Below are 212682 nucleotides of genomic sequence, written 5' to 3'. Positions count from 1 at the left end.
TATCTGATCCAAAGTACAGTAAAAACAGTGAAATATTGAAATATTTTTACCATTTAAAATAACTGTTTTCTATTTGAATTTATTTCAAAATGTAATTTATTTCTGTGATTTCAAAGCTGAATTTTTAGCATCATTACTCCAGTCACATGACCCTTCACCAATCACTCTAATATTCTGATTTGCTGCTCATAAAACATTATTATTATTATTTATTTATTTTTATTTTAGGTTTCTTTAACAAACAGAAAGTTCAGAAGAACATAATTTATCTTTTGTAACATTATAAATGTTTGTAGCATCCTTGCTAAATAAACGTATTAAAATGGTATAGTGCATAATGTTACAAAAGCTTTTTATTTCAGATAAATACTGACCTTTGGATCTTACTATTCATCAAAGAATCCTGTAAAAAAATGTACTCAACTGTTTTTAATATTGATATAATAGTAATAATCAGAAAATGTGTTTCTAAAACAGCAAATCAGCATATTAGAATAATTTCTGAAAGATCATGTGACACTGAAGACTGGATTAAAGATGCTGAAAATTCAGTTTTGAGATCACAGGAATATAAAAATATATATTTAAGTAGAAACCAGTTTTTTAAAATAGTAAAAATCTTTCTAAATGACAATGTTTCGCTATACTTTCGATCAAATAAAATGCAGGCTTGGTGAGATTTCTTAAAACAAAAACAATAAAAATCCTCTGACATGCAGTGTTTTAAAATGAATTGTAACAATCTCAGCTTTCACTTACAAAGTCCACCCTATCTTCCGCCAACCAGTGGAAGCACTTGAGGAAAAGCAGCAAAGTGAAAAGGGCCACGAAGCGAGGAGAGAAATCATCCCTGAAGACTGTAAAGGCTAAACAGGTCTCAGTCACCGCATACCAGGAGCGTTCAATCAAGTGCTAAAAACATAAACAATACCCAAATTAGAATGACATTTTTTAAATATTGTTTTACCTTTCCACACTTTAAAAAAAAATGTATTTTAAACACCAACCTCCATTTCAGCAGCCCTCAGTTGGCCGAAAAACACCTTCCGCATTAATTTCCCCAAAAGGAAAACCAAAACGAAAGCCTGAATGTATAAAACCTGCCAGAGAAATAGTAGACATGTCAAATCAATGTCTACAGTGTATAGTCTACAGTGCATTTCCATAAAGATCTGACACTTAATAAACTGATGCCAACTTACTGCCATGCTAGGGCTGCTTTTAGTGAGGTATACCACCGTCGGGTAGAACTGGTGCTTGAGGAAGTAGGCATGAGCAACCACCGCACCAGTCAAGACCAAACTGGTGGCCGTCACAAGAGCGGCTCGCACCATCTTGCACTACAGAGGAGAGAAAACATAAATCATAATGGACTGTTCTCAAGTTCAGCTCATGAGATCAAAAAACATTTCATGACATGCAAACTTAATGCTGACAGGATGGTATTACAATATCATTCAGATGCTGAAAACTAAATAAATTTACATGTAAAACAATTAAACTGAAGTGAAAGTCAGGGCCCAAATTACATTATGCATATGCATATGCATTCAACATCTAGGCCTGTTATAGATGTTCTTAAGAGCACAGATGAGTTTAAATTTAGCTTTATTTACATAATATTACGTTTGTCTATATATGACTCTGAAAAGCAGCACCTATTAACTTAACAAGTTACATAAAGGCTATGAAAGGCAGTATGACAGCTGTAATTAATCTAACGTTACTATATAGATAATAAACACTAATTAAACCAGCCACAGCATGTTTTAATAACCTGACCATATGCTAACATGTATAAAGTCTGAGGGGACTGGCCGACTAACGTTAGCTAAAGCAGTCAAGACTGATATGACACGCAATGTCTCACCTTTATCCGCAGGAATTCGCTATTTCTGCTTTCTAGAGATGGCCTCTGTTGAGCTTTGCTTCTTATAACCGGGTCTTGTGTCTATCCTTCCATCTAAAGCAACCGTGTCGCTTCCAATCTCTTGCAAGTCGCAGCCACTTGACGGTTACGTGTTTATTTTTCGCTTGCTCTCCAGAAAGGCCACCTCACTTCCGGTGAGCGTTCATTCCTGCCAGTGGAGTGAAGACAGCGCACAGCTCTGAGATGACTGAACAGATCAGAGTTTCGCTTTCAAAATAAAAGCTTACGAAACGTTCATTAAGTTCAAGTTCTTTCGTTTCAAAGAACCCGTTTTATCCAAAAGCATTCAATATCCACAAGTGTCATTTAGCCTAATGCACACTTAAGTTTTTTTTTAATTATATAATAAATAATTAGGTAAAATGTTTAGGTAAATCAATCAATAAATACAATCAAGTATTAATTTATTAGAAATTAGCTTTCCTATAGACCTTTTTCCTAAATAAACGATGAGCGCCGCCATTACGAATAGGAACCCATTCAAATAGCGTCCATCTGTTTTTAATGTAACTAACGTCCGCTGCTTCGTGTCATCTACACACTCATTAAAGTGAGGCACTGACAAATGACGGTCATTGCGACATTGCCAAGTGATGGCGCTATGGAGCCATGTGCTTTTTAAAAACATTTTAATAGGTTTAACATCAGTTTATTAGCTCGGAATATACCCTAATTTGACTAGAAACAATGCAGACCGGAAATGCAAAGCATTCTTTCAGTTAAGAGTCGGTCTTACTTCCGTGTTCAGGAAAAACGTCTATTTTTTTAAACTTAATATCATTTTTAGGTATTGTTGAATTTTTGCCTTTAAACAAAGACTTCCATATTTACTAATGGATTGATTAAATAATACACCTTATAATAAGACATAACATAACATAAACTATTGAAAGCGGGGCATGATGTAATCTTTAATAAATTAAAAGAAGTTTGTCCAAAAACAACCTGAATCACAGGTCCAAACATAAATGAAGGCACAAAATGTACAAAAAATATCAATATCGCAATATAGATAGATAGATAGATAGATAGATAGATAGATAGATAGATAGATAGATAGATAGATAGATAGATAGATAGATAGATAGATAGATAGATAGATAGATAGATAGATAGATAGATAGATAGATAGATAGATAGATAGATAGATTAGATGGATGGATGGATGGATGGATGGATGGATGGATGGATGGATGGATGGATGGATGGATGGATGATACTGATAGATAGATGATGGATGGATGGATGGATGGATGGATAGATAGATAGATAGATGATACTGATAGATAGATGATTAGATAGATAGATAGATAGATAGATAGATAGATATGAACAACTTAACTATTATAATTATTTTTTATTAACAATTATTTAAAACAATAATTAAATTGATTGTAAAACATTACAACAGTTGTTTTAAAGATGTTTTCTTTGGATTGTTTGACTACTCAAAAGAGAATATAGCAGTTCTGAAGTTCTGATTAAAATGAAATGATTCGCGATCTGTGCTCAGTCCCGATCTAAATCAAATGATTCGCGAAACCTGCTCTGAAGTTCAGATGAAAATCAAATGATTCAAATCACGATCTGCGCTCCGATCCACTCTGTAAATCAAATGATTTGGGAACAAGCACCGAAGTTCCAATTACCTAAATCAAATGATTTGTGATCTGAATAAATGATTCGTGAACCAACTCTGATCGATCTAAATGATTCACGATCTAAATCAAAAGATTCGCGAACCTGCTCCAAAGTTCTGATCATAATCAAATGATTTGCGTTCTACGCTCCGAAGTTCCGATCACCTAAAAAAATGATTCGCAAACCGGCTCTGATTGATCTAAATTATTTGCTGTCTAATTCAAATAATTCACAAACCGGATCGATCCAAATGATTCGCGATCTAAAAAACAATCTTCGCAAAACGGCTCTGATTGATCTACATTATTTTCTAATTCAAATAATTCAGAACCGGCTCTGATCAATCCAAATGATTGGCTTCTACACTCAGATGTTCCACTCTACTGTAAATGATTCACGATCCGCACTCAGACCCGATCTAAATCAAATGATTCGCGAACCCGCTCCGAAGTTCTGATCATCTACTTCAAATGATTCGCAATACGTGCTTCGAACATTTCCAGCTCCATTAATATTTTGAGCTGCACCTCAAAATACATAGGTGGAAACATTGCGCATTATGATCGAGTTTGTGACTTAATTCAGTATATTTTGAATAGTTTGACCAATGGAGTTCAGTTGGTGACAGTTCAACAGGAAATGAGTTGAATATCTAATTTATATTAAATATCAGTATTCCGTAGTCAACATTTGAAGTGGATCAAAAAAGATCATCAAAGCTGTCCTAAGACAAAAAAGGGTAATGTTTTAGTTTTTAGGACAACTTTAATAATTTTGGGGCACCTCAAATGTTGACTATATTCTAATAAATATTTAAGAAACTATTGTTGCATCTGATTATATTCGCCTATATAGCGATATAGTCAATGTAAAGATTAAGAAGATGGAAAGAAATACGAATCTCGGCTGAAAATATTTGTACGTTTTCATAAAAATATAAACGCTAAATGAGTGAATAAAAAGTGGTCATGCAATAAAACCTGAAACAAGAAGCAAACTAGAGGTCGCTGTCCGTTAGGTATTGATGCGAGAGGACCACTTTAGACATTTAGAAAGCATTTTTATCTGATTGCTCTCATGTGAACAGACAGAGCCTATTCTATTGTATACAGAATGGCATTAATGTGGTCTAAATTCACCGTTTATGTCTAACCACCTCCTGTGCATTATATGCTAGAAAGCAATCTAATGTGACCAGCAACACCATGTCTTGTCCAGTAGAGGGAACCAAATAACAGACATCATGGTCTTTCAGAAATCTGTTTACATTCATGCAATAAAATCTACTACACTATGCAATGTTGAGTTTTCTACGTTGGAGTAAACAGACACATGCAAGGAGATATTGTGCTAGCCAACAGCTGTGGATTTACACATACTCTAGAGAAACAGCTTTCATTTGTCATCACAAAAACATCAAAGGAGCACAAATTTATCAGATAAAAGAACTTTATTTAAAAGCAGTAACTTTGAATTGCCTTGAGGCAACAGATGCTATAAAAAGGAAACATTTGTAATGAGCTTTGAGTCTAACAGTAAACATATAAAGGAAAATATGCCTTGCGAATAACAGGGATTAGACAACGTAGCAATTAAAAAGATTCTCATAGAACTAGGAAATTGCCATTTTCAACTGGTGTAAAGTGAAGTAGAGATACATGGGAGCATGTCAATTTCATCTACTAGATTACCTACAGTTAGAGGAAAATCAGTCATACAAGCATCATTTTAAAACAACTGTATGCAAAAAACAAACAAACAAACAGGAAGGCCATTGCTAAAGCAGTAGTTAGTCCATTGTGTGTCACTGCCTACAATTTTCCTCAGCTAGATGTGCTTGTAGCCCCAGTTCGTTCTTCTCGTTCTGACTGCCGCAGGATTCGCTCACCCATCTGCAGGTAGTGTAAACAGTTCAGCCCTTAAGATCTCCTTTTCTTTCAAAAGTGAAGTAAAGAAAAGAAAAAAAAAACAGCTCAAAAAAAAAAAAAAAAAAAAATCCTCCCAGCCCAGCAGGGCCCATCATTATGAGACAGAAGAGATGGGGTTCAGAGGAGAACCCATTTGTGTTAGGACTTTATCCAGCCATTGGAGAGGCCCGTGAAGATGCACTTCTATCCAGCAGGGAGTGCTAGTCACATCTTGTCTGTGATACTCTGCTCCCCAACCCTAATAGAAAATAAATAAATAAAGTTAGGGTAAACTGACAAAGGTGAATAATCATCTAAAAACTCATCATTGCTCGTGACACTCGTACCTTTACAAAGCTCATGCGGATGGTGCACATCTTGGTGAGCTCGTAGACGGCCTCGAATCCGTGGTTGACGGACTGAGCGAGCAGCTGAGCGAATTCTTGGTTGTTGAAGATCTTGAGGCTGCAGCCACTGGGGATCTTGCAGACGGTCGTGGGGTGGAAGCCATGATGGTAGTTGCAGTTTCGACTCTGGACGAAAATGCTGGTGTCGCTCAGGCACTCTGCGTACACTTCTCCTCCGACATAATACAGGTGGACACCTGAGGGAGAAGAGATTATTGTAAATGTACATCAATCAGGGATCGTACAGATACTGGAAAATAAATTTCCAGATTTTTCAAAGACTTTTTAAGCACTACTTTTGATTTTTAAGGACTTCAGTCAGAGATCTCACTTGTCAAACAATGTTGTTTCAAATTCTAAAAAAAGACATGGATAAATAAAAATATACTAATTATTAAAAAAAAATGGCAAAAATAAAGTGAAGCACACACAAAGTATTACTACTAAAGCATTACAAAGTATACTACATTTTTACTATAGTAAAACCACGTTTAATTTTCTTAAAGGAGTAGTTCACTTTCAGAACAAAAATGTACAGATAATGTACCCACCCCCTTGTCATCCAAGATGTTCATGTCTTTCTTTCTTCAGTCGTAAGGAAATTATGTTTTTTGAGGAAAACATTTCAGGATTTCTCTCCATATAATGGACTTCTATGGTGCCCCCGAGTTTGAACTTCCAAACTGAAGCTTCAAAGGGCTCTAAACGATCACAGGCGAGAAAAGAAGGGTCTTATCTAGCAAAATTTTCTAAAAAAAAAAATTACAATTTATACACTTTTTAACCTCAAATACTCGTCTTGTGAAGCTCGGCAAGACAAGCGTTTGAGATTAAAAAGTATGTAAGTTGTAAATTTTTTTAGAAAATAACCGATCATTTCGCTAAATAAGACCCTTTTTCCTCAGTTGGGATCATTTAGAGCCCTTTGAAGCTGCATTTAAACTATGTTTTGGAAGTTCAAATTTGGGGGCACCATAGAAGTCCACTATATGGAAAGAAATGTTTTCCTCAAAAAACACCATTTCTTAACGACTGAAGACAGAAAGACATTAACTTCTTGGATGACAATCTAAATCAACTGATTTCTGATCTGCAATTTAAAGTCCCAATCTGAATCAAATGATTTGTGATGCGCAGTTCCGATTTAAACTCAATTGATTCACGATACAACTCCAAAGTCCTGATCTGAATCAAACAATTCGCAATACGCACTCCAAAGTTCCAAACTAAATCAAATGATTCACGATACATGCTCCGAAGTCCTGATCTGAATCAAATGATTTGTGATACATGATTTGAAGTCAAATTATTCGTGAACTCACTCTGAAGTCTCGATCTAAATCAATTCATTTCTGATCTGCAATTCGAAGTCCCGATGTGAATCAAATGATTTGTGATCTAAATCAGTGATTCGTGAACTGGATCTAAAGTTCCAATTTAATTCAAATGACTCACGATACACACCTAGAAGTCCCGATCTGAATCAAATGATTCGCAACAAAGTTTCAATCTAAATCAAATGATTTGCGATCCGCAATTTGAAATCCCAACCTGAATCAAATGATTGGCGAAACGCAAAGTTCCAATATAAAGTCTCGATCTAAATCAACTGATTTTCGATCTGCAATTTGAAGTCCCAATTTGACCGAAATGATTTATGATCTGAATCAACTATTTGCGAACCGGTTCTGAAGTCCTGATCAAAATCAAATGATTCATGATTTTAAGTCAAATGATTTGCAAATCTGCTCCAAAGTCCCGATCTAAATCAAATGATTCGCAAAACGACTCTGAAATTCCGATCTAATTCAAAAGACTCACGATACATGCTCCTAAGTCCCAAACTAAATCAAATGATTTGTGATACATGATTTGAAGTCAAATTATTAGTGAACTCACTCTGAAGTCTCGATCTAAATCAATTCATTTCTGATCTGCAATTCGAAGTCCCGATGTGAATCAAATGATTTGTGATCTAAATCAGTGATTCGTGAACTGGATCTAAAGTTCCAATTTAATTCAAATGACTCACGATACACACCTAGAAGTCCCGATCTGAATCAAATGATTCGCAACAAAGTTTCAACCTGAATCAAATGATTGGCGAAACGCAAAGTTCCAATCTAAAGTCTCGATCTAAATCAACTGATTTTCGATCTGCAATTTGAAGTCCTAATTTGACCGAAATGATTTATGATCTGAATCAACGATTTGCGAACCGGCTCTGAAGTCCTGATCAAAATCAAATGATTCATGATTTTAAAGTCAAATAATTTGCAAATCTGCTCCAAAGTCCCGATCTAAATCAAATGATTCGCAAAACGACTCTGAAATTCCGATCTAATTCAAAAGACTCACGATACATGCTCCTAAGTCCCAAACTAAATCAAATGATTTGCAATCTGAATCAATGATTTGTGAACCGGTTCTGAATTTGTAATATAATTCAAATGATTCACACTCAAAAGTCCCGATCTAAATCAAATGATTCGCAACATGGAAAGTTCCGATCCAAATCAAATGATTTGCGATACGCAATTTGAAGTCAAATGATTTGCGAACCTGCTCCGAAGTCCTGATCTAATTCAAATGATTTGCGATATGCAATTTGAAGTCAAATGATTCGCAAACCCGCTCCAAGGTCCCAATCTAAATCAAATGATTTGCGATAAGCAATTTTAAGTCCCGATCTGAATCAAATGATTCGCAATACGCACTCCAAACTTCCAATCTAAATTGTGATTAATTTCAGAATTTTTTTTATTTTTTGTTAAATTTAATTTTTTTCTAATCAACTGACTATATATAGCAATACAATAAATATTTGGCTTCATAAACAGCTGCGCATTCTCTGCAAGATTACAAAAAGATGTATCTTGTAGGTCTTCATGTGATTAATTTCAATAGTGAGTCATTATACACTCCAACAATGATTCACCATTGTAATCGAACATGTTTGGTCTGAGAACATTTATTCAACTTTTTAGGTGTGGAGATGATTAATTGTCATCATTGTAATATTAACACAATTGTCTTCTTTGTCATCCAACCAGGTCATCCACCATGAATCATCTGAAAGCTGATGGTAAAAAAGTCTTGCTTTTAAAGGGCCATGCACACCAAGGATGATCACTAAAATTATAAGTATACACCACAACTATAACAAGAGGAACTATATCATCCAAATCACTTTTAAAACAGTTTTTATCCAGCTGAATGCTAAAACACTGGCAATCAGAATCCACCTGAATATAAAGATCTTAAGCATTTTAATCTACAAACACTGAAACTACAGCACAAGCTTATAATAACCATTAGACCATTATTGTCAGTTGGTGTATATGGCATATTGTTATCGTTATAGCTGTCTTTTTTTAGTTTGAATAAGCCTTAAACAGGGTAAAGGTTGTCATTTTAGGTCACCATGCTGACAAACCTATTCTACTGTGTTATTTTAGTATTATGTATATACTATTAGAGTTTTTATTCATATTCTGAATTTGCTTTATTTTTATATATTTAGTTTTTACTTAAATTTTAGGGTTTTTTTTTTGTAATTTTACACTACCAGTCAAAATTTTTGGACAGTAAGATTTTTTAATGTTTTAATGTTCTCTTCTGCTTACCAATCCTGCATTTATTTAATCCAAAATACAGCAAAAGCAGTATTTTTTTTCTATTAGAATATATATTTTAAAATGTAATTTATTCCTGTGATTTCAAAGCAGATTATTCTCAGAATCATTACTTCAGTATCTCACGATCCTTCAGAAATCATTCTAATATGCCCATTTGCTGTTCAAGAAACATTATTATTATTATTATTATTATTAGCAATATTTAACAATTGAGTAATTTTTTTCAGGATTCTTTGATGAATAGAAAGACTTAAAGCTGAGCATTTATCTGAAATAAAAAGCTTTTGTAATATTATACACTATGCCATTTAAAAGCTTGGAGTCGGTATCTTTTTTTTTTTTGAAAGAATGTATTGAATATATATTTTAAAAGAAAACTGTTACTTTAAGTAGTAAAATGTAAAAATGTTACTGTTTTTGATTTCCTTTGGATCAAATAAATACAAAACAACAACAACAAAAACAAAAAAACAAATCTTACTGTGATTTGGTCACATTTTTTTAAACAGTTTTATTTTTTTTTTCTGGTTTGATAATTTCAAATAGTAAATCTAGTACTTCAACTTCATTTAGTTGACAATGTAACATTTCTAATATTTAAGTACAAGTTTTTCACCTAATATTTAAACTAATATTTCAATTAAATTTTTTTTACTACTTTAGTTAACATGAACTAAGAACAAACAATACTTCTACGCCATTTATTAATCTTAGTTAACATTAATTTCAGCATTTAATAATGCATGATTAAAATCTAAAATATCAAAAGTTGTGCTTGTAAACATTAGTTAATGCACTGTGAATCAACTGTTTTTAATTAACATTAACAAAGATTAATACATACAGTAATAAATATTGCTCATTGTCCATTCATGTTAGTTAATACATTATTACTGTGTCCTTATTGCAAAGTGTTCACCAATGTTATTTTTATATATAGTTTACAGTCTCACTGGATTTCCAGGACTGAGTGAAATAAAGCACAGTTGTGATAATATCCGCACGCATACCTTTGCCAATGTGGCGGCGAGTGTTTTCAATAGTGGAGTTACGATTGACGTTGGAAAGCAGGCCCAGGCAGAAGCGGTTCTTGTTGTTGGATGGGTCAGTGAATCCATCAACCAGCACGCTGGTGGAGGAAGCGTGGTAAGCCTCTCCTACACGATTATTCAGCTCGTAGTACACAATAGAGCACCAGTGACTAGGCTCCTCGTATTCCACAGGCTGCACATCTGAAAGAGGAAAATAAAACAAGACCTTGAGCCCAAGCCATCTATTGTTTCAACTTGCTCAGATACTTCACCACATCAGCTAGATAAACATTCTGGAAAGATTAGAGGGAGATACCGGGCCAAAAGGATTTAAAGATTACAATAGGCAAACGCTGCTAGAACTTCAGGCTCAGTCATGATGACAATGTTTTTAGCTACAGTGACTGCTCATGACACAAAAAAGCAAGAGCTTTCTTAAGGCAAGACACTGCAGGTGAATAGGGTAAAAAATAATAATTATCACCTTACCCAGTTGATTAATTACTTTGATAATTGCAAACATTTTTTGTATTACAAGTTAGGTTTAAATATGCAAATGAGGCATTATTTAATGAAATGCGCACAAATTTGCATACATTTCTAGTGCATAAATCTAAACACTGGATGAAGTCAGATTCAAAATTCTTGTTTAATTTTGACATATTAGAGTCAAATGTTTTTACAGAGGGGATTTGGGGTATCTCATTTCATCATAACATAATTCAGAAAAAAATTGAACAGACAGGAAACACTATTTTTTTACTATTTTTTATGGAATAAAATGTATAAAATCAAGCAAATTATATATAAACAAATCCCTCTGTAAAAACCTTCAGAATATAGACGGGAATAAAAATGTAAAATTCGGTGTGTGTAAGTGCTACTGAAGTGGAGATTTATGGCTCAGTGTAGGAGAAAAAAAAAAACTTTATAAATTTGTACATTTGCATTGTAATTGAAATCTATTGACACAAATAGAAAAAGTGCTATAAAAGAAACACTTTACAGTGTCTTTTGGATGATTTCTTTCCACTAGTCTGAAAAAACCAAAAAGCCCAAAATCTCAAACTTGATGGGTGCATAAGAAAAACTGTTTTTACCTGTAGTGTCTGGCTTTATACAACTGCCATGCACATGTTTTATTTCGGTCTGCCACAAAAAGTTGTGTTTCCAAAGCACCAGGTTGTTACAATGAGGGCTTTTGAGAAAAAACTAGTCATCTGATTTGCCAAACGCCCCCAAATGTTGTGTACAAAGAGTGGACTGTTGTTGGACATTTCATAACAGTAATTTCAAGGTCTGGGTTAACAATACTGATCTCTTGATTTTAATGGATTCTCATTTTGATGAACCAATATAGATTTTTTTTTTTTTAATTCCAGATATGTTAGTTAATGCTGTTTTCTGTTAATTTAGTTGTAAAACAAAGTCTTTCATATTCTAGTCAATTTAAATAACATCATTTAAACAATAAATGTGACCCTGGACCACAAAACCAGTCATAAGGGTAAATTTTTCTAAATAAATAAGCTATTGATGTATGGTTTGTTAGGATATGACAATATTTGGCAGAGATAATCATTTGAAAATCTGGAATTTGAATCTAATCTTTAAAGTTGTCCAAATGAAGCTCTTAGCAATGCATATTACTAATCAAAAATTAAGTTGTGTTATTTATGGTAAGAAATTTACTAAACATCTTCATGGAACATGATCTTTACTGAATATTCCAGTGATTTTTGACATAAAAGAAAAAATGTATAATTTTGACCCATACAATGCAAGACTGGTTTTGTGGTTCAGGATCACAAATGTGGTTTAGACACTCTTTAATACGCAGTGAAAAATGAGCAGAAAGACATTAAGAAAACTGTTTGTAAACAACATAATGCCAAGTTATCTAACTTTAGAGAGGAGAATTTTGCTAAATGTAGGCATACTACATATTCAGCCTATTTGTTTGAATAAATCCATGATGGAAACAAGTTATGACAGCAACTGTTTAAATTTTTTAAACCAATTGGAGTAAAAACAATTAATTTTTAATTGTGTGCTAATTATTAGATTTATATTGTTGGACTGTTGATAATTTTAACCACTTATATTTCCAGTTTAACTGGATGGTGCTCTAGGCAAGAATGGCCAAAATGGTTTTACTTTTATGCCTGTAGTGAAAAGTCAAGTTTCTGCAAGGTAATTGGCAATATAGGCCAATATTTCCTCTATCAAACAAGCCATAGACAGACATATATGGGCCATTCTACACAATTGGTCCAAAGTCGGAGTTGAAAACGTCTTATTCCAAAAAAAAAATTGAATGTGTGCAAATTGCATAATATCCAAGGTACACATTTCTAGTAATTGTGCAGTTAAGTCTCATATTGTATTTTCAGAAAGTTTAGGAATTTTTGTCCTCTCCCCAAATATGTCACTATTAAAACACAGTAATGTATAATTTAATTAGAAGGGTTATATTGATCTATTAATATTTTGCTTACATCTACACTGTAAATATATATTTTTTGCTATTTTAATAATTTTTGTCAGACGTAAATCAATAATAATTACACTTTAACAATATTTTAAGTGTAATTTTTGAGATTTGTTATATTTTAGTCAAATTTTTCTTTGTAAAACTCAAAGTTGATCATACTTATTTCAAAGTTAAGGATTCATTAGTTTGAATGTACACTGAATCAAAACTATCATAACATCTTAGTTGATAAAAAAAATGCATATCTGAACTAAAATTGTGTTTATTTTCCCCAAATATGAAGATTATGTGTTCCCTTTTGTCACTATCGAAACAATGACAACATGTTTCAGTACTGACAAATTTATGGGATAACACCCAATAAAAACGAAAAAAAAAAAAAAAAAATTCAGATAATTTTGAACCTAGCTCAAAGATACTATTCAGTACATGGTTAGCTAGAACAGTTCTGAACAGTTTTACACTTATAAAAACTAAATGTTATGGAATAACTCCCCAAAAAGTGTTTTATTGCAGAAAAAAAAAACATGTTCGGTAGTGACGTTCCTTAAAGTTACACGCAGATTTTTCAGACTTTTAAAGTGCCCCTATTATGCCTTTTCAAATATGATATTTCATGTAGTGTGTCATGTAGCTGTATGTGAACATAAACTATCTGCAAAGTTGTGACGCCGAGAGTGCACTATAAATGAAGTTTTTGTCTATCAAAAAAAAGAGTCGGCTCACATTCGCCTAAACGAGTCGTCAGCAATTCGAATCTTTTTCTGTAACGGCCACACGTCACGAGCTACACATTTGCGTAATGTCCGCCCACGATCAATTTCGTGAACAACTTGCCCGCCCACAAACAGTAGGCCTACCATTTTCACGTAGATTACGTCATGTCAAGAAGACGCCCTGCGCTGTGAGAGTGAATTTGTTTTATATGCCCTTCCGAAAGATGAAACTACCAAGAATGAGTGGTTAACATTAATTTTTTCAACAACACCTCAGCAGTCCAATGCCAATCTTGTGTTGTGTTCGCGTCATTTTACTGATGACTGCTTTTCCAATCTTGGGGAGTAACGTTACAACGCGGGATTCACCAAACGCTTGGTTTTAAAAAATGGATCAGTGCCCAGTTTATTTGGACCGGCTTGCTCCTCTGAACTTCTACCTGTAAGTATGATTAATAATTGATGATTGTATTTTCTAGCGATCGTTCAAAATACGTCTTTGTGTACGTTATGGTGTGTAACAACCCCGCACATGTCTTGGTAAGCGGCTAACTTGCGTTTCTGTAGTTCTGTTGTTCAGCTGTGAGTGCAATGTAGTCTAAAAATTGTGATTGATGCAGCTTGACTGTCTGTCTGCCTTATTAGTTTAAGTAATGATAATGATAAACGATGGCTTAACGCAGTGTTATGGATTGTACAGTGTTGAAGTTCACAACGTAGAGGTGTGCCCGGTTCGCTTACAAAAGCAAATTGCAAGCACTTTCCACAGTTATAATATGACACCCACTGAGAAACGTCCTGCTCCGGTCGTGCTTGCAAAACAGTTTCTTGTCGATGTGCCACTTCAACCGTTTCATCGTCAGACTCCGGCTCGAATTGATAGGGTAAAATCGAGGCTATCTTTTCTATGCATTAACAGGTCTCCACAGCTGTCATTCAGTTATGCCAATGGGCGTTTCGTTTTGCGCTGTAGCGGTAGACCAATCCAAAAGGACTGCACCATCTGACCAATCACAGCAGTGAGGGCTCACGGAAAGGAGGGGTTTAGAGAGACTGATTCTTTGAACTGCTTCACACGAGTCGTTTACGAATCATTTAGAAACGGGGTAAAATTAAATCTAATTTTGGAGAAAACTAAAGTGTTTTTTGAACTTGCATACATGTAAACCTGTTTTAAGAGACTATTACAACAATTTTAACTACCTTTAACATGGCATAATAGGGGCACTTTAAACAAATTTACCTCAAAATAATGGGGTCTATTTATTTACCAAGTAGTTATGAAAGACACATGAATATTTCCTGATCATAAATGTAGACGTGTAGTTAAAATCAGTTTCAGCCAATGGACTAAAACATACACTTTCAGTTTCAGTAATGACATGACAATTTGGGACACAGGTTTTTTTTTTACATTAAGTTCAATAATTCACAAAGAAAACATAAAATATTTTTTTGAACTTTTTTTTAGAAGAATCAAAAAGATACTTTTAAAAACAATGTCATAAGTTGAAATTTAGGGGTTAGCTTCCTGATATTTTAAATATTATTGTGGGTTTCAATAGATAGTAAAAGGATCTTAGTAAACAACTATGATTTGAATACTTAAAAGTTTTTTAATGTGTTTTTTGGTTGTGGGACAGCAGTTCAGTAGAATGACCCCTATACTTCTGTAATTACGATACTCAAGATTTTAGTAATTTCTTAACATCACACTGAAATCACTTCTGAATAGGATGTTAACAGTTTCTTACCCCCTCTGGGCATGTTCTGAGGAACCATGCTGCTGCCAGTCTCCATGGATTGAGACCCGTCCTGTCCCATCTGTTCATCTGGAGGCATGTAGGCAGGAGGAGGGGTATCAGCTGGTAAAGAGACACCATAGAGAGATAGCGGTCAGACGATGAGGCCTGCTGCAAACAAATGGGCTTCCACTGCAATCCCCTGGAGCCTGAACTCTGATGATTCTTTACAGGAAGCCGTTTCACGTCTTATGGAAACCTTTTAGTGTCAGATTTCGCAAATCTCTTACATCAAACACCCACCTCTGAACAATAACACAGATATTCATCATGTGGAAACAACAGCTATTTAAAGCCGTCATCTGGACAAGTTTAAATACGTGGCAGGGCTGTTTATTATTCAGAGACATATATTGTATGCATTTTAACAGTAAACAGAACAGCAAAATATATATTCGAATCCAATCGCCTCCAGCAACGGTTTATGACTAATAAAAGAGAGCACCTCTGGCTCTAAAAAACATTCTTGGAAGACGTTATCTCATGCAAGAAGAATTTTAAAAAGGCTTGATAAGTTAATGTTACTACTTTCCAGACAAATTCAATGAAGCCAAAGGAAAAGAGCGCTGTCAGATCGCTTGGTGGATCAGCCATATCAGATGAGTTGTTTTTTTATATGCACATAAGAAACGAAATTATGCTGTTTTCCCTGTGGATTTTCACTGTAGTAAAACAGATGCAGCTCAATAAATCATCACTATCACTAAAAGTTTGGGTTGATTAGATTTTATGGTTTTGAAAAAAAGTGTCTTGTGTTTACCAAGGCTGCAGTTTTCATACAAAAACAAAAAACAAAAATACAATAAAAATGGTAATATTGTGAAATAATATTATAATTTAAAATAGCCGCTTTGTATTTGAATATATTACAATTTGTATTTTTTTCTGAGATGACAAAACTGAATTTTCAGCAGCACTTAAGTGCTAAATTGGTCCTCAAGAAGCATTTTTTTCTATTTAATAATTAGGTTACATGTTACAGTAATACAGCACTTGTTAACAATAATGTATTAACTAACAAACACTTCATTTAATCACACCATTTATTAATCTTTGTTACTGCTAGATAATAAAAATACAGTAATTTATTGTTTGTTCATGTTAGTTTACAGTGCATTAACTAATGCTAACAAACAACTTGTGATTTTAATAATGTATTAGTAAGTGCTGAAATTAACATTAACATTAATAAAAGCTGTAGAAGTATTGTTCATTCTTAGTTCATATTAACTAACGTAGTTAACTAATGAACCTTATTGTAAAACGTTACCAATAATTATTACCAAAGTTGAAAACAGTTGTGCTGCTTTATATATTTTTGTGGAACCTGCAATACGTTTTTTCAGGATTGTTTGTTGACTAGAAAGTTTAAAAAGGAAATGGGAAATTGTAACATTATAAACATGTCATTTTTAATCTTTTTAATGCATCCTTGCTGAATAAAAGTGTACATTTCTTCTAACACCAAAGTGATCATGGTAGTGTTTAAATATTATATTGAAATGTTCACAATGTACACTACCAATCAAGTTTTTTTTTTTTTATAAAAAGATTTTTAATGTTTTTTTTTTTTTTTTAAAGAAGTCTCTTCTGCTACCCAAGCCTGCATTTATTTGATTCAAAGTACAGCAAAAACAGTAAAATCTTGAAATATTTTTACTATTTAAAATAATTGCTTTCTATTAATCATCCTAATATTCTGATGTGTGTTCAAGAAACATTTTTTATTACTATTATTGTTATTATTACTATCAATATTTAGATCAGCTGAGTACATTTTATTCAGGATTCTTTGATTAATAGAAAGATCCAAAGATCAGCATTTAACTGAAATAAAAACCTTTAGCAACATTATACACTATATCATACAAAAGCTTGGAGTCAGTATAATTTTATTTTATTGTTTTGGGAAAGAAAACATAGAAATTAACAGTTTTATCTAGCAAGGATGCTTTAAATTGATCAAACGTGATGATAAAGACATGTTATAAAAGATTTCCATTTCAGATAAATGCTGTTTTTCTGAACTTTCCATTCACCAAAGAAACCTGAAAAAATTAGACTCAGCTGTTTTTAACATCATAATAATTAAAAAAATGCTTTTTGCAGCAAATCAAAATATTAGAATGATTTCTGAAGGATCGTGTGACTGGAGTAATGATGCTACAAAATCAGGGTTGAAATCACAGGAATAAATTAGATTTTAAAATATATTCAAATGGAAAACTTATTTTAAGCAGTACAAATATTTTAAAATTGTACTGTTCTTGCTGTACTTTGGATCAAATAAATGCAGGCTTGCTGAGCAGAACACTTTCATCTGGTAGTGTACGTCAAAGCTTGAAGTGCTTCCATCACTTAAATCACTGAGGCTGATGCTATGATGAATCAAGCAATTTCTATGAATAAAACCAGCTTCAGTTCTAACCCACAGCGCTATAAAACATTCGCTGTCCTTCCGCCTGAGTGCACCCAGCCTACGGATGCAGGCATCAGCAAATCACTCGATACAGAATGGAGAGAGAGAGAGCGGGCTGATGCCAAGTGATGGGCACCCACCAGCAGGACTGAAGTCACCAGGCTTTGGTGTGCTGCTTAGCTGGCATTTCCATTGTTTACTGACCGAAAACCAAACTGCAGAACTCGCCGTCATATCACAGGATTATCACTTGCAATGCACCAAAAGATCTATCAATACCATTGAGAGGGGTTGTGTGTACCTGGCAGCTGGAAGGGGCTGGAAGGCCCAGAGCTTGCAGGAGAGTTGGGATAGGTGCCGCTGCTGGCGGGAGACGGAGGATAGGGCGAGTTTGGAGAGATGGGGAAGGAGCTTCCTCCGCTGTGCTGCTGGAAGGACTCCGGGAAGGTGGCGTTGAGAGGCATGTGAGGCTCGTTGTGACTCAGGTTGCGGAACTGAACCAGCAGACTGTGCTGAGGGTTGAACTCGCTGTGTCGTGGCACCAACACCGGAGGAAGTACTGAGAAAAGATTATATTAGTTTAAACATACTAACAGATCATTCTGATTCAAATACTCTATGTTGTTGATAGAGGCACTCCAATTGAACGGCTACCGATCGGCGCTCTCTATAAAGGCAGATCTCATAAACCAATCTAAAGCTGATAATTTGTAACAAAATTTTTTTTAGAGGGGTCATCAGGTGCCCATTTTCCACAAGTTCATATGATTCTTTAGGGTCTTAATGAAAAGTCTCTAATATACTTTGGTTAAAAATTCTCAATAGTAGTGTAAAAAAACACCCTTTTACCTTGGCAAAATCAGCTCTGCAAAATATCAGCATTTTACACATGGGCCCTTTAAATGCAAATGAGCTCTGCTCTCCCCGCCCCTCTCTGCTGAGGGATTACGAGCTGTAATGTTTACTTTAGCCGCATTTAGTGCGTTTATCGGCGAAACTTGCCAACAAGCACACTATTAAGAAAGGCCATTTGCAAAGATGCATAAAAACCCCTTATATTCACTTCTGCTGTGGGTGAAGCTGCATCACAAACGATTCACACGAACAAATATGCATATGTAAATCGAGATCGGCACTTTACTTTTAAAAACAAAAGCAACGTTGTCCTCTGCCTCTTAAGCAGCTCAGATATTGGGAGTAAATGACTTCTGCTCAATTGCTCAATTAGAGTCTTCCTCTGCAATTGTATTGGGACTGTTTAAGCTCGGTGAGGGCGGGTCTAAGGTAAGATGTCAATCAACTGTTTCGTCACAACGACAAGAAGCTGAGAATGAGCTGATTTTAAAAAGGGGATATTACTTTTAAAGATTAAATAAAATACCACTGGGTGGATTTTTATCATTGTAGGGCGGTTGTGTACACAAACTGCCAACACGCAATGTTCAAACAACATGTAAAAGTTAGTTTTGCATCTGATGACCCCTTTAAATATCTATTTAGGAGCCTTAGACCTTTCGAACAATATATAGTTTGTCATGATTAGGTTAGGATTTATTTGTAAAATGGTGAAGTAAACTTAGGCGTCCCACAGAGTGGACGGGTGACAGTTAAGGGGTTAATGCAGCTGTTAATGTTAACAGTAAACCTCTATTTGTTGGCGAAAAATAATAGGGTTTAATTTTCATTTGATTAAAAATAAATGTTTAATGCCTTCAGTTGATTATTAGAAAAATTTAAAAACAAGAAAAAAAGGGGAAAAGCTGGAAACCTAGGGGAAACACTGGACACAATACAAATGTTTTGTCATATTGAGAATATTCTTGATGCAGTTATGGAAAAGCACAAAAAAACTTAAACAAAAAAGCATTTTTGTTACTTGAAAATAAAATAAACATGACAGAAATAAAAAAATAATAATAAAAAATACATATTTTAAAAATATAAAAAAGAAAAAGAAAAAAGTAAAAATGACAAAAAACACTCAAATTAAAATAAAAACATGAAATACAAAACAAAAAATGTTAAATATTAAAAAAAGTTTTGGGTCGGTGAGTTATTTTAGTGCCGTCAATGAAGTGATTTCCTGAGAAATGATTTCCAACCAAACAAAAACACAAAATAACGGTGAATTAGTCAACATATAATGTCCCCTGCGAGGATATGAGGACTATTATTTCCTCTGCATATCCAGCGGTATAGACCGTGTTGACTATCAGATATCCCTTGCCCCCAGAGGCCTTCTGATCTCCGTAACCTCTGTTGCCCTCTGTAGATTGAGATGTGCACTGTATTGAGCTTTTCAAGGGCAGATATCACATGTCACTCAGGAGAGAAAACACATTTCTGTTGAAGGCGGAAAACTGATCTGTTGTGCCTTAGCTATTACCTTGGAGCCAGGGTCGGCCAATCAGCACGCAGATGTCAAGGATGCAGGATTCTTTTTTTTTTTCAGCAACTAGGGGTGCTCCGTTCAGGATTTTTGAGGCCAATCACAGGAAGCAGTATCTGCCGATCCGATCACTGATACAGATCTTTTTAAAGCCTTCTTTTTATTTTTAGGCATTTAAACAGCTTTTTAATTCGAGGAGTGGAGCGGAGCATTTTTTAGACATTTTTCAAGAATATATATTTCTCACCTAAAAATGTAAGTTTGAATGCTGCATTTTCGCATCTATATTAAAAAATTAGAGTGACAGTTAAAGGAACACTACACCGGAATGAGAGTGTAGTTCCTAATCTTATCGGCCTAGAAAATTGCATCTTTACATAGTACAAAGTGGAGTGTTCCTTTAAGAGGTTAAAAACGAAAAATTGTGTGAATATTCAGTTTTAAAAAAAAGTTAAAAAAAGTTAATAATAATTTTGTATTTTTTCCACAATTAAGTGGTTAATCTTGTTGTAATATTTTTTTAATCATTTAATTGTTTAATTTAAATTTGCCAGAAATATTAATATATAAACACCTATATTATACTGTACAAAAGTAATACAAGACTAATATAGTTGTTACATGTTAAACCATACTTTTATTTTGACAGGTTGCCATAAAGTATACAGTATGATATGATGCTAGTTTTCTCAAATTAAACAGTTTATCTGTTCATATGAGAAGCAAAGGCTGAAAAAAAATGACCGGGAGCGTCACGCGTACTTCAGTATGCGTGTAGTAAACAAAACCGTGTCTCCGCCATTCATACATACAGAGGCAAATGCGACATGCAGGATTCATATTTAAACAGTCTTTTTGCGTTTCAGTATTCACAGACACTAGTCCATATCACTATTAAAGGAGTAGTTCACTTTCAGAACAAAAATTTACAGATAATGTACTCACCCCCTTGTCATCCAAGATGTTCATGTCTTTCTTTCTTCAGTTGTAAGAAAATTATGTTTTTTGAGGAAAACATTTCAGGATTTCTCTCCATATAATGGACTTCTACGGTGCCCCTGAGTTTGAACTTCCAAAATGCAGTTTAAATGCAGCTTCAAATGGCTCTAAACGATCACAGCCGAGAAAAGAAGGGTTTTATCCAGCTAAGCGATCGGTTATTTAAAAAAAAAAAAAAATTACAATTTATATACTTTTTAACCTCAAATGCTCTTCTTGTCCAGCCTTTGTGTGTGTACTCTGTGTCGAGATTTAGTATATAAATTGTAAATGTTTTTTAGGAAATAACCAATCATTTTGCTAGATAAGACCCTTTTTCCTTGGCTGGGATCATTTAGAGCCCTTTGAAGCTGCATTTAAACTGCATTTTGGAAGTTCAAACTCTGGGGGCACTATAGAAGTCCATTATATGGAGAGAAATCCTGAAATGTTTTCCTCAAGAAACATAATTTCTTTACGACTGAAGAAAGAAAGACATGAAAATCTTGGATGACAAAGGGGTGTATATTACATTATCTGTACATTTTTGTTCTGAAAGTGAACTACTCCTTTAAGTGATAGACCAACTTTTGATTTATTCATCAAAAATAGACGAATTCCGTGGCATTCAGCGCTATAGTAAATTCAGTTTTTATGAATAGACTCCGTGATCCAGTCCATGTTTTCGCAGAGGAGAAATTGTAGACAACCATGTAGAGACAGAAATGACATGCCGTTGTGTAAATAAGATAAATAAAAGGCGGGACGCCCCCCCTAATATAATGGCAGGGGAAACACTGGTGTCAGAAGTAATATAAATGCATCAGTGATGACTCACCTGGACTTTCAACTCGTTTGTAGTGATATGGGTTGATGCACACTTCTTTCTGTTTGGAACCGAACGGATACTCGCACACCTCCAGGGGTTTGAGTTCGTGATGAGACTGCAGGTCAGGCCAGCGCCACACGCGGCAGTAAATAACGTGAGGGAGGCCCTTCCTGTGGGACACCTGTAGTCTCCCGTCCAGCGACCGTGGGATGGTCACACATTTACTGGGCTGTCCAGGACTGCTGAGCGCCTTCTCCAAGTCCTCCATAGCGCCCTTTTTCTTCTTCAATTTCTTCACCAGGGCATCCACAGCCTTCTCCGCCCATTTCTCCTCCTCGTCGCCCTGCTTCCAGCCCAGCAACCGCTTCACCGCCGGGCTGGTGAAGGAGAACAGACTGGACATGGAGGTCATAGTCCCGGGCAGCACCAGGAAGCGGGATCTGAAGCGCTCTCGGCCCGCAGTGTGCCAGGAAGATGATTATGTGCGTGTTTGTGTATTTGGGGGGGAGGGGAGTGGACGAGCTTAGCCTTGTAGGACCAAGGACAGGAAGTCGAGGCAGGACGCAGCTGCTGGTGCTCAGGGCTCAGGAAAGCCTGCAGTGAAGCGGGAAGGGGGGTGGAACTGGGTCACAACCACTCCGAGAATTAGTGTAAAGGGCAATTGAGGAATTAAGGCTGGAAACGACGATGAGCTATTAGATATTAGAGACTAATCCATGCCATATTCTGGTTGCGTTAAAGAGGTTGACACTTCGAGAAGGGGCACCTGCAACAAAAAGAAAAACTGACATTAGTTTGGAAATAAAAAGCATGTATACGATTCATAATGATGACAGATGTGATGCATATCTAAGAAGAAATATCTAAAAATTAAGTTCAAACAACACTTGTGACCCTGGACCTCAAAACCAATCATAAGGGTCAATTTTTTGAAATTGAGATGTATACATCATCTGAAAGATGAATAAGCTTTGATGTATGGTTGATCTTAGGATAGGACAATATTTGGCTGAGATACAACTATTGAATATCTGGAATCTGATGGTGCAAAAAATCAAAACATTGCCTTTAAAGTTGTCCAAATGAAGCTCTTAGCAATGCATATTACTAATTAAAAATTAAGTTTTGATATATTTATGATAGAAAGTGTAAAAATATCTTCATGGAACATAATCTTTACTTAATAGCCTAATGATTTTTACCATAAAAGCAAAATCAATAATCTTGACACATACAATGTATTTTTGGCTATTGCTACAAATATACCCATGCTTCTTATGACTGGTTTTGTGGTCCAGGGTGAAATGTTATCCAACAAGATACATGGAATAATTGTACTTCATTGAAACTGTAAAATTAGGAGGGAAAAACGTATTAAAAATGGTTAAAAATAAACTTGGAGAAGAAATTGTGAGCAGCTACAATATTATTAAGACTGTGTTTCTCAACCAGAAGGCCAAGGTCAAACTTCCAAAGGGAGCCCCAAGAAGATTTTAAAATAAGAAAAAACAAGCTTTAAAATGAGCTCAAACATTGGAAAACCAAAATATTTATTTGAATTTATTCCTGGATGTATGAGGTTGGCTAATTTTTAAAGTTAAATTTATATACACCTGAAAAATGAATGTAAAATCAATACAATCATAAAACAATATGGGCATTTTTATATTGAATACATGTTTTTTTCCATTAAATATTACCTATTAACATTTATATTTAATGATAAAAAAATAAAATTAATTATTAATAATAATATATATAATAATTAATATAATTAAAAATAGTATTATTGCACTTTAATATAATTAATGAAGTAGTAAATTATTAATTATAAACAAAAATAAATTTATAGTACACTTAAAAAATACAATGCAAATATTTACATGTATAAAAAAAAAATATTTTATTTTATAGACGAATTTTCAACATTTTCGAACCTAAAATCATCAAGCTTTTTTTGCTGGCAAATTAGCGGCCTGTTTTAGTGCTGCCGAGTTAAGCGCGTCCTTGAATGTTTTGCATTTTGCACTGAAAATGAATATTTATGCTATATTTATGCTTTTAATACAGTATTACAGTTAGTCAATCTAAAATGATGATTGTGCATTATGCGGTCCACCATATTGGTATGCAATTGAGCGGCTTGAACTTATTTACATAGCACATCTTTTTATTTTGGTCACGCATGTGCACCACTTACGTGCATAAATGGAAAAGTCATGTCAATTCAATGCAACATTCTTAAAACTTTTGGAATTCTGAAATTATTTGAATTTGAATTACTTTAAGTACTTAGCCTTTTATTTTACATCACAGCTATTTAGCTCTTCACAGTGATGAAAACAGTTTAAGATTGTATTCAGTTCAACCGAATCTTTGGATAATATAATTAGAGTACTTACAAGTTTTGTAACATGTCCAAAAATTTAAACCACTAAATCACTACTCACAATGACAATTTTAGCCATCTTAAAAAACACAAATAAACAAAAAACACTGTCCAAAGGAAGTGCGCAAAAAAACGCTACCGCCTACTGAGTTATAAAACCACACACACATCTGAGGTCTTGCAGATAACTGTTAGGATGTACCCATTAGGGGTGGGCGATATGACCTAAAATTAATATCACGGTATTTTTCATTTTTTGAACGGTGACGGTATAATATCACGGTATTACTGTTTTTGGGGTACATTTTGGGAGTAGCAGCCTGTCCTGTCATGGACATGGAAGAGTATTATGCATTCTCAACATATTTATTTTGCAAAAAACCAAAAGATCTTACTTAACAGTGTACAACAAAACAAAAATAATTGATTGAAATTTAATTTCTGCAATATTTAAAATCTTTAAATAACTGGGGGAAATCAACCCATGGCAACAGTTTAAAAGTAGACCAATTCTGTGGGGAAAAACGCGGACTTGGCAACCCTGCATCCAACACGAGCTGCTGGAGTTAATGTCATTGCACACATGAGTACGAAATTTTCGTCCGAGATTTTTGCACGTAAAAAAAAAAAAATACGGGTTATGTTAATTGAGTTTACACACTGCCTCTGAAACTTTCGTCCGTCATAAAAACAATTCGGATCGTGTTTGATTTTCTGCATTTTCGCATCCATAATAAGCATTTTGATAAGGATGGCGAATATGAGAAAAAAAAATAAATAAATAAAAAAAACGCATACGAAAATCGGACTCAGTGTACAATGACCTTTAGATTTGAATGATCACGGGTCGAAAGTAAAGAGAGATGACAAAAATAGACTGGAGGATTTGCTGCAATCTTGTACTCACTGACAAATATCTATTAGAAGATGTGCTGCTCCCTTTACACGGAGTGTGCGTTATCGCAAAATCAAAAGTAAAAGTAAACAGCGCGAGCACTCATTTAAAAGCGATTTCTATACCCTGCATATTGAAAGTGCGAAAATTATATACAATATTAGAATATTTGCAGGTGCGCCAATAAGAAAAAAATATGGAGCTCAACTAAATATCGCACCAATTTTGTGATTGGCTATGTAGTGTGGGGCTCGGGTCGGGTGGGCCAAGCTTCTGATTGGGTGGCCTGTAAGGAACTATAGAACTAAGAGCATTCTAGAAAGAGCTTTGTGATTGGATGGAAATTTCAAGCATCATGCAAGGACATGCAACTGATATAAATATTGGTTGGACGTTTAGGGGGGAGTATGTGGCTGCTATTCGCAGAGAATTTAGTAACGTCAATGATTCTAATAAGCTCAGGCCAGTCGCGTTCGCCTCGCGCCCGCTCAATTTGTGATCCGCTGTGTAAATCCTTTGGCCGGCCGACCGGGAAAAGTCCCGGTCGTCCCGATTGCCACTCCGCCCCTGGTATAGGCTACAGGCCCGACCTATCTTCACGATGTTTCACCAGTCGTTTAATGTCTACTCCCCTTTTACCTACCACCTGCAAAGCTGATACGAATATGTTTTACTTTTTTATTTACAACAAGATATATAGCATAAGGACAGGTATTCAGACCACAACTGAACGTTTGAAGAAAATCGAATGCCTTATTATTTAGAATTAGCTATTATTGATGTAAATGCAGCCATTCAAGGCACATAATTGATTTATTACGGTATTAGAAAATCCATGTCGTGGCGCAATGTCACACCGGTGCTGACTATGACACCGGTGTACCGCCCACCCCTAGTACCCATCTGCCATTGTTATGGTGAACTACAACAGACTCATTGTGTTGGATCTGCAAGCAACAGCCTCCCGCTGCCCCACCCAGGGAGCTCCCAGAGCGAGAGCGAGCGGCGCACAGCACAGCTGCTGAAAAAGTTGCAAGTGTAACCAGGACAGAAAGGATATAAGACCTCTGAGAGGCACTTCCTGTAGCCACATCCCTTCCCCTTGACCTCTTCAGCTGCCAAACATCAGCCCATTGGCTCTTTGGGACAAAATGTTACTATTCAAAGCACTTCCCACTTCCAGATCACTACGCTGTTTGTCCTGTCAAAACCACGCCGTGCTTTATGTAAAATGAGCATGATGGATAAGTAACCATTATTAGTCAAAGGCGCAGTTAAGACGGGCAAACGACAGCCAAACATCTCCAAACAGTAAGCAGGTCACCGCCTCTCACTTCGCCATCAGTGTCAGTACAACAGAGCTTCCCCGATATTGTTCAGACCCTGTTTATGTACAGCCACATATATACAACGGAAGCAGGAGCGAATCAAAGCAAAGGCCTGACATTAATAGCACAAGCTGAAATTGACATGTCATTGTCTTCCACCAGGAGTGCAGATCTAATTTTGTAGTTCAGATCAGATAAATGAAAGGTAATGTTAGCAATTCAATATACACTACTGTTCAAATGTTTGGGGTTGGTAAGATTTTTAGTTTTTATTGCTTTAAGGATTGCTCATGCTCACCAGGGTTGTATATGAAATATTACTTAATTTAAAATAACTTTCCTATCTGAATACTTATTCCTGTGATGCAAAGGTGAATTTTCAGCATCAAAACTCCAGTCTTGATCCTTCAGAAATCATTCTAATATGCACATTTGCAGCTCAAGAAGCATTTCTTATGGTGTGTACTTAAATTTCATTATTCACATGAATAGATTACATACAAAGTCAATGCAAAGACGCAAATTTGCGTTGGGTGATGCGAATTGGGTGACAATTGCTGCAAATGTGCAATTATCAATGTTGAAAATGGATGTTTTTCCTATTCCTATTTTTTGGTGGAAACAAATTAAAGGTCGACCGGTTTTGCCGATTAATCAGCACTGATATTTGATAGGCAAAAAAAATCAGTTATCGCCAAAAAAAAAACATGCCGATAGTTTTTCCGGTTTGCATCTGTTGCTGAAGCAGCTGAAAGCTTCAAAATAACAGCATTTATTTCAAATAGAAATCTTTTTTAACATTCTAAAATTCAGTGTAGTGTGATCAATTTAATTTATTTTCACTGAATAAAACACAAATTTCTTTAAAAAAAAAAGGAAAAAAAAAAGGTAGTCTAAGTTTAGCTCTGTTGACAGCTTCAGTTAGAAAAACCTACAAGTCCTATAAAATAGCAGTAATACTAAGCCTGTACATGAACACAATAAGTATATGGAGATATGCATTTGAATGGTTTATAGGGATGTAACGCTATTGTCAATATCGTGGTATTGCGATAGCAAAGCTCAATATCATTGTGGACACATGGCAGAAATTAAACAATAGGTCTTCCAGGCAAAAAAAAAAATATTTTTAAATATATTTAAACTTTTTATTCTAACATAAAAAGTTGTGTTTTGGGCCACTATGCTTTGGCAAAGTATCTGTCAAATGAACTAAAACTAAAAAGCACAATATGGCTTTATTCCTTCATCAAGTGCTTATTTCGTTCAGGCGATCAGCTTTTGATCCAGTGTTTTCTGCGCCTCAAAGCGGCTCAGTTCGCAGTGAATGCAGTTTAGCATGCATTTGGCAATGCAACGGCCACCATTTATGCTTTATTTTCTCGGCAGATGATTACAGCATTTCACTAGATTTGTAGCGAGACAAGTTTTTGTAAGCCTGTTTTCACTGAAGCTACAGTTTTCTGTCAAAATAAAAGCTCTACTGCTGTTTCCATTGAAATAAAAGCTTAAAAGTACAGTATGAATTGCTGACAGCTAGCGGTTTAAACGGGTAACGTTACTGCAGTCCAAATTCAAAATATCTCTTTCAAGTGTAGAAATTAGGGACATATTGTAATTTCCCTACTGTTGTGTAAAGCAAAAATAATATACCTATGAAATAGGTACATATTGACAATTTATTTTACAGTGCAATTGTTTTACAATACATGGCTATTACTGTTATAGGAATACCAATAATATAAAATTGCTATTATTATTATTGTATTCTGATTTGTTTGGCTTCCTAAAACACCTGTGTGAATGTAATTTAGACTGAGACAGTATACCACAAATAAAAAGAGGGTCGAGTCCCTTTAAAGTTCTTAAAGACTTTTTTCTGACTCAAGTTTTCTTGGTTAAGAACATGGGTTGGAGCTCTTAATTTTAAACTCTTAAAGTGCATTAGATAAAATAGTTTAACTTTAAAATTTACAAAAGTCTTCATATGTCTATTTTTTAAATATCACAAAAAATATCAGACTGTGGACTTCACATGAAGGTGTTTTCATACCGTGAGATTTTGATAATAGTTAAAATGGTTTAAAATGCAAAAAGCATTCAAATCTATTTATTAATTTGTCTTTAAAATGTACATTACATGTGCTATACAGTTTGCGCTTAAAAAAAACAAAACAGAAAGTGTCAAATGTCTTTTTGACTGCAGAAGTCACCTGTCACGGTCAGTGCTACAAAAGCAAAAAACTATTTGCTGTGGAAAAAGTACCTGCACTTCACTGATGGTGTGTGTCAACTTCATATCGTTTGTCAGTGTTGTAATTCCTGTTTTTGGATTTTCTCTATGTAAAAAGTCCTGTTCTTGGATCCTCGCACATACCATGGCAAACTTACATGGCTATGATAGAAGCTCTAATATTGACAAAGCAAGCAAGCATAAGAACAGCATGTTCTGTATGTTTAAAAAAAACAAATGAGTGACACGCATTTTAATACTACGCCACCAAAGCTATCAATATTTTATTTTCAACATTTTCAAGTTTCTTTTGCTCACCAAGACATTTATTTGATTCAAAGTACAGCAAAACTGTAAAATCTTTTAATATTTTTTCTACTTAAAATAACTGTTTTCTATTTGAATACATTTTAAAATTTCTGTGATCAAAGCTACATTTTCAGCATCATTACTCCAGTCTTCAGTGTCACATGATCCTTCAGAAATCATTCTAATATACTGATTAGCTGTTAAAGAAACCTTTTTTGTTATTATCATACAGTTAAGTAAATTGTTTCAGGATTCTTTGATGAACAGAAAGATCCAAAGATCAGGATTTATCTTAATAAAAGCTTTTGTATTATACACTATACCATTCAAAAGCTTAATTTTAATTTTTCTCCTTTTTAGCAAGGATACTTTAAATTGATAAATAAGTGATGATAAAGACATTTATAATGTTACAAAAGATGTCTATTTCAGATAAATGCCATTCTTCTGAACTTTCTATTCAAAGAAATCTGAAAAAAAAAAAAAAAAAAATCTACTCAGCCGTTTTCAGCATAAAAATAAATTAAATAAATAAAACAAAACAGAATATTACAATGATTTCTGAAGTATCATATGACTGGAGTAATGATTCTTAAAATTCAGATGTGAAATCACAGGAATAAATTACACTTTAAAATATATTAAAATAGAAAACAGTTATTTTCAACAGTACAAATATTTCAAAATTTAACTGTTTTTGCTGTACTTTGGATCAAATAAATGCAGGCTTGGTGAGCAGAAGAGACTTATTGAAAGTACTGAAATTCATGATCATTTTAAACTGATCAGAGAAAAGGCAAAAAATCAAGCCACAGATTGAATTTCTAAAATCTTCCCTCGATTATGTTCAATGAGACGGCACGCACCAAAAACGCCTTGCTTATCAGCAGAAACAAGTAATCAGCTTGTAACAAGCGCGCTCTGCCTTTATTGCTGAGGGACAGATGATAGCGAAGCTTTAACAATAGGAAGTACAGGACTCAGATCAGCAATATAGGAGCTCAAAACACAAACACACACTTCCCCGCTCCCTATCTCCATCCTGCCTCTACACTCAGCTGCTCCATTTGCAAAATGAGAAGCACAGAAAGCATTACCCGTATTGATTTTGAGTCACAAAAGCCTCCCACTTAAAAGCTTTTACTCTTTCTACGCTCTCGTTTCACGGGGAGGGAGACTTTTTGCTTTAAAAGATGAAGAAGAAATGTTTGGCGTGAGGCTAAGATGCCCATAAAATGAAAATCGACAGTCATCCGTTTCACCCCAAATAATGAAAATAACATTGACCACAACCGCAACTCGGTTATCAGAAGATGTGCATCTTGATGCTGCTGTATGTATAATTATGATATACACTCAAGAGCAGCGCCATTTGCAAAATTACAAGCTTTCTAAATCATAATGGAGTCACATTTTGACACTAATAGAGCTCCAGACCCAAGGAAGAGGTGCTTTTATTCGGGATCAATTGATTTATTACGAGGACAGTCGTGCAGTCGCAATGCCTCTAGTGGGCTTCACCCCATGCATTATCCTTAAAATCTAATTACGCATACAATTAGGTATAATAGCCAGATTGAAAGAGCCATCTAACATTTCAGTGACATTTAAGAGCACGACAGATGCAAGACAGAAGCCTCACAATTCAAATTTGATCAGAAAAATATGGCTTTGGCTTACAAGCAGAGAACGAGATCTCTTTTTCTAAATAAGGAGGAGAGCCGTCACACCCATCCAAGACAAAGATGCAGTCGTTCAGAGCAGGGGGGGCTGTTCAATTGCTTGACACCATCCAGTCTCTCCATCCCTGGAGCCTTACATCATCGACACAAATAGGGAGGATAGACCCTCTTTATGCTGTACATAAACAATTACCAGCCCATTGTTCTCTATGCCTGAAATACTACAAAGAAAAACAGGTTTCTAAAGGTATACATGTGCAACGTTAATTTTAATCGAGATTCAGGATCAGATCATAGATCGAGATTGACAACAGATGTGAACGCTCACATGAACATCTATGCGACAGATGTTACACGTTGGCAGATATTCAGAGGCTTTCAATGGAAACCAATTGTGCTATTGCAAAAATGCAACCAACTAGTGCAGAAGCAAAAAAGAATACAGCTCCACCAATGAAAAAAAGTTGTTTATGTGGGGAAAAAAATGTGAAACTTAAGACTTTTTTCCCATAATGTTAATCAGCTATTGAAAAAAAATACTTGATCATGTGGCATACTCAATTTCTATAACATTTATTCTAATGCGTATCTTAACTATTTACTATTTTTAATCTTGTTTATTATATTTACCAATCCAGACCACTTCATTTTTATCCTGCTTAAAGGAAAGTTTGTATTGTGCACTACCAGTCAAAAGTTTTTGAACAGTAAGATTTGATGTTTTTCTGCTCACCATGCCTGCATTTATTTGATCCAAAATACAGCAAATACAAAAGTAGAATATTGAAAAAAAATACTATTTTTAAATAACTGTTTTTTTATTTGAATATATTTTGAATACATTTTGAATCCCATTTTTTTAGCATCATTACTCCAGTCTTCAGTGTCACATGATCCTTCAGAAATCATTCTATTCTGATTTGCCGTTTAAGAAAGATTTATTACTATTATTATCAATATTTAAAAAAGGATTCTTTTCATTTATCTGAAATAAAACACTTTTGAAACATACACTATACCATACAAAAGCTAGGAGTCAGTATAATTTTTTTTTTTTTTGGGAAAAAAATTGTTGAAATTAATACTTTTATTTAGCAAGAATGCTTTGAATTGATTTAAAGTGATGATAAAGATATTTATAATGTTACAAAAGATTTCTAACTTCAGATAAATGCTGTTCTTCTGAACATTCTATTTATCAAAAACCTGAAAAAAAAAATACTCCGCTGTTTTCAACATAATAATGATAAATGTTTTTTGAGCAGCAAATCAGAATATTAGAATGATTTCTGAAGGATCATGTGACTGTAGACTGGAGTAATGATGCTAAAAATTAAGGTTTGAAATCACATAAATTACATTTTAAAATATACGCAAATAGAAAAGAGTTATTTTAAGTAGTAAAAATATTTCAAAATTTTACATTTTTGCTGTACTTTGAATCAAATAAATGCAGGCTTAGTGAGCAGAAAATACTTCTTTAAAATCTTAATGTTCAAAAACTTTTGACTAGTAGTGTACATCAAAGTGAGCTATAAATTAAAATGCACATAGTGTTTCACTTCACAGATAAATTTGAGATCTAATGTAGGACTTTTGAAAAAGAACAGCGCATTTACTCATATTGACAAGGCAATCATTTATGCATCACCATGAGGAAAAAAAAAAAAGAAAACTACACTGACAAACAGAATCTTATTATGCAATGAATGAATGCCAGTAACATGGTGATGCTGCTCTTTGAAGCCGCTCCATCTCCGATAACATGTCACAAGCTGACCATATCTATACCTCCCCTCGGTCAAGGTCAAAAACAAGCCGATGCCTTTCAAATGCGTTTCTATAAAGGACTCCCATTATGATATTTAATAAAATGTTATTTTAAGGGCAGCATTTGTCAATTCATCTCAGGGCAAAACCAAAGCTTCTGAATCTATAAATTTCAACAATGCACCACAAAAAGAGCAATAAACAAGTCTCAGAATGACGTGAATGATACTTATAACTTCTAAACAAACAAAAACCACCAATTTACACCTTCAAAACATCTTTCTCCAACACTTTCAAGGATGATCACAGCACACTATGAATGATAACAGCTCAAATTCTCAACGATTACAATCAAAAAGATACTAAAATATAAACTTGTACACATTTAGATAGACAATAAAGGTCGATTAGCCATAAGCAAACATCTATGAATGTGTTTTAAAAGAGTTTAAACGAGTGTTACTGAAGAAAGACTCACTCAAAGTGCAAAAACCAAGTGAGATGCCCATCTAGACGGCATTTTGGGCATCACATGCGCGTTTAGAAAGTCAAAGCCAAGGGACAACACTAGTTTTTCTAAGACTATAATGGCCAAAAGTGCTGTCTGAGTGGGCAGCACACTACATTTTGAGACACAGCCAGTGAGACACGCCACGACACGCACATCTTTCCTCACAAGAATGTGAACACTCACTTTGTTTAACTATACACCGATTGTTTTTAAAGTACACGGTTGTTTATTTCATCCTCGTGGGGTTTGTATGTAATACGCGCGATTTCGCGTGGAAATCATAAATGTTTATTAGCGCAATAAACGAGTGAAGCTAAGCTAACGTTACGTTAGCCGGAACTTTGTGGGATTGACTTTACAACATGAGCATTCGTTAGAAATCCAAACCGCTTTTACAATAAAACCATGCGTTTTAATAACTTCCAACGACATATTTATAAACACATTCTTGTTAGTTTTGTTTTTTTTGTATTGTGTGATAACTTACTGCTAGCCGAACTGCTACATAGCCAGTTAACGTTAGCCGTTTAGATTTGCAGTTTGCGGTTTAATTAAAGCCGAATAACCAACAACGTACAACCTCAGAATAACTGTCTGTAACCTGTTTCCAAATATTTTAAATACTGCTTTTACAAAATGTAAATAAAACTTCGTTCACGTGTTTTCCTCACCTCATTCGGACAAAAAGGAAAGAAAAAACAGCAAGGAAACTTTTTCAATCACTTCTCAACACCCCCCTGCGGAAAAGCCACCACCATCCCTGTTGGAATAAAGTTGATAAGAGACCACTGAACCGTCTTTATCTGCGAAATGTATTATCATTAGATTGCATACCTTTCATGAAATGGTGTAGCGTCTGTCGACCTTTGCTCTGTTTTACAGACACCGACATGAAGCAGTTTTTTTTCCTCTTCTCCTGCCTCTCTTTCCCTCGTCTCTCACCCGTCCTGGCGTCAAACAGACTGGAGGCGCATCACATTAGTGCATATCCATCCGCCCATTTGACAACCTACTACAGCACAGTGCCTGCAGAGAGGATGCACTTGAGATCATCAAAAGATGTCTGTGATGAATGTGACCCAGGACCACAAAACCAGTCATAAGGGTCAGTTTTTTCATCTGAAAGCTTGTTAAGATAGGACAATGTTTGGCTGAGATACAACTATTTGAAAATCTCCAGTCTGAGGGTGCAACAAAATCTAAATATTAAGAAAATCGTCTTTAAAGCTGTGCAAATGAACGTCTTAGCAATGCATATTACTAATCAACAATTACGTTTTGATATATTTGGGGTAGAAAATGTACAAAATATCTGATTTAAGAATTTTTTGATATTTTGGCTGGAAACAAGACAAAAAATCTAAGTAAAAAAAGCATTTTTTTTGCAGTGCAACAATACATTGTATGGGTCAAAAATATATTTTTTTCTTTTATGCCAAAAATCATTAGGATTATTAAGTAAAGATTATGTTCCATGAAGATATTTTGTACATTTTCTACCCCAAATATATCAAAACGTAATTGTTGATTAGTAATATGCATTGCTAAGAAGTTCATTTGGACAGCTTTAAAGACAATTTTCTCAATATTTAGATTTTTTTAGATAGCCACACTGCAAAAAATGGTTTCTTACTTAGATTTTTTACCTTGTTTCCAGCCAAAATATCTAAAACTTCTTTTTTCTAGACGAGTAAATTTTTTTTCTTGTTTTCAGAAAAAAAAAACATGTCAAAATGAGTGAGTTTTTGCTTAGAACAAGCAAAATAATCAGCCAATGGGGTAAGAAAAAAAATCTTATTTTAAACAAAAAACTATTTTTTTTCTTACCCCATTGGCAGATTATTTTGCTTGTTTCAATTGCACTTTTTAGTAGTTTTTTCTAAAAACAAGACAGTAAGTTTTATTAGTCTAGAAAATCCTTCTTGATTTAAGATTTTTTTAATATATTTTGGCTGGAAACAAGGTAAAAAAATCTAAGTAAGAAAAGCATTTTTTGCAGTGCGTCTATCTAAAAAAATCTAAATATTGAGAAAATTGTCTTTAAAGTTGTCCAAATGAACTTAGCAATGCATATTACTAATCAACAATTACGTTTTGATATATTTTGGGGAAGAAAATGTACAAAATATCTTTATGGAACATGATCTTTACTTAATATCCTAATGAATTTTGGCATAAAAGAAAAATCTATATTTTTGACCCATACAATGTATTGTTGCACTGCAAAAAATGCTTTTCTTACTTAGATTTTTTTGTCTTGTTTCCAGCCAAAATATCTAAAAATTCTTAAATCAAGAAGGATTTTTATATATGAGTACAAATTTTTGTCTTGTTTTCCGAAGAAAAAAAAAGAAAAAAAAAGTCAAAATTAAGTGCAATTTTGCTTGAAACAAGAAAAATAATCTGCCAGTGGGGTAAGAAAAATAATCTTGTTTTCTGTTTGAAATAATATTTTTTTTCTTACCCCACTGGCAGATTATTTTGCTTGTTCTAAGCAAAAACTCACTTAATTTTGACAATTTTTTATGAAGACAAGAAAATTATTTTTACTTTTCTAGAAAGTCCTTCTTTTATTTTAAGAATTTTTAGATATTTTGGCTGGAAACAAGGTAAAAGTAAAAAAAAAAGTAATCTAAGTAAGAAAAGCATTTTTTGCAGTGTGGCTATTGCTACAAATAAACCCGTACTATTAATGGGTCACAAATGGAGTATAGTATTGTATTATGTGAGTGTAATGGTTTACCTATAGATGGATAACATTAGAAGGCATTTACTAAAAATCAAAAACCTGTTCTAATAAGATCAGAAGTCCCTAGAAGGTGAAAGCAACTGTAAGTGATTAAATTAACTTGATATACTTTATTATAATATTCACATACAACAGTGACCTATTATGTTATTAGTGCTCATACCTGGCCCTGTATTTATTATTATTTTTATCATTACTTAGTTGTTTGTTTCTGTACACTGCAAAAAATGCTTTTCTTACTTAGATTTTTTGTCTTGTTTCCAGACAAAATATTTAAAAAAAATCTTAAATCAAGAATGATTTTCTAGACTAATAAAAATTATTGTCTTGTTTTTAGAAAAACTACTCAAAATTAAGTGCTTTCTTGCTTGAAACAAGCTAAATAAATTGCCAATTGGTTAAGAAAAATAATTTTGTTTTCTGTTTGAAATAAGATTTTTTTTTTTGCTTACCCCATTGGCTTATTATTTTGCTTCTTCTAAGCAAAAACTCACTTTAATTTTGACTAGTTTATTTTTCTGAAAACAAGACATTTATTTGCACTTTTCTAGAAAATCCTTCTTGATTTAAGAATTTTTAGATATTTTGGCTGGAAAAAAAGACAAAAAATCTAAGTAAGAAAAGTACTGGATATATTTTTTTTGCTTACCCCATTGGCAGATTATTTTGCTTGTTTTAAGCAAAAACTCACTTAATTTTGACTAGTTTATTTCTGAAATTAAGAAAATTATTTTTACTTTTCTAGAAAATCCTTCTTGATTTAAGAATTTTTAGATATATAGATTGATACGAACATCATTTTCATGTTTCCAGCAGGCAGATATCATTATTAGCCTACATCTAATAACAAATAATGTTAAAATAAGAGTGTTTTTACAACACATCATCATTCATATTGGCCAAAACGGTCAACTATTGTCATGTTTTGGGCTGTACTAATCGGTCAGACTTGAAAAAAAAAAACATTTGGAGTACTATAGACTGCCAAAAGTTATAACAAATCAAGGAGAAGAGGGCAAAAACAGTCTGAGGAACAAAAGGCGTTTGTGGTTGGCCAAACTGAACCAGGATTTCCAGGGCAAGAATCCTGACAACATTTGTGTTTATTTGTATCATTTCCAGGTCAGGTAGGTTTTAATTAATAGGCTACAGCTTGTACATATCTTTACCACCTATTAACTTTAGTTTGTCAAAATATTACGCTCTTTCTTGCTTACTAAGTCCTTCTCTATATGATTAAGCAGCTGTCAGACGTTTTTACAAACATTTCCGTGGTTTAGACAGCATAAATAAGCAAAACAACGTATTAACTGTGCAATAGATGCTGTTGTTTACATCTGAGTATCGCCAATATGGCCACGCATGAACCCTCTATAGTAAAAAGCATTAATGGCCAATCTTGCAATGCATATGCAGCTGAATAAAAATAGACTATCTAGTTGATTTGATCCGCTTTAACGATTTATTTAATTATTTATGGTTGCAATTTGTAAAACAGATTCCATCAGTACTATTTAACGCATAAAATGTATTAAAATTTAGCCAACCATTTATTAAAACGGGTTTCTAACATTTTAGATAACGTTATTAGCCGCTATGGTTATTCTATATACGGTATCTGTTTATGTGAATATTATCTGGGAAGCAAACAGCCTAATTTGTGTACACGGTGAGTGTAGTCTGGATATAAAGGCGGAAGGATACAGCTGGTTGCCATGTTATACATGCGCTGTCCTGAAGTTGTGCTGCGGCCATGTGATGTCACGAAAGTTGGCTCCACTCTGTCTGGCTTTTAAAACTTCGGCAGTGCAGCAGCCAATAGAGAGTGAGTTACGCGGTGCTTGCTTACTAGCGCATACACACGAGGTCATATTCAAATTAATTAGTGCGCCCATCTGTATTATTACTGTATTGCGCGAATAGAAGCATCTATCTATCTGCTAATGAATGCATGGATGCATGCAGGAATTTAGTTTCACACTGTATTTTGTTTTTGTAATCGCATTGGATTGACTGCACAGATGTGAAAACATCTTCATTCATTCATTTTTCTCAAGGTTTCTCTCTTTTGTTAATATTCCTGCTTGTGATTCCATTTATAGCCCCTCTAGCAGATTATGTGCATAATTTTTATTTATTTATATAACTTAAAATAACATGTTTATTTGTATACACTACTGGTCAAAAGTTTTTGAACAGTAGATTTTCAATGTTTTGTAAAGACATCTCTTCTGCTCACCAAGCCTGCATTTATTTGATCCAAAGTACAGCAAAAACCTGAAATATTTTTACTATTTAAAATAACGGGTTTCTATTTAAATATATTTGAAAATGTAATTTATTCCTGTGATTTCAAAGCTGAATTTTTAGCATCATTACTCCAGTCACACGATCCTTCAGAAATCATTCTAATATTCTGATTTGCTGCTCAAAAACATTTATTATTATTATTATTTTGTTAAAAACAGCTGAGTAGAATTTTTCTAGGTTTATTTGATGAATAGAAATTTCAGAAGAACAGCATTTATCTGAAATAGAAATATTTTGTAACATTATAAATGTCTTTATCATCACTTTTGATTAATTTAAAGCATCCTTGCTAAATAAAAATATTAATTTCTATTAATTTTCCCCTCCAAATGCCGATCTTTGGATCTTTCTATTCATCAAAGAATCCTGAAAAATGTACTCTGCTGTTTTAAATATTGATAATAATAATAATAATAATAATAATAATAATAATAATACGTTTCTTGAACAGCAAATCAGCATATTAGAATGATTTCTGAAAGATCATGTGACACTGAAGACTGGAGTAATGGTGATGAAAATTCAGCTTTGATCACAGAAATAAATTACATTTTAAAATATATTCAAATAGAAAGCAGTTATTTTAAATAGTAAAAATATTTCACAATTTTACTGCTTTTGCTGTATTTTGGATCAAATAAATGCAGGCTTGGTGAGCAGAAGAGACTTTTAAAAAAAAATCTTACAGTTCAAAAACACAGCTTTAAATCATATTCCTTACACTGATAAACTTTTTTGTTGCTCTAACAAAGGTTTTCTTCCCATCTGTTTATTGAATGAAACACACAGCCATATCCTGAAGTAATCACCAGGGGTCAGTCTTTCTCTTCAAAAAAGTCATTTATTCTTTTAAATTCCTTAAAAATGTTTTCAATTTAGGGTTAGGGTTACTCTTTAAACCGTTCCTAAAATGTGGGTTTTAAACCACACATGACAAAAATGCATATACAAGATACAATACTATATTTCATATTTACTTTGGACAATGTTTTTGAGCAGCTGAAGACACCTGAAGTAACAAACAACAATGTCAAAGGCCAGTACGTTTATTAAGCATTATTAAATGAACCATTACTCTTCTTGAGGCGAGTGAGATGTTTTTTGTGCAGTTTAAGGTGATTACGCTTAATTTCTGTTCCTGTTTGACTTTGTGTCTCCAGCTTAATTGTCAAGACATCTTTGCAGATTTTGTTCATACAAGGGTCAGGCATTCACGAGCTGTGAGTTTTATGGATACTGGAAACCTGGTTCTACAATCTGTTCTCACTGGGTGTCCTGCATGTGATATAAGAGAGCTATTGTGGGTCAAGCCCACACAGCAAAAGGCCAAATCAGAGGGCAACATATGTAGAGCAGGTCGTGCGTGTTGTCAAAGTCATCCACCCAGATCCCAAAACATCTGTGTCTGTCTATAAGCACAGAAGAAGGACTTATTCTTTTCGCTTTCAGAAGTCCAAACAGTTTGTCTCTTTTATGTCACTGCCTTTTTTGAACGAACACTGAAGCTTGGCTGGGTTTTGTTACTGTAAGCCTTTCCATCAATGAAAACTCACTCTGTCACTCCGACTAAAAGAGAACAGCTGCATGCAATACAAAGATTTAATTTGAAGCTTATGACTAGCATGAAATGACTGCCCTAAATTCCATTTATGTTTGAATGTAGCTCTGACTTCATTGTGCATTTTCCAAGCAAGCTTCACGCTGCCAAACATTGATATATTTGCTCTGTTATAGTCTCAGTAAAGCTTAATACACAATGTAAAAAGTAAGCAGTGTGTAGATTGTAACATTAAAGAGTTATTTACACTTGATCCAACCCTTTAAGGGACAAATGTGGAGAAATTGTGCATTTTACAGCATTAGCTCACCAATGGATCCTCTGCAGTGAATGGGTGCCGTCAGAATGAGAGCCCAAACAGCTGATAAAAACATCACAATAATAATTCACACGACACCAGTGCATCAATTAACATTTTGAAAAGCAAAAAGCTGTGTGTTTGTAACAAACAACTGTGGTTTACTTGTGGATTATCGTGATGTTTTTACCAGCCCTTTGGACTGTCTTTCTGACGGCACCCATTCACTGCAATGGTGAACAAATGTGATGCAAAAATTCTCAAAATTTGTTCTGATGAAGAGTATGAGTACATTTTCATCAAATTTTCATTTTAAGGTAATCTATTCCTTACAAATGGTGTAACCTAATAAAGTCAGATTCAATCAGACAAATTAAATAAAAACATATTTGTGAAAAAACAAATTATATTAAGCCATTAATGACAGCATGTAGATTGTACATTAAAGAGTTATTTACACTTGCTCCAACCCTTTAAGGGACAAATTTGGAGAAATTTAGCATTTTACAGCATTAGCTCACCAACGGATCCTCTGCAGTGAATGGGTGCCGTCAGAATGAGAGTCCAAACAGCTGATAAAAACATCACAATAATAATTCACACGACACCAGTGCATCAATTAACATCTTGAAAAGTAAAAAGCTGTGTGTTTGTAACAAACAAATCCATTATTAAGGCATTTTAACTTTTAAATATGGGTCCACAATATAAAATGACGCATCTTTCAGTCAATCCTCACATCAAAATACACTGTCATATTTGTTTACAACTGTTTTGGACTGATTTTGCTTGTAAACAGTGCTTAATCTGTGCATATTTCTCACCTGATTCAGACATTCAGAGTTTTTTTTTAATGGAGTAAGAAATATTATGGATAAAGGAAGTTTGAAGTTAAAAAGGTTTTAATTATGGATTTGTTTCTGGAAAACACACAGATTTTCACTTCACAAGATGTTAGTTGATGGACTGAAGTCGTGTGGATTACTTGTGGATTATTGTGATGTTTTAATCAGCCTTTTGGACTCGTTTTCTGACGGCACCCATTCACTGCAATGGTGAACAAATGTGATGCAAAAATTCTCAAAATTTGTTCTGATGAAGAAACAAACTCATCTACATCTTTGAAGGCCTGAGGATGAGTACATTTTCATCAAATTTGAATTTTAAGGGAAACTATTCCTTAAAAATGGTGTAACCTAAGTCAGATTCAATCAGACAAATTAAATGTTAAATAAAAGCACATTTGTTATATACAGAGAGTAAAAACCACATTATATTGAGCCATTAATGGCTGCACATATGTTTCCCATTAGAAAGCTCCTTTACAGACAAAGGTATCCTGCAATAACCATGCGTAGGTGTGCTGGAGACAGTTCGTTTTCAATAAAAATAAGATTTGTGCATTTTGATCCCAAGCAGATTGTAAATCACCAACGATATTGCCAGATATAACAACAATTTACCAAAACCTATAATCTGATTTAAATGTAGAAGGTCAAAATAGTAAAAAAACAAAAAGTCGGATCACTTTTGATTGATACTAAAGGGAAACAGACATCAAATTATTTACAAAGGTCTCAGGCATCCTACAGTGTAAGCCTGGATTTAATACAGATGTAGACTTATTAGACTTGACATTTGTTTCCATGCAGTGGTGTAATGATTTTGACTGCGTGGTTAAACATGATTTAGCAACAGTTTCTAAGAGGAAAACAGAGAATCTTCAATAGTTCTCAGCACAATGACCTTCGGTCGCTACATGCCTACTGCAAAAATAACTTAACTAGTGTGTTTGCCAGCAGGTTCCAGTAGCACTGAAACCCACTGCCCTGTGCGACACAAAACAGGCTGCCAGTGTCTCGCTCCGGAAGCAAAATGCTGTTGGAATGCTTCGTTCGGGCTGCCAGCTGAGAAAGGGTTCTGTGCACATATGTTTCCTACTCCGGCTCTGCTGGGCAGCTTTGAGACATCCCATCCCAGGGCCGCCGCAGGGTACAGAAGCTCTGTTTACCATCCTCAAATGTTTCCAGAATGTATGCGGTTATATAACAAGCACAGTAAAGGGAAATGGCAGGTTTAAACAACAGGCATCTTACCGTGTAAAGTCATTACGGAAGCTCCGGCGATCTCGCTTTGATTCCGGTGGTTGGTTGGGATCCAAAATTGGCAGGTTTGTTCTTATAGGCTCATGCATGGGGGAAACAACAATGCTAAATCTAAATAATAAAATGCAATGGACCATATAATTGTGGGTTTAGGATAGCAAATTAAATAGGCTTTACAACTTTTAAAGACCCTGTGAAATTAAAATAAAAGTTTTATTGCTTTCAGTCCATTAGCTTTAAGGTCATCTACTGTAGTTGTTAGTGTATATCTAAACCAGTGGTTCTCAACTACAGTCTTCGGGTCCCACTGCTCTGCACATTTTGTATGTCTTCATTAGTGTTAGCTTCGAGTCGAGTTGAGTTGAGTCCGAGTCTTTAACCATTCGAGTCCGAGTCCAAAATGGGGCGAGTCAGACTCAAGTCGGAGTCCAAATGGGTCGTCTCCGAGTCCAACTAAACACTACTGCCTGTCAGTATCTTAACCTTGTTTTAACCTTTACAACTAGAATAAGGCAATGACAATTTAAATGTAACAAAAGCAAACCTCTCTTGCATATTGCCATTTTGATTTTTGATTTCACACCATCTCATAATTAGTGTCCTGCTAAGCAAACTTAAAGTCATGCAACATTAGTTATAGCTTATGTATTGTGACATATTTCAGAGTGAAACAGCTTTTAGAATGTGAAAAATTATAGGACAGGACTTGACTTTATTTGTTGTTATATAGTAAATGTATAAATTCAATGGGGTGGGTAGGAAGCTTAGTGAATAAAACCTGAGGAGCAGAGAATGCACCTCTTATCTCTGATTGCTGTGTTTATGATGAATGGTAAGACCTTAGACAGGGTAGATGGCATTTTACATTTTTCTTCTTGGATGAAAATGAGGCTGTGAGGGTTAAAGGGGTAGTTCACTTTCAGAACAAAAATTTACAGATAATGTATTCACCCCCTTGTCATCCAAGATGTTCATGTCTTTCTTTCTTCAGTCGTAAGGAAATTATATTTTTGGAGTAAAACATTTCAGGATTTCTGGACTTCTATAATGGACTTCTATGGTGCCCCCGAGTTAGAACTTCCAAAATGCAGATTCAAAGGGCTCTAAACGATCACAGACAAGGAAAAAAGTGTCTTATCTAGCAAAACGATGGGTTATTTTCTAAAGAAAAATTATAATTTATATACTTTTTAACCTCAAATGTTCATATCGTCTAGCTCGGCAAGACGAGCATTTGAGATTAAAAAGTATATAAGTTGTAAATGTTTTTAGAAAATAACCAATCGTTTCGCTAAATAAGACCCTTCTTCCTCGGCTGGGATCATTAAGAGCCCTTTGAAGTTGCATTTAAAATTCAATTCAAACTTGGGGCACCATAGAAGTCCATCATATGGAGAGAAATCCTGAAATGTTTTCCTCAAAAAACACTATTTCTTTACAACTCAAGAAAGAAAGACATGAACATCTTGGATGACAAGGGGGTGACTACATTATCTGTAAATTCTTGTTCTGAAAGCGAACTACTCCTTTAATGACAGTTTTTAAGTAGCAGTCCATGGAAGCCATGGAATAAAAGAGTAAAAAAAAAGTAAATTTGAGTTTATATTTCAAAATTCTGACTATATTTTTCACAATTCCAAGATTATATCTCACAATTCTGATGAGGAAAGACATTCTCCCCTTTCCCCTCAGCACAAAATCATGAGTTTATATCCCACACTTCCGGCATTTTTCCCCTCAGAACTGACAAACTCGCTACTGTTGAGTTAAATTGAGTTATAAAGTCCGAAATACAACATATAAAAAAAATTCTGAATTGTGAGATAAAATAGGTAAATGTAATATGATGCAGTCTGCTGCAGCAGGGTTACGCTGCTGTCGCTTTAAGACTCATATATTTTGACAAATCTGTATATCTCCCAACTGTTTAAATTCACTCAAGACAAAACCGACTGCATTTGCATGAATACTCTCCAAGACGGTGCATTTTGACATTACCTTTCATGTAAGTGTGTAGCAATTACATGCAAAAGAAAACTTAATTCAGCATTCGCACACTGACTGAGAGGCGCTTTCGGTGAGCACGCTTTGGGTGTGTGTATGCAAAGAAACCAGCAGGCTTTCAAGTACTGGCAAGACTTTTAAACACGTGCCAATACTCAATGTCACCTTCGTAATAATACATCAAGTCACTAAAATTTCCGTCAACTGTCCCTGGACTCGGCAATAATTCCAGAGTCCGAAAAGCTCGAGTCAGAGTCAAAATGCATCCGAGTCCGTGACAAGTCCGAGTCCGCTAAAAATTGTTCTTAAGACCGGACTCAAGTCTGAGTACAAGTGTGAGTACCCCAACTCTAGTCTCGATCATTTAACGCACTGTTAGGAGAAAGATCCATAAACTGAACTGAGTGTGTCAGATTCAGGGCCTTGAGGACTGTAGTTGAGAACCACTGCTGTCTAAATGCTCAGTGAAGACCAAGGGTCAAACTGAAGTTCGGTCTGTTGACAGAGAGTTTACCGAAGACAGTTCTCCACACATCCAAAGGCCATAGAAAAAGAGTAAGAGGAGCCAGCCTCAAACTAACTTGCAATACAGAAACATTAGTTCTTGATGATGGCCTGTTGATGTCATTTCTACAGGTTCTGATAGGCTGACAGTACAGATAATTCTAGCAACATCCAACATGGTGTTCTTTCCTTTACGCAAATGTGATTACCTAAAGACGGTATCTTGGAGACACTGAGTTCCATTCATAAGCAACTATCCTTAGGGTGGTAGGCGAGTCATCATTTTTGTGAGGGCACTTCTCATCTGGGCAACTCCTACAGACTGTTCCTTTGGCATGGTCACATTTCTATCATATTCTATTAAAGGAATCATTCACACAAAGATGAACATTCTGTCATTATTTCCATGTTTAGGTGAACAGCCCAAATATTGCAGGTTCTATTTATAGTTAGGAAGGACTGAGCCATGTTCTCCAGGATACGATCACTAAACTTACTCAGCAATGTCAGCAGGTCTTAAATGACATTGTAATCCGTGGGCAGATCCCTGTTGAAAAAACAGCTAAAACCAGCCTAGTAGCTAGTTTAAGCTGGGCTCCCAGCCTGGCCAGGCTGGTTTTAGCTGTTTTTTTTTCACCAGGGATACTGCAGAACAGAAGAGAAGAGAAGAGACACTCATAAATGAGAATGACCGGACAGCACTGTACATCTGACAAACACAAGAACACAAGACAACAGAACTGAATCACTCTGAATGAATCTTTTCAACATCTTTTCAACAGTTTGTGTTGCTCTTTTTACATTGACTATTACTCATAGACAATCAGATACAATAATTTCTCAAATATTTATTGATGAATTGAACATTCCTTTCATGGTGTTTTCACTGGTTAGCTCACCTGAATGCATTCGTAACATTAGATTTTATGTTGGAAGTCTTCGATGTGGAAGCAGTTATCTTTGGAATGGAAAAAAATGCATATTTTATTTGTAAACATCACACTTTTGCTTGTTTCATTTAATCTGATAAAACCAAAAAGCTAATACTGACAGTGTCCTGTAAACATGGCTGGAGGCACGAACCGATTCCATTGAGTAAGTAATTTACATTGGACCTGACTGATTCAAACTCACAGGATCTTGACTATGCGACTTGAATCACATTTCATTTAGATTAGGACAGTTTTGAATCAAATCGAAACTTCCGAGTGGAATCGGGCATCATTTTGCTCCGAAGTCCGATCAATGGTTCGTGAATCATTTGATTTATGCTGCGTTCCAGGCAGGTTTTTGAACCCGTAAATCACGACTTCAAACAACGACTCACAACTTTGTAGTGTTCCAGGCAAGTCATGCCAAACTGCCTGAGTGCATTTATCATTTTTATATTATTATTAATTTGATTGCAACGTTATATTGTCCGAAACTCTATTTTTTCCACCGTGTACCACTTGCATAAACACTGCATCCGTAGGGGCTGACATTGTTGTTTCGTGGGCTATGTTACATCAGAACTCAGAATTGGGAGTACATCGATCTAGTACGAGTTCACGGGTGGGAAGTCACGGGTTTGACTGACTTTCCGGTGCACTTTCACGGGTAGAAGGTTGGAAAAACACAGGTAACGGTTCCCTGGAAAGCGGCATTAGAAAGACGGGTTCGAATCTTTTGATTCAGATATTAACTTCTGAGTGGGGGCGTTTATAGCGATTCATTCAGATCGGGAATTTGAAGTGAGTATATGAATATTGTTTTCTAATTTCTTTTCATTTTTTTTAATTAAACAGATCCCTATATGAATTAAATGATTACGAACCCAATCCAAAGTCCTGATCTGAATGAAATGATTGGAGATGTGCGCTTCGATATCTGAATAAAAAGATTCGCAAACCCGCTCTGAGGTTCCGAAAAGATTTACGAAGCCACTCCGAAGTTCCGATTAAAAGAATCTGCTACGAAGTTTCGGTCTAAATCAAAAGATTCGTCAATGCATTCCAAATTCCCGATCTGAATGATTCGCGAACGGTTTTAAAAGATCACGAACCGGCTCCAAGTCCGATGTCCTGATTTGAATCAAATAATTCCTGAGTTCGGGCCAAGATGGCGACCGAGTAACATCCATAGTGCTAAAGCTCTGCCCTTGTTTTGTAATTGATAGGCCTAAGTAACTTGATATGTTAAAGGAAATATAATACTAATTTTGTTACTGATCCGAGTAAGTCTTTTTTCGCTCTTTCGTCTTTCTAACGACTTTTTCGAAAATGGTCGGTAGTGGCGTCGGAAAATCAGACAGTCTCCAATCTACATCTGCTGGAAGTTTTGGATTGAGTTGAAAAAATGCAAGTGGAATTTTTGAATCGCATGCAATCGCTGGAGACAACAGTGAAGGATAATACGAATTGAAGATGAGTTTTTCTGATACTCACGGAACGGGTTTAAGCGTGGAGTGTGCTCCGTTTTTTTTCTTAGCCTATTCTATACATGATGAACAGACTGTGTTGTATTCAGCTAATTGAATTATTGAGCCAGTAACGTTAGATTTAAAGGTACCATTACCTATTTGGTGTGTTATTATTTCACGTGCTGGATCTTTAACTCATTTTTTTACCTTTACTTTGTGACTTACTTGTGTAGGACATTGATCATAAATATGGAATATTTACTTTTGAATCCATCCTCAGTGAGACTGAGTGCTCTTTGTGAAGAAGATATTTAATGTCAATGACTGAAAGAAGGATGAAAAGAACGGACAAAAGGGGGGAAAATAAAATAAAATGAAAAAGGCTTTTACTTGAACCCTTATACTCATTATATTCAATAGTTTGCAGAGTCAGGCGAATTATCGCATTTTTTGTGGTATTCTACTACAGTTTCTACTGTTGTAATTGATATCTTGCTCTAGTTCTAGGTATCATTATCTAGTTAAATATTTGTCTTTGTTTTCTTTAAATCCCAGGGGTTTGAAAAATGTTAAAAGGAAGGCTTTATCTTTGTTAGAGTAGTCTGTTTTTTTTTCTTTCCAGGAAAGTCACTCATTATCTAATTGAAATATAATTTTAATGGTATTCTGGAAACCAGCACTGACCCTTCAGGTCATTTCCTGCTAATAACAGCTGCTGTCATTCAGTTTATATTTGGCAATGCACCTATACAGAAAAAAAAAAAAAAATCAGAATGTTTGTCTAAGTTTATTTTGTAAGTGACTTATTATTGTGAATTAAATATGTTGTTTTATTGCTCGACCACTTATAAGAAGATGGCAAATGCAGAGCTGCCTATGAAAATTGGAAACTTGGAAAGCAATGGAAACTGTAGGCCTATTTCTTTGTTCATTCTGTCTTCTTAAGGTGTAAATTGACTTCAAAGATGAACTTTGTTGTTGTTTACCCTGGCTACTGTTTATATGTATGTTATTTTGTCTTTTTCTGTGTGTAAAAAAAAAAAAAAAAAAAAATCTAATGATTCGCGCTCCGAAACAGTGAATCATTTTGTGACGCTGGTTTAACTGATTCGGAGTTTCGAAAAACTCATTCATCAATACATGCTTTTTAAAATAATTACAAGCGATGTCGAAATTCGAAAATTAAGTCTCTTTTGAACTGGTTTTTGCTATCGAAATCACGTGTGAGTTTGAATCAATCCTTTCCAGCGTAAATGACTCACTCAATGGAATCGGTTTGTTTGTTCTGCTTTTTGAGCCTTCAGCCATGTTTACACGGCACTGTCAGACTCAGAACTACTGCTGGATTTGTGGGATTGATCGAAATAAGCAAAAAAAGTATGATGTTTACAAATAAAATATGCATACTTCCATTCCGAAGATAACTTTCCACATGAAAGACAAGCAAATCTTTTCAAATGACTTTTGCTTTTGTCACGAGTTTTCGTTTGATTCAGTCGGTTCCAGGATAAATGACTCACTCAATTGAATCAGTTTGTTTGTTGCTTTTCGTGCCTTCATCCATGTTTACACGACAATGTCAGTACTATTACTGGCTTAGCTCGCTGTTTTTTTAGATTGACTGAAATAAGCGAACAAAGTATGATGTTTACAAATAAAATATCCATATTTCCATTGATAACTGCTTTCCACGTCGAAGACATCCAACACAAATCTACGAACATGTTCAGGTGAGCTAAACACACGAGCAGTACCTCAAAATGTATATTAAGTGGAAACATTGTGCATTATGATCGAGTCTGTGGCTTAATCCACTTTATTTTTAATAGTTTGACCACTGCAATTCAGTTTCCTGCTGAAAAAAATAAATAAAAAACAGCTAGCAGCCTAAGCTGGTTGGTTTCCTTAAGCTGGAAGTTTTAGCTGGTCAGACTAGTTTTAGCTGGTGGATTCCCAGCCTGGCCAAAACCCCTTTAAAACCAGCCTGCTGACCAGCTAAAACCAGCCAAACAGCCTATGGGTGGTTTTAGCAGTTTTTTTTTTTTTTTCAGCAGGGTTGGTGACAGTTCAGTAGGAAATAAGTTGAAACCATTCAGTCACGTCAAGCCATTGAAGTGCATGTTATTGATCAGTATTGTAAAAAATATTTGAGAAATTGTTGTATCTGATGGTATTAATCTATTTAGAGTGATAGTTAATGTAAAAAGAGCAAATGAGAGAAGCAGATGAACACAAAACGAAATGTGTTGAAAAGATTCATTCAGAATCATTCCTTGACACATGATTCACTTGTAGTCTGTTTTTTAGTTGTTGTTTTTTTATGTTTTTGCTAAAGCTATACTTGGCTTTTTTAAAATGCAATAAAAAAATGTAATATTTTATTTGATCAAAGATAAGTTTTAAGGGATCAAATTAGTGACTCCAGGCAGAATTAAAGCAACAGGGAATGTGGAAATTATTCAGTCGTTAATAATGGGAACGAGCAGACTTTTAAATTATCATCTGAGTGAGACTTTTAATTGCCACACATTAATCAGCACATTATGACAATCCACCACATTGTGAATTCAGCTCAGTGAACTGACAAATTGGCTTGTAACAGACAGAGCAAACTACATTCAAGGGCACTGGCTAGTTATATGTAAACTATAACTCGGTGGCTACAAAATGGTCATTTTATTACAAAATATGCAGACAGTGATCTTAGGTTCTTGACAAAACATCTTTGGTATAATATAACAAATAATGTCAAGTTTACTTTATAGACCATGGGAAATGAAGACATAATTTGGTCTGTGTTTTCTTTATGTGCCCAAATAGCATTTGTTCCAGCTTAAACCATGCAAACATGCTACAGGTATATCAAATACAACAACCAAATCATTACAAAAACAGTAGAAAGCTATACAAAATGTTACCAAAAAGTCATGAACCAACATCTGATTCAAATAATTCTGACTGAAATTCCAAAACAGAAGTCAAATGAATATCTAAAACATATGAAGTGCCATAACAAATTGCTGTCACTGATATTGTGATATTTAAAAATCATTGCTCTTCATCCAAGGGTCTTTGGCACTTGAAAAAAGTCACAATCTTGCGATGCTGACCTGTTTTCCATTTTCAGCATTATGTACTTTGTTGCCTGGGTTTTTCGTAGCCTTTTAATTATCTCTCCACTGCGTAATACAAGACATTGATCTGTGTGTTTCCATCCTTTGAAGTGGTGGAGGTTAAAATGAACTACAGTTTTACTTTGTAGAGCTGTTTACTGGACACGAGACATTGTTCTGCTGCTCTGACTTCTCCGAACCTTCTGGAAGAGATCATCTGTAACGTAGCAACAAATGCATTAAGATTCTTCCTTTTCAGACAATCACATGCCAAAAAAGTTAGTAAACAATGCATACATACCATTTTTAATTACTTGAGACCCAGCCTGGGATGAAAAATTGAGAAGAATATCGATTTCATTTATTTTGAAAAGTTAGCAAGCAATTAAATATACCAATCTATTGGTAAATAATAGTTTATGACATACTAACCCACATAGCAGAGGCACGTTTGATTGTTGAGCCTTCAGCCTGGTCACTCACAATTTTAGGAGCTAAAACAAAGTGGCATGTCATACTGTTAGAAAGCTCTAAAATATAATTTTGCTTTTATCAAAATGTTTAAGAAAAACTGGTTCGTGGCTTACGCAGTGGCTTTATGATTACATCAACGACATGTACAACTCCATTGGTAGCCATCAGATCAGTCTCGACAACAGGCACTCTGTTCACGTATACAGTGGAGTTACGCTGAAAGGGATAAAAAAAAAATAAGATTTTACCCATAAATATTATACACAAGTGCGTCATTTAAAACTTTATTTTGTCTATGGAATGCAAAAGATGAATTTTTAAAGGATCTTTTCAACAGAAGAATAGTTAAAGGGGACCTATTATGCAAAATCACTTTTATAAGGTGTTCGAACTGGGGCTGTAACGATTCCTCAATTCTATTCGAGTATTCGATTTAAAAAAAATCCTCGATTGCATTTTGCCCATGTCGAGTAACCGGCAAAATACCGGAAGTGGCGCATTCCACATATTAAACCCATTTGAAATGATAATAAAGCATGCTATTAAAAATTTGCAAACGCTACGATTCAATTAAATATACATGCGTTGCAGGTTTAAAATATGCGCGTTAATTATTTACATGCGTGTAGGTTTTTTTACGTGCATCTCAGATTGGCTCCGTTCACAGTAAATGTTGCTAAACAAGAACTGTTATCATTTACATGTGTGGAGCGTCTCAGACTCTTATCTCTGCATGTGATTGTGAGTTTTGGTTTATAATAATGTTTATCTGGGAACCCAACGTGTGTTATTTCATCAGATTTGTAAGGTATATCATTTTTAACCCTACGCAAAGTCGCAAACACAGGAGAATACGTCAGTACATCTCTATATGCTAACTGTTCATCGCGATTTCAAAATAAAAGTTTAACCTATACAATGTATCTGGCTACTGCTATAATATACCTGTGCTACTTAAGACTGGTTTTGTGGTCCAGCGTAGGGCTGCTCGATATTGGGAAATATCAATATTGCGATATTTTCAGTCAATATTGATATCACGATATTTTAAACGATATTTTTTTTTTTGCCGATTCGTGTAAAGCTTGCGCCAACTCAAAGAGGATGGACTCAAATTCCTCCAATTTATCTCTTGCTTTTCCATTTAGTTTTCAAAATTAAAGTATTTAGGCATGCACTTGCTTTGATTCTACCGTCCTCTGCTGGCTTGTGTCTACCTCTATACCTTGTTGAGTGCTAAGCACATAGCCTAGTGTATATTGTGGGACCTTTTTGTGAAGACAGTATATTTGTATTATGACTAAATTTTATTATTTTCTAAATGATACCTGCTAAAACACCTAGATATAGCCATACAAAAAGGGTCTATAAGCTCACATTTTGAAACAATCAATTTTGAAAATAAAAAAAACACATGTTTATCTCACTTAAAGGGGTTTATTCCGCATTTCTCACTATAACAAAACAAATAAATATATTAAGAAAAAAATGTAAGGTTTCCAATGTATACAAAACATTTATATGAAGAAAATAAAAAATAGACTTTGTTCTACTTTTTTCCAAAAATGCTGCATCCAAAAATAAAATGTTCCACTTTTGTATTTGTTGCGATATTAAGCTCGATATGGCGTAGCTTGTCAGAGATTTACGTCTCTGTGTATCAATTGCCGCTCCAGCGGAACCTGAGCGGAACGCACGTGATGGAGATTTACTACTAATCAAAGCACCGGCTTCATTGACTAAACGCGCCTCACAATATCGTTCGATATATTGCACAGCCCTAAAATGCATTTAATGTTAGTCTGTGCATCGTTTCTCAAAAGCATAATTGATAACCAGTTAACAACTTGGTAATCAGCTGTCTGTAGCTCATTCAAAAGAGTGTTTCGTCTTCAAAACAAGCCTTCCTTTACTTCATTATGAACATTTTAGCCAATTCGTCGACTGAATGTTTTATCATAATGTCCGTGTTTTTTGTCTGTTTGCTTGTTTTGAAGAGAACGACAAGTTCAGCCTAGCTAGCTACCTTCAAGTTCAAAAGTTTTTTGTTTTTTCTTTAATAGGTCATCGTGAATTGCCCTGTGGTTTACCTTGAGGTGTGTGAATAAGTTTGATGTGTTGGCAAAAGGCGCAGACACCACTCGCCGGCAAATCCTGCATATAATTGTTTTCTGGTCTTCATCCTTCTCCTCAAACCCGAAATAGTCCCATACTACCGAACTACTTCTCCCTATTTTGGCGACCGACTGAGCCTGCACTGATACTTCTCCTGCATCTTCCATTTCTAGCTTGCTAATGTCTTCACTCAACACAGAGACCGAAGAAAGCGCGCGAGACTGCAGAGCAGTTTTGAAGTCAATGACGTACCACACGCCGCGTTTTGATTAACCCATTCGCGGCCACGCCGGTGCCGTGGCAGTACAGATAAATGACAAAAATCGTTTATAATCGGTATTATTAATTTTCATATCGTTTGACGCCAATATCGTTATCGCGATTTAAATACGATATATTGCACAGCTCTAGTCCAGCGTCACATATTAATTTTAAAACCAGTTAATTTCTTAGTTATTTCAGAAAGTAAAAACATTTTACAATATTACTGATTTGACTATTTTAGATCAAATAAATGCAGACTTGGTGAACAATAGAGACTTTTTTCCAAAACATTCCACACTGCAAAAAATGTTTTCAGATATTTTGGCTGGAACCAGTGTTGTTTTTGACAACTATCTTAGATTTAGTCTTAGTCTTAGTCTTTTGGACTAAAATGCTTATTAGTTTTAGTCAAATTTTAGTCACTTCTATATGTGATAGTTTTAAGGTGCGTTCACACCGGACGCGAATGAAGCGGCAAGCGCGAGTGATTTACATGTTAAGTCAATGCAAAGACGCGAATAGCCATCCTGCGGCGCGAAACGCGCGAATGAGGCGGCGCGAAACGCGTGAATAGCGCGAATGGCGCGGCGCGCATTGAGCATTGAGCGTTCAAGCGATTGCCGCGCGAATCGCGCGAGTTCAAAAATCTGAACTTCGGCGGAATTCCGCGCCGCGGTAACCAATCAGGAGCTTGCTCTAGTAGTGACGGAGGCAGAAATCCGAAACAACAATGGCGGACAAAATCACCGTTGCTGTCTGTGGTTCCTCGGAGCTGTACGATACATCTTTGGACTTTTGTAGAAACAGGAATAAAAGGGATCTTGCTAAGAATAAAGTGAGTGAAGAGGTCGGACAATCTGGTTAGTTTTAAAAAACGCTCTTTACTCAATTTAACCTACATATACATACATATTGAGACTACAAGCAAGCTAAAGCTGGCAAATTGAGCTCATTCACCTATTTTACAACTACTTTCCCGCTGACGAGTGGCAGAAGCCCCTCCCTTGACGCGAATTCGCGTCTGTTGTGAAGAAAATGTCACGCGCGAATGACGCGAATTTTACCGCGCGAATGGCGCGAGTAAACTCAAATGTTCAAGCGTTCAACTACGCGCGAATAGCGCGTTTTTTCCGCGCAAGTCGCGTCCGGTGTGAACGCACCATTAGTCCAATTTTAGTCGACGGAAAGTCAAAAAGGTTTTAGTCTAGTTTTAGTCAAAAAAAAAAAAAGGGGGGAAAAAGTCTTAACAAATTAATGTAGGTCAGTAAGTATTTTGCTGTTGGGTAGTGTCACTTATAAGCTGTGAAAATAGCAGATCTATAGTTCAACACAATGTGAGCTTCCGGATCGACTATTTTCACCAGTAATTACAATAATGAAGGAATGGTATTAGACATAAAAGACATATATTTGAAATACACCCATAGGTCCTCTCACCGTTTGAGACCACCCTGTGTGCAAACTGCCGCCATCATGGTTAATCGTCTGTCTGTCTGAGTGACAACAATGTGACGTGTTGAGCGTAACCAAACAAGGATAGAATGCTAAACGGCTTGCCATACTAGTATGGCAAAGAGTATTTAATGCTAAAACGGCTTGCCATAGCGGCAGATACTTTTTAGGTTTTAATTGGCATGCACAATAAGCAGAAATGTCATGCATTTTAAACGGCTGACGGACCACCCACTAACATTTTGGTCTATTCTCGTCTCGTCAACGAAAACTCACACAAGTCTCGTCATGTTTTAGTCATCAAAGAGCCATTTTTATCTCGTCATCGTCTCCTTATCGTCATGAAAAAAATTGGCGTCAACGAAATTATTTCGTCATCTTTGACGAAAACAACACTGGCTGGAACCAAGTAAGAAACGCATTTTTTGAAGTGCAACCCCAGACTTCTCAACGACGGTGTATCAATATGTTGGCCTAGATTCCACTTCTATTAAAGACATTTTTGACTCTATAATAACATAAAATTGATTGTTGAATACTGACAGTGCCTAACTCCAGTTTATCTCCTGTTAGGGGCTTCACTCTGGTATGTGAGGTCACAGCGCCGCTGACCAGGAACTCTTCACCAATGTGGTATTTAAGAACATTTGCCAGCTCTCTGGGGTCTCCTATGGACAAAATAGCAAGGAAATAACATTTGTAAGTATATTCTGCACATCTACATACACTTATACAGATTACAGAATTCCCACAGAGACAAATCTGGCTAGTTAGTGTGTGAACATCTGCTTTTTTAACACATATGGTGAAACAGGAGACATTACTCATGAGTCTGTTGAGGTCGGCGGGGGGCATTGCGCTGAAAGCAGCATTGGTGGGGGCGAAGAAGGTGTAGGTTCCTTTTTTGTTCAGGAGCTCGGTCAGGCCTGCTTTCTGAATGGCGCCAACCAAAGTGCTGTACGGATGAGAGTTCATTAATGCAAGTAATTAGCAGCGTATCTCTAGGCGATAGAAGACAGTTAGACTGACAGCTCAAATTCCACCCAGGTCATCAGAAATCTGAAGAAAACACAGGCTCGAGTCTGAACACGCAAGTACATGATCATTACGAAAAAGGTTTTGAGAGACTGACACTGACACTGAGGTTTTTGGATGTGGGTGAGAAACATGCAGCTGCAAATTTCCTTTCAATAAGACTGTGAAAACAATTACGCCCTTTATGGTGGAAACATTTTTCTTCTAGGTTTTTTATAGGGCATTTTGGTTAAATCACAGCTGATGTGAGGTTAAAGCTTTTGTACTCTCAAATACCTCTTAAATAGTCATAAGCACGTTATTTGAAGTGCATTAAAAATCCTGTCATCATTTAGTCAAACTCATGTCATTCCAAACCAAGGTTACTTGAAATAAAATGTAACCCTGGACCACAAAAGCAGACCATCATCTGAATAAATAAGCTTTTCATTGATTAGAAGCTTTTTATTTGTGAGGATACAGTAGGACAATATTTGGCTGAGATACAACTTTTTGAAAATCTAGAATCTGAGGGTGCAAAAATATTGAGAAAATCGCCTTTAAAGTTGTCCAAATTAAGTTCTTAGCAATGCATATTACTAATTAGAAATTAAGTTTTGATATATTTATAGTAGGAAATTTACAAAATATCTTCATGGAACATGATCTTTATTTAATATCCTAGTGATTTTACAATGTATTTTTAACTATTGCTACAAATATACCCGTGCTACTTAAGAATAAATGTTAACTGAAATAATATAGAAGAAAAAAATTACAAATAAGAATGAAATAAATAATATATATTCAATTTAAATTTTGTTTAACTTGTACTGAAGTGTACAAAACTGGTATAAAAATATATAACTACAGAATAAAATAACAGAATAGAATAATATAAAATAATAAAATAGAAAAATGGCAAAAAAATACACAACAAAATAAAAAACTGAAAATATAAAAATACAAACTGTTTCAAAATATTGTATTCAAAATACAAAAAGTACATTTACAGTTGAGGTCAAAAGTTTACACCCCCCTTTCAGAATCTGCAAAATGTTAATTACCAAAATAGGAGGCTATAAAATGCATGTTTTTTTTTTTAAATTTATTTAGTACTGACCTGAATAAGGTATTTCACATAAAAGATGTTTACATATAGCCCACAAGAGAAAATAATATAGTAATTTACAAAAATGTCCCCATTCAAAAGTTTACATACACTTGATTCTTAATACAGTAATAATAGTGATAGTTGTTCACGAGTCACTTATTTGTCATGAACAGTTAAACTGGTCGCTGTTCTTCAGAAAAACCTTCAAGTCTCACAAATTCTTTGGTTTTCCAGCATTTATGTGCATTTGAACCCTTTCCAACAATGACTGTATGCTTTTGAGATCCATCTTTTCACACTTTCATGTGAAATATCTTATTCAGGTCAGTACTAAACAAACAATAACATGCATTTTGTATGATCCCTCTTATTTTGATCAAATAATGAACATTTTTGGGATGTAAACTTTTGACCTCAACTGTTGTGTACAATGAAAAGCAAATGGCATTTAGGCTGCCAAGCTCCAAAAACACTGTAAAAAGATCATAAAAGTAGACTATACCACTCAATAGCTGCCAATAGTGCCTTTTGACACCTAATTTGTGTGCATCTGTCTTCTGACCAAATGTCATTCATTGTGTGTTTGGAATGACATAAGGGTGAAAAAAACATGCCAAAACTGTTTAAATGTACCCTTTAAGATGACACTGTGAAGATTATCATCACTCTGCTCACCTGAAGCGATTATCTGCCTTCAGGACGTCCATGACGGTTCCCATGGGGGGTGCCAAGAGCTTGTCAACGATGAACATATTTGCAAAGCGGCCGTTTTTGTCATGCGCAGCAATGCAGGCATTCTCAATGCACAGGTTCTGCAAGTGAAACGGTTTTAAGGTTATTGGTTACACACATCAGCACATTGTTTCAAAGCTCTTTTCTCACAAGACAGATTATGCATGAAGTGGACTGTGGAAAACGTTAAGGTGATCCAAAGGAGAGGTTTCCGGTGGTCTGCGAATGCCATTACAGAGCAGAAATGTGAGAGCGCAGACTGAACTATAACTATACCAGCCTTGCTGCCAGCTACAACATAGCTAGGAATAAAAAACGTGGCTCTTATGAGCGTTTGATGGGTTGGGATGGGAAATGGGGAGTTTCATAATGCAGGATCTTCACGATTGTCATGAAAATGAAAAGTATTGATGTATTGTTAGAGGATTTTATAACAGTATAGAGAGATATCAGTGTTTCATTTTAAAACAGCCGCTGAGATTTGGGTTTGTGTTGAATAATTCCCATATGCATCATTCAGGACTTACGTTTCTGAACACAAACACTCTAAGTTTCACTCCACCAAGGGTCTCCAACTCTTGTCCATGGTAAAGGCTCTTAGAGGAAAACTTCTCCTTGAGAATGTGGTTTCTCAGCAGTTTCTTCATGTCGGGTGTCATGGCCAAACTCCTGTCTGCACGAAAATTACACAATTACAGTTATTTCAGAGTTTCGTAAGGCTCAATTGCTGCAGTAGCTTAAAGAAAACGGAGTGATCCAACCTTTGAAAGCATCGTTTAGCGGCGCTAATAAAGTCACAGCCTCGGATCCAATGAGATGATCAGTAAGACCTGCATCTCTGAAGAGTTTGGAGGCTGTAGTAACAACTGATCCCTCTGCAAGCTCAAGGAGGGTCTTGGCTAAAAAGAAGCATTAAAAGTGATTCAAATTAGTAGAATTTTTAGCAAAAGCTTCAATTTAAATATTTAAATGTACAAATATAATGTATTGCTAATTAATAAATATCATTATGCTCTTTTTGTATCATCATAAATCATCAGTACAGTCCCAGATGCAGTTATCTGTTTTTATGCCCTCAAAAAATAAGTATAATAAATAAGTAAACAAATCAGCATGGATTAATTTAGAAATGAAATATACACTAGCAGTCAAAAGTTTTTGAACAGTAAGATTTTTAATTTTTTTAAATAAGCCTCTTCTGCTCACCAAGGCTGCATTTATTTGATCCAAAGTACAGTAAAGATAGTGAAATATTTTTACTGTTTAAAATAGCTGCTTTCTATTTGAATACATTTTAAAATATAATTTATTCCTGTGATCAAAGCTAAATTTTCAGCATCATTACCACAGTCTTCAGTGTCACATGATCCTTCAAAAATCATTCTAATATGCTGATTTGCTTTTAAATTATTTTTATTATCAATATTTAAAACAGTTGAGTATTTTTTTTTCAGGATTCTTTAATAAATAGAAAGATCCAAAGATCTAATTCTTTTGGGAAAGAAATGATAGAAATAATACTTTTATTTAGCAAGGATGCTTTTAATTGTTTAAAAGTAATGATAAAGACATTCATAATGTTACAAAAGATTTCTATTTCAGATAAACGCTGTTCTTCTGAACTTTCTATTCAACAAAGAAACCTGAAGACGTCCTACATAGCTATTTTCAACAATATAATAAAAATAATGTTTTTTGAGCAGCAGATCAGAATATTAGAATGATTTCTGAAGGATCATGTGACACTGAAGACTGTGGTAATGATGCTGAAAATTTAGCTTTGATCACAGGAATAAATTATATTTTAAAATACATTCAAATAGAAAGCAGTTATTTAAAATAGTAAAAATATTTCACAATTTTACTGCTTTTACTTTTTACTTGGGATCAAATAAATGCAGGCTTGGTGAGCAGAAAAGACTTCTTTATAAAAATAAAAAAACAATAATAATCTTACTGTCCAAAAACATTTGACTGGTAGTGTATGTAGGAATCGCATTTTTTACGTATTTATCATTTTTGAATAAATACTCTTAGGATTTACTAAAAAAAAAAGCAGTGAAAAATTAGCACTGAAAAAGCATCAACACAGTTATTTTTGCAGCTAACCTTATTGCGTGTTTAAATGAATCATGCCATGCTGATTACTTCGGTTTGACCGAGTCAATTTGCTCCAAATGCCCAAAAAAGCATGTCATAAACCAGATGCTCATTTGGTAAATTGCATTGGTCATTATGAAAATAATCTGGCTGCGTTTGTGTTCTTTATTTCATGCATTGTCAGTAAATCACTTGCAGAACTTTCCTCCCCCATCTGTGCTTTTACGGGATGTGTTCTCACGCTAATTTGCCCTGTTTAGTTAATCAAGGCCCTAAGATCTCCTAAAGATCAAACCTGAGTCAGGGATGAGGAGTTCGCTGACGTAGTGGATGACTCCATTGGTTCCCAGCCTATCTCTCTGCGTGACGATGGCTTTGCCATTGATGGTCATGTCTCCGCCATCGCAGCCAACTTCCAGCACGGTGCCCTGCAGGGTCTCCAGAGGAGTTCCAGCCACAATGGACTCTGAGCAGTGCAGGTTCTTCAAAATGTGGTAATTCAGCAGATCTGAAGTGGATTGAAACCAAAATAATGACAACCGAATGACAACACATCTTAACATCAGCGCAGCTGTACTATTAGAGAAAGACAAACCATGACAACAAGGCATGTTATTACCAACAAAACGCTTGTCTTCATAATCTTCTAGGAAAATCTTCCTGCTTGGCTGAGATTATAAACAAATCCATTTTTCTTTTCAACAGCTTCCTCCAACCACCTGGCTCCATTCATTTTACAACCCAATCAATTCCCACTAGATAATATTAAGTCCCACACAGCATTTTTTCTCATTGAATATCCAGTTTCACCCTGAATCGCATCACATTTGGAAGTAAAGTGAAAAGCGCTTCATGCTGAGGAAAAGCAGAAGTACCTTTGAGGGCAACTGGGTCTCCCAAAATTCTGGTCAGTGTTTCTGGAGGAATCTTCTCAAAGGCTTCATTGGTTGGAGCGAAGATGGTGTAGGAACCCTCGTTCTCCAACAGGTTGGTCAGACCAGCGGCAGCAACTGCAGTCTAAATGAACAGGAAAGGTGGACATTCAATAGATTTGGCACTACTAAAAGCCTACTGAACCAGCAAATTCCCTCAATATAAGATCTACCCGTAGAGTGTCCAGATCGTCATCGGTGTCAATCAAAGAGTTGATATTGTTTGTAATGGCGGTGATGACTCTGTCAACAACATGCACAATGCCATTGGTGGCATGCTGGTCTGTCTTCACAAGCCTTGCACAGTTCACTGTCACAACCTGAGACAAAACATAAGATTGGTAATGTGCACAAAACCTCAAAGCAAATCATTTGGTACACTAGATGACACAATTCTTAACAGAATTAAAGGAGTAGTTCGCTTTCAGAACAAGAATTTGCAGATAATGTACTCACCCCCTTGTCATCCAAGATGTTCATGTCTTTCATTCTTCAGTTAAAAGGAAATTATGGTTTTTGAGTAAAACATTTCAGGATTTATCTCCATATAATGGACTTTTATGGTGCCCCAGAGTTTGAACTTCCAAAATGCAGTTTAAATGCAGCTTCAAAGGGCTCTGAATGATCCCAGCCAAGGAAGACGGGTCTTATCTAGTGAAACAATCGGTTATTTTCTAAAAACATTTGCAATTTATATACTATTTAATCTCAAACACTTGTCTTGCCAAGCTAGACAAGATTAGCATTTAAGGTTAAAATGTATATAAATTGTATTTTTTTTTTTAAGAAAATAACCCATTATTTTTCTAGATAAAACCTTTTTTTCCTCGGCTGGGATCATTTAGAGCCCTTTGAAGCTGCATTAAAACTGCATTTTGGAAGTTCAAACTCGAGGGCACCATAGAAGTCCATTATATGGAGAGAAATCCTAAAATGTTTTCCTCAAAAAAACATAATTTCCTTACAACTGAAGAACTACACTGCAAAAAAATGTTTTTCTTACTTAGATTTTTTTTGTCTTGTTTCCAGCTAAAATATCAAAAAATTCCTAAATCAAGAAGGATTTTCTAGACGAGTAAAAATTATTGTCTTGTTTTCAGAAAAAAACAAGTCAAAATGAAGTAAGTTTTTGCTTAAATCAAGCAAAATATTCTGCCAGTGGGGTAAGAAAAATAATCTTGTTTTCTGTTTGAAATTTGATTTTTTTTTTTTTGCTTAACCCATTGGCAGATTATTTTGCTTGTTCTAAGCAAAAACTTTTGACTTGTTTTTTCTGAAAACAAGAAAATAATTTTTGCTTGGAATTTTTAGATATTTCGGTTGGACACAAGACAATTTTTTTTTTGCAGTGTGGATAAGACTTGCTCCTTGGCTGGGATCATGTAGAGCTCTTTGAAGCTGCATTGAAACTGCAATTTGGCCCTTCAACCCATTGCTCACCATTAAACTCCACCATATGGAGAACAATCCTAAAATGTTACCCTCAAAAACCTTAATTTTCTTTGAGACTGAGGACAGAAAGCCATGAACATCTTGGATCACATGGGGTGAGTAAATTATCAGGAATTTTTTATTCTGGAAGTGAACTTGTGCTTTAACTAAACAAAGACTTTCTTTGTCTTGTTGGAAGAACTGGACTTACTCCATTAGAATAATGGTGGATGTGAACATCGAAGTCCTGATACATGGAGGAGAACGAAGAGCCATGCTTAAGATCGTCAGAAGTCAAGCGTTTGTTGATCATGTGGTAGTGCAGAGCGTTGAGGAGCTCGATGTTGACGTTGCTCACAAGGGCATCCAGAATTTCCTACAGCACATTTTGAAATGACATTGAGCTTATCTTGACATTTTTGCAGTTATAATGATTTTTGCAAACTCTTTGAGAAGTCTAAAATGACAGGAAACTCTTTGTTTCTTCTATGTGATCTATGGAGACATGCTAGCGGGAACTCACAGTGGGAAGTGCAGCCCAAGCCTCGTTGCTTGGAGCAAAGAATGTAAAGCTGCCGGGACCTTCGATCTCCTCTTGCAGTTTCGCTCTTTCAGTGTACATCTTGGTCGTAGTGGCTCCAACCACTCCCAGGGTTTTATAGATGTTCACCAGAGGTAGAGCTTTGAAAAATAACTCCATTTTTTAATGTTATATGTGACCCTGGACCACAAAACCAGTCTTAAGTAGCACAGGTATATTTGTAGCAATAGCCAACAATGCATTGTATGAGTCAAAATGATCTTTTATGCCAAAAACCATTATGATATTAAGTAAAGATCATGTTCCATGAAGATATTTTGTAAATTTTCTTCCGTAAATATATTAAAACTTAATTTTTGATTGGTAACAGCATTGCTAAGAGCTTCATTTGGACAACTTTAAAGGTGATTTTCTCAATATTTAGATTTTTTTTCTCACTCAGATTCTAGATTTTCAAACAAACCATACATCAATGGAAAGCTTATTTATTCAGCTTTCAGATTATGTATAAATCTCAATTTCAAAAAATTGACCCTTATGACTGGTTTTGTGGTACACATATCATAACAAACCAATTTTTATGCACACAGTTTATAATTACAGTGCATACCTGCTGGACAGCCTTTTTCTCCAATCACCTTCTCATAGCCCGGACAGCACTCATAGCTCACCACCCTACACAGAAATGTTAAAAACATCCCTTCGTTAGGTTTTATCGAGGATTCTCTATAGATCATCGGAAATGGGAGTTCTTGAGGAACTTCTGCAGGAAATCGGGTCTATATTTCTCTCTTTATTATTGCGGGGGCTGAAGGGCTGTGACAAGCAACGCACTCCTCGATGCATTTTAAAGTGCATGGCTTAAGCTATACCGTACTACTTCTTTTTATTTCGTGCCAGGTATTTCCATAATAAATAAGGTCTGTGCTCGAGTTGGTCTTAGGGGGTCATGAAATCTAATTTCCTTTGGTAGCAGAAGAATCCAGAGGTACCGTATGGGCCAGGGAAACTCCTGAGAGGGAACTCTAACACCAGCAGTCCTGCCAATAAAAACAATGGGAAATTCCTAGGAACCACCATGCATAGATGCAATAATTTGGATACTAAAGACTAACATACTGTACAGTTGAAGTCAAAAGTTTAAATACACCTTGCAGAATCTGCAAAATGTTAATTATTTTAGCAAAATAAGAGGGATCATATAAAATGCATGTTATTTTTTTATTTAGTACTGACCTGAATAAGATATTTCACATAAAATATGTTTACCAATTGTCCACATGAGAAAATAATAGTTGAATTTATAAAAATTACCCTGTTCAAAAGTTTACATACGCTTGATTCTTAATACTGTATTGTTACCTGAATGATCCACAGCTGTTTTTTGTTTAGTGATAGTTGTTCATGAGTCCCTTGTTTGTCTTGAACAGTTAAACTGCCTGCTTTTCTTCTGAAAAGGTCCCACAATTTATTTGGTTTTTCAGCATTTTTGTGTATTTGAACCCTTTCCAACAATGACTGTATGATTTTAAGATCCATCTTTTCACACTGAGGACAACTGAGGGACTCATATGCAACTACTGCAGAAAGTTTAAATGCTCACTGATGCTTCAGAAGGAAACATGATGCATTAAGAGCCTTGAAGATCAGGGTACTTTTAACTTATTTTGTCTTCTGGGAAACATGTAAGTAGCTTTTGAAGGGCATTACTAAATGAAAAAATATGGCATTTAGGCAAAATAAGAAAAAAGTACACATCTTCATTCTGTTCAAAAGTTTCCCCCCCTCCGGCTCTTAATGCATTGTTTTTCTTTTGAAGCGTTCTTCTGAGCGTTTGAACCTTCTGTAACAGTTGCATATTAGTCCCTCAGTTGTCCTCAGTGTGAAAAGATGGATCATGAATCATACAGGCATTGTTGGAAAGGGTTCAAATACACAAAAATGCTGAAAAACCAAAGAATTTGTGGGACCTGAAGGATTTTTCTGAAGAACAGCGGGCAGTTTAACTGTTCAGGACAAACAAGGGACTCATGAACAACTATCACTAAACAAAAAAACACAGCTGTGTATCATTCAGGTAACAACAGTATTAAGAATCAAGTGTATGCAAACTTTTGAACCATTTTATAAATTCAACTATTATTTTCTCTTGTGAACTATATGTAAACGTCTTTTATGTGAAATATCTTATTCAGGTCTTTACTAATTAAAAATAACATGCATTTTGTATGATCCCTCTTATTTTGGTAAAAACATTAACATTTTGCAAATTCTGCAAGGTGTATGTAAACTTTTGACTTAAACTGTATCATGACTTATAGTTGTTTGACATAAGATATTTTGGCAAAGAAAACTTGAGGATACTTTGATGATAAATTCCATGGTATGTGCATTTAAAGGCAGAGGAATTTGAGTATTGAGTGTTTTTTTGCAGTTGATTGTTGATCTCAACAAATTGCTTGCATACTAGCTTGAGTAACCCACAGCACCTTGGAAAAAAAAAACTAGAAGAAAAATCTAAACAAAGGCAACAATTCTGACATTCAGGCATGGGATAGACTTGTAAAACACACGGAAGAGGAAAGCAGATTGAACTGATTATCAAAACAGATGGTAACTCAACTCCTGTTTGTCCTTTGCCAACATAAGCAGAGATGGTAGCCATGGATTTCTGACAAAATAAACAGCTAGGCTGCATAAGTTACATATTGTGCACTTCAAGTGGTGAGACACAAGGCTCCAAGAAGCATTGTGAAAACTGTATTATGTTGAAATCTATATTTGGCATACGGGTGGTCAGCTGATTCATCATTTCACATCTTCTAAAACATCTCACTTCCTTATATCAGTAATTTTCCAGAAAACAAAAGTCAAGGGGTAAACGGTTATCATATTTTAAAGGTTTGCTGAAATCACTGTTTCTGTGAAAATAAAGTGCCTGAACCAGGTGGCTAGCAAAAAGAAAGCACTATAGGGAGCAATTTGTGAAAAAAAGTTATTGGTCTCTCCTCAAGTGACCTGGAAACATCCTGTTCCACAGCATTGACCTTTATGAACCAACCCTACAAAGAGTGCAATTGTTCCCACAAAATTCCTCCAACCCCAAACTTCTAAACCCCAAAGAAACTCTGTAAATCAAGTGAACTTCAGTGTCACATAACCCCAACCTTGGGCTTTCCTTGACTAAGGTACATCCTTTCGCCGCAAGGCTCGACATTTTTTTTCTCACAGACTTTAGATGAATGGAAAACTTCTTGAGACCTGGTCTCAATGATTTGTGTGTGTTTGGGGATGTAAGACTTTCAGGAGTCCCAACTGAAGTCATTTCCTAAAAGCATCCAAGCACCCTCAGCAACTCTGACTTCCTTCTTGCTTTCTTGAGAACGGCTATGAAAGAAACTCTGTTGAAACATGGGAAGATGAATAAAACAAGCCCTACTGTGTGTCAAGATTTCGCCGTGCGATCTTAAATCTTGTTCTTGAGCGGGGTTGCCAAACAGACAGCATTTGAAAGAAAAAAATAACCAAATGTATGACTAATAACAGGGATAATGTGACCCTGGACCACAAAACCAGTCTTGAGTAGCACTGGTATATTGTAGCAATAGCTAAAAATACATTATATGGGTCAAAATTATTTGATTTTTAATTTATGCTAAAAATCATTGGGATGCCATGAGGATATTTCATATCAAAACTTAATTTTTGATTAGTATTGCTGAATGTGCTAAGAACTTCATTTGGACAACTTTAAAGGCGATTTTCTCAATATTTAGATTTTTCAAATAGTTGTATCTCAGCCAAATATTGTCATACTCTAACAAACCATACATCAATGGAAAGCTCTCAAGATGTACCAGTCTTCAAAAATTAACACTTATGACTGGTTTTGTGGTCCACAATTTATTAAAAGACAAAATGGGGAAAATACTCAAAAATATGGGGTCAGTAAGACCTTTTTTTGGAAGAAACTAATACTTAATAATTAAGTAAGCATGCATTAAATTGCTCAAAAACAAAAAATAGACATTTTTCATAGTTTCCACAAAAACATAATGCAACACAATTGATTTCCTACATTGAAATGTTTCTTGAGCAGCAAATTGGCATATTAGAATGATCATGTGACTAAATACATTTTATATAGAAAACAGCTATATTAAATTGTAATAATATTTCACATTTTACTGTTTATGGTTTATATTAAAAATCTTTTGAACTTTGGTGCAATTATGCATGATTTGTGTTATCACCTCTAACCAGAATACATGGGACATTCTGCACTTCTGAAAAACTTCTGCACTCTAAACAACCCCCAAAACTTGTTGGTGTACCTTACGTAAGCAACATTAATCTCTTACATAATGTCTCTGAATCTAGACGCAAATAAACATTCCAGACTCCATTCCAGATTCCAACATGCTTAATAAACATCTACCATGGGATGTATTGTGCCAAAACACCAACTGCATTTACACCCTCCCATTAAATCTTTGAAGTTTAATTTCTACTTTGTAGACTCTAAACATGTGGTTCCTCCTAACCTCTAATAGATTTGTCTGTGGAATGTTCATTAAAACCAATAACACATTTTCCCCCTGTGGGGACATCAAGTGGATGTCAGTCAAACATTTTTGCTACAAGTTGTAATTGGGAATCAGGTCTTAGTGCACTGAAGGCTTTGTCAGCCTCACATTAATGCACTGTTCAGGATGTTAGGCAATTTAATCCCACGAAGACTGAAGCCAATTACCAAAAGACATATGGTAACCATTACCACACAACGTTCTTCTATATCTACTGTCAACTTGAACTCAAATACCCTGTTCATTCTTCCATTATATAGATACAAATGCAAGATACACCTCTGGAGTTCTCCAAAAGGTTGTCTAACCCTATGAATATATGTGACGAATCCCTTCCAACAGGGTAATAACAATCATCATTTATGACAACTTTTCCGGCTCTTCAAACCACATGGATGCATTTTAAATTCCTTAGAACTTAGAAAGGTTAGAAAGGTGGAAAGGTGTTTTATATTTCATTTTAACATCTATATATCTCAGCACATTCAGGTAGTTTAGATGAAAAAGTCTGTAATAAACTTTAATCTAACTCAATAAATGTGGGGAAAAGACTCGTATGTGACATATTTTCCATCTAGATATGTCCTAAGAGAGTTTTTCCTCTTCAACTTAAAAAGACAATGGCATTTTTTACACTGGTTCATACTTTTAGCACAGCAAAATAATGGAATATATTTGCAAAATGCCATTATCCTGACAATTGTACTTGACTTAGATAGACAGATAGACAGATAGATAGATAGATAGATAGATAGATAGATAGATAGATAGATAATAACTTACGTTGGTTTGCCACATATTTTACGGTGATACCATTGCTTGCAATTGGTAAAGTACTTCTTATCCGTTCCTTGAATCTTCTGCATAGCACAAACATTGGGGCTGCAACAAATCAAATATACACAGCTTTCTTTAAAGGCTCCAAACATGCACCAAATGCTCAATGCATGCAAGACTTAAGAAGAAAAGTCCAACTTTTCACTGATGTTGGAAAAATAATGATAAGCAGGGTTGCAAATAAACCAAAAGGGTTTGTGTTTTGTATTTGTGTACTTGTAAATCACATTTAGTGCACACAATAGCTATCTGTCTTTATAATAGCTAATCAATGAAAGACTCACTGCAGAAAAGCTCTTACCCATGAGTTCTTCCTCTTATCCTGCTGTGCTGAAGAACCGCTTGATACGGGGTTTTCGCGGCGAAAACTGTCGCGATTAAGGTGATAGCCAGGGCAAACAAAGTTAAGCGCTTCATCTCGCGTCCCTGCACGAACGGTGCTCCAGAGCGGCGCTGCGTGCGGCAGAGTCCGGCTTAAATACCGAGACCCCGGTGCTCAGGGAGGGGCTTGCTTTAGACGACCAGAAACACGACACTTTCACTTACACGCTAGAAAATGAACATCTTCTACCGTGATGAAGCTCTGATGCATGTTATTGGATTACAACACTCAATGAGAACTCACTGTTAAAGTTTGTATTTGTATGCTAATACGCTAATAATCTGTAAACATGTTATAGGCTAGTTAAAACAACACCGTGTAAAATGAAAGTAAAAAGTAGCCTATAACCTAAATGTAGCATGAAATGTAAAAGTATAGTAGTTTATCATTAAAAATTGTCGTGGAAAATGTGTAGAAGTGTAAATACTGTCGAAAATAATACAACGAAAAAAATTGACCTGTTACTAGTCTTTTTATTTCTGCTTTATTTTAGCTATTTTAATGAATACTAAATTGCAATCAAAAAAGAAAATCTAACCTCTCAATAGCCTACTCTAGTTCACTATGTAGTCACAGTTTACAGATTTTTCTAACATCTAAAGTAAAAATAAATGTAATAACCATGAGGTGAAACTCATTAATCAACATTAGGTGAAAATGAGCTGCCATATGGGTTAAATGTTTAACCCCTGCTGGGTAAAATAAGCAAACTAGCATGTGTCCTGTTCTGTATTTACCCAGCAGTGCATTTAAAAATACCCTTTGGGTTGCTTTTAACCCAGCATTTATGTTACCTTTTTTACCGTTTTGATTTTGCCGTTGGTGAAGATAATGGCAGACAACAGACATTTAATTGTTTGATTAAAATTATTGCTCCGAAGTCTGAATCTGAATCAAATGATTTGCGGTCCAATCTCCGAAGTCCCAATGTGAATCAAATGATTTGTGATCCACTTTCCGTAGTTCCGATCTGAATCTATAATGATTTGTGATCCAATCTGAATCAAAAGATTCACAAACCATCATTTCAGATTGGGACTTGTGAGCATAGATTGTGAATCATTCATTTGCCAAAATGATTTACGACCCGCGCTCCAAAGTCCTGATCTGAATCTAATATTTTACAATCCGCTCCCCGAAGTTCCGATCCAAATCAAATGATTTGATTTAAAGTGCCAGTCAAAATCAAATTATTGATCAGGGCAACAGACATTTAATTGTTTGATCAAAATTATCGCTTCTAAGTCCAGATCTGAATCAAATGATTCGTAATCCATGCTACGTAGTTTTGATCTGAATAATGATTCCTCACATGCAAAGTCCCAATCAAAATCAAATGTGACCCTGGACCACAAAACCAGTCTTAAGTCGCTGGGGTATATTTGTAGCAATAGCCAAAAATACATGGTATGGGTCAAAATTATTGATTTTTCTTTTATGCCAAAAATCATTAGGAAATTAAGTAAAGATCATGTTCCATGAAGATTTTTTGTAAAATTCCTACTATAAATATATCAAAATGTAATTTTTGATTAGTAATATGCATTGTTAAGAACTTAATTTGGACAACTTTAAAGGTGATTTTCTCAGTATTTTGATTTTTTTGCACCCTCAGATTCCAGATTTTCAAATAGATGTATCTCGGCCAAATATTATCCTATCCTAACAAACCATATATCAATAGAACGCTTATTTATTGAGCTTTCACATGATACATCTCTGTACATCGTTGTAAAATTTAACCTTATGACTGGTTTTGTGGTCCAGGGTCACAAATTATTGATCAGGATAACCGACATGTAATTGTTTGATCAAAATTATTGCTCCGAAGTCCAGATCTGAATCAAATGATTCACCATTCGTGCTCCGAAGTTCCAACCGAAATCAAATGATTCGCGATCCACGCTTCATAGTCCTGATCAGATCAGGACTTCAAAGTGAGTTTGCGAAGTCCAGATCTGAATCACATGATTCACAATCCGCACTCTGAAGTTCCAGTCTGAATCAAAAGATATGCAAACCATCATTTCAGATTGGGATTTCTGAGGGCAGATCGCGAATAATTCAGTTGGCGAAATGATTCGCAGACCTCGACACTCGCACCAAAGTCCCATCCGAATCAGATGATTCGTGATCCATGCTCTGAAGTTCCATTCTAAATCAAATGATCCATAGTCTCGACCTGAATAATGATTCATGACACACAAAGTCCCAATATAAATCAAATTATTGATCACAAAACATTTGATTCAGATGGCACTTTGGTGCAAGTTTGTGAATAATTTGATTCAGATCGGGACTTCGAAAAGATTCACAATCCAGCACCGAAGTCCCATCTGAATCAAATGATTCGCAATCCACGCTCTGAAATTCCAATCTGAATCAAAAGATTTGTTAACCATTATTTCAGATTGGGACTTCAGAGTGAAGACTGCAAATCATTCAATTGGCAAAATGATTCGCAAACCCACTTGGAAGTGGCGTTATGAATCAGATGATTCACAAACCCACACCAAAGTCCCATCTGAATGAAATGATTCACTCTCCGCACTCCGAAGTTCAGATCTAAATCAAATGATTTGTGATCCACAGTCCGTAGTCCCGATCTGAATAATGATTTGCAACACAAGTCCCAGTATATATCAAATTATTGATCACAAATCATTTGATTCAGATGGAACTTCGGTGCAGGTTTGTAAATAATTTGATTCAGATCGGGACTTCGAAAAGATTCACAATCCCGCACCGAAGTCCCATCTGAATCAAATGATTCGTGATCCACACTCTGAAATCCCAATCTAAATCGAAAGATTTACAATCCACTCTGCGCAGTCCCGATCGGAATAATGATTCGCAACATGTGAAGTCCCAATCTAAATCAAATAATTGATCTTTGGGTGTCGCCAATCATCATTCAGTTTGGGAATCGAGCAAAATGATTCACAAACCTGCACCAAAGTCCCATCTCAATCTAATGATTCGCAAACCATCATTTCAGATTGGGACTTCTGAGCGCAGATCGCAAATAATTTTGCCAATTGAATCTGAAGTTCTGTTCTGAATTAAAAGATTCACGAACCCTCTCCAAAGTTCCGATCTTATTCAAATGATTCGCGAACACAAAACAGCATAACATCATAAAGTTAGGCATATTTTATTATTCTACTGAAGAGTCTCATATGTTTTAAACCCTTCCGCCACCTTATATGTTCTTACTCCACCCATGTATTGAATGTGCATCATTGAAAGTGCACGTTTTTCTAGCATATTTACTTTAACCTCTCAGGTAGGCTAATATCAATGGTATTACTCATTTCTGATGTAGCCGAAGTTACAAATTCTATTGTTAAAATCTGTTGGTTTGCTTACTTGCTGTTTGTAATTAACCTCAACTCTGACCTCTAAAGACTAAAGAATGAATTGCATGAAAAAACACAGCAATTCTGTTGCTATAATGTTTCCTGCATAATAAAATTCAACAAAATGTCTCCAACCTCAGTTGAACAGTCATGTTTGGAACATCAAAATACTTCAAAAGCTCTTTCTTTCAGCCTAAATACAACAGTTGTGTCTGGTTTAGGCTGTGCTTGGGCTTTTATTGACATTTAAATACCTGCAAAGACAGAAAACTCTTTGTCTTTTCATCCATTTCCCCGACGAAAGCGGCCCAAATGGCATTTGTACATTGAAATCATTACGGCATACCTTACTGCAACACTTTTCTTTCAAAAGTGTTTCCAATAAGCATTTAATTGTGCAATAAAGCGGTCAAGTTTCCAATAGACATTTAAAACATTTAATTCCGTCACAGTTGCTTTTTCAAGCATTTTTAATCTAGTGTGGGAGTTATGTGGCTAGTTATATAATCAAATCCACTACTTTAAACGAAGAAATGAGAAACTCATAATTAAATAATGTTGATACAGCAATTGGCCAAAAGTCTGAAAGATGATCTAAAACAACCAGTGTGACAAAGGCAGGAGATGGTATGTTTGGACAGGCCGTTCTTTCTTATTTGCTTTTACAGTAGGACTGGCACATGGTCTATTTTGGGGTTACCCAATAAATCTAGCAGCAGTGGTTAATGACCTCTCCTCGTATCCTCTAGACTGGCCGATGCTCCATTAGCTGTGTGGTATTTAGAGGTGATTCCTCCTGAGTGGCTTGAGGAGGGATTTCCCCTTGTTGCACTGCATGTACATTAAAGTCTCACTTTTATATTTCGACTTTGTTTTTGAAGTTTATTGAATAACAGGAACATCTACTGAGTTAAACCATAAACCATAATGGGGTTATTTTCCGATCTTGATTTTCTTTCCTTGTATAAATGCAGCAGGGATCCAGGATGCTTTATGTTACAGTAGACCTTTATGATGCAGATGCCTGCCACGTCAAATATCATATCATACATGCAGTCCGGCAAACATGTTTGGACAAAAAAGCCATCAGTCTATAAATCATGAATTTAAATTTATATTTTGCCCTATTGCAGCAAATGAATAAAACATTTAGAGTAGATGTTTGAAGGTGACACATCATAAAAATCTGACTTTTTCCATGTTTAAGTGCTATAATCAGATCCCTTGTGCATCTACCAATTCAGAAAGTGTGAAAAAGGATAACCCGTGCTCCTGTGCTTTGGAATAGGGTTATTTTCCAATCTTGATTTTCTTTCCTTGAATAAAAGCAGCAGGGATCCAGAATGCTGCATGTTACTGGTAGGCCTTTATGTTGCAGACGCCTGCCATGTCAAGTATCATATCATACATGCAGTCCGGCAAACAAAAGTCAGATTTTCATCACATAAAGGATACTTTAAACGGCTGTGCATTAAACATAAGCTAACATATACATAAAAATAAGTAAATAATGATGACATAATTTCTAAAAGTTCTCTGAACATTTATTAAGGGGAACATTCCGTTATATTATTTTGAAAACATTATGGGACATTATGGCAAACATGTTTGGGCAAAGAATACATCAGTCTATAAATCATGAGTTTAAATGAATCTTTTGTACTATTGCAGCAAATTAATAAAACATTTAGATTATTTGTTTAAAGGGGATATTTAATGAAAATCTGACTTTTTCTGTGTTTAAGTGCTAAAATCAGATCCCCTGTGCATCCACCAACCCAGAAAGTGGGGAAAAGGATAACCCAGTAACTTTCATTGCAAGCATGTGAAAAAACGAGCCTTAGTGACGTAAAAAGGGGATGCTATTATAATATAATCAACCCTTAATCTGCATGTTTCCACCCATGGTGCTGCAATTTTGTTTTCGCAAGTGACATCGGTGCACTAGTTTTAACATCATGACATTCACAGACATAACCGACAGTTTAAGCACAATAAGACATGAAAGAGATCTTTAGTAGTCACATGCCGTGTTACAGACGCTTTCTGTTCCTGTGCTTCGGATGTGTGAGATCAGAAAACCCTATATCAGAAATTTAAAATGATATGGCTTTAAAATGCATAATTTCGGTGTGATATACATGATAATCAAAACCGAACAGATTTTTTTTAGCAGAATATCGGAGTTATCAACTGTTAAGGCACAGACCTATTCTGGAAAAGTGGGCGTGGAGCAGCAACTCATTTGCATTTAAAGAGGCATGCACTAAAACAGCATGTTTCTGCTTCCACTCAAAATGGGCATTTTAAAAATGATATAATAAATTATCTGTGGGGTATTTTGAGCTGAAACTTCACAGTCACATTCTGGGGACACCTGAGACTTACATTACTTATTGTAAAAAGGGGCATAATAGGCGAATAACAATAAAGCCCAATGTATACTTTAGGTTGAAGAAATAGAGGAGACAAAATAGGAACAACAAACTACTGAAGACAGTAAAACTATGTCTGTGTTGATAAGTGTTTGTGTGAGAGAATGCACGCAACTTTAAATGAATACAAAGACATTTTTATCGCTCTTGAGAAAAAGTGCAGAGACTGGACAAGGTTGAAACTTTTTTGTGCACATATGTCAAGGCCATTCGCGCACATTATCACATAAAGGATACTTTAAACGGCTGTGCATTAAACATAAGCTAACATATGCATAAAAATAAGTCAGACTTTGGACTTTAGTTGTTTACACTATGAACCCAAGTAAGAAAAATATGCACTCGGAACGTTTTGCTAACATTCCAATTAAGTAATGATGACATAATTTCTAAAAGTTCTCTGAACATTTATTAAGGGGAACATTCCGTTATATTATTTTGAAAACATTATGGGAATGTTACTTTTGAATGTTCTCAAAAACATCTTCAATGAACAGTATATAAATACAGTTTTAGTTTTTTTTTTTTTTGCTAATGATTCAACAAAATTATTGAAGACTAGGGGCCTGTTGCATAAACTGCTTAGACTACTCATAAAAGAGATCTATTATGCTTCTTTTTACAAGATTATATAAGTCTCAGGTGTTACCAGAATGCGTCTGTGAAGTTTCAGCTCAAAATGCCCCACAGATCATTTATTAAATCATTTTCAAAATGAACTTCGGATATAGGGTTTTCTAAGCACACACATCCAAAGCACATGCACAGAAAAAGCAGCTGTCACATGGCAAATGAGTACTAAACCAAGTTCTCTTTCATGTCTTATTGCGCATAAACTGTCAAATACACACAAGTTTATGTTAAAAACACACAACAGTCGGTTATGTCTGTGAAGATAAACTGCTGAGAAAGAAATCACATGTTTAATATACAGTAAATAAATAAATAAATACATCTGCTCTCTCATCTTCTCTGCGGCTGGGACTCTAAAACGTGTTCTGTGCTCGTCTGTGCAGCCAAAGAAGGAACAGTTAGCATGCTTTTGCTTTGCTTTGCCATTGCATTAAAACTGGTACACCATTGTCTCTTGAGACAACAAATGACGTGCGATGTGGGTGGAAACTTGCAGATTAAGGGCCGGTAATATTATAATAAGGTCTGACATGCAAGGGAAGTCTGACATGCTTGTTCTTTCACATGCTTGCAGAAAAACGCTTACCAAAACAAAGTTACTGTGTTGTCCTTTTTCACATTTCTGGGTTAGTAGTTGCACTGGGGACCAGATTATAGCACTTAAACATGGAAAAAGTCCGATTTTCACCTTTAAAATGTTACGTCACCTTTAAAAGGTTAGTCATCTAATTTGTTTTCTTTAAAACTGGTGATAACTATTTAAAATCAGTTACAAAATTGTAGGTTGGCCCAGTTTGAATCAGCAAATTAAGACTGATTACCTGTTGGCAACTGCTAGTTGTTCAAACATACTGACTCTTTTTATGCAACTGGCCCCTGATAACTTTAAATGAATCTTCTATTAGCTTTACTGAAAGAGCATTTGTTCATAACTTTGAGAGAACCTTGCCAGAATGGTAGCCAAGTTCTGAGAACGTTCCCTGTTAGATGTGAATAACTTACCTGCTATAACTGCATGTTGAGAGACTTGTTTGGATTTGATTTTAAGTTCAAAGCGGAAAAATCAAACATTTTGATCACATAGACATCCTCTGGAGAACCATTTAAAACCTTTTGCAACAAACCTTCCAATCTGTTTCTTCAATCCCCCCTATTTTTATACATAATAAACATAAATCTTTCTTGTTTCCACAGGTTTTTGATATTTTTTACACAATACAAATCCAGTCTTCAATTCTTATCTGATGTTAATAGCATTTTAAAATCACATAAATCACATCTGTTTAAAACACTACCAGTCAAAAGATTTTTAAAGAAGTTTAAAGCTTTTCACCAAGCCTGAATTTATTTGATCTAAAGTACAGCAAAAAAACAGTAAAATTTTGAAATATTTTTACTGTTTTTAACTAACTTTTTTCTATTTGAATAAATTTTTAAATGTAATTTATTTCTGTGATCAAAGCTACATTTTCAGCATCATTACTTCAGTCTTCAGCATCACACGATCCTTCAGAAATCATTCTAATATGCTGATTTGCTGTTCAAGAAATATTTTTTATTATTATTAATATCAATATTTAAAACTGTTTTTTAGGATTCTGTGATGAATAGAAAGGTCCAAAGTTCAGCATTTATCTTGGAGGGAGTATAATTTATTATTATTTTTATTTTTTTTAGGAAAGAAATGATAGAAATGAATACTTTTATTTAGCAAGGATGCTTTAAATTGATCAAAAGTGATGATAAAGACATTTATAATGTCACAAAAGTGTTTGATTTCAGATAAATGCCGTTCTTTTGAACTTTCTATTCATCAAAGAAACCCGAAAAATTATACTCAGCTGTTTTCAATATAATAATAATAAATATTTTTTGAATCGCGAATAAAAAAAAATCACTTTTGAAATCACAGGAATAAATTAAATTTTAAATTATATTCGAATAGAAAAAAGTAGTAAAAATCTTTCAAAATGTTACTGTTTTGCTGTATTTTGAATCAAATAAATGCAGGCTTGCTGACATTAAAATCCTTACTGTTCAAAAACAAGGAAATCTCCAATAAAAAGTGTCTAATCTTTCGTAAAAAGGACTCAACATTGATTGACAGTCTAATTTTTACACTCTATTTTGTATTTGTTATTTCATGTCAGAAATGAAATATGGCACATTACCTTGTTGAGGTCTGTTTCTTCTATTACTTTTTATGGCCACGTCCAGGAGTTGCCATGGGGCCTAGCGTTTAATGTTCAGCTCAGCTTCATCCAGGGACGAGCACATTCCTTTTGCACTGAAACCTCCAGAGGGAGAAGAAATACCCATTTGCCCTTTGAATCTTGATACCTCAATGCTTCAGATGCCCAGTAAACAAAAAAGAGTGAAAGTGGAATTTTAACGTTCCATTTGATATCAATCCCATTGTGTGCTAATTTACTGTGAGCTCTCCTTTGAAGCTGCATGCATTTCACACTTTGTCTGTTCTTTTTTTGAATGATTCGTTCTTTCCGTTGTTGATTCAACACTCGGGTGTCAACAGAATCATTTTTAACGGTTTGAAAAATGCCCATGCGGCATCCTGTGTCGCTGCAGCTTCCCATATCAAGCCACGGGAATATGGGTTACCTTAAAGCTTAAGGGGAAACAATTAAGTGTGTTTTTCCACTCTCCTTGGGGTACCAGTGGTCTCCTAACTGTCTGGCATTACTTCCTGCTTCCAGGATCAGGTTAACCGAAGCCAGAAAACAATTTAGCAAGCATTGACCCTAAAACAATATTTAAAAAGAAAACGTCCAACACGGACATGAAAACACTGGGTATCTTAAAGGACGGATATAACAGGTGGCTTTGTATATACCAGCAGATTTTCATGGTTACCCCATGAGCTGCATGGAATCCCTGTTATAAACAGTCGGAGAGCATCTTTCCGGTCCAGCTGATGAATCGGCTCGGATGAGGTCAGATGTGCGGAAATCTGTTGAAATAATTCACGATGTACTTTGTTTAGTGCCCCAGTGTCAAGAGTTATTTTATTTTTGGACGTTCTTGGACTGCATCATCCCACGTTGTCTATGTTTATGCCAGCGTTTTATCTAATTTATTATAGTCCTTCATATTTCAAGTGACATAAAATTTCCAGAGTAATGGACTTGCTGTTATTATTGCTCGCTTCTGTTTAGATAGAGCGGCTGTCTCACATTGAAAATAGCTAAATGAGCGTGTCATTTATTTAAAGTGCATTTTAATATAGGCCAGATTGAAAAAACAATGGTTTAAAACGGTTTTGTTTGGTTTGCGTAGGAAATGATAATAATAAAAAAGAAAAGAAAAAAAAAAAAACATACTCTAAACTTATGCTTAGAAATCTTAGAAAAGATTTCTATTTTGAATAAATTCTGTTCTTTTTTAACTTTTTTCATCAAGAATCCTGAAAAAAGAATTACAGAATTTAAAAAAAAAAAATAAAAAATAAAAATTTGGCAACACAACTGTTACCAACTTTGATAATAAATCAGCATATCAGAATGATTTCTGAAGGATCATGTGACATTTAAGGCTGGAGTAATGGCTGATGAAAATTCCGCTTTGCATCACAGGAATAAATTATATTTGAATGTATATTAAAATAGAAACCATTTTTTTATATTCCAATTACATTTAGCAATATTACTGTTTTTTTTTTGTTTTTGTTTTTAGAATTTTTAATCAAATACATGCAGCCTTGATGAGCACTAAGGTCTTTTGAAGTTGTCTTTATTCATAGTAAGTAAACTAAATAGTTTTTAGTTTCATCTTAAAGGAATATTTCACCCACAAATGAACATTTTTGGATCCAGTCAAGTAAAATTAAGATGTAAAAAGACAAAAATTATTATATTTAGCCTACATTAAGTAATAGTTTGGCTAATATATCTATTATATGGTGTTTATAATAAGCTTATTTACTTTTTGTATGAATGTATTTGTCTTCAACAAATAAATATTTTTAACTACTTTAACTACTAATTTTAACTAATACACAGTTGAGGTCAAAAGTTTACAATGTTAATTTAATTTACCAAAATAAAAAGAAATGCTTGTTATGTTTTATTTAGTACTGACCTGAATAAGATATTCCACATTAAAGATGTTTACATATAGCCCACAAGAGAAAATAATAGTTGAATTTATAAAAATAACTGCGTTCAAAAGTTTACATACACTTGATTCTTAATACTGTGCTGTTTCCTGAATGATCCACAGCTGTTTTTTGTTTGTTTGTTTAGTGATAGTTGTTCATTAGTCCCTTGTTTGTCCTGAACGGTTAAACTACCCGCAGTTCTTTAGAAAAAAATCCTTCAGGTCCCACAAATTCTTTGGTTTTTCAGCATTTTTGTGTGTTTGAACCCTATCCAACAATGACTGTATGATTTTGAGATGCATCTTTTCACGCTGAGGACAACTGAGGGACTCATATGCAACTATTACAGAAGGTTTAAACACTCACTGATGCTCCAGAAGAAAAAACACAAAGCATTAAGAGCCGGGGGTGAAAACTTTTGGAATTTGAAGGTCAGGGTAAATGTCTTCTGGGAAACATGTAAGTATCTTTCTTTAGCTTCCGAAGGGCAATATTAAATAAAAAATATATGATATTTGGTAAAATAAGAAAAATGTACACATTTTAATTCTGTTCAAAAGTTTTCACTCCCTAGCTCTTAATGCATCAGTGAGTGTTTGAACCTTCTGTAATAGTTGCATATGAGTCCCTCAGTTGTCCTCAGTGTGAAAAGATGGATCTCAAAATCATGCAGTCATTGTTGGAAAGGGTTCAAATGCACAAAAATGCTAAAAAACCAAAGAATTTGTGCCAGCTCAAGGATTTTTCTGATGAACAGCGGGGACAGGACAAACAAGGGATTCACGAACAACTATCACTAAAGAAACCAAAGTAGAAATATCATCCACAAAAGTGCTTTATGAAATAAGAGGGACTATTTGTGCAGCTTTGTATCTGACACAGGATCAGGTTACTGCGGCTGATGCCTCAAGGGAACAGGTCAACACAACATGCTCTTGTAGACCTTCGCTCTCAGGATTCCCTCGATATGTGTTTGTGCCAGTATGGAAAAGTTCAATCATTCATCCAGTACTTCAACTAGAGAAAAAGTCCAGCCGGACCTCTCAGTGCTTAATGCACTCCACGTCCACTTAAACTTAAACCGCAATATATTTCAGTGGCAGCGATGTTTAGACATATGTGAGACGTGCCATACCGAATGCCCTGGTTTGACCCTGATGGAATGAATCAGTCTACAGTGAACCCTTGTTAGGCCACATTACAGGACAGGGAAAGAGGAGAGCCTGTGTGATCTCATGACCCTGCCACATAGAGGAGGAGGAGGAGGCTGAGATCATCTCAAAACATTCCAGCAACACACAGCAAAGCCTTTCTAGACAGCTGGGCTGCACATACTTTATACAATGCTGAATGCAAAATGCAGGTTGTGGAGATGGTCAGCCTAAAGATAACAGAAGGATCATCTAACAGTGATAAAAACACCTACAGACATAATTTAAGGTGCCTTTAGCTCAGTGTAAACATGGGCACATGACTAGATGTTTTTTTTTTGCATAGTATTTGAGAACCAAGTGTGAGTGGTTCTCAAACTTTTTGACTTTTTGAAGTCCTCCCAGTGTCCACAATGATATACTATATACTATACTTTTCAAAAAATAGAAGCATCCATAGATTAACGTAAATTATTATATAATAAATTATTATATGTATAATATATTGTTATAAAATTATTATATAATATTATTATAAAAAAATTACAAAAGTTTCTTCAAGTATCCCTCTCCTTTTTTTATAAATAAATTTGCATAACTTTTCTAGTTGTTTATCATTTACTGGGTATAAGTGTTTTAGATTTTCTTTTTTTTACTCAGTTTCTAGTACCTGAAAAAATATTTTTAACTTGCATCACTAGAAAAAAACATATATTCTTGTCTAATTGAAGCAATTACAAATGAGAAAAACATATATTCTACTAAAAATGCCCATGGATTTGGACAGTTTTATTAATTTATATTAATTTTCCACATCTGATAACCACACTTTTAAAATAGGGGTTTCAAGACAGTTGGAAGGCATTGAATTAAAATAAGAAATATCTTGGTTTTCAGTTGTTTTAAAGCTCATTTTATCTTATTTTAAGCAACTTTTGCACCACGGTTGAGAGCCACTGTCCTAAGGGGTTCATTAGTGCCATCTTATGGTTATAAACACACTCCTTGTGTGACATATGAGCAAAATTTGGATATTAGCTAAATGGTTTCATTAAGGATAGTGGTGCTAAATTTGTCCAAGATGAGAGAAGCTTAATTTTATTTTTTACACAAAACAGTACAAGTCAACAAACTCCAATAGTAACAAATTTAGTGAAATGTAATAATAAATAATAACTGTTTTTCTTTAAGGGGCTTTTAGCACTAGTGTATCCTACTGTATATTGAGCAATAATTAGTGAAGCTGCAGATGGTTTACTAGAGAAATACAAAATCTGAAACTATGTATCTAATGCTTTAGTTGAACATTACCAGTCAAAAGTTTTTGAACAGTAAGATTTTCTGTTTTTTTAAAGAAGCCTTTTCCGCTCACCAAGCCTGCATTTATTTGATTCAAAGTACAGCAAAAACAGTAACATTTTAAAATGTTTTTACTATTTAAAATTGTAAAATTGTAATCTTTTGTTACATTTATCATAACTTTTGATGATATTAATTTCTATAATTTCTTTCCCACTGACTCCTTTTGAATGTTATAGTGTACAATGTTAGAAAAAGCTTTTTATTTCAGATAAATGCTAATCTTTGGATCTTTCTGCTAATCGAAGAATCCTAAAAAAAAGTTTTGAATATTGATAATAATAATAAAAATGTTTCTTAAACAGCAAATCAGCATATTAGACTGATTTCTGAAGGATCATGTGACATTGAAGACTGGAGTAATGATGCTGAAAATGCAGATTTGATCACGGCAATAAATTACATTTAAAAAAAAAAATTCAAATAGAAAACACTTATGAATAGTAAAATTATTTCAGAATTTTACTGTTTTGAATCAAATAAATGCAAGCTTAGGTGAGCAAAAGAGACTTCTTTTAAAAAAAAAAACACTTTTGACTGGTAGCATAAGTCATAAAAAACTAAAATATTTTAACAAATGACCTGATAATAGAAATGTATTTTCATTGTTCAAGCCTAAGAAAACAGCAGACTGATGTTGTGACTGTCACTAGCATCTTTTTAATTGAAAACTGGCAACTACTCAAGTGAAGATAAACCACCCAGTAAAACTTCCCACCACATTTTATTATTATTCTGACCTTCGGAGTTTATAATTCCCAAATCTGAATTCCAAATTTTTTATTAACATTCCCTCAACGTCCAAACAACACAACATTAATTTTATGTCAAATAGTCAGGTTTACTTTTACAGTTCATCTGACATTTAATAGCCTATATTTCGTATTAAGAAAAATATTTTTTGGTTTCTATTCCCCTGGATGTTCTGACAAAGCATTTTATTGTCTTTGGACGAAATAAGCATTCCAAAGCAAAAAAAAAAAAAAAAAAAAATAGTGCTTCTAGACCTCAACAAAGCAGACTTTTACTTTTCCTCTGCACAATATGATAGTAAGGAGGAGTGAGGCTGAGGGAAGCTGATAGAGTAGGAAACAGTAGACGCTGGATTCAGGCTACACACCTGCACAGGTTAAACAAAACAGTCACGGAAAAGAAATCCTTTGAATTGACAAACATGACACCTGATCCGCGGATCATCAGTCAGTCTGACTAAATGAGCCCTTGTAGACTGCTCCACCTGAAAAACGACATGGCAGTAACGTGATGCCTTACTTATATAATGCCTCTCTCCAGTATGAGACTGATACAGGACTGAAGAGGATGCTCAAATACACCTGCTCCAACAATACACAGATAGCAGAGGTGCAACAGTTCGACTAAACGGCAAAACCGCTTTTTAGACCCGTCAGAAATCATCGATAAGTGGAGCAGACAACACAAACGAGCGGATCATTGATGAGAGGAGCTTTTAGCCCTGAAGACCTGACTTGATTCACGGCACCGGGAGGCAAGATGCCAGTCCAGATACCGGACGACACCGATTTCTTATCTTTCCGCGAGCAATGTGAAAGTCAGGATGGCTGGGTTTCCCGTTATAATAAAGGAGGAGTGACCGTTTGGTGTCGAGATGAGGAGTGCAAGACTGTGCAGAAACTCAAGGCAAGTGCGCTGCAATGCGGATTAATAGACGCGCACACTCGCTAACTTGTTTCTTTCAGTCCTCACTACATTAGGCTTATTCTATTATATTTTTGATATTACAGATCATGTGTCTTTGTATAGTAATTGTCTATTCTGTGTCATTTTTCTTTGTTAATTTACTTGAGAACGCGGCATAATATGGCAAGCCGTTTTAACATGTAGGCCTTTAGAACGAAATATATATTTTAGCGGTACTTTTACTTTTTTAATGACTAGTAATCCAATAGTGACTAGTAGCCTATCGATTCATTTAGTCACTAGTAATAGGTCTAATTATTTATTTACTACCAGTACCTACTTGGTTACTAGTCACAAACTGCATGTTTGGCATTAAATTCAAGGCGATCTGTATTGCAGATATTACTTTTTAAACTAGTTTTCCAATTGTTGCTGGTACTAGTAGGCCTATCACTTGTAGATATTTAGATATGCAGTACTTGTTATTTAGGTAATTCATTATGTAAAAGAAATTTAAAAAAGGGTGAAATGACTAGTATTAATTTGAAAACTTTGAATTTAAAGATCATGGTAAGTTCTGAGAGTGACTTTTGTAGATTCTGAAGAAATATAGTTCAGAAGAACAGTATTTATCTAAAACAGAAATCTTTTGTTACATTTATCATCACTTTTGATCAATTTAAAGCATCCTTGCTAAATAAAAGTTTTTTTCCCACTGACTTTTGAATGTTATAGTGTACAATGTAAAAAGCTTTTTATTTCAGATAAATGCTAATCTTTGGATCTTTCTATTATTCGAAGAATCGTACAAAAAAAAAAACTACTGGAGTAATGGTGCTGAAAATTCAGCTTTGATTACAGGAATAAATTACATTTTAAAACATATTCAAATAGAAAACAGTTATTTTAAATAGTACAAATATTTCAGAATTTTAAATTCTTTGAATCAAATAAATGCAACCTTAGGTGAGCAAAAGAGACTTCTTAAAAAACATTTTGACTGATAGCGTAATTTTAAGAAATTATCTCTAAAGACTGATGACAGAAATGTATGTTCATTGTTCAAGCCTAAGAAAACTGAGATTCTGAAGAAGTGTAATATTTTGGTTAAAAATATACACATCTTCATTCTGTTCAAAAGTTTTCACCCCCCGGTTTTTAATGCATCGTGTTTCCTTCTAAAGCATCAGTGAGCGTTTGAACCTTCTGTAATAGTTGCATATGAGTCCCTCAGTTGTCCTCAGTCTGAAAAGATGGATCTCAAAATCATACAGTCTTTTTGGAAAGGGTTCAAATAAACAAAAATGCTGAAAAAACAAAGAATCTATGGGACCTGAAGGACTTTTCTGAAGAACAGTGGCCAGTTTAACAAGGGACTCACAAACAACTATCACAAAAAAATACAAAATAACATGCATTTTGTATGATCCCTCTTAGTTTGGTAAAATAATAAACATTTTGTAGATTTTGCAAGGTCTATGTAAACTAAAAATGTCTGATTTTAATTTACAACCTATCTTGGGTTCATTTTAAGCGTGCCATAAAGTCATTTTTAAGCAACAGTTCAGTTATAGCTACCCAGAAGGATGAATTAAACATTTAACTGAACCGCTATGTCTTAACAACCCAATTCACCTGGCACTGGGTTGTTTTTAACCCATTTGTAACTGTGAGAACAGTCTGTTAGCTAAGAAATTCACATTGGTACGCAATGAATAGTTACTTGTTTAACTGAAATAGAGCAGCAACAGTGACCAGCTAAACCAGTTGCTATGCTACAAAACACCTAAGCTGGATTTTCCATCATGGTTTTTCATATTGCCAATACTGAGATCATGTTCTGTTGGCCTGTGCATTTTAGGAAGAAATTCACTGTGCACATTACCTTTTTGTGTCTAACAATCATTGTATGTTGATTTATAGTTTTGTTTTACAGCTCATGCACCTGCATTATTATTATTAACAGTAAAGACATGTATAATGTTATTTTAAATAGTAAAAATATTTCACAATATTACTGCTTCCGCTGTACTTAAGATCAAATAAATGCAGGCTTTGTGAGCAGAAGAGACTTCTTTTAAAAACAATAAAAATCTTGACTGGTAGTGTACAAGATTCAGCATGTGAACCAAAGGCTTAAATATGTTTGCAGTGCAAAAACAGTAGCACAGTATATCTTCTAAGCTCCTGAACAGTAGCTTTCCTCACAGATTCCAGACCCTTTTGGAGAAAATCTTAAAGAAACAAACAGAGATATGGTTATGGGCCATTTGCCCAGGGGAAACTCAGCGTACAGTGGAGCAGGCCAGGCCTGACGGCTTCATGATCCACAGTCTCTGAGATGAAAGAGCGGTCTCTGAGGGACAGACTGCACCCATGAGATGTGCTGAAAAATTAAGAGCGGAAAAGCGTGGTAACAGCAGGCTCAGATGAGGAAACCTGAGCCCCTCCTGCTGGCTCACCAAAGTTTGGCTTTTTCACTGTGTTTCTTTTTTTGTTTGTGTGTGTGTGTGTGTGTAGAAGCACTTCTGACCTCTCTGACAATGGCTAGATGCGAGAACCTATGCATGAGGGCCGTTTCAGCAAAGGTGTGGGGAAACTATTTAGACCTGTAACGGCTGCAAAACTGAAAGGAGATGACAGACCTTCGTCAATAATTCACGCCGCTCTCCGGGCCACCGATGCGTTCGTTTCATGAATAATTGAGCGTCGTAGTCTTTGACGACATTCCATTCATAGAGACTAAATAAAACTTGTTCCAAGGAACCCAATGGAAATGAGCGGCGGCCGATCAAGCTGGGGTTGTAGGGGGGTGGGAATAAATTATTAAATGACGCCAGGGTAGAGTTGATTGGGTTACACGGTTTCTTGCGTCGTAGGGCCATACAATATCTGATCACATTGCATTTGATGTATTCATGCTTACCTGACCCTCCTCGCAACCCGGGATAAGGTAGCTACCGTATACCTGGAGAAAGAAAAAAAACGGTTGAAATACAAATGCTAAAGCTCCACTTTATCTCTGTATCCTTTTATACTCAGTGTTTGCTGTGTCAACTTTTACTCTTTGTGACCTGACATGGCTGAGTCACAGAGAAAGCAGGGCTTTTAAAGATAAGGCAATCTGTCTATAAATGCTAGCAGGCCTTTGTCAGCACAGTGAAAAGATTTCATTTTTCATCTGCCTGGTAACAGAGCGCATTCAAAATCTGTCAGCACTTTATCAGTACCAGAGGGAAAACTACAGGAGATTTTTCATGGCTCAACATACTTTGTATTCAACTGAAATGGAAAACTTCTTAAGATTTGTCTGTTTTTTTCTCTTAGATGAGAATCGTGTGCAAGGACGTGACAGCAGAGACTCTTTACGACGTCTTGCACGACACGAGCTACAGGAAGAAATGGGACACCAACATGATCGACACTTTTGATATTGGACGACTGACAGTTAATGCAGATGTAGGATATTATTCCTGTGAGTCACTCCTTTGTTTCTGTCTCATCTGAGCTGTTATTTCCACTGTGTTTCTGGAGAAGAACACAAACACATCTTTTTTTGTTGTTGTATTAAGCCCAGTTAAATTTGCATGGATATCAGCAATCGTTTATAAATTTCTTGCAAAGTAGCACAAAAGAGTGATGAGAGTACAAATTAGTAACCTGAAAATGGTAAGATTTATACCATTTTAACATTATTTAACATCGCTGAAACAACAAATATACATTAATTCACACAAACAAAACCATTTTTGTAGGATAAATGTGACCCTGGACCACAAAACCACTATTTAACAATCTGGAACCTGAGGATGCAAAAAAATCAAAATAATGAGAAAATCTAAGGGTACAAAAAAATTTTAAGTCGCCTTTAAGTTGTTCAAATGAAGTTTTTTTTTTTTAATAGAACATGATCTTTACTTAATATCTTAGTGATTTTTGGCATAAAAAAATCATTAACAAAACAAAACCGTTTTAATAGGTTAAATGTGACCCTGGACCACAAAACCGGTCATAAGCTGAATAAATACGATTTTCATTGATGTGTGGTTTGTTAGAATAGGACAATATGTGGCTGAGGTACAACTATTTGAAAATTTGGAATCTGAGGGTGCAAAAAAAATCTAAATATTGAGAAAATCGCCTTTAAAGTTGTTCAAATGAAGTTCTTAGCAATGCACTAATCAAACATTAAGTTTTGATATATTTACTGTAGGAAATTTACAAAATATCTTCATGGAACATGATCTTTACTTAATATCTTAATCTTTAATATCTTAGATTTTTGGCATAAAAAAATGATTAAGAAAACAAAACAATTTTAATAGGTTAAATGTGACCCTGGACCACAAAACCGGTCATAAGCTGAAATAATAAGCTTTCCATTGATAGGACAATATTTGGCCGAGATACAACTATTTGAAAATCTGGAATCTGAGGGTGCAAAAAAATCGAAATATTGAGAAAATTGCCTTTAAAGTTGTCCAAATGAAGTTCTTAGCCATGCATATTACTATTCAAAAATTAAGTTTTAGTTATATTTACGGTAGGAAATTTGCAAAATATCTTCATGGAACATGATCTTTACCTAACATCTTAATGATTTTTTGCATCAGATAAACATTTTGACCCATACATTGCTGCGTAAGACTGGTCTTGTGGTCCAGGGTCACAAATCAGGTAGAAATAGGTCTTAAAGGTAATAATTGTTGGTTATAACATTTTTACAGGGTATTAAACTACATGCAATGCAGTTCTAATCAACATACAAAACCATTTTTGAAGCATTTTTAATTATAACGAGTAAGAAAACAAACAGAAAATCCGGTTTTAAGCTATTTTGTTATACATTTAAACATAATCTGAAATGGCTAATAAACTGTAAAAAATTTTTGCATTTATTTGCACTGTTGAATGTTTTAGAGTTAAAAATACAATTATTGGATAATGTCCAAATTTACCTTCTTGCTGTTTCATACTCTACCAGGCCTCTAAAACACGTCCTTGTTTGTTTACAGGGAAATGTCCGAGTCCGTTGAAGAACAGAGACTTTGTCACCATGCGGTCATGGCTTCCTCTTGGCAATGACTATCTGATCATCAACTACTCTGTCAAACACCCGGTATGTCTGTGTTTGGTCTGGATTGTTAGGTCTGTAGAAGCTCTGATTTTATGAGACATTTTGGCAGAGGTGACAATATGGTCCAGCAGCACAGTATGTCAGTTGGTATGTAGGTCAGCCTTCCAGGTCTGGAGGTGCTTGAAACAGAAGAGGCCCGATCAGTGGCAAAAGTCTGACGGAGGTATCAAGTGCGGCGTCGGGTGATCAAATCCCCTTGTTGTAATGAATAATTACATGTCTAGCGTCAACAGGCTTATGTCTTTCATTGTTTTCTCCATGGAAAATCTGACACAAGATGTTGATGTCTTGAAATAAATCTGAAATAAATCAGCTAATTATATGCACTACCAGTCAAAAGATTTTTAATGTTTTTTAAAGAAGTCTCTTCTGCTCACCAAGCCTGCATTTATTTTGCAACATGTGAAATATTTTTACTATTTAAAATAACTGTTTTCTATTTGAATGTATTTTAAAATGTAATTTATTCCTGACTTCAAAGCTGAATTTTTAGCATCATTACTCCAGTCACATGATCCTTCAGAAATCATTCTAATATTCTGATTTGCTCCTCAAAAACTTTTATTATTATTATTGTATTGAAAACAGCTGAGTAGACTTTTTTCAGGGTTCTTTGATGAATAGAAAGTTCAGAAGAACATCATTTATTTAAAATAGAAATCTTTTTATCATCACTTTTGATCAATTTCAAGCATCCCTGGTAAATAAAAGTATTCATTTCTATCATTTATTTCCCACCAAAAATAAAAAAATGACAATGAGCTTTTGAATGGTATAGTGTATAATGTTACAAAAGCTTTTTATTTAAGATAAATGCTGATCTTTGGATCTTTCTATTCATTAAAGAACCTTGTATTTTAATATTCATAATAATATTAATAAATGTTTCTTGAACAGCAAATAAGGATATTAGAATGATTTCTGAAGGGTCATGTGACACTGAAGTAATGATGCAAAAAATTCAGCTTTGATCACAGAAATAAATTACATTTTAAAATATATTCAAATACGAAGCAGTTTTTTTAAATAGTACAAATATTTCCAAATTTTACTATTTTTGCTGTACTTTGGATCAAATAAATGCAGGCTTGCTAAGCAGAAGAGACTTCTTTAAAAACATTAAAAATCTTTTTGACTGGTAGTCTATCTGTTTGTCCAAACTTTCAGTATTAATATTACTGTAATATAGTAGCAGTTTTGCATTGTTGTACATTCCAGCTGATTTTTTATAGGCTGGACTACACTACATGACTTATTTTAAAACAGATTTTAAAACACTACACTTGTCAACTTTGCAAATATTTACACTGCAAAAATGAACATCATACAATAATAAACTCTCAATCACTAACAGACTTTTAAGTTGTTCCGAACGCAACCAACTCATGCGCCTCGTTGCAAGGAAACGGATGACAAATAAAAACAAAACCTTGCCAAAAATCATGCCGTGTTTTCCAGCCTAAGCAGAAGCCGTAATACAATACACAGCTCAGAATATAAGTTTACATATTTTTTGTTCCAAACCTGTATGAGTTTCTTTCTTCTGCTGAAAACAGATATTTTAAACCATAAAAGTTTGTTTGTTTCAAAAATATCTGTTTTCAGCAGAAGAAAGAAACTCACACAGGTTTGGAACAATTCGAGGATGAGTAAACGATGACAGAGTCTTAATTTTTGGGTGAACTATCCCTTCAATATCTCGGCTGTTTAGGTCAAACAATGGTCAGGCTGTTTGTATATCTTATCCGTACTTGCGACTTTAAACACTGACTCGTTCCAGTGAAACTAAACTCTCACTGTTGCTATTTTTCAGGAATACCCACCAAAGAAGGATTATGTCAGAGCTGTGTCATTACTCACTGGGTACTTGATCCAATCCAGTGGAGCAAACTGCTGTACTCTTTATTACTTGACGCAAGTGGATCCACGAGGTGAACTTCTTTCATTTCCATGATCACTATCATTTAGATTTCCTTTAAATAGTAGTATGCTGGGGTGACAGCATCAAAAGTACACCATGAACACATGTTTACATGACACTTAAGCTGTTTAGAGGCTTACTAGTTGGTGTATATATAAAAACGCCACTCCAAAGAGTGCTGCAGTTTCATCATGCTTTCTTAAAGGGATAGTTCACCCAGAATGAAAATGAGATGTTTATCTGCTTACCCCCAGGGCATCCAAGATGTAGGTGACTTTGTTTCTTCAGTAGAACACAAACGAAGATTTTTAACTCAAACCGTTGCAGTCTGTCAGTCATATAATTGCAGTCAATGGTAGTGCTATTAAATGCAATTAATCGAAATTCAGTTTTCAAACAATCATGAAAATGCAGTAATCGAGATGAAACGATTATTGCGCCCCATTCCGCCCCCTTTCCAGTGGTGCGCTTTCGCTCCTCCATAAAAGCCTAATTTCACATGCAAATCAGCAAAATCATGTGACTTTCATAAAATGGGACGTGATTTATTAATGTTTTTTTTGATGTAAGCAACAACGAAAATTTGAGCTGTTCTGTTTATGCGCTCAGACACAGAGCAGAACACGGACATGTAAAGTTATCTTTTAGAGCAAGGTGCGCGCCTAAATGGTCAAAAACAGGCAAAAATATTTCAAAATGAGGCGCTTGGTGATTATTCATGTAAACCCTTGTCAGTTATGTCTTAAATGATCAACAGTTGAGAATGAAAATACGTGTGTAACAGTATATTGGATCCGTGTGGCTCTTAAAGCACCAACAAATAATATCCTTCTGTCGTCTCTGTGCTTAAAGGGGTCATCGGATGCCCATTTTCCACAAGTTCATATGATTCTTTAGGGTCTTAATGAAAAGTCTATAACATACTTTGATTAAAAATTCTCCATAGTAGTGTAAAAAAACACCCTTTTACCTTGTCAAAATCTGCTCTGCAAAAAATCAACTCATTTTATTGCATGGTCCTTTAAATGCAAATAAGCTCTGCTCGCCCCGCCCCTCTCTGCTGTGGGATTACGAGCTGTAATGTTTACTTTAGCCGCAATTAGCCACGTTTAGCGGTGAAACTTGCCAACAAGCACATTATTAAGGAAGGCCATTTGCGAAGATGCATAAAAAACTCTTATACTCACTTCTGTTGTGGGTGAAGCTGCATCAGGAACGTTTCACACGAACATAGACGCATATGTAGATCGGGATCGGTGCTTTCCTTTTAAAAACGAAAGTAACGTTAATCCTCTGCATCTTCAGCCACTCAGATGTCGGGAGTAAATGACTGCTGCTAGGTTCATTATAACATCCAACAACAGAACACCTCAATCACTCAATCTGAGACATTCGGACTGTTTCAGCTCGGAGAGGGCAGGTCTAAGGTAAGACGCTCATGTCAATCAACCATCGTGGGCGTGGCCTCTGTCGTGTTTCGTCACACCGACAAGAAGCTGAGTATGATCTGATTTTAAAAAGGGGATATTACTTTTAAAGATAAAAAAAAATACCACTGGGTGTATTTTTATCATTGTAGGGTGGTTGTGTACATAAACTGCCAACACACATTAATGTTCAAACAACATGTAAAAGTTAGTTTTGCATGGCCCCTTTAATATTAATGAAACGTAAAAATACAAAGAGAAAAATCACTCACTGCTCTTGAATAAATGACTTTTTTGTAGTTTTAATAAGAAACAAAGCATGTTTAATTCTTACAGTGAAGACACTGTTTTATTTTTTACGTTCAAAATAATACATTCAGTTTCTGTAGTAGGCTGTTAGACTACTTTAGACTTGCATAAAAGTATTCAGTATTTTTTTTTTTCATTTGTTTCTTTTTTCGGTTGTATTGCGATCTTTAAATTAATGACTAATATAAAGTTTGGAGTGTTGAATAATCATGATTATGACCAAAATCTAGCAGCCCTAGTCTAGGGTGACCATATTCTGAGAATCCAAAAAGAGGACACCCTCCCCAGGATGCACATACTGCCCTCCAAAGGCAAAGTGCAGTAACTACGCATTTGTTCAAAATTGAGGCTTAAAATGGACTTTATGAAAACTGTTTTGTCTTGTGGCAAAGTCTCCTGATCAATTTTGTCCCAAAGAAACGAGAGTGTTTCCGAGAAACAAGAGTGTCAACATGTTTGACTAGCTGGCCTAAAAACTTTAAAGGCATTTTTCTCTGTTTCAGTGTTGGTGTAGTTACTGCACTTTGCCTTTGGAGGGCAGCATAGGTGCAGATGGTGCACATTGCTTCCCATTTATCACTACCACGAATGAACATCGGGTATTTTTTTGCAATTCGTCTGTGAAACTACATTTGCGTTTCGGCATGATAGTGACACACAGCTCTTGCAACGCAGCTCCTTGTTTGTTTTGTTTTGACAACTGGGTCTTTCACGTCATCAGACAGGTACCTCAGAATAATGCCGGTGGGCAGTGGCTGCATTTAAAGTGTTGAATTAATGACGGTCAGTGAAATGAGGTAAAAAACCCGGACATTTTATGATATTTTACAAAATAGCCAAAAAGGAGGACATGTCCGGGTAAAAGAGGACGTATGGTCACCCTACCCTAGTCAATGGGCACCAAATATTTGAGAGTAAAAAAAACATACACAGTCAAAACCAAATTAAACCCTGCGGCTGGTGACGATACATTGAGGTGTTAAGACACAAAACAATCGGTGTGTGCAAGAAACTGAATGATATTTATATCATTATTTACCTCTGATCCACCACAATGTGCAACTGTATTGAGCAATGTAGTCGGTGAAAAATCTACACTCCCGGATGAGTTTGCACAAGGAAACGTAATCTTTTAGTTTGTAATCGGTTGCCAGAATCAGCATAAGCACAAGTAGTTACCATTTTGTGCCACTATGCACTGTGTAAACAATGCGTGACGTATATGCATGCATGTACTATGCAAAAGGCGTGTTGACCCGGCATGCGTCGGCTGTTGTGAACGCTCTCAGGATAGTTGAACGCTGCGGTGGATCAGAGGTAAATAATGATATAAATACTGTTCAGTTTTTTGCACAGACTGATCGTTTTGCGTCTTAACACCTCAATGTATCATCACGAGCCACGGGGTTTAATTTGGTTTTGTCTGTGTATTTTTTTTACTGTCAAAAATGTGGTGCCGATTGACTGCTATTATATGACTGACAGACTGCAACGGTTTGAGTTAAAAATCTTTGTTTGTGTTCTACTGAAGAAACAAAGTCACTTACATCTTGAATGTCCTGGTGGTAAGCAGATAAACATCAAATTTTTATTCAACAAACATCAAACATTTAATTTTTGGCTGAACTATCCCTTTAAAAATACACGCGTGTGTTTAGACAGAGCATGTATTTCATGGTGTAATTTTATGTGATGTCTTGAAGGCCTAGCCATCTCCATTTTTCTTTGTGCTCAGAGTGGGGAGCCAGGAAGCCTTTGAAACTCCTGCTTTACACATATTTTATGAATTTGCTGATGTCATCTTTTCCGTGCTGCTCGCAGCGATGGCTTTGATTATTAATGTCTTCCGTTGCTGTGATGCAGCAGCTGTTTGTGACCTGTGGGATAGACACTTCGATTCAGTTTATTGCCTTTGTACAGCAGGCTCCAGGGGCAGAAATTACAGTGCAAACATTGTCCATGAAAGGCTTTTATGACAACCAGATTTAAAGAAAAACAGCCAAAATTGTTACTGTTTTCCTCGAACTGCAGCTTTGTTATAATACTGGTGATGTTTGTTCTGTGAGCATATTTTTACAGCAGTATGTGTATTGTTTCTTTTCAGGGTCTTTACCCAAGTGGGTAGTGAATAGGGCCTCACAGTTAGTGGCACCAAAAGTAAGTCATTTTACTTGATAAATACATACGCAACCATATACACTACCAGTCAAAAGTTTTTAAACAGTAAGATTTTTTTATGTTTTTTTAAGGAAGTCTCTTCTGCTCACCAAGCCTGCGTTTATTTGATCCAAAGTACAGCAAAAACAGTAATATTTAAAAATATTTGTACTATTTTAAATTACTGCTTTCTATTTGAATATATTTTAAAACGTAATTTATTCCTGTGATTTCAAAGCTGAACTTTTAGAATCATTACTCCAGTCACATGATCCTTCAGAAATCATTCTAATATTCTGATTTGCTGCTCAAAAAACATCTATTATTATTATTATGTTGAAAACAGCTGAGTAGATTTTTTTCCAGTTTCTTTGATGAATAGAAAGTTCAGAAGAACAGCATCATCTGTATCATCACTTTTGATCAATATAAAGCACCCTTGCTTATTATATATATATATGGTATAGTGTATTATGTTACAAAAGTTTTTTTATTTCTGATAAATGCTGATCTTTGGATCTTTTTATTCATCAAAGAATCTGGAAGAAATGCACTCAGCTGTTTTAAATAAATAAATATTGATAAAAATAACAACAACAATAATAAATGTTTCTTGAACAGCAAATCAACATATTAGAATGATTTCTGAATGATCATGTGACACTAAAGACTGGAGTAATGATGCTGAAAATTTAACTTTGATCACAGAAATAAATTATATTCAAATCCAAAACAGTTATTTTAAAAAGTAAAAATATTTCACAATATTACTGTTTTTGCTGTATCAAATAAATGCAGGCTTGGTGACCAGAAGAGACTTCTTTAAAAAAAAAAAACAATACAAATCTTACTGTTCAAAAACTTTTGACTGGTAGTGTATGTCAACAATATATGTTTTATTTATATATGAAACTTTATTAACAACAAATTTACAAATATATATATATATATATATATATATATATATATATATATATATATATATATATATATATAGCTGTATATATTATATATGTGTATATATATATATATATATATATATATATATAGCTGTATATATTATATATATACACACACATATATATATATATATATATATATATATATATATAAGCTATATATATTTTTTTCTTTCAAAATATGTCTGTCTTGTATATTAACTTAAATAATATGAAATAAATTGATAGGTTTTAGGATAGATATGCATTTACATGACATATATGTACAATACATATTCATATAGTTTATGTTAATATATGTTTCACATATGTTTTTACTTAATATGACAATACATTTCATATATGTGACCCTGGACCACAAAACCAGTCATAATGATCATTTTTTAAAGCTTTCCATTGATGTTTGGTTAGTTAAGATAGGACAATAGTAGGCTAAAATACAGCTATTTGAAAATCTAAGGGTGGAAAAAAATCTAAATATTAAGAAAATCACCTTTAAAGTTGTCCAAATGAAGTTCTTAGCAATGCATATTACTAAATCAAAAATTAAGTTTTGAAATATTCACGGTAGGACATTTACAAAATATCTTAACGGAACATGATCATTACTTAATATCCTAATGGTTTTTGGTATAAAAGAAAAATCGATCATTTTGACCTACAATGTATGTTTGGCTATTGCATACCCGTGTGTATGTTACATTTGCATATGGGTTAAAAATAACTCTTTTACGCTCAAAAACTGTAGTTTTTTAAATAATATATCTTTTTTAAATGTAATTTATTCCTCTGATAACCCAAGTTAAAAAAAAAACTCAACAGCCAAGCTCATGTTGTCACAAATTTCAGTTTACCTCTGCTGCCATCTGGTGGTTAGAAATGTGCGAATCATCCACAGTGTTCTATTATGGACTTCATGTTTTACAATAAAAACATGTATAAAATGCACGGTCCAGATCTTTCTACCTTTCTCTCCACAGGCCATGAAAAAGATTTACAAAGCCTGTCTAAAGTACCCGGAGTGGAAGCGGAAACACGATCCCAATCTGAAGCCGTGGAGATACCCGGAGCAGAACATGCTACCCTGCATCAACATAGCTGACCTGACAGTGCAGAGAGCAGATTCACTGGAAAACATCGACGAGAGCTGCGTGAGTGAGGAGAAAGCCCAGCACCACAGTGATGATGATGAGACCTAAGATCACTTACATCCACTCTCCTGTGTTCTGTGTGGATGTGAAAGCGACTGTGGATTACCCCTTACATTCATATACATTCCCTTCTTTGGGTTGAACAAAATTTACATATTGTTTTGCAGAGATTTAACAACCTCCGTACACTGAGGAGAAGAGTCTGGTTGTATTAGACGTGTTTAACTGATACGTTTTGTAGTCTATGATCAAATCATTCAGTGCAAAACGTCTTAAACGGTGTCAGTAAATACTTTGGAAGTGTAATAACTTTATTACTCAGCGTTATTGTATTATTGTGACCCATGTAACTTTATTAAATTACTTAAAACACCCCGTGTTGTGAGGTTGCAGATTGAAAGGACTTCCACCCTTTTTCCTTTTAAGTGACAAAGATCTGTGTATTTTACTGCCTTGGAAAGACCTCAGGGGCTGTGTAGTACATTTGCATCTGTCTGTGTGCTTTTGACTCAAGAATGTCTTAAGAATAAAAGGTTTGGTCTTGTATTTCTAAAACTAGCTTTTTTGAGGTTTTTTTTTTTTGTATATCCCTTACAAAACAAAAATATATGGGAATATACTGGTCAAATAAAATGCAATATATTAAATAATACAAGCCATATATAGGAAACTAGTGCTTATGTTCAATATACAGCAGCGTACATCTGCAAAATGTTAATTATTTTACCGAAATAAAAGGGATTAAAGAAAATGCATGTTATTTTTTATTCACTACTGACCTGAGTGAGATATTTCACATAAAGTTACATATGGTCCACAAGAGAAAATAATAATTGTTTTTATCAAAATGACCCTGTTCAAAAGTTTACATACGCTTGATTCTTAATACTGTGTTGTTACCTGAATGATTCACAGCTTTTTTTTGTTTAGTGATGAGTCCCTTGTTTGTCCTGAACAGTTAAACTGCCTGCTGTTCTTCAGAAAAAAAATCCTTCAGGTCCCACAAATTCTTTGTTTTTTTGAGCCTTTTTGTGTATTTGAACCCCTAACCAACAATGACTGTATGATTTTGAGATTCATCTTTACACACTGAGGACAACTGATGGACTCATATGCAACTATTACAGAAGGTTCAAACACTCACTGAGGCTTCAGAAGGAAACACAATGCATTAAGAACTGGGGGTGAAAACTTTTGGAATTTGAAGATCAGGGTAAATTTAACTTATTTTGTCTTCTGGGAAACATGTAAGTATCTTCTGTAGCTTCTGAAATGCAGTACTAAATGGAAAAAATATATATATTTAGGCAAAATAAGAAAAATGTACACATCTTCATTCTGTTCAAAAGTTTTAACCCCCGGCTCTTAAGGCATTGTATTTCCTTCTGAAGCTTGAGTTAATGTTTGAACCTTCTGTAATAGTTGCATATGAGTGCCTCAGTTGTCCTCAGTGTGAAAAGATGGGTCTCAAAGAATTTGTGCCAGCTGAAGGATTTTTTTTTATTAATAAAACAAAATCACAGCTGTGGATCATTCAGATAACAACACAGTATTAAGAATCAAGTGTATGTAAACTTTTGAACAGGGTCATTTTTATAAATTCAACTATTATTTTCTCTTGTGGACTATATGTAATTGTCTTTTGGGAAATATAAAAAATAACTACTACGTCTACTACTTCACTACAGTTACCACAACTATTAATATGTCATGCTAGATGTCGTAAGTTGCACTCAGCATTCGCATCCAACAAGTTATATAAGGCTGAGGGAAATTCTGTGTAGTATTTTGATCTATGATGCCCATTTAGAAATTAACTTTCAGCTTTAAGAATTTGTTGTTTGAGTAGAAATGCTTTCCTCTTTCTGTTGGCAGCGAGGAAAGTTTATTCACAACGGTATCCTTTTTCTTCATCCATAAATGTACAGCTGGGGACCACTCCTCAAAACCTCTATTGTCTCAGACACTTCCTGCTTCCCATTTGAAACAGTTCCTGCCTACATCAATCAGATCGGGCTGTAGGGGAGAAAAGGAAACTCCATAAGTGAACCCTCTGGCTTTCTCTCACAACAAAGTGCTATTGCTTTTGGAGCACAGATCAAGCCTTTCTTCACATCATCTTCATTTTGAAACTAAAATGAAGACTTACAAATACCCCCTGTGAACTAAGCACAATACTCATGACGTCACTTAATATGACGGTATAAGATTTTCACTGTAGGATTTGCAGAATGCTGGAAATATCTGACATTTATAGCTATGAAGTATGAAGTGCATTTGGTTAGCAAGAAGATATCAAAGTCAGTAAAAAGCATGCTTGGGTTGATATTAGAGATATAGCCTATGTGATGTGTGTCAGTTAAAAGCCTTAATCTAATCAAATTATGCAAAAAGTGTTAAAATGGTATTTAAATATGTGTATTTAAGATACAGGCTACAAAACTTAAAAGACAAATGTGACCCTGGACCACAAAAACAGTCACAAGGGACCATTTTTTAAAATTGAGATTTATAACCTGAAATCTGGATAAATAAGCTTTCTATTGATGTATGGTTTGTTGGGATAGGACAATATTTGGCTAAGAGTGAAAAAAAGATATATATATTAAGAAAATTGCCTTGAAGTTCTTAGCTATGCATATTACTAATCAAATATTACGTTTTAATAAATTTACCATAGGAAATTTACAAAGTATCTTCATGGAACATGATCTTTACTGAATATCCTAATAATTTTTGGCATAAAAGAGAAATTAATCATTTTGACACATAAAATGTATTTTTGGCTATTGCTAACATAGGCTACCCGTGCTACTTAAGACTGGTTTTGTGGTCCAGGTTCACAAATGGCATCCATTTTATTCTAAAATACAAAAACAATAGACTTTGTAGTGAAAATATTCATGACCCTGCTGAAAAAAAAACAGCATATGCTGGTTAGGTATGTTTTGGTGCTGGGATACTGGTTTTAGCTGGTTTATGCTGGTCCTTTGCTGGTTTATGCTGGCCTTTTGCTGGTTTATGCTGATCCTTGACCAGCAAAGGACCAGCATAAACAAGCTAAGGACCAGCATTAAGCAGCAAAGGACCAGCATTAACCAGCAAAGGACCAGCATAAACCAGCAAAGGACCAGCATTAACCAGCTAAGGACCAGCATTAACCAGCAAAGGACCAGCATTAACCAGCTAAGGACCAGCATTAACCAGCAAAGGACCAGCATTAACCAGCTAAGGACCAGCATTAACCAGCAAAGGACCAGCATTAACCAGCTAAGGACCAGCATTAACCAGCAAAGGACCAGCATTAACCAGCTAAGGACCAGCATTAACCAGCAAAGGACCAGCATTAACCAGCAAAGGACCAGCTAAGGACCAGCATTAAGCAGCAAAAGACCAGCATAAACCAGCAAAAGACCAGCATAAACCAGCAAAAGACCAGCATAAACCAGCAAAGGACCAGCATAAACCAGCAAAGGACCAGTATAAACCAGCAAAGGACCAGCATTAACCAGCAAAGGACCAGCATTAACCAGCTAAGGACCAGCTTTAACCAGCAAATGACCAGCATTAACCAGCAAAGGACCAGCATAAACCAGCAAAGGACCATCATTAACCAGCAAAGGACCAGCATTAACCAGCAAAGGACCAGCATTAACCAGCTAAGGACCAGCTTTAACCAGCAAATGACCAGCATTAACCAGCAAAGGACCAGCATGAATCAGCTAAGGACCAGCTTTAACCAGCAAATGACCAGCATAAACCAGCAAAGGACCAGCATTAACCAGCAAAGGACCAGCATGAATCAGCTAAGGACCAGCTTTAACCAGCAAATGACCAGCATTAACCAGCAAAGGACCAGCATTAACCAGCAAAGGACCAGCATTAACCAGCTAAGGACCAGCTTTAACCAGCAAATGACCAGCATTAACCAGCAAAGGACCAGCATGAATCAGCTAAGGACCAGCTTTAACCAGCAAATGACCAGCATTAACCAACAAAGGACCAGCATTAACCAGCTAAGGACCAGCTTTAACCAGCAAATGACCAGCATTAACCAGCAAAGGACCAGCATAAACCAGCTAAGGACCACCATTAACCAGCAAAGGACCAGCATTAACCAGCAAAGGACCAGCATTAACCAGATAAGGACCAGCATTAACCAGCATCCCAGCACCAAAACATACCTAACCAGCATATGTTATAACATATAACTTAGGCTACATAATTAAATACACAAAGAGTTTGTAAAACGAAACTTCATTTACCAGAAAGGCCACAAAATCAGATAATGTTGAGTGTTTTAAACACATGTATCGATTAGGCCACACCATTGCTAATTAGCTTAAGGACTACAATTGTTGCCTGATTGATCAAGAAGGTAAACTTACATCCTTGTGGTAGTTGTAGTCCTTATCTAGCAACTTGTTAATGACTGTCTGTAGTTTATATTTCAGAACAACACATTAAAGCTACTTAATTCTTGGCCTTACTATAATTTAACCGTCATTTTAAAAACCCATTCTGAGGGAAACCTTAAAATGCTACTGTTTTTCGGGTTTTAGCACCACAGCTGTAAAGTTTTTACTGTTTATGTGTAATTGCATTATTTAATGGTTAACTCTTACTTGTAGATTAATTGTGTGTGTTTTAAAACCGTTGACTAAACGGAGATCGGTTAAACTCGGCACACGTCGCTGGCCCTTTAAGAGGTCAGTTAGTGCTCTGCAGCGCTGTGCACTGAAACCTCCGGCATAACAAACACAACTACGAGCAGCTCAACACTCAAAACTTTCTCCAGCACATCTCACATTACCGGAGTTTAAAACGCTCCCCATCAACCCTGCGCGATATAACGGGAATATGTAACGCGAATCATTTACGGTAAGATGTGATTTTTACATTCAAACTGACATTTGATAACGTCTATCAGATCACGTAGCGGGCAGTTTGATTCAAATGCGAAGGCTGTCCCGTGTGTGAAGTTGTTAGCTGTTCTAACTTATTATTATGTCTTGCTTTTCTTAATTTAAAATGATCCTAGATCTTGTGAAAAGGGTAAAAGTGCTGTCAGGTAACGTTAAAGCTACTTTCTTAGTGAAGGTCGTGAGTTTATCTATTACCCAGCAGAGTGTTGACTGCTCAGATGGAATTCCATTGATTCTCATGTCAGTGCATTAAATCCTGTAACATGTAAGATTGGCTTTGTATGGTGTTACTCACTGAGGAATCCAATATTCACAGGCTTTACATCCGCTGAATGTCACAGTTTAGTTTTAAAGTGATTTAGAAACACCCAGGGCTAATTTGCCAGTTTCTTACAGACACAACAACTGTGGGAGTCACCGGGGAATTTGCAAGAATAACATGCCATTTTGAAGCCCTTTGGAGAAAACATTTTCATTTTGTAACTGCAATTATCCCACACTTTTTTAGGGCCAAATCATTACTTTTAAAGTCTGTACCTTCTTACACCCCTGTATATGCCGTATGTCTGAGCAGATTCTTAAATGCAGATTAAGTTCTCACGACATGGACGAGTGTATTAATTGTGATAAATCTCTTGTTGCATAATCTGACCTGTATTTCCCTCGCTGGTCTTCATGACACTTGGAGGATGGGGCGTATTTTCAGATTTGGCAGAGGTTTGACCTTTGGAATGACCCATATAAGAATTCTGGATGTGATTTTTTTTAATTTTAGGTTTGCAGTCTAATCCAGTGTTTTTATTTTGTATGATTATTTTTGAAATATAGCGGATATATAAGCTATTCAGTCTGATTCTGCAACTCTGCTTGTGTCCTAATGGGCCATTCTACAGAACTGGTGCAAACTGCTTTCCCACAACCAGAAAAAAATAAAATTAAAAAAGCATTTAGGTATTCATATTAAATTAAATGTTTATGAAGATCCATCTATTATCTGTTCTTTTCTAATATCAATAAGCTTAATATATATAAAATCATAATTTATTGGGTACTTTCAATTGGGAGTTGGGAGGTGGCTGTCTCGAAAACTAACCCCTAAATTTTAACTTTTGAAAATGATATTGAAATTTTTTTTGTTTTTAAAAAGTATCTTTTTGATTCTTTTAAAAAGTGAAGTTCAAAAAATGTGTATTTTTAAAAAATATTTTCTTTGTAAATTATGAAATGTGTCCTGCATTTTCTTGTCACTACCGAAACAGTGTTTTAGTTCATTGGCCAAGACAAATTGGCCGATTTTTACACCCATACAATTATGATCAGGAAATATTTGTGTCACTCCCTCTTATAGCTACAAGGTGTGAGTTAATAGGCCCCATCATTTTGAGGTAAATGTGTTCAAATGTTTGAAAAATCTGTGTGTAACTTTAAGGAACGTCACTACCGAACACTTTTTTTTTCGCAATTAAGCACACTTTTTTGGGAGTTGTTCCATAACATTTCATTTTTATATGTGTACAGCTGTTCAGAACTGTGCTAGCTAACCATGTTCTGGAACACACAATCCTCATATTTAGGGGAAATAAACATATTGTATATTATATAACATTTGTATATTAGTATGTTTTAGTACTGTTATGCAAATTAAAATCAAAATTCTGTAATCTTCTAAATGTGCAGTCACTACTGAAACATTGGAAGTTTTGTCAAAAATATAGTATACTGAATTATCAACAAAGATGTTAAGATCATTTTTTGGTTCAATGTAGATTCAAACTAATGAATCCTTAACTTTGAAATTGGTATGATCAACTTTTTGCCTTTTACAAAGGAAAATTAGATTCAAAATACAACAAATCTCATAAGTTACACTTGAAATATTGTTATAAATTGATTTACCTCAGAGAAAAATGTTAATAAAATAGCAAACTAAATATATTTACAATGTAGATGTAAGCAAAATCTTAATAGGTCAATATAACCCTTTTAATTAAGTTATTATTACTGTGTTTCGGTAGTGACAAATTTGGGAAGAGGACAAATATTCCAAAACTTTCTGAAAATACAATATGAGAATTAACTGCACAATTACTAGAAATGTGTACATTAGATATTAATAAATTTGCATACATACAAATAAAAAAAAAAAAAAATGAAAAGAATTTCAAGATGTTTCCAACTCTTATGGTCTTCAAAACTGCATTTATTTGATAAAAAAACAATAAAACACTAATATTATAAAGTATTATTACAGTTTAAAATAAAGTTTTCAAATTTTATATATTTTAAAATATATGATTCCTGTCATGCAAAGCTGAATTTTTTAGTATCATTACATGATCCTTCAGAAATCATTATAATATGCTGATTTTAATATATTTTATTATCATCAAGAGTAAAAAAAAAAAATTAAAAAGCATTTAGGTAATAATATTTTAAATGTTTACGAAGATCCTGTTATCTGTTTAAACCCTAAATAATATTGAAAATATCAGTAAGCTTAACATATTTTATATATATATATATATATATATATATATATATATATATATATATATATATATATGAAACCTAACCCCTAAATTTAAACTTTTGAAAATGCTATTAAAATAATTTTAGTATTTTATTCTGTTGTTGTTTTTAAAAGTATTAAAATAACTATTTTCTTATTTTATATATTTTAAAATATAAATATTCTTGTGATACAAAGCTGAATTTTTAGCATTGTTACTCTTCAGTGTGACATGATCCTTCAGAAATCATTATAATATGCTGATTTTAATATATTTTATTTTATATGCAATATATTTTTGTGGAAACAGTCAATATAAATTTCATAATTCTTTGAAGAATGTATATAATATAATATAATATACAGGTAAAGCACGCAAAACAAAAATATATTGCCAATGTCAAATATACTGCAATGCAGGAAAAAACAATAATGCAACAAATTAATTAAATAAAAATAGATAATATTACGTAAAAAAAGAGAGTATTGGTTGAAATTGATGTTTTTACGTATTTTTATGTGTGCAATGTGCATGCAGTGGCTGCCTTAATATTTGTGCTTTAGTTTGAATTTTCTCTGTTATTAGTTTTTGTTTGGAATTAAGTAACAAGATAGTGCTACAAATCTTAAATCTGAGATCTCAATATGTGTTTGAGCAAGGGTCCAGCATTTTAATACACAAGTGTGTTCTGTCATCTCAGCTACGCGGCCTCCACCAGTTGTGAACAATGACGTATTGTGTCACACAATAGTGCTTCACTGTTATTTATACACCCCCCCCAGCACACTGCATCCCAAAAGCCTCCTTGATTCCTGCGTTTCACAAATTGCTTTTGACTCTACAGCTTCCACTAATTGTTCCTTCTGGAAGCCAAGGGATGTTTGAGTAGGATATGAGAGGGAAAGATGTTTGGAGATGTGTTTCTCCTTTGGCTCCCTCACAGCCCACAGAGCAGTGCAATCAACAGGTCATGAGGCGTGCTTTTCCATTAATAAAAATAACAACAACAACAACAACAACAAATCATGCAAAAGAATAACAGCAAACAAGCTTGTTTGTAAAGTGCATTCTCACTGTCATCCCACGAGACTGAATTACATTAGCCAAGGCTTTATTTGATTTATGTGTTATCCCGTGCCGGTGCCATTTATTGAATGGTGTGCTAATGTCTTAATTTCCTCTTGCACACTCCCTAGATAACCTCCAAAGAGTATGAAACATCATTTGAAATGCAAATGGTAATTTTCCTGCTGATAAAGATTGCTGTTCTGATCATTTTGTGTTTTCCTTCCCATTAAGTTCTGGGGAGCTAGTTCATTCTCTTCCATTATGGTTTGAGATAGTGTTGTTTTTCACAAAAATTTCCTATGAATCAACTGGGTGGAATTGAAGCATAGCTTATTTGGTTGTTCCCAAAAAGGGCGCAAAGTTGTCATTAGTGCTTATGACTTATGGACTGTGCAAAATAAATAAATACAAAAACTGCATGCATAAACAACATATGTAATTGGAAAGTTGACACATGTTTTGCTCGAATTACTTGATATTCGGGAGACCTGCCAAAAAATGTAGGTTGCGGAAATACCAGATTTAGAGAGCTTAACGGGTTAGTTCACCAAAAAGTGAATCTTCTGTCATCAGTTTTCTTTGTGTCATTCCAATTTCAGGCCTTCGTTCAAACACAAGAGAATTCTGTCCATCCATTGAAAGTCAATGCAAACCAAAACTTTGATATACAGTTTAAAACTTCATAAAAGTAATTGCTAATCGAATGGTTTAAGTTTTCAGAAGATGATTTTTATATGATGAACAACGAGATGTATTGCAAGCATGGTTGATTTTCTGTGGTTTTACAGTATTTGCATTGATCAATGTTTATACACTACCAGTCAGAAGTTTTTGAACAGTTTAAGTCTCTTTTGCTCATTTGATCCAAAGTACAGCAAAAGCAGTAAAAATGTGAAATAATTTTACTATTTAAAATGACTGCTTTCTAGTTGACTATATTTTAAAACATCATTTATTCCCTTGATCAAAGCTAAATTGTCAGCATCATTACTTCAGTCACCAGTGTCACATGATCCTTTAGAAATTATTATTATGTTTATCAACATTTAAAACAGCTGAGTACATTTTTTTTTGTCAGGATTTGAGGAATAGAAAGATCCAAAGATTAGTATTAAAATGAAATAGCTTTCTATTCATCAAAGAAACCTGAAAAAATCTACTTCTGCTGTTTTTAAAATAATAATAATAATAATAATAATAATAATAAATGTTTTTTGAGCAGCAAATTAGAATATTAAAATGATTTAAAGGATCATATGACTGGAGTAATGATGCTCAAAACTTAGCTTTGAAATCACAGAAATAACTTACATTTTAAAATATATTCAAATAGAAAACAGTTTATTTAAATGGTAAAATTATTTCAAAATTGTACTGTTTTTGCTGTATTTGGATCAAATAAATGCAGACTTGGTGAGCAGAAGTGATCTTACTGTTCAAAAACTTTTGACCGATAGTGTATATTAATAAAAAAATATTAATTTATTTTTCATAAAGCAACACAGAAAACGTTAAACCACTTAATTAATATTGAATTACTTTTACAGTGTCTTTTTATATTTTTTGAAGCATGAATATTTTGGTTGCCTGGAATTTTATTTGTGTTCCAAAGATGAACAAAAGCCTTCTTTATTCAAAATGACATGAGGGTGAATAAATAATCATAGAATTTACTTTTTTATTTTTAAGCCTCTTTAAAAATTAAGTATCATGGGAAAGGCATGTGTCCATTGTGTGTCCCATTTTAACAGCTTTTAAATGTTTAAATTCAAACAAATCTGTTGCATACAAAGGAAACTGTAAGTGACGTGTGGTTTAGTAATATGGATATATATGTGATTGCTTACATAAGTGTGAGCTCATATTAACGCAAGTCTTGTTTACTCACTTCATTGCAAGAAACATGCATCATCACTGGCTTCATTTGGTAATACAGTTCTGGAAAACGGTACAGGAAATGTGTATGACACAGCCAGTTGTCTAGTTACAATGAGTGGCTCTTTTATTGCGTAAACTCTGTGTGATTGCTGATGTCCCTTTTACCCATGAAAGACCTATTCTGTTAGTTGCTTCTACTTGTCTATCTCATAATTATGGATGCACCCAATGATCAGCAACCGAAATTATTTGGCTGAAAATAGCAAAATATACCAAACATGACGTGACGTGATCAAATAGAGGTGTGCACTAATGCAGCAAACATGCCGGCAGTGTGGAAGCATTTAAAACTGTCTGAGAAAGACGCAAAAATCATTACGAGCACCGACAGCACGAGACTGTTTAGTATCGCATTGCATGTCTTCCATGAGAAGAGAACGGGGTGGTTGTTGCTGGTTACTGTATGATGACTGAAATCACGAAATGGCCTCAAACCATTAGTAAATAAACTACTGAATGTTATGTTGTCTAATACACGCACTAATGGTATTTATTTATTCTGACAGCGTTGCACAAGCTCCCTAGCCACGGTTCAAAGTCCAAAGCGCGAGGAAAATCTGTGTGATGAGAATCATTCATAAATCTGCTGCTGTCAGCAAAAAGTAGTACTGAGGTCTTCTTGCGGGTTTCCGCCAAAATAAAAGTCAACTTTCATAAATGTTAGTGTTGTAATTTTACTGTTGTTCTGTAAAATAAAATAAAAAAGTAACACAAAAATAATGATAACAATCATTACAACAGCTCTATTAATATATTTATTATAACATTTTCCTTTGCTCAGCAAGGCTGCATTTATTTGCATTAAAAACACATGCCGGATTCAAGAAGGAGGTCTTAAAAATGGCCAAAGAATATTGTTTTACTAACTTATTAATTTTAAGTTAAATTGTGCTTTGTTGGCAGGCTATAATGTCTACTAGAATGTTAAAAATGTTCTGTGTTAAATATTTTTAAATTGTTGCTTTGTAATTTATTTTTTTTTCTTTGAAAAGCAAGACAAAACTGTAAAAAAAAACAAAACAAAAAAAAAACTAGTATTGGCTGTTTAATTTATGCAATTGTGAAAAAAAGGCAAAATTCATGGGGGAAAAAACACAAAAAAATGTGTTCGGTAATTGGCCCAGAATTTTCATTTTGGTGCATCCCTGATAAAAATAGTTCAAGTTTCAGTTTTTTTTTTTTTTTTAAATCAGAAGCGGTTCTCGAGGTCAGCATGTCAAGGACACAATCTGTGCTTTCTAGGTTTTATGTGTGCCACCTCATTCAAACCAGTTTCATTTTATGCAACATTATCAATGGTTTCAGATGGCTTGCGATGATCTCCAGTTCATCTGTGTATCACGCGCTGTATCTCTTTTCCTCTAGCGCGGGAGAGAGGAGGAGGGCTTTGTTTGAGGGACAGCTGTATCCTGTGTATTCAGTAGTTCGGAGAAAACCCAGATCGGCCATCAAGATAAATATAGTTGGGGCGGGGCGGACAGAGCAGAGCAGGGCGCAGTTTTCCCAGCAAAATACATGTTGATTGTTGTTTGAGATGGTAGCCATCTTGCTTTGAGATGTGGAAGACAATTTGAAGTTGGTGATTCTGCAGGTTCCAGCCACCAGCTTTACCTTGTCTAGACCTTCATCTATGGGAACAGACCTGCCTGAGACTGTCTCCTCAATCATCAAGGCTCTTATCTTAAAGTGTCCCTTCCCCCGGTGGGATCCCGAGGGCACACAGTGGAGGGAATGCGCTCATTAGACAAATGCTGCCCCGTTTATAATGCATCATTCCTTTAGGTCCATGACGGCTTTTTCTTCTAAAGCTGTAGGGTGTTTGGGATGGTTGCGTACTGATCCAAGTCAAAAAATGATGTTGTCATCTCTTTTTATCATGCATTAGGCAAAAATTGTGTTTGCTCTGTACTTGTAATTCAGAAAGAAATGTCCTTTTCTCAATATGTCGCATGGTTTGAGGTATTGTGATGGTTGAATATTTAGGCTTCTTGTTTTGTGCAAATCCTTAACCCTAAATATAGGCTAGAGTATTAATAGTCATACAAATAAACAGATGGATGCTGACTGTGCTGTCTGACGCTGAGTAGCAAATCAGTTACAAATACAACTGCGAGTTTATATCTAGCAATTCAGACCTTTTTTTTCTCAGAATTTGTAATTATAAAGTCAGAATTGCAAGGTATAAACTCACAATTGCTAGTTATAAAGTCATAATTCTGACCTTTTCTGAGTTTATATCTCGCAATTCAGACTTTTTTTCTTACAATTGCGAGTTTATATCTTGCAATTTAGACTTTTTTTTATCACAATTGTGAGTTAATGTCTTGAAATTCAGACTTTTTTCTCACAATTGAGTTTCTCACAATTCTGACTTTTCTTCACAATTGTGAGTTTATATCTTGAAATTCAGACTTTTTTTTTCTCAGAACTGTGAATTTAAATTTCATAATTCAGACTTTTTTCTCAGAATTTGTAATTATAAAGTCAGAATTGCAAGATATAAACTCACAATTGCTAGTTATAAAGTCAAAACTGTGGGATTTAAAGTCATAATTCTGACCTTTTCTGACTTTATCTCGCAATTCAGTCTTTTTTCTCTCACAATTACGAGTTTATATCTTGCAATTTTGACCTTTTTTCTCACAATTGAGTTTATCTCACAATTCTGACTTTTCTCTTTACAATTGTGAGTTTATATCTTGAAATTCATACTTTTTTTCTCAGAATTGTGAATTTAAATTTCACAATTCAGACTTTATTCTCAGAATTTGTAATTATAAAGTCAGAATTGCAAGATATAAACTCACAATTGCTAGTTATAAAGTCAAAACTGTGGGATTTAAAGTCATAATTCTGACCTTTTCTGAGTTTATATCTTGCAATTCAGACTTTTTTCTCACAATTGAGTTTATCTCACAATTCTGACTTTTCTTTATTGTGAGTTTATATCTTGAAATTCAGACTTTTTTCTCACAATTGAGTTTATCTCACAATTCTGACTTTTCTTTATTGTGAGTTTATATCTTGCAATTCAGACTTTTTTCTCACAATTGAGTTTATCTCACAATTCTGACTTTTCTTTATTGTGAGTTTATATCTTGAAATTCAGACTTTTTTTCTCAGAACTGTGAATTTAAATTTCACAGTTCAGACTTTTTTCTCAGAATTTGTAATTATAAAGTCAGAATTGCAAGATATAAACTCACAATTGCTAGTTATAGTCAAAACTGTGGGATTTAAAGTCATAATTCTGACCTTTTCTGACTTTATCTCGCAATTCAGTCTTTTTTTTCCCTCACAATTACGAGTTTATATCTTGCAATTTTGACCTTTTTTCTCACAATTGAGTTTATCTCACAATTCTGACTTTTCTCTTTACAATTGTGAGTTTATATCTTGAAATTCAGACTTTTTTTCTCAGAATTGTGAATTTAAATTTCACAATTCAGACTTTATTCTCAGAATTTGTAGTTATAAAGTCAGAATTGCAAGATCTAAACTCACGATTGCTAGTTATTGGTAATGGTTGAATATTTAGGCTTCTTGTTTTGTGCAAATCCTTAACCCTAATAAATGTAGGCTAGAGTATTAATAGTCATGCAAATAAACAGATGGCGGTTGACTGTGCTGTCTGATGTTGAGTAGCAAATCAGTTGTCTAATGCACTGTGTGCTGTAAAATTTAGAAATTGTGGTTTTGACCTTCTGTGGCTTCCTTTTTCTTTGCAAAATAGTCCCTATGTTAACCACAAAACTATAACTGTAGTGCATGTGGTTGCAAATTGAAACAAGAGCATGGGAGCATGTCATCCAAAAGAAATGTGATGTAAATATGGTAATGCGGCTGTGTTATGTTACGCAAAAATATGTGAATGTAGGTATTACGAAAATTGTATTTACAGTCAGTTTAGTGAAGCAAATCCATAATTACAAAAGGGAAGAAAGAGGAAGAAAGCGAATAGTTTAAGTATTTAAGGTTTTAAGCTGCATTTATTTAATTAAAAATACAAAAAAATCTGTAATAATGTGAAAAAAATATTACAATTTATAATAGCTATTTTCTGATTTAATATATTTTAAGATGTAATTTATTCCTGTGATGCAAAGCTGAGTTTTCAACATCATTATTCCATTCTTCAGTGTCACACGATCCTTCAAAAAGTATTCTAATATGCTGATTCGCTGATTATTTTCTGATTATTACCAATGTTAAAACCCATTGTCCTGTTTAATATTTTTGTGGAAACCATGATACCTTTTTCAGGATTCTTTAATAGAAAATTTAGGACAGCATTTATTTGACGTATACATTTTTGTGGCATCGTGAATGTCTTCACTGCCACCTTTGATCAGTTTTGGAAGGTTATGGAAGCCTGTTTCCGCCACTGAATAAAAAAAGATAATTGGGACTTCTTTTCTCACAATTTTAACTTTATTTCTTACAACTGCCAGTTTACATCTCACAATTCTGACTTTTTTTCTCTGAATTAATTTATATCTTGCAATTCTGACTTTATAATTACTATTCTGAGAAAAAAGTCTGAATTGTGTGTTATAAACTCGCAATTCTGAGAAAAAAAGTCAGAATTATGAGTATATATTTCAGAATTCTGACTTTATAAATTGCAATTGTGAGTTTTATCTCGCAAGTCTGACTGTATAACTCACTTGTTTATATTTTGCAACTCTGACTTTATAACTCACAATTGTGAGTTTATATTTTGCAATTCTTTTTTTTCTCACAATTGAGTTTATATCATGAAATTCAGACTTTTTTTCCTCAGAATTGAGCTTGTCTCGCAATTCAGACTTTTTTCTCAGAATTGTAATTATAAAGTCAGAATTGCAAGATATAACTCAATTGCTAGTTATAAAGTCAGAATTGTGAGATTTAAACTCTTATTTCTGACTTTTATAAGACTTTTGCAAAAAAGACTTTTCTCACAATTGGGTTTATATAAACTTTCTGAGTTTATATCTCGCAATTCAGACTTTTTTCTTCACAATTGCGAGTTTATATCTCGCAATTCAGACTTTTTTCTTCACAATTGCGAGTTTATATCTCGCAATTCAGACTTTTTTCTTCACAATTGCGAGTTTATATCTCGCAATTCAGACTTTTTTTCTCACAATTGCGAGTTTATATCTCGCAATTCAGACTTTTTTCTTCACAATTGCGAGTTTATATCTCGCAATTCAGACTTTTTTCTTCACAATTGCAAGTTTATATCTCGCAATTCAGACTTTTTTCTTCACAATTGCAAGTTTATATCTCGCAATTCAGACTTTTTTTCTCACAATTGCGAGTTTATATCTCGCAATTCAGACTTTTTTCTTCACAATTGCGAGTTTATATCTCGCAATTCAGACTTTTTTCTTCACAATTGCGAGTTTATATCTCGCAATTCAGACTTTTTTCTCAATTGCGAGTTTATATCTCGCAATTCAGACTTTTTTCTCAATTGCGAGTTTATATCTCGCAATTCAGACTTTTCTCAATTGCGAGTTTATATCTCGCAATTCAGACTTTTTTCTTCACAATTGCAAGTTTATATCTCGCAATTCAGACTTTTTTTCTCACAATTGCGAGTTTATATCTCGCAATTCAGACTTTTTTCTTCACAATTGCGAGTTTATATCTCGCAATTCAGACTTTTTTCTTCACAATTGCGAGTTTATATCTCGCAATTCAGACTTTTTTCTCAATTGCGAGTTTATATCTCGCAATTCAGACTTTTTTCTCAATTGCGAGTTTATATCTCGCAATTCAGACTTTTCTCAATTGCGAGTTTATATCTCGCAATTCAGACTTTTTTCTTCACAATTGCGAGGTTATATCTCGCAATTCAGACATTTTTTCTCACAATTGCGAGTTTATATCTCGCAATTCAGACTTTTTTTCTCACAATTGCGAGTTTATATCTCGCAATTCAGACTTTTTTTCTCACAATTGCGAGTTTATATCTCGCAATTCAGACTTTTTTTCTCACAATTGCGAGTTTATATCTCGCAATTCAGACTTTTTTCTTCACAATTGCGAGGTTATATCTCGCAATTCAGACTTTTTTTCTCACAATTGCGAGTTTATATCTCGCAATTCAGACTTTTTTTCTCACAATTGCGAGGTTATATCTCGCAATTCAGACTTTTTTCTTCACAATTGCGAGGTTATATCTCGCAATTCAGCCTTTTTTTCTCACAATTGCGAGTTTATATCTCGCAATTCAGACTTTTTTCTTCACAATTGCGAGTTTATATCTCGCAATTCAGACTTTTTTTCTCACAATTGCGAGTTTATATCTCGCAATTCAGACTTTTTTCTCACAATTGCGAGTTTATATCTCGCAATTCAGACTTTTTTCTCACAATTGCGAGTTTATATCTCGCAATTCAGACTTTTTTTCTCACAATTGCGAGTTTATATCTCGCAATTCAGACTTTTTTTCTCACAATTGCGAGTTTATATCTCGCAATTCAGACTTTTTTCTCACAATTGCGAGTTTATATCTCGCAATTCAGACTTTTTTCTCAATTGCGAGTTTATATCTCGCAATTCAGACTTTTTTCTCACAATTGCGAGTTTATATCTCGCAATTCAGACTTTTTTCTCACAATTGCGAGTTTATATCTCGCAATTCAGACTTTTTTCTCAATTGCGAGTTTATATCTCGCAATTCAGACTTTTTTCTCAATTGCGAGTTTATATCTCGCAATTCAGACTTTTCTCAATTGCGAGTTTATATCTCGCAATTCAGACTTTTTTCTTCACAATTGCGAGGTTATATCTCGCAATTCAGACTTTTTTCTTCACAATTGCGAGGTTATATCTCGCAATTCAGACTTTTTTCTTCACAATTGCGAGGTTATATCTCGCAATTCAGACTTTTTTCTCAATTGCGAGTTTATATCTCGCAATTCAGACTTTTTTCTCAATTGCGAGTTTATATCTCGCAATTCAGACTTTTTTCTCAATTGCGAGTTTATATCTCGCAATTCAGACTTTTTTCTTCACAATTGCGAGGTTATATCTCGCAATTCAGACTTTTTTCTCACAATTGCGAGTTTATATCTCGCAATTCAGACTTTTTTTCTCACAATTGCGAGTTTATATCTCGCAATTCAGACTTTTTTCTCACAATTGCGAGTTTATATCTCGCAATTCAGACTTTTTTCTTCACAATTGCAAGTTTATATCTCGCAATTCAGACTTTTTTTCTCACAATTGCGAGTTTATATCTCGCAATTCAGACTTTTTTTCTCACAATTGCGAGTTTATATCTCGCAATTCAGACTTTTTTTCTCACAATTGCGAGTTTATATCTCGCAATTCAGACTTTTTTCTCACAATTGCGAGTTTATATCTCGCAATTCAGACTTTTTTCTCACAATTGCGAGTTTATCTTGCAATTCTGACTTTTTTCTCTCAATTGTGAGTTTATACCACGCAATTCTGAGAAAAAGTCAGAATTGTAACCTTAATAACAAAGTTGCGAGTTTATATCTCACAATTTTGATAAAAAAGTGAGAATTACAAGTTTGTATAATGCAATTCTGAGGAAAAAAAAGTCAGAATTGCGAGATGTAAACTCCCAATTGCGAGAAAAAAGTCGTAATTACCTTTATTCAGTGGCAGAAACAGGCGTCCATAGTTTGATACATCTTTCCTGGATAAAAGTATGAATTTCTTTCAAAGAAAAAAAATTAAATGGTAGTGTACTGCAAATGAAATACTGGTTCAGAGCCACTTTGTCATTTTCTTGACACAACACACGTTTGCGCAAGAATCAACACATCACTTTGCTGTGAAAAGTGGATGCAAAGAAGAAAAGACCAGTCAAGTAAGAGAGAAAACCAGTTGCAATACAGTCAGCAACTTTTACAATGACATCCTGACTACCAGTAACATTTTGAATTTGAAAGAGATTTTCAAACTTTAATTCAAAATGTTAACATTTACAAAAAGCAAAAACAGGGAGCACACTTGACTGAAATGATCTGTCTACAGAGCAAATCTGAAAGGAATCTGTTGATTAATGGCTTCAGGCTGAATTAATTGCAAACGTTTTGCCACTGCTTGGCTTTACGATGACAGTCTTGCTGAAGGGAGTTTTTACTGCATTGAAGCTAGGGGGAAAAGACAACACCCGGACCCGTTTCTCTCCTTTCCTCAGGTCACACTTTATCAGTCCGCCTCACAAGCTTCCTGCCTCCCCCCTCGCCGTGGGATCCGGTGAATCAGAGTGGCTGAGCCAAAGGTTAGCATCCAGAGTCCAGACAAAGGAAGACGAGGATATGACTCATCAGCCTTTTTTAACAGCCTTCCAACGTCTGCTTTTCTACTCAGACTCAGTGTTGTTGCCTGAAACAGACACTGTTGACATTATCATAGCTTTTTAATACATTTCTGTGTTTTATAATTGCAGCGGAGCAATTGTGATCTCGGCCACAAATAGAAAGCGTACTCGCAATTACCTCCAATTTGAGATGTCCTTGAGAGAGAACACTGTACATCCTTTGTGGGTTTGAGACTTACACCCTGTGACGAGAGTTTATCCAGTCATCGGTCCCAGCTCCGCCCCTTTGGGGGTCATGGAATCTAGAGGCTCTCTGTTCCTGGGTTTGGCCGTATGCCACTCGTAGCCTTGAGATTCCTCTTCGGCCACCGTTCTCAAGTGCCGTCAGTCTTTTGGACACACAGTCAGGAAAGTTTCAGGAATGTTTATAGAAAGCGTTCGCAAAGTTATGCCAAGCTTTGCCCCACCCACGTGGATTTTCTCCCAGGCCCACCCTTGTGGCGTCCTTTTTTTCTTTTTCTTGCCTGGTTCCCTCGTGTGCACCACGTTTTCAACAGCCTTTCCTCAATGAATGAAGGCTTCTAAAAATAGTCCTGAGAAATATGAGCGTATTGTCATTCCTTGCTTTTGCTCCGTGTGTTGCAGCTTATGAGGATTTGCGATACTGTAATATTTCCATTTGTGCCTGCTCTGAATTCTTATTTTTAGATGGTACAAAGATTTGTTTTTGTTCGGTCAATGACTGTTTTGTTCCAATTGGGTGGTTTTAGGAGTCTACGAGCGGGGTCATGGCATCATCTGCAAATGTCAGGGTGAATCAGTCTCGGTCGGATGAAAAATGCCCTCTGTCATAAAAGGCCATTAACCATCCCTGCAACTATCAGCCGTGTTTTTTGTTTGTCAAATTCAGAGTTGGAAATGACTGGTTGTCTCTTCATTTAGGCATAATTTTATAAATTTAAATATATTTTTAATAAAAAAATTTAAAATATTACTATTTATTTTTTAAATGGATTATATATATATATATATATATATATATATATATATTTATATATATATATATATATATATATATATATATATATATTTTTTTTTTTTTTTTTAATTTAAATTAATAAAATTATTTTTACTAAAATTTTTATTTTAAACTGCTAATTGTTTTTTAAAAATGTATTATATAAATATATTTTTATTATGCATTTAAAAAAAATATTTTAATTTAAATACAAAAAATATTGCAATTAATAAAATTAAAATTGTGCCTAAATTCAAAGACATTATTTATGATTTTTTTTTTAATTTTATTTTATTATATTTATGTATATAAACAAGGAGCAAGAATTGAGACAATTTATTGTTGTTTATTATTTTTATTATGTAAAAATCTAGTCTAATCTTTATTCCTTCTCTATCATATTGTATTGCATTTTAACTGCACACATGTACATGTACACACATGTATTTGTGTATAACAAAGAACAGGAACAAAAAGAAAACAGAACACACATAAAAACTTCTGTACCCTACTATAATATTCATAACCACCTCTATTCTTTTCTGTTAGCATCCCACTAACACTGCAATGTTTTAAGAACAATTTGAAAGGTGTAGAAGTGAAATTAAAAAAGTAAAAGTCACAGTGGAATAATAACATCAAGGATCTTTTCTGTAATTCGCATCTTGCCAAAACAGTTTAATTCTTCACGCTTCCATATGGTATGATATAGTGTGCCTTTAATTTTTCGACATCTTAAGCGAGTATAAGGGACATTTTTATTATATTTTTATGCAGTACAGTTGGAGTAATGAAAGTCCACATCAACCATTTATATTGTAGCAATTTCAGATTCAGAATGTTCATTGTTTATGACTGTGTTTTTCTAACATTAGTCTTTATTTGTATAATATAATGTGTTTTACATATTTTTTTATTTGCTGCACTGAGGGTAGATTAAATTTATGGTGCACTAAAAGGATAGTTCACCCAAAAATGAAGCACAAAACATTTTATTTTTTCATCATTTTTGAAGAGTTTTTAATGTTTTTTTTTTTAAAGAAGTCTCTTCTGCTCACCAAGCCTGCGTTTATTTGATCTAAAGTACAGAAAAAACTGTAAAATTAAAATATTTTTTACCATTTAAAATAACTGTTTTCTATTTGAATATATTTTAAAATGTAATTTATTTCAGATAAATATCTTTCGGTTCATCAAAGAATCCTGTTTTAAATGATGATGATAATAATAATAATAATAATAATAATAATAAAATGTTTCTTGAACATCAAATGAGCATATTAGAATGATTTCGGAAAGATCATGTGGCACTGAAGTCTGGAGTAACGATGCTGAAAATTCAGCTTTGCATCACAGGAATAAATTACATTTTAAAATATATTCAAATAGAAAGCAGTTATTTTAAATAGTAAAAATATTTCAAAATTGTACTGTTTTTGCTGCGCTTTGGATCAAATAAATGCAGGCTTGGTGAGCAGAAGAGACTTCTTTAAAAAACATTAAAATCTTACTGTTCAAAAACTTTTGACTGGTAGTGTATATGTGACCCTGGACCACAAAACCAGTCTTAAGTCGCTGGGGTATATTTGTAGCAATAGCCAAAAATACATTGTATGGGTCAAAATTATCGTTTTTTATTTGATGCCAAAAATCATTAGGAAATTAAGTAAAGATCATGTTCCTTGAAGATTTTTTGTAAAATTCCTACTGTAAATATATCAAAATGTTATTTTTGATTAGTAATATGCATTGTTAAGAACTTAATTTGGACAATTTTAAAGGTGATTTTCTCAGTATTTTGATTTTTTGCACCCTTTAGATTCCAGATTTTCAAATAGATGTATCTCGGCCAAACATTGTCCTATCCTAACAAACCATACATCAATAGAAAGCTTATTTATTGAGCTTTCATGTGATGTATACATCTCAGTTATGTAAAATTTAACCTTATGACTGGTTTTGTGGTCCAGGGTCACATATGACATCTGTTGAACACAAAATAAGGTTTTTTGAATAATAATGGTAACCAAACAGTTGACCGTAGGTGTTGACATCCATAGTATGGAAACAAATACTATGGCTACTGTCAACTATTTGATGAATTGTATTGAATGCAAATCTGTAACATTTTCTTTTCTCGTTTCCTCAGATGAAGGACTGGTGTCGACTTCTGCTCTTGGCTGGTTTTGCTGCTGTTTTGCATGCAGCCTAATGAGCACCCATGCACACTATGGCAACAATCGGTCCATGCTCAGATGCAGAGGACCTGTTGGCTTCCATCCACCTCGAGAGGTATCTGGACCACTTCCGTCAGGCAGGCTTTCTACTCGCCCGAGACTTCTGTCATGTGGACAATGTGGCCCTGAACAGGGTGGGAGTCACTGCCACCGGCCACAGGAAGCGTATCCTCAAACTGGTCGAGCACATTCAGCTGATCTGTCAGCATCAAAGGAAAGAGCCCTTGCTGGATCGCTGTAATTCAGAGTCTGCTATTCACGAGGTGACCCCTGTCAAAGCCGAGCCTCATTCTCCTTCAAAACATCCTGGCACCTCCTTAGAAGCTTTACGTAACAGCTCTGCTCCTAATCTTTGTGCACAAGTGAAGCGCTCGTTCTCGGAGCGGAGCGCCAGCGTTGTAAAGCCGGTACCAAAACCAAGAACTGTCTTCCACAAACTAAGAGCAGAAAGGATTTCTTTGCCAACACAACATGAAGCGCAATCTCGACAAAACTGCCAGGACCTGCTTTTAAAAGGTTCATCCCCCAGTACAAACACTGTTGAAACATCTACTGAATCAAAAAAGGACCCCAGTGAACCAGGTTTGAGTAATACCACTTTGGCCCCAGAGACTAGTGATCCGTTACCCCCAGTGCCCCCTAGGTTAAAGCGAGGAATTCCTCCATCCACGTTCAGGAGAATGTCGGACCACGAGCGGCTGAGCACCCCACCCCTCTGTACCCCTCCTGACTCCCCCTCGAGTTATCAGTGCTCTCCCTTTACCAACACACCCGGTTCACCTCCAAGTCCACCCTGCTCAGGGCTAGAGATGGTCTCTAATGAAATCTACTGTGGCACTTTACCAGGCACTCCACGTGTGTTTTGGAGTCGCTCTGTACCTGTTCCCCCTCCACGCCAGGATGTCAGTCCATCCACTGAAAATCATAGGTAACTCTTGGTAAATCTTAGCATTCTGCTGTATTATTTATTTGTTTTGTTTATCTATATGCAACTAACTATAGTTTCTCCTCCAATAGCACTTTAGAAAAGTCCAACTCAGCTGAAACATCTAAAAGAACGTCTGGTAGGTTTATTACCGAAACGTATTTCAAACTTTGTTGTTGAAAATAGTTTATTTTTTCCACCAAATTAGTGTACGTGAATAATGTACAATGAAAGTGAACGAAGCTGTACAATGTATTTGTGTGAAGAGCAGATGAACGTGTATATGTACTGTATTCACTACCTTTTAAAAGTTTGGGGTCAGTATATATTATTTATATTTTGAAATAAGGTATTTATTACATTTTTTTTTTTTTAGCAAGGATGCATTAAATTAATCAACAGTGACGGTAAAGACAGTAAAAAAATGGTAACCACAAATTAACCATGGTTTTACTACACATACCGTAGTTTATCCGTGGTATTTGTAATAAAACTGTGGTTATACAAAAACTGTACTGCCTTAATGGTTTGATGTTTTGTACTGTTTGATTTAAGAAATAAGAAAAAAAGATTCGCAATATGTGTTGAAGTCCCGCTGTGAGTCAAAAGATTCGCAAACCCGCACTGAGGTCCCCATCTGAATCAAATGATTTGCGAACCTGCTCCAAAGCTCTGATCTACATCCAATGATTCGCAAACTCGCTCTGATCTAAATCAAAAGATTCACAAAGCTGTTTCGAAGCTCCGATCTAAATCAAATGATTCACAAACCCGCTGCAATCTTTTTACAGTCTATGGCTCTGACACTCCGATCTGAATCAAATGATTCGCGAACCTGCTTTGAAGCTCCGATCTAAATCAAATGATTTGCGAACTCGCTCTGATCTAAATCAAAAGATTTGTGAAGCCGTTTCGAAGCTCCGATCTAAATCAAATGATTCACAAACCCGCTACAATCTTTTTACAGTCTATGGCTCCGACAGTCCGATCTGAATCAAATGATTCGCGAACCTGCTTTGAAGCTCCAATCTAAATCAAATAATTTGCGAACTCGCTTCAATCTAAATCAAATTATTCGCAAACCCACTTCCAAGACCTGAACTAAATCAAATGATTCGCGAACCCGCTCCGATCTAAATCAAATGATTTGTGAACTTGCTCCGATCTCAATCAGATGATTTGCGTACCCGCTCCGAAGTTTTGAACTAAATCAAATGATTCGCGAACCCGCTCCGATCTAAATCAAATAATTTGCGAACTCGCTTCAATCTAAATCAAATTATTCGCAAACCCACTTCCAAGACCTGAACTAAATCAAATGATTCGCAAACTCGCTCCGATCTAAATCAAATGATTTGTGAACTCGCTCCGATCTCAATCAGATGATTTGCGTACCCGCTCCGAAGTTTTGAACTAAATCAAATGATTCGCGAACCCGCTCCAATTAAAAAAAAATTATTTGTGAACCCGCTTGATCTCAATCAGATGATTTGCGTACCCGCTCCGAAGTTTTGAACTAAATCAAATGATTCGCGAACCCGCTCCGATCTAAATCAAATGATTTGTGAACTCGCTCCGATCTCAATCAGATGATTCGCATACCCGCTCCGAAGTTTTGAACTAAATCAAATGATTCGCGAACCCGCTCCGATCTAAATCAAATTATTTGTGAACCCGCTTGATCTCAATCAGATGATTTGCGTACCCGCTCCGAAGTTTTGAACTAAATCAAATGATTCGCGAACCCGCTCCGATCTAAATCAAATGATTTGTGAACTCGCTCCGATCTCAATCAGATGATTCGCATACCCGCTCCGAAGTTTTGAATTAAATCAAATGATTCGCGAACCCGCTCCAATCTAAATCAAATGATTTGTGAACCCGCTCGATCTCAATCAGATGATTTGCGTACCCGCTCCGAAGTTTTGAATTAAATCAAATGATTCGCGAACCCGCTCCAATCTAAATCAAATGATTTGTGAACCCGCTCGATCTCAATCAGATGATTTGCGTACCCGCTCCGAAGTTTTGAACTAAATCAAATGATTCGCGAACCCGCTCCGATCTAAATCAAATGATTTGTGAACTCGCTCCGATCTCAATCAGATGATTCGCATACCCGCTCCGAAGTTTTGAATTAAATCAAATGATTCGCGAACCCGCTCCAATCTAAATCAAATGATTTGTGAACCCGCTCGATCTCAATCAGATGATTTGCATACCCGCTCCGAAGTTTTGAATTAAATCAAATGATTCGCGAACCCGCTCCAATCTAAATCAAATGATTTGTGAACCCGCTCGATCTCAATCAGATGATTCGCATACCCGCTCCGAAGTTTTGAATTAAATCAAATGATTCGCGAACCCGCTCCGATCTAAATAAAATGATTTGTGAACCCGCTCGATCTCAATCAGATGATTTGCGTACCCGCTCCGAAGTTTTGAACTAAATCAAATGATTCGCAAACCCGCTCCAATCTAAATGAAATAATTTGCGAACTCGCTTCAATCTAAATCAAATTATTCGCAAACCCACTTCCAAGACCTGAACTAAATCATATGATTCGCATACTCGCTCCGATCTAAAACAAATGATTTGTGAACTCGCTCCGATCTCAATCAGATGATTCGCATACCCACTCCGAAGTTTTGAACTAAATCAAATGATTTGCGAACCCGCTCTAATTTGCGATATGCAAAATTCCTAATCTGAATCAAAAGATTTGCGAACCATATTCAGATAGAGACTTCAGATAGAGACTTTGGAGCGTGAATCATTTGATTCGCGAAAAGATTCAAGATCTGAATCAAAATATTCACCCACTCCGAAGTTCCGATCTAAATAAAGATTCGCGAACCATCACAACCACACAATTCGCGAACTCACTCCGAAGTTCCGAGCTGAATCAAAAGATTTACAAATCCGTTCCAAAATCCCGATCTAAATCAAATGATTCGCAATACACGTTTTAAAGTCCCGTTCTGAATCAAACAATTTGAGAGATCTGAAAAGCTCAGTCGAAAATTAAGTGCTCTTTTGATCTGGTTTTTGCTAGTGATTCGCTTGAACTGAATGATCGGAGTCACTCAGTTGAATCAATTTGAGCGGTTCCAGCATAAATGACTCACTCAATTGAATCGCTTCGTGTGTTCGTCCGCTTTTTGCGTCTTCAGCCATATTTATACGGCACTGCCAGTACTACTAATGACTTAGCTCAGTAGTTTTATGACATTAACTGAAATTCGTATGATGTAAAAAGTGTGATGTTTACAAATAAAGTATCCATATTTACATTCCATAGATAACATCCAACACAAATCTACGAACATATTCATGTGAGGTTAAAATTGCAAGCTGCACCTCAAAATGCATGTTAGATAAAAACATTGTGCATTATGATCGAATTTGTAGCTTAATTCACTATATTTTAAATAGTTTGACCACTGCAGTTCAATTGGTGTCAGTTCAATAGGAAACCAGTTGAAAGCATCCAGTCATTTTGATCAGTATTTACTGTAATAAATATTTGAGAAATTGTTGTATCTGACTACTCTATATAGAGTGATAGTCAATGTAAAACGAGCAAATACGAGAAGCAGATGAACACAAAACAGCAAAACAAAGTTAAAAAGTGTAATCCTTATTCTTATTCAACCCCAAACTTTTGAACAATAGTGAAATGCGCTAAAATGTCTCCAATATTGACCTACTGCCTCATTTGTGATTTGAGAGCTATGCTGGATAGGAAGATTTTTTTTTAAACATGTTGGCTTTAGTGTGCTTTATACATTCTGCTGTAATATTGCTAAAGAAGACTTTTAATAACCCATTTTATCTTATGAATTTGTGTTATACTGCTTTTTCTGTTCAGCCGACACAGCATCTACTGAGGACGATGATGAAATGATCAACCCATACTGTGAAACAGTTTTTCACAGCAGGCGACAATATCAGCATTCAGAGGTGAGATACTTCAAGTAAAATGCTCCCTAAAACAAAGTTTTGTCTCACTTAATGTACTCCAAAGGTTGGAATTTATTTATGAATGAATGTTTTTAGGTTGAGAGGACCAAAAGTGAAGAAAAGACTGCAAATAAAGAAGATAAACAAAGAGATCATGGGTAAGTCCAAATGTTTCCATTAGAGTTTAAATCAACAGTTTGATGTCAGATTTTTTTTTTTTCATGTGGTAACTTCCTCTTCTCACAGGCAGCACAATCACTCATGGCTCAAGCGTCTTGATTCTCCCGGCTACTGCACTGTGGGTGAACCGGCCCCGGCCTCTCACTCATTCTCCCTCCCTCATCACCTTGGCTCCAACGACGCGGATGAGGACCACATCATCTCTCCCTACGCCAGCTTCACCTCACTGTCCGAGCGGGTGGCACCCATCCTCAGTGGCTGGCTGGACAAGCTCTCTCCTCAAGGGTACGCACCATCGGGGCTGCTGCTCTCCTCTCATCTCTGCATCTCCTGCACGCTCCTCAATGGCTGTTTCTGCTCCCTGTCTGTCCTCTCCGGACGGTTTGTCATTTCTTCACATGTTGTGTCTCCTGCTGTTTGTTCCTGTCTTCTGCTTTGCATCTTCTAGTGTCTAGATTCATTCTCCTTAAATAATTTCAGACAGCGCAATATTAAATGTCACCTTTGTAGTGTAGTTATTTTTGTCTGATGTCATCTTTGTTCCTCTGTTACAGAAACTATGTGTTCCAGAAACGATATGTGAAGTTTGATGGGAAGAACTTGATGTACTTTGGTAGTGAAAAGGTATGGTTGCATATGAACAAACTCAATGCCATCCTGATGTTTTATGATTGAAGGGGTCATATCAAACATTTATCAGTCATTTCATTTCATATCATTTATTTATTTATTTACTATTCAAATTTGGGTTCAGTAAGAAATGCCCAGCAAAGCTGCATTTTTTTAATAAAAAAATGAGAAAACACTAATTCTGTGGCACATTATTCCAATTTAAAGTAACTGTTTTCTTTTTGATTGTATTTTAAAATTTTTATTTATTCTTGTGATAAAAGCTGAATTTCCCAGTTCCCATCATTACCCCAGTCTTCAGTGTCACATGAATCATGATCCTTCAGAAATCATTCTGATTTGCTGCTATTGTGGAAAAGTCCAAAAGAACAGCATTTATTTAAAATAGAAATCTTTTGTAACTATTTTTTTTATTGCCTCTTTTGATTAATGTAAAAAAACATGGTTAATTACTTGAGGGATTTGTATTTGTGTATTATTTGTTGTGTTTTTATAAGTGCACTGCCTTAATGGTTTGATGTTTTGTTCTGTTGGGTTTACAAAAGAAATCAGAAGAAAAATATTTGCGATACACACTGAAGTCCTGCTGTGGAGGAAAAGATTTGCAAACCCACACAGAAGCCCCCATCTGAAACAAATGATTCTCAATCCACGCTCTGAAGTTACGATCTGAATCAAAAGATTAAAAACCCCGCTTCAAAGTTTCAATCTAATGTCAAATGATTTGTGATATGCAAAATCAAATGATTCATGGTTCCCAACTCAATCAAATGATTCATGAACCCACTCCGAAGTTACGAACTAAATCAAATGATTCATGAACGCACTCCAAAGTTCTGAACTAAATCAAATGATTCACGAACCCACTCTAAAGTTCTGAACTAAATCAAATGATTCATGGTTCCGAACTAAATCAAATGATTCATGAACCCACTCCGAAGTTACGAACTCAATCAAATGATTCATGAACGCACTCCAAAGTTCTGAACTAAATCAAATGATTCACGAACCCACTCCAAAGTTCTGAACTAAATCAAATGATTCATGGTTCCGAACTAAATCAAATGATTCATGAACCCACTCCGAAGTTACGAACTCAATCAAATGATTCATGAACGCACTCCGAAGTTCCGAACTAAATCAAATGGTTCATGAACCCACTCCGAAGTTCCGAACTCAATCAAATGATTCATGAACCCACTCCGAAGTTCCGAACTAAATCAAATGGTTCATGAACACACTCCGAAGTTCCGAACTCAATCAAATGATTCGCAAACACACTCCGAAGTTCCGAACTCAATCAAATGATTCATGAACCCACTCCGAAGTTCCGAACTAAATCAAATGGTTCATGAACCCACTCCGAAGTTCCGAACTAAATCAAATGGTTCATGAACCCACTCCGAAGTTCCGAACTCAATCAAATGATTCATGAACCCACTCCGAAGTTCCGAACTAAATCAAATGGTTCATGAACACACTCCGAAGTTCCGAACTAAATCAAATGGTTCATGAACACACTCCGAAGTTCCGAACTAAATCAAATGGTTCATGAACCCACTCCGAAGTTCCGAACTCAATCAAATGATTCATGAACCCAATCCGAAGTTCCGAACTCAATCAAATGATTCATGAACCCAATCCGAAGTTCCGAACTAAATCAAATGGTTCATGAACACACTCCGAAGTTCCGAACTCAATCAAATGATTCATGAACCCACTCCGAAGTTCTGAACTAAATCAAATGGTTCATGAACCCACTCCGAAGTTCCGAACTAAATCAAATGGTTCATGAACCCACTCCGAAGTTCCGAACTAAATCAAATGGTTCATGAACACACTCCGAAGTTCTGAACTAAAACAAATGATTCATGAACGCACTCCAAAGTTCCAAACTAAATCAAATGATTTGCATAGTTCCAATCTGAATCAAAAGTTTTGTGAACCATATTAAGATTGAGACGCAGAGCGTGAATAAATTAATTTGCGAAATGATTCGCAAAACCCTCTCTGAAGTTCTGATCTGAAATGATCAAATCATTCAAGATTTCCAAAAATCTCTGTTTTGCCCATCACTATACAAGCTTTTTAAAATAATTTAAATGCTTAAAACAATTTAAATGTTTTTTTATTGCCACTTTTGATCAATGTAATACATCTTTATTGAATACAATTAATTTACCTTACTAACCCCAAATTTTCAAATGCCAGTGTTTTTCACCCTCTCTCTGAGCTGCTTTGACATGAATCTCGTCTTTGAATATGTGTAGGCAAATGTATAGTCAAGTGTAATTTTTAACCACCCATACCATACTGTGAACGTTGAATAGTGTTAAACAGGTGAACAGCACTGAATAGATGTTGTTGACAGGTAAAGGCCCTTTCACACCAAACGTGATACGAGGAATCTCAATGAATCGTTGATGAATGGTCTGTTTACTCAAAGAGTGTAACCAATATCCACTGTGCTGAATGAAAAGCAAATTGCAAGCACAATAGATGGTTCTGATTGAAACCAAATTCATGTGTGTTGAACCTTTGAGCACAGCTGGTCTGAGAAATGTTATGTTACACTATTTAATCATTTAAGGTTTGTAGTTTTCAATAAATGGTCTTTTTGGGCTGGGCAGGATGTTTTGTGTTTCTAAAGTTACAGTGCAGTGTGTTTTCATAGTACAATCAGCTGATTCATCATGATATATGACCCCTTTAAACACTTCAACCTGCCTGAGGACCTTCAGAATCCAAACAATTCCTACATTCCTTTGTGTTTTCCTGCTGACGTCACATATGCTGGTACACTGTTATTCCTAACACATGGTCTCTTTCTCCCAGGATGTTTATCCCAAAGGTGTGATTCCCTTAGCTGCCATACAGATGGCCCGTGTAGCCAAAGACAATAAATTTGAGGTTGTCACAAGTCACAGGACATTTGTCTTCCGAGCTGATAATGATGGTAAGCACAGTATTTGTAGCATTTACATTTATGCATTTTATCCAAAGTAACTTTACATTGCATTTAGGTTATATGTTCATGCATACCTTGGGATTTGAAACCTATGACCATCTGTCATGGCAGATAACATAGTAGTGGCATAACCCACCATCTAAGAACAAATGTTATGGCACAACATTACAAAATAATGGGACTAAAATTGAAGCATTTTACTTCTTATTTGAGATTTTACTAGGTCAAACAAATTCTTATGATCTTGTTTTGTGTTTTTCGTAGTTCAGAGGAGCAAATGGTGCAGCACATTGCAGGAGCGGGTCAAAGAACAGCTGGTTTTCGGTCGCCCACGTTTTGGTCCTGGCAGTCATTGCCAAAAAAGCGGCTTCCTGGAGCTGAAAGGAACCAAGTCAAAGATCTACACAGCCATTATAATGGAGCAGATCTGGTTGTACAAGAGTGAGCAGGTGATTGGTTAATCATGTTATAGTTAATCGTGTAAAAGCCATACTAATCTAGATTGAGTACCAATGATTTGCTTTGCCTCTTTCTTCTCTCAATGTGATGCAATTTGTTCATTTTTTTTTTTACTTTTTTTAAGCTATTAAAAGTATTTTATACTTCCTATAGTATACACTACCAGTCAAAAGTTTTTGAGTGGTAAGATGCTTAGTTTTTTTTTAAAGAAGTCTCTTCTGCTTACCAAGCCTGCATTTATTTGATCAAAAATGCAGCAAAAACAGTAAAATTTTATAATATTTAAAATGTAATTTATTCCTGTAATCAAAGCTGAATTTTCAGCATCTTTACTCCAGTCTTCAGTGTCTTTAGAAATCATTCTGATATGCTGATTTTATTTTATTATTACCAATATTTAAAACAGTTGAGTACATTGTTTTTCAGGATTCTTTGATGAATAGAAAGATCCAGATCCAGAAAGATCAGCATTTATCTGAAATAAATAACTTTTGTAACATTATACCATTCAAAAGCTCAGTATTTTTTCTTTTTTTGGAAAGAAATTATAGAAATCAATACTTCTATTTAGCAAGGATGCTTTATATTGATCACAAGTGATGATAAAGACATTTATAATGTTACAAAAGATTTCTATTTCAGATAAATTCTGTTCTTTTGAACTTCCTTTTCATCAAAGTAACCTGAAAAAGTAATTCTTCTCAGCTGTTTTCAACATAATAATAACAATAATAATAATAATAATAATAATAATAATAATAATAATAAATGTTTTTTGAGGAGCAAATCAGAATATTAGGTAACACTTTACAATAAGGTTCATTAGTTAAACATTAGTTAATGTATTAACTAACATGAACTAACCAAGAGCAATACATTTGTTACTGTATTTACTAATCTTTATTAACATTAGTTAACGGAAATACAGTTGTTCATTGTTTGTTCATGTTAGTTCACACTGCATTAACTAATGTTAACAAAATTTTAATAATGTATTAGTAAATGTTAACATTAACATTAACAAAGATTAATAAATGCTGTATAAGTGCAGTTCATTATTAGTTCATGTTAACTAATGTGGTTAACTAATGTTAACTAATGAACCTTATTGTAAAGTGTTACCGAATATTAGAATGATTTCTGAAGGATCTCGTGACTGAAGTAATGATACTAAAAAATTCAGCTTTGAAATCTCAGGAATAAATTACATTTTAAAATATATTCAAATGAAAACAGCTATTTTAAATAGCAAAAATATTTCAAAATTGTACTGTTTTCACTGTACTTTGGGCCAGATAAATGCATGCTTGGTGAGCAGAAGATTTGAAAAACTTTTGACTGGTAGTGTATGTGCAGTTCATTCAATATAGCTTTAAATCAACTACTAATCCTTGGATTGTTGCTAACCTGCTGTGGTATGTGTTCTGCAGTGCTTTAAAAATGGAATTGGAATTACTGTAATTGAGGCCAGAGGTGCTACAATTCGTGACGGGAAGGGCAAGAGCTTTGATCTCATTACTCCTTATAAAACCTTCAGGTAAACAGTTCAAGTCACGCTATGCTTCTGTTAAGTAGCTTGTACGAGTTTAACCTTTTAAGAAATTTCCAACTCTGCAAAAACATTTAATCTGTGATTTGGCAGTTTTCCATTTAAAACATATTTAGAAATTGAGAAAAGAAAAATCAATTGGGGCAATAAGGCATATTCTCTAAAAACAAATCTTATTATCATACACAACTTTAATTCTCAAGTAAATGTTATCAATTGTTTTAAGGATATTAAAATATTTTTACTGGAAAACAAGACAAATATGCTAACAAAAATAAATTGAAAATGTAAAATGTTATATAGTTAAAAATACAGTGCTGTTCAGAGGTTTGGGATCAGTAAGATTCTTAATGTTTTTTTTTAAGTATCATATGCTCATCAAAGTTAAGTTAAAGTAGTATTTTTTCACTAGGGCAGATTTATCAGCATTCTTTGATTGTACAGTGTTTGAAATAGAAATCTTTTGTAACATAAATGTCTTTACTGTCACTTTTGATCAATTTAATGTGTCTTTGCTGAATAAAAGTATTAAAAAAAATTGTACTCAACCTAAATTTTGTAACACATTTACACATAGTTAAAGTCAAAAGTTTTACATACACCTTGCAGAATCTGCAAAATGTCAATTATTTGACCAAAATAGGAGGGATCATACAAAATGCATGTTATTTTTTATTTAGTACTGACCTGAATAAGATATTTCACATAAAAATGACCCTGCTCAAAAGGTTACATACACTTGATTTATAATACTGTGTTGTTACCAGAATGATCCACAGCGGCGTTTTTTTTTCTTTGTTTAATAAATAGTTGTTCATGAGTCCCTTGTTTGTCCTGAACAGTTAAACTGCCCGCTGTTCTTCAGAAAAATCTTTCAGGTCCCACAAATTCTTGCTGTTTCAGCTTTTTCCAACAATGACTGTATGATTTTGAGATACATTTTTCACACTGAGGTCAACTGAGGGACTCATATGCAACTATTACAGAAGGTTCATTTGCTCACTGATGCTTCAGAAGGAAACGTGATGCATTAAGAGCTGGGGGTGAAAACATTTGAACAGAAAGATGTGTAAATTTTTCTTGTTTTTGTATAAATATCATATTTTTTTCATTTAGTACTGCCCTTCAGAAACTACAGAAGATACTTACATGTTTCCTAGAAGATAAAATAAGTTAAATTTAACCTGATTTTCAAATTCAGAAAGTTTTCTTAATGCATTGTGTTTGAACCTTCTGCAATAGTTGGCTATAAGTCCCTCAGTGTGAAAAGATGGATCTCAAAATCATACAGTCATATTTGGAAAGGGTTCAAATACACAAATGCTGCAAAACCAAATAATTTGTGGGACCTCTAAATGACTTTTCTGAAGAACAGCAGGCAGTTTAACTGTTCAGGACAAACAAGGGACTCATGAACAACTATCACTAAACAAAAAAAAAGTTGAACTATTATTTTTTTTGTGGACTCTATGTAAATGTAAAAGTCAGTACTACATAAAAAAAAAATAACATGCATTTTGTACGAACCCTCTTATTTTCGTAAAATAATTCACATTTTGCAGTTTCTGCAAGGTGTATGTAAACTTTTGACCTCAACTATACATACAGTTGTAGATGTTTTTGAAATAAAGTCAGTTTCATTATTTTAATTTAACCTCACACTTAAAACATTGAAATCACACAGAAGTCTGCCCACAAAGTAACCATGCCAGACTAGAGACAATTAATAGGATCCATGATGGCAGAGCATTAAGAGTGTTGTGTGCATCCTTTCAGCTTTACGGCAGAGTCGGATCGAGAAAAGCGGGACTGGATGGAAGCCCTGCAGGAATCTATAGCGGAAACACTATCTGATTACGAAGTGGCAGAAAAGATCTGGTCCAACAGGTCCAACAAGATCTGCGCAGACTGCAAAGCCATCAATCCAGACTGGGCATCCATCAATCTCTGTGTGGTCATCTGCAAGAATTGCGCAGGTGTGTAATGGTAAAATAGACAGTGCTAGTAGAAAATCATTAAAGGTGCATAGAATGCATTGATACAATATAAATATTTTATATTTTAATATATTCAATTAAAAATTATCTACATAGATAGTATATGGCAAAGATTCTCCAGAAACTGTTTTACAGGTCCGTTTACAACCCTAGGATTTGTCCCTAGATTGAAATGGTCTGTTATTACCTTATTTGGAAGGTTCATGAATAATAATGATGTGATGAGCTATGCTCTGATTGGCTGTTTCACAAAGCTGCTCATTTCAATAGCTCGCACATGGATATATATATATATATATATATATTAGGGCTGTCAAATGATTAAAATTTTTAATCAGATTAATCAGACTTTTCAGTGGATTAATCATGATTAATCACTATTTGCAACACCTGAATCCTAACCATTTTTTTTTTCTAAAATGCATACCAAAATATAAATAACAGGATACATAATTTTCACATTTTCATATTATGCCAGGGCCCGCATCGGGCCTGTTTTAGGCTACTCCTTATTTTTTATATTTTAGACATCCATCAATAATGTCGCGCTGGTGGAAACAACACGAGACTTTCGCTTTTACTTTCGATAACGGCTGGGATGGCGCAACTGGAAGAGATCCGCGTTCAATCGCACGCAGTAGGCTAAAACAAATACCGGCAAAAATAAATAATAAATGTGTCGGGGAAAGAGTAAGGACATATCTGAATTATTTATTAATAAAGTGTATTCACTGTGAGTCAATGTGAGTCAATGTCGCAAAGATCCTGCAATTTCATTTTTGGACGCGCCTTGAGAGAGAAATTTATCGTTAAGGATTACATATTAAACAAGTTTTTGTTTTCGATTTGTTTTATTTCGTTAAGTAATAATTTAAAACTTTCTATAGATATGTTTATCATGTCTGTGAGGCATGCATTTAGCTTTATTTTTGTTAAGCACTCCTGTTCAAGAACAAGACGACAGAAAGCGCATCATTTTTGTTTTCTTTATTTTATAAAAACACTGCAACGTTTTTTGGTGTATTACTTTTTCCTTTGTGAGCAAAAATGACGGATAATTTGAAATTGTTTCCACTGAAAAAATGCAATTGATTGAGCTGGTGCCTCGATGACCAGCAAAGCGGCTTCATGTATCTTCCACTCTCCACTCTGTCACTGTGTCAGTCACCGCTCTTTCGAGAATGAACGTAATTGTACGATGTACAGATGTAATTCCCAAAACATAAGAAAAACGAAATTTTCATACAAATTCTGAATGGATTATGGCATGGAAAGTGCAAAGCGCGCTCCCTTTATTATCACTAAAAGCGTCACAAATCTAGTTCATAGAGATCTCACAACGTTCCGTTATAATCAATAAAGCTTTCTAAACTACACAATGAATATTTTATTTACATCGCGTCTACACTTAGTCAGGAGATGAACAACGCTGGATTGTTTGTCAGATCTTCAATTGCTTTGCTTTCGTTTGAGGGTAGGCTATATAGCACCGTCTACCCCAGTAGAACCGGGCCTAAGCTTGGCTAACCACTCCAGTTGCAGAGGGGCTGTCGCAAAGGCTTGTACTTGTTAACTGTACCATCATCATTCTTTTTATATTTGAATCCGTCCATAGGCTCACCTTGCTCCATCTTGCCTCTAGCTCCCCAATCCTGACAAATGATTCGTCACACTGCGCATGCGTGAAATGCGTTAAAAAATTTGACGTAATTAACAACAACAAAATAATTAACGCCGTTAACGCGTTATTTTCGACAGCCCTAATATATATATATATATATATATATATATATATATATATATATATATATATATATATATATATTAGGGATGCACCGAAATGAAAATTCTTGGCCGAAACCGAAAAAGAGGAAACCAAGGCCGAAAACCGAAAGGATTAATGGATGCCAATTATTAGTACCATTGCATTTATGACTATGACTGTGTACTAATCTTACTAAAATCAAGGCATTGCAATTGCATAAATTAATATTAAAGTTTCAAAGAATAATTCAATTATATTAATTTAAACAATTATTATCAATCAAGTATTATATTACTTAAATAACATATACATATATTTTACTGCCTTTGTTTAAATTTTTTAATTGTTTAAATTTTTATAACACATTATCTTGTGGATCCATCAGTTCACATTTACAACTCTACGTGTTTCTCTTCCAGCAGGAGGCGCTGTCAGAATGGTACACAAAGCAGCGCAGCAAATGACTTTGAAACGTGCAGTGCTCAGATTTATTCAATGGATAGCCTTTTGATTTTTTATCGCAATTCTTGTCTTTCAGTCCCCACATTTAAGACCACCTGAAATCATAATTAAGACCTTCTTAACCCCTAATAACACTACAGTCATCAATGGAAATTAAGAGCTTTATTTCAAGAACCGACTTTCAAAAACAAACCTTACATTTCTTACGTTTCTTTGTATTTTTTCCCCACCATGTTCAGGGCACAAGAAAAATATAAGGGGACTAAATTAATATCAGCGTATAATCATCTTTCATTGTCTCTGAGAGAATGCACGTCAGATGTTGAAAGCGCTGTCAGTTTTTACTTTCACTTTAACATATTGCGCAGTTTTCACGTTGCTTGTGTGATATCCATTGGCTCACCGTCATGGTTTAAAACATAAATATTTATAAAAATACAGTATATAAAAAAAGACATCTTTAAAATATTGCGAGGTAACACCAACGTAAAGCCATTGTTTTTCACTCACTGAAAGCAACATCTGTCTCCATCTCCGCTCTCATCACTACACCAATGACTGCAGTCACACCCCCTCTTGAAATTTCTTCATTACATGTTTTGCAAATCGCTATCCGTGGGTCTTTCTGAGATATACTGAAATACGTCCACACCGCAGACCTGTTGCTTCAGACTAGCACGTGCAGGCCGCGGTTTCTGTTTGCGTCAACATACTGTTTCGGCCGTGTAGTTTCGGTGATAAAAATCTTCCGAAAATTTTCGGTGTCCGAATATTCGGTGCATCCCTTATGTATATGTGACCCTAGACCACAAAACCAGTCTTAAGTCGCTGGGGTATATTTGTAGCAATAGCCAAAAATGCATTGGGTTGAAATTTTAGATTTTTTTTTTTATGCCAAAAATCATTAAGAAATTAAGTAAAGTTCAGGTTCCATGAAGATTTTTTGTAAAATTCCTACTGTAAACATATCAAAATGTAATTTTTGATTTGTAATATGCATTGTTAAGAACCTAATTTGGACAACTTTAAAGGTGATTTTCTCAGTCTTTTTGATTTTTTTGCATCCTCAGATTTCTGATTTCAAATAGACGTATCTCAGCCAAATATTGTCCTATCCTAACAAACCATACATCAATAGAGAGCTTATTTATTGAGCTTTCATATGATGTATATATCTCATTTTTGTCAAATTTAACCTTATGACTGGTTTTGTGGTCCAGGGTCACATATGGATAAAATATATATTTACTCACGGAGCTCGAGCCGCTATTAATATGTGGGTCATTGAAACTGCCATTTTGAATGCACGATCATTTTACTTTCACTTTTGAGATTTGTATTGTGCATGCTCTGTGTAACTTTATACTACAGCGGCAGGGCAGTACTTACCACATATTTTACAAGTTTAGATGCTTGTTAGTGATGCTCAGGATCTGCTAATAATTCCCCATCGCACAGTCATATCTCCTTACTCTATTTATGTGGTAAGTGAAATCTTATGTACTGCAATATAACAGCAATAAGCTAACCGTGTCCCTTTTGTGGCTCGCCTTATTTTATTAGAACACCTTATTTGTTTTCCTTGCCTTTCTGAGTACAGACACCATCCCTGAACATAACATTTATTCCCGTGATCTGCCATTTTCGCTATTGTCCTTCACTTTTTTTCACAATAGCCTACCAGCAGAACTTCTGATGATTGGGCTATGCAAATGTTGGGGGCATGACTATTTATGATCCCGAGACTATAACGTCATAGTCTGTGTTATGTTGGAATTGGCCTCTTTTTCAGTGGTCTTTTGCAAACACCAGATATATATAAGGAGGAGGAGATGGTGTTTGAGACTCACAGTATGTCATGTCCATGTACAGAACTGTTATTATTCAACTATGCCAAGGTAAATACAGTTATCCATTCTATGGCACCTTTAAAACAGTTGGTGTGAGATGTTTTGCCGTTTCCAAATAGTGACTAGCTGGCATGTCCGGTGTTTTGGTTGATACAGATGGTGCTAAGAGCTTCTAAGCTCATTTGAGAGTTCATGTGAGGTCCTCTGTGTCGAATACTACAGATAAAAGTGGCTCAGTGGCACGGTATCAGGAAGTCTTTCTTTGTTGGACAAACGGAATGAATGGTGCGTGAAGAGTGATGTGGTGCCTCTTTTGTTCTGTCTGCCTGCAGGCCAGCATCGAGGTCTCGGCACAATGGTGTCGAAAGTGCAGAGTCTGAAACTGGACACCAGCGTGTGGAGCAATGAGATCGTTCAGGTAGGGGTTGCCGTGAAACGATCTTTATTATTCCAGTTATCAGGATTCCTGATATCCCCACTGAAGGATTTTTACAAATTAGGCCTTATCTTTGTGTGTTCCAGCTCTTCATAATGCTTGGAAATGATAGAGCCAATGAATTTTGGGCGGCCAGACTTTCTGTGACTGAGGAGTTGGACTGTGACGCCTCTCCAGAGCAGCGGAGAGAGTTTATCATCCACAAGTACAGAGAAGGCAGATATCGCCACCCACATCCCAGTTTTTGCACCCAAGAGGAACTTCTTAAGGTAAAGGATAAGCCTTTTACACCTACAGGGGACAGAACGTGCAAACCAATGATAACTTGTTTACTGATCATTAAGACTGTTCATGAGCTATTTAAGATTATTTGTAGTGTAAAAAACACTAGCAAATACAAAAAATGTTGAATATGGCTCTGTTGAATATCAGTTTTTTTTATTTTAGTTTCACAGTGTTTAATTTCAAACCTAAACAAACAAACACAACAAAAAAATGTTTTAGATAAAAAAAAAAAGAAGTTAGGATTAAATAAAAAAAATTAAAATAATATTTCAGGCCTGGAAAATTTATGGAAATAAAATTATTATTTTTAAAATATATTATTTAAAGTAAATTATTTTTTTAATTTTTAATCTGCCTTCTAATCTGTATATGTATATAATTGCCATTTTTGTTGTTGTTGTTATTATTACTACTGTTATTACTGCTATTAGTTTTGAATGCATAATACAATAAAAAAACGAATAATTAATAAATTAATAGTAATGAATAAGTTAATAACATGATTTTACTATTATTATTATTACTACTGTTATTATTGCAATTGTTTTGTATTTAAGTACACAAAATAAATGTTAATAAAAATTACAGTAGTGTTTTTAATGTAATTACTATTATTATATGTTATTATATTATATGTCATATTATATGTTTTTAAGTACACAAAATAAATTTAATAATAATAATAATAATAATAAATAAAACTTTATTAAATACATAAAAAATGTATAACATTAATAATAAAAATGAATAATAATAATATTACTACTACTAATTATATAATAACAATAATAACGGTTATTATTGTATTTAGTACTACTATTATTGTTGTTATTATTATTATTATTATTATTATTAATTTGTTTTTAAATACACAATAAAATAAGTTAATAATATTAATAATAATATATTATGTTTTTAAAAACAACAACAACAACAACAATAATAATAATAATAATAATAATAATAATAATAATATTGATGATAATAATAATTAAAAAATTTAATAATATGAATATTACTACTAAATAATAATACTAATAATAATAATAATAATTAATGAAATTAAAATTGAAATTAAACATTGAAATTAAAATGCATGGGTATTTCTATGCTAAATATACATTTATTCTCAGTAATGCTAAGTATTTTTTTTAAATGTATAATAATAATAATAATAATTATTATTAGCATTATTTAAAAATGTAATAATATTAATATTACTAATACTAATACATAATAATACTAATAATAATACTAATAATTATTATTAAGTGAAATTAACATGCATTGGAATTTCAATGGTAAATGTACATTATTCTTGGTAATGCTTAGTAGTCATGAATGCTAAGAAAGGCCAATAAAAAGTAAGGGAGTTTGTTAAAAAAATATGGAAACTTTATGTTCTTGCTAACATTTAGCACATTTAACTTTTGATGTGAACCTTGTGCAAATGTGTTTTGCCTTTTGCAAATATAACGATGAGTTGATATTTTTCTCACTAACTTTAACACTTTTGCACAATGAATGCATTTCCCTTTCCTCTTCAGCAACACTTCATTTTGAAACACCCTGAACACTCACTCAAGTGAGAACCACAGTGAACTATTGCAGTGGACGTTTCTCCGTATACTAGCTTTGCTTCAAAAGAAAACTTTTACATTAGTCCCTACTGGGGCAATGAGGACATCCAGTCTTAATATAGCTAGAGCCATCTAAGTATTATGCCAGCGGTCAAGCCAAGATTAGTGTGTATTATTCTTTCTCAGGACTTTACTAAGGCTATCTTTTGTGTATCTACCTACAAATAAGCCGATGGCTGTGTTTTGAATTGTAAATCATAAAGAGTGCTTATAAAAAGACTGGAATGAATAGAGGGGTTTTTGAAAGAGGCTTTGAATGTCCTTTGGCTATATATGCTATTAGCAGTGCATTTGTTAAAGTGGATGTGTTTGTGTGTGTATGTGGTCAACCTGCAGGCGCTGTGCACCGCTGTGACTGAGCAGAACCTGCTGAAAACAGTCACTCAGATTTTTGCAGAGGCTGAGGCTGTGCGACTCGCTGACGCTAATGGAAATAAGCGTGTGTCCCCGCATTACTCATACACACAGTCTGCAGGTATGATGGAGTCCTTTCCAGTAGTGTAATACAGTCATGTTTCTTAAAGGAACGCTACACTTTTTTTTGGAAATATGCTCATTCTCCAACTCCCCTCGAGTTAATAAATTGAGTTTTACCGTTTTGAAATCCATTCAGCCGTTCTCCTGTTCTGGCGATATCACTTTTAGCATAGCTTAGCATAGATCATTGAATCCTATTAGACCAATAGCATCACGTTCAAAAATGACCAACGAGTATCGATAGTTGTCCTATTTAAAACTTGACTCTTCTGTAGTTATATTGTGTACTAATACCGGCGGAAAATGTAAAGCTGCGAGTTTCTAGGCTGATAAGATTAGGAACTACACTTCCATTCCGGCGTAATAGTCAAGGAAGTTTGCTGCCGTAATATAGACGCAACAGGCCGAGAAATTTCACGCAGCGCCTGAAATTAGTTCCCAGCTAGGTTAGCATTTCCACAAGTGCTGCGTGATATTACTGCGCCTGCTTTGGCCATGTTACGGCAACAAACTTCCTTGACTGTTACACCAGAATGGGAGTGTAGTTCCTAATCTTAACGGGCCAGAAAATTGCAGAGACTAATGAGCCTATTACCAAAAAAAGTGGTGTGTTCCCTTAAAGGATTAGTTCACTTTCATAACAACAATGTACAGATAACGTACTCACCCCCTTGTCATCCAAGATGTTCATGTCTTTCTTTCCTCAGTCGTAAAGAAATTGTGTTTTTGTGAGGAAAACATTTCAGGATTTCTCTCTTTATAATGGATATGGATGGCGCCCCGAAGTTCGAACTTCTGAAATGCAGTTTAAATGCAGCTTCAAAAGGCTCTAAACGATCCCAGCCGAGTAGGAAGGGTCTTATCTAGCGAAACGATCGGTTATTTTCGAAACAAATTGACAATTTATATACTTTTTAACCTCAAATGTTCGTCTTGTCTCGTCTCTGCGCAGTGAATGTATAGTCAACAGAATCTGGGTCAATGCAGTTAGGGTATGTCTAAAAACTCCCATCTCGTTTATGTCTTCAATGTCAAAATCGTCCTATAATGCTGTTTTTACCTTTTTTGGTAAAGGGAGTTTGAGTTTCTTTGTATGTTCACTTTGTAAGCACTATGACGGTACTTTTGCAGCGATCTAAGGTGATTTTGAAGTTAGGGAAGAAAACGAGATGGGAGTTTTTAGACGTACCCTAATTGTATTTACCGGAATCACACAGACTTTGCATGCGCTGCGCAGAGATGAGACAAGACGAGCATTTGAGGTTAAAAAGTATATAAATTGTCAATTTGTTTCGAAAATAATTGATCGTTTCGTTAGATAAGACCCTTCCTCCTCTACTGGGATCGTTTAGAGCCTTTTGAGGCTGCATTTAAACTGCATTCCGGAAGTTCAAACTTCGGGGCGCCATCCATATCCATTATAAAGAGAAAAATCCTGAAATGTTTTCCTCAAAAAAACACAATTTCTTTACGACTGAGGAAATAAAGACACGAACATCTTGGATGGCAAGGGGGTGAGTGCATTATCTGTACATTGTTGCTATGAAAGTGAACTAATCCTTTAAGTAAAATGCAAGAGGTGTGAAGTATCTTATTGTAAATTTCTGGATTCAGATTCCTGTGTCTATGATGAGATCATGCAGCCCGTCCTGTACTCCGGCTACCTCTACAAGTCAAGCTCCTTGAACAAAGGCACATTATCCCGCAGAACCAGAGACGGTAGGCGACTATGTGCTATAAACAAGCTTTGGCAGTGATTTAGAAACAGAATGTTTCATACACATCAAGTTGTGCAAGTATAAAATGAAATTTTAAGGTGCATAAAGCATTTTTTTTTTACTTAAAAATCCAGATTAAAAGTGTGCATAATATGTGTGTTTACTGTTTATATTTATGTATATATAAACACACACACACATGCATATATATGTATATTTAAATGTGTTTATATTTTAAATATATTTATATATAATATGAATTATATGACTATAAATATATGCATGTAAATATTTTCAAAATATATATTGTATGTATGTGTATTTATATATACATAATAAATATACACAGAACACACACATATATTATATAAACAAAAACTTTTAGTTTTTTTTTTTTTTGTTTTATTTATTTAGCAGGACAGTGCATATTAAAAACAGAGCATCTGTAACATGCCAGAGTTAGCCAAAGGCTAATTTTCATCTGTTGTCCTGTAGGCCTGTTGTACAATGGCCCCCTAGAAAAAGCATAAAATGTATAAACAGTGAGGTAAACAGCAATAGGAAACGACATGTTTGCGCAGGGTTGATTGATTACAGCAGAGGCAGCAGTAGCGTAAAAAAAAACAGTACGATACAAATAAAATTATTTCTGAAAACACAAAAAGCAGCAGCAAAGAGTTTAGGAAAGACATAAAAGCAGCAGTATACATAGCAAGCATTAATAAAGCATATTAGAACAATTACAACTGCATATTAAAATGACAAGCATATCACAATCATAAAATAGTATGCAAAGGTCAGAAAGGAATCACGCACTCACAAGTAGAAAGCAGGATGGCAACAGCAGTGTTTTAGTGTTGACAGGTCTGATTACTAATCAGCCAATGTTTTAGGTGAGAGCGAAATAAATTATATGTACTGATGTCTCTAATTGTTGTTGGAATAGTGTTCCATTCCTGAGAGGCTTTGACAGAGAAAACTGACTGACTAAAAGCACTTTTCCTAAGTGGGATAATACAATCACCTCTAGACACTCCTCTAGTGATTCTGTGTGTAGATGTTCTAAAACTGACAAATTCACTAAGAGGATATGGAGCCATCCCATGTAGGATTTTGTATGTCTGACAGGCATTCGTGTACTTAATAAGATTGTCCCAACTTAGAAGACGATGTTTTGAAAGAATGGAGCAGTGATGAAAATGTTTTGATTTCTTGTCAAGTACTTTGATTGTCTGCTTGTATAAAGACTGTAATGGTATCAAGGTGGTGGAGTTAGTCTGAGACCAGCTTGTTAGACAATAAGTGAAATGAGAGAAAATCATTGAATACATGAATGTTTTTGCAGCTTGGACGGACATGGAATTTCTAATAAATCGAAAATTAGCTAGGTTAAATTTTACTTTTTTACAGGTTTGCTTTACGTGTGACCTAAAATTGAGTTTGTTGTCCAGGAGAATGCCCAAGTATTTAAATTCTTGGACAGTTTGTATTTTTTCTCCTGACACTATAATGTCTGCATCTTTGGTTACTTTACGTGATTTCGTGAAAAACATGCCTACAGTTTTGGAAACATTAAGTTGTAGACAGCATTGATTTAACCAATTTGTAACATTGACCATTGCATTTGTAAGTTTGACAGCTACCTCAGTTTTTGAAGACCCATGTACATACAAAACTGTGTCATCAGCATACATTTGAACATTAACGTCCGGACATATCAATGGCAGGTCATTAACATACATGCAAAAAAGGACCGGGGCTAATATAGAGCCCTGTGGCAGGCCAGTTGACACAGAAAGTAATCTTTAATCTAAAAAGAACAAAATAACACTCAAGTTTTTTTTTTTTTTTTTTCAAATTAATGCTTTTCTAAATGCTTTTTATTAGTAGTAGTACTGTTATTTTAAATGCATAATAAAATGAAGAATAGGTAAGTTATTGTTGTTACTTTAATTTTATTTTTTAATAATAACTTAATAACTGTCAACTTATAAGTTATTAACAACAAAACAACGACAACAAATATATCTTACTGTAATTCGACTTATTGGTATTACTACTATTATTATTATTTTTTAAATGCACAAAATAAATAAATTAATAGTAGTAATAAAAAATAACTATTATTATTATTATTATTGTAAATACTAATACTATTATTATTTGTATTATTAAGTTTTTAAATACACAAAATAAATAAATTAATAGTAGTAATAAAAAATAACTGTTATTATTATTATTGTAAATACTAATACTATTATTATTATTATTATTATTATTATTATTATTTAATTTTTAAATGCATAATAAAAAATAATAATAATAATCGAAATTCTTAATTATTATATTATTTTAAATAAAAATAGCTTTGATCACAGGAATAAATTACATTTTTAAAATATATTCACATTAAAAACATTTATTTTAAATTGTTAAAATATTTCATAATACTACTGTTTTTACAGCATTTTTGACCAAATAAATGTTGCCTTGTCGCTCCAAACCCATACGACCTTTGTTCATCTTCGGAACACAAATTAAGAGATTTTTTTTAATGAAATAGACAGCAACTCAACTGACGCATTCAGGACCCAGAAAGGTAGTAAGTAGGGGTGCAACGGTTCAACTTACTCACGGTTCGGTTTGTATCACGGTTTTAGAGTCACGGTTTTGGTACATGTGCTAAGTTTAGGAGAAAAAAATTGAAAGTAAAGAAATACGAATAATCTATCTAACTAGAAGCAACAGCACAAATAAATACAATAGAGTAAAGATGCAATAAAATAAACTGATTTTTCGTTTTTTTTTTAGGTAGGTCTAACATTAGTTTTTAGATACAGAAACTGTGCCGGGGCCCACCTCCTTCTCGGGTCAATTTTGCAAGGCCCTCCTATGCCTGACATTTCCTCTAAAGGTGTTTATTTTTAAACCTGTTTTATTAACCAAAACATTTTTTTTTGCCTTTTTATTCTTCTAATGCATGTTATAAAAAAAAACTCAAACAAACAAACTTTAAATTAAAACTATACTTTTGAATTTAAAAGAAAACCCTCAGTTCTAACTTTTTAACATATATACAGATTTAAATCTCCTGAATTCTTTAATTCAGAGATTCTTTACAACTTCAGAGTATTTTTTTAAGTAAGTAAACCTGCCAAACAGAACAACAGGGAAATGCCAAAAGACCACTCACTAAACCTGTCCTTTTGAACTGGACTGACGGAATATCTTCTGTTTGTATCCATTATAAAATAAACATACAAATGAAAAATACAGCAAATACATTCTAAATCTGTTGATGCTGGTGCTCATATGTGCATAAACACCACTGACCCTTACAAGATTCACCTTTATGGGTGAGCATTCATTATGAAACACTCACAGGACATTCATTTCGACAACTATGAAAATACTTTAAAATTTCACGCAAAAAATACTATGGATCAGGGGCCAGATTCACGAAACATTCTTAAGAATAATTTTCTTCTTAACTGCCATTTTCTTCTTATTTTTTTAAAATAAGAAAAAAGTTAAGAATATTTTGTATTCCCAAAAAAATCGTCTTAAGAATATGCTTATCTTTTTACTTAAGATTGTTCTTAAGACAAAAATTAAGAAAATTTAAATTCTTGAAAAGAATCTTCTTAAAAACCATCGTAAATAACTTCTTAAAGTAAGGATAGCCCGAAACTTGTCTTAAAGGTCCCATATTGTCAAAATCGAAATTTCCTGGCTTTTTTCATGATAACTGAGGTCTAGGGGCTATGTAACTACCATATGAGTTTCAAAACAGTCAATCCACAGTAAACTGCACACAGCCTGCTTAAAGTAGCTGTTCATTTTCACGAGCCGCTGTGACTTCCGTAACGATGTGACGTCCGATCTACTCAGACACCGCCTTCAGTCACCACCCCGAGCACCAACCACCGTCCCACCCTCCTTTTGTCAAGTCAAGTCGAGAAAACCCTGTTCAGTTGATAAATGTCGAAACTACATCATTGCACAGGCTTCAGAACAACGTGAATATAAGAGACCAGAGGCACGTCAGCTTCAGCCTCTTTCACACAGCGATTCCGGTAAATACATGGATAATGTTTCCCATGATTTGTTCCGGAGTTGTTTGATTTGGTTCATTCACAGTTGTTTTCCGGAATCTGTGCGTGCTTTACACACAACCCATAAAGACATGTGACGTTTGGATGTGAGATGTAATGCGACGCGTACGTTTCACTAAACTGAAACTAACCTGAACAAACTGTGCTTCAGCGCTGATAGTGCGGAGCTGGCTCTGCCCGATCGCCGCTTCATTCCACTTTGCACGTATTTTTTCGTCGTGAAGAGTCGCATGATAACGTGCATCATCACTACAACACTGCCTTTATGGTTCTGGCTTTTGTTCACACAGCGCTCGTTCCCGTAATTTTCCAGAATCAGCGTGCATTGTGAAAGGGGCTTTACTGAAGCAACAGTTATGTAGCTTACTGCATTCGGTGTTTGAAAAAGAAAAAACATTAATGATCATTCTGAAATATCCTGTTGAGTATCAGCAGGCTAGGCTCTCTCTATGGCTCTGGGCTCGGCTAAAGCATACATGACCGTAGTTACCTGTGGTTGGCCTGGCTGTGCGTCACTCAGAAAACAACAGGCCAATCAGAAGAGAGGCTCATGAATATTAATTAGATGGGCCAAAATCGACCTGTTTTTGACAGAGCTCCTAAAAAAGGAGCTGTAAAAATATATTGAGATGAATTTTGGCACTTATACCGCAACTATATATTCTTAAGGACATCTAAAATAAACCTCCAGAAATGTATACAATATGAGACCTTTAAATCCCAAAAAGTAAGAATTATTTAATTAATTTATTTGGTTATTTCAAATTAACTGTTATATTTAAGCATTGCAACACTACTAGCTACATATAATACATACTTGGACTATTATTAGAGATGAGCATAAGTTCGCTAAAGTGACAGCAATGACTGATGATGTAAACAATGATCTGTCATGATTAGCCATGTATGACCCTACTTTTTGCCGACATCAAAACTTAGCAGCAACTCTACAAAATCGAGTCAGACAGGGAGATTTAATTGAACATTGAACATTGAATTATTTTACTTGGCCGATAAATACGACATAAAGTTTGGTCGTATTTACCGCATATGTGCAGTACGCGTTTGCTGTAGCAGCGCACACACATACCGGAAGCGTTCATTCGGACGAGGGAACAAAGACAACACAAAAGTGAATAAAACTGGTCGCCAAAGCTTAAGACAGACCCTTTAAAAGTAACGGTTCAAACACGGCGCATTAAAAACATGAAGCCGAGCGCCAGAGGGTCAGTATTTAATAACAGAATTTTCATTTTTGTATCAATCCCTTGAATTACTTCTCTTATACGTTCAGAATGTTTGCATTCTATTTTATTCTATTGTTTTTTAATTGCCTTTTTGATTTAATTTATTCAGCAGATTTTCAAAAGTACTGGTGTTCGGTGGAGAAGTCTATTCTCTTCTATGAGTCTGACAGATGTCACGAGCCCAGTATGAAGATCGACGTTAAAGACATCATCTGTTTAGGAGTTAGCAGGCCGGACTCCAGCAACAACAGCGGCTTTATTGACAAGTGGGTGTCATTGCATAACAGAACATCCTTTAGGACAAAATCAAATTTAGAAATGTCACATTATCTTACAACAATACGATTCTTGTTGTTCCTTTCAGATTTCGATACACTTTTGAAGTTTACCTAACGTCTGATAAACTGATCCAGTTTGGCTTGGAGACTCCAGATGCGTTGCACAGTTGGGCGAGAGCAATAGGGAAGGTAAATATTAATCATTTCAGCTGTGCTCTGTGTACACAGGAAATAGCTTGTCACTTCAGTGCATTAGATCTCACCTCGGTTTGATCTCTGGCAGGCCACCACTCCTCTCAGTTGTCACTGCTTGCTGGCGCGAGAGTTCGAGCGAGTGGGCGTCCTGCGCTACAAGGCCATGTTAGACCCGCAGTGGAAAGAAGGCTTCTTTGTTCTGCAGAAGTCCAACCTGTTTATATGCCCTGGAAATGATGGAGCCGCAGAGGATATTATCAACCTGAAACGCCTACAGGAGCTCAGTGAGTCTGTTAGCTCAGTCACTGTGAAACTGGTATTTCAGAGAAAATAGTGCTGCTAAAATTACCCTCAGGGGTTAATAAATGAGTGATGTACTCATCCATCTTTGTTTTGGGTTAAAAATCAAGGCATTACATCGGAAACAGAGAACCATGAGAAGAAAGACATCTTAGTTCTTGTTGAGAAAGGAAGGTGGGTCTTTGATTTCTATAAATAAACATGTTTAAGACAAAATTAAAAACCTATTTACTTTCTTAAATGAACAGTTCACTCAAAGATGAAAATAGCTAGAAATGTACTCCCCCTGAGGTTTATTTGTTTATCAAAACAGATTTCGAGAAATGTAGCATTACATCACTTGCCTACCAATGAATCCTCTGCAGCGAATGGGTGCCGTCAAAACTGAGAGTTCATTAAAACATCACAATAATCCACAAGTAATCTACACCACTCCAGTCCGTCAATTAACGCATCAAACTATGAGAGTGTTTTGGTGCCATGTCTAAAATTATGAGAATAATGTTTAATTATTCCGAGAAGTTGAAATATTACTTCGTTCTCGCAATTTCGACTTTATTCTTGAAATATTTTGACTTAATTCTCGTAATATTTTGACTATATTCTCATTGTTTTTATTTTATTCTCAAAATATTTCAACTTTATTCTCGAAGTAATTTCGACTTTATTCTCGAAATATTTTGGCTTTATTCTCAAAGTAATTTCATCTTTATTCTCGAAATATTTCGACTTTATTCTCGAAATATTTTGACTTTATTCTCAAATTATTTCGACTTTATTCTCAAAATATTTTCACTTAATTCTCGTAATATTTTGACTATATTCTCATTGTTTTTATTTTATTCTCAAAATATTTCAACTTTATTCTCGAAGTAATTTCGACTTTATTCTCTAAATATTTTGGCTTTATTCTCAAAGTAATTTCATCTTTATTCTCGAAATATTTCGACTTTATTCTCGAAATATTTTGACTTTATTCTCAAATTATTTCGACTTTATTCTCAAAATATTTTCACTTAATTCTCGTAATATTTTGACTATATTCTCATTGTTTTTATTTTATTCTCAAAATATTTCAACTTTATTCTCGAAGTAATTTCGACTTTATTCTCTAAATATTTTGGCTTTATTCTTAAAGTAATTTCAGCTTTATTCTTGAAATATTTCGACATTATTCTCATAATTTTGACTTTATTCTCAAAATATTTTGGCTTTATTCTCAAAGTAATTTCAGCTTTATTCTCGAAATATTTCGACTTTATTCTCAAAATAATATTTTGACTTTATTCAATAATATTTCAATTAATATTTATACTTTATTTTAAACGTGGCACCAAAATGCTGTGGTAAGAAACAAATACATTAAGATGTGAAAAGACAACAGGAGATTGACTTTTTCACAGGATGAAGCGTTATTATGAATTATGGACTCCCGAATGCCAGAAGCAAAAGTTTCAAGTTAAAATGCCTTAGTGATTCATTTGTTTCTTGCAAACACAGATTTTTATTTTACAAGATGTTAATTGATGGACTGGAGAGGATGTTTTTATCAGCTGTTTGGACTCTCATTCTGATGGCACCCATTAACTGCAGAGGATCCATTGATGAGCAAATGATGTCATGCTACATCACTCAGATAAACATCTACATTTTGGCCTGAGTGTGACAATTTTCATTTTGTTGTTTTTTTTCACTTTAGGGTGAACTATTCCTTCAGTACATCTCCCTACCCTTATTGCAAATGATTGCATGTTGTTACAGTGCAGAAAAACTCCTGTTAATCTTTCATCAAAATATAATGACTCTGTCCACAGGACTCTGCATCTGCAGGGCATCGGCAGAACCGATTTCTCCCTGTGGTACGCAGACATTCAGAAGGCAGCAGGAGGGAAAGGGAACACCCTTAAAGACCAGCAACTCAGCAGAAATGACATCCCCATCATCGTTGACAGCTGCATTGCCTTTATAACTCAGTATGGTGAGAACACAGACTTCTCATTTCTCACTGCTTTGCAATAAAGTTGTTCCACCCTGGCTGATTCAAATGGTTAAACTTTCTTACACAGGTCTGGGCCATGAGGGTATATACAGGAAAAATGGCGCAAAGTCCAGAATCAAGCTTTTGATGGAAGAGTTTCGTAAGGACGCCCGCAATGTGAAACTCCGCATTGGAGATAACTTCATAGAGGACGTGACGGATGTACTGAAAAGGTTCTTTCGGGAGATTGATGATCCCATATTCATGGCTGATCTCCACCCCTTCTGGAGGGAAGCTGCCAGTTAGTACAGTAAACTTTCTTTCAATGTTTATATGCAGTTTAATTAAAGGGATAGTTCACCCAAAAATGAAAAATCTGTCATTTAATAGGTCATTAAAAAGACTTTCGTTTTTCTTTGGAACACAAATTAAGATATTTTTGATGAAATCCAAGAGCTTTCTGACCCTATATTGACAGCATGGGTCGTTAGTTGTTTTTTGGGGGTTTTTTTTCACAAAAAGTATTCTTGTAGCTATCAACATTTTGGTTGAACAACTGATGTCACATGGACTGTTAAAAGGATTATTGAAAATCTGTAAAAATTTACAGGTAATTTACTCACCGCTTTGCCATCCAAGATGTTCATGTCTTTATTCCTTCAGTTGCAATAAAATTGTTTCTTTAGGAAAACATTTCAGGAATTATCTCCATATAGTGGACTTCAATGGTGCCCCTGAGTTTAAACTTCCAAAATGCAGTTTAAATGGAGCTTCAAAGGGTTCTAAATTATCCCAGCCGAGGAAGAAGTGTCTTATCTAGCAAAACGATTGATTATTTTAGAAACAATTAATTATCTATATACTTCATATACATCAAATGCTCGTCTTGTCTCATCTCTGTGTTGCGCGTGCATAGACTGTGTAATCTGGTTCAATTACAGTTAGGGTATGCTGAACATCTTCCATCTCATTTTCTTCTTCAACTGCAAAATTACCAAATATTGCTGTTTCACCCTCTTTTTTTGTAAAGGGCGTTTGATCTTTTGTTCTTTGTGTGTTCACTTTGTAAACACTGGGTCAGGGCTTCTGCAGCGATGTAGGACGATATTGAAGTTGGGGAAGAAAACGAGATGAAAGTTTTTTGACATACCCTAACTGTCTTCAACTGTAAAAAACAGTTCATGCAGACATAGACAAGACAAGCATTTGAGATTAGAAAGTACATCAATAGTGAGTTTGTTTCAGAAAAGACAGATCGTTTCACTAGATATGACCTTTCTTCCTTGGCTTGGATCATTTATATCCCTTTGAAGCTGCATTTAAACTGCATTTTGAAAGTTCAAACTTGGGGTCACCATTGAAGTCCATTATATGGAGAGAAATCCTGAAATGTTTTCCTCAAGAAACATAATTTCTTATCAACTAAAGAAAAAAAAAAACCATGAACATCTTGGATGACAAGGGGGTGAGTAAATTATCTGTATTATCTTAAAGGAACACTCCACTTTTTTTGGAAATAGGCTCGTTCTCAAACTCCCCCCGAGTTAATAAGTTGAGTTTTACCGTTTTGAAATCCATTCAGCCGTTCTCCTGTTCTGGCGATATCACTTTTAGCATAGCTTAGCATAGATCATTGAATCCTATTAGACCAATAGCATCACGTTCAAAAATGTCCAACGAGTTTCCATATTTGTTGTATTTAAAACTTGACTCTTCTGTAGTTATATCGTGTACTAAGACCGGTGGAAATGCAAAGCTGCGCGTTTCTAGGCTGATAAGATTAGGAACTACACTTTCATTCCGGCGTAATAGTCAAGGAAGTTTGCTGCTGTAATATGGCCGAAGCAGGCGGAGTATTATCAGAAATGAGTTCCCAGCTAGTTTAGCATTTGCACATGTGCTGCGTGGTATTACTGCTCCTGCTTCAGCCTTATTACGGCAGCAAACTTCCTTGACTATTACGCCGGAATGGGAGTGTAGTTCCTAATCTTATCAGCCTTGAAAATTGAAGCTTTGCATTTCCACCGGTCTTAGCACACGATATAACTACAGAAGAGTCAAGTTTTAAATAGGACAAATATGGAAACTCGTTGGTCATTTTTGAACGTGATGCTATTGGTCTAATAGGATTCAATGATCTATGCTAAGCTATGCTAAAAGTGATATCGCCAGAACAGGAGAACGGCTGAATGGATTTCAAAACGGTAAAAATCAACTTATTAACTCGGGGGGAGTTGGAGAATGAGCCTATTTCCAAAAAAAGTGGAGTGTTCCTTTAAGTTTTTTCCTTATTACCTTTCTAGGCCTTGGATGTGATAGTTGCATTGCTGTCTATGCAGGGTCAGAAAGCTTTTGGGTTTTATTAAAAATATCTGAATTTGTGCTCTGAAGAAAAACAAAAGTCTTATGGGTTCGGAATGACATGTGGGTGAGTAACGACCGAATTTTTATTTTTGGGTGGACTATCCCTTTAAATATTGTGGGTTATTTTCTTCATAATGTCTATAAGATGCATCTGTGGCATGCTTATGATTGCAATTAATAATACTAATAGAACATACACACTGGTTAAAAACAACCCAGCATACTGGAATTTGGCTGCTTTGAGTTGTCTCAGTGATTTCTTATACTATATGCAGAGTTCCCTCAAAAGACACAGCGTTTGGACAGATACAAAGAGCTGATTCGAGGGTTACCTCGCGTCAACAGAACAACTTTAGCAGCACTCATCAGTCATCTCTACAGGTGAGTAAGCACTATTGTCTTCATTCTGGTTTGTCCATGTTTGATCTTTGTTAAAGGAGTAGTTCACTTCCAGAACAAAAATGTACAGATAATTTACTCACCCCCTTGTCATCCCTATGTCTTTCTTTCTTCAGTCGTAAAGGAATTGTGTTTTTTGAGGCAAACATTTCAGCTTTTTTCTCCATATAATGGACTTCTGTGGTGCCTCTGAGTTTGAACTTCCAAAATGCAGTTTCAATGCAGGTTCAAAGGGCTCTAAATGATCCCAGCCGAGGAATAAGGCTCTTATCTAGCGAAACAATTAGATATTTCCTAAAAAAAAAAATTACAATTTATATACTTTTAAACCTCAAATGCTCATGTCTTTGTGAAGTCTGTATTCTGGTTCAAGACAGGTAGAGTATGTCAAAAAACTCCAATCTCATTTTCTCCTCCAACTTCAAAATCATCCTACATCGTGGCAGAAGTACAGACCAAGTGTTTACAAAGTGAAAGTGCAAAGATCAAATGACTTTTACAAAAAAATGTAAAAATAACAATGTAGCGATTTTTGAAGTTCACACAGAGCTAGACAAGATGAACATTTAAGGTTAAAAAGTATATAAATTGTATTTTTTTTTTTTTTTTTTTTTTTTTAGAAAATAACCAGTCTTTTTGCTAGATAAGACCTTCTTCCTCGACTGGGATTGTTTAAAGCCATTTGAAGCTGCATTTAAACTGCATTTTGAAAGTTCAAACTCAGGGGCACCATAAAAGTCCACTATATGGAGAGAAATCCTGAAATGTTTTCCATCAAAAAACAATTTATTTACCACTGAAGAGAGAAAGACATGAACATCTTGGATGACAAGGGGGTGAGTACATTATCTGTACATTTTTGTTCTGGAAGTGAGCTACTTTTTTAATTTATAACAGCTCTTTGACTTTGACTTTTGACTTTGACTACATGGCTTTTTCTTCTTCCTCTCTTTTAGGGTGCAGAAGTGTGCTGATCTCAATCAGATGTGCACTAAGAACCTGTCCCTGCTGTTCGCTCCCAGCCTGTTTCAGACTGATGGGAAAGGAGAACATGAGGTCAAAATCATAGAAGACCTCATTGATAATTACCTGTATATATTTGATGTAAGTAAATAACTTTGTTACATGATATTATTGCAAAAACAGTGCTGTGACGGTACCATAGTTAAGTTATAATGTCAGGTGATGATACAATAGAACAGTACTTTGAGATTGCACTAAATTAAGTCTGAATACCGTGCAAAACATTGAATATGGTACTAAACAGTGTCATTGTACAATCATTCTACTTTTTTGTAGAATGCAGTTTTGTATAAATATGAATCATTTTGATGCTTTTTAAGAGTTTTCTTTTTGTGTTTGGTCAGGTTGATGAAGAACATCAAACTCAGATTGAACTGGAGATCAGTTTGATAACGACCTGGAGAGACACACAGGTAGAGTAAAAAAAAAAGAAGCAATTTATTTATGTGTACTTTTTATTTATATATATAGTATTATATTTTAAATTCTATTCTAATATTTTTTTTATATATTTCCTGCAGCTCTCACAGGCAGGGGACTTGATTATTGAAGTTTATCTAGAAGAAAAGATACCAGATTGCTGCATCACTCTGAAAGTAAGAGATCATATTTGGAGAAAAAATAAAAATTATACATACATACATTGTTGTAAAAAGGTGTGGGATCAGTAACATTTTTTTGTTTTTTAAAGAAGCCTTTTCTGCTCATCACGGCTGCGTTTATTTGATTAAGAATACAGATAAAACAATAACATTGTGAAATATTATTGCAATTTAAAAAAGTTATTTGCTATTTTTATATACTTTAAAATATAATTTATTTCTGTGATGCAAAGCTGAGTTTTCAATATAATTACTCCAGTCTTTATTCTAAAATGCTGATTTATTATCAATGTTGGAAACAGTTGTGTTGTGTGTGTGTGTGTGTGTGTGTGTATATATATATATATATATATATATTTGGAACCTGTGACTTTTTTCAGTATACTTTGATGAATCAAAAACAGCATGAACAGCATTTATTTAAATTTTTTTTGTAACAATATGCACAACTGTTCAAAAGTTTGGGGTCAGTAAATTTTTCTTTCTTTCCTTGAAATAAATAAATATTTTTATTCAGTAAGGATGTTTTAAATGAATAAAAAGCAATAGTAAAGACCTATTGTTAGAAAAGATTTCATAAATAAATAAAATCAATAAATTGTGTTTTAAAGTATATTAAAATAGAAAACAGATTTTTTTAATTGCAATATTTCATAATATTTTTTTCTGAATTTTTGATCAAATGGCACTTAAGCATAAGAGACTTTTTCAAATAAACATAAATCTTACTAATCCCAAACTTTTGAACGACAGTGTATATATATACACATCCCTCAGCAGGATATGATATCAACAATATTTTTGTCCATTGTCCTGGAAGGGGACAACAGTGTATTTGCTTAATGTTTTTGTCAACTTTTATTAGTGCATTACAATATAGCTCGCCTCAAAGTTAAAATATATAAAATAAAATATATGTTTTTATGTTTGCCAGAGAGTTGCTGTTGCACAGCATTGCCACATGGTGGCAGATTCAAACCGTTAATCCAAACCTTTGGTGTGACTTTCCCACAGGTGTCTCCCACAATGTGTGCTGAGGAGCTGACCAATCAGGTCCTATACATGAGAAATATTCCTGCAGGGGAAAAAGACGTGTGGATGACCTTTGAGGCCATCGAGGAAGGAGAGCTCGGTAAAAACACAAAGCAAACTAATTCATTCAGACACTATTTCACTTCAGTCACTACTGAGGTTAATCAGACACTGCAGTGCAAGCAATGTTTTTTATGGCTGGGAGAAACAATAGATAAATGCAGGATGTCATTTGTGCAGAGCGACCTCTTCACCCCAAGGAGAAGGTTCTGGAACAAGCTCTACAGTGGTGTAAAATGGCCGATCCCAGCTCAGCGTATCTGCTGGTGAAGAAAGTGCCTAGAGGAGAAGCTATAGACATTTTCACAGGTGAAAACACATTCATTTCATTAGATGAACTGACGTTTCACATTAGTGGTACTGCTTTGTCACACAAACATTTGTATATGATTACGTTTTCCATACAGTCTCTCCACAAAGGTAATAAAATGCATCAAAATGCTCAGAAGTTTGAGATTTTTTTTTTTTTTTTTTTTTTTTAAAGAGAGAGTTTGTATATATTTTTAAAAAATACAGTAATATTGTGAAATATTGTTAACATTTCAAACAACAGTTTTCTTTTTTAAAATATTAAGAGAAGTCATAAAAGACTTTTCACAAACATGAAATCTTACAACCCTAAACTTTTTAATGGCTGTGTGTATATAGTATTTATATTTTGTTTAATGTCAATTTTGTTTTTGGTAAGTTGTCATGTTGCCATCACAATACTTAATTTCTCATAGTTATAATAGTTTGTAGTATTTATAATGCAAAGGTACACTACCAGTCGAAAGTTTTTGAACAGTAAGATGTTTTTTAAAGTCTCTTCTGCTCACTAAACATGCATTTATTTGATCCAAAGTACAGCAAACCCAGTAAAATTGTGAAATATTTTTGCTATTCAAAATAACTCTTTTCTATTTGTTTATATTTCAAAATTTAATTTATTCCTGTGATCTCAAAGTTGATTTTTCAGCGTCATTACTCCAGTCTTTTATCGCATGATCCTTTAGAAATCATTCTAATATTTTATATTTGCTGCTCAAGAAAGATTTCTCATTATTATTCATGCTGAAAACAGTCATTTTGCTTAATATTTTTGTGGCATTTATTTGAAATCAATATCTTTGAATACATTGTAATAGTTTTTACTGTCACCTTTGATCATATTAATGCATCCTTCCTAAATAAAATCATTAATTTCTTAAATGTGACCCTGGACCACAAAACCAGTCTTAAGTCGCTGGGGTATATTTGTAGCAATAGCCAAAAATACATTGCATGGGTCAAAATTTTTGATTTTTCTTTTATGCCAAAAATCATTAACAAATTAAGTAAAGTTCATGTTCCATGAAGATTTTTTGTAAAATTCCTACTGTAAACATATCAAAATGTAATTTTTGATTAGTAATATGCATTGTTAAGAACCTAATTTGGACAACTTTAAAGGTGATTTTCTCAGTCTTTTTGATTTTTTTTGCATCCTCAGATTTCTGATTTCAAATAGATGTATCTCGGCCAAATATTGTCCTATCCTAACAAACCATACATCAATAGAAAGCTTATTTATTGAGCTTTCATATGATGTATAAATCTCAGTTTTGTCAAATTTAACCTTATGACTGGTTTTGTGGTCCAGGGTCACAAATAACAAACAAACTCCAAACTTGTGAATGTGAGTGTTTACAAGAATTAGAAGAAAAGAAGGTTCTAAGACGAGAAAATATAAGGAACGAAAGCATGTTGCATTTAATTATTAGTACACAGCTGTTATTATACAACTAATATAGTAACAAAATCATATTTTTGTAGCAATAGCCAACAATACATTGTACAGGTCAAAATTATCGATTTTTCTTTTGTGCCAAAAATCATAGGATATTAAGTAAAAATCATGTTCCATGAAGATATTTTGTAAATTTACTACCATAAATATATCAAACCTTAATTTTTTATTAGCAATATACATTGCTAAGAACTTCATTTGGACAATTTTAAAGGTGATTTTCTCAATATTTTGTTTTTTTGCACCCTCAGATTCCAGATTTTCTAATATTTTTATTTCTAATATTTTTAACTCTTATCTTATTGTATTATCCTAAGCTTATTTATTCTCAAATTATGAATCTCAATTTCAAAAAATGGACCCTTATTGACTGGTTTTGTGGTCCAGGGTTGCATATTTTGTCACATGTCAACTCTATACTTTGTTACAAAATGTTACTAAATGATACAGCTGTATTGTTGTTGGTTGTTAACCTTGTATCTATTGTTTCTCTTATTGTGGGTTGCAGCCTATAAGAGTGAGATAGTGAAGTCTGGCATGCTGAAGTGTCGGGAGGAGCAACCCAAGCTCTTGCAAGGAAACAAATTCCAGGAGCGATTATTCCAAATTAAAGACCACAGATTACTCCTGATGAAGGACAAGAAAGTATGTATACAGTTCATCACCACTTTTTTGTAGGAATGAAAAGACAGTAAACTGCAAACTAAAAGCACCTTTCTTGCATCACAGAGCAACAAACCCGAGAAAGAGTGGCAACTGAAAACCTTGAAGATTTACATGGGGATCAGAAAGAAGTTAAAACCACCAACAAAGTGAGATGCACGTTTCACTAAAGCTTTTTTTTCATTAGTGAACTTGATATGACTTTAAATAACAATAAGCGTGTTTACTTGCAGATGGGGATTAACAGTGATGCTGGATAAACAGCAATTGTAAGTTTTTGTTTTAATATATATTATTTACTCTACATGGAATAAATCAGGAATTGAGAGACTTAATAAGAGATGTTTCAAAAACATAAAATCTTACAACATTAAACTTTTAAATAGTAGTGTGTATATGTGACCCTGGACCACAAAACCAGTCTTAAGTCGCTGGGGTTTGTTTGTAGCAATAGCCAAAAATACATAGTATGGGTCAAAATTATTGATTTTTCTTTTATGCCAAAAATCATTGAGAAATTAAGTAAAGTTCATGTTCCATGAAGATTTTTTGTAAAATTCCTACTGTAAACATATCAAAATGTAATTTTTGATTAGTAATATGCATTGTTAAGAACCTAATTTGGACAACTTTAAAGGTGATTTTCTCAGTCTTTTTGATTTTTTTGCATCCTCAGATTTCTGATTTCAAATAGATGTATCTCAGTCAAATATTGTCCTATCCTGACAAACCATACATCAATAGAAAGCTTATTTATTGAGCTTTCATATGATGTATAAATCTCAGTTTTGTCAAATTTAACCTTATGACTGGTTTTGTGGTCCAGGGTCACATATAGTATTTACATTTTGTTTAATGTCAGTTTTGTATTTGGTAGGTTGCCATGTGATCACAATGCTTAATTTCTCATAGTTATACTTGTTTTTAGCATTTATAATGTAAAAGTACACTACCAAGTCTCTTCTGCCCACAAAGCCTGTATTTATTTGATCCAAAGTACAGCAAAAACAGTACAATTTCTCTTTGAATATATTTAAAAAATGACGTTATTTCTGTGATTTCAATTTCCAAATTTTTACTCCAGTTACATGATCCTTCAGAAATCATTCTAATATTCTGATTTGCTGCTCAAAAAACATTTATTTTTATGTTGAAAACAGCTGAGTAGATTTTTGTTTGGGCTTTTCTGATGAATAGAAGGCTTAGAAGAACAGCGTTTGATGACAAAGAAATGTCTTTATCATCGCTTTTGATCAATTTGAAGCATCCTTGCTAAATAAAAATATTAATTTCTCTATTTTTTTTTCCAAAAAAAAAAAAAAAAAAAACCATTATACTTCAAGCTTTTAAATGTGTATAATGTTAAAAAAGCTTTTTATTTTAGATAAATGCTGAACTTTTAATCTTTCTATTCATCAAAAAATCCTGAAAAAAATGAACTCAACTGTTTTAAATATTGATAATAACATTAATAATAATAAATAAGCAAATCAGCATATCAGAATGATTTCTATGGATCATGTGAGACTGGAGACTGGAGTAATGATGCTGAAATTTTCGATCACAGGAATAAATGACATTTTAATAAATATTCAAATAAAAAGCAGCTTTAAATAGTAAAAATATTTTACAATATTACTGCTTTTGCTGTGCTTTGGATCAAATAAATGCAGCCTTTGTGAGCAGAAGGGACTTCTTGAAAAACATAAATAATGTACTGTTCAAAACATGTTGACTGGTAGTGTAAATATTTGTGCAAAAGTATAACAATAATGTTAACACTTTAATTTATGGACTATTAACTAGTGGAGGGTTTAAAGTGGATAGAAAGAGTCTATTTATACTACCCTCCAAAGGCAAAGCGCAGTAACTACACATTTGGTCAAAATTGAGTTAAGGCTTAAAATGGACTTTGTGACAATGGTTTTGTCTTGTGGCAAAGTCTCCTGGTTCAATTTTGTCCCGTTTTAGAGAAACGAGATAGAAATGAGAGTCGACTAGTTGGCGAAAAAACTTTAAAGGCATTTTTCTCAGTTTCAGTGTTGGCGTAGTTACTGCGCTTTGCCTTTGGAGGGCAGTATAGCTACATAGTGAACAATAATCACTCTCCTTGACCTCACAGGTACCTCAGCTGTTCTTGTGAGACTGAATTATGGGACTGGATGACTAATTTACTAAAAGCACAGGTATAGCACATTTTAAATTCAACAAATCTGAACACTTCTTGACATTTCAGAGCTGTAACTTAACATTGCTGTCCTCCCTCAGAATGATGATTTGCGCCCGCCCGTGATGAGGCGGCACTCTTCTTCTGACATTTCCAAGCAGAGGTTTGGCACCATGCCGCTCGTGCCTATCAGAGGAGAGGAGAGCAATACCAACTCCACCATGCTCTCTGCCAATCAGACTCTGGTACAACACAATGGCGTCCTCTAGAGGTTCAGTGGACTGCAAAAAATGCTTTTCTTACTTAGATTTTTTGTATTGTTTCCAGCCAAAATATCTAAAAATTCTTGAATCAGGAAGGATTTTCTAGACGAGTAAAAATGAGTGCCTTGTTTTTAGTAAAAACAGGTCAAAATTAGGTGAGTTTTTGCTTGAAACAAGCAAAATAATCTGCCAATGGGGTAAGAAAAATAATCTAGTTGTCTGCTTGAAATAAGATTTTTTTTCTTACCCCATTGGCAGATTATTTTGCTTGTTTTAAGCAAAAACTCACCTAATTTTGACTTGTTTTTACTAAAAACAAGATAATAATTTTTACTTGTCTAGAAAATCCTTCCTGATTCAAGATCTTTTAGATATTTTGGCTGGAAACAAGACAAAAAATCTAAGTAAGAAAAGGATTTTTTGCAGTGTGCATGTAACACTCATTTGGTCTTTGCTTTGCGACTTGACTTGTTGTCTTTGTGTATTTGTGTATTTTTGTAGAGGAAGCTTCACACAAGAAGGGCTCTGTCAATGTTCTTTGTAAGTATTTGTTTTTATTTGCAGATTAATCCAATGCAGTTGTTATATAATAACGACTTTAAAGGAATAGTTCAACCCAAAACTAAAATTTGCTAAATACGGTTGAAGTCCAATTTTACGTTGACCTTGCAGAATCTGCAAAGTGTTAATTATTTTAGCAAACTAAGAGCGATCATACAAAATGCCTGACCTGGCATTTGACTGACCTGTACTAAATAAAAATAACTAGTTGAATTTATAAAAAAGGTTTACATGCACTTGATTTTTAATACTGTGTTGTAACCTGAATGATCCACAGCTGTTTTTGTTTTTGTTTAGTGATAGTCCCTTGTTTGTCCTGAACAGTTAAACTGTTCGCTGTTCTACAGAAAAATCCTTCAGGTCCCACAAATTCTTTGGTTTTTCAGCATTTTTGTATATTTGAACCCTTTCCAACAATGACTGTATGATTTTGAGATCCATATTTTCACACTGAGGACAACTGAGGGACTCATATGCAACTATTACAGAAGGCTCGGACTCTCACTGATGCTCCAGAAGGAAACACGATGCATTAGGAGCTGGGGCGTGAAAACTTTTGAACAGTATGAAGATGTGTACATTTTTCTTATTTTGCCTAAATATCATATATTTTTTTTTTATTTAGCACTACGTTTTAGAAGGTATAGAAGATACGTACATGTTCCGCAGAAGACAAAACAAGTTAAATTTACCCTGATCTTCAAATTCCAAATGCTCTTAATGCATCACGTTTCCTTCTGGAGCATCTGTGAGTGTTTGAACCTTCTGTAATAGTTGCAAATGAGTCCCTCAGTTGTCCTCAGCGTAAAAAGATGGATTTAAAAATCACACAGCCATTGTTGGAAAGGGTTAAAATACACAAAAATGCTGAAAAACCAAATAATTTGTGGGACCTGAAGAATTGCTTTGAAGAACAGCAGGCAGTTGTTAACTGTTAGGACAAACAAGTGATTTAAACATCTACCACTAAACAAAAAAAAAAAAAACAGTATTAAGAATCAAGTGTATGTAAACTTTTGAACGGGGTCTTTTTTTTATAAATTCAACTATTATTTCCTCCTGTAAACCATATGTAATGGTCTTTTATGTGAAATATCTTATTTAGATCAGTACTAAATGAAAAAAAAAACATGCATTTTGTATGATTCCTCTTATTTTGGTAAAATGAATAATTTGGTAAAACATTTTGCAGATTTTGCAAGGTGTATGCAAACTTTTGACTTTAACTGTATTTACTCGCCCTCAGGTCATCCAAGATATAGATGAGTTTAATTCTTCATCAGAACAGATTTGGAGAAATGTAGCATTACATCGCTTGCTCAATAGTGGATGCTCTGTAGTGAATGGGTGCCATCAGAAGGATAAAAACATCCAGACTACTCCAGTCCATCAGTTAATATCCTGTGAAGTGAAAAGCTGCATGTTTGTAATGACATTTTTAACTTCAAATCACTACTAGTCCTCTATCCATAATATTGCTTTCTCCAGTGAAAATGTAATTTTATCTGAAACAGGAGAGAAACATGCATTATTGAGTATGGAGTAAGCATTATTATCGATTACACTGAACAAGCTAAATCTTATTTCAAACAGACAAAACAAGATTATTTTGCTTACCCCATTGGCAGATTATTTTGCTTGTTTTAAGCAAAAATGCACTTAATTTTGATTTTTTTTTTTTTTTTTTTTTTTTTTTCTGAATACAAGACAATAATTTTTACTCGTCTAGAAAATACTTTTTGATTGAAGAATTTTTAGATATTTTGGCAGGAAACCAGACAAAAAATCTAAGCTAGAAAAGCGTTTTTTTGCAGTGTGTGAACTGGCATTTTTTGACAGAAGTAATTGTTTAAGGTAAAAAAAAAAAAAAAAAGGCCTTAATTATGCATTTGTTTCTTGCAAACACAGAGGATCCATTGGTGAGCAAGTGATGCAATGCTACATTTTTCCAAATCTGGTCCCAAGAAGGAACAAACTCATTTACATCTTGGTTTGCCTGAGGGTGCATACATTTTTGGCAAATTCTCCTTTTTGTCTGAACTATTCCTTTAAAAGTCTTTTTCACACCTTGGCGTGCAAGTTTTGTTGCCATTTCTTTAACACAATCAGCCACAATTACTCTGATTACAGTGGCTGGTCAAAATGTAAAAGAAGGAGGTTTGGAAAGTATCAGATAACTTCTGCGTCTAACAAGCGCTCAAAAATGTAGGAGTGTGCTTTACAAAACAGCCTATACTTAATTGAGGAATTCCCTTTGACTTCCTCTGTCCTTCCCCCTCATTCCTGTCGGGAACCGGGGTTTCCTGATATGACAGGATGCATTTGCAGGAAGAATGCCTCTGCTGCATTGTTCTGCAACTGTAGCCTTGAGGGAGGGCAGGGAGCTGGCTTCACCTCTTGTGTTTTGGGAAAATGCTGACGCTTCTGGTGTGTCCCGGCCCGAAAGCCTTCACAAATTGTCTGCTGGCTTCATGCTTTTGTCCTCAATGTATTCGCCAATTATCTTGATGTTGTCACTCTGATACTGAGACAAAAGTTTCAATTTAGAAAAGGAAGTGATTTGTTTTGAACATTGTTGAGGGGCGAATCTCTTTCTGTGTATGTCCCGCTAACCACAAATACTTCTTTTGTTCGCGTAATGGTGGATCATCGAATCAGATATCTAGTAGATTAGGTATTTTCATGTTATAATAGTCACCAGTGTGTTTAGAACCTAACACCTGTATCCTTGAGATGTCGTTTTTATTATCTTGGTTCAGGAGACTGATTTGCTTTGGACACATTTGTGTTTGTTAGGGTACAAGCACATATGCTTACTTGTGTTTTCTAAACTGATAACTTGATCTATCTATCTATCTATCTATCTATCTATCTATCTATCTATCTATCTATCTATCTATCTATCTATCTATCTATCTATCTATCTATCTATCTATCTGTCTGTCTGTCTGTCTGTCTGTCACAATATTTAGAACATTATTGTTACTTATTTTTATGTAATTTTAAGTGTAAAGTAATTGTATATTCGCTATTTTATTATAGCTATTTTTTGTAGTTAAAAATGTAATGCAATATTACTACAATAGTAATAATTAATAATAATAAACAACTAGTAATAGTAGTATATAGAATTATTTATTATTATTATGAGGTTTCTATAATATATTCACTATAATATGAATCATACAATATATACAATAATTAATTATGATAATTAAAAGATAATTACATATTTAATAATAATAATAAAGACCGTATAGTTATGGTAATACTTGTAGTATACAACAGCAATAATAATAATAATAATTAATATTATTATTATTGTGTATTATATTTACGTAGTAGTATACAACAACAACAACAACAACAACATAAATAATAATAATGAAAATAATAATTATTATTATTATTACTACTACTATTGTATACCACAACTGTTGTTATTATAAAACACAATATAGTTGTAGCATACAATAATAATAATAATAATTTATTATGATTATTATTATATACTACAAGTATTATTATTAGTATTATTAAAAAGGCAATAACAATAATATAAAATAATAATCATTATTGTTATTTTTATTATTATATACTATTATTAAAATGAAACACAATATAGCTGTAGTATATAATAATTATAATAATTTGTATTATTGTATACTAGGTTTTATTAGTATTTTTGTAAAACACAATATAGTTGTAGTATACAATAATAATAATTATTATTAATAATATTATTGTAAACAAGTATTATTATTAGTATTATTAAAACGTAAAAAGTATATAATAATAATAATAATAATAATTAATTAAAAAAATATTCACTAATATAATTATACAATATATACCGTAATAATTAGGATAATTAAAAGATAATTAATTATTTAATAATAATAATAATAATAATAATAAAGACAGTATAGTTATGGTAATACTTGTAGTGTACAATAATAATAATAGATTAGTATTATTATTAGTAGTAGTAGTATTAATACTACTATTGTATACCACATTTTTTATTATAAACCACAATATAGTTGTAGTATATAATAATAATAATAATAATAATAATTATTATTATTATTATTATTATTATTATTGTTGTTGTTGTATATTTACTATAATATAATTATACAATATTTACAATAATTAATTAGGATAATTAAAAGATAATTTAATTATTTAATAATAATAATAATAAAGACAATATAGTTATGGTAATACTTGCAGTATACAATCATGATAATAATAATAATAATAATAGATAATAATAATAATAATAATAATAATAATAATAATTATTATTATTATTATTATTATTAATACTATTGTATACCACATTTTTTATTATAAAACCCAATATAGTTGTAGTATACAGTAATGATGATAATAATAATAATAATAATAATAATTATTATTATTATACTATTATTATTGTTGTGTACCACAAGTTATAGCTATATATAATAATATAACTATATTATTATTATTATTATTATTATTATTATTACTATTATTTATTGCAAGTACTTTAATTAGCATTATTATAAACACAATAATAGTATCAACGGTGTTAAAGTAGCCCAGTTCGGCAGGACATAACTGGTAGAGATACTGTAATGGATGGCCTCTTATGTGTTACTGGTTTAAAGACTTCGACCCGTGCAATTAAGTGTTATAATTTGAAATCCACTACAGATATCTTTTTGACCTCCTGGGATGCCCTGCCATTGTCTGTTTTGTTTTCTCTACTCAGCCCATGAAGATGCAGCAGGACTCGTTTGAGGAGCGCATTGAAAGCCCCGAGCCTTTGTATGAGGAGGTGGGCGACTTCGGTCTGCAGGTGCTCAAATCTTTGGAAACCAGTTTCCTGTCCAGCGCTCACGCAGAGACACAGGAGGTGCCGGCACGGCCCATCAGCCTGGGACAGAGGAAGACCGCCTCCCTGGATCGCATGGTTGGGTCAAACCCCGTGCACTCTCTCTTATCCTCCGGCGAATCAATAGACACTCTGGGCCACGAGGAGCCCGCTGACTCTCTGCATGTCCCAGGTAGGCGCAGGGCCCACAGATCATGCAGTCCACAACAGGAACTGCTCTTACAGGAACTCTCCACCATGTTCTGCAAGAAACCAGAGTCTGAAGAGCAGCATGAGAACCTCACCTGAACTTAGAGATCAATCTCAAGAGCAGTTTGTTAGAATCCAGTATTAAATCGATCGGTTTTTTAACGTGAAGTATTGTGCCAAAGCCGTCACCGAAATGAAAATCTGTGAATCTGTGCTATAATTGTTTTGTATAAATTGGGTGAATCTGTTTTGATTTGCTACACTAAAACTGACCGACCTCTCAATATTTTAAAAAAGTTCAATTTTTTAATCATTATTATATTTTATTGTTGTATTATTTGTATCTAAAGAGGCAAAAATACATTTTTAGAATACATTTCTTGGCTCAGTAACATTATATTTTCTGTATAACAGTAAGAAATGCATGCAAAGCAAAGCATGCGCAGTCTGTGCATATTAGAACACCATATTAGCATTTGAATTGATGTTCCTGGACTGCAGACTGATTAAATGACTACTCTATGGGTGCATTTCACCTTTTCTGGGACGTTGACCAGATCTTTTATATGTATACAGTGTATTATATTTATTAATTTATTTATGTAGACTATTTGAATCATTCGCATACACTACCAGTCAAAAGTTTGTGGACAGTAAGATTTTAATGTTTTTTTTTTCTTAAGAAGTCTTTTTGCTCACCAAGCCTGCATTTATTTGATACAAAATACAGCAAAAGCTGTAATATTGTGAAATATTTTTACTATTTAAAATAACGGTGTTCTATTTGAATATGGGTTAAAATGTAATTTATTTCTGTGATTTCAACGCTGAATTTTTAGCATCATTACTCCTGTCTTTAGTGCCACATGATCCTTCAGAAATCATTCTAATACGCTAATTTCCTGTTTAAGAAACATTTTTATTATTATTATCAATATTTAAAACAGTTGAGTATTTTTTCAGGATTCTTTGATGAATAAAAGATCCAAAGATCAGCATTTATCTGAAATAAAAAACTTTTGTGACTTTATATTATAGAAATGGATGCTTTAAATTGATCAAAAGTGACTGTTACAAAAGATTTCTATTTCAGATAAATGCTGTTCTTCTGAACTTTGAAGAAACTTTGATGAAAAATTCTGCTCAGCTGTTTTTAACATAATAATAATAATAATAATAAATGTTTTATTCCGAATATTACAATGATTTCTGAAGGATTGTGTGGCACTGAAGACTGGGGTAATGATGCTAAAAATTCAGCTTTGAAATCACTGGAATAAATTACATTTTAAAATATATTCAAATAGAAAACGGTTATTTCAAATAGTAAAATATTTCATATTTTTTTGCTGTACTTTGGGGCAAATAAATGCAGGCTTGGTGAGCAGAAAAGACTCCTTTAAAAACGTTGACAAATCTTTTGACTGGTAGTGTATTTCTCAGTGTTTGGAGACAGTGAAGGAACATTATCAGAAGGATAAAGGCAGTTTCTTGAGTCTGGACTGTAACAGTAGAGGGCAGTATAGATACAGCACACAATGTCCTGACAATCTAAAGCATTTTCACTCCTCCTTACAGGCATTTATTAAAGGCATGTACAGTTCTATAAAATTCATAACAAAATAAATCTGTTCTTACTCTGTTCTTTTGTATTTGATTAATGTTTGAGTGTATAAAGTATCATTTATTTTGACCCTCTTTTTGAAATAGACAATCCAGATAAATTCATTACTGTCTGCTACTGTATAGAATTGTCTGTTTTGTTTACTTACAGTATAAAGTTATGGCATCAGATAAAGGTGAACATTTACCTTGCAGAATCTGTAAAATGTTAATTATTTTACTAAAATAAGACGGATCGTGCAAAATGCGTGTTATTTTTTATTTAGTACTGACCTGAATAAGATATTTCACATAAAAGACATTTACATATAATCCACAAGAGAAAATAATAGTTGAATTTATAAAAATGACCCCGTTCAAAAGTTTACATACGCTTGATTCTCAATACTGTGTTGTTACCTGAATGATCCACAGCTGTGTTTTTTTGTTTAGTGATAGTTGTTCATGAGTCCCTTGTTTGTCCTGAACAGTTAAATTGTCCGCTGTTCTTCAGAAAGACCCTTCAGGTCCCAAACATTTTTTGGTTTTTCAGCATTTTTGTGTATTTTAAGCCTTTCCAGCAATGACTGTATGATTTAGAGATCCATCTTTTCACGCTGAGGACAGCTGAGGGACTCACATGCAACTATTACAGAAGGTTCAAACACTTACTTATGCTTCAGAAGGAAAAAAAAACATGCATTAAGAAAGGGGTGAAAACTTTTGAATTTGAAGATCAGGGTAAATTTTACTTATTTTGTCTTCTGTAGCATCTGAAGGGCAGTACTAAATGAAAGAAATATGATATTTGGGCAAAACAAGAAAAATGTACACTTCCTCAGTCCGTTCAAAAGTTTTCACCCCCAGCTCATAATGAATCGTATTTCCTTCTGGAGCATCAGTGAGCGTTTAAACCTGTATCAATATCAAGATTATTAGTGGTCAAATCAGGTAGTATCAGAATGTTTAAGGTAAGACTAAATAGGTCTGAGGGATTGACTTGAGTCTTCAGGTGTGGTTCAGGAAACAGTTTGAGTAAAACAGGATTATGTTTGGTTATGAGAGCAAGCATGTAGGCCTGGCTGAAGATCAGTCAATCAAAAGTGTCTTCTGGGGAGATTTGACTTTCAGAGTAATCTTATTATCCATGCTTTTAACTGGAAGTCACCTCTGAAGTCACCTTGTCATGGAGATGCCTCTCATTTCCTTTCGGATAATCTCTCTCTTTATGTCCAAATCAGTCGAATGGGTTTTATTTGTAGCAACTGTAGAAAAAATTCTGATGATGGACTAGATTATGTTTTTGGGAGTGGGTGAGACTTACAAAAAAAAGTTTGGAAGGCCATTTTTCTGAGGAGCTAAAAGTTAAAGCTGGGTGTTCATGAAGCTGCAAGACACTGAAGCCTTTTATGAGAATACTAACAATTAAATGTCACCAATTTCATGGAAAATACAGTCTTTGAATGTTACTCTATAAATCAAACTCTTGACTAAGATTTGGCAATATGAGGCACTTTCCATGACCTCTGTTTCTTTTAAGCATTAGAAGCGCAAATCCCATGTATTTGTTACTATAAGATTTTTTAATGTTTTTAAAAAAAGTCTCTTCTGCTCACCAAAGCTGCATTTGTTTGATCCAGAGTACAGCAAAAGCAGTTAAATTTTTAAATATTTTTACTATTTAAAATAACTGCTTTCTATTTGACTATATTTTAAAATGTAATTTATTCCTGAGATTTCAAAGCTATATTTTAGCATCATTACTCCAGTCACATGATCCTTCAGAAATCATTCTAATTTGCTGCTCAAAAAGATTATTATTATTGTGTTGAAAACAGCTGAGCAGATTTTTTTATTCAGGTTTGTTTGATGAATAAGTTCAGAAATATCCTCCTCAGGGTTTTACTCCTTCATCGAGTACAAGAGGACAGAAAAAAAGAGTTCTAAATCATGAAGTTGTATACAAGCTGTTCAGGCTGCAAGCCGAACAAATGTTGGATTTTGGACGATCCTTAGTGGGCCTTTGTTTCAACGTGTCACTTCTGTACTTCTTTCTGTACAAAAAAACAGATTATATGAGGATTTGCTGTCAAGATTATCAATCCCAAGTATTTGTCGCAAAAATGTATTAGATACACTACCAGTCAAAAGTTTTTGAACAGTAAGGTTTTTAATGTTTTTAAAGAAGTCTCTTCTGCTCACCAAGCCTGCATTTATTTGATCCAAAGCACATGAATAACAGTAAAATTCTGAAATATTTTTACTATTTAAAATAACTGCTTTCTATTTGAATATATTTTAAACTGTAATTTATTCCTGTGATTTCAAAGCGTTTTTTAGCATCATTACTCCAGTCACATGGACCTTCAGAAATCATTCTAATATTCTGATCTGCTGCTCAAAAATATATATTATGATTGTTATGTTGAGCTGAGTAGAATTTTTCAGGTTTCTTCAGAAGTTCAGAACAGTGTTTATCTGAAATAGAAATCTTTTGTAACTTTAAAAATGTCTTCATCCCTTTTGATCAATTTAAAGTATCCTTGCTAAATAACTGTTCTATAATATTTCAGATAAATGCTGATCTATGGATCTTTCTATTGATCAAAGAATCCTGATAAAATTGTACTCAACTGTTTTAAATATTGATAATAATAATAAAATTCAGAATCAGATCAGATCAGAATATTAGAATGATTTCTGAAGGATCATGTGACACTGAAGACTGGAGTAATGATGCTGAAAATTCAGCTTTCATCACAGGAATAAATTACATTTTAAAGTATATTCAAATAGAATGCAGTTATTTTAAATAGTAAAAATATTTCACAATTTTACTGTTTTCGATCTTCTAATCCTACAACATACCTAAAGACTACCCTACTAACTATTATTAAGCAGCAGATAAGGAGTTTTAATGAGGCAAAAGTAGTTCATAGTTAATAGCGAGAATTGGACCTAAAAATAAAGTGTGACCCTCATTTTATTAATAACTAACTAAAAAACTAACTAACCTCTACATATGCCATCTAAATTTAATTTAATTTAATTTAATATTATTTTTAATAATTTTATTTTATTTTATTTTATTTTATTTTATTTTATTTTATTTTATTTTATTTTATTTTATTTTATTTTATTTTATTTTATTTTATTTTATTTTATTTTATTTTATTTTATTTTATTTTATTTTATTTTATTGCTGTCAAGTACCACAATCACACAAATCAGGGCTCTCAACTATATTTAAGAATGTTAAAAATTTGGTTCACTTTTTGAGGTTCATAATCAGCATTTGCTGTTAATTTATTGAAGAAAAACTAAACACTTTTTAATTGTTTCAGAAGTTGTTTTGACTTTTTTTTTCCCCAGCACTGGTTCTCTAATATTACCACTTCCAAATCCAACAGAAAAATTGCAGCTGCAAGCTCATTCCCCTCACAGTTGGCAGGACGCACAGATATGAACCAGGAGCTTTTTTTTTTTTTTTTCAGTGAGCATTCAGCAGGCTCAGAGTGGGAGCTCTTGTTTGAGTTGCTTTGTACGTTCGGGGTCTTTTCTAGGGAAGAAGGGACAGCAAAGACAAGCCCCGACAAGAGCTTAGGGGATTAAGTTCATTCTCACTGCCAATTCGTCACCTTCCCTGTGCCCTCTGCTACTGCTCTCAATGTGCTGCAGTGTTTTGTGGTGGCTGATTCACTTCAGTGAACAATTATAAGAAACATCAGCTCCTCCAAAAGCAGGAGGAAAAATATCCTCAGGGTTTTAGTCCTTCATCGAGTACAAGAGGACAAAAAAAAAAAAAGAGAGCTCTAAATCATGAAGTTGTATGCAAGCTGTTGGAGCCGCGAGCCGAACAATGTTGGGAGTCTAGAAGATCCTTAGTGGGGCTTTGTTCCAATGTGTCACTTCTGTACTTCCTTCTGTACAAAAAACAGATTATATGAGGATTTGCTGTCCAGATTGTCAATCTAATCCTCATGTGAGCAAAGAAACCTTGCTAATATCTTAATATCTAGATGCTGTCGAACCATTCGAATGCTTGACTAGTGTTGCTTTCCGTTTCGGCCTGTTGAATAGCCTTAGAAGCGAATGTTGAGATGACGGACAGTTGTCAAGTGATGACACTGCTCGGTCTTCTTGCACTGGGCACCCTCTTGTGAGCAAACACTTATTGTTGAGTCTGTCTGTGTATGAGTACCCCACTCTGAAAGGATTCATTGAGTCCATGGATGAGTAACCTCGGGCCGCTCGCTCTTCAAAAGGATCCTCTAGTGTGTCTTTGAAAGCAGACTCCTTCAGTGTGAATCTGAAGGGGGACTCTACACCCATTTAACTGTGTTTTCGGAGTAAGCCTCGCACTCGGGGTGTCTGACCCAATGGAGATGGAAGCTACTAAAAGGTGCAGAAACCACAGGCTTACCTCAGGACGGGATCTCGTTTCAGTCTCGAGGACGCGCTCCCTGTTTCCGAGCCCCGGGACAATTGGGTGTAATTGGGACTTTTGTCTGAGTAGCATTTCTTCAAAGACAAGGGAGCCTCTCGGATAACCGCCATTATAGTTGTCCTTTGGCCTGGCAATTAGGATTTGAATTGGATGGTCACAAACCAAACCCTTAACACTCGTTTAATATGACCCTGGAGTACAGTCTAACTAAATTTGGCTGACAGTGATCATAACAACAAAATACAATGTGCTCCGTAAGTCTGAGAGTGATAGTGAAAATGCTTTTCATTAGAAATATGGCAATGCCTTACAATAAGGTCTCATTAGTTAAGTTTAATCAATGCATTAAAGGGATAGTTCACCCAAAAATGAAAATTTGATGTTTATCTGCTTACCCCCAGGGCATCCAAGATGTAGGTGACTTTGTTTCTTCAGCAGAACACAAACGAAGATTTTTAACGAAAACCAGTGCAGTCTGCCAGCCAAATAATGGAGGTGGATGGGTACCATACCTTTAAAAGTAAACAAAAACATGCACAGACAAATCCAAATTACACCCTGCGGCTCATGACGATACATTGATGTCCTAAGACACGAAATGATCGTTTTTTGCGAAAAACTGAACAGTATTTATATCAATTTTTACCTTTGATACACAGCCACGTCCATCTGTCCTGAGCACGAGTTTAGCATCCGCTTGTTACATGTGAATGCGCTCTGGTGTAGAATACGCAAACGCCGGAAGTGATCTGTGGCATGTATACGACACTCATTGTTTACACAGTGCACAGAGATTGTGGGTATAGCGGCTATTCAAAATGGTAATTACTTGCGCGTATCCTGATTGTTCAAACCGATTTAAAGCTAAAAGATTACATTTGATTGCGCAAACTCATCCGGAACATTTCACCGATTTTCCCTTCCGGCGTTTGTGTAGACTACACCAGAGCGTGTTCGCATGTAACGAACTGAATGTTAAACTCGTGCTCAGGAGAGATGGACGTGGCTGTGTATCAAAGGTAAAAAATGAGATAAATACTGTTCAGTTTCTCACAAAAACAGATCGTTTCGTGTCTTAGGACATCAATGTATCGTCACGAGCTGCAGGGTGTAATTTGGATTTGTCTGTGCATGTTATTTTTACTTTTAAAGGTCTGGCTGGCAGTCTGTCTGGCTGGTGACTTTGGAGCGCATATTGTCTAAAGCAGGGGTTTTCAAACCTGTCCTGGAGCCTCCCCTGCCCTGCACATTTTGTATGTCTCCCTTATTAGGCACACCCAATTCAGGTCTTGCAGTCTCTACTAATGAGCTGATGATTTGAATCAGGTGTATTAGATGAGAGAGACAAGCAAAATGTGCAGGGCAGGGGAGGCTCCAGGACAGGTTTGAAAACCCCTGGTCTAAAGCAAATGATTTGTGATCTGAATCAAACAATTTGCGATACACGATCCAAAATTTAGATTTGACTCAAAAGATTCGCAAACCTGCTCCTAAGTCTCGATCTAAATAATGATTAAAGAACCAGCTTCAAAGATACGATCTAAATCAAACGATTCGCCATCCGTGCTCTGAAGTTTAGATCTGAATTACCTAAATGATTTACAAACTCACTCCGAAGTTCAGTTCAAAATCAAATGATTCGCGATTTGAATCAAGCGATTCGCAATTTGCAAGTTTCCATCTGAATCACAAGATTCACAATGCGCACTCTGAAGTTCCGATATGAACCTGCTCCAAAATCCTGATCTGAATAATGAATGTTCGAAAGTTCAGATATAATGCAAGTGATTCGCGATCCATGCTCCAAAGTTCCGATCTGAATCAAAAGATTTGCAAAACCGAATTTCCGATCTAAATCAAGTGATTCGCGATCTGAATCAAGCGATTTGCGATACTCCTTCCAAAGTTTGATCTGAATCAAAAGATTCAGGAACCGCTCCGAGGTTCGCGAATCCTTTCGCGAATTTAAAGATTTGCGATTTGAATCAAATGATTTGCAATATGCGCGCCAAAATTTCGATCTCAATCGAAAGATTCACCATACGTGCTCTGAAGACCCGATATAAATAATGATTAAAGAACATGCTCCGAAGTTCAAATGAATCGGGAACCCGCTTCGAGGTTCGCAAATCATTTCGCCAATTTAAAGATTCATGATGCGCGTTCCGAGTCCTGATCTAAAATTATGGTTCACGAATCTTTAAAGGAACACTCCACTTTTTTGAGAGTTAATAAGTTGAGTTTTAAGCAGGCGCAGTAATATCATGCAGCACATGTGCAAACACTAACCTAGCTGGGAACTAATTTAGGCGCTGTGTGATATTACTGCGCCTGCTTCAGCCATGTTATGCCAGCAAACTTCCTTGACTATTACGCCGGTATGGGAGTGTAGTTCCTAATCTTATGAGATAGGGCCGATTGCAGAACAGCAGAACCATACGTCACAGCAGTCACATGGCAGCAGCGCCACGGCAGCAGGCTCAGACGGTAGTGGGCGGAGTCTCCATCTGAGATCGAAAGTGGGTGAAAATAATGATCAACTTATAGACCTTTTTCCTGAGTAAACGATGAGCGCCGCCATTACGAATTCTAACGTCAGATTGAATGCTTTTCTGTTCCGGTCTCCATAGGAACCCATTCAAATAGCGTCCATCTGTTTTTAATGTAGCTAACTTCCGCTGCTTCGTGTAATCTACACACTCATTAAAGTGAGGCACTGACAAATTACGGTCATTGCGACATTGCCAATGTGCCATGTGCCATGTGCTTTTTTAAAAACATTTTAATAGGTTTAACATTAGTTTATTAGCTCGGAATATACCCTAATTTGACTAGAAACAATGCAGACCGGAAATGCAAAGCATTCTTTCAGTTAAGAGTCGGACTCCGCGTTCAGGAAAAACGTCTATATTTTTCCATATATTTTTAAACAGTATAAACTGAGTACAAAGCTCAAACAAAAAACAAAACAAAACTTGAGCAATAGAATGTTTTTATTTAGTTAAACTATATTTTTTACCTAATCATTTCAGTATTAACCAATTTTTCATTGTACATAATACCATGTACTATACACTATACCCATCACAAACTGGATTTTCCCAAAAAAATATTACAAAATCAAACAAAACATATAGCACAGAAGGCACACATTTAACAACAATAATAACCACACATTACTCACCTAACTAAATTAGTTTAAACCTAAAATAAATCAAAACTCTTTAAACATGCAATTAATCCAGAGGCATGATTTGTTCACACACTCATTAAGGAAATGTCCATATCATCCTTAAATTCAAAGTGAAACATGAAGGGCTCTTTGGCCAGCAGACTCTCATCATTTGTTTCTGCCATTATAAAAGTTCATTATGTTGCTGCACATGAAATATAATGCGAATAACATTAAATAAATATATATTTTTATAAGGTTACACACTGATTATTTATAACTTAAACCCCATTTTTCTACCCATCCGTTGGTCGCGCATACACGCCATGTTTGTAGTTTTTTACACTTTTTATGCGTATTTGTAGTTCTAATCAAATCCTCGTTCAACACTCAATGTGTTGTGGGCAATATAATAGCCGTTAGAGTGCGCATTAATCCGTACTTCGAATTCTAAAGGTAAATTGTAGTAGACCGTCCGGAAATCTTTGGAATACTTTTTAGGACATACCAATTCTATTTTCGAATACTATTTAGGACGGATATTTTGTGGGACCTGATTGGGCTGCAGCAGGAGACTCCGCCCACTACCGTCTGAGCCTGCTGCCGTGGCGCTGCTGCCGTGTGACTGCTGTGACGTATGGTTCTGCTGTTCTGCAATCAGTCATTATTGAATCTTATCGGCCTAGAAAATCACAGCTTTGCATTTTCTGCCGGTATTAGTACATGATAAAACTACAGAAGAGTCAAGTTTTAAATAGGACAAATATCGGAGATGCTATTGGTCTAATTCAATGATCTGTGCTAAGTTATGCTTAAAGTAATATTGCCAGAACAGGAGAACGGCTGAATGGATTTTAAAACGGTAAAACTCAACTTATTAACTCAAGGGGAGTTGGAGAATGAGCCCATAAAAAAGTGGAGTGTACCTTTAAATTCACAAAATGATTCGCGAACCCGCAGTTCCGATCAAAATCAAATGATTCGCGATAAACGCACTAAAGATTCATGATTCGTGATCCGATTGGAGCGCTTCAAAACATTTTGTTTCGTTTCACCCATCGTGCTCTTTAAATAATTACAAGCAAAGTCGAAATTCGAAAATGATCAGTTCTGATCTGGTATTGCTAGTGAATTAACGTTAAGTTTGAATCAATTCCAGCGTAAATGACTCACTCAATTGAATCGGGTTGTCTGTTTCTCCTCTTTTCCGCCTTATGCTTATTCGACATTGGCAGTACAACTACTGGCTTAGCTCGCTAGTTTTATGACATTCACTGAAATAAGCGAAAAAAGTATTACGTTTACAAATAAAATATCGATACTTTCATTCCGAAGATAACTGCTTTCCACGTCGAAGACATCCAACATAAATCTACGAGCATGATCAGGTGAGGCAACTCTTTTACTGCTAATAGTGAAAACACTAACGTACATAAACATGACGAGCTGCACCTCAAAATACAAGTTAGATGGAAACATTGTGCATTATGATCGAGTTTGTAGCTTAATTCACCGTATTTTAAACAGTTTGACTATGCAGTCTTCTCATGACATGAAAGTAAATGTTAAACAGAATGTTAATATTTATTGTAATAACTATTTGAGAAATTATGTTATATCTGGTTGTATTATAATAGAGTGATACTCAATGTAAAAAGGGCAAATGGGAAGCATATAAACACAAAACAGCTGGGTCAAAGGTTTGATTTTGACGTTGGTGGGGACATAGCAGACTATGCATCTGCATTCATTTTTGCATTTACTTTTGACCACATTTTCATGTCATCTAATGTTTATTGCTATTGTAGCCAACATACATTTCTAGGGTTTTCATGACGCATCATCAATCGTCCGCTGAACTGAACAAACTCACATATTTTGCTGATTATTGCTGCTTAAAATGGTCAATTATCATCATGTTTCGGGCTGTACTAATCGTTCGGACCGGGAAAAACACTTGTAGTACTATAGACTGTCAAAAGTTATAACAAACCAAGTAGAAGAGTGCAAAAAACTGGAACAAAAGGCATTTGTGGTTGACCAAACTGAACCAGGATTTCCAGGGCAAGAATCTTGGGAGCATTTGTGTTTGTTCTTATCATTTCTGCTCAAGTAGGAGAAATATTAGGCTAATATCTTAATTAATACTGCTTGTATGTATCTTTACCACATATTAACTTTAGTTTGTCAAAATATTGCGCCCTTTCCTGCTTACTAAGTCCTTGTCTGTATGATTTAGCAGTTTCCACATGTATTTTTTCGTGGTTTAAACAGCATAAATCAGCAGAATGATGTATTTGGTAGTACATTAACCATGCAATCCGTGCTGTTGTTTACATCCGAGTATTGCCAGTATGGCCACACATCCGGGTAACTGACCAAATCGTGACGTAAGAGCGAACCCTCATTGCTGTGGTAGCCAACATGATTAATTCAAAGCAGAGCTTTTTATGTTAGCATATTCATCAGACAATTCATTGCACAATTTTGATTATGTAAAACCAACAACATTATAGCAGCATCAGAGCATAGTTTGCACATTCACATTTACACCATAATAGAGCTTCAAGAGTTTCCACAACGGTTTCAGAAAAAAATAAACATAAATAATAAGCTGCGTGACTATGGTGTTGGTGCCATTCCTTGTTAATAGAAGAAACTCAAAAGTCACCTTGGACTTATACTGGCACCTACTGGAGTTGAAGTAGCGGTGTGCAAAAGCTAAAGTTTTCAGTACCAGTGACACTCGGACATAATGATTTAATTCTGTGAGCAAAAGTGTCTAATAAGGTGTTAATGAAATAAAGTAGTGCTTAGTGGTTAATGTGATGTCAATATGTCAGATAACCTGGACGTAAATTAAAACAGCTTATTAACTTTATTAGAATGTTTACTTTTAACATTCTAATAAAGTTAAAATGTCAAGTTTTCTTGTTATGATTAGAACATTATTTGAATGTTACAAAAATGTTTTTTTTTTTTTAGAATTTTATCAAGTACAAATAACATCATAAGAACTTTTCTAGAATGCTGTTCTTAATAACATTTTCTCTCAATGTTATGTGAGAGAAAATGTTATAAATCAGATGTGACCCAGGACCACAAAACCAGTCATAATGGTCAATTTTTAAAAACTGAGATTTATACATCATCTGAAAGCTGAATAAATAAGGATATGATAGGATATGACAATATTTGGCCGAGATACAACTATTTAAAAATCAGAAAAAAATGAAAATGGCCTTTAAAGTTGTCTAAATTAAGTTCTTAGCAATGCATAATAATAATCAAAAATTAAGTTTTGATATATTTGTGGTATAAAATGTACAAAATATCTTCATGGAACATGATCTTTAGTTAATATCCTAATGATTTTTGGCATAAAAGAAAAAACTATAAATTTGACCCATACAATATATGTTTGGCTATTGCTACAAATATACCCCAGCGACTTAAGACTGGCTTTGTCATCACTCCAGGGTCACATATATATTCCATAAACATTACATTAGGAATGTCCTAACATTAACATTTAAATTAACAATGGACAAGAGAATATTTTAGAATGTTTGAAGCTGTTTTGGTTCATAAATAATGACAGAAGTTTAATTTGGTTGAACTGTCCCTTTATGTCACTCACCAGCTCTTTTTAAATGACTACTGACTACTGAGCATCTCACATGATTTTATATAGAATTTTCAATATACTTTTCTTTCTATTTTGAGTGGCATATATTGAATTCACCTACAGTATAACAATAATTCAGTTTAAGAAGTAAATGTAACATGTATAAAGCAGTGGCCACACTAAACTTTTCTACCCCATTCACTTCCATTCATATGCATGCACATTTTAGTAAAAATGCAAGTTCATGTGAAGAAGTTTCACAATTTGCTGTATTCTGAAGTTCCAGTTTGGCGAACTCTGACCTGCAAATTTGCATCAAGTGAAGACATGAGCAACAGATGATAAACTCAACCTCTTACCTGATTTTTTATTTTTTATTTTTTGCACAGAAATTGTTAGTAAATTTCACAAATAATGACAAACAGGGTTTGTACAAGGTGCTTAAAGTGCTTGAAGAACTTGAATTTGACTTTTTGGAATTTAAGGCCTGGAAAACACTTAAAAATAGCTATATTCCTGAAGAGTACTGCAAGTGTTGTGTAAACATGGCTAAAGACGCTAAAAGTGAACCAAATGAATTGAGTGAGTCATTTAAGTCGGAGCCGCTCTGATTGATTCAAACTTGTGTGTTCTTTTCATTTCAAGTGATTCACAAGCAAAAACCAGATCAAATTAAAAGAGGTGTTCATTTTCAAATTTCAACATCACTTGTAATCATTTTTAAAACCATTTAAAAACCATTGCCTCACAACACGATTCACTGTTTCGAAGCAATCCAACAGATCTTGTATCACAAATAAATTGATTGCGATCGGACTCGCTTATTGCAAGTCACGTATTGCAAATCATTAGATTTAGAGTCGAATTTTGTGTATTGCGAATCATTTGATTCAGATCGGGACCTCTGGAGCAGTTTCACAAATCTTTTTTTGTTTGTTGTTTTTTTGCTTGAACATTAGAAATCATCAAACCAAAAGTGAGATCTCTGACTCTCTTTTTTGATACTCCTTGAAAATCAAAAAAGTAGCGCTTGAAAAGTTTTTGAAAGTCCTGGGATTTAATTTGACAGTATCTGTACGAACCCTGGACAAGAACAGCAAGTATCACTGAATTAAATGTGAAATTTTGAAGTAGAAAGACAATCTATATATTTTTGATTGATTTTTATATAGAATTTCTGTTTTTTAAAAAAGAAGCCTTAAAGCATAATATCGTCATTTCGTGACTGCTTTGTATGTGACCACCCCTTAACAATCAAACAAGTGAATTTCTTCACTATCCATATGTGACCCTGAAAAACTATCAGAGCACCTGCGCATTTTTCGCGATCAGGGCATGCGTGCACGCTAATGAGAGTACGATTTGCCTTTAGTTATCCGAAGGCAGAACATCCCCCGTGAAACAATCGCATCCTGTTAGTTGCCCCAGTTATTTAAAACAACTTGAGCCTGTTTAGATGCGGCCGAGTTATGCAAATCTGCATGCGGACGGCATTGTCGCACACATATATCCCCAGAGGGATGAGCCTGTAAACAGCACGCCGGCATTCTTCCCCGGGCCCGAATTTCCCCCTCAGCACCCAGCCGATAAATAAAGGCAACGTTAAAGGGGTCTAATCCCGGGGATGACCCCGCTTTGTCACGTCACCTCTCCAGAGCTGAAGGGGGACGGGTGGGGAGAAAAATGGGGGAAAACGCTGCACATTAAATCCACAACAGTGCACGTCTAAGCTGTCACCTCTGTAAATGACCTCAGGCCTCGAATGGGGAAGACAGCAGAAAAGGACACACTTTATAACTCGGGCTCAATTCAGCCCCGAAGGCCCCACCTCTTATTTTGGCTGCACAAAGTGTTGTTGCCGGCTTCTCCGTACATTAATCTTCAACCCCCCGCTCATCCCCCCCATCTCCACTTGGACGGCTCCCTCTATTGTAGCCCGGGCTCATTGTAATGTGAGCCTGACTTCATCTCTATGCACCGGCAGGCAGGACTGTCTTTTCCTCTGTCCTGCGCTCCCCCCCCCGCCCTCCCTTCGCCTCGTACCCCTGCCTTAATTGCCTCGGACCACCAGTATGTTGCGGCTGCAGATGTCTCTCTCCTTAATTTGCGTAGGGAGCACAATCAGCCCCATCTGCTGCAGTTTTTCCTTTCCACCGGCGGCCCCCCTCCCCGAAGAAATCACCTCTGCTCTCGCTTAAGTCTCTGCGGTAAGCCCCCCTACCCCAGAGCCAAAAAAAGCCACAACTCCTACTCCTCCTAAAGAAAACCTTGTCAGTGGGGCTGGGATTGAAAGCCTATCAAAAAGCTATAGAAGAGTGCTTTGCTTCGGAAGGGCACAATCGAGGGTTGGTGTGAAATGAGGGCCCCCTACCAGTTCACTTTTTTCCAGCGCTACTCCCTGTCAGGCCTCTGAAAGAGGCTCGGGCTGCAGAATCGGGGACAGATGGGAGGACTTTAGGGAGGAATAATCAGAACGCGCCGTGGCCGATAAAGGTAGTGCGTAGCGCCGTTGTTTATACAAAACAAAATAAAGTACACAAGCATAAATCCTCTCAATGGGCCGTGTGACACTCGGCCAAAGGCGGGCAGGCGGGCGGGCGAGCGAACGGGCGGACGGCCTCCCCCCGGACTTGCGCCGGTTCCCCGTCGTAGGGGAGCGAATGCAGATGGCGTGTAACAAGGTGGGCTTTTCATTTTTTTTTTTATTCTTCCAGAGATGACATATTAAAAAGTTGTCAACTAAAATGCGAAAGTAGACAGACAGGGCAATTACTCTTAAAGTGACAGATGAACAGAACTTCCACTTTGACTGACATCTCCACTCCCAAATGCCCATGGATTGCATTGGAATGGACACTGAGAGTTGGGAATGATTGATGGTGCATTGGAAGAGCAGGGAACTCCCTTTTTTGTGCATTTTCATAATTTCCAGAGACGACTTTTGTTGTAGCAAACAAAGCTCTTTCTATTTTTTTTTCTACTCTGCTAAAATGAGGGTGTGAGACGAGCGGAGCCACTGTCACCCGTGCAAACCCTTATTATGGAGGGTTCAGTGAGCATTTGTGTCAGCTCATGTGTGCAAATCATTCTCTTTTCTTCGTTTTATTTAAACTCTAATTCAAAAGATATTGAGGACACTTGCACTAATTTGTGCAAATGACCAGTTTGAATCGCATTCTGATTGTAGATTTTTGTACAGATGGACAGTTTGTATGTAAAACAAAATTGTTGCACAGCATGTGACACACAAAGCAGCACCTGAAATCGAATGCACAAATGTATGCATCCTTATTTAATAAATCACTTTCTATTTACTATAAAACTGCTTACTTAATATCTGCTAACACTTTATTTTGATGGTGCCAAATATATATTCTACTCACTTTAAAGGTATATTTCACCCTCAAATTTAAATTCTGTCATCAATTACTCACCCTTGGTCCAAACCAGTAAGACCGTCATTTGTCTTCAGAACACAAATATTTTTGATCAAATCCAAAAACTTTTAAGGTTGAACCACTGATGTCACATGGACTATTTTATCTACAATCTCAAAAATAAAGGTGCTTTAAAAGGTTCTTCACGGCAATGCCATAGAAGAACCATTTTTGGTTCTACAAAGAACCATTCAGTCAAAGGTTCTTTAAAGAACCATCTCTGTCTTGCCTTTTTATAAGCCGAAGAACCTTCTTTCGCCCCAAAGAACGTTTTGTGAAACAGAAAGGTTCTTCAGATGTTAAAAGTTCTTTATGGAACTATTTAGACAAAAAAAAAAAGGTTCTTCTATGGCACCGTGAAGCACCTTTATTTTTAAGAGTGTATGTTCTTACTACCTTTCTGGGCCTCTCAGTTGCATTTCTGTCTATGCAGGGTCAGAAAACATTAAAAAATATCTTAATTTGTATTTCGAGGTTTATTTAAACTCTAATTCAAAAGATATTGAGGACACCTGCACTCATTTGTGCAAATGACCAGTTTGAATCACATTCTGATTGTAGATTTTTGTACAGATGGACAATTTGCATGTAAAACAAACTTGTTGCACAGCATGTGACACAAAAAGCAGCTTCTGAAATCAAATGTACAAATGTGTACACTTTTTATTGACATTCTATTGACTAAAAGAAACTATGTCAACTAACTCTCATTAGAGTATTAGTAATTTGGCTGCTTAATATCTAACACTTTATTTTGATGGTCCCCAACAGATATTCTACTGACCTTAAAGGGTTAGTTCATCCTAAAATTAAAATTTGGTCATTAATTACTCACCCTTGCTCCAAACCGGTAAGACCTTTGTACAACTGCGGTACACAAATGAAGGTATTTTTGATTAAATCCAAAAACTTTGAAGGTTGAACAACTGATGTCACATTGACTATTTTATCTGTGTTTTTACTACCTTTCTGGGCCTTGAACATCTCAGTTGCGTTGCTGTCTATGCAGGGTCAGAAAGCTCTCAGATTTAATCAAAAATATCTTAATTTGTATTCCAAGGAAAAAAGGTCTTATGGGTTTGGAATGACATGAGGGTGAGTAATAATGACAGATTTTCATTTTTTAAGTGAACTACTTCTTTAAGTTTGCAAGTACATCAAGTCAACAACTTCTTCTAACTCTAACCTACCGCTCTACTAATACTCTAATGAGAGTTAGTTGACATGTAGTTGCAAAGTTACTTACAGTCAGTCTAAGGTGGACAGAGCTAGTTAGATAACTTACAAATGTAGTCCATTACTGATTCCAAATGACATGACAAAAGTTATAATGATTGATTTTCACCTATCTTGTTAATCACATTGAATTAAATAGGATAATCTTCTACCGTATTGATATGAGCATTCAAAGAGAAGATGATTAACCAATGTCAGAGAACTGTGAACATGCAAATGTGTTAATTGTTAACCTATCACCTTAAAATCTCAGGGGGTACTTCAATTAAATTTATTAGGTGAAAGAGGTTCAGCTGACACTTTTGCGTAATTATAGCCACCTGACTAGTGACTGGTCTTTGTATGTATGTCCACAGAACTGGAAGACTTTCTGAACACTACCAGTTAGATTTTTAATAAGTGCTCTTCTGCTCACCAAGCTTGCATTTATTTGATCCAAAGTACAGCAAACACAGTAAAATTTTGAAATATTTTTACTATTATAATAACCGTTTTCTATTTGAATATTTAGAATGTAATTAAGTTGGCTTGAGAAAGCCAACTTACTGATATTCTATTTTCTTCCTAGCCAAAATTTTCTGACTGTATCTCCTCCTAGAGCTTTAACTCTACAAACTCCAAACTCAGCCCAGATCTTCAGTCTGATCTCAGCGGGTGTGCTATATCTTTTCTAACTGATCGGACTTACGGTTTTCCTAAAAATGCCGATTAAAACTGGGAAAAATCCCATTGACTTACATTGACGGAATGTTCAAATGAGCCAAGACTTTCAAACTTCAACTGTCAAAATTCAAATTTAAACTCCCAGAATCCTTTGAGACTCAATCAAGCTCCCCTTCTATGAACTATATTTCTAATCCAATCAAACTCATTTAAACTCATCTATCTATCTATCTATCTATCTATCTATCTATCTATCTATCTATCTATCTATCTATCTATCTATCTATCTATCTATCTATCTATCTATCTATCTATCTATCTATCTATCTATCTATCTATCTATCTATCTATCTATCTATCTATCTATCTAATCTATCTATCTATCTGTCTATCTGTCTGTCTGTCTGTCTGTCTATCAAAATCATGCTAACAATATGCTAATCATGCTAAAAACATGCTAAAATCATGCTAGTAACTTGGTAATAATGCTAAAATCATGCTAGTGGCATGCTAGTCATGCTAAAATCATGCTAGCAACTTGGTAATAATGCTAAAATCATGCTAGTGACATGCTAGTCATGCTAGAATCATGCTAGTAACTTGCTAGTCATGCTCACATCATGCTAATACCATGCAAGTTACATGCTAGTCATGCTAACAACATTCTAGTGACTAAACTTACACCTTTTAAAACTAAACTTACACCTTTTTTAAAACACTTCTTAAAACTTTTTTTAAACTTATTTAAATGTTTTAAACTTCTTTAAGCATTTTAAACTTCTTTAAAATTCTCAAAACTTCTTTAAACGTCTGTTCCGGCTTTCTCAAGCCAACTTAAAGTTTGTCTTGATGAACTTTTTTTATCTGGTTTACTTCTGTGATTTCAAAGTTGAATTTTTAACATCATTACTCCAGTCTTCAGTGTCACATGATCCTTTAGAAATCATTCTAATATTTTATGAATGATAGCACTGTTGTTGTTGGTTGCCAGGGTTTTGTGAGATGTTTGTACTGTTTGTGATGTGGTTGCTAGGGAGTTCTTGGTGGTTGCTAGGTGTTTTTTTACTAGCCCATGTAGGGCTGCACGATTATGACAAAAATTATAAGACATTGTAATTGCGATTATTCATTACGATTATCACAATTTACATTCATTGATATTTTAAATAGCTTTATACAATTGTTTAAAGCAACTGCTTTAAACAATTAGAGCAAATGCACAACACTTTTCAGAAACTGAAAGCTGTTTTGTTTACAGGGTTTCCGGGGTAACGGCTACATTACGTTTAGCGCCATCTGCTGTCAGAGGATAAAATTGCTCTTTCATGCAGAAATATGCTGATGGGAAAAGTTATCTTAAAATGCATTCATAATTCTGAACAATTTGTCATAAATATTCTCAGTATTTTGATATGCCCACGATAACAATATCGACGTGACATGCTCTAAAAATGCCTCTTAAACATGCAGAATAATGAACGGGTTTTTTTTTTTGGAATCGCGGGTTTGAACGATTACATAATCCGTAATCGTGATCGCGATTAGAAATTCAATTAATTGTGCAGCCCTAATTTTGTATAAAAGACTTTGCATCTATTTCTGCATTGAAGGTTTTTGAAAGCTTTGTTGAAACTTTGGCAAATTATCTTTGCAAATTGTTTACAGCTTGCTGTGTTTATACCTACATTCAAAATCAGTCTAAATGTGTCCAGATGTCTTCATACATCATTAGCTATTTTTAGCTGCACTTCGAACATGCCAGTGCATATGCCTATCTGTGGTCACATGACTCTTCTCTGGCACTCATATTTGTGATTCCCAGCACTCTGGCACGAGCACCAGATGGCACAGCCTGGTCCCCTGACATTGGTTCGATAATGTAATTGACAAATAAAGGCTTCATAACTATATACCACCCACATGCTCAACCCCCACAGGTAGCATCGTAATCTTTTTAAATGGTGATATGATAGAAGAAGTGATATTATAGAAGCTGCCTAAGGCAAGACTAATGACATTTGTGCTTGTTCCTCAACTTGCTAAGAGTAGAATGCCGTTTTGATGAAATATAAACCCTAAAACGAATGCAATTCATACAAACCTGTAGCTTATCTAATAATAATAGCTTCTATGTAAGTATAGCATCATTAAGTTAATGTACAGTGACTCCAAAAAGTATTTAGACACTTAAGGCATAATTCTTATGTTCAACTTTGGGCACTTTTGCGTTTTTTAAATTTTTTATTTTGCTAAAGTCTCTGCTCAACAAGGATGTAATTATTAAATCAGAGATACAGTGATTAAAAACAGTAATATTGTCAAATGTTATTACAATTTAACAAAATTATCTGTTTTCTATGTAAATTTAAATATAATTTATTTCTGTGATGCTAAGCTGAATTTTCTCCAGTCTGATTTGCTGCAGAAGAAATATTTCAAAATATTATTAATGTTAGAAATAGTTGCACTGCTTATTATTTTTGTAAAAACGGTAATAATTTCTTTTCGGATTCTTTGAGAACAGCATTTATTTGAATTTTGTTATATTATAAATGTCTTTACTGCTGTATAAATGTTATGCGTACTTTTATAAGTGTTCATTAAAAAGAAAAACCACATTAAGACATTTTACTGTACCCAAGCTTTTTAAAAGTCATTATTGTTTTAACCCTCATATTGTTTTAATTATAAACTATGAAAATCCATCATAAATGGTTTTGAAACTGTGAAAATTGTTTATATCGATTTTAAAAATACGGATGTATCAGTTTTGTTATACTGAACATTGAAATAATATGTTTTTGTTTTCAAATGTTGATGTTTTTGTTTATCCAGGAGAAAATTGTTTCATTGAAGAGCTTGAGACTCGAGAGAGAATATAAGATCTGTGATTTGTGAAGAAAAATCAAGGTAAAAATACAGAATGTTTTTATGTGTTTTTAAAATGTAGACAGATTATAAAGGTATTTAGGTATTGTTTAATTGGGATATATAAAATGCGAGTTCTCAATCATTTTAGCCCATAAATATGTCTTTTAATCCGTCATTTACTTCACATAATGTTATTGTTTACAATATTTAGCTTATAATTTGAGATTTAACTGTGGTGCTTTTAGCAAATGATGCTTTCAGTTTTTTACAATTAAAATGAAAATGAAAATGTGTTATTATGATTATTATTAATAATTATAATAATATTTTTGTTTAAATAGCATTCTCCTATGACATACAGTGGCATGCGAAGGTTTGGGAACTTTTTGAATTTAAAGATCAAGGTAAATTGTACTTAATTTATCTTCCGGGATACATGCAACTATAAAAAAAAAAAGTAAAAAAAAGAAAAGAAAAGATATTTCAACAAAATAAAAAACATTGTTGACATTCAAAAGTTTTCACTCCCCAGCTCTTAATGCATCCTTTCTGGAGCATCAGTGAATGTTTGAACCTTTTTTAATAGTTGTGTTTTAGTCCCTCAATTGTCTTCAGTCAGATGCTGGAAAACTGAAGAATCTGCAGGACCTGGAGGATTTTTCTGAAGAACAATGCTCAGTTTAACTGTTCAGAACAAATAAGGGACTCATGAACAACCATCACAAAACAAAAAACAGTCGTAGATCATTCAGGTAACCACACACAGTATTATTACTTTTGAATGGGGTTATTTGAATAATTTAAGCTATTTTTTTTGTGTTGTGGACCATATGTAAATATATTTATGTAAAATAACTTACTCAGGACAGTACTAAATAAAAAATAAGATGCATGCATTTTGTTAAAAATATTCAGATTTTCGCAGATTCTGCAAGGGGTTCCCAAACTTCTGCATGCCACTGTACGTATAAATATATATATGGGTCAGAAACATTAAGAAATTTACAAAAGGGATTTTATGTCTATAGAAAGCACATTAAATGTAAAGCACATTAAAAAGTGTCTACTTTTAAGGTTTTGGAAAATAAAATGTCAAAATTTTGTTGAAATAATGTTACATTGTCATTCAGTGCAGCACAATATTTATGTAAAAATTCAAACAACATACTTATATATGACTTGTACATATTAAAATATATAAAAGAGTAAGGAAGCATATACAATTTTATTGTGTTTTAAAAGAGTAAAAATGATTACTGACAAATAGGCAAAATCTAGGATAGTGGCAAATGTGTTAAAAATGTAGAATTACAACTAATTAGTATTTGGGGTGAAAGTAATTTGTCTTTTAATATGTCATAAATTGATTTTTGTTGTTTGTAAATATGCCTGACAAGATTGTTACACTGAATGGCATTTTAGGGGTGTCTTCTGTAAATTAGGGAAAAATGTATGATATATATATATATTAGTTGACAAATTGTAAAAAAGTCTTCTAAGCAAGCCCGGATTAACCATACGGGCAATTGGGCAATTGCCCAGGGGCCCACGACATCTAAAGGGCCCAGGACAGCAAGGGCACGAGCAAAATAAATTGCCTTATGTTATTTATCTTATTTACACGAAGGCATGTCATTTCTGTCTCTACATAGTCGCGCGTTTACAATGTCTCCTCCGCGAAAACACGGACGGGATCGCGCGCTCCATTCATAAAAACGGAATTTACTATAGCGCGGAATACCACGGAATTCGTCGATTTTTGGATTAATAAATCAAAAGTTGGTCTGTCACTTAATTCAAATCGCGATATGGACTAGTGTCTGTGAAAACTTAAATGCAAAAAGACCGTTTTAATATGAATGGTGGAGAAGCGTTTTTTTTTTTATTACGCGCGTACTGAAGCACGCGTGACGCTCACGGTAATTTTTTGCATTTGCATCTCACATGAACAGATAAACTCAATCTCCAAAACTGCTGTGAGTGTCACTTTTACCGTTTCATTTAAGAAAACTAGCAACATATCATACTGTACACACAGAAACTTCACGGCAATCTGTCAAAATAAAAGTACGGTTCAACATGTAACAACAATATTAGTCTTGTATTCCTTTTGTACAGTATAATGTAGGTGTTTATATATTCATATTTAAATAATTTACATAAAACAATATATATGATAAAAAATAAATATTATAACAAGATTAACCACTTAATTGTAGAAAAAAATACTACAATTATTATTTAAACGTTTTAAACTGAATATAATTTTTCTTCCATGTATTAATTTTAACAATAAACCTCTGTTTGTTTGCCAAAAATTAAAAGGGTTTATTTTTCATTTGATTAAAAATAAATAAATGTTTATGCTTTCATTTGATTATCAGAAAAAATTAAAACACATAAGAATTTCAAAAAAAAAAAAAAAAAAAAAAGGATTGTTTAAAATGTTAAAATAGAGAGTTTTGGACTTATTTTTCACTGAAATAAATGTTTTCGTTTTTACAACAAAGTAGGCTAAAGTACCGGGAAAAAAAGTAACGTTGGCTACTGGCAAATGGTTTGAAAGTGGTTGCTTATCTATTCATTTTTTGTGAAAATGGAGGATACTTCCCTCCCTCTCAATGTAGTGGGTCAATTTTACCAGATTATACTGTACAGATGCTGATGTGTTTTGTTTTCATAGCATCATATGTGAGTGAGTCTTTGATAGGGGACATAGTAGTGCATTTGTAGTTCTATGAGCATTTAAATATTTGTAAATCAAAATATGATGACAGTTAGGATTTGAAGTATTGAGTATATTTACTGTATATTACAGTAATATATTCTATATATGACCATATTATGGTGATCCTGGGTCGTGATGATGGGGCCCTTGAATATTGTTGCCCAGGGTACAACAAAGTGTTAATCTGGCCCTGCTTCTAAGAGATATTATTTTCTAAATATCCACAGGGAAAAAGTAAAAAACACTTTTATTAATTCAAATAAAGCTGAAATAAGCTGAAAAACAAAATGAAAGTTTTAAGTTAAAGTACTAAAAATACACACACACACACACACACACACACACACACACACACACAAACTGAACTAAAACTAAAACTGAAAAAAAAAAAAAAATATATATATATATATATATATATATATTTAAAAAATACATCACAAAATTATTATAAATTAAAGTTGAATTTAAATATAAAATAAAACCTAATTCAAAATATTAACACAAACTAATAGTATATGAATAATACAAAAATAAAACTGCTGTATACATCCAATAAATTTAACACTTGTTGAGTCACTCATTTGTAGATGAAACTTAGTTGTGATATTTTGTCTAATGGAAGGATTCAAATAAAAGCCTCTTATTACCTAATGATCTAAGGATCATGATCAGCAGTTTTTGAGCTGTATTCCTACAGGTGTTGTTATCAGGGGAGTACAGTGCTAATTGTCCCATTTGTCCGTGTGTCAGCCGACGTCTGGCGAGGGACGGCTCATAGGTGCGAGTGGCACACATAATGGAGGCTCAGGCCCGGTCTCAGGACGTGAACCCCCCACAGAGCCCGCTTTGCTGTGAAGCACCGCCTTTTGTTTGCCATTTATTTACCTTGCTTACCCAAGCCATAGTGGCGAGAACAATGAGGTCTAGATCAACAGCTTCTTGAATGGCTGCGGCTTCTTTATCCTTCGCCTCTGAACACTGGTTACCTCCGAAAGCCAGTGATTAAGATCCCAACGGGCTATCTGCTGTTCAAAAGCACAAAGGAACCCCACTTATCCAATAAAGAGTCCCACATTCTGCATCCGTAGCTTGTTGCCAGTAGATATGCTGCTATGAATGCCACGTGAGTCTTTACACACTTTAAACACAATTGTTAGGTTTGACTTTGGGTGCTTTTATGTTTTCTTTCTTTCTTTTTTAATACAATGCTAAAGTATGAAAATTCATCATAAAAACTTGTTTATTTATTATATAAATATATATATAATAAAAGTTTTATGATGAATTTTCATACTTTAAGTAAGTTTATTTTTTAAACATCCACAGGACAAAAGTGAAACACATGAATAAAAATAAACTGAAAACATTAAATACAAATAAAAATGAGAAATTTCTGCCTTGGAAATTAACTAAAATTAGCATAAAAATCCATCATATAAAACATTTTTATATATTTATTACATATTTCTTTTTACAATTTTTTATTTATTTATTTATTTTGCCCCCCTCCCCCATTTATTTTCTAAACATCCACAAAAACATGAATTAAAATAAACTGAAAACCAATAAATACAGAATGAAATTTAAAAATGCTGCCTTGGCATTTAACTATAATAAGTATGAAAATCCATCATAAAAACTTATAATATATTTTTTTAGTTTTTATTTATTTATTTTTTTTAAATGTTCTTTTTAATTATTTTTTACCCTAACTTTATTTTCTAAAGTGAAAACACAAAAGTGAAAAACGTGAATTAAAATAAACTTAAAACATTAAATAAAAATTTGAAATGCTGCCTTGGAAAATAACTAAAATAAGCATAAAAATCCATCATATTTTTTTTTATATATATTTCTTTCTTTTTACAATTTTTATTATTTTTTTTTATTTTGTCCCTTATTTATTTTCTATATATCCACAGGAAAAAAGTGAAAACCATGAATTATAATAAACTGAAAACATTAAATAAAAATTAAAAGCTGCCTTGGCAATTAACTAAAATAAGTATGAAAATCCATCATACAAACTTTATATATATATATATATATATATATATATATATATTTTTTTTTTCTTTTTAATTTTTTTTTCTTTATTTTTAATTAATGAATTAAACTGTTATTTACCCTTTGTTTATTTTCTAAACATCCACAGGACAAAAGTGAAAAACATGAATTAAAATGAAATAAAAACCGTGAATGCAAAATGAAAATGAAAAATGCTGCCTTGGCAATTAACAAAAAAAATAAAATTTAATTAATTAATAAAAATCCATCATAGAAACTTTTTATATATTTATTATATATTTTTTCTTTCTTTCTTTTTTTATATCTTTTTATTTCTTTTTTCTTTTCTTTTTTTAAACCCCAAGTTTATTTACTAAACATCCCCAGGGCAAAAGTGAAAAACATGAATTAAATAAGTATGAAAAACCTTTTATATATTTATTATATATATATATTTTTTTCTTTTTTTTAATTTTCTTTTTCTTTATTTTTTCTTTATTTATTTTCTTTAAAACTAAGTTTATTTTCTAAACATCCACAGGACAAATGTGAAAAACATGAATTATAATCAACTAAAAATAAAAATGAAAATTTGAAATGGTGCCTTGACAATGAAGTAAAATAAGTTTGTTGAAGCACAAAAACAAAACAAGCAAAAAAAGAAACTAAAACTGAGCAAAAACTAACTTTTTAATACATTACAAAATTACTATAAATGTAAAAGAAAATGAAACATTTTAATATAAAGAAAAAGTTAAAAAAATTAATGAAATAAATTTTAATTAGAATTGCTGCCTTGGCAACTAACTAAAATAAGTTGAAGTTGAAGAAAAAACTACATTTTTTTTAAGAAAAACACTTTTTCAAGTGTCAGTGAAGTTTTAAAGAGCTTAAATGAGAAAAATATTACAGAATATTTTTGTCATTTTCAAATTGTAATTTTGTCAAATTTTGCAAAAAGTATTTAGATGTTATTTAATTGTGTGTATTTAAGACACATAAAATACTATTAGCTTCAGCCACAGAGAGAAAAGGATGTGTGTATATATAGAAACATTTATCTGTCCAATATTAGATGATATCTTTGTGCTTTACAGTTACCATTGATCCCCACAAGGTTTGTTAATGCAGCGTAAGTTTGTTTTCTGTGATGTTTGATGGCTGAATATTGGAGGTTGGTTTGGCTGCATGGGGTAGAAGGGAGGTTTGGGAACTGGCGGTCTCAACCAGCTGCATGGCAAAACGCCGCCCATTCCCTGCTCCACAACAAAAGATGAAAGCGTGTCCTGCTGGGTGGCAAAGACACCAGGTGACTAGAGCAACCTGAAGGGTGAAGCCCAGTGTTCCCTAATGCAGAAAAAAGCAGGATCCCATTCTATGGCCACCATTTAAGCATTTTGCAAAGGGGAGTTGTTTCCCCAGCTTTTTAAACATGACCACATAATCCTTTCCCTCTCTAAACACACAATAGAATGGTAAGAAGGTGGCACCGCTGAAGCCGTCCATAATAAAACCAAGCATTCTGGACCAATGCACACAGGTCGGGTTTCACAGAGGGAACCAGGATCACCAAACACTGGCCTTCACTGCTGAGAAACATCCTCCCTTTTCACTATTTATTTGAGCGATTTGTTCTTGTCCTCCAATGATAAAACAAGGTCTGATATCACATCACGATTTTTTCAGAAATATCACGATTCTTTGTCATGTTCGTTTTTACTAGGGCTGTCAATTGATTTATTTTTTAAAATTGCAATTAATCGCATGATTGTCATGAGTTAACTCATAATTAATTGCACATTTTTATCTGTTCTTAATGTACCTTAAATTAATACTTAAAAAAAAAAAGTTTTAATACTCTAATCAACATAGGCATGGATGGTATATATCGTTACTGCGGAATGAAATGGGTACCGTAAAAGAATTTTTTATTCCGTGTATACCGCGAAATGTAAATAAGTGGGCGTGGCCAACTCACCTGCAGAAGCCCCAAACTTGGCAGAGACCTGGGCCCTGGCCACGAGATTGTTGCTATATCTTTGTAGACTGATCAGACTTACAGTTTATTTATTATTAATTTTTTTACATGAAAAATTTCCTATAGACTTGCATTGGCTGAGAAAAAATGCCCCCTCTAAAGGAGCAATTCCACTCCACTCAAGAGCGGTGACCGCTTACCTACTTTCACTTTTGCTTCAGCGCGTACATTCTGTGTACATACTCACAAAACTAATTTGCACGCGTTATACCGCCCTTAAAATTATAATATTCCAGCGATTTCTTTCCACTTAACCATAAGAACACACTAAGAGCTAAATTCAGCTGTTTGTGAGCCGTTTTATTCAAAACCAAAAGCAGATCCTTCATCGTGTACATCCTGTAAACGTGCCCACAAAACTACATCATTTGCACGAATTTGACCGCCTTTAAAATGTAAATATTCCAGCGATTTCAGTCCATCCACCCATTAGAACACATCGACAGCTACATTCAGGTGTTTGCTAGCGCTTTACGTAACACTTAAAGCCTCGCGTCGGCTTTCATGAGAACTTGAGCTGACGGCTCGCACTCGCTCTGGAATGCTGTGAAATGTTACTGTGGTTCATAATGCTAATGTTGTCTACAAGAGGGGCCCACAGGATAACAGATCTCAATTCAAAGACTTTTTTTTTTTACAGTGTTTCATTTAGAAGCCAGAACTCGAACACACAAGTACTCTGGCTCTTTTGCCCCAAGGATGCCCAGGTTGGCTCTCCAAGCCAACATTTAAGGTTTGTTATCGAACTTTAGCTTCTAGTTTATTATATAAAGCCCTTTTGTACATTTTCTGGAATAACTAGCTATTTAAAAAACTATATCGTGAAAGATATCGATACCGTGAAATAAAATTTCTCATACCGTGAAATAAAATTTTGGTCATACCGCCCAGCCCTAAGTGAAACCATACTCGACATAGAGCACGAAGACTAGACATGTTTCAAAGGTCAGAGATATTTTCCAAATAACTTGTTCATGTCTATTAGACACATGAAATAAAAAGAACATCGAAATTCCAGGTTCCCATTACTTCTCTTTCTTTGCACTGAGCAATTTACTTACACAAGCCTGTTTACATTATTTGCAGGACAGGGCAGCTCACTTCTTCTGAACATGCAAAATGTACGTTTATTATTTATTATTACATTTGCTTGCCTCTCGGTGCCCACATACTGTCATTTGATGCAGCCAAGTTCTCAACAAAACTGGTTCCATTGTTATATTTTAGTGTTTCTGTTATCAGACAACCAAAGTAATATGAAATAATGACTGACAAAAAATCCTGAATTATGATCATGATTCAATCGCTGGAAAGAATCATTTACCAGCATCTGAACGTAAGTCACGATTATCTGCATTATTATCACTGTTATTAACTGTTTGAATGCTTTCACGATCCTTGGACTTTCAAGGAGTTTACCCGTTTAAAATTACGTGATTGCAAAAACCTGCTTATTTTAATTCGTTTAAGGTATTGTTTTCATTATAATGTACTGATTCGAGAGACCGGTCTCATGAAAATAGATACCAGTTGGCCAATTTTCTGTTTCTATTTGGCTAAAGTAAACATTACAGCTCATAATCCCTCAGCAGAGAGGGGCGGGGCAAGCAGAGCTCATTTGCATTTAAAGGGCCCATGCGATAAAATGAGCTGATATTTTGCAGAGCTGATTTCGACAAAGTAAAAGGGTGTATATTTACACTACTATTGAGAATTTTTTTTTTTTATTAAAGATTTATTTTTTGGCCTTTTTGCCTTTATTATGACAGGAAAGATCAGACAGGACAGGAAGCGAAGTGGGAGAGAGATTAGGGGAGGGATCGGGAAAGGTCCTCGAGTCGGGACTCGAACCCGGGTCGCCCGGAGCGCACCAGCGCTATATGTCAGCGCGCTAACCACACGCCTATCTGCGCCGACGACTATTGAGAATTTTTAACCAAAATATATTAGAAACTTCTCATTAAGACCCTAAAGAATCATATGAACTTGTGGAAAATGGGCATCCGATGACCCCTTTAAACAAATGTATGTTTATTATTAGTGAAACCATACTCGACATAGAGCATGAAGACTATGTTTTAAAGGTTATAGACGTTTTTCAGATAACTGATTCATGTCTATTAGAATCATGAAAGAACAACAACATAGAAATACCAAGTTCAATTTTCTTTCTATTTGGCGTGCTCTTAATACGTTCACTTTGAGAGTACAAAATATAATGCTCCAAGCCATATTCTTAACTAAGAAAACTTGAGTCAGAAAAAACTCCAGTTTACATAAAGCTTTTTCTTTAGGAAGATGACATCCTGAATACGAAAATTCCAGAAAGCGCTAGAATATTCCAGATTGTTACAGAAACTTCTAGAATGTTGCCAAAATATGTCAAATTAGTACAAAAATGTATCTAAATGTGCACTAAACCAATGTTTCTTAATTAACAATAGAAGTTCTAAAACGTACCTGACCTAAATATTTACCAAAATATTGAAACTAATTTTGTTATATTACGTTTAAATATAGATTTAAATATAATTGATATACTTGAAAATTTTTTAATTAAAAAATGTACATTTATTTTTTCATTTTTATAATATAATTATCTATTATATAAAAATATGACGTTATGACTGCTACTATACATTTTGACTGTTACTATACAAGTTTGTTGTATACAGAATTTGCTTGTATTGACTTGCTACAAATTCTGTGTTCTTTTGTAGCGTCTTAAAAAAATGTCTGTTAAAAACATATTTTGATAATTGTGATTCCCCTCACACTTAAATAAAAATTAAATAAAAACAAGCTTTTTTAGACATTACATAACCAATATCGGTGTTTCCATGGTATCAGAATTGTTTGGCGTTTGTGTTTACACAGTGGTCAAAATAATGGGTTCAGAAGTTCACGCGATAAAAGCGAGTCCACAATTGTTACCAGGAGTAAAGGGCCATCATAAATGTGACACTATCCCTTTCTCCAAACTATATTTCTTTCATGTCCACATATTGACCACGCTGTCTCTTGGCCATTATAATAAATAATATTTTTTTAGGTGTTATATTTAAACATGCTTCCAAAATACTATAGGAAGCAAACTGAAATAAATGTTTAAAGAAGTTGTTCACTTCCAGAATAAAAAAAAAAAAATCCTGATAATATACTCACCCCCATGACTTCCAAGATGTCTTTCTTTCTTCAGTAGCAAAGAAATTACAGTTTATTGAGTAAAACATTTCAGGATTTTTTATTTTGAAATGGTATATGAGTATATAAAAGTATATAAATTTGTAATTATTTTTTTGAAATAACAGATCGTTTTGATAGATAAGACCCTTATTCCTTGGCTAGGATCATGTAGAGCCCTTTGACGCTGCTTTGAAACTGCAATTTGGCCCTTTGGCCACCATTGAAGTCCACTATATGTGACCCTGGACCACAAAACCTTAAGAAAAAAAAGTCTTAAGTAGCACAGGTTTATTTGTGACAATAACTAACAATACATTGTATGGGTCAAAATTATTGATTTTTCTTTTATGCCAAAAATCATTAAGATATTAAGTAAAGATCATGTTTCATGTAGATATTTAGTCAATTTCCTGTCGTAAATATATCAAAACTTGATTTTGATTAGTAATATGCATTGCTAAGAACTTTATTTGGACAAATTTAAAGATTTAGATTTTTTTGCATCCTCAGATTCCTAATTTCAAATGATTGCATCTCAGCCTATATGGTCCTATCTCAACAAACCATTATAAATCTCAATTTAAAAATTAAAAAAATTGACCCTACTGACTGGTTTGTGGTCCAGGGTCACATATATATGTGACCCTGGACCACAAAACCAGTCATAAGGTTAAATTTTACAAAACTGAGATGTATATAAAATATGAAAGCTCAGTAAATAAGCTTTCTATTGATGTATGGTTTGTTAGGATAGGACAATATTTGGCCGAGATGCATCTATTTGAAAATCTGGAATCTGAGGGTGCAAAAAAATCAAAATCCTGAGAAAATCACCTTTAAAGTTGTCCAAATTAGGTTCTTAACAATGCATATTACTAATCAAAAATTACATTTTGATACATTTACAGTAGGAATTTTACAAAAAATCTTCATGGAACATGATCTTTACTTAATTTCCTAATGATTTTTGGCATAAAAGAAAAATCAATAATTTTGACCCATACAATGTATTTTTGGCTATTGCTACAAATATACCACAGCGACTTAAGACTGGTTTTGTGGTCCAGGGTCACATATATATATAGAAAAATCCTGAATTTTTTTTTTTTTTTTTTTGACTGAAGAAAGAAAGACCATCTTGGATGACATAGGGGTGACTAAATTATCAGGAAATTTTCATTCTGGAAGTGAACTTCTCCTTTAAGCAAAATGATAAATTACTCAAATGTAATCAAACATAAATTTAAACTGTCCAAATTAAATGAAATTAGATTACATTAATAACATTCTGTGTGAAATGTATTATAGTAGATTCTGAAATAGATGGACTGTGAAATTCAGCCCTCAGGGGAAATAAGAAAATAACAGACTGTAATTTAATAAGCCATGTCTTTTGCATCCTACATATATTATTATATACTGTTTTACTGGTGTCAAAATAATCTGCACATTATCATCATCACTGTCACATTGATTTTTCTTTAGGGAAAACCTTTTAAAATGTGTTAATTGCGTTAGGGTATTTTCTTCAGTTAGAGGGTGGAAATATGTAAATGAACTAGTAATGATTAAATTAGCCTTACTATATCAAGTTACACCAATAAAATACTTTTTAAAATTTCAATATGAGAAAAAAATAGACCCTTACACTCTTAAAAATAAAGGTTTTTCATTGGCATTGATGGTTCGATGAAGAACCTTTAAACTTTCACTTCCACAGAAGGTTCTTTATAGTGTAAAACGGTTATTTTAAGTTTCTTAGGGAAACAAAAATGGTTCTTCTAAGGCACCACTGCAAAAAAAAAAAAAAAAAAAATGAGGTAAGAGCAGATTGTGTGCTCTTTTTACAGTGTCATAGATGAGCTACAAACAGGTTTAGATCAACTAAGACATCAACTTACAGTAATTTGTCGTCATGCGCGTTATATAAAACTTTTGAGTCCCACTTGATTGTGCTTCCAAGCAAATCTTCATTTTGTCAGTGTGTCATAGCAGAAGTGATGACTCCTGAGCATTACCCTGTGAATGAGAGGTGGCAGGTCTAGTTAGGTTGTGAAGGGTATTTGCTAGTGTGTTAATCATTCTCGTGACAGAGTACTGGCAAGAACCCATCAAAAGCCTGAGTGTCAGGTCCTCAGGGCGAGTGATGGATGCTCGCCCCACTCTGAGCCTCCAGAGGAGTGATCAGCAGTCTCCTCTGGCTTTACAATAAAGCGGACAGGAAGCCCAGTTTGCAAAAGAAGTGCTACGTCAAGAGTGGAGTGGGTTCCTCAGTGTTGAATAAGAAAAAGAGAGGGCGCGATTGATCAGCAGCTTTATTGATCATCGCTCCCACTGCTCTCCCAATCTGGAGGTGGAAGCGGGACAGCTGAGGCGTCGCACGAGCGTCACACCCCGGGTACTGTCTTCTCTTTGCATTATTCCTCTGATAGAGGGATTATGAACGCTCTTTAGTATGCACTGGAAATACTGCTATAGGGCTGGATGAACATTACAACTTAAATGTATGAGACACAATCAGAAACAGAGGGCTGGGCAAAGTAGCACAAACTTTTCTTTTTAATTTTTAATTTATTTATTTAGAAAAGCTGCATCAACGTCTATATCAAATCTACAGTTGAGGTCAAAATTTTGCATATACCTTAATCTGCAAAATTTAATTATTTTATAAAAAAAAAAGGATCATACAAAATGCATGTAGTTTTTTATTTAGTACTGACCTGAATAAGATATTTCACATAGAAGACGTTTACATATAATCCACAAGAGAAAATAATAGTTGAATTTATAAAAATGTCATGATTCTTAATACTATTTTGTTACCTGAATGATCCACAGCTGTTTTTTTTTTTTTTTGGTGTGTTTAGTGGTAGTTGTCCTGAACAGTTAAACTGCCCGCTTCTTCAGAAAATCCTTCAGGTCCCACAAATTCTTTGGTTTTTCAGCATTTTTATGTAATTGAACCCTTTCCAACAATGACTGTATGATTTTGAAATCCATCTTTTCACACTGAGGACAACTGAGGGACTCATATGCAACTATTACAGAAGGTTCAAATGCTCACCGATGCTTCAGAAGGAAAAACGATGCATTAAGAGCTGGAGTGAAAACTTTTGGGATTTGAAGTTCAGGGTAAATATAACTTATTTTGTCTTCTGGAAAACATTTTAGTATCTTCCGTAGCTTATGAAAGGCAGTACTAAATGAGAACAAATTTGATATTTAGGCAAAGTATGACAAATTTACACATCTTCATTTTGTTCAAAAGTTTTCACCCCCCCCCCCCCCCAGCTCTTAATGCATTGCGTTTCCTTCTGAAGAGTGTTTTTGAACCTTCTGTAATAGTTGCATATGAGTCCCTCAGTGAGAAAAGATGGATCTTAACTTCATACAGTCATCAAAAATGTTGAGAAACCAAAGAATTTGTGGGACCTAAAGGATTTTTCTGGAAGAACAGCAGGCAGTTTAACTGTTCAGGACAAACAAGGGACTCATGAACAACTATCACTAAAAAGGAACAGCTGTGTGTGGATCATTCAGGTAACAACACTATTAAGAATCAAGTGTATGTAAACTTTTGAACAGGGTCATTTTTATAAATTCAACTATTATTTTTTTCTTCTGGACTACTGTGAAATATCTTATTCAGGTCAATACTAAACAAGAAATAACATGCATTTTATATGATCCCTCTTATTTTCGTAAAATAATTAACATTTAGCAGATTCTGCAAGGTGTATGCAAACATGTGACCTCAACTCTGTATTTTCTTTTATCTTTCCTTTGTATTTATGTAAAAATCATTGCCAAATGAATATTAATAAATGCATCTAATGCATAAAAATGCATCTGACATAATCATTGTAACATAGTGACAGAAAATAAAACATTTTATGATAGATACATTATAGATTGATACATATATATTGCCTTTTAAGGTACAGCTTCCTCTTTATTCTCTAAGGCTAAAGACCCAAACACATGCCATTACTTGTCACTGACAGAGACGGATTGTTTGTATATTTGTCTGAGATCAATATCTAATTTGTCCCAATGGACATGACAAACTGCAGTATGATTTAATTGCATGCAAGCATTGTGTGTCAGCACACTCTCTTTTGTGATTTATTACATTATTATTTAATTTAGTAGGTTGTTAGGCAAATAAAGAAATATATATACATAGATAGACCTTGTTTGAGTACTTTAACGTAGATTGCAAACAATTTGTATATAATAGATGCATATTTGCTCATTAAAAATCTATAACACAGCATTGAGTCACATATCAATGTTAAAATATTTAAATTGGTGCAAACAATTACATGCATAGCCATAGTTACTATGAACAGTAGTTTAAATGTAATTTTTGTTTCTTTGAAAGTCATATGTGACCCTGGACCACAAAACCAGTCTTAAGTCGCTGGGGTATATTTGTAGCAATAGCCAAAAATACATGGTATGGGTCAAAATTATTGTTTTTTCTTTTATGCCAAAAATCATTAGGAAATTAAGTAAAGATCATGTTTCATTAAGATTTTTTGTAAAATTCCTATTGTAAATATATCAAAATGTAATTTCTGATTAGTAATATGCATTGTTAAGAGCTTAATTTGGACAACTTTAAAGGTGATTTTCTCAGTATTTTGATTTTTTTGCACCCTCAGATTCCAGATTTTCAAATAGATGTATCTCAGTCAAATATTGTCATATCCTAACAAACCATACATCAATAGAAAGCTTATTTATTGAGCTTTCATATGATGTATACATCTCAGTTTTGTAAAATTTTACCTTATGACTGGTTTTGTGGTCCAGGGTCACATATGGGTTGTAACGACTTGAGTTTCCAATAGAGGGCTTGCACTTACTTCACAATTGTATTGGATATACTCGGATGTAGACAACAGCATTGATTGCACGGTTAATGTACTACTGAATGCATTGTTCTGCTAATTTGTGCTGTCTAAACCTCTGAAAAAATGTGTGGAAGCTCCTAAATCATATTGAGAAGGACTTGGTAAGCAGGAAAGGGCACAATATTTTGACAAACTAAAGTTAATAGGTGGTAAAGATACATATGAGCAGTATTAATTAAGATATTAGCCTAATATTTCACCTACCTGACTTTGGTCAATCACAAAAGACTTTTGTTCCAGACAGTTTTTTGCACTCTTCTCCTTGATTTGTTATAACTTCTGGCAATCTAAAGTACTCCAAATGTTTGTCCCAGTCTGACTAAGTAGTAGAGCCCAAAACATGACAATAATTGACTATTTTCAGCAGCAATAATCAGCAAAATATTACGTTTTGTTCGGTTCAGTGGCATTGTTTACGTTCCGTGCCACCAAATGGCCAAATGATGACGCGTCGTGAAAACACTCTATACACGTCTTTATCAAAATGCTCCTCTTGGTGACGTTACAATAAAGATAATGATCTTGTAAACAGTGATTGTAAACAGTCTAACATATCAAAACAATGCAGCCGACAGCAACAACTTTCCTAGCATCAAATAAAACATAGGCTACATATCAAACTCAACTAGAAGAAATTGTTTTTAAGGCATAATAGTGGAATTATGAAATAGGATGTAACTTAAAGGGGTCCTATTAGAACTACAGCAAACGGCTCCTTTGGACTACAGTGTTTGTTTTCTGGATGCTATTATGTCACAACGTAAATCCCGCCTATGGAAATTCGAATCGTTGGCAGGTGTGGAGGGACGAGGTGGGGGATTCACCTAACTTTAGCGATGAAGCATGGACAGCCAGTTATGGGATGCTCCCCAGAACTCCCCAGAACATGTGTACGCGTTCTGGCGTAGAATACGCAAACACCGGAAGCGATCTGTCCCATGAATACGACACTCATTGTTAACACAGTGCACAGAGATTGTGGGTATAGCGGCTATTCAAAATGGTAATTACTTGCGCTTATCCTGATTGTTCAAACCAATTTAAAGCTAAAAGATTACGTTTGCTTGCACAAACTCATCCGGGACTTTTCACAGATTTCCCCTAACGGCGTTTGCGTATACTACGCCAGAGCACGTTCACATGTAAAGAGCCGGATGAAAAGCTCGTGCTCAGGACAGATGGACGTGGCTGTGTATCAAAGGTAAAAATTATATAAATACTGTTCAGTTTTTCACAAAGACATTTTCTTAAGACATCAATGTATCGCCACGAGCTGCAGGGTGTAATTTGGATTTGTCTGTGTATATTTTTGTTTACTTTTAAAGGTCTGGTGCCCATCCACCTCCATTATTTGGCTGACAGACTGCACCGGTTTTCGTTAAAAATCTTTGTGTTCTTCTGAAGAAAGAAAGTCACCTACATCTTGGATGCCCTGGGGGTAAGCAGATTAACATCAAATTTTCATTTTTGGGTGAACTATCCCTTTAAATTTAATGTTCATTAAATGTGAGGCTCACAAAATGTTTGTGATTGTACTTTTCTGACATTTAACAACTATCTTGAGGAGTGAAATGTCAAACATTTTCTTTGAAACATTCAATACTTTATGTAACGTTTGTGTCAGCTTACAGGTCCTGCCTATTCAGTCTTCTTGGCCTATTATATGGAATCACCAGACGTCCGTTAACTAATTTGAATAATCTTGAATATACATTTTAACACTTTTTTTTAATGTGACGCTTCAATTAGTTCCCACCTTGTATGTGTCATCCAATTGGCTGTTTTAAAAGCAGTTAGGAACTATTTCAATTTGATCTATTTGACATAAAAAATATTGTATTAATCTACACATTTTTTCTTTAAAAACCCTGAAACGTTTGAAGACCTGAGGTGTTATTTGTATTCTGTTAGAAGTTTAAACTCAAAGGTCCAGTGTGACGAATCCCTTGAACTGTGACAAAGGAAACTCGTCTTGGTCATGATATGTGGTCTCAATTCATTTTCCACTTTTTTAACTGTGGAAAACAGGGATGCCTTTCCAATTTTACCATGTACCGTTTGCCCCTTGCTTCATGTGGCCTTTTGCCCTATCTCTCCCTCCCCTCCTTAGTCCCGCCAGCATCACAGACCTTGCAGTAATTGCCGATTTCTAACTTCCCCTGGAACTAATGTGATCAAATCTAAGAAAAAGACAAGGTAGACAAAGAGAAAGATGTAGCCCTGGGCAGGACGGCTAGCAAAGGTCTAAGCCAAGGCAACAAGTGCCTTTGGGACCTAATGGGATTTTCAGGGGCTTGCATTGATCTCCTGCATGCCCATTCACAGAGTCTTTTGGCAGCCGGACGGCACACTTCAGCCCCCCAGCTCTCCCTGGTGCGCACCGAGAGGCCCCCCGTGCAAAAGCAGATCAGCCGCTCTCTGAGGTCACCGCTACAGGTGATACTAATGGACAGAGGCTCTGTCATTAGTGTTAGAGAGCTCAGCCGCTGCATATGGCTGCTATAGACAGATTACACTGTACATAGAAGGATTATATCATATTTTGTAGTTTTGCAGTGTATGTGTGAGATCTCTTAAAGGCATAGTTCACCCAAAATGAAACTTTGCTATCAATTTACTCACCCTCAGGCTTTCCAAGATGTAGGTCACTTTTTTCTTCAGTAGAACAGTAAAGAAGATTGTTAGCTGAAACCATTTTCCTTAATGATTTCAAATATATATTAAGTATTAGATATATATCGAGGTCTTATGAAGTGAAACGATCAGTCTGTGCAAGAAACTGAGCGTTACTTACAACAAATTACCTTTAATCCTGAGCCTCAGGCAACGATGAAGTAAAGCGACGACAAAGAGTACTGTTCATTAATCATAATTATACATAATTAAGCAAAACGGACAGAATTATGTATGCACATATGCTTGCAGTCTGTCCCTGTCTACATAGAGTTGAAGTCAGAAGTTTACATATACCTGCAGGATCTGCAAAATGTTAATTATTTTACCATCCCCCAAGAGGGATCATACAAATGCATGTTATTTTTTTATTTAATACTGTCCTAAATAAGATATTTCATATTAAAGATGTTTACATATAGTCCACATGATAAAATAGTAGTTGAATTTATAAAAATGACCCTGTTCAAAAGTTTACATACACTTGATTCTTAATACTATTTTGTTGCCTGAATGATCCACAGCTGTTTTTTTTTTTTTTTTCATTTAGTGATAGTTGTTCATGAGTCCCTTATTTGTCCTGAACAGTTGAACTGCCCGCTGTTCTTCAGAAAAGTCCTTCAGGTCTGAGAAATTCTTTTGTTTTTCAGCATTTTTGTGTAGTTGAACCTGTATGATTTTGAGATTCATCTTTTCACATTGAGGACAAATGAGGGACTCGTATGCAACTATTACAGAAGGTTCAAACGCTCACTGATGCTTCAGAAGGAAAAACGATGCATTAAGAGCCAGGGGTGAAAACTTTTGAACGGAATGAGGATGTGTAGCCTACATTTGTCTTATTTTTTTCATTTAGTACTGCCCTTCTGAAGCTACAGAAGATACTTACATGTTCCCCAGAAGACTAAATAAGTTCCATTTGCCCTGATCTTCAAATTCCAAAAGTTTTCACCCCCCAGCTCTTAATGCATGGTGTGTCCTTCTGGAGCATCAGTGAGGCTGTGAACCTTCTGTAATAGTTGCAAATGAGTCCATCAGTTGTCCTCAGTGTGAAAAGAATTTTTGGGACCTGAAAGATTTTTCTGAAGAACAGCAGGCAGACAAACAAAGGACTCATAAATAACAACAACAACAACACAACATTGAATCAAGTGGATGTAAAGTTTTGCAATTTTTATAAATTCAACTATTATTTTCTCTTGTGGACTATATATAAACATCTTTTATGTGATCTATCTTATTCAGGTCAGTACCAAATAAAAACTAACGTATTTTGGTAAAATAATTAACATTTTGCAGATTCTGCAAGGCGTAGATTCTTCTACAGAGTATTAACATGGTACCATGATCTATAAACCATAGTAGTACATCAGATGTACATCAGAAGTGTTGAAATGAATGCACAATTAAATAGTGAAATTGATTGAAGACACCTATAAAATTGAAATGCAATGAACCAATGGCATATCAAATTTTGTTTATTGGTGGAGTGGTGGCATTCACATTCGGACAGAGCAATTACCTCAAGCCAGTCTTGGTCATTGCTCTGAATGTTACCATAACAAGAGCGCGAACACTTGTTCATTCATCAGTCTTGCCTCGTCTGTTGTTACAGCATGTACTGTATATAGACAAGTGGGTTCATTCTTTGCAGCGAGGGCTTCCTTTGTATCACTGACGGCCACAGAGAGAGCTTCAGGGCTTGATCTGAGGGTGGGCAAATCTGACAGCCCACACTTTGAGTCGCCGTGGACAGGGAGGGGGAAGGGAGCCAGCAGCTCTGTCAGGCAATCTTCAAGTGGCAAAGCTTTTCAAAGCTTTGTTATCCACTTTGGGATGCCCCCTCTGACCTCACTGTGGACATGCTTAGCCCTCCAAGGAAATGGAGAGGGATCCAGGGCGTTCTGTATTGTCGTCCGAGGGAAGCAGGGTTCAGACTCGCATGACCGCCATTCCCCAAGGAGCGGTCGGGGTGAAGACCCGGCACAAAGGTGAACCAGGGGAGTTGTCATCGGACACATGAGAGAAGCAGAGCAGCAGAAAGATTTAATGTCCGCAAGGCGACCTCCTTGTTTTGTGAGCCTGTAATACACAGCGCCTATTCTCTCTTTGTTTTACTTTTCCTTGTACAACTCTATATCCTTCTCTTATTGCAACAAAAAGAGTTCCAGTGAATTGAATCTGTACTTTCAAGCTTGTAGGTCAAGGAAATATGTCGCATGCGGCACAGAAGATTCAAGTCAAATTTATTCGGATGGTACTTTTCACTATACTCTTGGTTTTGACATTAATTCTAAGATGTAGCGGCATTGATGCTTCCATGAAGGATTTTTAAACATCCATGAAATCTTTCCATTCCACAAAAGGTTATAAAAAGTGTAAAAAGGTGCTGAAGATCTTTGAAAAAGTTTCTTCTGTAATTCTGTGTTGCAAATGATTTATTTTCATGCAGCATCAATATTTGGGTAACTTTAATTATAAAAACACTGGTTTAGTACTGATGTGATCCTGGACCACAAAAGCAGTCTTAAGTAGCACAGGTATATTTGAAGCCATAGCCAAAAATGCATCGTATGGGTCAAATTTATCGATTTTTATTTTATGGCCAAAATCATTAGGATATTAAGTAAAGATCATGTTCCATGAAGATATTTTGTACATTTCCTACCGTAAATATATCAACACTTATTTTTTGATTAGTAATATGCATTACTAAGAACTTCATTTGGACAGTTTTAAAGTTTCTTAATATTATAATATAACTATTTTTATATTTTCAAATAGTTGTATCTCGGCCAAATATTGTCCTATTTAACTTTATTTAATACGTTTTTATGTTATTCAACTTTATTTCAACCTTTTTACAGTTGAAGTCAAAAGTTTACACCCCCTTTCAGAATTTGCAAAATGTTAATTATTTTACCATAAGAGGGATCATGCAAAATGCATGTTAATTTTTTTTTAGTACTGACCTGAATACGATATTTCACATTAAAGACATTTACATATAGTCCACAAGAGAAAATAATAGTTGCATTTATAAAATTAACCCCGTTTGAAAGTTGTTCTTCAGAATTTTATTTTTTTTATTTTTTTTCAGCATTTTTGTGTATTTGAACCCTTTCCAACAATAACTGTATGATTTTGAGATCCAGGACAACTGAGGGACTCATATGCAACTATTACAGAAGGTTCAAATGCTCACTGATGCTTCAGAAAGAAAAACGATGCATTAAGGGTGAAAACATTTAAACAGAATGAAGATGTATACATTTGTCTTATTTTGCCTAAATATCATATTTTTCAGAAGCTACAGAAGATACTTACATGTTTTCCCAGAAGACAAAATAAGTTAAATTTACCCTGATCTTCAAATTCAAAAAGTTTTAACCCCCGGCTCTTAATGCATTGTGTTTCCTTCTGAAGCACCAGTGAGTGTTTGAACCTTCTGTAATAGTTGCAAATGAGTCCCTCAGTTGTCCTCAGTGTCAAAAGATGGATCTCAAAATCATACAGTCATTGTTGGAAAGGATTCAAACACACAAAAATGCTGAAAAAACATGGAATTTGTGAGACCTGAAGGATTTTTCTGAAGAACAGCAGACAGTTTAACTGTTCAGGACAAAAAAGGGACTCATGAACAACTATCACTAAACAAAAAAACAAAACACAGCTGTGGATCATTCAGGTAACAACACAGTATTAAGAATCAAGTGTATGTAAACTTTTAAACAGGGTCATAAATTCAACTATTAATTCCTCTTGTGGACTATATGTAAACATCTTCTACATGAAATATCTTATTTTGGTCAGTACTTTGTATGATCCCTCTTATTTTGATAAAATAATGAACATTTAGCAGATTCTTGACTTCAACTGTATGTTATAAAACTTTAACTTTTAAAAATTTTAAAAAAAATTAAACAAAAAGTTATGTGATTTTCATATTCACCACGTCAAACTTCATAAAGAAACATTAAAGATAAATGCAAAACAAAACTTTTATATAAATTCACTCAGAAATCGATAGGAAATTTCACAAATAATTACAAAAACGACAAAAACACACTGAAATAAACATGAAAATCTAAAATATAAAGACTTAAACAGTATTTCTTTCAATACATACTCCAAGAATCTTTGTTTTATTTAAAACTTGAAAAAATTACATATTTTCTATTACTCTCAAACTAATTTGTTGAAGGATTTACTTTGAAACCATTGTAACTCGTAAATTGCTAGTAAATTTCACAAATAATTACAAAGAATCGACAAATGGCACTTGGATGTTAATGAGAAATTTTGAAGTAGAAAGACTAAAAGAGTATTTTCTTAAAAAATGTAATGTTTTTGCAACATTGAAAGACTATTCCAGTGTAATCTCCATTTTATCCCCCAAAATACATGTCAAGTAAAATTCTCTGAGGATGCTGAATGGCTCTGCTGTGAATTTTCTCTCATCTCTGCGGTTCGAAAGATCATCGAAGCAGGTGTTACGCACTTCTCTATTATGAGCCAAATCAAACAGCCACCAATCCCCAACATCAGCCGCAACACGCAGCAACAAATGTGCAACAGTTGGCTATTTCCAACTCCCAAAGGCCAGACCAAATCCATCTTTGTGGTTCATTCAACAGCAAGGTGAAGAGTAAAAGTTGTGCTCCATCTCCTTTGATTTAACCCTTGCTTTGAGCCACTGCCCAGTCTGGGTTCATCCCTGGCACGCCAATAGCTGCACACAAAATGCAATTAAAAGAGGCTGCCTTCTCATTCTCCGTTCCAGACACTTTCACTCAGAGCTTAATCCATCCCCCAGCTTTAAGACCCTTATGTGATCTGGGACACACGGTTCCCATTCACACTGCTTCATCCTGCTCTTTTGTGTTCTTAATCGTTCCTCAGTATTAAGCAGCCTTGGCAGCCCAATCCCCTTACTAACACACAGCCCTGGCGCTTTGTTAGGTCCAGGCACGTCACCCCCATCCCCTGAGCTGCGTGCTGCCCCTCTGCTGCCCCTCTCCTGCCTGAGAGGCCCTCCTTCACGCCGCACGGCTTATCCCATGTCGCTTCACGTGCCAGTTGTGTACCCGCAGACACCGAGTAAGAGGCCTTAACAGACAAATAGTGAAATCTTCTTCATCGTGGGTGATCCCTTAAAATCATCTCATGCACTTACACATATATGAAAAATGTTGCTCTTATTTGTTTATGTTTGTTTAAATCTGTTCTGGTCTTTGTATTTGCAATCCTTAAATCAAGCAATTTTGTATGGCATCTAAAATGATTGATTAATATTAGTGGTGGGCCGTTATCGGCGTTAACGTGCTGCGTTAACGTGAGACTCATATCGCGCGATAAAAAAATATCGCCGTTAATCTATTCTCAAAGTTGGGTTGGGAGCTACGCAAGATATGATGACTTTCACCTTGATATTTTAGCGCGGATGACGTATATCTAGTTGAATTGCACTGTAGGGGGCGAGAACGAGTCTTCAACTTCTGTCAAATTACCACATCAAATGAGACGCGCAGACATGGATGCAGTTATGAAGCCGCTTCAGGGCAGGTGCGTGCGTTGCTAGACCCTTTTTACTGGGGCACGTGCCCCAGTGAAAATCTGCTGTGGCCCAGTAAAATCTCAAATTTGAGTTATAATTTACTTTGATAATCCCGAAATAAAGACATTAAACTATATGCAACAACTGAATTGACACTTCTAAAAGCAACGCAGTTTATTGGAAGACTATGCACGCAGATAGGCTATCCATACCCGCGCGCCTGTGTATTTTACGGGAACGTGCACGTCGTACAGCCTTTTGCGCAGAAGTACTTGGTTACACAAGTTTGTATAGTTAATTGTGTTGTAAATGCAATTGTAAAGCAGTTTGTAATGCATTTTGGAAACAGGAGATGAGCGCCTGGTCTAATGCGCCACCTGGCTTGAGAAAGCCGTTCTCAAAGACTTACTTTTAGTCATTATTTGGGTAGCACACATATTCTGAATGCCTTCAGCAGAATTTAAATTAGCCATTTTAATCTAGATTAATCTAGATTAATTTCAAGATTTAATCTAGATTAATCTAGATTAAAAAAATTAATCTATGCCCACCCCTAATTAATATACACTACCAGTCAGAAGTCTCTTCTGCTCACCAAGCCTGCTTTTATGTGATCCAAAGTACAGCAAAAACAGTAAAATTCTGAAACATTTTTACTATTTAAAAAACTGCTTTCTATTTGAATATATTTTAAAATGTAGTTTATTTCTGTGATCAAATCTGAATTTTCAGCACAATTATTTTAGTCTTCAGTGTCACATGATCTTTCAGAAATCTTACTAATATGCCATTTAATTTGCTGTTTTTTGGGAAACAAAGATAGAAAGTAATACTTTTATTTATCAAGGACGCTTTAAATTGATCAAAAGTGATGATATAAACATTCATAATGTTACAAAAAAAATCAATTTCAGATAAATGCTGTTCTTCTGAAATTTCCATTCATCAAAGAAACTTGAAATAAAATCTTCTCAACTGTTTTTAACATAAGGCATTTTATTGAGCAGCACTTTATTGTGACACTAAAGACTGGAGTAATGATGCTAAAAATTAAGCTTTGAAATCACAAAATAAATGACATTTTACAATATATTCAAATACAAAACAGTTATTTTAAATAGCAATAATATTTCACAATTTTACTGTTTCCGCTGTACTTTGAGTCAAATGCAGGCTTGGTGAGCAGAAGAGACTTAATATTTAAAAAGCAAAAAAAACTGTACAAAAACTTGCCTGTTATTGTATACAGATTATGATGATATAAACTTTTATTGTTCATGTGCACGGCAATCGTAAAAAATAAATTACTATTGAAATGTGTACATGTGTGAAATAAAATGAAATATGAAATAAATTCATAAAAATGAATTTAAAAACATGATTAAATGAAATAAAACACTAAAATTTAAATATACCACCATTCTAAATTTTAGTGGAAATTTTTAATGTTTTAGAAAGATGTTTCCAATGCTTTTTAAATCAAAAATAAAAACATTGTAATTAATATTAAGAATGATTTTACAATTTAAAATGGCTGTTTTCTATTTGAATGTATTTTAAAATGTAAATCGCAATTAATTGCGTTCAAAATAAAGGTTTTTGTGTACATAATATATGTGTGTGTACTGTGTATATTTATTGTCTATATAAATACACACACATGCATGTATATATGTAAGAAAAATGTGTTATTTTTCTATATTAAATATATGTAAAATATAAATTATGTTAGTATACATATACATGTAAATGTACATGAACAGTATGTGTGACTTAATATATGCAAAATAAATATGCACAGTACACACACATAATATATATGCAAAAACTTCTATTTCAGATTTGGAGTATAATCTGATATATATAACTTTTTTGTAAACTTTTTTCCTTGGACATTATAAACATAATTTTATTAAAATAACAATCATTATAATTTTGTTGTCTGTCACTTTTTTAAACAATTTAATGCATCCTTGAGGAATATAATTATTATTATTATTATTATTATTTTTTTTTTTTTAAATCTTACTTTTGAATGGTAGTGTAAATATTTTAATGCATAATATAATTCAGTCAAACTTAACAACTGAAATTCGTTTTTTTTTTATTTTATTTAAAACATGCTTTTATAAAACAGCTGATTTCTTGACTTGATTTTCCATTTGGATGATTCATATGGACTCAATGAGATTTGAATTGTTAGTGTAAATATTTTAATGCATAATATAATTCAGATTTAAATTGCTAGTGTAAATATTTTAATCCATAATATAATTCAGATTTAAATTACTAGTGTAAATATTTTAATCCATAATATAATTCAGATTTAAATTACTAGTGTAAATATTTTAATGCATAATATAATTCAGATTTAAATTGCTAGTGTAAATATTTTAATGCATAATATAATTCAGATTTAAATTACTAGTGTAAATATTGTAATGCATAATATAATTCAGATTTAAATTACTAGTGTAAATATTGTAATGCATAATATAATTCAGATTTAAATTACTAGTGTAAATATTGTAATGCATAATATAATTCAGATTTAAATTGCTAGTGTAAATATTTTAATGCATAATATAATTCAGATTTAAATTGCTTGTGTAAATATTTTAATGCATAATATAATTCAGATTTAAATTGCTTGTGTAAATATTTTAATGCATAATATAATTCAGATTTAAATTACTAGTGTAAATATTGTAATGCATAATATAATTCAGATTTAAATTGCTAGTGTAAATGTTTTAATGCATAATATAATTCAGTCAAACTTAACAACTGAAATTTGTTTTTTGAAATTTGAATCGTGCTTTTATTTAACAAAACAATGTTTTCTTGACTTGATTTTCCATTCGGATGACAATAAAACCTTGATAGTCAGAAAAATCATGGTAGTGTTTTGTGCATTGTGAATTTTACTGTGATTAAAAACACATTGATTGGGTAAATCGCACATCCAGACATCTGTAAAACATAAAATCCTTTTCTGGCTTTATCGAGAAAGCCGGCACGACACAATAGGTATAATTTTCAGGTCTGATTTGGTTTCAAAGCACTTTTATTCCCGAGCGCCATTAACTTGAATGGGCAAGAAAAACAGTATAGAAGATTGTAAAGCCATTAAAAGAATATTTTCCCCTCTCTTTGTTTTTATTTCCCTCTGTCTCTCTCCAAGTGCTCCTCCACGCAACTCTCAGCCACACAAACAAATGCAAATCAGTGCGAAAACTTTACATAATGTAACTCGGACCCCTATTTTAGAACGGGCTTGAATGCCTCTTAAAGGGGGCCTAATTAATCTAAGTATAGAGGCAATGGGCCCTCTTGGAATTTTCTCCCTTCTTTCTGTGCGCCCAAAGAAAGAAAGGGGATCAGGCCTCCCCTTTCTGTCCGGAGAGGAGTCCGCCTCATTCAGCCGTTTATGTTAACATTACTGAATGTTACACCCTGTGGGTGAGCAGAATCAATCACTCCGACTCTGTCCTCATTCCTTTTTAACTGTTGTAAAATGTGCAGCGTCCAAAGATATATAGCAATATTCGCAGTTGTTTTGGCCTGCGTGTTTTAAGCCCGGTGCTAGAGTTGTCAGGTGCTGGGGTGACCAGAGAGAACAATGGGAGAAGAGAAGCAGAAGGCTCGAGATGAATGCTTTTGGTAAATCAGTAATAGAGCTAAAGGGCATAGCCTGTGGGGAATTTGCTGGCTTATAAAAGAGCTTTAAGAGGCCTTCATTCATATGGACCCAAAGAGATTTGAATTGCCCCCTTCACAATCACTTGAAAGGCAGAGCTCAGGGTGTTCCGAAACAAAGTGGAAATCACGCTGCCTTTCAATGGCTCTAATAAGCTTTTAACTATTTTACATTATGGCGTTACCCTCTTCATCTCCTCTCCACGAGGCATTGTTTTGCCATGTAGCAGGCCAACTTAAATGTCTGATTTATACTTTCCTTCACGGTGTATTTAAACAAAGAAAAAAAATTCAGAAACCAGACGCACCGCCTGCATGAATGGAGCTGATTCTGCTTTATTTTATAAGGGAGAAAATGGCTCTCATTATTCAACCGACTGCCGGAAATACAAGAGGCTTCAGTTTTATAGACGTCGTGTCACAAAGTGCATCTTCAGATAAAAACCAACCGATCGAATCGACAAAAATGCACAAGAAATTCGCTCTCTACGGATATCAAGTTGGGCCAAAGGCCATGAGTCACAGACAGCATCTCTGTTGCCATGGTGGTTTTTATTGCCCTGGAAATTGCTCCTCTCCACAGTCTGCAGGGGTCAGGGGTTCAGCTGGAGCCTGCTGCACCTTCAACTTCTGCGCACCGAGGTTGAGGGAGGAGATGCGAGGGAGCCGTGGAGGCGCACAGCCAGAGCCCTCGTCCTCTGGATGACACTCTGAAATTTGGGGATCCCTCGGCTGTGTGGACATTAAGAATTTCATGGTAATTGTTGAAGACAAGGAGGAGGGCTTGACCTCCACTGGCCTGATTGGGTTCTCATAAAAAGCCTATAGCCTGGGCCTATTGATGCCCTCAGACAGTAAAAAAAAAAAAGATAGGTCTTCTGAGAGGTTAAGTGAAGTGGACTTATAGATTAGAGCGTGCCAAAAACACTTATTTTTTAGTTCTGGATCTCTATATGTACAGTTGTGTATATATGTTTTATGTACATGTATGCATGTAAGCACCTGTTGAAAAGGTGCTTTGGGCAATAAAGAGTTTTGCTTAGTAAAATAATTGGATTGTACTCTTTCCATGAGACAACATGATGGTTTGATTGTCCATCAAGATTTTTTGATTGATTTAATTGGCTGCTTTGAAAAAACGCGTTGTGCATCGTATCAATCAGTCATCCATATTCAACATCCCTCCGGGACCTCTTGTGTTGTGTCTGTTGAAATGTCTGCACGCTTTCAGACACGTGGTTTACATGTATATTGTGTTTGATTTCTATATCCTATGAAAAGAAGCATAAGTGTGCATTACATTTAGCTAGACAAAAACTTTCAGCAATCCATGTTGTTTCAAATAGCTTGT

General features: G+C 34.6%; 5 protein-coding genes across 7 annotated transcripts in view; 2 read left to right on the top strand and 3 right to left on the bottom strand.

Moving 5' to 3' along the window:
• Positions 1-2072, bottom strand: part of syvn1 (synovial apoptosis inhibitor 1, synoviolin) — a 3312-nt gene extending 1240 nt beyond the window's left edge. The window contains exons 1-4 of the mRNA XM_073820233.1: positions 1871-2072; positions 1203-1340; positions 1008-1100; positions 756-912 (exon numbers count right to left, since the gene is read on the bottom strand). Coding sequence (XP_073676334.1) covers positions 756-912; positions 1008-1100; positions 1203-1334 — 382 coding nt within the window. The 5' untranslated portion in view covers positions 1335-1340; positions 1871-2072. The remainder of the gene's footprint in view (positions 1-755; positions 913-1007; positions 1101-1202; positions 1341-1870) is intronic.
• Positions 2073-5002: 2930 nt separating this feature from the next.
• smad5 (SMAD family member 5) lies at positions 5003-34250 on the bottom strand. Of its 2 annotated transcripts, XM_073820103.1 has the most exons (8): positions 34133-34245; positions 33970-34058; positions 22191-22947; positions 18287-18544; positions 15519-15629; positions 10534-10755; positions 5826-6082; positions 5003-5737 (listed from the first exon to the last, which is right to left on the bottom strand). In XM_073820103.1, exons 3-8 carry the CDS (start codon positions 22591-22593, stop codon positions 5594-5596), a joined length of 1395 nt encoding a protein of 464 aa, XP_073676204.1. In that variant the 5' UTR covers positions 22594-22947; positions 33970-34058; positions 34133-34245; the 3' UTR covers positions 5003-5593. The 2 variants fall into 2 exon arrangements, with proteins under 2 accessions (XP_073676204.1, XP_073676203.1); XM_073820102.1 differs by lacking the exon at positions 33970-34058 and having other exon boundaries at positions 34133-34250.
• Positions 34251-49715: 15465 nt separating this feature from the next.
• On the bottom strand, positions 49716-68393 carry tgfbi (transforming growth factor, beta-induced). The gene is made up of 17 exons (XM_073820501.1): positions 68234-68393; positions 67879-67977; positions 63120-63184; positions 62492-62649; positions 62180-62344; positions 60711-60857; positions 60481-60622; positions 59901-60113; positions 58267-58404; positions 58033-58178; positions 57449-57585; positions 55470-55600; positions 55189-55313; positions 50928-51030; positions 50773-50834; positions 50642-50666; positions 49716-50557 (listed from the first exon to the last, which is right to left on the bottom strand). Exons 1-17 carry the CDS (start codon positions 68347-68349, stop codon positions 50496-50498), a joined length of 2034 nt encoding a protein of 677 aa, XP_073676602.1. The 5' UTR covers positions 68350-68393; the 3' UTR covers positions 49716-50495.
• A 14282-nt stretch (positions 68394-82675) lies between these two features.
• Positions 82676-96631, top strand: stard15 (StAR-related lipid transfer (START) domain containing 15). Its single transcript, XM_073820937.1, has 6 exons — positions 82676-83024; positions 86352-86499; positions 88040-88143; positions 89975-90092; positions 93923-93975; positions 95915-96631. Exons 1-6 carry the CDS (start codon positions 82878-82880, stop codon positions 96131-96133), a joined length of 789 nt encoding a protein of 262 aa, XP_073677038.1. The 5' UTR covers positions 82676-82877; the 3' UTR covers positions 96134-96631.
• A 4209-nt stretch (positions 96632-100840) lies between these two features.
• On the top strand, positions 100841-165110 carry arap3 (ArfGAP with RhoGAP domain, ankyrin repeat and PH domain 3). Of its 2 annotated transcripts, none has more exons than XM_073820709.1 (34): positions 100841-100966; positions 117987-119002; positions 119092-119138; positions 122872-122963; positions 123060-123121; positions 123210-123428; positions 123698-123767; positions 126609-126729; positions 127006-127190; positions 128631-128737; positions 130526-130725; positions 135156-135241; positions 135346-135528; positions 137521-137659; positions 139276-139380; positions 144854-145007; positions 145106-145208; positions 145303-145498; positions 145625-145688; positions 147329-147492; positions 147581-147793; positions 150132-150237; positions 151212-151359; positions 151623-151691; positions 151800-151874; positions 152895-153012; positions 153153-153281; positions 155249-155385; positions 155470-155552; positions 155637-155672; positions 157526-157589; positions 157672-157815; positions 158335-158373; positions 163157-165110. In XM_073820709.1, the coding sequence occupies exons 2-34, from the start codon at positions 118059-118061 to the stop codon at positions 163565-163567; spliced, it is 5013 nt and encodes a 1670-aa protein (XP_073676810.1). In that variant the 5' UTR covers positions 100841-100966; positions 117987-118058; the 3' UTR covers positions 163568-165110. The 2 variants fall into 2 exon arrangements, with proteins under 2 accessions (XP_073676810.1, XP_073676809.1); XM_073820708.1 differs by having other exon boundaries at positions 144851-145007.
• Positions 165111-212682: the final 47572 nt, after the last annotated feature.

Source organism: Garra rufa, chromosome 16, assembly GCF_049309525.1.
Source record: "Garra rufa chromosome 16, GarRuf1.0, whole genome shotgun sequence".
NCBI lineage: Eukaryota > Metazoa > Chordata > Actinopteri > Cypriniformes > Cyprinidae > Garra > Garra rufa.
This window is presented reverse-complemented; position numbering and strand designations above follow the sequence as displayed.

Coding starts and splice junctions, on each gene's coding strand:
- smad5 (XM_073820102.1), bottom strand. CDS start 22,593: ATGACCTCCATGTCCAGTCTGTTCTCCTTCACCAGCCCGGCGGTGAAG. Junction 10,756..15,518: donor TCAGAACATGCCCAGAGGGG/GTAAGAAACTGT, acceptor TTCCTCTTTCAG/ATGTGCAGCCTGTGGAATAC. Junction 6,083..10,533: donor TCGCCGCCACATTGGCAAAG/GTATGCGTGCGG, acceptor CTTCTCCCTCAG/GTGTCCACCTGTATTATGTC.
- tgfbi (XM_073820501.1), bottom strand. CDS start 68,349: ATGAAGCGCTTAACTTTGTTTGCCCTGGCTATCACCTTAATCGCGACA. Junction 62,650..63,119: donor AGAAAAAGGCTGTCCAGCAG/GTATGCACTGTA, acceptor TATTTTTCAAAG/CTCTACCTCTGGTGAACATC. Junction 51,031..55,188: donor ATAAACTGGAGTTAGGCACT/GTCAGTATTCAA, acceptor TATCCCTTTCAG/CGTAACTCCACTGTATACGT.
- stard15 (XM_073820937.1), top strand. CDS start 82,878: ATGCCAGTCCAGATACCGGACGACACCGATTTCTTATCTTTCCGCGAG. Junction 88,144..89,974: donor ACTACTCTGTCAAACACCCG/GTATGTCTGTGT, acceptor GCTATTTTTCAG/GAATACCCACCAAAGAAGGA. Junction 90,093..93,922: donor GACGCAAGTGGATCCACGAG/GTGAACTTCTTT, acceptor GTTTCTTTTCAG/GGTCTTTACCCAAGTGGGTA.
- arap3 (XM_073820708.1), top strand. CDS start 118,059: ATGCACACTATGGCAACAATCGGTCCATGCTCAGATGCAGAGGACCTG. Junction 123,429..123,697: donor GACAAGCTCTCTCCTCAAGG/GTACGCACCATC, acceptor CCTCTGTTACAG/AAACTATGTGTTCCAGAAAC. Junction 157,816..158,334: donor TCTCTGCCAATCAGACTCTG/GTACAACACAAT, acceptor GTATTTTTGTAG/AGGAAGCTTCACACAAGAAG.